General features: G+C 38.4%; 4 protein-coding genes, 1 long non-coding RNA gene and 1 pseudogene across 11 annotated transcripts; 3 read left to right on the top strand and 3 right to left on the bottom strand.

Annotated features, from left to right (window-relative positions):
- Positions 1–8,240: 8,240 nt before the first annotated feature.
- Positions 8,241–10,239, bottom strand: LOC147163712 (heme-binding protein 2-like). Its single transcript, XM_086093738.1, has 4 exons — positions 10,073–10,239; positions 9,841–9,967; positions 9,394–9,553; positions 8,241–8,674 (listed from the first exon to the last, which is right to left on the bottom strand). The coding sequence occupies exons 1-4, from the start codon at positions 10,202–10,204 to the stop codon at positions 8,503–8,505; spliced, it is 591 nt and encodes a 196-aa protein (XP_085949864.1). The 5' UTR covers positions 10,205–10,239; the 3' UTR covers positions 8,241–8,502.
- A 90-nt stretch (positions 10,240–10,329) lies between these two features.
- LOC147163713 (uncharacterized) lies at positions 10,330–29,537 on the top strand. Of its 3 annotated transcripts, none has more exons than XM_086093737.1 (6): positions 10,330–10,428; positions 13,420–13,688; positions 13,752–13,994; positions 14,678–15,734; positions 25,089–25,146; positions 25,584–29,537. In XM_086093737.1, the coding sequence occupies exons 3-6, from the start codon at positions 13,761–13,763 to the stop codon at positions 25,597–25,599; spliced, it is 1,365 nt and encodes a 454-aa protein (XP_085949863.1). In that variant the 5' UTR covers positions 10,330–10,428; positions 13,420–13,688; positions 13,752–13,760; the 3' UTR covers positions 25,600–29,537. The 3 variants fall into 3 exon arrangements, 2 of the variants coding, with proteins under 2 accessions (XP_085949863.1, XP_085949862.1); XM_086093736.1 differs by having other exon boundaries at positions 13,420–13,683; XR_015096966.1 differs by having other exon boundaries at positions 13,420–13,994; positions 14,678–15,745.
- A 60,367-nt stretch (positions 29,538–89,904) lies between these two features.
- On the top strand, positions 89,905–104,181 carry LOC147163714 (serine/threonine-protein kinase VRK1-like). 2 transcript variants are annotated; one of them, XM_086093131.1, is made up of 13 exons: positions 89,905–90,087; positions 90,997–91,131; positions 91,684–91,739; positions 91,861–91,930; positions 92,246–92,333; positions 92,520–92,628; positions 93,063–93,155; positions 93,447–93,579; positions 97,308–97,428; positions 98,197–98,255; positions 101,620–101,792; positions 102,743–102,919; positions 103,819–104,122. In XM_086093131.1, exons 2-13 carry the CDS (start codon positions 91,002–91,004, stop codon positions 104,014–104,016), a joined length of 1,407 nt encoding a protein of 468 aa, XP_085949257.1. In that variant the 5' UTR covers positions 89,905–90,087; positions 90,997–91,001; the 3' UTR covers positions 104,017–104,122. The 2 variants fall into 2 exon arrangements, with proteins under 2 accessions (XP_085949257.1, XP_085949256.1); XM_086093130.1 differs by lacking the exon at positions 89,905–90,087 and adding an exon at positions 90,130–90,277 and having other exon boundaries at positions 103,819–104,181.
- fancl (FA complementation group L) lies at positions 104,091–125,438 on the bottom strand. Of its 3 annotated transcripts, none has more exons than XM_086093133.1 (14): positions 124,874–125,438; positions 124,023–124,081; positions 123,761–123,821; positions 122,890–122,946; positions 121,193–121,293; positions 115,378–115,474; positions 113,987–114,055; positions 111,454–111,604; positions 110,822–110,905; positions 108,395–108,440; positions 107,949–108,030; positions 107,171–107,287; positions 104,959–105,030; positions 104,091–104,571 (listed from the first exon to the last, which is right to left on the bottom strand). In XM_086093133.1, exons 1-14 carry the CDS (start codon positions 124,958–124,960, stop codon positions 104,536–104,538), a joined length of 1,119 nt encoding a protein of 372 aa, XP_085949259.1. In that variant the 5' UTR covers positions 124,961–125,438; the 3' UTR covers positions 104,091–104,535. The 3 variants fall into 3 exon arrangements, with proteins under 3 accessions (XP_085949259.1, XP_085949258.1, XP_085949260.1); XM_086093132.1 differs by having other exon boundaries at positions 122,866–122,946; XM_086093134.1 differs by lacking the exon at positions 122,890–122,946.
- Positions 124,787–203,756, top strand: LOC147163716 (uncharacterized). Of its 2 annotated transcripts, XR_015096900.1 has the most exons (4): positions 124,787–124,920; positions 125,157–125,290; positions 161,266–161,366; positions 202,723–203,756. It is a non-coding gene; the product is annotated as an uncharacterized LOC147163716 (long non-coding RNA). The 2 variants fall into 2 exon arrangements; XR_015096901.1 differs by lacking the exons at positions 124,787–124,920; positions 125,157–125,290 and adding an exon at positions 126,464–126,704.
- A 74,237-nt stretch (positions 203,757–277,993) lies between these two features.
- LOC147163717 (uncharacterized) lies at positions 277,994–279,958 on the bottom strand (annotated as a pseudogene).
- Between the last annotated feature and the right edge of the window lie 8,400 nt (positions 279,959–288,358).

Consider the following 288,358-nt stretch of genomic DNA (forward strand, 5'->3'; position numbering starts at 1 on the left):
GTTGGATGTGTTTCATATCCAGTATGATTCACAGAGACACCTGATACATTTTTGATGAACATACAGTACCTTGAAGATTGGCTGATTGATGTGTGACTGGGGTTGCAAATTCTGGAGGTCACCGAAGCGCTCATGCAGTGTATAAAACCCTCAGAGAGGAATTCCATGAATTCAACCTGTATTATTTATTGAGTCTTTTGGATGAGGTAAAAGTGTCGCCTCAATGTAAACCATACAGTACCGAAAATTTCTGGCTGACACTGGGAGAAATTTGGCTGCAATGAAGACCTGGAGTCTTGATGAAGAAATGATCTGATGTCTTACTTATTATACTTTGCTCACCTAAAATCACACGTGGAAGATTTAATTGTTTGCTTTCGTTGAAGCTGTGATTCCTCGAAACTCCATGGAAAATTAATGAGGCTTGTGGGGAAACAACAAATTGTAGCTGTAAGGGAAAAATAAAATAATGATGGCTCACACAAAACACCACTTGAAGGGGGCTGTCACTTGTTAGTAATATCATTAAAAGGAATAACATTGATCACCCTGCAAACATGCACTCAGACTCAAAGCCACTCTACTTCATTGGGTTCAAAGGGAACACTTTCTTTGACCTCTCTGCAGGGAAACATCAGAAAGACCCTTTTATTTTTTTAAACAGAAAAGGTAGCTGGGCAAACAGCAAAGGAAGGAAGACAGGTCGATGTTTAAAGAACTTGGGACTTGTCATGGTCAGTGAAATTGAGGTGTCACAATTGATCTGCAGCTGCAGTGGAGCGTGCCATGTAACAACACTGAGGCATCACGTCTCGTGTGTAAAGCCTTTGCACTAATCCAGTTCTCTCCTGTCCTTGCCCAGGTGTGCAATGCTGGCAGAGCAGAAAGGCCACACACACACAATTGGACATATAGGTGCACACTCCGAACTGTGTTCCTACTCGTCTTTTTGATGTGTTGTTACTCCAGTCATTGTCCTGTAAATCCTTCCGGGATTTCATGTTTATTCCTTTATTTATGGACCGCTGAAGCTGCTTTGTGTCTCTTTTGATCGTCCGGATTTGACTGGAACAGTTAAAAGGATATTTTTGCTCAACAGTATGATTAGATGGGTTTGAAATTCAGACGGGGAGAGATCCTCCCACACTGTGTTGTCTGTCTTTCATATGGCTCTTTTGTAAACACACATAAAATGTAAACACATTACATCTAAATGCAAAATGCAAAATGTCCTGTGAAGCACACAGTAAACATTAAAGGGAAAGTCAACTTGTGTATTATAACTCCTTTAAATTTAAATTGATAAATCATTTATTCAAATGTTTGAACAACCTAAATGTACATAAGTATTTTTCTCATTTTAAAAGGCTGATTTTTAGTGGTTGTGTATGTCTATGCGGAAGAGTGCCATGCTTCCTCTACAGAGGTGGCAAATCCAGGTCCAGAAAGTAGAAATCCTGCCATAGTTTGGCTTTAGCTCAACTGGTGCTCATTTACCTGCTCGAGAGCTAGCTAGCTAGCAAGAATCCCTGCCACAGTTTGGCTTTAGCCTCGGGTTGCCAACTGGAATGAATATGCTGTCAGCTCCTTGGTCACAGAGCAGGAGGCCCTTGGAACGTTACCGTAAGTTGTCTCTGTTCATTAAATCCACTGACATTTTAGGAAGTTTTTTTTACTCACACGGTATTACGGGACAAAGTGCGTCCCTTGACAACTCAATACGGAACGCGCACTTATAGTTGACGGTTGGCAACCCTACTTTAGTTCGTTTACCTACTGGAGCGCTAGCTAGCTAGCCACAATTTGGCTTTAGCCCCAGGTGATAGCTAGCTAGCTCCATTGGTGCTCATTTACCTGCTAGAAAGCTAGCTAGCTAGCATCAGGGGCTAAAGCCAAACTGTGGCAGGGTTTTTACTTTCTCTGCCTGGATTTGCCACCTCTGTTCCTCTACACATTGCACCACACTGGCAAAATAGGCAAAATATTTCACACACGTTCATTATTTATTTCCAAAGGTCTTTTGTCTTCATTTCATAGCGTGTGTCTTCTTGGCTGTGCATCTTACAGTCGTTTATGGGTTATCTTTTGTGTGTGTTTTTGTTTCATTTAGATTTCAGGTTCCACATGTTGCTTTGTCAGTATTAAACTTTCCTATGCCTTCAGACTCGATATTACAGATCACATGCAATTGAAACAATATGATATTCAAGATTTTTTTTTTCTTCTTTACAGATGCAATTTTTTATTATGTCAGCTAGCAGAGCAGTGGATACAACTACTGCAACTTGCGTAGACAGGAAAGGTTGTATTAAATAAATCGGAGTTGCTCTCTGAATAAATAATCCCGCCCTCTGTAAGAAGATTACAGAGTGTTTTGTTAAGGGTTTTTGTTTATATTCCCACAGATGTGCACACACATGCACGTACAAAGATGCAGTGTCGAAGCAAAGACCTATCCCAGAGAACATGACTACTTTTGTAGTAGTGTGTGCAAATTATGTGTGTTAGGGTAGAGAGAGAGAGAGAGAGAGATGATTCATACATTTGTTGTTAGTTTGAATTTAAAAAAAACACACATTTTGTTTTGATTTTTACAATATTATTGGATGTGGCCTGACCAACTACAATAGATAACAGAAATGTCAATTTAGATTTTATACTGAAAACACACACACACGCGCATGCACCCCCGTACACACACACACAAAGTATCAGTAACGGTACTGGGGTCCGTTTCACAAAGCAGGTTCAACAAACTTTGAGACTAACCCTGAACTCACAGAGTTGACCTACCCTGAGATAGGAAACTCTGCGTTTTCTGTACCAGGACAGCTGATTTGAGTTAGTTCGATCAACGCAGAGTAATTTCACCTGAAGTTAAGCACCACCACTCTAAAAAAAAAAAAAAACGCATCAATGGAGCCCCGATTCGATGAGTCACCATGGCAACAGCTTCCCCGTTTTTTACCCCTCTCGAACTGGAAATCTTAATGCGATCGTATGGTGAATTTGAACATGTCTTTAGAAAAAAGTGAAACACCGCAGCAGCTGCAAAAGACAGGGAGGCGGCGTGGGAGAATGTTGCTGCTCTGGTCAATGCGTAAATTTAAATGTCGTCCTTTGCAATCATAATAATATTACAGGGGAAACCTGCTTGAATGGTAGCTCATTAATTAATTTCATTTAGGTGCAATGCTGCGTGGGAGAAGCGCACTTAACATAAGATGAAATATAAAAAAACTTAAGAAGAAATATAAAAACATTGTTCAAACAAATAATCATCATCATCATCATCATCATCATATATATAAATAATAGTAGGCTACAGAATTTTTCTTGACCTCTAATTGAAGGCCTCACAGGGTTCAATTCAGTGTTTTGTTTTTGTGTGTGTACAGTGTGTGCATGACTAATAGTGAGACGATAAGAAAATAAGAGAAATACAGCATGACTGACAAATCTGCTTTTCTGCTAAAGCAAGTTGACTAATCCTTCAGCAAGCCTGATGTGGGCAAACTAATGCCATATAATCCACGCAAGTCCACGTCGACACTGTACACTTGCAATCGAAAGGCTGGTGCAAAAAAAAACGTCTTTAGGATCACTTACAGTACAGCAGGACTCCATCAACCATCAAAGCTTCACATGCACAGATGCATGAGGCGTATTTTCTTTTGAATGTTGGTTACAAATGAATGTGACGTGACAAGATGACATCATCAAAAGAGCATATGGTTTACTGCATTGCATTCCACTTCACCATCTCAACAAGCAAGAAGGTATATATTTGTATTTTATTTCATGCATTTGTCTAATTCTGTTACAACCCCAGGTAAATGCGTTATTTTAAAAAAAAACATCATGATTATGCTAAAATCAGTGGATCATCCATAGCAATTTAACACATTTTCCAGTATGTTCTTCTAGATATTGGACATGCACAAGGCATCTAACCGATATTTTTGGGCTAATATTGCAAGATAATATTACCAGGCTTGGGGAGTAACGGAATACATGTACTGCCGTTATGTAATCAGATTACAAAAAAAATGTAACTGTATTCTGTTACAGTTACAGGGGAAAAATTTTTGTAATCAGATTACAGGTACATTTATTTGAAATGGGGATTACTTCGATGAGAGAGAGTGCCAGAGAGAGTGAGGGTGAGAGAGAGAGAGAGAGAGAGAGAGAAAGAGAGCGAGAGAGAGAGAGAGAGATCTTCCTCCCACCAATTCACTATTTAAATATCATACACAATATACACGCAGCTAAACTTGAGACTGGGATAAAAGTTCATTTTTCATCCTCATTGGATTACTATCTATCTATCTATCTATCTATCTATCTATCTATCTATCTATCTATCTATCTATCTATCTATCTATCTATCTATCTATCTATCTATCTATCTATCTATCTATCTATCTATCTATCTATCTATCTATCTATCTATCTATCTATCTATCCATCCATCCATCCACCCGTCTGTCTGTCTACCTGTCTATCTAAACTGTGAGGTGTGGTTGCTTTGAGTGACAATTCGAAAACAGCATATGACCTGATCAATCAATCAATCAATCAATCAATCAATCAATCAATCAATCAATCAATCAATCAATCAATCAATCAATCAATCAACCTATCTATAGCCTACATGCTTTTTAATTACACGAGGATTTTTGCTATTTGTAGGCTACCCGGGTCCCTATCACCCGCAAAAAGCAGGGGCATATAGAATATATATTGTGGTGATATTTATTATCATTTTGCCTTCATGAGCATAGTCGGTATTGGAGTAATCCAAAATTAATCCATGGGAAGGAATTAAGAGACATCTAACAGTTCTCCCAATAAAGTGACCCCGCCTAAGGACTATTAAAATAAAAAATAAAGCTGCATGTATAGCTACAGATTACACCCTACTCCATTGGCTAATGCATTATAACTATAAAGAAAATAAACAGTTTAATGAAGCAATGTGCAGTATGCCTGCCTGTGCGAGAACATGTGCTTGCACGTGTGCAAACGCGCGCGCACACACAGCTGAATACTTTAACATTACATTCTTAGTGCATCCTCCTCCACAGAGCAAACTCTATTAGCAAGCGGCTTCCCTCAGGGCTGACACTGACATCTCCTATCAGAATCCCCTGTGCAAGAGGACACACACACACACACGGAGGCCTATATGAGGATGTGCGTCAGGGAGGAAGGGAGAGGAAGAAAACAAAACAAAACAAAAAAAAGTATGGAGAAAAAAGGACAAAAATAGGCAAAGGAACTTTTCAGGTAGTTATTATGATGTATAGTGCGGTAAGTATAATTTTTTGGGATACATTTTTTTGATGAGTATGTACATACTCAAAGTACAAAGTACATACTTTGAAGATCATGAAAGAAATATTCCATTCTTAGGTTTTTACGTGTTTTTATGTGCATGATATTGTAAAATAAGCATGTCACCACTGATTTTAACTATTCAATTTGAAAGAAAGATTGTATATTTTAAATATCACAGAATACGGGAATCATATCGACACCTTAAAATAATTGCCTAAGTCATTTATTTCAGATTTTTCAGGAAACACAAAGAATTGAATTGAAAAAATGCGCATATGAGGAGACAATTTAGGCAAAAATAATCATTTTTGCAAAAAATTACTCAGGCAATTATTTTAAGAGGGTGACAAAATGGTTTGATGATTTTTCAGGAAACACAAAACATTGAATTGAAAAATATGTGCATAGTGAGGAGATGATTTAGGCAAAAATAATCATTTTTGCAAAAAATTAATTAGGCAATTATTTTAAGAGGGTGACAAAATGGTTCAATTTTTTGTGTTTCCTGAAAAATCTGAAAACAAATGACTTAGGCAATTATTTTAAGAAGGTGACGTATGCCAAATAGAGTTTAACTATTTTAATTTCCTGCCAAATCCAGCCCAAATGATTAATGCCAAGATGATAACCCATGTTTGTTTCTTATATATTAGCAACTATACTTTCAAAACAAAACAAAAAAGACTACAGAGTGTATTTAAACAGTTGCATCTGTTAGAGTCACTGATTATTTATGAGTCTTGTGGTGTCTTATGAGCAGCGTTGTATCATGTATGTGACCTGATGCAGCGGTAGCGCCCCCTTGAGGGGAATAATGTAAACACTGAATTTTGAGAACCTTTTCCAGTCATTTAATATTCTGGGCCCGCCCAGTGGCTCGACTGTTAGAACTGTCTTGTAGAAAAGAGGAAGATGCACGGCAGAATATCGTGTGCAGTTTTAATCACACTGCTGCAGCACCTTCCTCTGAGATTGTTTCCCGCACTCCAGGCCTCAAGTGTAGCAATTTCTGCCTACATGCTCTGTCTCGTCTCCGCCACTAATCAAGACAATCACAGTGGGGTCATCAGCAAATGTAATAATGCTGATGTTATGATGAGATGCCTGAATATTCTTTCAATGAATTGGAAAGGTGAATAAATATTCAAAAAATGTCAGTCCAAATTTTTAAGTTGTCAGAAAAAGAGAGATGAAACTAAACTAAAAATGTCCAAAAAAGGAAGAGGGAAAGCTGAAAATTAGCATAAAATGTTCATTAAATTGCCAAATATGTCAGAGAATTGCATTACAAAAAAGCATAAAATAAAAATATTTAAATAGTAACCATATAATGTCCAAAAACAATAGAAGAAATTCTGAAAAATTCCACAAAATGCCTACAAACTTGCCAAAAATTCCAGGAAATTGTTAGCAAAAAGGCAAAAAAAAAAAAAGGCATGAAATGTCCAAAAAAGGAAGAGAGGCAGAAAATTACCATATGCCCATAACATTGCCAAAGATGACAGAAATTTGACAGAAAGGGAGTAAAGTCTAAAAAAGTATGAAAAGTATAAAAAATTACACACACAAAAATGACAAACACGCACACTAGGAGGCCTATATGAGGATGTGCATCAGGGAAGAAAGGAGACTTGCACTGCACTTATAGAGTCAATAGGCTAAGAGTGCTTTGATGGATATCTGATTAGTGTATTTGACAAGGATTGGAATAATAATTCCAATGAATAGTGTTTATTATTATTATTTTTTTTTAATGGTTAAACCACATCATACCTGAGCCTATACTACCACCTAGTGTTAAGTACCTGAAGTGTAATTGGAAAGTAAAGTATAGCTTTTGAATTTTGTTTTTGGTTCATTTCCAAAAATCATTGTGTCTATTTTGTGAAGCCAACAGGTGAGGTGCTTTGTTCAGCTTTAGAGCAAACAGGCTGACCAAGAAAAACAAGATAAATCTCATACTTCCAGAAGGACATGTCCACGGGCGTGTGCATATTTTGATATGTTGATAAGTGTGAAGAAAGAATCTATCCAAACCATAATAAATTGTTTTATTATATAAGGAAAGTAAGGGCGATTTTAAAGTGTTATTAACTTGATTGACTACTACAGTATATTCACTGAAGCAACCCAAAATACATCGATCTGAGTGGCTTCATTGAGTGCACTTGATCTTAAAATCATACAACTGCACATTCATATAAAATGCAGTTTAAAAATGATAATAATAATAATAATAGGAATACATTAAAATGTAATGTACAGTAAATGCAAAAGTGGCCGATTTGGATTTTTAAAATCTATGTATCTAATAGGTATCTAATTTCCCCAAGTATACTGTTATTGTAATTAACACAAATCTGGATAAAGTAAGCTACCATGATCTTGATTTGGAGCAGTTTTTCCCCAACCAACGGTATGTAAACACATTGCAGGGGGTAAGTGGGGAGAATTAAATGAGCTCCTTTTATGGTAAATGTCATGAGTTATATACAGTATAACAAACGCAGATTCATGATTTTTTTTTCTATTAAATATCTAAAGGGAAAGTGTAGTGTACAGAATCTGCAGATTTTTCATTGTTCATTTTACAGTAAAAACCCACCTTTAAATTGCAATAATATGCACACAAAAACATTTCTATAATCATAGGTCTAGTAATAGCTAATTATATTACATCCTATGTAATATGTAATATATAGGTCGCACCACGCCTTACAGGAGGCCGACATATTTTGCCACCATCTTTCTGCGAAGAAGAAAACTTATCGGACGTAGTTGGTAGTAGGCTTGTGAAGTGTGGTCTCGCTCTAGTGCGCATGCTTAAAAATGCACAACCTTCCAACTCTTTGCATTCTATTAGTTCACCACTAGATGGTACAAAATTCTACGTTCTCTAATTTTGAAGTAACATATTGTTTATTTAAATTGTACATTTCATTTGAATTAAAAATAATACAATGACTGGAAATGAAAATTTAAAATTAAGAAGACAAAATAAAATCATTTTCATCTAATAATCAATTATGTTACATTCTAGTTTTGGGAAATCATCAAATGATAATCATGCGTGATATGATGAACACACGAAAAAATTGTTGGGAACTACTGATTTACAAGATACGCAGAAGGTTTGCATTGCGCATTTGAAGGTGAGAATGTTTATGCTTCAGGAATCCAGACTTCATTGTATTTCTCCGGAGCCCAATAGGAAGTGTAACCAGCACCAGAGGATAGGTTGTCAACAAAAGACTTCCCAGCTTCAGTCAAGTGGTGTCGCAGCCGCCTTGCATTTTGTTTGCCTGCTTCCAAGCTTGGCAGTTCCCTGTATATTCTGCACAGGATGTAGAAAAGGAAACATGCTAGATATTAGATTCAGTTAGTCTGTATTACCATTCATTCCGTGACTGACTTTCTATATCAAATATCTGTTTCAAATTGTAAACTTTTTAATTTTGGTCATACTCATCATACTTGGAAAGTATGGAGTATATGCCACCGAAGAGGCTGGACTTTCAACTTTCGGGTTTCACACACTTTTTATTTTTATTTTTTATGCTTTATTTAACTAATTGAAAACAAAAGCCAAACATGGCAAACATTAAGCAAACAAACATCATTACAGTACACAACAATCTCACAATAACAGTAAAGGAAAACAAATACAAATAAAAAAATATGCCAGGGGTCTTAAACAAAGAAATATTAAAAACACCAAAATGAGAACACAAATTTAAGGTCTTGATCGCCTTCTTATTTTTGGAAGTATAAGTAGACTGTAAATATACATCCATCTCTTTCAAAAACGTTACACATTTACATTTATAAATATAATACTTAAGATAAATTAAAAGATTAATCAAATAATATTATTTTTCAAATGAATTGTCATAGTTCAAAAATCCAAACAAAACATTCAGTAAGGAAAGCTCAAAATTATGAAAGATATTGTCCAAAATAAATTTGCGGCTCGTGTGTCCCAGCAGTGGCTGAGTGTGTGATTTCTACCCCATTGCATACCCCCCCAAAAAAAGGCGTGACTTTTCTCGTTACCTGACATAAACAGTGCCGGAAGGCCTTGTTTGTAAAACCACATCTGGGTCACTGATATCAGCAAATTGTGTTCCTTTTGGAATAAACCAGGACATGTTTGCATGTTTGCTTCCATCCATGATTGTGATGATGACAGGCAAGCTGTCACTCATTGGATTGCCTGTATGAACGAAACTCTGTATTATTAGAGGGACATGAAACTTGCAAAACAACAATGGATCTTAAAAAACACGGCTTTGACTGACATAATTCTAACATTTAATATTTTATCGCACTGTGTGATACAAAACAGGCTTAATCGAAACAAGCATTTGATATTTATTTACAGTACTTACTGATTCTCATGAACCCAATGTAATCTTGTTAACATGTACTTAAATAGATATAGTTGCAATACAACATTTGAAATCTGATGCGGAAGAAAAATTCAATCTCTCAGAGCCCTACCTTCAGCCTTCTGTCTGTTACAGAAGCCTTCCAATTTGGTATATGCAGCCAGCACCCCAAAAAAGTTCAGTTGTCGTATTTGAGTGGTAATCCAACAAGTTTCATTATACATACGAGTTTCAAAATCCTGAAGACAAATTCCAAAAGTTCATAAAACACTTTTCAACCATAGCACGTAGAATTCTACAACAACAACATATCATTTGAGAGTGGTTAAAAATCAGCAACGTACCGCATTTGCCCCAATAAGCTCATATGGAGGGCATGTTTTTTCCGCTGTGCAAATATCTTCAATGCTTTTACTATGCGCTTTACACAGGAAAGCAAGGCCAAGCACGAACAGGGCAAAAATAAACTGCGCCATCCTCTGCGAATCCGACAAAACTGGATGACCAAGCTTGTTCAGTATGGCTATATCGCAGGGAGAAGGCGTGTACAAGCCGAAAATCACATGACAACTGTGAACGACCTTTAATTGCGTCGCATGCAGCAATGTTTTTAACGACAGACTACAATGCTTGAAATGCAACTATATTAAATTGTTACATTATTTAAAACAGAAGGTTCCTGTGCTTCAACAACATTTCGGTAAGCCAACACATACACGAGGTCAAGATGTTGAAAAACTCCTGGAATTCTAATGTATTCGTGCCACAATGGCTGTAAAAAAAACAAAAAAAAAAGTAAACCAGTCGAAGCATCTTGATCCGATCTCAGAGATCATCTTTTGAAACAATAACAAAATGTTTCAATTGGAGGTTCTTGGACCATTCGGTTTGTAACTAAACTTTCTGCGGGTAGGTGTGTCTGCAACATTACATAAGTAATACCTATTATCACTTTAGCTCAACACAAACTTATGAGTTTATTCCTGAACCTCCTGCACCTTTAACATACACCTATAGAGCGCAAGTAATGTTGAAAACGTTTTTTTTTTTGCCCATATAGTAAAGCAGAAGAGTATTAAGTTATAAAATATTTTAAAAGTTTTCTACAGCAGGAAGTGAGCATCATAAACCCCCCAAATAATTGAGAAAAATAATTAATTATGTTACAAAGGAAGACCAAGAAAATATCAGATTTCAATGTTGGGTTACTTGGTAATGCCTTAAACTCCTTAGAATTATTTTTGTATTTACACACAACAGTTTTACACAAGTTTAATAGGAAATGTACATGTAGACTCATCACTAAGGAAATGGAGAAGGTGTACAGTACAGTGAAGGTCATGATTTTGATAACTATCCTTTATCATGTGTCAAAGAACTCTTTAATACCTATCATCATTTGACAACATCATATGTCACATTTGGAATAGTGTTATTTGGTCAAGTGCTTCTGCAAAATATCTAAAAAAAAAACAACAACTCCAAATTGTACAGAATAGAGCAGCCCGATTAGATCTTAACTGTACTTTCTGGGATACAAAACTAAAATATTGTCTGTTGTTGTTCACGCACAATGTAATATGGAATGGAACACCCCATTTTTCTTCGAGGACAGATCGAATTTTCAGGAGTTTGCCATGGACATAACACCCGTCAAGTGAGTATGGGTGACTTGAAACACGCCCAAACCACAAAATTTTTTTTTGATGAGAACTGCTCATTGTCTCTCTCTCTCTATATATATATAACTAAACAGCAATTTTTTAAATCAATTTAAAACAAATGAATAATGTTCTATCCTTACTATTGCTTATATTCATGCACTTTAGTCATGTTTTAATGTCAGAGTGAACTTTTTACAGTAATTTCTCACACATCTTGAACCTCCTTGGACCAATGTGCACATTATAACAGTTTGTACAACATATACATGTACAGTGTGTACATCCAACACTGGGGGGGGGAAGATAAAATGTACAGTGCAAAATAGGTTTTGATAAGACCTATCTTGGAACATCTATAACGATTCACGAACGCTTTAGTGTCATTTGTTGACAACATACAGTATTATTTCAAAGCAATGATTGGTCATGTAGTCATTGTTTTGGAGTAAGTCACTATTGAGCTTCATTAGTAAATTACACTGAAGTTTGTATGCCGGTTAAAAACTTCACATCAACTGAAACGACACTCAAACTCAACAATAAAACAGCAATTCCAAATAAACTTATATTAAACTTGATGAAGCAATTTCAGGAGAAATTGAGTGTTGTATGCTGAAATGCTAAATAAAAAAATAAAAAACGTGGAATCATGTTGAATGAGGTGGAATGTTGATAGAAAGAAAATGATGTAAAATGGTATTGAATTATATAAAATTATCGAATAATGTAGATTGTTCTAGAAAGGATAGTGGTGAAAGAGCATGCATTGAATGATACTGAATGATTTTTAATGATATGAAATTAAGTGAAATGTTACTGGTGAAAATTTGCAATATATGAGTGAAAAATGTGGGAATGTTGAAAATCATTCCCAAGGTGAACTAAATGAGTTGAATATTTTGAATAAAAAATGGAAACCAATTGTTGAACGTGTCATTGAGAATGAATGTGGAATTTGTGGGTCAAAAATGTAGAATTATGTGGAATGTGGAAACATTTTGCACAGTGAAATATATCAGATTGAATAACAAAAATCAATGAGTTGACGTTTTTAATTTTGAATAGGAATTATACTGCACTTCTAATACAGGCATGATAACCTAACCTAATCTAACCCAAGTGCTAACACAAATACATTTTTTTGTGAAAAATATGCAAGATATGTGAGAATTTGAAATTGAGCTGTTTGAATTTCAAATGGGAGTGAATTTTTGAATGTCTCATTTGAGGTGAATGGGGATTTTTGGGGTGAAAAATATTGAATTGTGGGAAAACTGTGAAAGTTAGGAATAAGAAAAATAATGGCCTGCAAAACATGATTTTTTGGATCATGTTGAAATTGGAATGGTTTGAATTGGGCCAGAAATGTAGGAGTAGTTGAATGTCAAAATATGGTGGAATAAAGAGAAAGGTAGAATAACGTGTAAATGTTGAAAGCATTCACACAATAAGCAAATAACTTTCCAATCTTAATATTGTTGACATTTGCATCTTAATGACGTTTCAATGACAGCTTCCACTTGTTTTTTTAATTATTATTATTATTATTTTTTTTTTAAATCTTTCACTCCTCATTGTAGTTTTGTCCTTACGATCAGAAGTAGTCACGTTGAGTCTAGTTCAGTCCATTTGCTATCCAACGTACCCTTACTGGCTATGCTAATGCTATATCCTTAATATTTTCCTGCATAATATTTCAGCGCCATTGGAACGTATCAAATCACAGATGACACTGCGATCATGCTTGAAATGTGTTTTTAGCATTTGAGGTGCCATATGTCCAATAGTATTTTTGTTTATGCTTTATCATAAAATATAAGGTCAATTACATGCTGTATTGAAATTTAGTAAGCATTTTCAATTAGCACTTACAACAGCTCAAACAATGGTTAGGAATCATTTACATTGGTTGTACTGTTCTATAAATGACACCAGATGGCGCACAAGGAGAGGCAGTAACAGAAGCGCATGCGGCGACTTCACAACGTGAACACACCGGTTAATCTTAGCTCTCTTTGCACCTGCAGCCTTCCCCTCGGCTGCTCCTCTTTTCTGCGCAACGGTGGTGGACACCGAGCAGCGGTTGGTGGGCGCATATGGCGGCCTTAAACACCTGGACAGAGACCTGCACCTACCGCCAAACCATTCAAGGTGTCAGACAAGAGCTATGATGATACAACGGTATGAGGAGAGCACGGTGTGGTTGACGGAGCCTAAATGACAGCTATTCAGATTTAAAAAAAAAAAAAAAAAAAGAAGAAGAAGAAGAAGGGCTGGGGAACCTGATCCAGGTTGGGTAAGCGTAGTGTAGTCTTGTTCTGTGGAATTCTTCGGACAATATACTTTTTGGCCCTTGTAGTTGTAAAAGATGGAGAAAGGCACAGCGCACAAGCCGCAGCCGTCCAAAAGGGCAGGCAGTCACGCGGACGACATCGCCAAGGTACCCGACGAGGAGCTGCTCCTGTGGGGCAAAGACGAGCTGGTGAGACGGTTGCGGAGGACCGAGGCAGAGAAGAGAGGCGTCATCGTGGAGCACGGGAACCTGATGCGGGAAGTGAACAGAAGGCTCCAGCAACACCTTAATGAGATCCGGAGTTTGAAGGTGAGCTGGAATGGGCGTGAGTGAGCAATAATATATATATATAAAAAAAGGTTTAGAATAGGCTTTGAAAGGTAGGTAAAATAGTAACAGTGGATTGTGGAGAGACGGAGGCAACACTTTGTAGGAGAACATGCTGTCAGGGGGGGAAAAAACAAACAAACAAAAAACAGAGTCTCCCCATTCATTCAAGTTATTCATTTAAAAGCAACAACTATAATTTCAATAATATGCAAAAAAAAAGTTATATTACATCAAAATACTTTTTAAATATTATTACTATTATTTTGTTTATAATATATATATGTATAAATATGTATATATATATATATATATATATATAGGTTGCATATGGACCCAGATTTGACATTGTTTTGTGCTTAAGCGCAATGTAAGAATAAGATAAAAAAAAAAATGATGGGCCAGCTGTAAACTGGTGTGGGTCAAAAAGTTCAGAGCCACTGGTTCGTCTCACCCCACCCCATAGAGCATCACAATGGTGAAGACAGCATACACACTACCTAAAACTAATATAAACTAAGTGAACCACCCTGAAAACTCATTAAAAACTAAATTAAAAAAACAACTCAAAACGAAATAAAAACGAACTAAAATGACAATTCAAACACTATAATAACCCTGGTGTGACCTTCCCTCTCTTCTGTGTGTCTATTTCTCAATACCAGGATGTGAACCAGAAATTGCAGGAAGATAACCAGGAGCTTCGGGACTTGTGCTGCTTCCTGGACGATGACCGCCAGAAAGGGAAACGGGTGACACGAGAGTGGCAGCGCCTGGGCCGCTACAGCAGCGGTCTGATGAGAAAGGAGGTGACTATCTACCTGCAGAAACTGAAAGAGTTAGAGCAGCGGCAGAGTGATGTTCTGCGAGATAATTTGGAGCTCAAGGAAGTGTGCCTCATGCTGGCGGAGGAGAGAGCTGCAGCTGCTGCTTTAGGCAACAGTGGCGGTGGGCACGAGGGGCCCGGCTGCAGGACTTCCATTGACAGTCAGAGTAGCCTGTCGCAGCTGGGGGGGGGGCTGCCTGCACCTGGCCTGCTGCGCGATGTTGGCGATGGAAGCAGCACGTCCAGTACAGGAAGCACAGACAGCCCTGATAATGCCCAGCACAAACCCTCATCTTTGGGTTCCAGTGCTAGCCCTGGATCAAGATGTGCTTACCTGCAACCCCCCGACAGACTGTGCGATTCCACAGGCAGGAGGCATAGCTCTACTCCCGAATACCACACCTTCCCCCAGCCATGCCGCACACGAGGGGGTTCCCTCACCAACCTGGACCCTCAAGACTTTGCAGGACACTTCCCGGAAAAACACAAGTCACCCAAAAGGCAACCATGCAACTCCCACCGCAAGGCCTGCAGTTCTGACCTTCTAGCCCAGAAGCAGTTGATAATTTTAGGGCAAGTATCACCAGCGTGTGGGAAGGGCATAGCCAAGTCCAGTCCCGAATTGAGTCAGAGACACCATCCAGATAACAGCATGGGGGCAAGCTGTGGGAGTCCAGAGGCAAATAAATCAGTACCGGGAACACCTGAGCATCTGAGAAAAGGGCGAGTGATTGTGGGGAGTCCGGAGTCTATACGACACCACCATCACTATAAAATCAGTCCTGGGCTGGAATACAGCAAGGCAGGGAATGGCGGAGGCTCCCCAAGCCGGGACGCAGTTCACAGGAGGGCTGCTGGAGATGAAATGTCCCCCCAACACCAGAGTCTGTACAACGGTAGGCACAGGGTAATATTACTTTGTCTTTAAATTCATGTTGCGTTCTTGAGCCATGTACGATAATTTTTTTAATAGATGTTATGCTACATTCACACCAAACCGAAAATTACGCGACAAGACGCTGGTCGTCTCGCACGTTTGTTCGTGGGGTTCTCGATGGGATTTGATTTGCGCCGCAACGGAGGAAAGAGGAGGGATTTCCGCTTTGGTTGGCGGTGCTAACTTTATTGTAACATTGCTAGCTTGCTTCACACTTCGACAATTAAACAAACAAACTCACCAGATAAAGCCAACCCCCACGCTTATCTTCTTCGAAGGAATGTCCTTTTTGGCCCAATCCCGGTACACGTAGCTCGCCGTGTCGTACCGCGACGATCAAGCTATCCTCAATTGCTACGCTACACGTTATGAACACAATATGGGTGTGTTGCAACCGCTTCCTGTGTTTCGTCTGCTGTGTGACGTGTATTTGGTAACGTGGACTATCTCGACACCGATTGATTGCCGCTGACACGATGGCGCCAAAAGTTCAATTCAGCGAAACCGTGGGAGTCCAGAGACCTTATTATTTAGAGGCATACAGTGAAATTAATTTTAAAAAAAATGCCAATGCAAGCCTTGTTAGATGGCTGTGTTTTTATTTTATTTTTTTACCTGTAATGGGATGTGTGTCCTGTTGTTTCTGCCTGTGTGGATAAATGCTGATTAAGAGGGGAAAATAGGTTATTTGGTTTCGCGCACAGAAACAAATCAGAGCAGAAGATTGTCAGTGCTAATTAATAGGCGTAACATTTTGATTGAGTGAAGCTTTCATGCAGAGATAATAACATCTTGATTTACTGTTGCGTTCAATCTGTTAAAGGAGATGTATGCATTCTTTACACAATTATACTTTTTTAATTTAATGATGTTGGGCATTTGTGCCAAACAGTTCAATCTGTGTCTGTCCAGAGCAGATAAGTTGGTTTTAACTAGTCTGAGAGTCCTTCGGGTTCCTTTGGGCAATTTCCAGGCATGTGCTTTTTACCCAGAATTGGCTTCTACCATACAGGCCACATTTTTGGATTTCTGTAGAGGTAGATGTCCTTGTAGGTTCTTTTCACAGAGGGATTCTGCAGCCCTAAACGATTGGCAATCAGGTTTTTGGTCACCTCCCTGACTAAGGACTCACTTAGTCTTCATTCCTCCTCTCGTTTTTTGAATGAAACAACTCCTTTCCCCTCTTTGCTGATCCTCAGATCCTCTGTTTGATGCCTCAGTCTCACTTCAGATCTCCCTTGCCTCGGTTGCCTAGCGCTTGCTTATGTGATGTTCAGTTGGGTTCACTTGGTCTCCTAATAAGTGAGACAACGTCTGTAAAAAGTCAATTGAAAATTAATTTGGTCTAATAAATTCACAGGGTTCTTTTACCGTGGCATGGGCCTGAGGTCCATTTCAACCGTTTTTTTTTCATCGACTTTTCTGTCAGATCTGTTCTGGTTGTCAGATCACAGCTTCTTCTCTCTTCTTTAAGGTGACTTTGAGTCCGGCACCAGCTTCACACAACTTGTGATCCACTTTGGTCTGGTGGCCACACTTCTTAATCAATTCCATCTCTCTTTGCCTTGTACTGCTTCATGAAATGCTCCTTTCATTTAATTATAGCTTCCTATGAGAATTTGACTTTCTCAACCGTCAGCTTTTCTGAAGATATATGGACATACCTTGTCGTTGTTGCTCTTGAGTGATTTAATGAAGCATGGTATCAAGTATTGTGTTGCAATATCTGTAAAAAAAAAAAAGAAAAAAAAAGACTGCATGCATGAAGCATGACATCATTGCAGTTGTAAAATTCCAGAAAACAAATAAGAGGATTTGCCGGGCTTACGTCACACCTACATTTATCAGTTTGGCGGATGATTTAGGAAATGAGAAAGGCCTCTTTGTTGCCATTCATCTGCTTAATGGGGCCAGGCTCGGTTCTCTCAACTGAACCACACTATCTTGATTTCTCGAGGACGATATGTTTCTTTTTATATTTACACATTCATCACAGCTAATATGCAGAGATATGGAAGTACGTGTGAGGTGTGTGGCATGTGTGAGGGGAGTGTGTGCGGTGTTATTTTTTAGAATTAGGCATGTTTTTAAATTCGATTTGTTAAGGACTATAAGGGTATATAGCGTTGTGTTTGTTGTATGGATGTGTATATACCGTACATGAGTTCAATGTTTCTTTTGCTAACCTGCCGTGTGCAGAGACACATACAGTCCATGTAGGTATATGGTAGCTCAAACTCATATAAAAGATTGCCCGTGAGCTTTTTACAACCATTAACAGAAGGTCGTATTTGGAGGTGCGTTCGTTGACCACATGAAAGCTTCAGCTGAGCTGAGTTTGACAGGTTTATGCATGTGTTTTTCTCAACACATGTGAATGGACATGGATTTTGGTTGTGTTGTAGTTATGTTATGTCCTGTGTGTTTGAATGTAATGTAATATGTCATTAGGGGTTTTCTGGCCCCAAATTTAGGCAGAGGCATTACCATTCTGACCATTTACACACATGCTTATGCAATAGTCCCCAATGGCAAAAACAGTCACTTGCTTGCATGTGTTTTTTTTTTATGTGTTTTTCTTCACCCGTGTTAGATATATATATTAGGTATTTAAATCATATAATACAAATTAAAGAATGATGTTTGATATTATTATTATTTTAGGCAAAGCAAGCTATATTTGTAAATCACATCACATACATATCACAACTCAATGTGCTTCACATAACCAACACCACAACACCTAATATATATATATATATATATATATATATATACAGTATATGTATGTTTGTGTTTGTGTGTGTAAATTGACATTAAGAGGTTCATTGCGTCAAACCCCCTCAAACTCAAACTCAGTTGTACAAAAAAAAATCGAAATCCCACTGAATGGAACTGCATCGAATTGATCCACTTGACAATGAACCGTCCTTGAATAATACCGCACACCATACATCGTGATACGTATCGAATACAATACATCGTGATATGTTTCAAATAGGTTTTTAATGGAGAGATGCACACCCCTAATTTATCATCTTCATTATATTTTTAATATCAATCCCCTGGCCACAGCATAGCTAAGGTGGAGGCGGCGGGTGACAAACATACACGAATGTCTCCAAATGTGCACTTTACAGAGCAAATCTGTGATCGCCTTAGTCAACTTTACGTCATCCACCTGTGGAAGTCAGCATTTTTTTTCTCCTCATAAATTTACGTTTTGCTACAACCTCCTGCATAGACTTGAGCAAATCAGTTTATTCAGTAAAGCTGATTTAAAAAGGAATGGGAGGAGACACTTTTTTTTTTGGGGTGAAGAATCAAGTCGGCTGTGTTCACACTCAAAATGACACATAGCCTGTTTTTAACTACTCCAAGTTTTGTGCGTCTGCAAAAGTATCAAAACCCAGTCTTGCCCACCTCTTAGCAAATTTAGACAGCACATCGCGCGAGACTTGAACTAGGCACAAAAATAAAGCCCATTGACTTAATCCTTGACATGCTCACTTAACTGAGATCTAATGTGTGTCCAGCGAATGAATAAAAAAAAAAAAAGTGTCAAGAATGTTAATTTCACCATTTCATTTACTTTATTCATGGATGCAGACTTTGAATAACAAAAGTGTCAGTGGTAGGTAGTTCAACCAAACATTGAGATCACCTGAATCCTTTCCTTATGCACGATGAGTATCAAACTGTCCTTGCATGCAGCATTAGGTAATGACTAAGAGAACATTACGACATTCTTACGAGTATGCAATCCGTTTGTGGGAATCATTTGATCAGCTTCATGTTTTAAACACAAAACTGTGAGCTCGGACTCATTACACTTTTTCCTCCATCCAGTAATCTAATTCCCAACAGCAGCTTATGCAGAAGGCACATGCACGAGCAGACGTGACCATCACAAGTTTAACTTTGTTAGCAGTTTTGAAACAATGGATGATTTACATAATTATGAGGTCATGCTACAGGACCAGCATACACAAAGCCAGTCAGATATTCTAAAATGTGCTCACAACGACGATGACAACGACACATGGAGCAAATTAACTCATTCACTGCCATTGACGGCTATAGACGTAAAAAAAAAAAAATTGAACTATTTCTAGTAGTTTACATTTTTTCCACTTTTGTTAACAAGAGTATGAAAACCTAGAAAAAAAAATGTTTGTGTACATTTAAAAAAATATAAAATATAAAATGTGTGATTAATCGTGGGTTAACTATTGAAGTCGTGCAATTAATTACAATAAAAACATTTTACCGCCTGATGCGATACATTTTTTAAAATTAAAAATTTGAGGCGTCCGGTGGTTAAAATTTTTAATTAATTGCATGACTTCACTAGTTAACCCACGATTAATCACAAATGTTATATCTGTTCTAAATGTACAATAAAAACATTTCTGGGTTTTCATACTCTGTTAACAAAAGTGGAAAAAAAAGTAAACTAATAGAAATAGATCAAATGATTTTTTTTACGTCTATAGCCGTCAATGGCAGTGAATGAGTTAATTGTGAATATCAAAACTAAAGCTATAAAACAAAAATAAATAAATAAAATAAAATAAAACAAATAAAAAAACAAAGAGATGGATAAGCCGCAGCAAAAGGATGATGCCTAGAACACAAATCACAAACGGGATCTCACATACACATGTTTAGAAAGACAAAGTAACAGATGATGACAGAATTAAACATTTGCAACTACGTAATAACGAAGACCGATACAAACTAACATGATACAAAAACAAATACGCTACAGGTCACTTGTGAGACAAAGGAAGAGAGCAATAAACTATAATTACGCGTCATGCTTCTGCTACAGCGCTGCCAAAATACCATTGATAGAAACTCCACCCAACACATATTGTCAAGGAGTCTCAGGAAAGATCGTCCAAACAGCAGAACAGACAGGCAGAGGAACAGGAACATGGTGGCATCTTCATTTGTCATTAGCACACGTGCAGAGTCAAGGCCAGAGAGAAAGACGAGAGGTGCAGAAATTGACAATGTGTTGTCAGTCAAATTGCTGGAGTGTGTTCAGGTCTCAAATTTTGCAGTAGCAGGCAGGCTTAGTTTTAGCCCAGTGCAGTCAGCAGCAGCGATGGCAGCAGCAGTCAGCTTGCAAATGGCACCTCCACCTCCATATTAAGTCTTGTGGTATATGTTTGTACATTAAACCAAACAAATAAGATCAAAATTTGTGATTTAAAGCAGTGGTGGTTCTTAACCTTTTTTTTACCTTGGGGCCCAACTTTTCCTTTAAAAATTGGCCCAGGGCCCATTCAGAAATTATGATTTATGTTGACTTATTATTATTTGTATTTTAATAACGAAATTAAATCTAGTTAGGGTTTATAAAATCATTATCAAATAACATGAAACAATGTGGTCATCAATGACATTTATTTATGTGTAAACACTGACACCCAATAAGATGCCCAACAATGTGACGAGGCAAAGTAACCAGATTGGTATTGTGATTTTCTCAAGGGCGTTTTTCACATTATCAATCTGGGACTGCTCCATGGTGATTCGCTCGGGAAAGGTGGGACATTCTGCACAATACTTTGATCTCATTGGACGATGCAGCATCTTGTGCACGTTTGTTTTGACCAATCACGGCAACGGATGAAAAACATCTTTACTAGATAAAAATGCACGAAGCGCCTTTAGCTGTTCAACATTCAACAAGTAAACCCCACCCTTTTTGTTAAGCCACGCCCACGGGCAGTTAAACCACACCCATTTCCGGTTTACGTCACGCCCACTCCGAATACAGATACATCTATGGACAATTTTAACATACATTAATTTGGAATCTGGGAGGAATAAGGCGTAGAAATTTGTCATCTCCCAACGGGTCTTAAGACATTAAGATTGAATTCCCTTCTGGAAATTTCTCATTTTGTTTTACATTGTTCCTCATTTGCTTGTCATCTCCTTTGGGTGGAACATGTTTGCCAGCAGTAATCACCCGCGACACCAGCCTTAATTAGGCCAACCATAATCAAAATGCAGCATTACAATTAGGCCACATGCAACTTGTTTCTCTTTTGGATTGAAAGAAGTCAAGAGCTCATGTGGCTTACAAGAGAGGCCTCTTTTTTTGTTACAAAATGGGCCGATTAGTTGGTGGAGCTTATGAATATTTAGCATTAGAGTCATCCATCATTGACCTGGGGGCTTGATGGATAATAAGATGGTAGATTACAGTGAGAGGTACACAAATAAATTATTATTATTTTGCCCATGAGGTTACCAAAGGTCATAGTTGAACTGGCAGTTTGTGCCGACTTGTTACTTGTTGGTCTGCGAGGTTTATTGTGGGATTATATTTGTAATATAATTCTGTGTGTGTGCGTCTGTAAGCATTTGTGTGTGTAATCAGATGTCCTGTATTAAGTACCGCCCTGCTAACTAGGCCAACAGCTGCTTCCCTGGTCATTTATCTCCAGTCAGCTTTGATGCCCCCTTTTTGTCCTTATATTTCAACAAAGGGGCACCTTGCAAAATGAATATGTTAATACACCATGACCATTATGGCCAGACAGAATGCACACTTTTAAATCTTATTGTGGGGATGTGTACACAGAAACTCAAGTGCCCAATTGAATGTTTGAAGCCCCTTTATATTTAATGTATACCAATGAAGATGGTGTGTGGTTTTGTGTGTGCAGTACGGAGGATATTGCACAGTATTCAGCACAGCCACTGTTCTGTGCTTTCTTTGATGGAAAATAGCCCTTCTCTAATTCACGATTCTCTGTCTGTTCTTTACAACGGCAGATTAGGGCCATATAGACATATATATATATTTTTTATTTTTTTATTTTTTATTTTTAGAGAGTGGGGGCGGTGGGGGAAATATTCTGAGAAAGAGCTCATAAATTTGCCACTTTATAAAGTGGCAAATTTGAAGAAGAAAAAAATCTCGTAAATTTGTGTCTTTATAAAGTGGCAGATTTGTAAGAAAAAAACCTCAAAAACTTACGAGAAATAAACATAGCGTATTACTTGGATGTTTGTGCTTATACTTTTCGTCGTATTTTCAAATAAGCAGAGGTGGCAAATCCAGGTCCAGAAAGTAAAAACCCTGCCACAGTTTGGCTTTAGCCAATGTTGCTAGCTAGCTAGCTCCCTAACAGGTAAACGAGCACCTTGGGAGCTAGCTAGGGCGCTAGCTAGCTAGCACCTGGGGCTAAAGGCATACTGTGGCAGGGTTTTTACTTTCTAGACCTGGATTTGCCACCTCTGCAAATAAGGAGATGTGTAATTGCTTTAGCAGAGATTAACCATATACATTCACTCTTTGAAGTGTTGGGTACGACCAGCGACTAAGACACCTCGCTTTACCAAGGTCCACGCCCTGAGGATCAAGCATTTAAGTTAATTAGATACATTTGTGTACATTATTTACTTGTACATTTATGTTTCCAGATTTATTGTTTACGTTCACACATTTTGGCATTTTTTTGTACAAGTGGCTAAGTTGATGTGTCGAATCTGCTGCTCTCTGTCATTCACTTGCATTTTACCTAAAATATGCTAGCTTCTCATTGGTTAGTGTTAGTCAGCTGATACTGAATCAGGAAGTGTTGTCGAACTTGTCGCTCTAGCTGCCAATTTCAAATTAAGAATGAATTCGTCTCCATCCTACCTTTTCATTTTATAATCAGTGTGCCATTAACCACCAAACAAATCCGCACATTAGACTATAACTAGGCCGTAGTTCTTTGCTTGTCCTCGTCTAGAAAATAAAAATGCAGAATGCTGAAAAATAGGCACACAAACTGTCTACTTAGACACACACGCTCTTCTTTCATCCATCCACCCTTGTCCATCATTCTCACTGACATGCACTGTGAGTGAAGTGAACCAGAGGACACAGCTGTGAATCAGCCCAGGGGCTTGTTTTTCGGTGTGTGTGTGTGTGTGCGTGTGCGAGTGTGTGTGTGTGTGTGTGTGTAGCTCTCTCTGTGATAGTATGGGCCACTGGGATGCTGCTAGAGGGACAAGCAGGTCACTGTGTGAATGAGGACACATTGAGTTTAGGAGGAGGGAAGTTTGGAGCTTCACAGTTTTCTGTACGTGTCATTTCATAGTATGAATCCTGTTCTTTTTCTCTCTCTCGCACACACGACGACAAGATGTCTGCTTTGTGACAGGAACGCTGATCAGATGAAATGCGCATAGGTGGCTCGCGATGCCCACGAAGCGTGTCACATGGTCGAGTTCGCGAGAGACGAACAGAAAGTCTAAGAATAGCTCCGTTTTCCATCACGTTCTGAAATTAGCAATAGAAAACCTTTTGAAGTCTCATCCCTGCGATGACGTTTTGCAATTTGTAGAGCGGTGGTCTTGGATTTCCAAATACATAAATAACATATTGCTAAGTAGCTGGCAGTCACCAAATGGCATTAATGTGTTAATATAGATATTCACAATAAAGCAGTCAGTGAGTGTTAAGTGTTCTGTTTCATTCCCTTACAACAATAGTTATATTTATTGGCAGATGAAAAACCTTTACATGTTGCTAACTTACAACACAGCTGCAATGGTTTCGAAATGAAATGCATCTGAGCTAGTTTAGAAATAAGATGTTTACAGCCATAACAGATTGACACAGACTGACACATCTATGGGACTGTCACCAAAGGAGAAGACAGGAAAGGAAGACTGGGAGGGGAAATTTGCTGCCAGTGGCTGTCCAACTGTGACAGGAATCAAGGGGGATCGACAGAAAAAGAAAAGTGGAGCTCCACGTTTCACTCTGCGTGTAACACGTATCTGTGATGAGGTTGAATTCGTAGCCATCAAGACATTCTTTGTATCCGTACTCTAATGATTGACATTTATGCAAATACTTCTGCAGTGGGCGGCGCGGCGGGTGACTGGTTAGCACGTCCCACCTCCCAATGCAGAGGACGGTGAGATCGAGTCCGGGCTTCTCGGGTGGAGTTTGCATGTTCTCCCCGTGCCTGTGTGGGTTTTTTTGCGGTTTCCTCCCACATTCCAAAAACATGCATGACAGGTTGATTGAACATTCTAAATTGTCCCGAGGTGTGATTGTGAGTGTGGATGGTTGTTCGTCTCTGTGTGTGTGCCCTGCGATTGGTTGGCAACCAGCTCGGGGTGTACCCGAAGCCAGCTGGGATAGGCTCCAGCACCCCAGCGACCTTTTGTGAGGAATAAACAGTTAAGTAAATAAATGGATGGACTTCTGCAGTGACTCATGAATAATAGTGTCATCAATGCTGTCACTGATAAGCTCCTTTCTTTTTTTTTTTCTTTTTTTTTGCAGTTCTGATATCTGCTGGCTGCTGCACTAACTCCTGCAGGAGTGTAAAGCTTTGGGACAGGTGAGCCCCTCTCTCTTACACCGCACGCACACACCGTCTTCCCTCGTCAGTGAATTAATAGTCCATTTGACACCGAATTCTAATACTGATATAAAATTTCAAACATTGTCATTTCAAAGTTTAAGGGCCATTAAAGTCAACTGAGTGCAACCCTTGTGCTACCGTCAACCAGCATCCGGTGTAATGCGCGTGTGTCACTATGAGAGGTCACCCTGGCGTGACTCTGGTTTTAATGCACTGACCGCTGGTGAGTGATGGTAGCACAGGTTAATATTTAATGACAAAGCATCTCCTAATGGCTGAATAAATCAGCCTCCGCCTTTGCCCCGGGAGGAAGGATCCTTGCATTCTGCTGACCACACACACGAAAACCTTACAACCCACACGTTACATGCATACACATGCGGTGATTACACTGTTTCCCTTGTGTCTTCCAGCTTTAATGGCTCCTGACCACACATGCCTCTTGATCAGATGCTGCTCGACAACACACACTGCAGAGAGAGAGACAGCGAGAGAGCAAGAGAATGTTACTCGCGCATGTATGGATGGAATCAATGCACGACTGAACGATTAAATGGTCGTGAAGTCGATAATCAATCAGTGGATGTTGATGGAACTTTTGCCCTACTGGCTGCTGCTGTGCACTACAAATGAGTGAAATCACTTTTTTTTCTTTTTTTTTTGGTATATTGTGAGACACCCACATATGAATTGCCAAATGTAAGTAAGTACCTACAATGAAAATTATCAATACAAAACAGTCGTATTATATATCTGTGTAAAAACATTGTTAGGTTAGTGGTTCACACAGCTGACTTGTACTCTGACTGACCGCACTCAATTCCCAGTGCCTCATTCCAAATTGCCCAAATGTGATATAGAGTATATTAGTGCTGTCAAAGTTGTGGGGCGTTAACGTTGGAGATTGAATTTAAATTAAATGATTAAAAATGATTCCGTGTTACACGCCCCCCATCTACCACTACAGCAAACAGTGAGCTTGCAGTATCGAGTACAAATCTGAAAATGAACCTTTTCTGGATGCCGAGAACAGAACAGCTTGGTGTCGTCATTGAAATTCGCGGAGAATGAGGAGATGAAAAGACTGACTTTGTAAAGATCCAAGGTTGATGGGAGAGCTGAATCTCCACACCAACACGGTCTCTGCAGTGAGCATTTTATGTAAACTCACACACGGGCATACGATCGGTGCAAGGCGGTCTCCAATTTCTCATGCCACCTGCGCTGCTGACTACAGTATATCACCCGTAAGGGGAGATCTACAGTATACCTGTATAAACGTACTTGCCGCATTCCTTTATTATTATTATTGTTATTATTAATTAATTAATTTATTTATTTGTTCTCCTAAGAGCTGGCGCATTCCAATCTCATGCATGGACCCCAGCGAGTCAATTTCTGCTTTCGCATTGTCAAGCACCGTAATGCGCTTCTGCCACCCTGATTTTAAAGAGGATGTGAGGAACCGCTTCGATTGGCCAGGAGTCGGCTGCATTCCATCCCACAACGACACACGATGGTGCTAATACGTAGCTAAATATCAAATGAATGCAATGGTGCATGGTGTAAAGTAGTCTAGGGAGAATACAGATCTGTAAAGTGAGCACTTGGAGACGACCATCCACCCATATTGTTCGTGTCCATGTGTGGCCCAGCACCAAATTGTACGACAAATGATATATGCCTGTATTATACATATTCTATGAAAACTTGAAGAAAATAGTGATAAAATCACTGATAGCATATTTCCTATAGCACAATTTTATACATCAGAACACACTGTAGTCTTGATCCCGAATCTACGCTAATGCTAATAATAATAGTAATACAAAGTCAGTCATGATACATATTTGTATGAAAAACCCTTGTAAGAATGAATAAATAAAAAAATAATCAAATGAAAACCAAAATAAAGTAACACAAATAAGAACACTTCTTTACCTTTACCCCTGTGTTTGGATGTACATAAAATGGGTGAAAACTAAATCATAGCGCACAATGTGTCACCATTAAACATTAGTTGAGATACTGAGGACCCCCTGTAAATGACCTGTTTTAGTTTTTTTTTTTAAACTAAATCTGCACTATATTATGGATCCCCGCCAAAATGTAAAGGTTTCTTCTTTGGATTGTGCAAAGTTTAGCAGAAACTGGTAGCATTGTCCTGCTGAAGACAACAAGAGTAACAAAAAACAAGAGGTTGGCAGTGGTACGTTCACTATACACCGTATAGTACTTGTGTTTACTTGAGTTTCAGAGTTAGTCCATCACGAGCACTAGCTAAATGTAAATGACTCTTGTTCACAACCTGTGTCTGCCACTCACACAATCAAATGTGATCGAGAGAGGCTCTGGGATTGGCTCCAGCTCGCCTGCGACCCTTATAAGGACCACATTATGAAAAGTGGATAGATGAATTCAGCACCACAGTTTTGTTATCCCAAATTGAGCACAAAATGATCAAGCCACCAAATATGTGATCGTTTATCTTAAATCGCTTTATGTTTTGGCTTTAACTTATTAATACTGAATATATGGGTTTATAAAGACACTTGTTTGCAAATAGGTATTTCTCGTAATTTTGGGATGAACGTCAATATTTTTAATGAAATATGATATGCTATAATATTAAAGCAATACAAAATTAATTCATCTTCATTTTCAGCGATGAAGTGGAAGTACAATTGTGCATATACAGACCAATGTTTTTAGTTGACAGATCATGCATTAGTTGTAAGTGTTTAGAAACGCCTATCTGATTAAAAACAAACAAAAAATGCACATGCAACTAAACACACACACACTGAAAAAAACAGTAACGGTGCTTTATAGTCAAATACAATCTACAGTGCTCTCTGCATTTAAGAGGACCCTGAGGAACACCTGAGGACATAATCCAGATGTTGTAGTCAAGACTGGAAATTAAAATGATGTGATTTAAGTTGTACGTGAAAACCAGAACACCCAGAGAAAACAAACAACAAATTCCACAGACCAGAAGTGTGAGATGGAATCAAACATTTTTCATAATCACTTTTCGACCATGCCGCCCATAGGAAGCTGCTATGAACCAAATCTGAAAACAACAACAGAAAAGAACATTGTTGCAAAAACTATTTGCTGTATCGTGAGTTTTGTGAAAGGGGAGCTCAGGTTCTGCAAGAGTTTTTCTTATGGTGGTGATTTATTTTCATGGCTGAAAACGCATCTGGAAATGAGCAAGAACCAAATACATTATGATTTTTTTGTCCATCCTGTATAACCTTGTGTGTAAATTTTCATTGATGATTAAAATGAAGAGAATTGTGATATGCTATTAATAGTATTAGTGTAATAGATTAACAGTAATACTGTAAATCTGTGTAATTTTATAAATATATGTAAACCATAAATTATTATTTTTGACTCCTCACTATATATTGCTAGTATATCTGTTATATCCAAAATTGTATGTAGAAACTAATAAAGTGACTTAAGATAATAAAAAAAACGTTTAGCGTATTTGTACGGCATGTTTTTCTTTTCTTTTCTTTTCTTTTCTTTTTTTAAAGAGCTCAGTATTGTTCATTCGGTAATGTCATCATCATTGTTCTTTTTTTTCTTTTTTTTTCTAATATTTCACTGATTTAGAGAATAATCTATCCTTCTCATATATTTATCTAGAAATACATTACAATTGTTCTTGTTGCTATAGCAGAACAGCAAAGAAGATCATCGAAAAGTACATGTAAAATGATAGTGTAAGTGAACAATATTGCTACAGGAACAACAGTAACAAGTCTTGAGATTCGTGTCTGCCTGCAGCTGGTGTGTGGGTGGAATATGTTGCTTTTCTATCCACAACGTTATGACCAGAGGAGGTGATGCTCCACATGACTGCTCTGCATGAACAGATGCAATCTCCATAACTACCATTGCAAAACTACAAAAGTACTCAATGGAAACAATCCTTCTGGCAAGGTGACAACGTTGTGATCTGAAACACAATGTAAACAACTCCCAAGAGCAGCTTTGATCATATTATATGTATTTAAAATAAATGATTCTAATCATATAATAATCGTGCTATAAAGCACGCAAAAAAATAAAAATAATAATCACTCAGTCAGCAAGCTGTTGAACACTGCGTGGAGGCGGGCGAGACAAAGTCTATGAACTCTGCTTTTATTTTTGTAATAAGAGTTTCCACTTGTTTCAGGAGCTTTACTTCCTGTCCCTGTGTTTCCTCGTCATGCTGATTGCGTCCACCTGTGACTCTTGTCTGTTGTCAGTTTGTCTTGTTTTTTTTTTTGCCACATCCTGAGCCAGAACTTCATTGTAAAATTCCTTATCTCATGTACAAGAGTCCATGTCTTTTGTTAATTTGTTTGCTGAAGACGGTTTTTGTTGATACTTTCAGATCACTGTTGATTAATGATTACTCTATAAATCTGTCCTTTAAAAAAATAAATCTTTTTTTACTCGTGTATTATGTGTTTGGGTCTAGCTGACTGAAAACGCCTGGCACATGATGCTAATTAATAAACTCATGAATCTCATTAATACATTGCAGTATGCACATTAATAAATGATTCTCATTAAAGATGCATTGTGCTGTTTAAAAAGGTAATATTAAAGCTTTTTTTTTTTTTTTACTTCATGCATGCAGACCCACGCACTCCACAGTTTCTTTGGGGAGGGGAGGGGTGGAGTTTTTCTTACCTCATTTGAAGTCATGTCTTGGTTTGTCAACTGTGGCTGTCACTTTGAGATCATGCACGTACTTGCACGCACACCATGAACGAGTCTGACACAGATGCTGCAGTTACGCTTTGGGCCAGAGGTAGCAGTTGCGAGTAAAAAAGTGACAAAATGCACAAAGATACGTTAATAAATACATAAATGAGCTTAGCTGATTGGGTCACTGTTTTCAATTTGATATATAATATATTCTACCTGTTCCTGACAGAATTACTGAATTTTAAAATATGAACATTCAGATAAATTGTTCAGGTTGTCAACTCTGCGTACTGCATGTACTGTGAGTATGTACGGTATATATTTAAAATTATATGAAAATACCATTGTGCCTATACACACGGCTATCCCCTCAATAGTGAGGGACAGCGGCGGAAATAACAATTCCCACTAAGGTGATGCGTAACTGCTGAGACTTTCTGTTGCTGCAACGAGATGTCAAGATGAAGATGTATAATCATGGTGAAAACTTTTCTGTATGTCACAGCAATTCCATGCCTTTTCTGACTAATTTTTGGGGGGAGTTTTTTTTTTTTTAGTATTTTATTTTATTTTATTTTTTTAAATTCTGAATATTTTTTTCTGTTTTACTGAATATTTTTTCTGTCAAAAAAATATTCAGAAAAACAGGCTGGGAAAAAATATTCTGAAAAACTGTGAAAAAAAAGTTATTTAAAAAAACAGTGAAAAAAAGTTATTTAAAAAAACAGAAAAAAATATGTAAAAAAAACAGGGAAAAATATTCCCCCAAAAAACAGGAAAAATATAATTAATTTAATTTAAAACAATTTTTTTTTAACCTTTGAACTCCAAGTGACTTGTTGCAGACTCGCTAATAGCGGAAGCGGACACTTTCCCGCATACCTCCATATGCAATAAGATGGTCATGTTTACTTACTGGCTCTCAATAAAGGAATGAATGTGTATACTGTATTGTGGTTTGTTCTCTAATATTTGAGGGAAAACCATTTAAAAAATATTCAGAAAAACAGAAAAAAAAATATTCAGAAAAACATATTTTTTTTTAACAGAAAAAAATACAAAAAAACCTGGGGAAAAATATTCAATAAAACAGAAAAAAATACTAAAAAAATAAAGCTCCCCCCCAAAAAGTTGTCTTTTTTTTCCCCAAGTGAATCCAATATGCACGTACAATCTGACTGTACACAGTAAAATTATATATTTCCATATTTTAAATTAAATGACTCGAACGTCATACAATTTGTATTCAAGAAAACATTTAGAAGATATTTGTTGTAAAAAAGCACATGTCTCTAAGTTAGGTAAAATCCAGGTTGATTTACATCTGAACTCAAATCAATAAAAAATAAAATAAAAAATAAAAAATAAATAAAATAAAAAATAAAATAAAAAATAAAATAAAAAATAAAATAAAAAATAAAATAAAAAATAAAATAAAAAATAAAATAAAAAATAAAATAAAAAATAAAATAAAATAAAAAATAAAATAAAAAATAAAATAAAAAATAAAATAAAAAATAAAATAAAAAATAAAATAAAAAATAAAATAAAAAATAAAATAAAAACAATGCTACTGTAGTTAAAGTCAGCAGCAATATTACTGGCATTCAGCAAAAACTCATTTTAGAACTACACAACAAAAAGCTGACAAAGAAGGATGAATCCATCATGTCAAACCACACTCAACCCTGCACTCAGGATTTTAGTTTTGCCCTCCGGTATGGCCAGAAGTTAAAAAATGGCTTCTCAGTACAATATAGCTAAAGTGACAATAAGTCATCATCATTAAGTCAAAATTAATATGACGCATATACTGCAAAGTCAACACGCTGGGGTTTACTGTGAAACATAAGAGATCATAAAAACTGTAATAAAAAAAAAACGTTATACCAAACATAGTTTAGGTAATTGGATTGACTTTGTGCGCAGCAAATGGCCATTTCATGAACCAAAAAATTATTAATTTATTAATTTTTTTCTTTTCTTCCTGTTTTTATTTTATTTCATCCCAAATTATGGTCATAATGTCCTGTTCTCTTTCTGTCTCTCTTTGTTCTGGATGGTCAATCAGAAGTGGTAAATGAGCAGCGAGGCAGATACCACATGTTGGCGCACATCTTGTGCACGAGTCGCTCACATCCATAACACACACACACACACGCACGCACACACACGCACACACATGCACCTTTCTGCCTCATTGATTGCACTTGCTCTTACATAATAGACTACTGAGCCATGATCAACTGCTGGCAACATCACAATGCAGCCTGTTCGCTCAAATTTTGTAAAATGTTGTAAAAAAGTGATGCGCTGCGTTGTAGTAGACACATGATATTTAGGCCTGCCTGTAAGAATTTAAATCATTAGCATTTATGGATTTGACAAAATAATATGCCTCTGACCACAAAGCTTAACTTCTTGGGGTTATGTCATTTTCTTTTATTTGTTAATTTTTTCAAAACGTTTTTGGGATGTCTGCATCCATTCTCATCCCATAAACGTAAAAATTAAAAATGTAAAAAAAAAAAGTGTTTTCCACACGACAGAGACGAAATAATGAACAAGACATTGTAAAAAACAACAACAATAAAAACAAAATGAGAGAAATAAATAATTAAAATCAAATTACTTCCTCTAAAATAAAATAAAATGAGGTTGAATAAGTAGTTTGTCTTCTGAATTCTTCTGAATATGCTACTTGTAACTTTTTGTTTTAGAGCAGGGGTCAAAAACCTTTTGCAACTGAGATCTACTGTTTGGTTATTGATTAATGCGAAGGGCTACCAGTTTGATAAACACTATTGTAAGATTGGCCGTTACCTGCTTCCTGAGCATGCGTGATGTCATCTTCAGTCGACAGTAAATGGCAAAATGTATTTTCAAAGGTATTAATTATGCATGAAAAATAGTTATATAGTTATAGTAAAGTTATTAAATGAATTGTAGACAAAATATTATCTTCTTACTGCTGAAAACGAGTCAAGTATCCGTTAAGGGGAATGTATAAATTGTGTACTTGCCTGCCTTGTAAATGTGTGAAAAAGTAGTTATAACTAGTGATGGGAAAATGAAGCTTCATGAAGCACTTGTAATATTTTTTGACTCCTCTAGATGCCACTCTTGGTTGAAAGATGCAGTGGAAATGTAATCAATTTCCTTTGCACTAGCCTTTATATTTAAACCAAGAGCACCATCTCGGGGAGTCAAAAAATATCACAAGTGCTTCATGAAGCTTCATTTTCCCATCACTAGTTATAACCAGTCTTTGTCAGGACCTTACATTGACCGACTGCCCCCTGTGCGCAACAAATAATAATACATTTTAAAAAAGCATTATGTCTCCTGTTTTGCTTGAAATTGGCTGGGTTCGAAAACCAGGCAGGTTTTTGAAAACACATGACTGGGAGATTGGGCGACAGGACATTTTTTCACTTCACAATTCCATTTTGCAAACGCTGTCATGAGCTGAGCTATGGTAGCAAATATGAGATGAAAAAATAAACAAACACACACAAAACACTCAGCAACGGCAACCTCCGCACTAACATTAAACTTTGATGTCAAGTCGGGGGGCACAAGAGTATCATCCCATGGGCCTCAAGTTTGAGACCGCCGCCCTACTGCATGAATAAGAGAACAGCAATCTGCTGAGCCCATCTCTACACCCTTCTCTCTCCAGAAGCCCACAGCAAATCACAGCCATCTTCACAGTATCCCTAGATGCAAAAAAAAGAAGAAAAAAAAAACTCTGACAATTATTGGTAAAAAAAATGCTGATCTTGAGTCAAAGTTGTCCAAAACAGCATTTCCTCCAAATGTTATTCATCTTGCTTAGAGTGTGTGCGCAGTTCTTGTGCTAACAATATGATCAAACACACTGTCAGTGTTGAACTTGTACTTTCATTGTGTTTATTTTTGTTCATGCCGTCCCCAGCGACCACAGTATCGGCTCATCTTTGGGCCAACTTCCAGCCACCCCGTATTGTGAAGATCTTTTCTTTTCTTTTTTTACAAAGCTTAGAGATTTTATTCAGACCACAGTGATCATTTTATCATGGATTAAGCCAGGTGACAATCCAAATGATTTGAACACTCAAAAATAATTGACTCTGAAAGAATATAATTTCATTGGACTAAATTTAGCTTAAGACATATTTATCACTCAGCAGTATGTTATTGTTAGCATACCATTAGCATTAGCAATAGCATTCCATTTGATGGTTTATTTTCATTGCACGTGTGTAGTTTAACAATTGAGGTGATGTCTCAAGCAAAAAAAAGCAGCGTGGAAAACACTTGCAGCCTTGACCAAATGGGTCAAAGCAATGTCCATGCTACAGATTACTTTATGGCCAAGAGCGAGCCAATAAAACTGCATTAAAAAAAATAAAAATAAATGTTGTGTATTCTTTGACTAACAAGGGTACATCGTTCCCTCACAACTTCATAACTTCACCTATTGCGGGTTTACCTTGCTACTTTGCTGTTTTTCTTCCTTCTAGCTAACTATTTGGAAACTCAGAAAGTTGTTCAAATGTCCTCCAGCACACAAGGACATTTAAACGCTAAAATTTCTATTTTTAGTTTAAAGTGGTGTACTTTAACAAACAAGGTACAATCCTGATGGTTTAATGCACACTACCGGCTGCTTCCTTGTTCAGCAAACATTCACTTGAGCATTGCAGATGCGTTTCTTCTAGAAGCCAATATATTGTATCGTAAACGGACACAGACTAAACAAGCAATCTCGTCTCTCTTAATATAATCCTGATATCAGCCTCTTCCTGTGGTTTCACTTGCATGACGGATACAATGTAAAAGATGTCCTCGCTGTAAAAGTGGAGATGAATAGTTGTGGAGAAAATGAGGACTATGGATTTAGAAAGACATGCTGACATTTACCTTCAATGGTCTCTTGCGCTTTCATAAATCACACCATACTACTGTGTGATGATAGAATCTTTCCAAAGTAAGCACTGTCAGCAGTCGGTCACAGGGCACATATAAACAAACAACCATTCACACGCACATAGATGCAGGGTTTCCCTGGTTTAGGCTGTGCCCAACCTTTTATGTGTTTGGTGTGTAATTATATCATTCACTCCCAGCCATTTTCACTGAAGCAACCCCCTTCGCTCCCGGCTGTTTTACTGGATTTTAAATGATTTTGCAAGTCCCACAGAATATTGTGTTCAATTGTTATAAAAACAAAAGAAAGGATAGAGTCTCTTCTGTCATCTGGAAAAAAGTACATTTGTATCTGTATCCGTTTTGCAGCAATTAGCACTAGAATCTAGCTAAGTTTCATCATTATTGACAAATCTGTTTAAAACAGTGGGGGAAAGAGCTTTTTGCAACATGAACCTGGTTGATCTCTTATACTCTGCTGCCACCTGTTGGCCGTTTTTGTAATAACTACCATTGCTTCAAGGGTTCTCTTTAGTTCAGAGGCTGCGTCAAAGCCTTCCGTATGCTCTAGCATTAAAAAAATAAAAAAATGAATAAAGAACATAAAAAAACATATTTATACGTTTTTGGGAGCAAAAGAGTTAACTAGTGGCAGAGGGTACCAATAAAAAGGGTCAAATTGCTTAATCAGACAATGAACAAATCCCATTCAATTAAACTCATAGAGCCACCTAATGTGAACATTGATGAGTTGTCACAACAGTGAATCACTCACATGATTTGTTTGGCGCAATCTTTTCACCAAAGGCCTTTGTTGATGCTAAATGACTGATTTGACGCTGAATCAGCATTATGATTACACTGATTCTGTATCTGCGTCCATCTGTAGTAATTACAATATACATCATTTCGTCAAATGTATTTGGCCTCGACAACAAAATAAGAACAGATCGTAATGGCTCTGCATTGTAGGCTATACAAGCAAATAATAATGTGATTAATAATTCAGCCACGAAGACTGCTACTTTATGACACACGTCAGTGATCCTTAGCTCAGTTCAATTTATTTTGAATTGACGTCTGCTTAAAATGACGACATCGACGAGTGGAGTCGCATTTCTCCAAACATTTGTCGACGAGCTAACAGGGAGATGATCGAGAACCAAAATGGTTGTGAATAAAAGGCATGAGATTTAACCCAATAAACAAGACCCGATTTTTACAAAATCCATTAAGAAAAAAGAAATGAACTGTTCCAGAGTCAAACCGAAGAACGCATATCATGACGCTCCTTTGTTTAAAAATGGATGTATTATCAAGATAGTCTTCCCATGCACACTATTTTAACATAGCCTCTAAATTGTATAAAGCCAAATAATTGGAATGGAATGATAAACTCCAATCTCCTATCAGTGCCGCACAACAAATGCTAATCAACCCCCCAAAAAACATGGAAAACACATGTCGAAGTGTAAATGTTCCAAGAGGCAAATAAGTGAATGAAGCCCCGCCTAACAGGTGCTTTGTTTATTCAGCACGAAGACAGATGAGATCACATTGTTCTTGTGTCACTGCCACTATTGACAAAACAGAAGCCATTTGATTGCAAGCCCTGTTCATTTGCGTCGGGCACGTGGAAATGAGATTCCAAGGTGATGGATGGGCTCGAGCTCCCAGTTTTTTTTTAACTCATTCACTGCTATTGACAGCTATAGACGTCAAAAATTCATTTGAACTGTTTCTATTAGTTTAATTTTTTTCCACCATTATTGTTAACAAGAATATAAAAACCTTTAAAAAAATGTTATTGTACATTTTGAACAGATATAAAATTTGTAATTAATCATGACTTGCGATTAATTACAATTAAAAATGTAATCGCCTGATGCGATAAAAAAAGAAGAAAAGATTATTAAAAATTAGAAATTATTAACTCACGAATAATCACAAATTTTATATCTGTTCTAAATGTACAATATTTTTCCCCTAGGTTTTCATACTCTTGTTAACAAAAAAAGGAAGGAGAAAAAAAAGTTAAACTAATAGAAATAGCTCAAATGAATTTTTGACGTCTAAAGCCGTCAATGGCAGTTAATGATTTAAAGGGCCTGATTGAAGACATGTGAGTCCACATTCCCAGCATTGAAACCTCATCTCGAGCAGTACTTGCTGCCAAGTATACATGCAGATAAATAGTGATGTAACATGTCGTCTATGCATCGAAAATGCAAAAAGTGTTGTACTCTTCCTGAAGTCCAAAATATGAACAAATCAATTGGAAGTTGTGTTTGATAGTTTAGGTCACTTTTATATTGTCACATGTTCTTCATTGCGCATTATGAATCGCTACTAACTCCACTGACAATACCGATAAAGCCAAAATAGTCCAATAGTAAGAACTCTGGAGCTCAATAGAGATTTTATCATGGAACGCTTTGCAAACATGCCTTTTTTGTCCCTTTAAAGTCGTGAATGGCAATGCGGAAGTTGGTCCCTTTGATCATCAATGTATTCATTAACCATTACAACTTCAATTACATCTGAATCCAAGGCACTCTGTGGTTGATATTTAAAATCCTTTTTTCCAATATGTTCTGCTGATGCGTTTCAACACAAGCGTGTCTTCATCGGGGCAAAGTTAGAAGAATCACCAGTTGGCGCTTGTTAAACACAAATTAGTCACGTGATAAAAAAAAATGTCATGCGTCAACAACAACAAAAAAACTACAAACATGGCTGACGTATCCGTACATGCACAATATCGTGAATAGAATGTGCAGTCGCGACGTCGTCATAGAAAAGTGGAAGAGGGATTCCAGTCGCAAGCTGTTAATTATGATGAATGCCCGATGGAGTTAAAAGGCAGTGCTGGAAAATAATGTTGGCCGCACAAAATATTGACACGTTGAGCATTTTCACTAAGTGGTGTACCTACTCTCATCGGCAGGTGTTTATCCATTAATGGCTGTATTTTTGATTGATTGTGAGGGAACAATAAATGTACGCATATTATTACACCCAATACAATCAAAAGTAGTTCAGTCTTGGATCGTTCAACAGTTGCCACATCTCCAAGCAGGCGTCTTGATTATATATGGCTTCACTTTGTCACATCCAGTCGGGCTGGTGACATCAGCAAAAGAGGTTTGACTCAATTTGGGGTTTATGTCGATGTAGGCGTTCTTTAGCAGCGCGCGCACGGATGGTGTACGGCAGCTATGAGATCATACAAAATATTGAGCAAAGTATGCACTGTATGTAGGGTAATAATAATAATAATAATTGCGGCCCACTTAAGGCTGAGGTCCGGCAGTAGTGTTTTGGACTTTAAGAGCTAGAAAATTCGATGTTCAATGTTTTACCTTTGAGACTGCTTGCTCACTTTACCTACTGATGGCGCAGCATCAGGAGCATCTGGAGGTCACAAGGGTCACAAGGGTTTGAGGATGGAACCCATGACCTAGGTTGGTGAGTCCACCACTTTACCACCATGCCATCCATGCTGCAATGTTGCAATAAAGGAAGTGTCATCGTGGTTAGCTTCGGGGTTTGCCTCATACGAAGGAGATTCAGAGTTGGAACTTAGCACCTATTATGTGACACTTTTGCATGTTCTCCCCGTGTTGATGTGACCGTAATGAGGACACGCAGTACAGAAAATATATGATTGTTTGAGAATGGATCGAAAAAAGAGGGATTCTAGTACTGTATGTGTCACACAGGGTTAAAAAGTCGATTCCAAATGTGGAAATGTCATTTCATGCCACAGATTAGAAGAGGAAATTTCAATGTGAGTAGAATTAGGGAGAGAGAGTGCATGACTCAGCACTTTCTCTACTCATTAGAAGTCACTGTGTGTATGCATTGCAGTGAATTTTTTTCCCCTCTGAAACTTTTCCACTCACCTTGGCCAAGTTGATTCTCCAGACACAGAACTTTGTACCCGAGGAAAGTCAGGACTTTTCTTAGTTACAGCCCAAAGGTGTGTTTTTTTGTGTGTTTTTTTTCAAATCGAATCAATGTAAACAAAGTAAAGCCTACACAATACGTGCACCTGTCAACCAGTTGAACTTCAGCGAAGAAACAACAGGACCGACGCTCAATATTTTGCATGCGTAACATGAAATTGTTGATAAGTTTTCAACTCAGGTTTATGAATTGAGTTAGTGGTGAGAATTGATTTTTTTGGGTATATTGCTGCTGTAGAGGCTCAAATTGCATATGAAGAAATATTAATTGTCAACACCAGGTTGTGTACAGCTATGAATAATAATACATAAATACTGTAGTACAGATTGAGTCGTATTAAACTTTACACACCATTTAGATGGCCCGTGCATACTTTTATCCGCAGTGATTGAATGAAGTTAACCCCCGACATTGCTTCACTTTGCTTATTTACATAAATACATAACTCTAATGTCACACATTAAAACCATACTTAATGGTATGTGCTAGTGATTCTGACAGTGTGGTACGTAAATATACTGTTTGTGTGTGTTTTTTTTTCTTTTAGCACAGGGTGCTTGATTAATTGAGAGAATAATATTGGCTGCACTGCGCAATAGAAATTGATTTCAACCTTGTCTTTACTGCTGTCAATCAATGTTATAACTAAGACACTGCAGTGGCATATGGTGGTAAGTCATGTTGAAATGATATTTGGCAAGGTCATATTACATTGGTAAATTACCATCTGGGTCATGCATCTCCAATAGTTTGTTCACAGTCATTTCTGCTTTGGGGCGTGTGTGATGTCCTAATGTAGTAATATGAGTGCCTCAAACTGAATCTCGAACAAAAAATTAGAAGGCTGAATATGAAAACAATTGGTTTGCAGGCTTTGCATAATTTTGCTGGTCTGCTGGTGTCAAATAGCAAGCTCAGGGATGGGCAACTGTCGGCCCGTGGGCCTCATGTGGCCCGCGCCCTTATCCTGAGTGGCCCCGATTAATTGTAATTTTAATTTTAATTGTGCAACAACAAACAACAACATAAAAACGTATAAATACATTTTGGGGACCATAACGACATTTAAAATCGAATTTTTAATACGTTTTTGGGAGAAAATTAGTTAAAATAGTTGTCGATTAATTTGATAATCGACTACTTGTGGATTTATCAATTAAGTTTTACAGCTATAAAAATCTTTTTTAATCATTTTAATCTATTTTCTTTTTAGTATAGACAATTGAGTTTCATGTTTACAGAATACACCGCACATGCACTTCCTGTGCATTCAGTCACAGGGGATTCCACCTATGGATCTTTTTCAGCAAAAGTTCACCTGAAGGCTTGGTGCAGCAGTTTTTTCGAGTAAAGATTGCCATGGCAACCTCATCCACCATCCCTTCCTTAGAGGCTAGGATAGTCACTGGAATACTCTGTGATATTTTATATATTTTTTGTTATATACTGGGGATACTTTTTTTTTTTAGGAAGGTGACGATCTTTGCATTTTCCCTATACAGTACATGTCGTTTATGATGCAGAAGAACACGATTCCTGAGGCATACATTTTAAATGAGATCTTTACAGACGTTCAACTACAGCAGTACAATGTTCAAAAACGGCGCAAAATGTGCATATTGTGCATTTGAAGGGCCAACTACGGTGTCATTTGATCACATACAATTTAATTCCCGCTATGTTTGTCAACTATTATTGTCTGCAAAAAGTGATTTTGGTCAGATGCTTGTTCTCCTGGTAATCTGATGGATTACAGCCAGGGCAGCCCAGAGCAAACAGTGAGAGATTGGCAGTGACTAAGAAGGTAACGTAGCAACAAGAAGCTCCAAGTAGGTGATGACTTGAAGAGACTTTTTGCTTCTGTTGTTTCACAATCTCAGAAAAATATCATAAAACATCCTGTAGATGTTTGCGATTATTAGTATGTTGAGTACTTTTTGAATTCATTTGGCATCTTCAGTGTAGACTTCTTTGAGAAAGCAAACACAGACACACCATGCATTAATTAACGTTTCAAACCAGAAATGTTTTTGGTTCATTTAAGGATCACGAAAACCGTCCTACAGCATCGTCAACTTGTCATTTAATGCGAAATTTGAGGTCATAGTGCTGGATTAAGAAATGGAGAAAAAACAGTTTGCTTGATAGGTGTGACGTGGTGAGTCAGATATGTCGGCCGCTTGTTTGAGCGCTCCATGGTTTACAAAAAAATAACTGCTAGGACATTCATTGTCATTATTATACTAATTTTGCCTTCATTTTCTAGTGTCTTTTCCGATTTTACTTATTTGGGATTACATGTGAGAAGTATACATTCTCTCATCAAAATCAGCACCATAATACAATGCTTGTACGTAATTGTGCTAAATTCCTGTCAGAAATGTGACAATTATCCAAAGGAAATGGTATCTCACTGCAGTTAGGCAGCCGGTACTATCTAAAGATAAGATGATAAGGCAGAGATATGGAGTGGAGGTGGTTGTGAATGATAAATCAGGAGTTGATCAAATATTTCTCTTTTACTTTTTGAGATGCAAATATATTCTAAATAAATGAACCCAGTCGAAACCAAGGGAATGGATCATTTATTATTCGGGGCACTCAGTAAATTAATGTTTTTCATAAGCATAAAACATAAGTCCTTTAATAATGTCGATTGATCTAAACAAATATGTCATACATTCCGCCCCATGTGTATCGGCAAGCTAATTGCATCTGTTCCACATTGGACCTAAGCAGTCGCTGCAGCCGTCTGTTAGCGTTTTGCACAACGCAATTCGATTTTGGTGAGATGACGCATTAACATTTGAACGGCACTCGACTTTTCCCCACTTCAAGATGCGGTATACTGTTTCTGAAGGATGGTTCGCGACTGACGAAAGATTTGACTGGAAAGGTGTTATATTTCAATATTATTGTAAGTACAAAAAGGTTTGCCGCCCTACAGCAAGCTACAGCTATAAGAGTTGCTTCTGTCCTCTATTTGAATGACATTTTATGTTTGGAGTTATACTGTAGCCCCCCCCCCCCCCCCAACAAACTTATTTTTACAACACAGAAACTTTTTCAATCAATGCGGTTCAAGTTCCATTTTTGCTGCAATAAATATGTGTTTATTTGTATTGCTGGAGATTTATAAAAGCAATAATAGGAAATTCAAGCAAGGCAGGTGTGAGCCAAAGGTGAGGAGTGAAGCAGCTTGTGAGAACACCGCATTCCACTCTTGAAAGGAGATTGGAGCTCAACCCGTTCTGCAGAGTGTGAAATAGGGAATACTCTCAAAGAGGTGAGAAAGAGGGAGCGAAGATGAGAAGCTGACAAGAAAGAGTGTACGAGAAAAGAATTGCCAAGTTTAAACTTGGAGTACAAAAAAACCCTGTGAAAATGAGCCTCATCTAATTCATAACACATCCATAAATACATGAACTTGCAAATGAAACCAGGTATCATTTAGATCATACTTTGCAGACAATTGCTATCTTGCTACACTGTTACCAAAAATAAACCAATACAGCAGTTTAAACAAATGTGGTTTTGCCTCAGTGTTAAGTCAAGTCAATGTGGGGACTGACCATTAGCATCCATTTGTGGAAAGAAAATATTAAATTGACCATATTTGGACGTATGTTTCCGCCCAACAAAATACAATATGTCAAAATGACACTGTTTGGCATTCCTATTGAGTTAAAATGCAGAGGCAAATTATTTCCAATGACTATACAGTATATGTGTTCATAGTGCTACTCACACTGGGGTATGGAAGGTGACATGTCCACTAGGGTGGACAACGTGCATTTGAGCAACTGATGAAATATGTTTGTAAGAAAAGAATAAATAACGAAAAAAATTAAACACTATAGAAAATGTCTGTTTAATTTTTAACATTGCGTTTACATATTTTTAACATATTTCAAAACTACTACATGTATTGCATAAACATTTACCTTTTTCTGAAGCACAGAAAATAATTTTCTTTTATTCTGGCAACCATTCATCATCACTGCTGCTGTCACCATCCCCACTTGAGTCAGATGGTATATGGTCGACTATCCTGTAGGTTTTGCTAGCATATTCTGCACCTGGCCACTACACTATGAGGACTAAAATCCATAAAATATTGCTATAATAAGAATTAAATGATAATTTAAAGCAAATTTTTTTAAAAAATACTGCAGATGTAGTATTTTCAAAAGTAACAAAGTTACATAGTCACAATACAGATAATGATGTCCAAAGTCCAATTTAGTGGACTCATGATCAATCGCCATTTCCTCAAAATTACAAAATCAATACTTGGATATTTTAACAATTGTATTTCTCCTTAGTTGCCTTAGATGCCCCAATATATTTTTTACTTGCAAAGGCCTCCTGGAATAGAAGGAATAGACACTTATTCCTCCCTTGCACCGGTGTATGTCTCCAATTTGTATTGGGATTGAGAAATTGAAAAACCTATGATCAAGCCCATAAATAAACCATTCCTGATAATATCCATGCAGCCCGGGCTCCTCATTCTCCTCTTGAAATATTTTGAAGTGACTTCACTGAGTTGAATATGAAGGCGAAAAGAGATACAACGTTGGAGAGCCTTGCCGCCAACGTCGTGAAATAGATATGGTGGTAAACATCTTAAAATATGAGATGTGTACCTAATTAAGTGACAGATAATATGATAAATTGCTAAGCATACTATAGCCTAGACAGTATATAACGCCAACAAGTCACCTTTGATCACCTCCATGTCAGAACAGCAAGATCTAGATGGCCCTTGAGGAAATATCGACAGCCGCCACATTTTTATAGTACCCTCCTCCTCCTCTCCTGGGAACTATTAATACATTAATGTGGCGTTTTCTGCAGGCTCAGACCAATTAGGCTTGATTTATAAGGCTGGAATTCTCAACTGCGCAGTAGAGAGGAGTGTAATGAGAAGAAGGAAGCATGCCATCACGTCTTCGTGTTGTCTGTGAAGAGAAAAGTTCAATGAAGCACATACCTCCTGCAAGATGTTTGTGAAAATGAGAGCATTGTACAGCATACGATCGTCACACTGCATTGACCAAAAGGGCAAGATGATTTTGATAGATGTTTGGTTTTTGACACAATTGTCAAAAACAAACAAAACAAAAAAAAGAACTGTAAGAACAATTTACAATCTTCAATAAACCTAACATGCACTTTTATTGAATAAACTGAAAAAATATGAACATAAGAATTAACACTACAACATCGACAAAAATAAAGAAATAAATGTTAAGTAAATCTTAAAAATTAAAACAGCTTAGATCTTAGCATCATTTAAACTGTCGTTGAAACTGTACACACAATGTTGTTTCAGTTAGTTACTGTATTTAAAAAAAATACTTTAATTTTAATTTTATTTCATTCACAAAAATGTTTTTTTTTCCCACTTTTTCTTATATATTTTTTTTCTGTAATGATAACAACCTTGTAGGCAACATGAACAACAGAAGTATTGCTGAAAACCAAAACAACAACAATTGGTTTATTTAGCATCTACAGTAGTCTAACCGTAGAAGCAGTATTCTGTGCTGTGCCATTGTCTTTAAAGAGCTGCATACTTTCTTTCTTTCTTTCTTTCTTTTTGAAGAGCTGCCTAAATGCAGTGACTCAAATGTTCTTCAGTTAAAAGTTACTGCTCCACAGGATTTGTTCCCGGTAGTATAAAGTGCCGACTTTTTGATGTGACTTTGCTGCCCTCTTGTGCCATCTACTGAGTATTACAAGGTGATATTTCCTACCCACCCAGAATGACATTTTCTCATCGTACTATTATGTCATTTATATTGTGTGTTTTTACATGAATCATGAAAGGGATCACCCAATCTTAGTAAAGGTAGTTAAGGCTCATCTTCACTGATATTAAGTTTACATATGTTAAAAAATAAAAGTAAAAAGTAAATAAAGGTCAGCAAAGACGCAGCATATTAATAATTATTAGAAAATAATACAAATCTATTATTATTATTATCAATAATACTAATTTTTATTATTATTATTATGATTATTATTATTATTAATTCAATGTCCCCCCGTCCCCCAGAATTATTACAACCATTTTTTTTTAACTTTCTTAAATTGAACAAAGTGAAGATAGGAATAGAAATTTAAACAAATACTTTATTATATACTGTTTAGAAACTACAAATACAAAAAACCCCCTAAAAATTCTGCTTTCATAAATTATTTTTCAACTTAAATAAACAAGTTGTTAAAGTTTATCATGCTGCAACAACAAATATAAAACGTAAAACAAGCAACATACCAAAAATATACAATACTGTATGTGTCGTGCAATCTACTACAAAGATGAGATGCTAAGTCACGTGAATGCACACGATAGAAACACAGGAGGGATCAATCCGCCCACCACCATTAGATATGTCCCATTTAGGTGTGACCAGGACGTAACATGAAGCTGGGGTCCTCAAGTCCCAAGTAACCGTCAAAAATCCTGAAATTTGTGTAGTGAAAGTGATTTATTTACAATCACGAACTTTTTGAAAGTGACAGCAACTTCTTGGCTACTGAGTAGTGCAATGGGCTACCATTGAAATACACGCCTCTGAAATAACGTTGTATAGCTGTACTTAAGGTAAAAAAAAAAAAAGGAAGGAAAAAAAAGTGGTTAGGTTACCATCCTGAAACATGCTCTTCCAATATGGAATTCAAGCGCCCTTCCACTGCTTCTCAATACAAGGCCTCTTCCGATTGTAGTAGTCCATGGAAACTGCGCCTTAGGAGTTTGTGGCGCTGCAGTAGGGGTGGGAATCTCACGATTTGATTCAATTCCGATTTTTGGGCCTGCGATTCGATTCAAAATAGTATTTTGATTAAGAATGATTTTTTATTCAAAATGATTTGATTGACAATGATTGTTGCTTCAATCTATAGATGTGCAAGGAATTGTAATGATCTACTCCAGTCATTAGCGAGTCAGCACTTTTATCACTCAAAAGAACAGCTCCACACTGAAAAAAAACTTTTATTGGAATAACTTGATCGTGACTTTTTCCCTTCTACTCTCTAATGTGGCTACAACTTAACAGTGTATTAGACCGCGTGAAAGCACACTGCCCCTCAGTGGCCAAACCGGGTACAACATGAACAGCGCTCCAAATAAAGGCGCACACAGACAAAGGCAAGACAGTGTAAAATAATTGAAATAAAGTCGATTTTGTGACATTTAAAATCGATTCTGAATCGATTTTTTTGGCACACCCCTATGCTGCAGTGCAGGGAAGCCGGATTGTCCTCTCCAGGCGCAGGCCAGGGAAGGGGGCGGGGGATTGGACCAGCTGTTGCCCAGTTAACAGTACCCAGTCTCAATGGCGATGGTTGGTCCAAGTGGAACGATGAGCCAGTACAGTTTGGGACCATCAATGTGACAATGTCACAGGTGTTGCCACAGCGGGATTGCATGCAACCACAAATTGTCTATGGGACTCCAGCTGCAGATTTTTCCTTGTGGTTGACTCCTGAAGCCTATTCTAAGGAGATGTTTTTTTAATTTTTTTTTATGGAGTTTGGTTTCTCTGCATGCAGCAGGTTGCACATGGTCACATACCACCAGAGGCATAAATATCGACGGTGCAATTGGTGCAGCAGATTTTGTAAATAGAACAGCTCAGGGCGGGTCAGTCACACTGAGTGGCTGGTATGGGAAGAGTAAATAATAATTTGTTCAATTACAGTGACACTTGTCAGTCTCAATGACGTGCCGTGATGTGAATTGTTTCTCCTTTCAGCAACAACAAAAAAAATGGTTGCAAGCAGCTATAAAGCCCTCACAACCCTGGCCATATTGGGGTACTGTCACATTGGACAAGAATCCTATGAAATATAAATGTTTGCCAGGCCTTATGTGTGTGCGCAAAGTTTCGTGAGTATTCATTCAAATATAGGCCAAAAATGGTGCACTATTTCCAAAATAAATTCAAAATGGCGTAATTCCCGTTCGGTTTTGAAAGAGAACGTGGATTTGCCTGACCACTATCACTCCATAAAAGGAAGCTTTTCCACATGATAAGTCCAAAAAATTGGCAATATTTCACAAATATTGTCAGTGCATGTAAACTGAGGAGCTGATCCAGGTTTGGGAGGAGAGTTTAACGTATGATTTTAAATCAAGACTACTACTTTCCATTTTTCCTTTGTTCTTTCCATCCACCCCACAACTCTCTAGCCCCCCCATTTTCAGTTTGACTGGATGCTGTGAATACCAAATTATTATGGGGGGAATTTACAGAGATGCTATTTACGTAGCCAATCTAGTGTTCATTTGTCAAGCATCACTCTTCATTTGTGGAGCCTGCAGGACACGCTGCTGCCAGTCTCCGGGGGGCTGACATATGTTGTTTTGTTGTTTTGATTGCAATTACGGGATGTGTCTGCATATTAAAGAAGCAGTTGAACGTGGCCACTGCAATATGGCCGCAGCTTCGTGTTACTGAAGGGAGAGGGGGGTGGTTCGGGGGTAGCACAAGTTTCTCGGTAATCATGAGGGACATTTTCACATCACTCAGTATGTGTCAACCTTAATTTTCCAGCGCCCAAAGCCAAAACAACATTATTATCATTATTATCATTATTATTATTATTATTATTATTATTATTATTATTTTTATTATTATTATTGCATGGACAAAACTATAGATTAATTTAATAACTACAGTGTTTCGGTTGGTTGGATTCCAAGCAAGTATTTATTTTAAATAAATAAATAATAAGTAAAATAAATAAGTATAACCAATCTAAAAGCACTCTCGGTATTTATGTTGGAATGGGTGCATGGTTGCATGCTTGCACATTGACCATCGCCTGCTGTTCACACATGACTTCAGACTGCAGTAAGCAAGCATAAAATAAATAAAAACAAAGCCATATAAAACGCTGGCCTAAAACATTGCCACTGATATCAAAAACAGTCATTAAAAAAAAAAAACTAAGTTTGCAATTTATGTCAATATGCATGGATGTTACCCCACCCCCGCCCCCCAGGTTCATACTGCGCTCACCTTTAAAAGCACACAGCTTGGGTCTTGTTTTATTCCCTCCCTCCTTTTTTTCTTCTTCTTGAAAGAGAGCTCAATATTGTTCATTCGGTAATCTTACCGATTCGACATGTCATCATCATTGCTCTCTCTCTTTTTTTTTTCTCTTTTTCTTTTTTTTTGTATGTGTGTGAGTATGTGCATGTGCGGGGTGTGTGTGTGCTCATTAATTCACCTAAAACCTATTAAAAATCCCATACCGTTCACCTAAACCGAATTCTTCAGAATCCAGCTAGAGTCGTGAGATTGTCAGGAGACCCGAGGTAGGATCAAAGAAAAGAAAGAAAAGTGAAATCCAGCACCGACCAGACCACCGAGTCCCCTCCCTCCTTATGTTTTGTTTTTGTTTAAATCTAAGAAACACTAATTGGAGAACCGCCAGGCTTCCCATTCTGTCTCCCTCTTTTGGTCATTGTTGTTTTTTTATGTTTCTCGGATGGGTTGTGACTTTTAAATAAATTATTTTTATACACTTTGCCAATTAATCGGATTCAGGTATTTTTATTATATACAATATAATCTGATAAACAGAGGGTGGCCATAAGCACAACCAATTTCAGGAGGCTGTTTGGCATGAGAATGATTCCGATTTCAATATGTTTTTCTGATATATTGAAAAATTAAGACTTTGTATTGTAGTGAATGTTGTGTATCAAGCATAGTGTCATGTAAGTGCAACATCGTTATTAAAAAAAAACAACAACGCATACGCGGTGCATGTTAACTGCTGCTGTTCATCTGTTGTCAGAGCATCCATATGAAAAAAATAAATACAAACGTTTGCCTCAGCAGTTGCTGTGATGTCCTGCATTTTGTCTTTCAGACTGCGAACTCTGTCAAGTCACTGCGGTCCACCAGAGCAGCTGCCGCCACCAGCAGTGAAATGAGTAACTAAAACGCACACACACCTACACACTTCTGCAAACTTGCCTTATTAGTTGCTCCAGATTGGCTATCGAGAGGCCCAGATGCCTGTGACCTCCCAGCGCCCCCTAAATGCAGACTTATTGTGATTTAAGCATGATTGGCAGTGCTGGTTATTAATTCTAATCTTGGGCACATATGCGGTGTGGTGGGCAGAGGGCAGGCTGCGGTGTGTGCCAGCCGGATGCCACGCAGAGGCTAATTCACTATGACACGCTATCAAAGCATGGTCACACACACATCCCACTTTCCCCCGGTACACTATATGCTGCACTGCACAGTGGCCACATTTAGAATGACACGCAAGAGAAAGGAGGCGGGAGAGAAGGTTATCCAGGATACGGTACACACACTTGAACGCAAATCCACTTCATCTGTGCTCTGACTCAAGCAAGCACTCGCCACCTTGAAGTGCATCATTTAAAAGCAGGCACAGCGTGTGTTTTGCTAATCACTGCAAGACCGTTAAGGAGATCTTATACGGTATTTTACCACTTAAGAGTCAGAACATCGCACATAGGTTTATTTTGAAACTATATATGCTTCATGTGAGGGCAAAAGTTCGGCAATAAATTAGGCCTCGTCGCTCCTAATAAGTTCTGCCTTGGGTGAAAATGCCCTCAACTAATGTAGCAATGTCACAGGTGAGATGAAATCGGGTTTATCACAGCATCGAAGTACATTTGGATGAGGGACTCGGCTCCGATGTTCAGCATTTTGACGGATATCGGCATCGGCCATTTTGAAAAATGATAAGGACGATAATAGATCCATAAAAAAAATTTTAAAAAATAATTTCAGGGAACTAATTACCGGGTATTGAAATTTTCAGAGATGCTGTTGACTCTCTGCACCTTCTGTTTTTGTTTGAAATTAAAACTGACAAAACCATATCGGTCTATTTCTAATTTTCACCCCTAAAAAGTACATTTAATGTGGTCTTAGAGGACTGATTACCCCGGGTGGTATTAGATACAGTATTGTTAAATATTAGTGAATCCAATGTCAGGCAAAATGGTAAACGCACATAATTGGTGATCACGCATCCTTTTTGCAATTTTTTTCCAGAATGCATCAGAGATCTTTCAGAAGCTGCCACATGAATATTCATTCATAAATTCAGTTTTGTCCAACGGAACGAATACTTTGCTTTTTAGCCGCAGGTACATATAATAAAAAAACATTTAGAAAAAAACACTTGGTTCGTTTTCCAATGTCTGTAAATACTAGTGTATATGATTTGTGTTTGGAATTTATGTTTTTTTTTTTTAACCATATCTATATATCTACACTCTAAAGACAGTTGGGTCAAAAATAACCCAACTATGGGTCAAAAATGGACCGCTCTTCTACTTGGGTCCATTTGATCCAAAATGACCCAATTTGACCCAAGTAAAGAATAGTTAAGAATATTTACGAGTTGTTTTACACTAAAAGACCATTTTTTTCCCCCCTTCAATCTCCCTTCCAGGATGACCCGGCTGCAATGGATGCTGATGATTAACTGATTAACTGCTGATTAACAGATGATAATATGTATAAACCTTGCATCTATCCACCACCATTAATTATTATTCCATTTCAGTGCTCCACCAGCAATTCTGTTGACCATCTTCAAACTTTCAGTAGCTAATTATTTTGTGTAAATAAAATGATATTGGTCTGAAAAAAACCCCCCAACAACAATGTTAAGCAGCATCCCAATACAATTCACGACACTATACAAAACAAATCCATACAAATGGTCAAACGGTAGTCAAAATGACAATGTTGTTCTTTCTCCTGTAGAGGGCAATGCAATCCTATGTAAATGCATTCAAACAGAAGCCAGACAAGAGCTGTAATTTTGAGGGAGGCCACAGTCAATATCAGTTTTAAACGCGAACATGCACATACGTTCACACAGCATCACTGAATTGGAATCAAGCAAATGACCAATACATGCTGCCACAATACATGTTGCTCCAACTTTCACAACAAAACAAATACTGGCACAGTCGTCTTTGGGTCAGGAATTGTTCAGAATGACTTATCAAGTTGAAGCGTCAGCATTCAAGTGGCGCTAGGTTCCAACCCTGAATAAATAATTAAGTGAAGAGTCAGAAAACTTTTTGTCCATGAGTGTCACATATGCATGTCTTTGGCTCTTCCTCTTAATGCTAATAGATTAGCAAGGAACAGTTTAAGGCCCCAGAGAGTTGTGAGGAGGAGTATAAGAGTGAAACAGAACAAAAACACCAACAATGAAAAAATTTAAATTATCATCAAAGGAAAAGAACAAAAAATAAATAAATCAAACGACACCTTTGGAGAAACTGGTGGTTAAAATGGTTAAAGTAACTTAATTGGTTCTTTACTAAGTAGTTGTTTTGCAGCTTTGAGGAACTTGGCAATGCGGCTGTTCCTGAATGGATCCCTTAAAGCCTTACTAGACAAAATATGGATACCGCAACGCATCAAATCATTAGCTTTTATAGTATCACAGTATCGCTATGTTTATTATCAAAACTGTCCGACTAGGTGTTGTACACATTTTCGGGACCCTTTCATATGATGTGAATTGTGAAACTCAGTATTCTCTTCTACGTCAACACTAACCTAATCAACAATACATTTTTTTAAACATGTTTCTGCTTCACTATTACCAGCTGACTGTTGTTGTTTGTTTTTAACACATTTTTTACAAATGCAAGATTTTTAACAGATGATATGTATAAAATAGCCATCCATCCATCCGTCCATCCAGCCATCCAACCAGCCATCCAACCTGCCTCAAGCATGTGTGACACCATTAGAAATGTGCCAATGCCACAATGCCATTAGTACTCATTGTAATTAACTCAGACTCCCAATATTAGCGTTCTGTACACTGTTTTGAGGGATGGTTTTTTTTGTGTGTGTTTTTTTTTTTTTTTTTACAGAAATGTACATTGCATCAGCATCAGCAAAATGTTGTTTTATACCTGTAACATTAGCAACTGTCCATTCTTGAAATTTGAATACTAACATTCACGAAGGCTATTTGTCATTTATCCTTTCATTATCTTATCTTTGTCTAATGCCACAATTGAGGATTATGACTCATTTTGTCAATTTGCCTTTATTTAAGTTTTAAGCAAGTGGACCCCTTCTACACCTTAAGTGACTCCATAAAATAATGTATTTTCATTTAACCTTTGCACACGTTACAGGGTTTTGTCATATTCCTGTGTCATTCCAGATAAAAGATACCAATCCACCATGTAAAAATTCTACACTCAAAATTTGGACAAGGATTTGATCATTTTGGACATAACTGCTAATACTAAAGTGCTTCCTTATCTTGTCGACCCTCATTAAGTCTTACAGTCCACAAATCTGTCACCGAGCCGCAATAAATATAGGCAGACTGCGACTGGCGTAGTCTCACTGATGGCTTCAGTTGTTTTCGTCTTTTCATACTTTGTTTTCTATTAACGGTAAATATATGTGCTCTCCATTCATTCTCTTCACCTCTACCGCATTCCTGCTTCAAACCTTCTCCTCAATATGCACATCTACAGTACAAGTGGGCGGCATGATTCAGTACCACTGTGGTCACCTCACAGCCCTGAGGTTGTGGGTTCAATCCCAGGCAGTTGTGACCATGTTAAAGTATCCCTATGCAAGATACTGAAAAAGTATGTGGTGGGAAAAGTGCTTTATAAATGGAGTGCATTTTTGAGCATTTGGTCCCACACACACACATAGAGCATAGATCAGCAAGGACAGACATTATTTTAGTATCATTACAGTAATGTTATTTTTATGCGAGCCTGACATATAAAAGAGGCCAGGGAAGCCAGAGAGAGCATAGCGAGGAATAAAATTGAAGCCAAAGGGACACACAATGCCTGAGGAGCAGAGAACAATCTTTCATTTATTCAATTAGCTAACGAGGCGAGGGAGCCAGACACAGACAGAGGATTGATGGTGGGGTAAAGCTTTTCTCAGCAGGCAAAGCTTACTAAGGACTTTTTCCTCGTGTCTTTCTTGGCTTCTCTGTCTTTCCATTCATGCAAAAGGATGATCTAGAAAGAGCGAAATAAAGAAACAGAGCTTCAAGGTGACCTTTAGCGACCATTTCCTTTTTTATAAAAAGTTGCTAATGGCTAACAGGAAGCAACTATCCTTCCATCCATGTTATTCTGAACGACTGGGGAAAAGTCAGACTACACACTGGAATTGGTCACCAGGCGCCAGCCAATCACAGGCACAGACATACTGTACAGTATATATGAATGAACTAACAATACCACTTACTCTCCGTCGGGAGAAGTGAAGCCACCGGTGGCCATCTTAGGTTGCCAAACACATGTGGTTGGGGTTCTTCGGGAGTACGGGGGAACCGAGCCCCCTGATACGGGCTGTTCAGTCCCTGTACGAGTACGACTGGTGTCAGAGTTTGGTTTGAACCATGATAAGGGCTTCACCACTAAATGTTAGTAGCAACACATTAACGAATCACAATTAAAAATGAAAGGGAACTAAAAAGGAGAGCTCTAAAACATCACTGTGGTTGTTTTACTATACATATTAAAAAAAAATATTGTTTGAGTATCCACCACCTGATGCATTGTGGTTTGGATAGTCTAGTGTTTCCGTAATGGAATGCCAGGTTTTATCACTTCTAATAAAGTATTATTGTCCTATACAACACACAGTCACGTTATTACCAGCTGCCGTGATACTGTAACAAATGAATGCAAGTATTGAACTGAGGTTGTCATTATTGCAGCTACAATAAACAAAAGATATATCAGCCAAGAGTGAAATAGACAGCTTTGATGCTGAAAATGTCATAAGCATTGATTTATTTTGCCACAAATGCTATTCTTTTAAGGGAAATTAATACACCATAGCCCAATTTTTCTGAAGTTAACATGTTTCAAGACGTATTTTTTTTTTGCTTCTAGTCGGAAAACTTTAACACTTCCCTGTCCCTCATTTTTTCACACTCCTACTCATCCCCAGCATTATCTTTGTTTTGCACTCCGTCCCCTTCGTTTCTTGCCCCGGCCTCCTCCTTGCATCTCCTCTTACACGAGGATCCTACTGCGTTTCCTCTTTATTTACCACAGGTCCCAGTGACTTCAGACACTTGGGGCTCTGATGGATTGGTTTGCCAGCACTGTAGAGTGTGATAAATGGTAAGGTGATGGATAGATCTGCCACATTGGAGGCATCCCAAATGGAGCCACAGTTTTGCAACAACTTGCCAGAAGTGCCTAAGGGCAGCCATTTTGTGCCAAGCCACGCACCCCTGATGGAGGAACGGAGACCTGATTAAAACAGATGATTAGACAACTGCAATAAAGGAGGACAAGGGAATATGGCTATCAGTAAAACTAATATTCAAGTTCAAATCAAGAAAATGTTTTTTTTTTTCATTTTTTTGGTAAATTAATGGCATAACAATATACTGTAGATTGTTTTAAAACACTGTAATCAAATATTTGATAGATTTGTAATTTAGAACAAAAAAAAGTAAAAAAACAAAACAAAACATAAATAACCGAGAATGAAGTGAGATGATATCATGACAAGCGGAACGTCAGGAGTGTTACGACCCGCCTCGTAAGGACTAGTTACAAATACTCACTAAAATACAATAGCTGTAAATAAAATGGTGTTTATTGCATATATACTAAAGCAAACAAAAGAACAAAGAAGTCAAATTGAGGTGTTGTGCTGCTACGTGGCTGCTGCCAGGCCTGGCAGAGAGAGAGAGTGGGAGGAGCTTGGGAGGGTTTTTTATTAATGCTGGGACGTCACGAAGCAAATGCCAAGTTACCTGAAAGAAAATGAAAAACTGGCTCTATTCCACAGACATACACCTTAAACCTCATGATGATTGTTCTTTTCATTCAACCGACATCCTCTGCTGCGTGCTGAAAATATTATGATTAACACTACCAGCCATTTTCAGTGAAGCAACCCCCTTCGCTCCCGGTTGTTTTTCTGGATTTTGACTGATTTTGCAAGGCCCACAGAATATTGTGTTGTATTGCTATAAAAACAGAAAATAAACCAAAAGAAATGTTAGAGGCTCTTCTTTCATCAGAAAGAAAAAAAAGCATATTTGTATCTGTTTCTGTTTTGCAGCAATTAGTATTAGATAATAGCTACGTTTCATCATTATTCACAGTCCTGTTGAAATCACTGGGGGAAAGAGCTTGTTGCAACATGGCTCTGGCTGATCTCTTATACTCTGCTGCCACCTGCTGACCATTTTTTTGTAATAACTATCATTGCTTTAAGCCACTTCTTCATGTCAGAAGCTGCATCAAAGCCTTGTGTATGCTTTTGCATGAAAAAAATACATAAACACCATGTACATACGTTTTAGGGAGTGAAAGACAAAGTATTAAAAAATGTGTTTTGGGGTTTGAATGAGTTAATAGATTCTCCACAGAGCCACCAAAGTAACGCTAATTAAAATAAAAATAAAAAATGGACTGTGATTTAGGGTGCCAGCATGTAGAATGGCGCTACTCAAAACACTGATAAGCTGTAAAGTTGGAGACGCATTCTGCCCTCCCCCCAAAAAAAACAGACAGTGCTATTGCACTTTGGAATGGAACTGCAGTTTGCAGCACATTTAAAACACTGACTACAAGTCAGGTAACACTAGAATGAATAGTAAAAATAAATAAATCAATTAAAATAAAAAAGTGGTGAATTTAATCTGTTTTGGAATATTGTCATGTCTGTAAAAATATTGCAGGAACAATGTAGCAACAGAGATGAAAGGGTTCCTGCTCTTCAGAAGGTCACGCTGCCTTAAATCAACAATGTGACACTTATCAAAGTGTCTCGTTACGAGCAGGAATGATAATCCAGCAGCGTTTTGTAGCAAGTAAACATAAGAGCCAAGACATCATCACTTTATGTGTCAAGTGACTGACGTCTTTATGACTGCCCATGTGAGGGGAGCTATTAGCTCAGCAACATTCAATTCCATAAGTGACCCTTTGGTGGTGACAATAATATCAGCATTGTGTTTGGAAAAGTGACTTTTTATAAGATGAGTTGGTGGTGAATAAAATATGTGGAATGACGTCTCTATACTGGTTCAGGTTGTGATCTCAAGTCAAGACAACTCCTAGGTGCTTCTTGATATAATAAGAATTCAATTATTCCGATTTTTTTTTTTTTTTACCAACGTGACTTTTATATGAAGACTAGGTCTAATTTCAATGGAGCTTTCGTGGCAGGCAAAATTATAGGTACATCATTTTATAGCCTCTGGATGATAATTTTATTATGGAGGGTAATTTACAAAATAGCTCTACTGGGTACTCCTCAAATGGAAGGCTTTAATTGTTTGTAGAATATCATCATAAGTGAGTTATTGCTCAATTACTGTGGACAAATACATGTCTTTTTACCTGTTAGGATTTGAAAAGATAGCTTGGCACTTAAATGCAACTTAATCAATGAAAAAAAGAAAGAAGGTATACTATATTTGCATTTAGAATTTAAGCATTGAAAGCAGCGGTTGTTGGTGTACCATTTTTATTTTTATCATTTTTATTTTATTAATTTTTTGTCCAGCCTAGCAGTGTATTTTAGGGGATTACATCACGGTATTTTAAGCCCTTCCACAGTTAACTATAGGCATATAATAATTAAATCTTATCTTTGACACCATGGCGGTGATTTAAAAAAAAAAAAGAAATATTATGTGTTTTGCTGGTTATTTTTCTAACGCTGAAGTAAAACGCCCGGTTCAGTAAAACTCCGCCTCTCCCCGTGTGGTTGCCGCGCCCCCTGGCGAGCCGGCGGCTGGATCTCTGCGTTTGGCCACGCAAGCCATGAAGTCTTCAATGACAATGCTTTTCGGTTTTGGTGTGAATGTAGCATCAGAGAAAGTGGGCGTGAGTTTAGTCCGCAGAGGCCGCACGTAATGACATCAAACTGTTACAACAGCTCGTTTTCTCAGGTTGGGAGGGGCTGGGGCTTGGAGAGCAGAATGACCTAGAATTTCTCATAGAGGGGCGAATGGAGGAAAACGGCAATTTGGTGATGTTCTTGGTGAGGAATTTGCATTTTTACATAGCTAAAAGCTCCAAAAAGTTGATTTTTTACATTGCTGTCCCTTTCATATTGGTGAATGATTTTTTTTTTATTACATCTGAATAACTATTAACTACAAACCAATTCCCAAAGCCACAAAACATTCCCACTTCGGATCATTTGTGAGTGACGTCATCAGCTGAGCACATCTGGTACCCACAGTGGATTTAATGAAAAGCTGTATGTCCGAAAACCGTTATCGGCATACTCTGAAAATCATCCTCAGAAAATATTAGTACAAAAGCTGCAATAGACAGACAGACAGACAGACAGGCAAGCAGACAGACAGAGAGCGATCTAGCAGGCCAGCCCACACTCACACATGCACATCTGTGTGTGATGAGGTGGTAACTTTTTGAGGTGGCTTGCTGCAAAAAGCCACCTAATTAAAAAGATCATGAATATTCATTAGACACTTGCGCTGCTGCAGCTAATTACGTATTCAGAGAATTGTGGTCAGAAGCGCAAAGGTAAGTGCTCCGATTCCTTTTGGGCACAATGACAACTCAGTTAAGCACCAAGCAGTAGTGTTTCAACAATTATTGGAGGAGAATATATTCACATTTTCTTTTCAGATGTTCAACATTTGAGCATATACTGTGGTCCTTTCCCCTGCTAAACACAAATATTTCAGTTAAGTCAAGGGCTCTCATTCAAATGTTGTTAATTATTGGATCAAGTATATAGCGATACCTATCTAATGAAGAGCTTATTTTCTGTTCAGGCAACCTTGGTCTTTTGTACTGAAGCATTCAGTGACAGTTTTAATGTTATTTCATAAGTAATTAAGCAACTATCAATCTTATTCTTTTCAAATAGCTACCGTATTTTCCGGACTACAAGTCACACTTTTTTTCATACGTTGGCTGTTCCTGCGACTTGTACTCCAGAGCCACTTAAATCAGACACTTAAATTACAGTAACATAATGGCTGAAAGTTATTTTTTTTTACAGTGATATGGTCAAGACTGAATTGGCAATATGTCCTAACAAAACAAACTATGCTAAATTAGCTAATGATATGAATGCTTTTTTGTGCATGTTTTTTTTCTCTTCTCCAGATTAGGCTGCAAATTTGTCTAGGCTGGGACAAGGAATCACATTCACCATGACTCATTTTTGTAGCTGACAACATTGGGACCCCAGAAAACCCCGAAAATGTAACAAAACTGCACCTTTCAGAGTGGCCTTTTATTGTGGGCAGTCTAAGGCACACCTGTGCACTAGTTATAGTGTCTAATGTGAGGTGGGATGGATTATCTTGGCAAAGGAGAAGTGCTCACAATCACAGACTGGTTTGTGAACAATATTTGAGAGAAATGGTGACATTGTGTATGTGGAAGAAGTTTTAGATCTTTGAGTTCATCTTATGAAAAATGGGAGGATTTTTTTTAAAATATTTTTGTTTAGTATAGGATGGGACCAACACTATAGAGATGTGGTTGGAGAAGCCCAGGTGGGGGGCGGGTGAGGGCTCTGTATGCCCCGTGTATGTTCTTGTACACAGTCCTGCATGTTATTATTAATGACCGAATAATGGCATTTCCACTCATTTCAACAGAAAGAGGGTATTTGAGATACACTATGTCTGTTTTGAGTTATGAGTGTCATCACGGAATTAATTAAGTTCGTATCTCAAGGCACCACTCTATATTCGATTTCTTCTCTTTCCTCTTTACACATCTTTAAATACATCTGTTGTAATTTGTGAGAGGAGAAAAGCAAAACACATGCACAGAATAAATGATATGATGCCAGCAGAAGAGTGTAAAAAAAAAAAGAGTGTGAAAAAGGGAAAAAAAAAATGTGGAGGAAGTATTCATGGGAATTACAATGCACAATCTGATGGTTCGGCTAATCACCACTTTGCCCTGCCTAATGCAGAGCCCCTGTGGCAACAGAACATGTTTTATTCACCAGCTTATCACACACGTAATAATAATTGTGGGAATGATGAAATGAGAACCATGTTTTATGCTATCTATGTGATCAACCTTAAGAGGGTTTTTACGTTTTAAATACTGTCTGTCCAAGTATGAGCATTTAAATCAGTGCTAACTAATCAATTACACACAGATAATTCACAGATTTTATTTTCATGAGGAATGTAAGGACAACATGACAACAGTAGCCTATGCGCACAGTACACGGTCAAGCGACACGTTTCTATGACTTCAAAAGAGATTCCCAAGGAAATAGCAAATAGCACTTATAAAAGCTTATGAAACATTTGATTTTAGAAGTACCGTTTGATGCAGTAGTTATTACGAGTGTGTGTGTGTGTGTGTGTGTGTGTGTGTGTGCGTGTGCATGTGCGTGTGTGTGCCTGTGTATGTGCGTGTGTCACAGCCCGCCTGTCTGTGTGCTCACTGGGCATTTTGAGGGGACATGATGGCCATATGGAAAAGACAATGAAGCAGAGTAATTAAAACAGAACAAAGAAGAAACTCGCTGGCACCATAATTAGAACACTGATTAATCAGCTGATAATTTTATCTTGATTAATGTGCCTGATTTTCTCTTCATTTTGACCCCAGCCAGTCAGGCCCGGTCCAATTAAATTTAAATTATGCGTTGGAATCTGTCCGGTCTACCCCCCCCCCCCCCTCTTCCATCTCCAAATTCACAGACACCTCAACACAAAATTGTGCGCAAAGCTACACACTTACACAAGTATGCGCACAGTCACAAACACTCAAGTGTGTTCTTTTCACTCGACTTGCAAGTTACTTCTATTTTGGGAGGCAATACATTTAAAATGAGCGATGTAGTGATTTGTTTAGAAAATAGGCATTTCGGGGTTTAGCATTGCTTCTTTAAAATGGAGGAAATATGAGTCGTGCCCAAACACGGGCTGCTTTTGGTATTGTGTATTGTAAGCATTAGACAAAATCAGAAAGTTGAATTGAATGACCTGCATATTGATTCATGTTCTGTCAGTATATGGTTAAATCGTGGTGAATGCTGGTTGTATGGATTTAAGGATTTTTCCCCCCCGCTCTTCATCATACTAGTATGATGTACAACATTAATATGTTTCTGTTCTTGTTCAGTTTGGCCTTAGTCCTTAAGTTAGATTTAATTTTGCTACACTATTATGTGATTTTAGATGAAGCTTCACAAAGCACTTTTTTTAACTCCTCTAGATGGCACTCTTGGTTTAAAGATAACAATACTGAGCTCTTTAGAAGAGAACAAAAAATAAAAAAAAATAAAAAAATAAAAAAAATAAAAAATAAAAAAGATGACATATAAATGTAATTCATTTCCATTGCACTAGCCTTTATCGGACCTGTTAAGTGCAGACATTAAGACAACTTTTGAACCCAGAACCTTTTGTCTAGCCTTCGTCTTGTGTTAGGGTCGGCAGCGACCCGTTTTCAGGTTTAACATGCATAAAAGAACCATATAAAATAGTTTATTGCATCAAGGCTTTTTGACTTTGTCAGGAACCTCTATTTCAACAAAATAAAACCAAAAAAAAGGTTTTCACTTAATTCTAAAATGCTCTGGTTGAAATTATTACATTTGTGTTGTTAGGGTCGGTTTTGACCCAGTTATAAAAATAAGATTATAAAGCAATAATTAGAGCCAAAACTGGATTCATAATTGCACTGTCAGCCAACACACTGACAGCCAGCTCCTCTCCCAATCCTGTGAGCTGTAGGGGATTCTTATTTTGCCCTGTTTTCCAGTACACCTGCACAAAATCAAAACAAACAGAGATGGGCATGTCCTGACATGTAAGGTCAATTCATTCATTTGAAGGGTCATTTGACTTCCAGAGTGCACATCTCCAATTTGCAGCATACAAACATGAGAAGAAGATTTACAGCGACCCAAGTTCTGGATAATCTTTTTGATGAAAATGAGGAAGAGGACACAGAGCAGCATATAGATGTGGATGAGCAGGTTTCTGAGGAGGAAGACAATGTGGAGTATCATCCAGAAGACACAGACATATCTGATGAGAAGGTCACTGGTGGTGAAGCTCGTCCCACTGAAAGATTCAAGTCCAAAAATGGTAAGATCTTTTGGAGCTCAGTATCTCATGATGTACATGGCAGGGCAGCTGCTGCAAATGTCATAAAAATGACCCCTGGAATCACAAGGTTTGCTGTGACAAGAGTCAGTGACATCAAGACATGTTTCGGGCTATTCATGCCATTGTCACTAAAAAGAGTCATCATGGCTATGACAAACCTTGAAGGAAAAAAAGTCCATGACGACATGTGGAAAGACATTGATGAGGAATATCTGGATGCTTACATTGGTGTTCTTCTTCTTGCTGGAGCGTACAGATCCTGCAATGAGGCCACTGATAGTCTCTGGGACGCATCGACAGGCAGAAATATTTTCCGGGCAACAATGTCACTTCAGACCTTTCGAATGATATCAAGAGTCCTCAGATTTGACAACCGAAATAGCAGAGCAAGATCTGACAAGCTTGCCCCCATCAGGGATGTCTGGGAGAGATGGACGCAACTCCTTCCACTGATGTTCAACCCAGGGCCAGAGGTGACAGTCGATGAACGTCTTGTCCCTTTCCGAGGAAAATGCCTCTTCCGGCAATACATACCCAGTAAGCCAGGGAAGTACGGCATAAAAATCTGGGCAGCCTGCGATGCAAAAAACAGCTATGCATGGAAGCTACAGATTTACACAGGCAAAGCTGCGAGTGGCATTCCTGAGAAAAACCAAGGAAAACGTGTGATCCTCGATATGACTACTGGACTGCAGGGTCACAATATCACTTGTGACAATTTTTTTACCAGCTATGACCTTGGACAAGAACTTCTCAGGAGGAAACTAACCATGGTGGGCACAGTGAAGAAAAATAAACCTGAGCTTTTGGAAATAGTACCTAAGTGATTTCTATTGGTTTCATTTGCTTGATTGGTTGTCATTTGTTTTACATTGCAAATCTATATTTTGTGTTTTGACCTGTTCTACTGCTGAAAAAAATACTTTTTTTGCATTTTTCTTGAAGTAAATATATATGGGTCGAAATCGACCCGTAACACCATAGATGTTACTATAGTCAATAATATTTAAATAAATAAATAAATAAAACAAATTAATTTAAGAGATGTGTTCTAATAGCCCCCAGTAATAGTCAGGTAACACAACAATCTTTTATTTATTTATATGATTCTCTTGGTGTTTATTTTACCATTTTTTAAAATTGAAATCGAGGGGTATACTGACAAAAAAGGCCCAAAAGCCCACACCAAACACATTAAAACTAATATTTTCATGGATAAGGAAGCCTAACAAGCCAACCAAGAGATGAGAAATAAATTGGATGATATCAACTTGTTTTTAGTGTATTTTACAGCTGATTTAAGACACGGGTCGAAACCGACCCGTTAACATAAGAGATGGTAACAGAAAGTTAACACAAGACGAAGGCTAGAGGGCGGACAATCTAAGCCAGTGGTTCTTGACGCAAGATCGAAACCCCAGGGGTTCAGTTAGTCAGTCTCAGGGGTTCGGTGGAAGATACAACCGACTCATATGATTCATGATGACACGCCCCACTTGGTCATCGTTGGTTGCAGGTAATCAAGCTACATTGCGTCGTGATGGTACGTCGTGAGATTTCTATTTTATTTTAATCCCTTCATACTAATTATGTCGAGCAAAAATAATAAGAAAGTGAAATGAAATCACATGTATAACATAACGTATGGCGTACCACATGGTTCAATTCTGGGGCCTCTGATGTTTTCATTCTATCTGCTGCCCCTGAGTTCCGTCTTAAGCAAATAATGGTGGTTGTTATAAGTGCATGATTTGCAATGCCAAATTGAGCAAATGTAGTCCGGCTAACTAGCAAAACTTACTTAAGCTGCATGGATTTGGGGAATACAAGAACACAACGTAGACAAGTAGTCTCCCTGTTCAATTTGTTCACCAGTAAACCCTATACCTATGCCTTGAATTAAAAACATTAATAAATCTTATTTTATTTTTAATAATGGCTTAGTGGGGTTCAGACTCTCCAACAACTATCTTATTTCATAATGTTAAGTCTATAAATTTCCTAGGCTTATGTTGACTGTCAAGTTAGCAGCGTCACATTTCTTCACGTAACGAAGAAGCCCCCATCTTGCCTGTGGCCCCATCGAGGTAACTAATCTCCAACTTCCACTGCCAGAGTCATTATGTATATTAGAATTCAACCAATACACGAGGAAGGTCAATCTTTTTTTTCATTACATTTTCTTATCAAAGTAATTAAAATGACAAAGATAGGCCTTCAGCGTTAGTAATAAAACTCTGCCGCTGACCACAGAAGGCAATATAGATACGCCACAGTTTATCTGTAATAAATAGCCCTGATGGCACCATTAGGCCAAAGTGCCACAACTTGTACATCAATACATGTTTAAACATGCAGAGGATCTCCCAGCTGTTGCTTTCATATTTTAGGTCCTGAGGTGAAATGTTCTTTTTGCTGTCCTGTATATTTATGCTGCATGAATTACATTATAAAGAAACAATGCACACGCACAGAACAGAGAGATGGCAGAGCAATGAAATACCACTCATGTGCCCATCCCCACTCACCATTCATTTGCCAGTTGTAGTGTATAGTGGGAGTACAATCAAGTCAGTATAATCGGACCTACTCAAGCTGAGAATGATTTTACTGCTGCAGAAGGCACGGTTGTTTTTATACCATGGCAGGAAATGGTCAGTTAGAAACACAGTTTTTATTTACACACCTTCAGATACAAGACTGTGACATGCTTATTATAATACAAAACCACATCCTTAAGTAATTTTCTTGAATTAGTCTCAGCTGGGAAACTAATTATCAAAGCTGAAAAATGAAGGAAAGTGAAAACAAAAACTTTCACAGAAACCAAAAACTCAAATGTTAGTTTAACTTTAATCTTGTATGCGTAACAATTTTTAACAGACTGTAATTTCATATATTGTTCCAAACTTAAGGAACTTTCAGTTTATGTTGATTATGGTGGCACCATATGGACAAAAAGTGGTATTGTTATGTCTAAAGGAAGACCACCCCTATGAGAACAAGCGCATTGCATCGTTTTTTAGCTCCTAAACATTTTTGTTCTATCTGTAGAAACCCTGGATCTCATATTTTTCTTTAGCATATTTATTAAAAATGCTTAACATGTATATTTTTTTTAATTGGTAAATATTAGCAGCACATTTGATCATTATTTTATTTTATATATTATTTTTGTATTATTTTTATATATATTTTTATATTTAATTTTATTATTTTTGTTTATAATTCAACACCATGTACAGTTCCCAAATATGTTTGAATGGTCTGCTTGGTACACAATCAAACACATATTTGTTTATAATGTGCATCCAAAACACATCCCCAGTATTTATTATAACATCAGTACAGCATCAACATTGAATAAATCTAAATTCCTTTTTTTATGCCATGCTTTTGAGGCTTGGATAAATGGTTGCACACATGATCATTTGAACACACATCTAATTGAATAGTTTACATTAATTTGGGGGATTTAAATTAAGGAAATAAATACCATCCACCAATAATACCAATTTCTAAATCATGGTCCCAATAAGAACTTGCATAAAGTATTGTAATTAATTTGTGGAACTGTAAAAGAAAATACTTGAATGAAGAGTGAATAATAAATGTTGCATGCCTACAAATAGTTGAACCATGATATTTTCTCATCCAGTCAATGTTTCCTCTCCGGTGGCTCTCGACATGCCCCAAAACTCATTTCGGTGATGCACCATAATGGCAGGTGCATTTACTCTGTCAATTAGAAGAAGAGGCGAAAACAGTTGGTCGGCTAAATGAAAGAGGAAATGTGCTTCTCCTTCTCTCTCTTCATCTGTCTCTTGTCCCTCCCTTGCTCTCTGGCTGTCTTTTTATCTTTGGCCTCGTCTCAACTGACTGGCTCTCTGCCAGAACCCGCAGAGTGACTTTGGCTTCGCCTGCCAAGGTGTGCCCGAGCCCATCCTAATGTGCCAGCACTGGCGAGGGCAGGGTGGATGCAGGGCACCACTGCTGTCGCCCACGACCCCGCCCCTCGTGGGAGAATGCACACTGGGTGAAGGTGTTAATGCCTTCAGGTCTAGTTAAGAGCAGAGTGACAGCTCTGTTACTTGGGTGTGAGGAAAGAGGGGCGGGGGTTTCCTAACCACAGGCATTCAAGACAATGCCACAAACAAAATGTAATGTATAATGTAGGTTGTTGCAATATGTAAATGTGCGGTAATGCAAAAAGGTCCACCATTACACACACATACAGGCATACTGTACAGCAGGACTCAACCAACTGTTTACATGTCATCATGTGTTATTGTTGTTATTAATGTTTAATTGTATTCCAAGGCGCTTTTTGTTAGTTTGTTTTTTTGCGGGGCAGTTTTACAAATCACTGACATCATCTGAGGAGCAATTTTCAAATGTTGTGGGATTTTTTTTCCCAGGTTAATCCTGAAGCAAGGGTTTTATTAAACAATAAGAATATGACAATATAACAAATTTACAATTGGGTTTCTTATATATATATATATATATATATATATATATATATATATATATATATATATATATATATATATATATATATATATATATATATATATATAATAGTTTATAAATTCCCTTTGTGCGTCAGAGCAAACTGTATTTTCTTGTCTAGAAGCAATGCTAAATTTATTTTTTTTAAAGAAGAAAGAAAGAAAGAAAAAAAGAAAGAAAGAAAGAAAGACAAGATTTATTGTATTGTAATTTGAGGAAATTTATTGTGCAGACCTCAAAAGTCCAAATCAAAACTCAGAACAAATAATATCACTGATATCATAATCTAGGAAAGAAACGATAACGGCAATATTGTGATATCGCAATACTAAAACTGCCACATCTTCGTCATCGTGTCACGATATTAAAAGCAGCACATCTGTTAAAAAAGTCAGGTTGATTTCCATTTGTGCAGTTCTAGCACCCTCTGGTGGCTAGTTTTTTAGTGCAGTTTAATTTTCACAAGGGATGTTTTGGCTCTTCTATGTTTAAAATGCACGTTAATCGTCAGATGAAGGGGAACGTAATGTGCTTATGAACCAAGTCAGTATGTGGAGGAACTCAATGTGTGCATGCTTTAGCAAATAAGTGCATAAGTGTCTCTCATCATTTTATGTTTTATTGATGATTATTATGTTAGGATGGCACAAATCTGCACTTTAGCTTAGATAACCAATTTAGAATGTCAAAGGAATAATGGGTCTGTTAATAAACAAAATTAACCGTAGTGTTTCTTTGCTGTTTTCCATCTAAAATTGCATTATTATTCGCTTCTTTAATTAATTCCAAAAAGATTTCTATTTCGTCGTCCTCCCAAACATACCTTACTTTATCGCCCGCCATTGCTTTGTGACTACAAACGTACGTGTGACGTAATATATGGTCAAAACGTGCACGTCCATCCGGTCTTGTCAGCGTTTATTCGCGAAACCTGTTTCCAAAAGCCAAAATTTTCCTTTTATCGATACGCTACAAAATCCACCCCCTCCAAGCGTAAAAACCTTTTTGTGAATTTTGGGCCTTTTTTCTAATTTCTAGCGTTTCCATTCAGTTTTATTTTCGCATTTCTTGAAAATTCAAATAAAAATGGGTGGATGGAAACCCAACTATTCAGACAAACAGGGGGTGGTGGACACCACTACCCAACATATAGTTGCCTCTTATACTTGCATTTAAAAAAAAAAGTCTTGTTTATGCCGGACAACAAAAATGGTAGCATAATTAAACAAAGCGACAAAGTCTGTAAACTTGAGTGCACTGCTGTTGTCTTTCCTGGCAGTGGTCAGAGATATATCATCTTCCGTCATTCAGTTGAAAGCCCCTGCTCCTATAGATTCTAGTTTTGGCACCTGGCTGGCCGGTTGATAAATAAATAATGAAATGTGAAATGAATAAAAACATGAAGGACTGTGGCAATGACGCTATGTGACAGCTCAGACATGGGAATTAGAAGCCAAAGCGGTGCTAAAGCCCAGTTATTGGCCAGAGGTCCCGCTAACGAGCCGTGAGATTGAGTTTGACACGTCAAAGAACAGGTGCTCGTTTATTTTCCCAGATAAAAGGACTTCGTCCTCACGTTGCCCAACAATGCACCTGTCCAAATAACAATGTGATGTCTCCGGGAAGTCGATGGGTACGTTTTGCAGGATTACGAACCAACTTCTTTCATTTTCTCAGCTGTTTGTTGAGTATTAGTGCAAATTCCGCTTAATGCCATCTTCAACATTTTTAAGATGTTGTTGGACACTTCACACACTATATTGTCATTTTGCTGGGAGCAGGTGTGGCAGTGTGGGCAATAACAAGCGCTGAGTAATTACCACAGCCATATCCATAACAGCCCCAAACCCCCCAAAGTGTGCTCAGGGTAGCCCCCCCATCATCTTTACCAACCCCTTCCACCCCCCCTGTTCTCTACCGCTTTCTCTCTAGCTAAATCATAGAACTGGGCTCCGGTCCAGGAGCCTTGCTGCCGATCTCAGTGGATGCCAGGGATGGAATAAAGCTGGACGGGCCTCTCGGGATGCACTAATGTCTGTGTTAATTGTGAGTTATGGGGAAACATGGCGAGAGCTCAGAGGTCACTCCTGTCAACAATCACACTTTTCAAATGGAATTTACCACAACGCGTCCTGTTTATCCACCCATCAGCCGAAAAGAATGCTAGGAAATTAGCACGGGCATGCCAAGCTGCTTCTGTCCCACGCCCAAATGCCACCTTTCTTTATATTTCTTGCGCTCATCTCAATGACTCTAGCCTGCAATGCCATGCTCTTGGTTGCCATATAGTGTAAAGGGACAGAAATTTGAAACTGACTTATTTTATATTAGCACCTTTGGGAAATATACGCTATTGTAATATCACTGAACACGACAATACAACATTTTATTCATTTCATGGATTTAAATAAAAAAAAATCAACCTGGCTCAAAAGGTGGAATTAGAGTAATAATGTCCTTATGATGGCCCATTTTTCTCAATAAATCATTGAACACCCCGAACCCAGTGTCAGTCTCCCAGTCTCTCATTAGAGCCAGATTATCTAAAACCGACAGTGTCAGATTGTGTAGACAGCCAAATTCTATGACACAGATTTCAGAGTGAAAGCCAACTAAAATGACAATAAATGAAAATAATAATCCTGTTTAGAATAACATCTACAAAGAATGATAGAGAAGAGGCTGGTTTGTCCCAGAACATTATATTGCTGTAATCATTCCACTACAATTTAGATTTCCAATATCAGTAATCCTATTATGGTTATCTTAATGTTTCTGGCTGATATGCGCTACAACAAGTGTAATCTGAAATGATAGGAGGGAAAAAATGTTCTACTGTATCCAAATCACATAACTAACCAAATTACACACAGTATAATCAATTGGTATCCCCATATAGGAGATGCATATGAAAATATATTGTGTGACAAAAGCAAAACATAACTATTCTTAATAAGGTGAAAGAAGAATGAATCATTTGAACAATAATGTATCTATATAAACCATTCAACAGGTTTTTACTGTTTAATACAGACGAGATATTGTAAATTGTGAATTAAATGTATTCATTATAAATGCGGCATAGGAAAAAAAATAATGGTTCACATAGCTGACTTTCATGCAAATTATATTGGGATAATTTTACACTCAATGCACTTTACAACTCAAAGAGATCACCTGTCAGGGTGCAAGCCCTAAAAATAAATGGCTAGACAAATGCGCATATATGAATTATCTAGAAAATCGGAAATTATAATTTAATCTTTGCATTTCATAGTATAAGTACGACGGCGTATTACGGCTACGTATAAATATATTTTTGCATGACTGTCAATAATGTGAAATGTGCTTGAATACAAAATCAGCAGTGTTCAAACATTAATTGGCTTGTTTTTATTTCCATTTCATTCCGTTATGCTATGTTTGCACTTTTTTTTTTTACATTTAAATTGTGAAATATTGTGCTGCAATAAAAGTGCTATTATTCCAAAGCACCAATCACAAATCTATTGTTCAGAAATGATTATCAATATCATCAAAAACTTTCAAATTTCTTAGAAATATCGTGATATACTTTTTAGGCCATATCACCCACCCCTAATATCATGTATTATGATATTATCGTTATCGTGGGCCACATATCGTGAACTCTGAGTTTGACAGCTGCCCAGATTAAATGATGCACCAAAAAAAAGGCTCTTTGGCCTCAAGGCAAAAAAAAGTTTGGAGTTTCTATTAGGCTTACAATTCATCTCAAGTTTGCTTGCTTTATTGTTGTTAATTATGTGTGTGTGTGGGGGGGGGGGGGGGGTGCGCGTGTGTGTGTGTGTAGGTGTGTCAAAACGGTCTACTTAGTCCCTTGAAGGCTTTTGAATCACTGCTTTAACAGCTGCGCAAATATTGCTAACTCCAGCTACTGCTGTTTTCATTCCCAACTTAAAAATGCTGCTCATCACAGAGCCCCCAAAAGAGACCCTGTGACTAAAGTAAGAATCCTGGATAAGTAGTCTAATATGGACTGCAAAAAAAACAAAACATTACCCGTTCAGTTTCTACCCAACAATTACGGCAGTGAAATTGTATTAGTATTGCATTAGATTAGATCTTTAGATCTAAAACCCTAATAGCTGATCTCTGGTCGCACCTCAAGCACATTTTATTTTATGGAGTTAAGTTCTCAATTTTAATGAACTAAAGGTTGTGCTGTGGCATTTCGAACACTGGAACGTATGAAATAACGCGACGCGAAAATGTCACAAGAGTCAAGTAGACGTGCACTTGGGGGAGTTTAGATCAGGTAATGGCGTTAATATTTCGTCAACTGTGGGCCTTTGAAGCCCTTTGAAACTCTTTAGTGATTAAGAGCTATACACACTGTAAATAAATACGACTTGACTTGCTGACTTTTTGTCATGGAGACCCCTAACTCCTGCTTCTTGCTCTTCAACTATCTATGCCTCACCTCCTCACTTACAGCTCACAATATCCATTAGCTGAATTAATGTGACCCATACTGTTGTGGTATTTCATAAATTGAGCTCCGTAGACGCTGATAAAAAAAACTGTATATTTCGTTCCACGTACGTTTGTATTTACAAAGCAATGTCGAACGATAAAGTAAGATATGTTAATGCAATTTGAGATGGAAAACAGGAAAGAAACGCTACGGTTGATCAAGAATTACAAAAGCAAACTCATATGACATCATCGCACGGCGCAGTCGCTTCCTGTTCTTCTTCTTCTTTTAAATTACTGGTGGATCACATCTCTATGGTGTATACCGCCACCTACAGCGGCGGAGTCCCGTCTCAATATTTGCAAAAGAAGAACAGATGAACACGGCCATAAGTCGCATGTCCATTTTGCGCATTTTCAGTAAATGTACTTTAAAATTTTGAAACAATTGAATGGAAACACCACTATTGCCCCTTTTTATAAGAAATAAACAAAGATTGAGAGTCCATGGGAGTAATGGCTGCATTTTGTGCAACCTACATTTTTCAGCTTCTAAAATGAAATATGTCTAGAGCAGCAAATGACAATTAATACCACACTCTACATACACTAAATGAAATAGCATTTATAATGAAGGGGCTCAAACTGTGCATCGCTGACCTTCACTGACCCAAACATGAAAAGAGAAGTAGTCTGCAGAGTGTCTACAAAGCCATGTCCCTGCCACTTTGAAGTGACTTGGAAAACTCGCCATCTGGCGCCATCATCATATTTTCAATTTGACATTCCTGGAATTCGCACATTTAAACCAATGAGATGAAACAGCTCCAGTTTGTTTCCCTTTCTCACATCTTATTTATAATTCTGCTTGCTCATCTTAGATCCTTCTGGAGCAACAATGAGAGGAGACTGGAAAAAAAAGAAGCTGTTATTTGAATTTTTGAAGTTAATGCAAATGCAGCTACTAGCAATTTACAAATCATGAACTATGGTGCACCGTGTTTGTACAAATTATAAATTATGTAACATACAAAGCAACTTTCATGTTTAAATAAACCTTGTCACATTTTGAAATTATAACAAAATCTGCTGTATTTCTAAAAAATAACCCCAACTGTAATGACAAGTTTGCTCTATACTGTATTATTGATTTGGTTGTTACTAACATAACTATGAGATACATTTTTCAAAAATCATTACCAGTTTAATACATTTTGTACAAAACTTTATTTGGACGTTATTGTTATTTACGTCGCAACGCATTCTGTGCGTAGCGGCTGGCTCTCTGCCGAACAATGTGAAATGTGTATAAAGAAAGCAAGTTAAGCCTTGTAGCGTTCCTAAAGAAACAACATGCGATCGGGAGATTCAACCTCCCCCACGCCCCACTCTCGTCATTCACTAGACGCATTCAAGAATTTTGATTGTCCCTTTAGGTTCAGCCCTCCCACTTGATTGGTTTAAAAGGCCCTGCTGCACCCAAAGCTTTATTTTCTAAGCCCACAACTACAAATCAGCAATCTCTATGAGTACAAATCTGTTTTAGTGAGATATTTGGTGCAAAAAAAATAAAAAAAATAACACACACACAACAGTAACAACTTGCGACACTTAGTGGCGTCTTCTTTGACTACAAATTGTCATTTCTACTCATACAAATTATAATTTCCCTACAAGTTTTAGTTTGATTCAAAAACAAAGTTATTTTCCACACCTACAAAATTATTTTCAAAGATCTAAAAGTTATCATATCTACAGCTTCAAATTTCTTTTTTTTTTCCAAGTACAAGGATTTATTTATTTTTTACAAGTTACTTTTGCAACAAATTTACATATGGTAATGTGGGTAAGAAGTCACTCTTTATACAACAAAAATACATCTGACATCGTGCTTGACAACAAAGCCAGCGTTAGCGCTTATGCTAATATCATATCATCATTTAGTTAGTTAGAGTTAGAGCTAGTGTGTTGCTGACTCATATAGCTTTTATAACACCAGTGAATGTAAATGTTTTAACATCAGCACGTTGATAAAAATGTGGCTGTCTTTACGTGTGTTGGTGTGTGTGTCACGTACGCCGCCGGTCACAGGTGAGTGTCATGTGTGATGATCATTATTGCCATACACCTGCTCCGCTACCGCAATTAACTTTGCCAATGCAAATGAGCTTTATTGCATCACCGAGGCCGAGCCTCCTCCCCAACAGACAAGACGATGTTCATCTGCTGGATCTAATTAAGGTAATGAGAGAGGGAGGGTGGGATTGAGGTTGCACAAGAGAAAGCGATGGGGGATGTGTTGATTGTAAAAATAGGGAAAAGTAAAATGACATGATTTGGCACGGATATAGACAAAAAGGATGATCTGCACATTTATTTATTCTTGGTCATATGTGTACATTACATTTTGAAAATAATATGAATGAGTATGAATACTTCCCTTAAAGTAATATGTTATATATAAATGATAGCAATTTCCAAATGACGTTCATGGTACATTGGCTTATAATAAAAACAACAGTGACTATGTCGGTGCATTCCGTGGTACGGTAGACGAGTGCCTTTCGCATCTGCATCAGAGTACTGAAGTTGGATGTTCGAGTCCGGGCTAGCGCAAGCTTAAAGTCGCTTCCTAATGATGGACAAGCAAGTCACAGACTCCATTATCATTGTGATGTGAAACAGAACAACAGCTAATGAAGAAGTAACCTGAACTATTGTTGGACACAAATAGTGGTTGTGGTTAGTGTTTGTATGCACTCGCCCGAGTCTCTTTAATGAGAAGAATTTGCCACAGCAGTCTAACAGTTAGCCTTGCGACTATGGTCCCATTCTTCCTCTCACAGGTTTGACAAATCACGGCAACGGATGAAAGTGTCGTCACCAGGCGCTCTCCAACTAGCTCCACCTCCAGAGCTGGGTCCCAGGACATCAATGCCACATTTTGAGAAGTATCCATTAATACATATCTAAAGCATTGGTGATTGGTTAGTATCATTACTAATTGGTAATACTAATTGACAGAGGTGGGCGTGTCAATGATGCTCAAGCTTCCATCATTGTCAATCCATCAATATTTCGAGCCGAACCAAATTGTAATTGTTAACCCGTCATTCCCAGGGTTGGGAAATCCAGGTCCAGAAAGTGAAAAGCCTGAAACAGTTTGGCTTTAGCCAGAGATGCTTATACTCAACAGGTGGAGACAAGTTTGTTTATCTGCCAGTTGGGTAGAAGCACCGGAGGATTCCCCAACCCTAATCATACCTCAGTCAAATCGATGTCTGTCAATGTTTCCGCCATTCGAAGTGGGCATTTGTCAATGTTTTCATCATTCATCAGCAAAATGGGCATTCTGTTATTGACGGAATGCCCATTTTGCTCTCATATATGGTTGTTACTGCCTTAAATACCGCCACACATGGCCAACAGACTCAATACTTTCCTTTTTTAGGACCCTTAGCTGTTCAATAACCTGCCTGACTTAAAATGGCACACCAAAGGACCCCTTAGCTGTCTAACAATGTGCCTGATGTAAACTAAACTAAATGAGCACTAAAATAATACTTGCAACAGGAGGAAAACATTATCATCACGGTCTGTAGTGACCCTTACTGTTCCCTTACTGTACCCAATGTGAAATGTACTAAACCAATGCGTTTTGGCATTCTGGTTACACTACCTAACAATTATACATTACGCTTTTTCACCCGTTTCATCACCCTGCAAGTTTGACACCCACCACTGCTATCCACTGCTGGTTATTGAATTCTAACATGTTGAGACACTACACTGTTGTGGCCACCAAGGGGAAGTTTTTAATCTTTATCGAAATTCTAACAACCCAGACAGTTCTTACATATTCTTTATCATTCATTCCATAGTGCTTGAGCTGTCCACTACGTGTCCCCTTCTCGAAATATGTTCTCCCTGTGAGTTGTGTTTTCATTTTGTCAACCACCACTGGGTTTAATCGCACGAGGCACCGTAGTGACTGATTGTCCAGTGAATGAGCTGTTTATTGGATGCAAGGCAAACAAATTGCAGTTTGACATGTTTCCCGAGTTGTCTAATGAGAGCCAGGGTGAAGTATATAACTCTCTGTGTCTCCTCTCCTCTCTCAGCATGGGCTAAACCCAAAACAAGCTTTGGAGTTCTGCCAGGGCAATCTCAGTAATTCGGATGCACTAACAAGGAGCCAAAATGTGTTTGTGCATGTGTGCACGTGCAAAAGATGAAGAAGTGGTATGGGAGGAATACAGCATCTAATGTGCCTGCTGCATAACACACACACACGCACACGCACAAATACATATATATATATATATATATATATATGGAGTGAATATTTTCATTCTATTCTTTTGTTTTCTTTTTAAATGCACCTACGGTACCTATATATAACGGCACCTATATATAACACACGGAGGGCCAAATTGTTCCACTATGGAGACGGCAATGAAGGTGTTGTCATACACAATATCAAGGTGACAACCAGAACTGATGTTGTCGTGTTACACGTCACACCTCTGATTACAGAATGGCAGCGAGTCACGGCATAACATCACATCTTGATCAACAATAAAGGCATGGTAGAGGGAAACTTCTGTACCAATAGGTACAGTCGACATCGACCCAAAAGGGCAAATCATCATGTGTAGTATCTTTTTTGTGTTAGTTTTTTTCTCTGATCAAAAACATTTGTTCATTTCCAGCCAGTTCCCTTGACCCAACTATCTGTGGTTACCCACTGATGCTGAGGAAGAGGTAAATGCAAAGGAGAGATTTTACTGTACACCAGAAATGGGCAACTGGTGGCCCAATCACACTCTGAGTGGCCCCTTAATATATACAGTTTAAGTGTAAATTATTATTATTATTATTATTATTATTATTATTATGTATTTATTTTATTTTTTATTTTTACAAACCCAAAAATACTTCAAAAAACACAGTTTGACAATAATTATGTTTGCCACGAAAAATGTGGAAAAAACAGAAAATACAAAAAATATTTTAAAAATATTTTACAAATACTGAAAACAAATATGTGAATATGTGGGTGCTGAACCGCAAGTCGGTGGTCGACGTGCAGTTTTAAGTTGTAATATCAACATTCACCACTAGATGGCAGACAAAGTTTAGTTAGTGCTTACGTCTGGTCATATACTGTCCTATATACCACAACGGGATTGGCCTAAAATATATTTTTTGTATGTGGAATTGTAATAATATGCAATACAAACATCCATTCATCCATTCTCTTAACCGCTTGTCCTCGCAAGGGTCACGGGGGGCACTGGAGCCTATCCCAGCTGGCTTCGGGCAGTAGGCAGGGTTGGTTGGCAATACAAACATTGTACCTCAATAATATTAACATTATGTGCGAATTGATTTTAGTGGCAAAAATCCATTAAATGAGTTTCAGCAGTTTTTTGCCGCTCTTGAATGGTGAGTTTTATGCAAGAGAGCCTTTTGCACTGGAAACCAAAACAAAACACTATGTGGTTATTTTGTTATTTGCTTCAAACCCTTTGCTGTTAGGATTGTGGATCTTTTATACATGCATTGAGCAATGTATTGTGAAAAATGAGATGTATTAAAAGCATGCATTTTGCACATTTAAAATACCATTTTTGTGAGACATTTAGTTTGGCCCTACGAGTAGCACTGATAAAAAAAAATTGCTCATCCACGCTGTACACTTTAACTAAAAATAACATGTTCTCCCTCTCTTGGTTACTTTGGCTTGCTAAAATGTAAAACAAAACAAAAAAAGTTATCATGAAAGATTGCTTAAAAACTATCGTTTATGCAATGGAAATGTTAATGGGAAGAAAACACTGATGGTCCCCTTGTTTTTCCCTCAATCCACAGTCGGCTCGTTTTTCCAAATGTGCTCTGACCGTGTTCCGTGTTGACTATTTAAGAGCAGAGATTTAGTATTCGAGTGGTGTTCTGCAGGAGGGTCACACACTCATAAAAGCTCAGCCTGAGTCCATCACCAAACAAACGGGAGTTGCGTGTTTTCCTGATTTATTAGAGGAGCCCTCCCATCTTGTTCTCCTTCTCCCCCTCTTAATCTTCCATTATTGTCTCACCCCCTTTCTCCTTCCCTCCTCTCCTTCTGCATCTGCATTGCTGTGTGACGGCCTTGTGTGTACGTGTGTGTATTTATCAGCCAGTGTTGCCACCTCTGTCATTGTGTATGCATGAGCGCAAACATGACGAAGTGTGCAAGCATGTGCGAGGATGTCACATGATGTCCTTAATGACAAACTGTCTGTGATCTCCCATTTCTCCCCATTGCCTGCGCTGGTGATGGAGCATGATGCATTCCTTTTGTTGCCATTAATGGAGGCTTAACGTCTCCACTTACACATTGGCGTGACTTTATGACTGATTTGATCCATTTCTCTTTTTTAAGGGGTCACAATTTCTCATTAGCATGCTGCTTTATTAGTCAGGGCCACCAGTGTCTACGTCCGATTTTGTGTGTGTATTTTCAGTGTTATGTGTGTAATATTTGCTGTAATTAATCTGCTGGCCCTCAGCTCGTATTAAAATCAGATTCTTCCACACAAATGAACACTCCACCTCCTGTCCTTGTGTTTTTTTTCCACCAACACTAAAATATATGCAATCTGATTTTCTTTTTTTTTTGACCAAACAGATTAAAAAAGAAGAAAGAAGTCACATTTGACGCATCACATATTTTTGTCTACTCGTTTAGCAGCAGTCAAGGTGCAGAAAAGGACAGCTATTCCCTTTTCCATACTCAATGGGGAAAACAATTGACAAATATAATTTTCCTATTTCATGTGTGTGTGCCCTTCAGGTGATATATGAAGTCAACAAATGTTTTTGTAAAGAGCTAATAAAAAGCTTTGCATGTGAGTGCAAGTGTGGGTTCATGACACACTTTCCCTTGGTGTAATCTGCAATACCTGTAGCCCTAATAATCTTGCAAACAGATGAAAAGGTCAAGTCCAGAAGGTGAATAAGAAAGGAATGCGAGGGTTGAAGGAAACAACGACAGAGAAGCCGAGAAGGAGACAAAGATGTGGAGAGCGAAAGAAAAAGCGCCATGTGGAACAGACATCAGTGGGGTTGGTACATTTCCAGCATTCACCACTAGTCCCTGCTATTGCATCAAGGATGAATCATTGTCTTTATCACACTGGATGAGCGCACACCAACTCACTTATTTCTCTATTTCTTGAAAACTCGACGTTTCTCAGGCGGTATTGAATTGTTGCCTACAAAGCATTGACAGCTGCATTGTCACAATGCAAGTGTGTCCACCCCCGTGCAGACAAAATAGGTGACATTATTATGCTTACCGTTTCTACATTAAAACTATTATATATGTTTTTGGTATATATTATATGATCTAGTGTCTAATGGAGCTAATAAATGCAGAGCAATGGGTGACTTTTTTTTTGTACAAATAACAATTTACACTATTATAAAACACAGTGCTTGTAACCTCCTAATTAATTAGCATGCATAAACAAATTAAAATGTTACTGCAATATGAGTCTAACAGAAATATATTAGATTAACTATAACACATTTGCAATTCTAGGCGGGAATAGAATTTGAGAATTAGTTTTTACACTTTTATATTATTAGTTTAAGTTGACGATGATTACATTAGTTCAACATAGTTCATTTAGGAGTGCAGACACAGACAATGTCAAATAGACAGTTCTTATGAAGTGGAGACATTTTTGTAGCAAGGAGTGAAAAAAATGTTAAATGTAAAATGAAATTAATCACTGCAATTTTTAATGTTCTCGTTAGAAGTAACCATTATTGGTAGATCTATTTAAAATCAATTGTTCTAAAAATCACTGAATAAAATTACTACGATTTTATATACAAGCAAAATAATGGAAACAATGATAAAAGAAATTGGGGGCGGGGGGGGGAGCATTCTTGTTCAAAATTCGTCAAATGAAAAATAAAGACTATCCCTGCTCGCTCGCTCTTTCTCTCTCTCTCTCTTTCTTCTCAGACAGCACTGGTGGCGACTCTAGTACCCGATTTATTTCCATTGTGTCAAGTTATTTCCCTACGGTGCTGCAGATAAATGGGTCATCACAGATTAGCAGCAGGGATAAACTCTTTAAGTCTCCTTATATGGGCGCTGACAGCAGTGAATATTCAGATGCACATTACAATCTTGTTTTAAGGGACGCTTCCGCATGAAATGGAACACATTTTCTGAAGCTGGAGCCTATCATGCAAACAGCATCAGCGTCTGCGCACATGACGCAATCCAGTTCATTCTCTGATGGAAATCTGATCAGAGAATGTAAAGGGAAGTTTGGATACCCTGCACCTGTATGCATAGCAGTTGAAAGGTTTGGCTGAAGTGGATCAACTCTGACTGACTATTCAAAATCATCCCAGCATGAGCTGTCAGTTCATTAAGTCCTTCCTGACAGAACCGCTTAATACACTCTTTGCGTTCCTAATTCTGGCAGCAAGAGATTTGTCATGCTGGGCACCACTAAAATGGACAAGAATACATTTTTAATATAGCGGTAAAAAGCAGAGGTAAAAAATCAGAATAGAGGAAATTTATGCTACATTTAACAACTCAAAAGTACTGAACATTATTTATTGGTATCTTATCTATTGGTATCTTATTTTATTACAGATTATAAACAAAGCCATTGTCAAATCAACGGTTATATTGTGTTAACGAGCTATTACTTGGCTTATTCACTCTAAAATTAGCAATACATTGCCTATAATTATAGTTATTATTTCACAAAGAGTACCAGGAATCTTAAAATTCAATTCAACAAAAAAATGTCACTCTTAAAAAATAATAATAATAATGAAAAGGGGACAGAAAGAAGTCAAACTTGTGATGTCTGCCCCGATCAACACAAAATGAATGACAGCAAGCAGTCAAGACAATTTCAACATAATCATTTTACAAAAATTCATTCAACAGCATGATTTCATATATATATATAGTAATTGTGCTTTTATACATTAAAAACCAACAAACTGACACCTTGAATTGAAATACATCGTTCTTTTTTTTGTTCTGTGTTTGGGTTTGGAAAAAAATATCAATTCCTCTTAATTCATACTCACTTTCCCTTCTTTTGAATATGAATTGCATGTTATTTGGTAAAATTTCATGACGGGCTTTATATATTATTTAAAGGTGGTTAAACTCCATCAATTCATAAAATTTAAAAGTTTTTAATTGTATAAATATTGGATTAGTGTGATCTCTGTATCCGCATCCGAAAACGACTCAAATAGCACGTTTCTGTAGAAGAAAGATGGGACATAAACAATTCGAAAGTCCCCAAAGCGTTTCACGTGTTCAGCTATCTCATACAAGTCAAATCACTTGTCTATTTGTTGCAACATTTTAGCCTTGATAATACAAAAGGCTAGTTAGAGTGTAACTTTATAGGTGATGTATGGAAAAATGTCATGAGGACATACGTAAGTAATTTGCTCCACATTTTCCCATTCTTTTGCCATAAATCCTGTGTCTTTGTAACTGTTGGCAGCATGAGCGCAAACCTCAACGTTGAAATCCATCAATTCAAACTTGAGTGCATGTAAAAGGACAAGCAAAAAAAAGTCACGTGAGGCAAATATCACACGGCGCTGATTCACCGTGTGACCAAACATTGAGCCCAAGTTGAGACTAATGAAGTCTTTAATTTGGTTATAGTTTATTAATGTCAGAGACACTCCGCCATTAATCATATTAAAATGCCCCTGAGTGCGTGTGCCCGCATTAACGTCATATAGCCTGTGTGTGTGTGCGTGTGTGTGTGCGTGTGTGTGTGTATACAAGCATTATTTCCAGATGTGAGCATGTGTCTACAATTTTTTAGCGCGGTCGTAAGATGTAACAACTCTGGGAGGGCAGTTAAAATGATGAGAGGCCAAAACTATCATAAAAAGCAAAAGAATATCTCCTCTTTCCACCTTAGTGACGCTCTGCTGTGTGTGTGTTCATTCGTGCACTTGCGTGTGTGGTGGTGTGTGTGTGCGTGTGTGTTTGTGAAATACAGTTACATTTTAAAGGGTGGTCATTATCGCTGTGGGTTACCCCTCAGCCCTCCATCACAAACCCTGAAAACCATTTTCATTCCAAATTCATTAATATGCAAACTTATTCAAATGAGATTGTAATTAAGCATCTACTGAGTGGGAACCCTTTTCATGATAATTTATGATAAACTCCTCGCCACCTTTGATTGAGATTGATTTTTGGCGCAGGCAAGCCGACCTGAATACAAAGCTACACCTGAGAGACCTGGAGGGAGAATAACACTTTTAAAAGAGCAAACTTATTTCATGGCTGATTGTGCCACAATCATCTTGGAGAAGTAACAAAGATCTATTTGAATAATGCATTCCCACCGTGTTACCGATGAGCTGGGGGGGAAAAAAAGAGAGAGAAAAAAACATGGACATATCTGTTGTTGGCATCAAAGTGACAAAGTGATGTGTGTGCATATGTGTGTGTTTATGATGGAAGCTAAACCAAGCAGAACTCAGTTTTCCTTACTGTTTATTGGAACCATTAAAACCTTTACAAAGCGAAATTGACACTTTCCATTTACGGTGCTGTTCTCATATGTTAAGACTTCCTATTTTCTTTACAATAACATATAAAAGATGTGTAGTTTCTTTGTTGGGTTTAAATGGACAAATTGTGGGGTGCCGACCATGACGATGTGGTAAGCTACATGCCATCGTCTATGGTCCTTTCTACACTTGGCTATACAGTATCTGTGTGTGTGTGGGGGGGGGGGGGGGGCTTGTTTTTGTGACATAGTGGGGCCAACATTTTGGGATTTCACAGAGTTGTTTAGACCTCTTTTTGAGGGTCAAGACTTGGTTTTAGAGTTTAGGTTTGAATTGGGTTATGGTTGAGGTTAGGGTAAGGAATAGGGGTAGGCAATCATTTTTGACGGTTGGGGTTAGGGGAAGGGGCTAGGAAATGCATAATGTCAATGAGATGGCCCCACAAAGATAGTAAAACAAATGTGTGTGTGCGTGCGTGCGTGCGTGCATTTGAATGGCTAGGCTACCAGGGGCAGACGGACTTAATCGGACTTAACCGTTTGAATTCTCAATACATTTTAATGGTCGGGCTACCACCAGGGGTCCGAATTCCCAATTAATTCCTATGGGGCGGGCTACCAGGGGTCAGAAATCCACATTCATTTAATGGCCGGGCTACCAGGGGTGAACGGACTTAGTCGTTTGAATTCTCAATTCATTTTAATGGCCGGGCTACCAGGGGTCCGAATCCACCATTCATTCCTATGGGTGGGCTACCAGGGGTCAGAAATTCCCATTCATTTGAATGACTGGGCTACCAGGAGCAAACTGACCTTGTTTTAATTCCCCATTTACAGTATTCCCTTACTTTTCACGGATTATACATTCACCCACCCGCGATAAGTGCACTTCAGTGAAGTAGAGGTCATTAAAAAAAAAAAAACTTCAATAACCCTAACCCTACATTTTAACGAGCTTTTTGTCGGAGTTGCTTAAACGAGCGGACTCTTTGAAGTTAATTGCCATCAATGAACTTGTTTTTCTACTTCTCCTGCGAGTATATGTGCACAGAGGGGTGGGGAAGGGGAACTAGTAATGAGACACACACATCTAGATGAGTAACTAGGATCTGTTCTAAAAATAGCTCACCAGTGATGGGACACTGACTTGCTAAGAATAATTAAAAGAAGAAAAACATTTTTTTTTTAACTTATCATGGTTCATGTTTCTTAATTTACCAAATATTCCATATAGGAGAAGAAAGAGCTGTTTTAATTTACTCTTTTTTTTTTTTAAGGCAAAATAGCAGCACACATAAAGAATTTTATAGGGTACTCTATTGGAAATTGGGGGTGGGTGGTAATCTCTAAAACTCCCGCGAAATATCGACGTAAAACCCAGACTCATCGCTTTACCAGTGAGTGAATCTGGGCGAAGTCACTATGAAGCGCAGACAGTGGAAAGAATCAGTCAGCAAAGAGCGGACGGGACGTCAAAAAAGCGACATGTGGAAGCCAAGTAGTAAATAGTAGCCGTCGACGGAGACGAAGTCAATTCAACGTGGCTAGTCGAAGAGAGACAGCAGTGATTAACGACTTATGTCGTTGCGGTAAAAACTTGATTTTCAAAGTGATGAGGAGGAGGATGGACTTCGTTCCAGCACAGAAGAAAAACGCGTCCCAGCAAATAAACACATTTCGAGCTGGGCCTAATCACAGTCAATGGCAGCCTTTCCAGACCAACTTTCTGTCTTTCAAGAAAGGTAAATGGTGGGTGCGGATTGCCAGGCTACAGCGGCAACAGACGAGGACGGCTATTAACTATGTTCAAGTTTTTCTTTTTTACAGTATGGGCCCCACACGGGGGGTGTTGGCAGGGTACAGTTAAGCTTAGTTAAGTGCTTAATAATTGGCTGAATGTGTGCACTTTACCGGGAGCCTGGACCACGAATACCCACTGGTCCACCATATTTGTTTACCCTGGAGTCACATTTAATCTCAAGAGGTTTAGAGAGATTTCCCATCTAACCTGGAAATATTCACGAATGAAATCTCTATCTGGGTGAAGTATTTAGTTCAAGAATAGTTTGTAAACAATTACTTCCGGTTTGGACACGTGCTGAAAGCTAAGGAAGAGCGATCAGGGTGGCACAATGAATATGGTAAGCGCCTGTAACCATAGGCAACTCCAGAGCACAAGAGAGTCCAACCCCTCTCAGGATGACTGGTACCAGATCCCAAGCTGTGTGTGTAGGCGAACCCAACGATATCTAGTTGGAACCTTACACACCAGCTCGGGCTCGTTCCCTGCCACATAGGTGACATTCCGCAACTTAAAGCCAGCATCTGCAGCCATGGACTTGACCACCAAGTCCCTTGTCTCTGGCCGCCGCCCAGTTCACTCTACACCTGTCCCCCTTCGGCCCCTCCTACATTGTCATTGAGCCCCTCCTCCAAGCCTGGCTCCAGGGCCACCAGTGGGAAAGTGTCCAACATCTCGACTGTATTTCACACACGTACTGTTATTTCTGAATAATTGTATTCATATAAATCTGATTATGTATTCATAAAGTCCATTTAGCTGTTCACCCCTCAGCCATGTCAAACACCACCTTGACAAAGTAATTCACTCACCACGAGAACATTTAGGAGCTAAAGAGCCTCATAGCTTCCTGGTGGATAACCAAATTAAATCATTTATCAGGTGTCCAGATATTCATAGAGTCAGCAGAGCCACTAAATGTCAATAGTGTATTCATCAATTAAACTTAGATAAAACATTTATTTTCACTAACTGTGGACAGTATATTCCTAATTTTGGGGGTATTTTGTCCACGCAACAATATTTGTCAGCCTTCACATGCAATTTTTACGTATAGATGGATTCATTTGCTTGATTAATCCAGTGAAAGAAATTAAGAAATTAATACTGTGCAAAATAGACTAAATTATTCAACAATCAAAAAGTCAATTTATAACATGCTTATACTTTATGGCACCCGCTCTTTTTAATTATATTTTTTCATTTCGGCAGAACCCATCATCTGACATGATAATCCAATTTGGATTAAACTGGAAGTCTTCCGGCCCACATCAGAATCCGGAGCCAGTCTTTGGAAAGTCACTTTTTTGATGCAGATTTAATCACCTTGATAATTAACAGTCTCTGTAACAATGGGGGTTGAATACATATGATTTATCAATGTTTGAAGAGAAACATCAAAGTGTAAAAGTATTCTCAAGCAAACCATAGTTGGATAATTGCCCTGTAGTACCTGGGAGGAGTTTGATTGTCTCCGGAGCACACACACAGAAACATATATACACACAAATAGGATGAAAAGGTGCCGTTATGTTTCCCACACCATATTATTTATTGAGGTGTGAATGAATTAGGGGCGGGACTTGATATGATACAAAAGAAAAACAAAGTGAGAGGTATTTCTTTGTTGTGTCATTTGGATGTTAATAATTGCATATTTGTGAACCATGAGTTGAGGAATGAAATACAGTGACATTTTGTTGGTGAAGGATGCAAATTTGAACTTAATATTCATCATTGTCCTATGAAAATCATCTGCGCTTCATCTGGATTTTTAAACATAGTTATATTATTTTCTCTTCACAGCCCTTTATTATGAGTAAATGCTTCAAAATATCAAAACAATAAAATCTACACACACAACATTTAACAATGTATATTTGTGAACCATGAGTAGCGCTGTGCAAAAGGAATAAAATACATACAGTGACTTTAACAACAGTAACAAACTGCCAGAAAAAATGTCTATAAAAAGTTTTTATTAGGGGTGGGAATCTTTGAATGTCTCACGATTCGATTCGTTTCCGATTTTTGGGTCTGCGATTCGATTCAGAATCAATTTTTGATTTAAAATGATTTGATTGACAATGATTTTTGCTTCAATCTATAGATGTGCAAGGAATTGTAATGATCTACTCCAGTCTGACTCGCTAATGCTAATTAGCGAGCTACTCGCGGCACTTTTATCACTCAAAAGAACGGCTCCACACTGCAAAAAAACAAACAACTTTTATTGGAATAACTTGATCGTTTCCTTCTCTCTAATGTGGCTACAACTTAACAGTGTATTAGACCGCGTGGAACCACACTGCCCCTCAGTGGCCAAATCGGGTACAACATGAACAGCGCTCCCAATAAAGGCACACACAGACAAAGGCAAGACAGTATAAAATTACTTAAATAAAATCGATTTTGGGACATTTAAAATCGATTCTGAATCGTACTAAATGAGAATTAATTTTTGGGCACACCCCTAGTTTTTATTTTTATTTAAAAAACGAACTAAAACAAGTTTTTTTTAATTAAAAAAAGATAGAACTGTGATCATATATGAAAGTTTTCTTTCTCGATATTTTCTCCTGTCTTGTAGGGGAGCTAAATGAAAAACTTTTGTTTTACCTCCAAAAAAGGTGTAAGTCATGTAATTTAGCAAAGGGTTTCACAAGTTTGTAAAATACTCACAACAAACAAGATCTTTTTATGGACAGTTTTCCTTTTTACTGGCATTTTGTTATTTGAATGCAAATATGTTTTTGCTTTAACTACAAACTTATCTGGCTTGGTGGCCCACTGGTAAGGATGCCCGTCTTCTAATTCAACAGTCCAGGGTTCAAATCTAGCTTCCAGCCTTCCTATGTGGCGCTTCCATGTTCTATGAATCCCTGCGTGGGTATTCTCCAGGTACTCCTTGGGAAAAAATACATGTATTTGTTTTATATTAAATTGAAAAAGATGCTTTCAACCAAGTCGTGAATATAACAAGAAAAACAACTTCTTTTTTTTTGTTTAGTCCAACGAAGCACTTTTTTCAGTGTTATCGTTTTTTCAGAAAAATAGTACCATATGCAAAGGCTTATTTCATACTTAAAACATACCTTAAAACAAAAGATGCGGGCCTCCAAATTTGATCCAAAATTTAGTGCGCAATTCTGGGATGCCAAAAGTGGGCATGGCACCCAAACTTTGAAGGGCGTGCCACGTAAAACGTGAAAAACGTTTGAACAAGGAGGCTCAAACTTTGGGTTCCTTATTTTAACATCATATGGCACTAATGGAATAAAAATCCGACAAATTGAAGAGGTGTCACTGGGGACGTTGTGTCAATTAACATGCAATGACCCCAAACTTACATAGATATTAAGCATTTTTATTAATAGTGCTGCAAATATTTATTTTGGTCATCACATTCCATACTGTATAATAAACATTTTACAGCAATCTCATCTGCCTTTACTAGACTTTAAAAATCAATGACCATGCTGTATTTATGATTTCAACGATGCAGCATGAATCCTTGTGCTGCCAAGGTCACTGCGATTGTATGTTTAATTAACACTAATTAAATAATAAAACATGAATATTAATACATCACTAGCATCTGCATGTGTGTGTGTATGTGTTATAACCTAATCAGATAACATGTTTCTATTTAAAGATGTGTGATCTAGTCACATTGTGATGGACTAACAGGCTTTGTGCTGAACAATATGTGAATCATGTACTTCTCAGACCTCTCAGGAATAATTAGAACGCAAGCTATGACACATGGTTAAAATTAGTCTAAAGACAAAATGAGTGTTGCTGCTGTTTGCTGCCTGATTTACAGCTCTGCTCAAATCCCTTGGGACCAATAAAAGATTATGTTAATAAGGGTGCTGGAAGTGTATCTCAAGTACCAAGATAGCATATCTGGTTAAGTTTTCCAACCACAGATAATGCATTTCAAAGAACATCTTACTTCTGAGAGACAACCACTAATGATGTACCTCTTAGGGGGTGGGAAAAAAATAATACCTTTTGCAATAAAAGCTACAAAACTTGAGCAAAAACAAAACACAGTATTGGTGAATTCCATTACTTGATCCTGTTGGCCTTAAAATGACTTTTTTTGTGTGTGTATTTGCAACTGCACTATAAGGCATTATGATATAAAGTTATAATAATAATGTACAATGTAAGCACTGCTTTTATGTATTATAAAAGGTTGAAATTGGGCTCAACGATCAGCATTATAATGCAAAGGCAGATGTGGGTTCTTTGTTGTGCTCATGTGAAAATTATATTTTAACAGCTAAATGGCTCCAATTTTCACTTGCTGAGCACCATAAAGGACAAAATAATGTTTGGTTTAGGTTTTGGCTTTGTTTGTTTGTTGTTGTGTTTTTTTTCTCACATCAATTTAGCCTGAGGCCTGAAGGCCATTAGGGTCTAATCAAAATCCTGGTCAGTGCTTGCTCCCTAGTGCAGAAAAATATGGTTTCAAATCGTTTACAATTTGGAGAGCGCAAACACATACAACACCCGCACACACATTAGTGTACACCCTTCGCATGTCCAAAATGGCAAAACAACATCTCATTAGTGGCCATTACATTTGCATGAGATTCATTTGAAGTGACAATACAATTCATATTCCTGATTGAAACATGAAATGCTGATATTGTTGCAGTAATGTGGGCTTTGAGACGAGAACCAGAAAAATGATTCATATCATCATTATTATTATTATCATCATCACCATCATCATCATGCAGTCAATAGTCAAATTGTGAGATGATAGTATCTTGAAAAGTGATACATTATAAAATAACAACTACACAACTGGACACAATAAGTGTTAACAGTAATTCCATAGAGTGAATGTGACAAAAACAAATAATGCTAAATCTTGAAAAACATCATTATAGCATTTGATCACAAAGACCTTGCATTTACTGATCTGTCGTTTAAAAGAGCCTTGTGGAGTTTGTCACTTTTTTACTCACGACTGCCACCCTCTGGCCTAAAACGTAACTGCAACCTCTGTGTCAAGCTCGCGCATGGTGAGTGCTCTCGAATAAACTGTTAAGTTTTCTACATCATGCATGCACCACCAATGCCTAGATGAGTATAAAGAGCCCTGACTTTTCAAATGTGACTGCGCCTATCAGCTTGTATCTTCCCTTCAGTGTGGAGTGTTCGGAACACTTCTTATGGGTGGGGAGGGGTGGAGTGGTGGAGTGGTGGAGGGTGACCGTCATGCTCGTCACCGCGGACATGTAGTGTTGTTTAGCTAGCTTACGGCACAATTGGCATGGAAACTGAAAAATAAATAAATATATATATATATATATATATATATATATATATATATATATATATATATATATATATATATATATGTATTGTACCTGGTTGTACTGCTTCGTATAATGGTCGAATGATCACACGTATCGTTTTCATACAGAATTGCACACGACTCTGTCTTTATCTAAAGAGGACCCAGAGTTTCCTTTACACTGTCTAAGGTTTTTCTTTCTTTCAAATGAGACTTCTTCATTCGGAAAGCAGCCATTGAAGGCTCCTGCAGATCAATAAACTCACAGCAGGAGCACCACTGGCAGAGACAACACACAGCTGCATTTCCTTCTTCTTTCATCAGAATTGAACAAGCTTGATTGGGAGTGTGAGAATGTGTTTGTCTTCATAGTTTTGCAAGTACTGCATTTGCTCCTGCAGCGACTGTTATCAGCCAGGCGTGGTATTGACCATGTTGTACAGGAAAAGACAGATCAGCCTGCGTTACATTTAGCATGCTTGAAGTCTCGTAAACGAACTGTTATTGATTTCGGTACGTATGTTAAGTAAGCAGTTTACAAGAGACTCCTACTGCTGATTGCGGGTACTTGCTTGACAGTAAATTCATGCATAGACATAGTTAACTTTGATTTTCAACACACATATTAATATACTGTATTATTCTCTATGTGAATTTTTTTGGGGGATAAATCTTACAAAGCTCTATGCAAGATTTTCTTGAAATCAAAGTAATGATTCAAAATTCTCAAAGCACTCTTTTAGAAGCGTTTGCCTTTAAGGGATTAACAAAAAATGTGAACTGGCTATCCAATAGCTTATGGCAGAATGCCGACAGTATTAATAATATACATGCTGAGTTCTTACATTATAAATGTGTACGAACTCTTTTAGAGTGCTTGAGACTAAAGGAGTGACTTTTATTTAATTAATTTTTGTCAATTCTTTATTTGACTCTCTTCCAAGTGTAAATATTAGCCTACTTAAAAACAGAGTCTATATGGTCCCACTCAACAGTCAAATTTACTCTACAGAATTTACTGTGTGCAATAAACCCCCTTTCATCGCGGGGGTTACGTTCCAGATCACCCCCGCAGAGGAAGAGGAATGGATAAGACAAAAAATATAGTATAAACAGTGTTAAAGTGCACCAATCGCTCTATGCGTTTGCAGTAAACAAATTTCCTTTGTTGTACATATTTTCAGTTAATATATTTTTTTCCTGTGGTATATATAATGTATTTGTTGGATGCTTGCGCAATCAATATTAATTGGTTGAGTGACCATCGATGTTCACTACTTTTCCAAGTGCATTGTGAGTAACTTTGAGTGCACTACATTTGTTTCTTTTGGACATTCGTACACCACTACAAAAGGGCGTGACCCCTTTAGTAGTGAACTATATGGGGAGTAGTCGAAGCTAGCTGGGATAGGCTCCAGCACCCCCGCAACCCTTGTGAGGAATAAGCTGTTCAGAAAATGGATGGATGGATGGATGTGCCCATTTGGACACAGCCACAGTAATGTCATTTTCATTTGACATCAAATGGCAAAATGGACGCTCCCTGAGATGGATAAAAACAAGTGGGTTTTGTTGCTTAATTCATGTCCCGCAATATTCATCATAATGCCATGTTTAGACTATTGACAGTTCCGAGCATCCGGGCCTTTTTTATATTTCCGCAATGCAAATACTTTCTTTACACGGTGAAAACAAACGGCATATTGTATTGCTTTGCCTGTAGCATTTAAACCAGGCACATTGTTATAGTTTTCAAATTACATTTAATCACATTTTGAAATCAAAATACAGTAATCCTCACAATTACAATTCACGGTCAAATTCACGGCTTTTCAATGAGCGAAGAGTTGTCCGCCATTTTGATTTGTGACGTAACCTCGTTATTGTCAATTGGGGACACATAGAACCTAATTGTAAAGAAAATTTTGATTTACCCTTTAAGCACTCTTTATTTATACACTTTCGTTCTCTTGGATCCAAAATAAAATAAAAAACAGTTCAGGTCATGATTTTTAATCCTGTACCAAGACCTTGACAGTCAGTGCCTTGCTCAAGGGAACATAACAGCATCTCTGCAAAAACACTTGCCTACATATGATGCAATTTGCCATGTTTTTTTGTGCAATAATGTAAAATGTGGGCTTTGCGTCGATAAAGTTTAAGAAACACTGCTCTCCGTAAGTCAGGACTCGGAGCACTCACTCAGCAATGCGTATGTGGGTTGGGGCTTGTTCAACTCTGCCAATGTCTGTGTCATGTCTGCCTAAGCAGCTTTTCTATTGGCTCTGCGTCATTACAAGACGTTTTTTTGTTGTTGCCGTCTTGTGATTGGACGCTACTGTAGCGAGAGGGAAAAGTTTCAGGAAGTGATGGGGTTCCGTTTTTAACCTGTCTTTGACGTGTTTGTCTACAAGAGTTTTGACAAAATTCGCATTGAAAAATTACCGACAACTGCGCATTGTTACATTATTGCACAGGAACAAACGTGACACGCTGGTAACACCCTCTGCAGTTTGGTACGTATTGCTCGGTGACTTGACTAGAATGTTACCCACATGGCTAAGCTAGCTCTAAGTTAGCTGCTACTTTAGTTGCCCCTACTGCAAGCCATACTTAGTCGTATCGACTGTATTTGTCAAAGGAATAAGGATTGTTGAGCTTACCATTATGGACAATTTAGTGTGGTGGAGATGCTGCGAGTTCACGGTAATGCTACTCGGTAACAACAGTTAAAAAAATATTAACTAAAGGCGAACGTTTTGTGACGCGTGATATAGCATTGGCATATCTGATTGATTTGGAACTGATTCCATTCTTTTTTTTAAGTCCAAACACGGGCGAAATATTTCACACTAATTGATGCTAGAAGATTACATATGCTCTGATGTCGCCCTCGATCTGCTTTGTATTTTGGGACATGTCCCAACACAGTATTAACGTGATTTAAAAAAAGAAGAAGAATTTATTGGTTTCAAGTTAAAGGCTTGCTCCACATGCTACAACTTTACAATAATCACTTGCAGGAGGCATAAGAAGCCTTGTAATTCAAACAAAAGGTAAATGATATCACTGAGTCACTGACAATCTCTATGACAATATGCATCATTTTCAGATAGTCAAGCTGCTTGCAGTTGTGTTTTCTTTTCTATTCATCTTTTGAAAATGTATTTCTTCTCACAAATACTTGGATGAGAGGCGGGAACGTCTTCTAAAACAGAGCAGTCCAGTTGCAAAGGATTCAATTAAATTCTCACAAATAATTGAATTATAATCACCTATCTGTTTTCTTCACACGTATGGTTTAGATCCATCTATACATTGCAAATTAATTAAAACAAATACTCAATAGGGTGTTATGATTTGCTTTGTTTTCTGTAAAACAGTATTGGTATGAATATGACACATTGTTTTTATAATATGTTTAGTTTCAATGACAGCTCCTAAAAAGAGGGCGCTACCCAAACCGCTCCCGGATGGCTTCATACTGACTGACCAGGGGAAGAAGAAATGGAGGCTGGGGAAAATCTTAGGTCAAGGTGGCTTTGGACTGATCTACCACGGTAATCAGAACACTATCTGATGACTGCGCACTAACACACACGGTCCGATCCATAAATATTGGGTCATCTATAATTGTAGGGTATTAAAATCAGGTAAATGGTAGAGGAATTACAGCAGTTTGTATGCATGCCTCTGTGGTGACCCACAAGGGGTAGATATTCACTAGTGACCTATACTTTTACAGGCTCCTACAATAAGCCATTTTGTAAAAATGGCATGTTAGCAGCACCATTTTTTCCTTTAAAATGAAATGTTTCATATGTTAGTTTTTTTAAAGCACATCTGTATAGCAATAGCAACCACAGAGACAGTAATAGCTATAAGCTCGTAAGTTCCGTATCAGTACTCTATATACAGGCCAGGGTGGGTTACAAATTGGCATATTCAAGAATCCTTCCTCAAAAAGATATGCTTTGATTTGTTTTGTTTTTTCCCCCCAGAGGACTAACAGTCCATGCCTTGATTTGTGCTTGCTTTTCAATATTGCATATGACTTATACCTGGACTGTGTGCAAAATCCTCTTCCCTGTCTGTCTCATAACATCTTAAAGCATCCCAAGACATTGGCAGCCCCGTCTCAACGGATACCGACTTTGTGGTAAAAGTGGTGAGTATATTTATTTACAGTTTGTGAATATGGACATGCATAGTTTAATTGTTTTTTTTTTTTATGACATGGAATTTAGCATTTAATGAATTCATTTTGAATTGATGAATTAATTGTGCAGGAGTACCTTGAGAATGGCCCCTTGTTCTCCGAGCTTTGCTTCTACATAAGGGCAGCAAAACCAGAGAGCGGTGAGTACCACCTCACATTCAGAATGGCAAAGAAGACTGACTGTCATCTGTGTTTATTCAAAATAAGACATTTGCAAACCTCTGTTTTTACTTTGGAAAACAATGACCAAACTGGTAACATAGTACAACATCAATTCCCCTTTTTTATTTTATTTTTCTTCCTTTTTTTTCTTCTTCTTAATAATAATAATATTATTAATCACTCAATATCAGCAAGTGAGTGGAGCCACCAGGGATTTCTGATATCTGAATGTTCTGAATTTATCTAGCTTGTGCAACAGAAAATCCTCATACACTTCTCTCACTTTGTTTTAGTGCAACAATGGATGAGAAGTAGAAGACTTGACCACCTTGGCGTCCCAAAATACTGGGGATCAGGGCAAACTGAGTATAATGGCCTCAGGTATTAATGTGTCTTGGTCTGGACTCTAGATGATGTTATATGTGGCTGGCTTTGAGTGGTGTTCAATAGCTTTTTGCAAGTTTGAGTTTTGAAATATCAATCTTCCAATTTTTCTAGAAAGAAAACAGTTAGCTCCTTCTTTACCAAATGAAAGGCTTTCTCATTTAAATCTCTTCTGTTGTTTAGGTATCGTTTTATGGTTATGGAGCGACTGGGCACTGATCTTCAGAAAATTAGCGAGCGTAATGGAGGTCGCTTTAAGAAGGCTACTGTGCTCCGAGTTGGTCAAGTATTGGTGAGTGGCGAGACCATCCCCACATGAAATAAATAGACCTACCCCATAGACCCCCCCCCCCTATTGATAAAAGTATACAGATGAAAAAGCCCCTGTGACACACCATAACAGTCTGTACGTGTTAATGGTATAGCCACAATACCATAAGACTGTCAGTATTTTTAATTCCGTTGTTTTTGTCACTGTCTTCTCATATCAGCTGATGTACAGTATATGTGTTTTGGGGCATTTAGAACATTCTTTTCCATTAAGTGTGAATTGTTGTTGGGAGGCAAACTACCATATTTTTTTTAGTCTATTGCAGAAGCATTCCTCAAAGTAAATGAAGAATTTGATCGACCCAACATTCTGTCCCCTAACAAATTCCTACGGGTGACCCGGCACCAGCAGTGACACCCCGAAACGGTTTTGCAAAGCTTGTTTTTGTCTTGTAGGTGGATATACTGGAGTATGTGCACGAGAATGAATTTGTTCATGCAGACATCAAAGCCTCCAACCTTATGCTGGGTCAAAGAAACCCTCAAGAGGTTAGTTTGAAACTTTCACTCTCAGACAGTTATTAGTTGCAAATATATGTGGTAATACTGCATTTGGTGGGAGAAGAAAAATCATGTGAGTGGCTCGCTTTGGTAAGACCTGATGTTGACAAACCAGAAGTCATAGGGACTTTTTTTCAATTAATAATCAAATGTTGCACAATCTGTCATCGCATGTATTTAAAAAAACAAATTAAAAACACGGCAGTTTTGGCGTCTTTGCAACAAATAATTTATGTACATGTCTCTTTTTTTCTTTTTCTTTTTTCTTCCCTGCATTAGCTCTATTTAGTCGACTATGGGATGGCCCGCAGGTACTGTGTTGATGGAGTCCAAAAAGAGTATAAAGAAAATCCCAGGAAAGGCCACAATGGAACCATTGAGTACACCAGTCTCGACGCTCACAAAGGTGTTGGTAGGTTAAGGTTTTCATGACCATTACAGGTTGTTAAAATAAATAAATAAATAAATTGAATATGCTTTGACCTACTAATAATACTTCATATATATTTTAATGTGAGTACATTCCCTTGATTACTTACAGTACGTACATTTGATACTATAAGATTGTTGCTCAAGTAATAATCTACAGGGCTTCTACCAAAGATATTTTCTGTTAAGGTATTTTCAGGTACTATATTCAAGATTGGTCAATTCAAATTCAAATTTTAAACTCTATTGTATCTTTTGAGATTGTTTGGTTGATGGTGACTAATGGTGTCCTTGTGAGCGTCACTTTGTGATTTGTACAGGAGGGGATTTGTTCTAATTGTAAACTGTATGTTCATTCAGGATTTTTTCTAAAACATACATTAATACTTGTAATCATCTTCAGCAAACGTGACCATTTTTGTAGTAGTTGGCAATAATGTACCAAACAAATGTTAAGCAAGCACAGTGAGGCTTATTATATCATTTACAGTATTTGAACCCTGTTAGTCAGTGCATGTAAAACACTTTGTCCGCCTGTCAGTCGCCACCTCCCTCTACTGATATCGGGAAAACATTAACTGGCAAATTGCCTGCTTGCATCCTTCTCTTCTCATTGACCATCGATTGTCCGTCCACCGCCCCTGCAGAATTCCCAGACACAGTCTCTGTTTAACAACCTACTAATTAGCTGAAGTCATAACCTGCAACATGTATTCTTCCCCCATTAATTGGTGACTTTGATGTTTGGTTAGCAGAATGCACGAGCCACGCATGATCATCACGCTGGCTAGCTCCATCACCAAGCAGGTCAATACTGTATGCTTGGTTCACTATCAGCGTAGTGGTGTATGCATAAAATAATACTGACCTGTCTCCAATATCTATCGAATTCCAAATCAGCAATTTAATTGGAACATTAAATATGAATGGAATGAGGATAAGTGGTTTAGATAGTGGATTGAATCACAATAGCTTTTAACTTATTTTCATAGAGATTTTTTTTCTTCTGCTGGATCTTAGAAGCCTGACAATGATCCATCCATCCATCTGTTATCCGAATATTTATATATAACAGTGTGCTTAAACCAGAGATAGCCTTTTGAGAAATTCTCTCATTTCTGAGTTAACCTTTTTCTCATGCACGTGTAACAAAACATTTTTGGTATCATTCTATTAATGGAACACCGCACCCCAAATAAAAAGTAAAGATGAATCAATGAAAATCAGACATTGCTTTTAAACAGTGGTCCAACCGAATAGTTTTTAAAAACAAACTATCGTAATAAAACAGGCCTGGAAAAAACATGATGGAAATTTTTTTGAATAATTTTGCCATAGAGATTCTTTGTTATTTGTTGTGACGTCCCCGGGATCCATTCGGAGGTGTTTAATCATGTTAGTTTGCACAATGTAATCTTATTGCAAATATTGCACTGAGGCTGGTCATTTATTTGATAAGTATTTATTTATTTTTGTTATTTAATAAAGTTAAGCCTCATTTTCAATTGCGTGCGTAACCCACAGCACATGCACAAAGTGTGTTTGGCGGCTTCTTCTTTGGGTCGGCAGATGAGTACGAGGCCTACAGTGCTCTCAAAAACGCTTCTTGTGTGGTCAAAATGGACACCCCTTTGTGCTCAAAATTTCCCCTACATGCATATGATTGTGGCCCAAATTTAATACTATTCTGTAGCCTCTGTTTACATCCTGCAGAATGCCTTGCAGGTCGTAATTAGGGTCTTTTATTGAGATTTTGTACTTTCAAACATTGTATGAACAATTGAACATATTTTCTATATATGATCACTGGTTTATCGGGATGTATTTTGATATTGATTTAGCACCAAGACTTGGTCTGGCCCCACATTACCACTCAGCATTGTTTTAGTTTTAAGGTGTTTACTGTTTTTATGTTATGAATTAGTTCGAACTGTCTTTGTTTTTATGTCTGTTTTTTTTCTTTATGTACAGCACTTTGTTTTTATGTATGTTTTTAAAGCACTCAAATTGAGTTAAGAATTAATGGGTGGTGTATAGAATCAAAAACATGAGGATTTTCTTGATGATTGGGGTGTTCCCACTCCCCATACATTTTTTTCACTTCCAATATAATACCATTATTGCAGCCTAGAGTTCTGTCCGATACCGATGTTGAGCCAATATATCAGATACATACTTTTATTTTTTAGTATGGAATGTTAGAAGGGAATTGATCAAGTGATATAATGATAAAATAAAAACAACATCAATTAAAGGACCCTGAGAAACAACTATAATAAAGTACATTAAAGTGCAGACGCTGCTGGATAGAAGAGCAAGAGCAGGAGCGGAGTCTGGAATGGACTGCTTGTATATGAGTGCTCATATCAGAGCTTTTGCATGGAGACCGACATAATCCAATACGGGTTTTTTTGTGGCTGATATCGGACCAATATCAATATTAGATCAGGCTTCCCACACTTGATGTTTTAATATTTATGGACATTAGTGTATTTTTTTGAGACTCCATTAAAAACGACACAATGAATGACAAAAATGATCATTGGGAATTTTAGTCCATTTGAACCCATTGGAAACTTTTTAGTTTCTCACATGATCATTCATCCTCAAGATGAGTTTATCATGTTGTTATTCCAAGCATTTTGGGCTATAAGCAGACAGCCTTAGAACACTTCTCATTGCCTCCTGATCCTCATTGATCATTTAGCTTCCCTGCCAGGTCCAGACAATTTAATGACTCCAGTGAAGGCCAACGAGTGTTTTATTCATTGTAGCAATTTCCTTTTCTTCACACTTTCCTTCACAATACATGCCTTCTTCCTGACATTCCGTGCACACACTGAAGACGGAATGGTTCAAAGATGATTAAGTCAAGATTAATAAATGCCGGCACATTTACAGCTACGCACCTGTTATTGTGCAGTCGGATTACCACCATCTCGTTGATTATCTTGTCCTGGGTGGCCAGGACCATGCTTCCCCATCAGACCTCCCTGTTGGCTGGGGAGAATCAATGCCAGTCATGGCTCAAGGAGAAGATTTCTCCCCTCAAATGAAACCAGTCGATACGTAATTTCTCCAAAGACGTGTGATGGCCATTACTGTATTGAGTTGCTAAAACTCCCCGGGCTCGACCCTTCTGGATGGACTTGGTTTTCGAGTATTGATGCACTTCACAAATTAATGTAGTTCCAGTCTCTTTCACACAGTAATATGCAAGCACTCTTAAGTTTATTACATTTTATTTTTAAATACTGTACATGCTTTTAACAGTAATTTAGTTAGTAATTGTGATGGAATGAAACCCAACATGTAATTTAAGGGTTATTCCCTTAAAATACTACTGTATGTTTTACTCATTCCAACGTTGCTTTAGACATTATTTACACAAAATATTTTCACAACATTCAGCATCCCCAAAATAGTTTCTTTCTGTGCAAAAACCAAACAAATGTGCAATAACTGTTTCATAATAACCATTTTTGTTTCCAAACAATAGCATCGTAGCAGCTATAGCTTGCATGCTTGCCAGTGACACTTACAATATCTCCATGTTATGTCCATATTGCACTGTGGTGTGGTATGTGGCTTATAATACAGTATGCATTTCATTGTAGTGATGATCTTAAATAAAAGAACATATGAATAAAAACGGACAAATAGAATAATAAAATACATTACTTACGTTGCATCTGTTTCTTTTTGCCTAAGCTCCATCAAGACGTGGAGACATTCAGATTCTTGGATTTTGTCTTCTTCACTGGTTATGTGGGTCTCTTCCCTGGGACAATGACCTCAAGAACGCAGTGAAGGTCATGGAAGCGAAGGCCAGGTACGTCCCGCCAAATTTTGGCCTGACACATTTATTTGGAATTTGTATAACTGGTGAATCTATCTTTAAATCAGTGATTGCTGAATTAATAGTGTCTTGAAATAATTGAGGAAAATATATTGCTCTACAAAGCCCAGCACAGCTGCTGTGGATTTAGGCCCAATCCCATTACTTCCTCGTCACCCTGCACTAAGGGTGGGCGATCTTGCACATTTTGTAAGGAGGTCAGGCTCTATCTTCGTGAAAAGGCACCTGCAGCCCTCGTCTCTAACCCTCCCCCTACACTTTACGGAGAATTGGGAAACTCCTTTGTCCGCGTGAACGCGCATTCATAATGGGGAGGGACAAGATTAGGGGTAACGGGCAGTATTGGGATTGGACCTTAGTCTCTAGACTTGTTTGTCTCAGCAAGGGGAAGTTGAGCTACATACAACCATCACAGCAAATGCCGCTTATGTGGTAGTTATTGCTCCTGGTTAGTATCTGATCAGAACAAATTGGATTTAAATTTATAATTTGCTATTTTAGTTGAACCATCAGATAGCATAGCATAGCACTTGTCCCACTTATACAAGTTAGAATAGTCTCTAATCCAATTAGAACTGTTCTATATTTTGTAATAAGAATTGGTTGAATAATTTGCTTCAATTTAGCTCATTGCCGCCGTGTCCTTTCCCAACCCCACTATCTCCTTCTAAATAATGTTCCCCTCATAATGTTTCTACTGCTCATTCCCTCACTGTTTTATCTGTCTTGCTTGGTGCTCAGACTGATGGATAAGCTGCCAGAGTCTGTCCAGCAGCTGTCAGTGAGTGGAGCCAGCACAGGTAATTTTCAACAATCTGAAGTTCCAGGACTTCACTGACACCTTTTAAGTTGAACATGACATTTTGAAGCACAATGATCTTTGCGGTTAAGCATTCCTCTGTTGTAGATGCCTCGTTTAGTTCATATCACGTTACTTGAAAACATTGAATGGAACTTTCAGGAAGCCACATCAAAATCACAGAGTGCGTGGATCGGTCATCAGCACAGTTAACCACAGAGGAGGTTTTGCAATCTTTCACATTGAACATTTTAACTAGGAAAAAAATTAATTAATTACCATTGTTTGAGCAAATTGGGCATAACAATCTCTTAACACTCTACATGCCCACACCACAGAAACATTGGTCTTTGTAATTTTTTATAGAGACTGGATAATTACTATGGTGACTTTCAACGGTAGAGGCAATACAATTAAGCTAGTGATAGAATGTGTGTACACCACTTAAGTAATTAAATGAGTGCAGATTGTTGACATTTGTTACCATGGCACTATATACTATATGCCCATTTCAGCCTATCATGATTTTTTTTCTAGGCTGCTTTCTTTGTCATAAATTAGTCTAGATCACGTGTCAAACTCCAGGCCGGGGGGCCAGACCTGGCCTGCTGCATCATTTTATGTGGCCCACTAATGCTAATCATGCGCATCTGCTTACATCATGATGATCATGGTGCTATATTCCGCAAATGGTATTCAATTTGAATAATGTTGAGATATTGTAAGAGTTTGTTTTGTCACCAAATGCCTTTTAAAAAAAGTCTATTTTTTGTCATAGCTGACGTCTAGGAGCAATAGAATAATTTTTATTTATTTATAAAAATTCGTAGGATGCATTGCATACCACAATGTATAATTTTGTGTAACATAAATTATTTAACGTAGTTGTTTAATATATGTGAATTAAAGAAAGGATGCCAGGAAGTCATTTGTCGAGACAGTCCTCCAATAAATACAACCACATAGGTTGTTTTGAAAAGGTGGCAAATTACAACCAAGTGTTACATATTTTACTTGAGCAACCTCTATTGGCCATGTTAAATAGCGCAAAAATCCAAAAATGAGGCTTGAACCCGGTCCGTCTGGTCGGAAGACGAGTGTTTATCTGACTTAGCTACTTATTTGTCCAGTAATTATTTTAGTGTTGACTACATGTTTTCGATCTACAATTTCACTGTGCCGTGTACTGTACAACCTCACTGAAAACCTCATCCTAAACCCCAACCATTAGTCCATGACAAATGAACACTAAGATCATTACCGGACTGTTAGCTCAGTAAGATAGACGTTAGTCTTTCGACCAGACGATCCGGGTTCGGGTCTCAGTTTTGTATTTTTTCACAATTTAACACGGTAGAGGTCGCTTGTTGAAAATATTTTTTTCCCCCCATGGCCTAAAAACACTCAATTCAGCGCAGTACAAAATGATTGCAAATAAAACCTTTAAAAAATAAAATAAAAAAAGTTTATCCAGACTTACCTCACTAGTCCTGGTGGGGGGTGATGGCATACAGCTGGTCGCTTTCATTAACTGCGAGGTAAGCGCGCATGCTTCCTTTTTTCACCTCCAATACGATTGAATGCCTTTGAGAGGGGCTTGACAAAAAACAGCTGTATACTCATTTACCAAAATCAGTAGTATAGCATGTTCTAGAGACTTGTACACTACTAATAAACTATAGCCATAGATAATAGGTAGATAAGACACCCTTTTTCAGATGCTTGCCTATGCTAAGCTAATGTCCATGCATTCCATTGCCTTTGAAGGGAATGCTGGCCCTGCCAAAATGGCCGCCACAGATGTGGGACCATCACTCCTGCACATTTGTTAGCTGGATCTAGTCTGTACTATAGAACTGTGGTGACAGCGGCACAACCCAGAAATACATGTAACAGCTTCTTTTGCGGCAGTAAATATTCACCCATGGCGAATTCTGGGACTAACAGACTGACAGCTATTGCACAATGGGTTATTTTGAGTGGACTGAACATTAATTACAGTTTGTTAAATCCGGAGTCCGTTGATCCCAGGTCTGTTGAATTGAGGTTCCACCTTTTCACTAGCCGACCACACACATGCAGGAATCCTGGAAACGAGATTAATAAATCCAGAAGGCATAATCCAGTATTCATCTGAATCTAGGGGGCTTCTTTGCCTTACCAAGGTCGCTTTAGCAGTACTCCCGAAAGGAGACAGTTCTTGTTCCAGTTTTCTTAAATGTCGTAAAAATAGCAATCCATGATATGCAATGATTTAAATTCCATTTTGAATAATCTCTCCTTGAGGTCCAAGGTACTATAGAGTAATTGTACAATGAAAACTTGTTCCACTGACAATGTCATATCAAAATTGGGCTTGTTTGATTATTTCTTCCAAGGAGAAGTTACGCGCGTGTACGGTTAAGGACCGAATAGTCCTCTGCTGACAAAGCCCAGCTGCCTGCCACAGATAAGACACAGGTTCTGTATCAAATTGAGTGTGCAAGTCAGTGATACAAGTTCAAATGCAGTATGTGCAATACACAACATCTGGCCTGAGGCTGGTTGACAGTCACGCACATGCGTACTATGCTTGCTTAATTCCCTGAGAGGAGGCACAAGAGCCCCTTGTGAGCTGAATTCACCTGTCACTCACATCTCAAGCTCCCATCACTGGTTGGAGGGTCAAGGAAGGAAATTACATGTAAAGTAAGGTCTTCTGAATCGGCAATGTTTTTTTTAAATGTAGCAAAGTAATAAAATTTAATCAAATATTGGTCTATCAAGTGTTTACCAGACATACAAGTGCTCCCACTGTATGAGGAAGACTTTTACAAAATATGCATTTCTCTAGTCTAGGATCATTTGCTTTGATAACGAGTTGTAAAACAGCGGACCTTCGCATTTGAGTGATTTGTTGAGATTCATTTTCTTGATAAGAAATAATCAAATTAGAATGTGAAAGTTGTTTTTTTTCTATACTGCTCGAAGCCTTAAACATTGAATAACAAATCTTTTGGTACCCTAATTTTTGTATGGTACTGGATATAAATATCAGTCGTGTGTTTAGAAAAAAAAAAAGTTAAATGTTTTAAAAACATGTATATATATTTTTTAATCGAATGTATTCTAATTTGTATCCATATAGTATTTTTTTGAATTCATACAACTAAAACAAATGAGCTGTCACTTATTATTTCATTTTTATTTGACTGATGTTTGGTACCGTTTCAGTGCCAGTATTTTATGCAGGTATAGTATTGCAGTCAAAATGTTGACACTACCGTAGTCTGCTACCATGGTTGTACTATGGCATGCACAAACAACATGTAAAACAATTACTCTTGGACTTGCGTATCTTTGTGACATGTTCCTCCTGTCTTCAGCTGAGGTGGCGTCCCTGCTCATGTATGCGAAATCTCTGGGCTTCCAAGACAAGCCAGATTACCAGCGCCTGAGGCAAATGTTGTCTACTGGAGCAAAGGAAAAACTGGATTTCTCTGTACCCCGTGTCGTCGGGGAGAGGTCCAAGGTGCTCGATCCTCCCACCAGGGGCAAGGTGAGAACATTGCAGTCATTTACAAGTAGAACGATTTTCACGATTTTCGAGTTACGAGATGTTGCTTGGTCGTTTTTTTCTTCTTCTTCTTTTCCTTAGTGTACATGCGTGCGTGTCACTTGGCCACACTCAACACTTAGAATTGTTGTTTTGAACCCAGCTCGTCCCTATTTACAGTAATACTTAAAAAAATTACTTTAAACACTTTATATATGAAACCAGTTTTTTTTTTATACAAATGAAGGGCTGATTTTCTAACTCTGGTGTGGAATGAATTTGACATTTTTTATTCATTTCAGTGCGGAATATTGAAAGAAAGAAAAAAAACTACTAATGTGAGGCCTTTTTCTGCCAGCTACATTGATTTCAGATGTCATAAAGCTCCCGGGAGGCTCACAAATGTATTCTTTAATCCTATGTAAAGTAATATAAATCAGATTTACAGTGCATTCAGCAGTTTGGCTGCTGGTCACATGTATCCCAATTTGCACCTCTGAGTCTCTTAACCTCGTGCGAGATGTGACAGCGGTGAGGAGGAGCGCGTCGACCAGAGGTGAGCGGCTCCAACGCTGGAGGATTCTCCTCCAATTCACCGCAATCACTTCCCGACCCCTCAGGCCACCGTTTGAAGAAGTTGATGACACATACTTTATATCTGCAATTAGGCCCCCCTCTTCACCGTGTCATTTCATTTCCATGTGAAAGTGTTGGCCAGTTTGATCCCTAGTTAAACAGAAGTGGCCATTTACGGGGCGGTTTAGTGAAGAGAGGAAATGTCAGCAGAGACAAAGGCCATTTTCACATTCATTAGTCACCGGTGTCGCCTGGTCAATTATAATTTCTCACACCATTCCAGCTCTATTGTGAAAAGCCAGCATGTGTTAATAATAGGGGGGAAAAATAAATGTTTTTGTTTTAGATTGAGATTTCTGTCATATTTATTGTCACAGAGAACAGCAAAAGCTCGAGGTTTCCCCAAAGCAAAATCTGCACCCATGCAAGTGGTTGTTGACGACGACGACGATGAAGAAGAGGAGGAGGGGGAGGAGGAGGAGGAAGAGGACAAGGAGGAGAAGAAGCCCAAACAAGTGCCAAGAATCTACAGACGAGGGCCACCCCTTCCACAGGTATGCTCTGGAAAAATGGATTCATGAGCATTCAAAGTAGTAGAGCATGAAAAGATCTTAGACAGGAAAGCGTTTTACTTCACACCTCATAATGCGTCCTCTCGTCTCTTGAAAGACGTCAATCCGAGCAGCAGTCGGAGTGGACGCACTTTCAAACGGCAAATGTTTACTATTATACACTCTCGTTTTGGAGGGTCCTCAACATACTTATGCTACAGAGCCAATCCCAATAGATGAAAATCTGAAATATAGATAAGAGGGTTGAAAATTTTGGGAAAATTGTGATTATTTTTTCCCCTTGGCGATTGCAATTTTCTTCAAGGTTCTTTTCTACAGGCAATTAATTAATTGATCTTCATTACAATAAGCAATACAAACATTTATTATTCGTTATTATACTAAGATGAGGCAAATGAACAGTTTATCTACTGCAGGTGTAAACTAATAAATACTTTGGCTCGTGCATTGCGGAGTTTCTTTTTTTATTATTATTTTCAAAAAAACTTTTTTACTCATGACTGACCCTTCTGGCCTAAAGTGTAGCGATTTCAAGTCTAGTGCGACTCGCATTTCCTTCTTCTTCATGATGCATTTTTGACTGGTGCAACTTTATACTGTATTCCCGAGCAACTTCGAGTCCGAAAAATAATAAACATTTAATGCTTGTAATTACATTACTGATTTGAAAAAGTGTTTTAAGTGTGTTGAAATATTTTTTTGAATGGTTTATTGCAAATGTTCAACTATTGCGGGAGGGTCATTCATATTTTTAAGTATGTATTTCCTAACAATTCTTCTAATGCTTTTTTGTTTTAAGCAGGCTCTTACTATAGTCTGAGATGGATTTGCATATTATCATGAGAAACTGCAATTGTTTGCTTTTCTCCCCCCATCTGTAGAAGAGTGAGGTCCAAAGATCACTTAGGAAGAGGACTACATCCGTCAAGACTTACAAGGAAGAGGACAGCTCAGATGATGACGATGATGATGATGATGATGAGGAGGAGCATGAAGAGGAGGCCAAAAGCCAACCCATTGATCCACGCTACGTAAGAGGTCCCCCAAAAGGAAAAAGAGGTCGGCCTAAAAAGGTGTGAGAACGAGACCCTCTGTACATGTTAGCCCGTTTGCTCGCAAGAATTTCTTCTGAAAAAATAAAAAAAAACAAGTATTGAACTGGGAAAACAGTCTTTTCTCTTTATTTGAATGAAAGGAACTTCCAACAGAGCAAATTGCCCTCTTTAACAGAGAGTACATTTCACAAGAGGATCCAGAAATACAGATGACCTCAAAGGCATCAGTGTGAATGAGGAAGTCAGGCGAAATTGGATGTTTGCCACCTACGAGCGACAGCGTGAGCGCTCGACCCCCGAAGATGTGCGATTCGGAAGGGGAGAGCAAGCTGCTTGCCCCCAGATGATTTACGCTCAAGTCTTCCTGGCCGCCGGCCTTTTCCTGGCTGTTGGACTTTACTTTCGTTTAAACTTTTCTTTTCTTTTTCCCCCTCTCAATGCAGGAATTTTCATGAACATGAACAGTGACTTTGTTTCTTTTCTTTGGCTCTAATTAGCTTTTAGTCCGTTTGCTTGAGTTGAGGTGGCAGGCAAAGCCACTTTTCAGGACTTCTGAGCTGCCATTTTCACAGTAATGGGCTGAAATAGAAGGAGAGCTCCGCTATTAAATAGTCAAATGTTTTATGAAGGATACTTTACAACAATGCAATAAAGTGCACTCTGGTTTCTGACTACCTGAGCTATCACATACACTGCAAGGCATGCACACAAATAAGTTCATTTTTGACTGGGATTCAATAACACGCAGCATTCATTGGCACATACTTTACTCACTCCTTTATGATGATGGAGCGAGTAGCTTGACTACGAATGCAGCACCTTTTTTCTGCTGCCAATAGCCTTTCAGCAAAGAGAAGGCCACGTGCTGTACTGAGCTATGCTAATTAAGCATGCTGAATATCTTGACTATACAGCAAAGGCCTTTATGAAGGCAGCTGTCAGTCACGAGGCGACGTGCAGGCGTACCTTGCTGCAGTAAGGACACTCTCCAAAAACCGTGTGAAAGCTCTGCCTGCTGGCAGGCAGCACGCGCAGCCACTGGAAGGGGAAAGATAAAAGAGAAAAGACGACTTAATCAAATCGTCACCTTGAATTCGACGTGTCAAGTGATAACATTTGTTTCAATGTACTGTACGTACCGCGCACTTAAAAAGGTACATTCAGGTAATACTTTGTAAAGTTGCACATGAAAGCCTCGCCACATTTTCCCAAACTGAAAGGGCCTTTGCTCAAGCAGGAAGAGCTCATTTGAAGAACAAAGTTCCAGTTGCAGCTTACTTTCTGGACTTGGACCGGGTTCAGGGGGAGGGTGGGGGGTAATTTTGGGAAACATTTCTAATTGGAAACTTTACTTTGGAATTGAGGGTCATCAAATAGAAAGGTATCATATTCAAGCATTTTTGTCATCAGCAGACGTCCATATTTAAATATGGCGATCAGGATACCACTGTACTTGCATGACATTTTTTAAAGTCTGGATTAAGCTAAAACATTTTCCCAATTAAGAGCCAACCTTAAATGTAATAAATTCCTGGTTTTTAATCGTACCTACACTCTAAAAAGAGAATTGTTGAACCAACTTAAGTTCTAAAAAGAAAATTGTTGACCAACTTAATTGAATTACTTCAAGTGGTAACAAAATTTAATTAAGTTAATCCAAATTAATATATTAAGCTTAATTATTATTGAGTTCATTAAACTTAATGTTAACTTGGAGTAACTTAATTAAAACGGAAACAGATTGTCTCTAATTAACTTGGATTAATTTAATTAGAACGGAAACAGATTGTCTCTAAGTTATTCCAAGTTAATATAGTAAACTTAATTATTATTGAGTTCATTAAACTTAATATGTTAACTTGGATTAATTTAATTAGAGACAATCTTGTTTCCGTTTTGCAGAAATTAGCATTAGAGTATAGCTATATTTGATCATTATTCATAAATCTGTTTAAAACACTGGGGAATGGAGCCTTTTTGCAACATGGCCCTGGTTGATCTCTTATACTCTGCTGTCACCTGCTGGCCGTTTTTGTAATAACTACCATTGCTATAAGCGTTCTCTTCAGTTCAGAGGCTAGCAAAGCTCCTCTCAGCTGCTGACATGCACCTCAAAAGTCAACTCAGACCGTTCCCAACAGACAAACACTGGATCACTTGCTCGTTAAACAAACATTTCATACCTGGACCGTCAGTGGGGATTTAAATTACATAATGCACCTCTTAATACCACCCCTATTACAATTACAAAAAACAACAATACCAAACAAAAATGCAATATAACATCACACAACTGTAACAAAAGAATTGTGTGTAGATTGTTACATATGTGCTTTGCTATTTGAACTTTGCTTGCTCTGCCCAACCTATCAGAGGGCAGAAAAATGCTGACCCTCAGCCTAATTTGAAATCTGATTGCCAATGTAAGTTACTAGCAAGCACTACTGATTCTGCAGTTTCTGGACAGTCTGACATGGCAGCTCACTGATTGGTAAAAACGAAACAAACAAACAAGTTACATCCACATACAAAGTAAAGCTACAAGAAACAAAATAAAGAGAATATAATGTTAAATAAAATAAAAATTCAGCTTCATGGACCCAATATTAGAATTTAGGTTGCAAATGTAGGTCACTCCTTGTAATGGCCCTGATGGTTCACCACTTCAAGTTATTATAATTTAGTATCACATTGTTAAATGGTGAAAGATTTCTAATCATACCTGATTTAATTCTACAAAAATATACAGTATTTGTAAAATGCAATGGCTTCAAAAAATGGACACATATTTTCAGGTTTTGCAAATAGGTTCAGATTTTTTTTTTAAAAAAGCAGATAGATGGACAGATTCCAATTTGTCTGTTTTATAAATAATGTTAAAAAGAAGATTAAGACCTCATTGTAGGAAAAAAATCGCATTTCTTTTTTAAGCACATTCAATCATTAATTTTAAACCATGTGCCTCCTTTTCCCCCCTTTATTTTTTATTATTTTTTAAATAAAAAATACATTTCTACAGTTAAAAATACACTTCCAATAAAGTCAGAACCAGTTGTAATTGTAATGTTTTTATATGAGAAGTAACCAACAAAGTAACCTGTTAGTTACTTCTAAAATAAACTATATAAGTAAAGTAATTAAGTAGATTTTTCAATGTAACAGGCGAGACCGTTCATACCTCATACAGGCAGACCTGATGGAAGGGCTGACCACAGCGAGGGTCGTTGCACATCTGGTCAGGGATGGCCGCTTCAAGGCGATACGAGTAGCAGATCCCACACTCAACACTGAACATCTGCACACGATATTCAAATAGAAATATTAAATGACATACTATTCTTTTACGCTGTGCCCCCCAAAAAAAACTCACGCTATAGAGTAGACATGGCTCTTGTAGGCATTTTGGTCTAATAGAGCCTCTTTATCGCAGCTAGCCATTAAATAAGAGTGGCAGATAAAAAAATTAAATAAAAATCAACATCTGGTCAACTAAACTTGTTTCCCTTCTCCTTTCTGAATGCTAATGAAGCATTTATCGTGGCAGTGGATACAGAATGTTCTTTCAAGTCAACTGCAGCGACAGGAGGGGAGAAGAACCACCAGGAAAAAAGAAAAAGAAAAGATAAATGGCTTTGCTTGATTAAAGTGATTGCGATAGCGCACGGAATTGTGCCATCTTTGTTGTTTTTAATAGTCCGATCTGTAAACAACCCAATTAGAGAAGAAGTTGTTCCCGCCTCTTCGCAAAACAAAATACGAAATGGCAACAGGCACAATAAGAGACAATAGTGGATATCCGCCCCCTTAAGATTTGACGCTCAAGTAGACACACAAAGAGGAGTGTGCATGCTGAGATGTGAAACACACGCACACACACACACGCACAGCTCGTTGAGGTAATCGCAATGGGAAGAGGCATGTTTGAAATGGAAAAGGGGGGCAATCGTGTGACATACAGATTTTTCGTGGGTGGCAGGTGACGGGAATTCGATCTCCAAAACATCCTGGAGGTTTTGCAAGACACCAGAGTCCGGGTTCCTGCCAGCAGACCACAGACAGCTCCTTCACACACTAATTAACCACATGCAAATGAGCCTGCAAAGACACTAGGGGATGATTAAGAGACTTTCACCGTTGGTTTAAAAAAAGAAATGGGGTGATGGTAGAGAGAGCGAGAGAGAGAGAGAGAGAGAGAGAGAGAGAGAGAGAGAGAGAGAAAACAGGAGCATTTGTACTGCTGTTGTGTTAAATTGAAGAGTGTTAGATTTGCAGTACTTGACATGTGTCATAGTGAGGCAAATGTAACCTGTGGTGATTTGGGCGACATAAAAAAACAATCTAAAAATAGGATTCATCTTTTTTTGGGGGGTTGACCCTTAACCCAGAGTGTGACGCTTCTTACCACAAATGCATGTTGGTGTTCAGTTTATTCCTCAGCGGCGTCACAACTGCAACAAGACAAGGGTTGACAATGGATTACTTAACTCATTCACTGCCATTGACGGCTATAAACGTCAAAAATGCATCTTAACTATTTCTATTAGTTTAATATTTGTTCCACTTTTGTCAATAGTATTAAACCTAGAATTTTTTTTATTGTACATTTAGAACAGATATGAAATTTGTGATTAATCGCGAGTTAACTAGTGAAGTCATGCGATTAAAAACTTTAATTGCCTGACGCCCTGAATTTTTAATAATCTTTTCTGTTTTTTATCCATTCACTGTCATTGACGGCTATAAATGTCAAAAATTCATTTTAACTATTCATTTTAGTTTACAATTTTTTCCAGTTTTGTTAACAATAATATGAAAACCTAGAATTTTTTTTATTGTACATTTAGAACAGATGTAAAACTAGTTAACTAGTGAAGTAATGCGATTAATTGCAATAAAAAATGTTCATCGCCTCTTGCCATTAATTTTCTTTTTATTTTATTTATGAATTTATGGCAGTAAATGAGACCTCACCACACCTCCAGACTTTTTCCAATTCTATATTGATTTATCTTTTCCCATCGTACGTTATTACATGATATTACATGCACTCGTATTTAACAGCCTTTGTGAGTGCATGCAGATATCAGATCACCGCTTGCTGCGTTCCACATGGGAGCCTTGTCTCTGAGTAGCGCTCATCACTTTCGCTATTTCTTACTCCTACATGCAAAAAGCAATATTTCTGTGCTACACCTCATATTTGAGGATCGTCGCCTGCCTAGCGTCTCGGGTGGCTGAAGTGTCTATGTTTAATATCATTTGAGTCACATTGCTAGGCAACACGCTTGGCATTTCATGACCCTGGATTTACAGAAACAATGGCTGACAATTGATGGGGAATTAAAGGGAAAGCTCGCCGGATGTCTCAGAGGTTGCGACGACGAGAATGAAATCGCGCCAGACTGAAAGCGAGCGCTCTGACATGACTGAAGACAATAATCAACACAAGCACCCCAGCTCAACTTCAAACGAAAGGAAATGGACGTCGTGATATATTTTTTTCCCACCCCACCTCATGGCGTCTTACCGGGCTAATCTGAATAATAGTAAGCACTGACAAATTTTGCTTTTTTATTACCCGAGTTTAGCCATGGCCTGCAGCTTATTGCATCAGGCTGGGCACACGGCTACGGGGACACACTGCCATCAGTGGGAAACAACTTGAGAACACATTAAAATTGCCTCAGATATTGGGGAAAGTGAGAAGTTAAGAGATACCGACCCTGGGAACAAACCCTTAAAACAATGAGCGGCCTAGAAATTGATGAATGCTGATCCTAACCAATTCCTGAGCATAATATATCATAGAAATCTTTGAAGCGTATAATCAGAGGTGTCCAGTAGTTGAAGTCAAGGGCTATAAGATGCTCAGGGCTTGTGAAAGAATGCTTACAGAAATAATGTTCACGCAACACCTGTAGGTCTGCACTCAGGAAGGCAAATTGTGAGTGGAAAAGAAAGAGATAAGAATAAGAAAAATGTCTCCACTGTGCTAAGCTAAGGTGTTAATTTACTAATTGGAAGGCATTTCAGTCATAAATGGTCAAATAAAAAGCTTATTGCAAAGTTTGTTTATGGAAAAAAGTTCCATATTGCAACTTTACGCAGGAGCTAATGTTTTTCCATTGGGCTGCGACTAAGGACTTCCTGTAGTGACAAATCAGCTCATTTTCACAATTTGTAAATTACAATGGTGTATTAGGGCCATGTATAAATAAATAAAAAAAATTCTAGAGGGTGGAGGCAATATTCCGAGAAAAAACGTGGACATTTGCCACTTTATAAAGTTGCAAATTTGTCACTTTATAAAGTGGCAAATTTGCGGGGGAAAAAATCGGAAATTTGTGACAATACTTTTCGGTCGGGTTTTCAAATAAGGAGCTAGTAATTGCTTTAGCCACTTTAGAAATTGGCAAATTCACCCACATACAAAATAAAAATAAAAAAAATAAAAAAAAAGAGAGCAATGATGATGATGTCAAATCGGTAAAATTACCGAATGAATACTGAGCTCTTAGAAAAAAAAGAAAAAAAAGAAAAAAAAAGAAATTGGCACATTTGCAATTTTTTGCTCGGAATATTACCCCCCCTGAACACCCCCCCCCCAAAAAAAAATTATACATGGCCCTAATACGCCGTTGTAGTAAATAAATCATGTGTTAATCAACTAGTGAAAATTTCTTAATTGTGATGTTGTTATCCAGGCCCACATCTAAAGGTATTCTAAAACTAAGATCATCTTTCACTGTAAAATTTAAACACATACAAAGACTCTTCTCTTTTGCTCACACAACCTAAAATAACACTGAAGTGTTACCATCTGACTGACCATGCTCAGCTCCCAGCAGGCAGCATTCTGGCAGCATCTTTGGGTGTCGGGCATCCACTTCCACTTTAATGGAGACATTGTTTCCTGCAGAAATAAGAAATGTTTGACTGTCATGTTGCTAAACAATTTTATAAAAAATAAGCATCAGTGCAGACATAAGGAAAACAAAGGTGTTTTTGTTTTGTTGCTTCATTTTTGTCACGCTAAAGCAGAACGACAGTGGCAAACATGCATTTGTTGACAAGCTTATCAAGTTTAAGTTTGGAAGAAAGTATAGTAAATACTGAAGTACATCCAATCCACTTTATTTCTACAGCACATTTTATAAACAAGCATTTTCAAAGTGCTGCACATTGAGATCCGTACACTATCATACACATAAAATCTAGTAAAACCAAAAAAAAAAAAAAAAAAAAAAAAACAGTTAATAAAATACCAAAATACACTAAGTAAAATAAAGAAATAAATACATAAAAAAAAGGTTTTAAAACAAAATTATATTCTAATTCTAAACTATGATTACCTGTGAATTACCTAATTTATATTTTTATTGCATGATGAGGAACGCACTTTATTTGCATTACTAAACTTGAAAGCTTGGTCTAATATATATGTTAAGCAGTATATATTACCGATAGCTATTCGCCTCATAGTGTCAGAACGACTTGGCTTTTCTGGCTCCAAAATCCAGGTCTTCGTATCAATCTCATCTAGAATATCCCAGAACTCAGTCAGAGCCTCTATGACCAGCAGGAACTGGCTGTGGAGTTGGTTCAACGAAGACTATCAAATCAGAGAACAAGCAGAAAGCTGTTAATACAGGCATTCGGTACAGCATTATTTGACACAAAGCGGGAAACAAGAAATTATTTGAGCATTATGGACACGGACACAAAACTGTTACCTAGAATAATGCACCATGTAAAAAACAAAACAAAAATGGCACAGCTCACTTTATCCTTTTAAGATCTCTTTCGTAGAACTGTGCATACAATACTTATATATTGTAGTGTGTTCACAGGGAAAACTCAGTTTTTAACTTACTGTATTTAAATGGTGTGCACATCATTACTGACCAGTTTTGAAAAGTGAAACTTAAGGCATTAACATGAATGTGAAAGGAAACCCGAGAGAGGTGTGGGTGAGCAATACAGATGGTATGAGTGGGAAAGAAATTAGAGCGAAAAAAAATGAACCAAAAAATTATAGGTCATTGTGCCAGCACAGTGCACACAATTAAGCATCGTCCAGGTGCTGAGAGCCTCTGCAATTACAGCCCAATTAATGCCAGTGGCATGATTATGGTTAGCGCTCAGGATAACTATGCTAAGCCCAGTTCAGGAAGATTAAAAAAAAAAAAAAAAGAAGAAGAAAAGAGAGAAGCGCAGTTAATTGAATTCCTCGTATATCTAAGACAGGAGTGCAAGTGAAAGAAGGAATTTACTAAAGACTGAATGTGAGCTGTAGCTTATTGGTTCTCTCATTTCTCTTAATGATAACAGCAATACACAAGCTCAATTTAGATCCATAAAGCTGCCGCTGAGATTTCTATTTATTTCTATTAACTTTATTGAGTCAATTAAATAGCGAAAGGCCGTTTACAAATATGTTAGTAGTATAGTTGAAGCTTTATATATATATATATATATATATATATATATATATATATATATATATATATATATATATATATATATATATATATATATATATATATAGATATAGAGGCTCTCAAGGACCAGGGTTACCTTCTCCTGACCTATACCATCCCTTTCCTACTATACACACACTTACCTGTTTATGTTTGACCGACTAAATTAGACTAGTAATCCAAAATTATATTAGTATATTGATACAAAGTCCTCGTTTAATTAAAAATGCTGAAGCTACTGTATATATCGCATACACTGTTAGATTGGGATACACATTAGTTGTTAATTTCTGCCCTGAGTAGCACGTCTTGGCCCTGCAACAGAGCAAGCAATAATTAGTCTTTCAAATGAACATGTCAGGACTGCTGACAGACAGGCCCTTCCCCCTGCCCTACACTCACACACGCATACATACATACACACACACACACTAGCCCATCACTCATCAGACACAAAAAAAGCACTTGGCATAGATGTGCATACACAGACACACACACACACTTCATGTTGTAGTGTGGGAGAGATCCATCACCAGCCCAGCAGGCAGACAGGCTCCATACGGTAGCGCTGTTCTAAGCTGGTCCTCACTGTATGCCTGCCATGTATCAACACACACAAACAGGTTTATGCGAACACACGCAAACACGCACGCGCGTCAGTACCTCCTACAATCTCTTTGAAACTCTGACAACGCTTTTCATATTGGGCAGTAGTTTTTTAGGGACAAAAACATCCACTGGCGCGATGAGCTAACTAAAAGGCAGTGGCAGAGATAAATGTGATGCCACCATGAGATGCAAATAATGAGTCATCGAGTAACCATAAAAAAAACTCCGGAGTTGTTTCCCCATAAAACCCACTGTATAACAAGTAGCTTAATTTGGCCGTCAGTAATGTCCGTCAAACACTATAAACCGCAATGCCCCCATTCAAGAGCGATCTACTAGAATATGTTGAAAATAAAAGCAGATAAAGCAGTTTACTGTGGAGATGTGATAGCTGAAGAGGAGTCAAACGTGTGGATTCAAAAGTTTACTCTCCACCGAACAAAAAATAACAATTGATAATGTCTTGATCGTTCTATATTTTCACTACTACTCCTAACTGCAAATGGTAAATGGAATGCTTTTAATATAGCACTTTACCTACAAACAAACCACACAAACATTCATACACCAGTAGTCGGCTGCTGCCATGCAGGGCGCGGCCAGGTCCACTGGGAGAAAATTGGAGTTCAGTGTCTTGCTCAAGGACACTTCGTCACCAAGGGTGTGCATCGAATCCTCAACCTTCCGGTTGGGAGACGACCACTCTACTAAAGAGCCATGCCGCACATCTGAACCGGAAGACTCTACCCGGTCGGCCAGCCCACGCCTCGGCAAAAGTCTTGGGGCTTATGGTCAACAACATACCAACCTCATGTAAAAAAAGTTTGTTAAGTTTCCCACATCTTATGGATATAATCAATCATCAGAATTTGTACAATCATGTTTTATTCCAAACATTTGCATACCTGTGGTGTCCAATTCAAGAGAAGGGGGACTGGCAGATCAGCTGAGCATACAGGAGCCTCTGCTGGGTGCTGTTTGGTGGAGAAGATTGGGGAGTTAAATGCACAAAATTAAGAACTTTACTGTATTGTTTCAAATCAGAAAATCCTTATTGATAAACTCACCCAAGAAGATGCCCAATAGTTGTGACAAAATGTGATTTCAGAAAAATATTTCTATGAAGCAGATTTGGTGTATGCAACAATAACTCAATAACTCATACAGATGCACCCCATTTTTACCATAGACTTAAAAGGTAGCGCTTAATAGTGCCTTCCTTTATTGCTAGATTTGACAGTAAAAGTACGGTAAGTGAAGGACAGTAATGTGTTGGATTAGTACAAATAACATTTTCTCTCCCTTTTTACCATCAAGCCGTAACTATCCATATTTGCCCTTGCTTTCCCTTCCCTGTCACCCACAACTCCTTCAGCACGGTTTCCCCCTTGCTGTGCTTAGTGAGGGATGACCTGGCACTAGATCTGGTGGAAGAAGCTGGAAGGGTATTTTCACAGTTCCAGAAAGAAGAGTGTAAATGGCCAGGTTGGCACCGGGTGGGCTCTCAGCATTCTCCCTGGTCACAGGTGGATGTCAGATGGGCTTAGCTAAGCATCGCCTCACCGTGGTAATGTCAAACAAATATCGTAAATCAACAACTGCCTGTACTCTTAGTGCCATATAAGCCTGGCCATATATTAACCGCAAAAAAAAACTATACAGTGCCAATAAGTAATAACCTACCAAACTTTACTGAACCATTTTTTTTGCGTCCAGCTACAAACAAAGAACAATGTATGATACTGTCTGACATGCATTACACTAAGCAAAGAATTTATTCACAAATGTAATCTTATGCAAACATGTAGGCAAGTGAAAAACAAAGTAGGGGTAACGGTGGTTCATGTCCAAGATTCCTTTCATCCCTTTACTGTAGTACGGTTGTTGCTGTCCATGTACATAGTCTGAAAAGCAGCAACTGGTGACAAGGTAATGTAGATAAGAGTAAGTGTACTTGCATTCTCTGTTCATAGAGGATCATTTTCTAACATGGCGAGGTCTGCGTGGAGATGTTTTATCTGTGCTACATCTCAGTCACAGTGGGTTATCAAGTCTGTACACCCTCTCCAGTTTGCCCCAGATTTGAGGGTGCAGATGAAAATCACTGATTTGCTATCAGCAAATTGAATGGCCCATATGTATTAAATGAAGTCAGACCTGGATCTGGATTGGCTGAATATATGAAATCAAGATGGACCACGTTCCATGTGATAATGAATCATTTTTATCGTGAAGATGACCTAGTCATCAATGCCAACTGTGTGTTTTCATACATTAAAGTAAGAAGCACCCTTACCTTAGACTTGAGGTTAATGGTAAGAATGTGCTCCCGTCCGGAGGAGTCCTCAGCTTTTATCTTCAACATCTGAAACTGTGTGTCTATAAAAAGTAGCCTGCAGATTGAAAACACACACACACGCATCAACATACTTCATCTGTTGACTAAAGGGTCACAACATATAATCCTTCATTAATTATGCCTACCCAATGCGACATTTGAACAGTCGCTGCTCTCAGCCTTAACACAACACTGTTACTACCATTACATTACGACACTGATGTCATGTCTAAATAAAACAAACTACACACATACTGACACATTTGCAATGGTTTCCTCAATTAAAGGGGCCGGTTTATGGAAAACAGTAGTTTGATTCCTGGAGTCTGCTGACCCAGTGTAACATTATGCAAACAAGTAAATATTTGTGTGATGCATATTTCTCCAAATGTGGCTGTGAGCAAGCTGCTGTAAACTTTCCCAGATTGTGACACAGTGCATCTAAATAGCAAATTTACACAATGCTGCCCCCACCTTGAGCTTCTCTGATTATGACTTGGCAGGTAGACTCAGTGAAGATCGACACTTTTAAGCAATGGCTGGGCTACACTGAATGAAACGCTTGTCAAAACCAAAAGCTAAGCACTGAACAACATCAACACCAAATTGCTTTTTAGTAGCGAAGCTACCCTACTATCGTGATCTTTGGGTCCATAGAAGCTACATTTCCCCAGGCAGTTGTAAACCTTAAATGCATCTCTTTCGCGAGACTTCAAGTTATTAAACTATTCTTCTGCTGATGCCCGCACTACAAGGTGCCCGGGATTTGGAGCAGCATGGAAAGTACACAACTGGAGACACAACTGCAAGTTATTTTCAAAGGTGCCTTCCGTCAGTACTGACAGACTGTCAGTCCGTCACTGACGGACAGGGGTTTTGCTGACGAATGATGGGAAACTCTTGCCTGTTTTGCAAAAAAGTAGTTTGTCTTATAAAGGCTCCCACCCAAGTAGCTTAGTTTACTAAGTTTCTAGCCGAATTTACTACGTTTCTCTGGAAGGTAGCTTCAGTGTAAAACTTTATTTCATATAGAATAGCTTACACATTTTTCAATGCTGAGAATTTGTACTTCTTCATAATGCATTGAACCAGAGGGGGTGAAAAAAAACTAATAAACTAATAATAAAATCACATGTCTTTGGATGACTTTACGAGTGAGATCATGGTCGCAAGCTCTGCTCGGCCTATAAATTAGACCCCTCTTCCTGAGCTGATTACAACCTGCTGAGGCAGAGGACATTGCACTGATCTGTCCCGATCATGCACCAACACTACAGTCAGATTTACTGCTACTCCAGCACACTATGAAGAAGTCGGAGCTGCCCCCATCCTGTACAGTTTCCAGTCAACTGAAACTTTGAGACAAAAGATGGTCTCAGACAAAGGACTAGGAGAGTCCTCCTCTAGATTTACAGTACCTTACAATGAGTGCTGAACTTGACACGGCCGTATATCTGCCGAGGATTTACGCAGTGTGTTAGAGAGGAGTGATGGGAGCAGTGTCCCCAGGGATGACACGCGCACACACATTCTTAGAAAAGTGATAGAATGATGGCAGACGATGTCCGCAGTGAGTAGCTCATAAACATGACCGTTCAATCGCACACTTGCAATCAAACACAAGTGAAGGGCATCCACGTTCAAGTCTACACATACAAATGCAGAATGTAATGATGAAGCCAATTTGCTTCCCTTTCTCCACCTCTTATCCCCAATCGTTCTATATCTACTGTATCTCTATATTTATCTTCAAACACACAATCTTTTTTGTAATTCGCACACATCCTTGCCTATGCAGTGCTTTGATACTGATAGCAGTGCATGATGCCAAAAGTAGATAAATAGAATCTAGCAGCAGAAGACAGCTTCTGCATCATGATAACTTAATATCCTCGAGTACTCATACACAAATAGTATAGACTAGAACAATAAAAAACCCATTATGGTTAACAGCTATAAATACACAAATCTGTCAAGCAAGACCATTTAATATATATGTGTCCAAGTGAACATAGTGACAAGCATCCAAAGAAAAAAGCTGACACTTTGTCGAATGTGTTAATTCAATAATTGTGGCTCTATGAAAAGTCTAACCCCGTGACATCACACTTTACTCATGGCGCCAGCTAAAGCCCCATCATATCCTTTGTGTCTTTTGCGCTACCACCAGTCAACAGCACAGAATACTAGAAGACTGCAACAAGCTAAATTAGAGAGTTGCAAAAGAAAAAAAATCCTTTCACATATCACATATAGGGCAACAGCACAAACAATTTAAATATGATTTGTCTGAACATATTTGAAGCCCTGTAATTAGCCCAATACTATTAGTATTATTGAGTTAAATTAATGTATTAGATATATTATTTACTTACTATTTCTATAAATTATTGTCTTCTTTCTTCTTTTTTTTTTGGTCTTCTGAATGTTTGTTGTTGTTGTTTTTCTTTTCTTCTTCTCTATGGAGCCACAACACTAACAATAAGATTTGGTATTGAAAAATAAATACAGACATTAAAAAAAAACACTATTTTCTTTAGGCATATTTTTTTGTATTATGTCTTTTTCAATGCCAATCTGCAGATTTTTTTTTACACTCTTTTTTTCCAAGTGTCACAGGTTTTCAGTTTCAACTCTGGTTTTCAGTTTCAGTTCTCTTTTTTTCCAGTTTCAACTTATTGGCAGTGTTTTAACGTGAGGGGCGGGGTCGGGGTTGAGGGCGGGGCTTTGAGCGCGAGATTGCCTTCCAGCTTTTCAGGAGAGGAGAGAGGAGAGCGCTCCCTCTGTTGGCTAAAGGCAATACTCATGGATACAAGTTTGCCAGAAACTCCTAAACCGCCTGTAAGCCACAAGGTTATATGTGGTTAGATATTATGTTACTTGTGGCGTTAAAACCACCATTACTTTATGTATCATGTCATGCTAATTTAGCTAACATGCTAACTGGTTTACTACAGGGACATTAACACTGACGCCACAAGGTTATATGTAGAAAAAAAAAACAGATTTACAGGCGGTTTAGGAGTTCACCTAGCTAAGCTTAAAAAGTTGAGCTCGGGAAGAGCATTTCATTCTGCAGCAAACAACTACAGTAACTTTTAAGGTGAGGATACATAAAGGGTAAAGCCATAAAAACCTGGGAGCGATCAGTCCTGTTTCGGGGCCATGTGATATCATACCAACCAACCTACTTAACCTCATGTTTCAATAATTAACACATGGTATGCCATCTTCGACCAATTAAGATGACCAAACTCTCAAAATGCACTCATGGAGAGACATGTCCAAAGTAATAGAGACTAGAGAGAGAGTACAACTCATTTACCTGGTCCAATCAGCAGACAGAATTACATTTGAAAAACCCTAGTGACTATTAACACAGCCTGTGCCAATTAAGACACTAAGCGAATCTCAAGTGCTTTGGAGATTGAGGCCCACTGTGTATAATGCCTCATAACCATACTGCCACGTTGAAAATGATGTTGGTCCCATTTCCAGTATATCTTCAACTACTTCTATTAAAACCTGAGAGTCTTCAATTAGAGCTATTTGCATTTTACTAATATCATAATTGTAGCTGTGGTCATTAAGAGAAAAGTGGAAAATGAGTATAGTAGCCAAGGCTTAATCCAGACAAGAGAAGAGATACGCCATCTCATTTCTGCCCTCCACTCCTCCTGAGGAGAGAAGTCAGTGGTATTTACAGGGAACAGCCACAACGTGTACTGCCAGTTATTAAACGCAACTAGCATTTAACTATAACTAAAAATAAGAACCATTTGTTAGTGTGGAGTTATGTTGTAGCAGGCCAGCCAATCATAGCATACTATTGGGAGAGCATGGCAGTGAATGATACTCCAATTAAAAAACACATTGACAGTTACAGAAAAAACTATTTCCTTATTTCCTTACAAGCTATCTTCACCTGTTTCACGACACCTTGCCACTTGGATTTAAAGAGAAAATATGAACCCAATATCTTTGTTACTGTTAACACCAACTAAAAATATCCAACTTTTACTCACTCACTGCCCCACTCAACTGCAGTCTCCATTCTTACTTGATTATTAAGCACAGGTAGAGTGAAAGCACAGTATAACTCTAAAAGTCATTGATTCTGGTATTATATTCAAAGTTGGCCACTCAAGGACATCACCTAATGTTGCTCAAAGAGTATCCCATTTCTTTTCGCCTCCTTATGTTTCTCATGTTGACATTTAAGTACAGTGGTACTTGGGCTAGGCGATATAGCCTAAAGTTCTTAGCATCGTATAAAATGAATCCTTTCATGGTAAGTTTCTGAAGAGATCATATGGCCCCTTTGCAAGGATATGGATAAAAAAAAAGAAGAAAAGAAAAATTCCCCAAAATTCACACCAAGGCACTTCTAAGCAGGCTAACCGTCCTTCATATTTTGTGTCGCTATTATAATGCAGATTTTTAAACAATTGTTTTTTATAGGGTTTTAGGTTTAGTACAGTAAAAGCAAGACCCAATAGATGAAGTGTGTACCCAACTCCACTAGAACCAATGGGGAGTAACGGAATACATGTAACGTACTAACTCACGAATCACCCACAGCTTTACTATTTAAACGCCATATTACCAATATCATTGGTTAAATTTGTCATCGGGGGAAAAAAAATCACCGTGTGTGAGACGGTGTGGGTGGGGGTGAACCCCTGCATATTTGCGCTTCGGCATTTATAAATTCCGCGGTTGCTAAACACCCACTCTATTCAGAAAAATGACTAAAGGCGACATGCGCAGAATCTAAAACCTTGCAGCAACCGCCAATATCAGAAAAGTTGAGGAATAAACTGCTTCGATTTATTTTTGGGAGAAACACCAAATCCTTTCGGAACCAGAATTGTCCTGTGTTCGCCACATTGCATGGAGGATGGCTTCATCAAGTCAATTATTAACAATTATCAACTACAAATAAAGTTATTTTAACCCAGCCACACACACAAACACATTGGTCTCAGATCCCTTTGGCGGCTTGTGAGGTCACGTGGTGTCACCATGGGAGTGTACTGGTATTTAAAAATAAATAGATAAATAAATAATCAGAGTATAGCGTTGTTTGTTTTCAGCAAATGAGTAAGGGACCACAGCTCAGCGACTTCCAATAATGATTACATTATACAGGTACAGACCTCAGTTTCCCCTTGCCTGGGTGCATGTCATCAGGCCCGTAGGTGGGGCTTGATGGCGAGCACCTGGCACAGCCTGAAGAGGTAACATGAAATGGAGCGGGATATTGACAGGTGGATTGGTGCTGCGTCTGCAGTGATGCAGACTATGCATTGGTCTGTCATGGTGATGAAGTAGCTGAGCCAAAAGGCAAAGCTCTCGATTTAGCGGTCCATCGACCTACAGACCCACAGTTTTTTATTGCAGGGTGTCCGAGCTCTCCCTCGAGATTGTCTCAGGATCTCCTTGGAAGAGCTGGATCAAGTGGCTGGGGAGAGGGAAGTCTGGGCTTCTCTGCTTAGATTGCTGCCACCCAACTTAAAAGAAGCGGAAGGAAATGGCCAGCTAATAATAATAATAATAATAATAATAATAATCCACAATATATTTCAAAGGGTACTTCAATGTTCAATTAAATTCATCCTCAACAGAGGAAGGTGGACAATATCCCATTGACCTATCAATGAACAGCAATGACCTGGCTCCACTTTTTTTAATCTTTTGCTAGATTTTCTTTGGAAGATGATTTGGGATTTATTTGCAATGTGCATTAATTCAACAGGCTTCATTCACTCACTTGTCCCACCCAAGGGTTTCCATTTCCAAGATGAGCTGTGAGTAGTACTGTGGAGGTGGAATAGTAGAGTAGCACATTGGATGTTTTTTTAGGCACACTTCCTGCAATAACAAAGACAAAAATGACACCAGATTACAATGCACATTACAACACTTCTCACTGCGTCATCAACTCACTAATAAAAACAAACGAAAAAATAAATACGGCCAAATTAAGAAAGGGTCAATGTGTATACTGTACACAATTCATTAATTTAAAAAAATAAAATGTTTGTGTGAGTCGGCGCCTCCACGTCGATGCTACCAATGCATTGTAAAACGCGATTGTATAGCTTAAAACAAAAAGTGACCTTAAAGGGATACGTGACTCATTGAGCCATTTTCAGCAGTAAAAAGTTAGTACAGTATTTTCTCCAGAATGAATTTGATAAATACATTTTTTTTTTTATATACAATACTTGAAAAAAAAAATGTTTCCACTTGCTGTTGACTGAGGATGACATCACCCGTGCTGAGGAAATAGGTAACGGCCAATCATGGCTCACCTGTTTTCTGGGTTTAGTTAGCAAACTGAGCCATGATTGGCCGTTACCTACTTCCTCAGCACAGGTGATGTCATCTTCAGTCGACAGCAAGTGGACATTTTGTACATGAAAAATATTGAAGTTATCAAATTAATTCTGGACAAAATATTCACTTTTTACTGCTGAAAATGGCTCAATGAGTTAAGTATCCCTATCCCCAACTCATTGCAGCTTATTCTGTTGAGTCTCCCTCACTTTAAGTAAGTAAAGACAACTCTCTACTGTGGGAAGTAAACAAACTTGTCAGCAGCAAGTTACCTTTACTTTGAAATATGAGTGGGCAGGAAAAGTCTGCACAAGCCAGAGCAACTCGGCAGATTTCTGCAACATTCAGCATCTCTCGATTACACATGCGCAATTACCCACTGACGCCATGCTTTGAATGGGACACTCAAACTCCGAATATAAACAAACGAGAAGAGACATCTTCCTGCACATTGTCACGTAGAATCGTATTTTTGTTATAATCTGAATTTGTTCGTTCAAGTTTGCAGGTTAACTTTATGTTTTTGATGTGGCCATGTCTGGGACTCTGAATGCTCATTTTATTTTTAATTTTTTTAATTAAAGATAACTTATTTTTACAACTAAGTTTGGTGTCGGCCGTGGCTCAGAAGGTAGAGCGGGTCGTCCAGTAACCAGACTGGTCGAATCCCGCTTTCTCCAAGTCGTGTTGTTGTGTCCTTGTGGAAGACATTTCACACACATTGCATCCAGCGCCACTCACACTGGTATATGTTTGGTGGTGAGCGTGCTACAGAAAATCACCATATAAATCTGATGCAACATTATTATTCTTATTTACAAGTACCATTTAAAGGGGAAGTCAACCTTATTTTTTCTTTACAATAATATGTTCTATTAAGCCCCACAATTCACCTGTTTTCTGAAGCTGAGCCGTGATTGGTCGTTACCTTAGCTCTGAGCCGCTGTGATGTAATTTTCAGTCGGCAGATGATTACCTGCTTTACTTAAGAATTTTGAGGCTCGTTTTTGTGTGTGTGTGAACTTATTACAAATTACAGTGTAGTATGACATTCCCATGTACTTTTTTTTTTATAAACCAACAATGTCAGGAAAGCGTCCCTACCCAATATATCATTGCCTTTCTTACCAAGACAGTCTTCAGTTCCAGAAGGAAACTGACAAGATCAGTCGACTGATGCAGCCTCTGCAAGAGAGGGAAGAGACATCCTTGAATGGCAAGATAATAAAGTGACACAATTTTTTTTTTCGTTTCAAGCCAGCCATTCAAATCAAACACGTGCTTGTGATTAATGGGGGCTGCCACCTCCTTTAATAATTAATGATAGCTTAAAGGCTGCGAAAATAATGAACTTTGCAGCCCGAGGTGAAATATCAATCTCATGCAAATAACCCTGAGGGACCACATAACAAATAGGGACATTTTCCAGGCAGTGTTAATTAAACAGTGAAAAATATTTTTCTCCGCTTGTGAGTGAAGTGTGCCTGATGGGTGCACAGCAACAATGCCAGGTATGACACAGTCTACACAAAAGATGTGAAATGACTCAGACAAAAACAATCAATCAAAGATTTTTGTCAGTATAGTTTGTGCATACTGTAGTGCAGTGATCCCTGTGCATTAGTGTGCCATGACAGATCATCAGGTCTACTGTGGGAAATTATCCAATATCCCTTGATTGGTCCAAAAAGTATTAGTTATTTGACTCACAAATAATGTATCTTTGTCCATCTATCTATGCCATTGCCATTTAGTGACAGACAAAACCAATTAAATGCTCTTCCACTAGCTGGCAGAACCCGCTGTCATTCACAGAACGGACAGATTTCACATTAAGTACATTTGTGAATAAATTGAGATGCGCTTATCATTTTTTCAGTGTATGCTTTTCATGACATTTTTGTTTGGTGGTGTGCTGTGAGAGGTTTCTATTTTATTTTTTGGGCGCCTTGGCCTAATGAAGGTTGGAAAATACTGCTGTTGCGTGAGCATAAATTACCTGCTTTACAATGTGTTCATATCCATGTAACAGGTGTTTTAACTTCCAACAGCAATGCAACCTAAAACAAAAAGGATATATAATTATACCTACAGCTTAGAATGAAAAAAAAAAACTATAGTTAAGGTTTGGGGCCAAATATTAGATGTCTCCCCTTACTATACCCAATTCAATTTGCTTGAGACTAATTAAGATTGTTGTTGTTGTTGTAAAACCAACATGTTTAATAATATCAGCCATACATCTGTGATCATCTACATACTTGGCCTTTTTGAGTTGGTGATCTGGTGGTAGATGTATTCTCAGTCTCAGGTCGTTCTCCTGTTTAAACAAATGTAATGTAAAGTGACATGTTACAATACAAGTTTTGAACAATGATATGTTGTTTAAACAAACAAACTGGCACCAGTATTTTCAAATAATGAGCCTTGGAATCCTTAGTTTTATTTAACTTGGTTATTTACTTAAATTGAAATCCGAATAAATAAGCTTGAAACTACAGTTTACAGTTTTCAGCAAATACCTGTATGATGCATTTGAAAAATAAAGCTAAGTCCTATTTTAAATTAATTAGTATACAGTAATTATAGTGGGTAATTAATTGGATAACTTATTGACCAGACTGAACACTACAGACTGCACATGCTAGGAAAAGGAACATGCATCCAGAATTGATGACCCAAAAAATAGAAAAACAAGAATATTAGTAAGAAAAGCAGTGAAGAAGTCAACTGCCACATTCATGTCCTCAATGAGATAACAACCTTTTTACGGCGATTTTACAAAGTAGCCTTTATGGTGCACATTATGCTACAGTACAGTACTGGAAATAAGGTAAGAAATCAAGGGGAAACTGGGAGTCAAACCTGCAACCTTTGCGGAGCAGTTTCAATAACTGTAGCCTGCATATTTGCCTTGGAACCATTAAAGCAACAAAGCACAATAAAAAACAGACCAGAACCAATCTGAAGCATATCGGTAGCACAGCATAATAAAATTCAAAAAATAAAAAAGTGACACAACGGTGCTGCGTGTCACTGACGCAAGTCACAGCGGAGCAGAGGTCCAATATGATTTTCGGCACTTCTGTTCTGTCGTCTGACATTCACGTACCTGGACAGTAATGAATCCATCGTAGACAGTTTTCTCCACGTTGAGGGGTAAGAGAATTGGGTTGTCTTTAACCAATACGGACGCCATCAAGCTCTTTTCGAAACTTCTGCCAAACTACTTCGGGGGTGTTGTTATTTTCAGTAATGCTAGCAGCAGTGACACGAACGCCTAGCGCCTGCTTTATCGTTTGCCTGGACAAAACTTTAAATGACTATTACTTTCACTTTTGTTTTTAAATGAAATACACTTGAGCAAGCATCACGCGTTGTTTTTACTCCCATAGATGCAGCTTGTACGTGTCGTGGAGGAAGTAAACTGAACTCTGTCTCCCGCCATGATCACCCAAACAAGGAAACGTCACAGAGATGCGTTCAGGAACTCAACGAAAATCTTGTAAAATGGAAGACTAACTTTTACGTATGTACCTTCTTCTTTCAAAAACCGCGGGCGGGGGATACTCTTCTGTTGTGTTTACGTGTTTAGCATACTTTTACCATTTATTGGAGAATAATTTAACTATCTCTGCAGGTTGTTAAAAACATTGGTGGGGGCACTATGGGTAACGTGGCACATGCCCTTTTGGCACTGATGCCCAAAGTGCCCCTTTGTCCATTTATTTATTTATTTATTTGTTTAATATATTTTAAAATTGTTTGTGAAAGTAGTTTTGTTGTCTTTCAGAACTAAAATTCAGCAGCATCATTTACATAAAACAAATTATTATTATTACGTTATCCTTGGATGATGTCATACTAGGAGACACGCCCTCATTCTGCCAGGTCGCACGCCACTATACCTGCGGTCGGTAGTTGGTCGCTCCGTTTGTATTTATGTTGTCTCACAGTAAACAAAAGCCAAAGTTTCCTCCTCTAAACATCATTATATATATATATATATATATATATATATATATATATATATATATATATATATATATATATATATATATATATACATGTATTTAAGTCAAGTTGTAAAATGTCTGAAGTCCTCTTGTTTATGTTTAATGTATTTAAAACATCATAAATCATACTGTTTCTACTAAGTACTGTCTCAAATGTTCTCCAATTTCGATACTGTAAATGTATAGGATTGTATGTTGAAATGTTTCTTGGGAGTAGCAATATGGCGGCCTCGCGACTTAAAAAGTCTTGGCCTATCGGCTATCCAGTCATATATTCAGATCAGTGGTGCTAAATATTACACACTGCCAGCATAAAGTGCACTTTGTTGCTTACATTATATAATCTCAGAGCTAAAGAATTCAGGACACTAATAGTGTAGCTTTACTTTATAATTAAAATAATAATTGTATGCATCAAACACAATTTATGCAATAAGTTGCTTTTATTAAGTTGACAAAAACTGACATCATATTTTTCAGTTGTTACCTTAAATTTGTTATCTAATATCCTTCCATATTTATCAAATTGTCCCCGGGATAAGGCAAATAGTTTAACTATAGCAAATTCAACATTTTTACTATAGTATACCTCTACTACCCTTTTCGCTCAAATTCCAACCTGAATGTGTAAGCCAGAGAACTGGAATGTGTCAATATACTGTACAGAGCCAGTGAGAGACGTGCTACAATGCATGCTTGCCACACACAATGTGCCTAGAGAGATTGATGCTATTGTCATCCACCTGCTTCAAAGCAGCAACAAACAGCCAGCTGATGCAAACAGAGGAATCTAGCAATTCAGCCCACAAACAAAAGAGAGAGAACCTCACAGCCCCTTCTTGCACATCTGTTTTGGAGGAATATATCAGCTTTCTGTTGTGGTGCACACTGGGCTCTAATGATCCTGAATGTTGTGTCTAGGATTGGGTAAGTGTTGCATTTTTTCTCTCCCCTTTTGGTTCTCTTTGGAAAATTGGAACAATCAGAGGATTTATTTTATAGGACGCATTGAAATGTAGCCGTAGGGGAAGCAGCAACGTTTTCCCCTCCCTCTTCGCTCTCAGCCTTTCTCTGTGGCTCGCTCTTTGGAAAGAAAATCTACAAGCACGCAGCATGACTAGCTTTCATAACATTCCGGTTGCAAGAACTGCATCAAAAATGTTAGCAAGAGAGGATAGAAGAAGAGAAGCAGATGCATATAGGCGGTGAGCTCTCTGTTGTCGTCTGTCTTGGTCTGCTTCTCCTTCTGTGCCTCTAAATCTGACCGCTCTCACGTCTTCTTGTCTCCACTGCTGAGCTCCGTCTGTGTGAGGGATGATCTATGGTGCTTTGTTTATCGCTGGCCATGGTCACTTCTCTGGAATGCAATTGGCTGGAACTACAGCGTGTGGGTCCTGCACCCTCCGTCTCTCTCTCTCTCTCTCTCTCTCTCTCTCTCTCCTCCTTGCTCCTCGCTGGCTTTTGAGGCAAAAAAAAAAAAGAGTATTTTTTCCCCCATGGTGTTTAGCATGTATATGAATGATAATGGTACATGTTCCCAGGACTGTTGATTGATTTAATGCTTGAATAGTTAATTTAGTTTTTTCCTGCAGCATTTTTGAGTTGGCACCTTAATCCTTTGACAGGTTAAAAAAAAACATTCTTACTATTAAAGACATACAGAAACTATATCAACTTTAGATGTTTGTATTTTACGTTCACTACGTTTAAACAATAGATAAGTGTAAGCATATTCTAGTGTTTCCGTCAACATTTCTAGATTCTAGAATCCTCTCTTTAAAAATAATAATAAAGTGAATTAGGGATGAACTGAAGAATAAAACAGTATATTTTTTTACGTATCTTGTCCATAGTTTGACATTTACCATAAACCTTAAATTTAATGCCTGCCAGAACACATTGCTGGATTGTTCATGTTTCTTTTGATGTTTTTTTCTTTTGTAAATTTATTAAGCTTGATTTATGAGTATTAAGTGAAGCAGCTATCATGTGTTTCCAAGCATATTTAGCAGTGTGTGTGCGTGTGTGTGACCGTGTGCGTGCGTGTGTGTACGCACGTGTGTGCATGTGAGTTTCCAGATAAGAGGGAGGACAGTTTATGAGGTTTTAGCCATGGATTACAGGTCTCATAGAAAGGTTTCTATGCAGACTGCTGACTGACAAGAGTTGATGGGATTAGAAGCAACGTGTGTCTGCCCTGGCCCCCCACACCTCATCCATCAATCGGTGACCATAGGGCACCAGATGGAAAATTGGGTTTGGTGTGTATCTTGGCGTGTATTGGCTTAACACTGCAAACAAAACTTTTGTGCTATAGTAGATTATTATTATTTTTTTTACATTAAAGGCACATACAAAGTCACAAATAGGGATATGTATATACAAAACTAAACTAGCTGTGAGACTATTCATTCCGTTAGTCTGAAACATTTGGGATGTTATGGGTTGACTGGAAGAAAATATGTTAAAAGTATGACCATGGCCTCTTTATTGGGAGAAAAACAAAACAAAAAGAAAACTGGAGGCGGGGTTACTTTACTTCCTCAATGTTTTTTTCTGATTAACTCCTTCCAGGTCAGACAGTTTAACATCTTTTTGAGGTCATCATCATATCAGTTTAAAATTCATAGAATGAATTTTGGACACTTTGGACCGGACCAAACATTTATTTTTCAGCATTTTAAGCATGACTTCTAAAGACACTTTACGTCAAGCCCTGCCACAAGAATCCTTGACTGACTCATTATATTGATACACATAGAAAACATCTTTGATCATCTCATCTTTTAAGAGGGTAGTAGTACAAGCATACAACACAAATCTCCTTGAGTGTGTGAAGTGCACTTATAGGTACCTGTGAATGACCACATCCTTGTTACTATTCCCTTATTCTCTATTTACAAACATTAGCATCTTCTGTTTTGAACGATGACAAAATCATATCAGACAGGTACAACTATTAAGTGAACCGAGAGCACATATCTCACAACGTCTTTGACTCTTTCTTACATGTCCCTTTTGTCTTGTGTGTCTATACATGCCATTGGTTAGCTTGCTTATCCCTGATTGGTTTTATTGTTGGCCACACTCCTCTAAAATGTGTGCAATTACACTATGTAATTAATTGCCCCCCCCCCCCCCCGAATCTAACATTTGTTTTGAAATAATATATAAGTTTTGGGGTAGGCGGTGAAATAGCCTGCTGTGATTCTCCATCTGTGCAGTATTGAAATGGACCGTCCTCCTTTACCATGCTGGCCCAGAATAAGCTTCACTTTAAAGGATCAATTCTTTTATTACTGAAGTCAGTCTCTGCAGTGCAGGATAATACATTCTACATTGATCCTCTTCACAAACCAAAAAAAAACCCCTTTATTGCCATTCCTTCCAGCAAGGCTCACATTTAAAAATATATGTGCCACAGAAGAAAGATTTTTACAAAGTGACTGGAGGACAAATAAGCCATATAAAACTAGGTATTCATATTTTAGAGGGAAGGAAAGACGGCAGACAATAAGGAGTCACATTTGCCAGCAGGCGTTTTGAATATCATTACCAGCTTTGTAGGGAGAAATTGAAATCCTAAGCATAAATAAAGTACCTGGTAATTAAAATCTGTGTCGCAGCAGCAAAGCTTTGATTCTTGAGTCCAGAAAGTCTATGCTTGAATCTGACTACATGCACATGCTTTAGTAGTTGCGCCAATGCTGGTTAAGTTTGACACAAAGCAAAGGGTGATACATTTTGTGTTATGACTTTTAGTCATAGATATTGTTTTGAAATGATAAAACACTGAAAAAATATACCTGTACGTGTGTGTGTGTGTTTTGTGTTTGTGTTTAGATTTGTGTTTGTGATTACCTTTTCGTTTTTGTGTTTGCGATTACGGTTTAGTTTTTGTGATTTTTTTAATTTGCTGTAGTGTTTTGTTTGTGTGAGTGTTTTTTTTTAATGTGGTTTGTGTTTTTTGGTTTACAGTCGTGTTCAGTTTTTTGTTTGTGCAGTGTTGCACTTCAGGGCCATCGTGCACGAGCGTGAGGCATATGTTCGTTAAATGAAAGTGGGTTTAACTTTGTTCAAATAAATGACCGGTTGCCTTAAGTGCAACACTTGCAATAAGATTATATTGGGCAAACTAACATAGTAACACCACCACTATATATATATATATATATATATATATATATATATATATATATATATATATATATATATATATGTTAGGGAGTCCCCTGTTCAACACACTCATTCTGGTGCTTCGGCCCTCATGCATTAGTCACAATCACGTATGAAGAAAACAAAATAGCAAAAAAAAAAAGTCTTATTTGATCTTTGAGCCCGCTAACAAGTTAAATTAGTTCTAACCGTTATGACTCAAGACCGACTAACACAAGTTTTCGTCTGTCGATCCGGTTCGGTTCAGTTTTTTCCCACGCCTTTGCGTCATAAAGCACTCGCCGAAAATTTGGACAAGCGTTAACGATGGAAAGAGACGAGAGATGGAAGTGGCAACCTCTGGTACATACAATGTACACAACATTTGTACACTCCTTGAAAATTAGTTTTTTTTACCAAATATTTTGACTGGTACTTTTTGTTCTCTGGATAGTTGTGTTTACCTATTTAATACTTTTTCTTATTTTGATTAGGTTAAAAAATATATATAATAATTATCAATAGACTGGTATGAATTACTTAGCACTTTAGTAAGTCCCCTGTCTTGTGTAATTGTACTTAAGATAAATAACTTTGTTGACCAAATTGTTAATCATTTACCAGCCAATATAGTCTAAAATAGAGAGAGCTTTTTTTCCCCCCCTTTTTCTTTTTTTTATTATTATAAATAAGAATAAACGTGTACAACTGCAGTGCACACCAACGAAAGTGTCCCATTATTCTTGTCATGTGATATTTGCCATCAATGTCTAGGCTGACTCCTCTGTATTTCCATGCACTAGTCACTTAACCACATTTAAGATGAGATAGAATTGTGCTATTTATCTTTCCAATCACACATGGCTATCATGTTTCAGCAAAATAGGCTGTCTGGTTTCAGAACACTTTAGTCGCTTGCGGTCTGTGAAGCAGCCACAAACAGCTTGACACGGCTGTATCCCAATCAAACCCTGAAGCACGAGTTCCAGACTCTTATTGAACAAATTTGTGCCAGCAGTTGAGGACTTTAATGATCTGGACCCACTGGGGTCTAGTGCTTCACGCCTACAGGCTAGCTACTCGATGCCCAATCAATTGCTTTTTATTAAAATTGTTTGCAAGGCAACACAAATCCATATTGTTTTGCCTGGGACTCGGGCACCCATGTGAAATATGCTGGTCATATTTCTACATTTTTTCCAAATGAATGCAGAAAATGATTGTTGGATATGCATAAGAATAAAACAGAGGGGCAGTGCTTTGGCATTATTGGAATATCCATTTCAACATTGATTTTCTTAAGAGACGCATTTGTGATTATCTTGTTTTCGCTTCCCTCAATGGGGCTGAATTACATATCATATTATCCCTGGTATTAAGTCAAAATTAATAACACAAGTAATTATAATACTTATGTCTAATGATATGCTGTGAGGGCCCTATTGATTCCGTCGAGATGCATCTTGTGGAAAAAGCTTGGAGTGCTGCCTGACGACAGGCGCTGCCAGCCAGCTCAGCCCTGGAGTGGCTGCATGTAAAATAAGATCAACTGCCGAATACAAGCCTCAATCTCCATTTCATGTTATTTTAGACGTTAAATCTAATCTGTGGTCAATGATTAATCTCCGTTATCTGTTTGCACCTGTTTTCTCATAAGGTGCCCTATATGGAACCCTGTCATGCTTATATTGCCTGATGCGCTTCGGCGCACAACATCATTTTGATCCTCTTAGTCTGATAATGCAAATTATAAATAAATTCTGGTGTAGAATTTCCACTCAAACCACAACAAAACTAGACCTTCCAGATTTTTCCAAATTTCATTTGGTCCTGTCATGGGCGTTACTGTTTGAAACACACCACAAATACATATTTATATATAATTGTGTAGTATTGGAAATGCATGGACAATTTTAATAAATGTCTTGTGCTGTATGTTGGTATAAAACTTGCAATACCTGCATTCTTTTTTCCTCCACCTCCTGGAGATAAGGTGTTTTCATGAAAAATTTGAGACATGGTAATTTCTAATCCAAATTTTTTTCATTGGCTTGGCATTTTGTGGTTGCTGTGATATACTGTATACAGTACAACACTTTATTTTTGTACTGAGTAGTTTCACAATTATACCCCCCACTCCCCCGATCAATCTTCATTATCAATCCATTTAATCATATGTTTTTATTTCATTGAAGTTGATAATGGACAAACTACCTTTGAGGTGAGAGGACAGAGATGCAGTTGCAAATACCTATATATATATATAGACATAATGCAAATTATAAATAAATTATTCAGGTGTAGAATTTCCACTCAAGCCACAACAAAACTAGACCTTCCATATTTTTCCAAATTTCATTTGGTCCTATCATGGCCATTATTTTTTTTAAACATGCCACACAGACATATTTATATAAAATTGTGTACTATAGAAAATGCATGGACAATTTTAATAAATGCCAGATACTCTTCAGCTGTATGTTTGCATTCTTTTGTCCTCCGCCTCCTGGAGATATAATTTTTTCAAGAAAAAATTGAGACATGTTAATTTCTAATCTAATATTCTTTCATTGGCTTGGCTTTTTCTGGTCGCTGTGTTATACTGTATGCAGTACAGCACATTATTTTGGAGTAGTTTCACAATTTTACCATTTAAGAATTTACTCCATCCCATCCGGCCCCCTTTCCCCAAATTAATCTTCATTAGCACTCCATTTCAACATATGTCTTCATGTCACTGAAGTTGATAATGGACAAGCTTGCCTTTGAGGTGAGAGGACAGCGAGGTGCAGTTGCAAATAGCTGCCAAAAGAGGGCAACATGGTGTCAGTTCCCTCCTCACCCCTCAATAGTCCTTCCACAACCAGTGCAAACTCAATGAGGAACCGGGCGAGGAGAGAAAAGGATGGGGGGGTTGTAGGTGCTGGGTTAAACGTGTAAGTAACAATAATTTACATTTACGCCTGGAACGGCTTCCCTGCGCTGTCAGTCAGCAGTTCAAAGCTCTCCTTCATTCTCTTGGCAACAAAGCGGGTCGTCTTGTCACATAGGCACCAGGTAGCAAAGCAGCGGATGAAGTTCTTCACAGTCAAGGTTTCATTATAGAACACCTTGCCTCAGTGTGGTGACCCGCTTCAAAAATAAAAGTATGATGGGAGAAATTAAACATAATATGCTTGCCATCTCCAAGTTTAAGCCCTTGTCATTGCGCAGAAGTGGCGGTTCCACACACCCAAAAGTGACTTTGGGCCTCAGACAAGGTCGTTCACATACAAAAGCTTGTGACGCCTTTTTATATCTTGTCAGATTGGCATCTGTGCACTCACTCAAAAAACATTTCCCATTCTAATATTTTCACGAGTTGACTAGGTGGTCAGAGCTTTGTGCTTTATTGAAAAAGGCACAAAACAGCCGTAATAGATCAGACATAACGGCACCTTTTGCCATCGCTTGTATTTTAGGCTGTAAAAATCTCACAGCCCATTTGTTCTATGATGTGACAGCATTGATGATATGATGACAGATGTCTTACCAGCCCACCCCTCGGTGCCAACAACCACCACCCACCCAATATCCTCTCCCCTCTTATTTCACATTCTTACACACATACAGCCAGAGGCGCACAATGAAGCGCAATGCCCGAGGTTCGCCTGTGAGTCGACCGCGGAGCACATCTGCATTACTCTACTCGCTGGACCTCAAACCCCTCCTTTCCCCACTCCTTGGATGCCTTTCCCCTGTCCTCCCTAGAGGAGAGAGAGTGATAGTCCTCTTTGGCACAGCACTGCCTCTTTGTTCTCGGCCCGGACGGCAACAGGAAGTCATTGAGACAGGGTCAGCTGTATTTCACTCTCTGGCCAGCAGAGGACGGCGTGTCATGCCTGGCAACATGGAGACCTTTGGGAGAGGAAAGAAAGCCTCTGTGGCAACGTTTATTCTTCATATTGACACCAGCTGTGCATAACTTACATGAGTATTTGTTAGCTGTTATTAATAGAAACAAGCCCTAATTGCATGTTTCCTAATTGGTTTCACATGCAGTACCAGTGTAGCAGTACTAACAGCAATGCATAATACTGTAGCGCTGCTGGTAATACCATTTAATTACACTGGACATGCACCTTAATAGGCCTTCAAAAAGAAATTACATGCATGTTTCCACACAGCTGCACGCAGGATTTTAGGGCTGCATCAGCTATTCAAATCATAAATTGTGTGATTGACAGGAAATGAATCCGTGACCATTTTGAGAAATAATGATGAACATTCTCTTATTTCATTTAGGCTTCAAATGCAACTGTGGGCTACTTCTTAATTCACATTTCATTTTTTGTTAACTGTAGGGTGACGGTATATTCATTTCCAGAAGAGAGCCTTGATGTACCGGTATCTTAATGATACTCAAAGTTTATTATGCATCACAAGTATTTTAACGTATGCCTCCTTCCTATGGGTAGAAACTAATACATAACTCTCTTTTGAAGTCTTGCTTGACAAATGAATAGTAAATGACTCTGAATGTAGGAAGCAATCAACCTTTATTTTTTTAATTTTTTTAATTGTTTAATTTATTTTTTATATTTTTTATATATTTTTTACATGGGGCTAACGGTGATCGTGCCCAAACCCTCCAATGTGGCAGCACGATGCTATACCACTGAGCTAGATTTCTGGGCTGCCATCACTTTTTTGCTTTTAATTTAATTTCTTTTTAATCCATTAAGGCCTAAAGCGCCTGGCAAAACATGCCTCTAAAACCCGTGGGTGGCTTTAGAGTCACCCCCGAAAAACCTGAAGTTTTCCTGGAAATTCAACAATACTAAAAAATAATTCATATCTCAGCTCCTGAAGCAGATAGTAACATAATTCCCCAAAATTTCAGAGCTTACACCTGTGGCGTTCACACAAACCTAAGTTTATTATTATAAACCTTCAATATATATATATATATTTTAAATTAACAAACAACTGTGTCGCATCTGCAGGTATATTTACCTTCAACACTGGAGCGCAGTTGTAATAACCTCGGGGGATCGAGTGGTAATTATTCGTCGTCTATTTCGTTACAAAGCCGTCGAAATTTTCAACATCCTCATTGTCTACAAACATATTTCTTAACAGTTTGTCATTGTCGACTCGTTACACTGATTTGAATTCCTCCCGCACACTCGTCAATTGCATCATTTATTTTATAACTCCCGCGAATCTGCGTAAGCCATAAATGCTCGAATAAAATTCCAGGACATGCTACGAGGCCCACGTCACCCTCTTGTGTATATTCTGATGCGTTTATTTGGCTAAGAGACAAAGAATTGGTCAAAACAACACAAAATGAGTTATCCGCTCTCCCGGCTTTAATGGGTTAATATAGCCTACGACAATAATGATGTGCATACACAAAACCCGTCTTTCTTTTTTCCCTACACCCCTCAAATCAACTTGGGAACAGTCCGCGGTCTACCAGTCACGATAACACGGTGCACTCTGCCTCCCTTTTGACGCACAATGAAAGACGGATATTTTCATGAATTTATCAAACCTGGACAAGATGTAAAAAAAAAGTGCACATCAGGCCAAAATAGGATGTTGGGTAACTATAGTTAGTCACTCTCAGCTTGTTATCTTAACTCACTTAATGTTGTCTTTTATTCATTGATCCTTCATAAATAATAAACCATAATAATTAGTCACAGTCTTTGAGGAAGTCAACATCTGGTTAGGTGATTCCCTTCAATTTGTTTTGCGAAAAGAGCAAAACGTTTTTTCCTAAAACAACTATTTTTAGTTAAACTGGCTTGATGCTAATCTGTGCCTTTGGCCTCCCCAACTGTCTCTCTCTCTCACACACACACACACACACGCACACACACACACACTTCCACTGCAACATTTTTCAACCCACGCTCGCAGACAACAGCAGGTGCATTTAGATACACAGTATGTTAACCAAACTCCTATCATACAAACACTTGAAACAAAACTGTCTTTACAAATACATATTCCTACTTTCCTTGTGGTATTCCATCTAGGCTAATGTCGTATGGTTATTCAGTGCTGACTTCTGCTGAATTTTGCTTCTTGTAAGATGGAAATTGTGTGTGCATATTTATCATTATTGTCCCGCCACCACCACCCCTCCCAACCCCATGCCAGGTTTTTGTAGAACATTTAGCTAATTGATTATCACATGCCTTGGCCTTATCAGCAAACCGTTATTTTGTAAATGAATATTCAAGAGAGATTTTTCCTCTCATTGCCTTTGTACTCCATTATTTGTGGACAAAATATGCAAACACTGAGAAAGGCAGCTTGCTTTTCTGCCTCGCTGCCTAATTACATTTTGTGCTTGCACCTATACACAGACGCGACGTGTATTTATAGCGGAGGAGAATGAATTCACACACTCCCCCGACTGCAATCGTATGCCAGGCATCTGCTTATGAAGTGTCGCTTTCTTCCAGGATGGTTCTGCAACTACACCCCCCCCCCCCCCCCCACCACCACCACCACCCGCCCCCACACCCCCACCTCACTCCAGCACAAACGGAATAAGAAAGATCAAGCTTGGGAAAAAGAGAGAAAGAAGCTTAATCGTTCCTGTCTGTTTCAGAGCCCCCCTTCACTTTTCTCCAAAATCCACCGTCTGGCTCATTGTGTGATCAATTTGACTTGTTTATGTTTATGCAGCCGCCATATTTGTGAGAAGCCTTGTCACGAGAGAGGAAATATATGGCAGCCTCAAAAGGAGGAAGAGAAGCGAGTGAGGGAGGAGAAAGGAGAGAGCAGAGGAGGGGTGGTGTCTGACAGGTGGAGTAGGTGGGGCGGTGGGATCATAGGAGGAGGGATAGAGTGACAGTGTGACATACAGAAAGCACGAGAGGGGACAGAGAGGAGGGGTTGGCGGAGTTTTCGTGGCTTTTTTTTTGTTTCATCCCTTTTCATCACATATGTAGATACCATTTGAAGTTGGCAGTGTGTTCTTGCGCCTAGAGTGTGTACATTTACAAGATTGACAAATACTCATGTAAAACCTCAGCCTCTTACCCTACCTTGTTAGGTGTTCACAGCTAATCATGCCTGGCAGAACATTCTGCTTTAATTTTGGGCGTAATGGCGGTGAGAGGGGCAACATGATACTTTAAAGTAGGGATGTTCGATACCACTTTTTTTTTTAAGACCGATACAATACGGATACTCAATTCTTCAGTACTCACTAATACCGATACTAAGTGTCGATACCATTAGTACTTATGATACATAAAATGTCCACACACAAAAAAGGACATAATTTTTTTAAAATACTCATATATCCCAATTATACCAAATTCCTTAAAATTGCTTGAAAATAATGGCAATTATATTTTTTCAATTTGCTCATAAAAGTCATTTTGCATAGAACACACAATAAATGAATAAAAAAAAAAGAGAAATAAAATGAAACAAATTATTCAGTGGCCAGGAAAAAAAAGTCCCTGTCAAAATATGTGGTTGTACAACTTATTTTTAAGGAATACAGTGAAGTGCAAAGAATTCAATTCAATACAACAGTGTTTCAAGTAATTTAGTAAAATCTACCATGTTAAGAATTCCTCAAGCTGTTTAGTGTGTGATGTTTAATTATATATTGTTTTGAAATCCATGCTTTTAATTTGAAAGGCTGCTCTGTATTTCTGTTTCCTGTTTCGCAGTGCAGTCGTCAATGACGATACGCTATATAATATACAAAGATCTGTCTGCACATCAGAGCTAACTAAATTGTTGAGTACAACCGAAGACGTATGTGCTCTCTTACCGGAGCCCTCTGCGGCGGTCAATAAATGCAAAAATAACCATTTCAGCCTTTAGTTCCTGACAGAAAAACAGCCACGAGTACCAGTATCGATACCCATCGCAAGTACCGATACCGTGAAATGTGTCCTGGTATCGGCCCGATACAGATACCTGGTATCGGTACTCGCCCATCCCTACTTAAAAGAGTGGAGGAAAGTGGAAGCAAAAGAAGAGGGCAATGAAAAGAGTGAGAGAGAGAGAGAAGCTGGGAAGGTGATTAGTTGTACTGGCGGATCTTGGCGGTGGAGGAGGTTGGAACACTAATCCTTGCTTTGGTTGGAGACATTTTCACGCAGTAGGTCCCTTCTTTCCGCCCCCTCTCAATTTTAAGCCCCGTGTCAAGCTCAAGCCCTTCTTTTCCAGCGTTCACTTGCTCTCATTTCCTCTGCCTTCTGGCAAGCCCTGCTATTTATAATAAAAAAAAAAAAACATTTTTCTTTTTCTCTCCCTCTCTTTTCTCCTTTAATTCTTCCCTGGCGTGTCTGATTTTCTGCCCTGCTTAGAGAAGGTGCCCAGATGAGTGGCAGTCAGCCAGGGATGGGCTCCTTTCTGCGCCTTCCTCCTTCTCCTCCTCTTCTTCCTGCTCCTCACATGTGGCCACATGCTGCAAGCGCCCGAATGCTTTACGTATCAGATTTACATTGTAAAACAGTAGCGGCTGTTGTATATTGATGACGAGCTCACGTTAGAAGCATTCCTGCTGTTTTCCATAACCAGTGTCGTGATGTGAATTGGCCCTCTGCCCAGACAGTAAGCCATAGATTTTATAGTGTGACATCATTTATCCACTGCATTATTTGATTGTTTTGGCTGGTTTTGAATTTGATGGATCTCTCTGTTGTCTCTGAAAATTACTAACATCACTTTTTCAGCTTAATCCTTCCAGCTGAAAAGGGAAAATATATGTATTTAGCACACCGGTTCTATCGCCGCTTGTGAGAGCTCATCGAATACTGCTTTAAAGTTCGATATTGCGAAACGTTAATTATGCCAAAGTAACATACATTGAACCTTTAGACAGCTATCCTGCCTATAAAGCAAAGTGCACTTTTCGCATTTACATTCATGCCAACCACTTCGGGGCCTGCCAATGCTTAAGGCCAGATATCATCCAAACTGCCATTGATTTGTTTGTCCTTTGGCTTTTCCTGGTTTGGGAAATGAATCATGTCTTTTTTTGTTGCTGTTCTTACTCTTGGCATCATCTCTTTAATCCATACACTCCTCGTTTTCCATAAATAACAGGGCACAACCCAACTTGGACTGGTATGTAGTGCAGGATGCTTTTGTTCTCAAAATGACAGCAAAGGGCTGGAGGTGCTTCACCCTGACACGCACACACACAAACGCGCACACACGCACGCACAGCCACACACATTTATGAAGCCACAAGTTCAAATTTGCAATATATCCACAGATGTAAAAGGAAAAACAAATAAATCACTATACTCCCTCACAAACTAAGTTAAAAGGTTTAAGATACCCATGATGTCTTATTCCACACATAATCTTTACTGTCCTCTTCATTTCCCTGTTCCCTTTTCTCCATTCTTTCACAGCAACAGAAGGCACAATTAATTTCCCTGACCTTTTGCACGGCCCAAACAGTATAGGGTCAAATTCCAATGTTCATTACGCTGCCGTTTTATTTCACTATTGTATATGTGCAACTGGATAATGAGCATCCAGGGAATGCGAGTATAGATTTTTATTTTATGATCCTTGGGAAAAAAAAAAAAGATGTAATTAAAAGAGGATAAACAGCCACCTGGTTAGATTGTGTTTTAAGTAGGAAATTTAAAAAAAAAAATGACAGAGGGGGATGTGTTTTTCTAATGGGTGTGCGCATGTATTAGGGATGGACTAGCATATGCAACATATGGTGCTCATATGATGTGGTAGGTTGTCTTTTAATGATCTGCATGTCTTTTTGTGTACGTGCTCTCATTTAAATGCTGATGCACGCATAGCATGAAGACCGTATACACAAAGTTACGATTTAAAAAAACAACAACAAATCTCATTACCTGCAGGGCTTTGAGGCGGGTTTGACAGCAGGATTTTAGTGTTTCACTTTGTAATCTCTTTAAAATGGAATTTGACGCTATATATAAACCTCAAACTTAAATTACAACGCCGATTTTTCAGGCAGGGTAGGAGCCCCGCCTGCATATTCTGAGGGCTTGGTTTATAACGGCAATGCACTCAAGGGCAATTTTGCCAGGTGTGGTTTATAGACATAAACAGTGCGTAAGCATTACAACTGTGCTACTTAGCCAATTCAAGCTGTAGCAAGCTTTAGCCACCTCTAAATAACCTTCCCCACTTATCAAACCTGTGGCCAACAGCTGCAACAGAGCAGTGTCAAGACTCAGTGCCTAATACAGTTCACTCCATGTTTTGTTATACAGTTAAAGGAAAGCAGATCGGACCTTTACGTAACCCTCCACTGACATTCCTCTTAGGCAGAGATACTTTTAAATCTCTGACTAATCTCATTACAAAACCTTACAGACTGAAATATGAGGAGAAATATATTTTTGGTAAGAACATGGGCATATTTTCAGTTTTCTCCCTCTTGGTTAACTTGTGTTAAGCTCTTTACACATTGAAATTTTTAATCATTCACAAGGTGACCAATTAGCATACGTAGACAGACAAGACCAGTTTTGCTATGCTGATAAAAAATAAATAAATAAATAAATAAATAAATCAATATGAATGTGCATGTCTTCTATTTGGTCACTTTTCAAATTTGTTTATGTATGTCAGTAACAATTGTTTTAACCTAGAAATGTACTAAAATGCATATTCTTAAATACAGCCAATATGAATACGCTGAAATATTTTCCTAATAAATTTCCTTTAGTATAACACTTTAACAAACAGACAAGTTCGATTACACTGATAGTTGCATGAAGTCACATGACCTCAAACGCAAGCATTTGACTAGGGGTGGGCGATACGGGAAACTCATGATTCAATACTGTGAGGATATGTGGCCCACGATAACGATAATATCACAATACACGATATCTTTATTTATTTATTTATTTATTTATTTTCTTAAAAGCTCAGTATTGTTCATTCAGTAATTTTACCGATTTGACATGTCATCATCATTGCTCTCTTTTTGTGTGTGTGTGTTTTTTTTTTTAATTAAAATTTTTATTTAGTATGTGCGTGTCCGTGTGTATGTGTGCGTGTGAGTGTCTACTCATTAGTTCACCTACAACCTATTAAAAATCCCATACCGTTCACCTAAACCGAATACTTCAGAATCCAGCTAGAGTCGTGAGGTTTTCAGGAGACCCGAGGAAGGATCAAAGAAAAGAAAGGAAAGTGTACACGATATTCAATATATTGTCAAAAATGTTGTCAACCATATATCACGATATTCAGTATGTGAGTGACAGTGAAAACTTGCCGACTGTTCTTCGCCAATAGTGTCTAGACACCAGTTGTTCGCAACTGCTTCTGCCTACTTTACCACCATTTAGGGATTAGCGCCCCCCACAAACAGGACAGGAAGGATTAAGTACTGATGGTGACAGCAAAAGTCACGGTTCGGACTGGATCACGGATTTGAGTCACAGATCAAAACAATTTTGGATGAGAAAACAAAACAAGATACATTTATTTATTTTATAAAACACTTTTGCCCATTAAATAATATTAATAAAAAATCAACTCTAAATGTCTAATTTGGTTGTTTAACTGCAATAAGAGGCAGATACATTCTTATTTTATACCTGGCCCATGTATACAATAACACGGTATTAATGGCTTAAAGTTGTTTTCTTATAATCTAAACATCATTATTTGATATTTTGAGTTGAATGTTTTGATTTATTGGAAAATGTGTTTATAAAATAAATGAAGACAAAGTTATTTTTTTTATAATAAAAAAGACAAAGTGGCATTGTGAAAATGTTGGTAGAAAATATGTAATTTAAATAAAAACCTCAATATGTAAGCCAAAAGGAAGTCAAGTTGGCGGTCACGTCGTCGCGTTGGCTGACTTCAAAGTAAAAGCCAACCAAGGCAATTGCATTGGCATCAATGTATTGTTTGGTAAAGTTTTATTTTATAAGTTAGCCTTGGTGTAGGTGGTGTGTTACGTTGTGTATGTTTCCAGCTTTATTGACATGTCTGAATGATGGGGAAAATCCATTATGTGCTTTGCGCTGGTGTGCCATCATAAAATATCGATACTGCCGTTAGTGTATCGATATATTTATTGCAACAGAGAGCACTGCTACCTGGTACCTTCCCCTAAACACCTGCTTCCTTGCGCTTGGGTCAACCTTGTACCTGCACACCACCATGACAAACTCGTGACAGTGATGCTCTCTTGTAGACTAAAGCATAATACATATTTACACTTCATATCCAAACCGCCAAATTACATGAGTCAATTAGCAGAATTGAATTACTTTAAAAAAAAAAAAGTGTCAAGATTGAGTGTTTAAGCCTTGGCTTAAGTCATCTTTTTTTCTATGCCTTTTCACTGGTGGGACGGTACCAGGGGCCTTTTTTCTAGCTGTGTCACTGACAAACTTCCAAGCTCCAAGTCCGTGAGATAGACAACACATGGAGCAAAACTTTTAGGGGATTGTGTGTGTGTCAGATGAATGAGTGAGAGAGCAAGGCACGGGGAAGAAAAGCTGATATGAGGTCTTGTAATGGCAGAGAGAGTGCAAGAAGAGGATATTGAGGGAAGAGGTAAAAGGAGGGACCGTACAGTTCTGATAGATATTGATAGAGATTGTAATGAATGTGGTGAGGGCATGGCACCCTAAAGCTCTGCAGCGGTAATGCAGGGTGACAGTGTATTTGTACTAATAACCCTTAAAAGTGGTGATAAAATACTCCACTCCCCTACTGGAGCCCCTGATGGATGCGCTGGGAGTAATTAAACTCCATTAGGCTGTGGGACCACTTACCATGCGTCTGTGTGTGCGTGTGTGTGCGTGAGCAAGCGCGAGTTTGACCACCTTAAAGCACTACTCCCCTCAGGGATCAGGCTATTCCAGGTAGAAGGGCAAGTGTGGAGCCATTGTCTGCAAATTTCAGCTACATTTAGTGCAGTATCACATAATATTCCGTAAGGAAAGCGGGCAGGATCACACTTGCACCGCACAGTCAAGTTCACAGTAGCTTGCCACGATACAATTTGAAACGCTCGAATTTAGTCTTTCAGATTCAGCGGTTATTTTTGCATAACAGGGTTGTTACTTTTATTTAGATTAGTGATTCATTTGCAAAATATGTGTGGATAAATTAGTTAATCACTATGCCAGATTCTGTAGTTTCTTTTTGAAGTAATGTGTTTTGTGTCTTTTTGTGTGCCTGACTTGCTTAACGGTACTTAGACTGGATTCCTATGTAGCTGCATGGTAATTTTCAGATGGTGGATCGATGGATTTTAAGATAAAGAAGACACTTGAACATTTGAAATTCAATAGATTTCCGTTCAAAAGTCACAACAGCACCACAATAGTTACAATATATGACTCACAATGTCTAATTTGACTTACTGCAGCATAAACCAACAAATCAGCAACAGCGAACTACACCAGTTTTACAATTAAATCATATTAAGTTGTACAATAATATTTTGAATTATTCAAAGAAAGATTAACTTTATTTTTTAACTTAAATTAGACTTTAAATTGCTAACAAAAGTGTGAGAATTGTATACAGTATACATGCTTTTAGCCGTAGTAGTAGTAGTAGTAATAATAATAATCATAATAATAATCATAATAATAGTCATAATAATAATCATAATCATAATAATAATCATAAAACAACTGATATTTATATAGTTCCTTCCAAGGGACTCTTCCAAGGGCGTAATTACCGTAACAGAGTTGGGCACTTCCTAATTACTTCTTTAACCAACTTAGCTAACTATGGAGGACCAAAATTGCCAAAATTAATAAATAAATTAATAAATGATGAAAATATAATTCAAAAATTAAATCAACAATATATATATATATATATATATATATATATATATATATATATATATATATATATATATATATATATATATATATATATATATATTAAAAGTAAAAATATAAATAAATAATGAGATTCAAAAAATAAAAATAAAAATATAATTGAATATCAATCAATAAATAAAAACGCTCTGCTCTCATATTTATAAATTTCATGCTGCAGATGTTATGTCAGGTCGAAATGTTATACAAATGAGGGGGCGGTCCTAAGTGTGTCTTGGTCTGGGCTGCGCTGTTGCAAAACTCACGAAATTTTTGTTTTTGTTTTTAATTTTCGAAATGTATTTTTTATATGCCTTTTTAGTTTCACTTTTAGTCATTTATTTATTTTTAATTTTGGCAGTTTTGGTCCTCCATACTAACGACCCCTTTGCATATATGTGTTTAATTTTTTTTTTGTTTCTATAGTATGTATCACTGATGGCAGCATAGTGACTGAGAGTTCCGAGGATGGGGTTTAGAATCCGGGTTTTGGCCTTCTTGTGTGGAGTTTTTATGCTCTGTCAGTGCTTGTGTGGGCTTTCTCCAGGTACTCAGGTTTCCTTCCACGTTCAAAAAACATGTGAATGAACCTATCAGTGAAGATTAAATTTTCATTAGGTGTGAAAGTGAAAGTTCCCATTGTTTTGAAAACAGTTAAATTTAGTTGATTATGGTCTTCTCCGGTAAGCTCACCACCATTACGCTCACAAGGAGCAACACCAGTCCTATAACTTTTTCACTTACAACTCTACTAAATGGTACAAAAGAATGCAAGGATGTGATATGCATAGGCCCAAATGAATGTGGCTTTTCACCATGCTGCATGACAGCTGGAAATATAGTGCTAATAGTCATTTACAATTAGGGAGCATAAAAAAAAAATCACCAAAAGTGATGACTAGACTACACACACAAATCCACACAAACACATTTTAATGCACAGAGATGCGCACGTCTTTACTGCAGGTGATTCTGGAGGCCTCACACAACAGCCTGGCACCCAAGCGGGTCCGATTTGCGCTGCATCCCTACTTTTAATGACCCTCCGGGGAACCCTTACCTGATGGACCAGCCTAGCCAATGTGCCCAGGTGCAGCAACACAAGTGTTTCATTAAAAATTAAAGCCAACGTTTTGGAGAAAAGCTCTCAGTTGGCGTAGAGGGAGGCAGCGGAGAGAGTAGAGTAATAAAAAAAAAAAGAAAAAGGAAAAAAAGATCCGTGGCTCAGGTCCAAAACTCGATGTATGTGAGCCCCTTTTAACCCCCTCAAAAAAATCCCCCAAATCAATTTTTCTTCTCTAATTTTCTCTCTAAGCAAATTCTGACTTTACTTGATGTGTGAGTAATTAGTCAGCTGTGGCTAAGGATTGTTAGTAGTGTAATTCCAGACTACAGCTGTGCTCTGGTCTTCCTAAAACTTGCACTGTAAATGCAGCGCCAGTCAGTTCTTGTTGCGTGGTAGGTAAAATATGACATGGTATCATGATATTATGTTTATTTTAAAGTGTGCACAAAAAAAAGAATAAATAATAATACATTAAATGGTGAAGATGCTGTGGCCTCTACACACTTTTCGAGCAGATCTGTTTCACCTAACGTAAGACTGCATTTCGAACAAACACCTTAGTGGAGGTCTGCATTCTCTCGGTGCCACTCTTGAGTTCCAGAATAATTACTAAGCCCTTCAGAGAAATCATTTCCTATGATCACAGTGTTTCAATAACATCAGTAATTTCATTCAGTGTTCGTTTGGTATCTACAATCACATGCTTTATTAGAAGCAAATGTAGGATGTGAGTGACACTTTTATCCTTTAAAGTAATACCACATATTTTTCTCATGGGGAAAATCACTGTTGATTGCACAAGTTGTAATGAGGGTGGACTTGTGCCATAAAAGAGAATAATTTTACCACTTTAATTATATCAATTCTTTATTCTTGCATTCATGCTCGAACGCAGCCAGGAATGATTTCGTGTTTGTCTGCCTGTATGATTGTGTGTGTAAACAGCTGGATATGACTCAAGTCCTGAGCTTGATGGCTGTTCTGGCATGTTGACGTGTGCCTTCAGGTGCATAGTGTTCTCCATTTCACGCATAAAAGAGTTAGCTTGAGCTCGCACACACGCAGGCAGACCGACACACGCACTCACTCGCACAAGGCGCACAGTGACAACGTAAATGCATGCAAAAAAACATCTACCCACGTACACAGACACACTAGGGAGAGGAGTGCTACAAAGTAGGTGTGTATATCAGATCCTCAAAGCGAATCCTGTTTGACTGCGCGTCTGATGTTGCTGGTGTCTGCTGCTTCATTATTACAACTTGCTGCTTTTGGAGATGAATAATTGATCCATTGTGTAGTACTGGATGCTAATAATTATTCCTCAGTGTTTATAACTAACCTAAGATCCATATGTAATATATTACCTCTATAAATGTATCAAGGTGTCAGGCAATTACAATTTTTAATTGTAATTAATCGCATGATTTCAATAGTTAACTTACGATTCAGGTTTTCATAATCTTGTTAACATAAAAGTGGAATCAATGTTAATGGCTGTATATTTTAGTCATTGATACAGTCATTTCATAATTATTCATAAATTTGAGTTCAAATTAAAAAGATGTATATCACTGTAAAAAACTAGTGCGGTATTGATTTGTGTTAAGTTAATTTCATAATTGCATAATTGCTTTTGTAAGATGTTGGTGACATTTTTCTTTCTATATTAAGAGTTATCTAATCTTTAACATGAAGTAACTTGGGTTGGACTCAGTCAACAAGTAACTTGTGAAAGTCTGCACATTTTTAAAATTGTAAAATACAACTTGACCCCAGTCTCCACTATTTATTAATGCTGTCAAAGTTAAAGTGTTGACTAATTAATTAATCACAAAAAAATATTGCATTAATCATGTATCAATGAAGATTAATCACACTATTAATTTTGACCACAGATTATCCTTTAGCATGACAGCGGATGGCTACGTTAAAGGTAGCACAGGTTGTGTTTGATCAATAAACACAACTACATGCATTAAGTAAAGTAAATAAATGTATGATATTCAGTAAATTTGTTCATGTCAAAATATTGAGGTCATTCTTTTTCCATTTTCTATTATGCAAGTAATTAACTGATTAAAAAGGGGAGGATGAGCGTGTGCATTGGATAAATAAATGTTGAAGACGTCCTCATAACATTAAATGTCAAAATAATTTACACATAACAGGTGCTCTTCAAATTTGGCGGGGAAAAAACGTTGATAAAGAAGCTTTTTTTTTATTAAGCGATTAATCATGATTAATCTAAATTCTAATATGTGATTAATCTGATTGCAAAATGTAATCGTTTGACAGCTCTAATTATTATCAAATTTATTACTGCTAAATTTTGACGTGGACGTGTCTGCTGGACTGGAATCCCCCCAGTACAGGCTTTCCAAGTAATGGGCGGTCATTAATTTTTTGGGATGTAAAAGGAACTTTAAATTAACTCAAAATCTACACGCTCATTTTGACACCCCTATTACTAAATGCAATCTAATGATGGTTTGGTGGATAGTCACAAACAACATTCAGAGGCTACCCTCTTGTCCACCAAGGTGAACTCCAATGTACAGGTCCCAAGCCGGCAACAAGTATGCCTACACCTGTTCTGCACCTCTCACAGTGGGCTACTCAATCATGGAAGAGAGTTGAACCCCTCTCGAGTTAACTCGTACCAGAGTCCAACCTGTGTGTCGAAGTCCAACTACGTCGAGTCGGAACTTCTCTGCCTTGCACACCAGCTCGGGCTCCTTCCCTGCCACAGAGGTGACATTCCATGTCCCCCAGCTCAGAAGGCACCCGACCCCTTTGGCCCCTCCCACAGGTTTTGAGCCCAATTGGGAAGGGGGACCTACGTTGCTTCTTTGGGCTGTTCAGCAGTCATTCCATGTGTGTTGAAATTACATAAATTCTTCACCAAGCTATGCAGCGACGCATGTTGCACATTTACTTCACAAAAATTGTTTCTTTATGTGCGATTTAATCATGTAAAGCTTGCTTCAAACAGCAACATTTTATTTTTTTTCAAAGCAAATACCTGCTAATCTCTTTCAAACATGAATCAATTAACGTGATACGATGAGGAAGGACAGTCTATAGTTTGGAGGATTTATTCAATTTGCATCCGTAATTGTGTGTAATTTACAAACTCATTATTTTACAATTTAGTGCATTTAACAGCAGCTGGAGGGCAGATAATGGAGGGACTATAGGGGGCTAGCATGGGCCCCTGACGGACCCCAAACGTGATGCAAAGCACTAAAATAATGATGTTCGTCTGTTTCTTCTTAAAACGTCAGATTTCAGCAGGGAGAAGCATGAATAATAGCCCACCTCCTTTTCATCCGGAAAAAAATAGCGTCAAAAAGACAAAAGACAAAAAGAACCTTCTGGTGATGGGGATGATATTGTCGTTATCACTTGATTTCTATGTTTTTGAATGCATTATTCAAGGATGACTTCGCTATTTTTGCTGCGTGGTTAACGAGAGATTTAAGACGGGCTGAAAATGCATATTATAATTTGCCCCTGTGAAAAAAAAAGTCAGTAAATATTGGGAAGGTGACATACGTCTTGACAGCCAAAGTGCTTTTCTTTGCATCTGGCATACCCACAAGAGTCCACGAAGGAGCAGGCGTGCTGCTTCTCGTTTTGGTCTTCGTCTTTTTGGATTCCGGCTTGATCTGCAGGCAAGATGGCCTTGTTAAGCTCTGATAAAGTCCATGGATTTTCAAGGTAGGATTGTACTTAAAGTAGGATCGCGGGTCCTTCAGTGTGTCAAATTGTGTTAGTGTGTGTATGATTTCCTTTTCCCGAAAACTCATAATTGATTGTTTACTTTCTTTCTTTCTTTTCCTGAGCGTATAAGTATGCAATTTTAATTAGGAGAGCTGACAGGTCTGGTGCATGATCCACAACCTTGGATCTATCACAGAAAAAAACAGGAACGACTGAAAGAAAAGTGTGAGTGAGACACTTTCTCATCTTTTTCTTCCACATCCTCATCCCTCCCTCCTCATCCTTCCCACCCCTGATGCGAGAGCCGGACTGAGCAGCAGGTGCCATATTACTGTGTACAGAAAAGCAATTAGGCAGCATATTGGATGAATGAGGAGTGCATTAATATTAGCAAGTGCATTTGTCAGTGGCGTTTGATGCGAGTCCTTTTCTTTTCTTTCTGCAACATTAAGATTGTGGCGCTCATAAATTCACTGCTTAAACCACCATCTGCTGCGCTGTCAGCCCACACCGAGGAAAGAGAGCAGAGGAGAGAGGAGCCATTTATTCCCTTCTGTCTCTCACACTGGGGAAAGAGTGAAAGACAGATAGATAAGAAGAAGTGCATTCACTCCCCCTTTCTTTTTTTGTTCCGCAGGAAAGCCGATGTATTAGGATTTATGGAGATGTTTGGCTCAAACCGAGCGACAGTACTCTTAAATCTGGTTCTTTTCTTTTTGTCTGGAGTGCTATACCTTCTGCTTACCGACACATATGAGAACACATCGCTCCACGTTGAACCCGAGAAAGAGATCGATTCTTACAGACGTTGCAAAGAACTCACAATGAACGGTTGAATTTCATTGTTCCTCCAAACCGGGATTTTAGTAGTTTGGGGTTTTTCATTGTAGTTTGTTTTCATTTGGTTTTGACTTTTGTTTTTTTTATTTGCAGTTAGTTTTTTTTTTATTATTATTTTTATTATTTTTATTTATTTATTTTTTGAAAATGCTTCTTTTTGTTGTCATTAGTTTTTGTATTAGTTTTTCTTATATATGGAGTATTTGTCGAGTCGAGTTAAAAAAAAAGCCAAAAAGCCTTGGTTCTTCTGTAGCTATTTTAGTATAGCAATACCAAAATAAATACTTTTAAAACTTACTTTGAAAAAAATACTTTAAAAGCCCGAAAGCTCATGTATGACATTAATTGACAAAGACAAAAAGAAAGGAGACATTTTTGCTATTATATTTCAATTTAGAAGTTTTAGAAACATGAGATTTGTAAAACAGTTTCGTTTTTTATTTTGTTAATGAAGATGTTCAATTTTAGTTTTACTTTTTGAATTAAGGTTAAAGATGTTCAATTTTAGTTTTACTTTTTGAATTAAGGTTACTGTGACTAGAATAATACCACATTTGTTTCAGCTAGGGCTGTGCAGATCGATCCAAGTATCGATAGAACTGATACTATCGTGAGTATCAGTATCGGATCGATACCAGAGCGCCAGTATTGATATTTATTTATTTATTTTCAGAAGAGGGACAGGGACTAAGAATATGAAGATTATTACTACATTGCAAATTTAAATAACAGCCCAGGTATGTTTCCGTTGAGGATATTATATTATGGCATGTTTAAGGACCTAACAAGAAAGTCAAATTTGAAAAAAAAAGGTTATTTAATAGGACAAATGATTTAAAATACCATAATATTTTATGAATCTAAAAGTACTTGGTATTGGTATCGGCGATATTGGCACCAGTATTTACTTGGTATCGATCGATACCAAAATCTCAAGTGTCTACTTTTAGCACTCATACTTTTATGAGTGATTATTCTGCCTTTCAATGAACATGCAGTTTAAAAATATGCTTACTTCAAGCTATTTATTTGTCACTCCCAGCTGAAGTTTAGTTTAGTCGTAAAACCTGTACAAAACGAAGACAATTATATGACAGTATGTTAGCTTAATGCTAACATATAATGTAAAATGCCAAAGATGGGCTGGCGGAAAATAGTGTTGATGTTACTGTGATTATACATTTTTTAACAACAAAAATCAAGCACCCCTGAGGGTTATATACTGATTTTCTAGTATGATAATAAGGAAATAATTGGAAATCATGTATCGCTCTTGAGTATAAAATGACAGTCGTATGTCACAACACATTACGTGGGTCCTCACTGTGTTCATAAAGTGACAAGCATAAGCTGCACACAAGTGTGCAACTAATACACTCAAATTAATATTTTATAGCTTATACAATTGTAAAAACAAACTAACAAAAAAAACACTATTATAGGAATTTGCCCATTTGGTGTTTAAACAGCATATACGGTCTACAGGATAAATGGGTATAAAAATATTGATAAACAAAAATGTAAAAAAATAAATAAATAAATAATTAAATGGCAGGGTTATTAACCTGCTCACGTTACAGTACATTTAAATAGACTTTACACAAATGACTCAATACACATATGTGCTCTACTAAGCATATATTTTTTTCTACTGAGGCTACAGTGAATAATAAGAAATTTGATTTGAAAAAAGAAGAAGTTGATTTTGGTGATATTTTGGTATTTTATTTAGCAACTGAGTAATTTGAGGTTAAGGCATGCAGTTCCACTGCATACATGTGTTATTAGATGCATTGGGATTGAGTATTTTTGGATACAAGAGCAAATGTATTTCTGGCAGGCAAAAGTCAGCTCTGAGCTGCTTTGCGCTCCTTTGTACAGTAAGTGTAACACTCCTGCTTGCACACGTCTGTTTGCCGGGACTTGGATTGTTTGTGTTCAAATGTCGTATATATGCAGTTCGTGTATGAGTCAGGGATGTGTGCTCCCCTTCCCCTTTAAAAATAGCACCAAAAAAATAAAAAAATAAAAATAAATAAAAAAGAAGGAAAAAACAGACAAGTGTCAGTGGAAGATTACTGTCACACCTCTGTCACCGTGACGGTGCCCTGTGGGCATTACGGGGGTGAGATTGGCGGGGGTCGGATGGTTGGACGGGAAGTTTAGAGGGTTTTCCGTAGGGGGGGGGGGGGGGGGTTGGATAGCTCTGCTTCCTTCTCTCACTGTCTTTCTCTCGACCCCCACCCTCCTCAGCCCTTTTATTTCCTTAGTGATTAGCTTGCCCTGCGGTGAGCACTAAGCGGCCTAATCTGTAATACTGCGGTGGTGGGTGGAAGCTGAATGACAGGGAGAGACACACAGATAACAATACACAGCTCTATATTAAACACACACATGCACCATGAATGCATTTTGATGTTAAAGTGCATTTTCTTCTACATGAACTACACACCTTCTCTTTCCTGTGTCTTTTTGTATAATATGTTAATTAAGTTTAATCATTAAGGACAAATTATGGCAACATCCAGTTATCTTTTTGTCTTGTTGATTGCTTTGGGAAATTTGCGCCTGATAAACAGTTAGGCAAAACATTATATAATCATGGTCGTGTAGTACGATTACAAAGTTCATTTGATATTAAAGCTGTTCTCTATAACAATTTGGTCCAAAATCTCTTTACAATAACCTTTTTATTTGACCATTTATGACTGAAACATCTTCTAATTAGTAGATTAACACTTTAGCTGTTCACAAGGGGTACTCCTTCAAGCCTCTAGCCAATAGTTTTCAGACTGGATTCGGGTTGGAATTTCCCGCCCTGTCTGCAGATGTGACATCATGTGCACGTTGTGTATGTGAAGGTTATGTAGTTTATTTTTTATTTTTTTAACGTGTTATCTCGGTATTAATATTTAGTTTGTTCCCAATTGTTCAATAAAAAGTTATATAAAAAAGGCTTTGTGCAATTACATTTTTCGTCAACAGGTGGCAGTAGTGATTCGAAATTGAATTTTCTACGTACAGTAGCTTTAAGATAAACGACCCCAAAGCGAAATCTACTATAAAAAAATGTATCAATAAAAATTAAAGCTAAATAATGCACACTTCCTTCATAATGTGTTTTACCTTTCATGAATTGTTTAAACACAAAAAAAAAAATCAACAATCATCTTTAGTGTGTAGAGATTCTATGCAAATGTAAAATAAGATGTGAAGTGCGTTATTTACAGTATGTCCAGTATCATTTTGTCTTTGTCGTCTTCAGAAAATCCACCTTGCCAAAAATACAGCTGGATGTTGGAAATAGAGGCGGAATTTTGTGCTTTTTTGGCAGTTGTGAAGGCTTCATTACCTCATTTGTGAGCCTGTCGCCACATATTATGCAGAGCAGGCTTAGTGTGAGAATCTTCTTTAACAATAAACCTGCATCTTAAGAACTTAATATTCTCTTTGCTTTTCTTGAGAATTGTTAGGTCTATAAGTCGGTTTCATCATTTGGCCTTTTCCCCTTTTGGAAGAAGTGTTTACACATTGTTACTGTCTTGTGGTGGGTTTATTTTTGATTGGGATGGCTTCATTAGATGATACAGCTAGTAGACTGCCAACTTGTTTGAACTATTGATGACACTCACACTTGGATCAAGAGAAGAGCAGCTGCTCTTTCAATGCTCCTGCATTTTTGCCATGTGCCAGTCAAAGTCAGTGGGAGGGAAGCAGATGTCTGAGCATTGAGTGGCCTAAGTGCAATTGCCACGCTGTTTGCTCACCAGCATCGCAATGTTACAGCAGTGGTTTGTGGTTAGTATATATTTTCTGTTTTCAAGGTAAACATAGGATCACAATTTTTTTAACCCAGCTCATGCTACATTTGTCTGTTGTCTTTCTATGAAATAGAGAACACAAAAATAAAAAAAAATTCACATCACAATTTTTGAAGACAAAGATAATCCTTTATTGATCCCTATTTACATGTCATTCTAAGAGAGGAAAACATACAGTTTTTGAACCTAATAGGCCTTGGTACTCATGAAATTGCACCTCTTACGAGTAAGCGGCGCGATGCTAGCTGAGTAAAAAAGTAGGAGAGGAGAGCACAACTCAAGCAGTACTTTTTAAAGCACTCATTGCATTTAAAAAAAAATCATCATCAGTATGGCCATTTCAACTTCTACTTCTACTGTCCTACCCTCTTGAAATGTCTAATGTCATGATCTGTGTTGTTTGGTTTGTCATGTTTTCCTTGTCTCTTCAAGTTTATCATGTCCACTTGTGTCATGTCCAGGTGTCTCTTGTTGTCTCGTTAGTATGTGTATTTAGGCCCCGTCCACACACACACACCCACACACACATTGATGACGTATGTGCCAATTCTAGCGTGACTGCGCGCGAACCGTCAGTCTGTCAACAACAATGGCGGATAGCCGTGTTGTAGTCGTTTTGCGCAGCCTCCTTAGCTTGCTTATGCTTTTGCAGCAAAATATTTTTCTTCTTTATTCCCACGTTCGACAAGCGGTGTTGTACTTGAATCACCACGCCATTGTCACTTCTCCTGTTTGTCTTTTTCCATGTTGTTTTGATACATGCAAAGCCATGTTTGTTCTGTAGATTGCAATAAAGTTCGAAAAAAAAGTTATTCGCTGATTCTTCTTCTACGCTTTCCGTTAACTCCCTGTGGCTGCGCTACAGCGCCACTCCAGACTTGGCATATACATTACAGCCGTTAAACGTCCTCAGCGTCTTCTTTTGGACACACGCAAGTCTTGAAATGCTTGTGTGTGTACGAGATTTGTTTTTGAGGAACAAAGCCGGCTTTGCTTCCGTCTGGACGGGGCATGAGTTTCCTGCTTTCTTTCAGTCCATGTCCGTTCATTGTCCATGTCATGTCAGCGCCCCGTCTCGTTGCCGTTTGTCTCAACCTTGTCAGGTTCTAGTTAGTTTTCATAGTTTGTCTGTACTTAGACCCTTGTTATTTATTTAGTATTTTTGTATACCTTGTACTTTGTTTGCCTTCTCGTTTCTGTCGCATTCAATTATTTAGATTTTTTTTTTTTACGCACCCATGCCTCGCTTCCCTGCACTTGGGTTCACCGCTATAGCGTAACCTGACAGACATGTGCGTGAATGCAAACTACGGTTAAAATGTATGAATTTTTAAACACATTATTTTTTTGTGTAACTAATTAATCATAATTAATGAATTGAAGCCCCGCCCCTATTTTATATGGTGTAACAGTACTGTATCATAATGACAGCTGTCCTCAATTAGATTTAACAGAGAGTCAAAAATATTGGAAAGGTCTGTATTGATGCAGAACGCTTATCCCACGCTGCAAAAAAAAACTAATGAACAGGGTACTATTATACTGTATTGTCATTCTTGATCAGACCAGATTAATTTGTTTTTTAAAAAAAAAGCTTTAGAATCACAAAATGAAAGCCCCTGATTTTCATTATTTAATTTTCTGTTACTTTTAATGATTACTTTTGTCAGTTTCAAGTTTTTTAGTGACCATTGTGGGTTCTACTGACACCTGCCTTGAATCATAACTAAACGGTCTTTTCCATACACCATTTTGGCCCATTCAAATGTGTATTTCTCTTTTCTGTTAGCCAAAGCAGCTCTGCTTTTGCAGCTGCCAGGTTTCTCAGCCAGCGTAGATTTAACTGCGTTGTCAGTAGCGGCTGTCCTAATCTCTATAACAGCCTCAAGTTGGCCCTTAAGGAGTGATGAGAGAGGGAATGAATGAAAGGAGCGATCTTTTTCAGTCTCCTCTTTAAGGTTTTCCAAAACAAACAAACGAGCAACATAGCTCAAATATGAACCTACCAGCAGGATGTTTATGCAACTTCCCCTTGGTCCATTGGAACTTTACCAGCCTGACATAAGATTTGGGTAGGTGGAGTCTAGGTATGTCTGGGCAGCATCAATAAAAAGGCATTCATGTATTCCAAAAAACAATTTCAATCTTCTCAATCATGATTTTTATAACAGTTAGGAACATTAACGGTTCTTCACAACGTGAACAAGCTTTCTCTCATCTCCCGGGTACTTTGCATACTCCTCAGCGTATAGTAGAGTAATGACATTTCCTGATTTTCTGAGCCCCGCCACTTTTTCTGTGCATTCAAGGCATGTCCGGGTTTCCCTGTTCTCAACAAAAAACATTAAATCTCTTGGCTGTATTGAAATTGGCTGTCCTTGTGGCCAAACTTTTTCTTCACAACAGGTTTTGAAAAAGACTGGGACTTGGGTGACAGGATACCTTTTTCTTCTACTTGGTGTTATATCAGAATTACATTTGACCCAAAACTGTCGTAAGCCTGAGCTATGGTTGCCCATAAGTGATTAAAAACAACAACAACATATGCCAATAGCAACGTCACGGCAAAAACATGAGGGCCGCAAAATATCATCCTGCAAATGGCCACCAGCCCGCAAGTTTGAGACCCCTGCTTTAAGGTAAAGACGGATGACAACACTTTTAGCTGACTGCAAATTATGCTCTGCAAAATGGATGATGGCGGTCAATTAAGTTGCATGAAAATCTTAAATCCTGTAATGAAAAAAAATCCAATTTGGGGTCATATTTGACCAGGATTTCACTAAAAAAATACAGATTTTATAATGTCATGACGTACACACATTTTTAAGCCACTAAAAAAAAGAAAAATTCCACTCAAAATAGACAATACAAAGTGACCCAACATACATGGTTTCTCTTTTTGGGCTCAGTAGCCATCAAAACATATAGTTAGACATAGTTTAAGGTACAAAATGGAAATCATTATTATTATTATTATTTATTTATGATTTAACATATAGTTAGTCTATATTTCAAGCCATATTTTCACAGGTTTTTAAGGATTTGTGTGGGAAAATGTTGATTTTTGGTGTCCATTCTAAAAAAAAAAATGGCTTTGAACCAATACAACATGCAATCTGAAACAAAATAACTTATTAAATTAGTTTTAAGTAGCCAAAATGGCAACAGAATCCACTTGTTAGAAAATACATTTCCTAAAAAAAAGGTTTCTTTTGCCCACCCACTACTATTGCCAGACGCTCCAGACCCCTACATTCACAAAAATGTTTTTAGCCATAGCCTCCAGTCCAGTAAAGTAGTGTTAATTTTATCAGCCATTTTAACATTTAGGCTCAGTGTTAGTTCAGTTTGTATCGTGCTTGTTAGTTTTTCATCACATTTACAGTAGTGCACCTCATCCCATTTTTATGCAGTTAAATTTGAGTTGACTAAGAGTATTGTAGTCTTTATTTCATGAACTTCATTGAACTTGTTCAGGTACAACACTGCTTAGCACACATCTACATTGATCATGTGACCAGGGGTGACAACTAGCGAATTAATTTCAATTACCTAAATTATTATTAGGCATTTTATTGTTAAAAGGCCAGTCACTCTCTCTCTCTCTCTCTCTCTCTCTCTCTCTCTCTCTCTCTCTCTCTCTCTCTCTCTCTCTCTCTCTCTCTCTCTCTCTCTCTCTCTCTCTCTCTCTCTCTCTCTCTCTCTCTCTCTCTCTCTCTCACTCTCTCTGTCTCATGCATCTACCTCTGGTGTGAATGACCCCCAATGCCACAGGCAGAGTTTTCACAATAAACTAACCTTGATCAATAACCTGCTGTAGACCTCAGCTAAACCTGCTGGTCCCCCTACTGCTGGATTTCAATATCACGGCTGTTTGAACACTATAGCCGAAGGCCAACTGTGTGTGTGCATTCATGTGTGCATGCAAAATATGTGTGTGTGTGTGTGTGTTTATATGTGTGTGTGTGTGTATATACTGAACTGTTGCCGCAGCATGAATTTTTGAGAGCCTAGAGCATTGGTGATTGTGTTGGTGGTTTTGTGGATGCTGCATATGAGTGCTTAAATAAAACTTTGTGCATGAGTTTTCAGACTGTGTGAAGATTGGCGTGTGTGTGTGTTTGTGTATATGTGTCTTTAGCTGTGTGTTCAACTGATGCCTGGGGGTCTGCAGTGAACGGTGCTAACCGGCCCTCTGAACTCTTCCCTGGGATGAAAAAAAGAAAGCCACTGGGCATGTGCAAGAGGACAGCATGCCATTTACCTGGGCTATGGATGTTTTTTAAAACTGGCAAGAGGGACTTGAACACAAATACACACACAGATACACACACTCACACAATAGTAGACACTCCAGCCTTTCGCCTCAAACGCAAAAGCACACCTTTGCTCCCTTGTCTCAAACACAAAACCACTTCAAACATTTTCACGTTTATTTTATATATTTATTTTTGGGATGCGATACAGGCAGAACTACCCTTACATTAAAAAGCCAAACCACTTTCTTCATGTGCCCTCTTTTTTTTACTTCCTGTTTAAAAAAAAACAGAAAAACAAAAAACTGCATCAGAGGGACTCGTTAGTTTACATCCAGTTTTGTGAAAAGCTGGACTGTTTGCTGGCATTTCAACATGGCTAAATGCTCGTAAATAAACTACATCGGTGACACAGTAGTGCAGTTAATCAATTCATTTCACCTCCTGTGTGTATGTCACGGAAATACGACTTTTCTGAGAAATGGCTACAATATGTCTACTAATTTAGTAATAAATCACAGGAGGGGTATAAAAACCATTATCCTCACCCTCTGCCTTACCTGAACCTGCGTTAGGCATGTGTGTGTGTGTGACTGTGGGAGCGTGGAGTTGAATACCGCTGACCCAGATGTGTTAATTGGGTCATGGGAACACCACCGCCCACACACTGGGGGTTATGGGGTAGGCTTAGTAGTGTGTGCGTGCGCGTGTGTGGGTGTGGGTGTGTGTGTGAAGACGGGGTTAGGACACTGGGGCAATGCCCTGATTATACTCAGATTAGTTTTGGGATTTCTCTGCTCCTCCTCTTGAGCCTTACTCCTCCCGATAATGCTGTCTCTTCCTTTTGTTTCCCCCTTGGTTTTTTCTCTCTCCTCCTAATTCTTTCACTCTTCTTTTAGCTCTAAACCAAATTTTTGGAGCGATTGCTACAATTTATTTCAAAGAAGGCCGAAATATGTGCAAGAAAACAAAAGATGTCGTTGTTTTTACCCTTTCCAATTGTGATATCATAGTTAACGTATCATTATGCGCATCGTATTATTAGGTGCAATATCAATGAACGGGTCTATTTTAACTCATTCACTGCCATTGATTGCTATTGACGTCAAAAATTCATTTGAACTATTTCTATCAGTTTATAATTTTTTTCCACTTTTGTTAACAAGAGTATGAAAACCTAAAAAAGTTTTTTTATTGTACATTTAAAACAGATATAAAATGTATGATTAATCACGAGTTAACGATTGAAGTCATGCAATTAATTACATATTTTATTTCATACATAATTTCTCATAGACACGGCAACATCCACTTCACCACCATCACAAAAATAAAACAAGCCCAGAGAAGAACCCAGAAAGACTCTGAAAAAGAGGGTAGTTGTCACATGAAATAATATTCATGCCAATTGGATTCTTGATCCTGAGCTCATATGGCATAGGCTTATAAACTAACTTTCTTGCTGGGTGCTGCTGGATTTTGAAAATGCAGCACAATTGCACAAGTTCAATTATAAAATAAATGAGATTCCTTGAATTTTGGTTACAATGCCTGATCCTATACGGTGTGGAATTAAATTAGAAAGTGTGTGGCTTAGCTCTTCACTGACTGAAGCTGGCCATCTGCCATCATAACACCCGAATAACTTCCGTCAGTTTGTTTTCCCCCCCTACACACTATGTGTGATGAATAATGTAATTTTAATTTGAGGTGAACAGTCAGTGACATTGAAATACAGGTTCAGGTCTCAAGCTTTACATGTTCTTGACAAAGACTTGTAAACACATTAGGCTTCTGGTTGAGGCATTTACTTGTCATTAAAATTGCCAAACAAATCATTAGCATAGCTAGCATTTTCAACATTTACAGTACCTTCAAACGTTGGAAGCTGTTCCTTTGGCTCATGATTTTGTGTAAGGTTTCGCCGTAATCGAGCGAACACCAACAGCTGACTGTTGTTTTCGCCAACATCTGTTGCATATTTATGCCTGAGATTGGATGAATAACATCACATGATTTATGGCTTTGCATCCTATTGGTTAAAATGACATAGTAGACTGCTGCATTGCCTACGCATTTATGAACTTTAAAACTTGTTTTTGGGGAAAAAGGCGAAATGACAAGTGCCAACAAACACTTAATAAAAATGTACTTCAAAACTTGAAATCCAGGTTATCCCCAAATGGGAATCGGCCCACCACGGACGCCGACGGTCGGGAGCGTGCAGTTGGGGGGCGCAGGGGTGGTGGTTCAAGTGTTGGAACGCAGCCATCAGTGGCCGGAAACTACGCTGATGTGTGGAACCCGGAAGTCGGAAGTCCGCGGCATCTACCCCATTACTCACCGTTTCCTTGTTGAATGTTGAACAACGAGATTTGCTTTGTGCATTTTTATCTGGTAAAGATTGTTCGTGCCCCCAATGGGCGACCTTGCCTGCTCTCAATTAATTTCCTATGGAAGCAGGGTGACACGGCGAAAATCTTTTTCCCCCCTCCCCTTGAGCGACACGCGGAATTCGTGCATGGGGAAATTTGTATCACAATTATCAAACTGGTTACACTGCCTTGTTTGTAATACATAAATAAATACATAATAAAATAAATAAATAAATAAATAAAACACATCCACATAAACGCACACAAAAACGGAATTCATTGTTTGTTAGGCATCTTATTGGGTGTCAGTGTTCACACATAAATAAATGTCATTGATGACCACATTGTATCATGTTATTTGATAATGATTTTATAAACCTTAACTAGATTAAATTTGGTTATTAAATACAAAAAATAATAAATCAACATAAATTATAATTGTCGAATGGGCCCCAGGCCATTTTTTACAGAAAAAGTTGGGCCTCAAGGTAAAAAAGGTTAAGAACCCCTGCTATAAACTATAGGGTTAGAGTTGTTTTGTAATGGTGTGCGAGAGCTTTCTGCAGAAAAACAATACAATAAAATTGGGAAACAAGCAGCATTCTCACCTTTCCACTGTCTTGTGTTTTGTTAATAGAAGATGATTCATGCGAGTCGGTGTATAAATTGGATTTGGAAGCAGAAAATTAACACACAAGTTGCATCTTTACTTGGAAAACAATTTTTAGTGTGAAACTTCACACAGGAAATTACTGTACAATATAATTCAAAGAAAGTCAAACTGCAGCTACAAATGGCAATAGCCTGCCAAATGCATTCCCCTTGACGTAAAGGTCAAAGATTTATGCAGCCTGAGAGAGCAGACATGAGTTACCAGGCTGCCAAACAGAGGTGGCAAATCCAGGTCCAGAAAGTACAAATTCGGCCACAGTTTGGCTTTAGCCCCTGATGGTAGCTAGCTCGCTAGCTCCCTAGCAGGTAAGCGAAAACCATGGGAGCCAGCTAGCTTGCACCTGCAAGTAAAAACCCTGCCACAGTTTGGCTTTAGCCCCCGATGCTAGCTAGCTAGCTCCCTAGGAGGTAAACAAGCACCATGTGAGCTAGGGAGCTAACACCTGAGGCTAAAGCCAAATTGTGTCAGGGTTTTTTACTTTCTGGACTTGGATTTATTTGCCACCTCTGCTGCCAAATGAGACAAACTCGTGGCCAGACGTTGAACATCCAGTGGTCACACACAGCCAGGTGGTGTCCAGTGAGAAATACCCAGGCCAAACAATACCCCCAGGCTAGTTGGCATAGCTTAAACTGATTGGTGTGTGCAAGAAGACGTAGTAGTTATGCTGCCAACAAACAAGCTTAGGCCTATCCTTACTGGTCATGTGACCTTTACCTTTCATTTCAGTGGGAGATCTTCTGAGATACTTTCATTTACCTACACACACATACACAGAGGATGTGATCAGAGCCTCCCCTTGGCTGGTTGGTATCAATCCAGTCCTTAAGGTAAGATGGCACACACAACATGGTTGCCTCCTCAAACAGCACACGCGCCACTCAACTAAACACATAGCTACGCACACACACACACACACAGGCTCCAGATCGCCAAAGCAATATTTACAGCCAAGTCGACTTACAGGCCATGAGAGGGTAAACACACACTTTGGCCAAATACACGCACATTTGCCAAAACTAGCAGTGTCATCACACACTGCAGGGAATCCCAGCATTTGGCTCTGTCTCTCTGCGGGAAAATCCATCAAGGAAGAAGAGAAAAAGGGGGTTGGCGAGGGGTGGTGAATTGACTGTGGTAAGAAAAGCCGGACAATCAAATATTACACAATGTTTAACACATCATTTTCAATCCCCAACGATTTCATTCCTTGCCAGTGTTAATTGCCGCTGTGCTACCTGCCACCAGTGGTCCTTTATAAAATGACTTCTGAATTGAAGCATATGGACAAGGAGCCGCGACGGGAGTCTTGAACGACTTGAGGAAGGGTCCCATTAAATAAGAGCCGGCTAATTACTTTGTCCTCCCTTTTGTCCTGTGGTATCCAGGATCTCGCCGCCATTCATATATCTTACTGTAATGAGCAAAGCCAGGGCCTGCCACCTCAGCTCGGTAATTAAACATATAAATTCTCCCTGCACAGAAATATTTGTACTTACAAGGATGGATTTATACAGCTCTCTAAATTGCCTTGTTGAGCTTCATTTTATTTGCTTTTTTAAAATTTATTTTTTGCAGAGGGTCCGTGAAGGAGGAACTCATCATTTCAATGTGGAAAGTTCAATTTTCAAACATATTTTCCCAAGAAAAGTAAGCATTGCTGCTTTACCGTATACTAAATTGGTTAATTCATTTTTAATAGCTAGGCACCCCTTGCCGAGATCTTAAATGCTTTTTTTCTTCATAATTACTGTGCAGTGTTCCCTCGCAATAACGTGGTTCACTTTTTGTGATCTTTCTGTTTTTGTGTGTGCAATTTTGCATGCATTTAAAAAAAAAAGTCATGTACCTATTTTATAAAATTGAGAAACATTGAGAATGTTTAGACAAGAGAGAAATGTGACAAAATATAAATGACTCGATGAGAAAAGTGGATTAACTGCGTGGTGAGGGATTTTAGAGCCTTAAAACTTTTTATAATAAATGTAAAACATAAAGCCAAAGACTGATTGGAACCTAAACCCAGCGGAACGAGGGAACCCTGTATATGCTTCCAACTTTGAGGGAACCATTTGGGAAGGTGACGTTTGTGTTCCAGCATGAATGTGCCTGAGTGCCGATGAGAGCGTTGTTGGGTGAGTTTGGGTTGGAAAACAAATAAAGCCCTGACCTCAACCCTATAGAGCACTGTTTACTTCAGGGATGGATCGTGAAACAAAATTTGGCCAGGGAAATTATTATCAACGGTCAACTTACTCATCATATTCATATTTATATATATATATATATATATATTTATTTATTTATTTATTTTTTATTTATTTTTTTTCTCCCGATGGCCACCTTGCCCCTGATTGACATTACAACTTACATTTTTTACAAATCTTAAATTCAAGTATTCCCACAGACACACTCCATTACAATACATATAAATCATGCCCAATTTCATTCTCTACATCACATTATACATGTGTGTTGCATATAGTGACCATGAGCCATGGCTGGCTTTTGTCTGTCCAATGCTTGGATGGACTGATTCACCTCAACAAATCCATCATTTCTGAATTTTGACTTCTCAGCCTGCATGACCACACCTACCATGTGTGTGTTTTCCCACTGGCTTTCATTTAATAATAATATTATCCTTACATTTAATGGCAAACAATTGTGTTTTATTTAGGGATGTTCGATACCACGTACCAATACCACTAGTGCTTTTGATACATAAATACATAGCTTTCAGACTGGTTTCCGGTTCGATTTTCCCATTTTGTGACGTCATGTGAGCATTGAGTATGAAGAAGGGAGTGCTAAGTTTCCTTTTTTTTAGGCCACGCGTGGCAGTAGTGATTCGGAATTCAATTCCCTGCATTGAGCAGCTTTAAATTACTGGCCTGCGGCCTGCATGACCCATGTGGAGCAATTTATTTTTAGCACATATCTAATTCTCCGTGGATTGAGATGAATCTAATTGATGTTTCTGATGGTTCCGAGAATTGTTTAATGTCAAGCATTTCTAACCGAAGGCGAGATACCTCTCACTTTATGTAGAGCAGCAGGTCAAGCAGCTGAATCAACTCTATGAACTGCACTGCAATATTATTAGCCAAAGAAGAATGCAGTTTTAATAATAAAAGACAACAGCGGGGGAAGCTATCGGCATATCGTTGAAAGAAACTTAGCATTGTAATCGTAATTAGCTCATTTGTCCATTCATTTGTGGCGCATTATCTATCGGTTATTATTTCTTTTTGATTGTCATCGCTAAATGAGCAGGATTCAGAACAAGCTGAAGGGTCATTGGCTTTACTCCCGCTCCATTCCTATTGTCCCTATTTCATGTACTGTATGCAGGCTTACAAAAGCGTCATATAAAACCGCATGAGCCCCAATTTCCTCCATGGCTGATGGAATTCCCTATTAACCGACTGCAGAACGTCTCCCAGCTGGGAGCCCCAGTTTGAAATGTGCTGCGTTAAAACCTAATGAATGTCATAATTAACTGGATATACTTTACATTTAGAACGGAATTGGCTGTTATAAAACCATCTACCTTTTAACCCTTCACTCATCCCTGTCCCCTGTCTCATTGTCTCTCATTATTCACCCTCTAAGATGACATTACCATAGTTTGACTCACTTTGGTTTTCCTTTGTAACTTTTCTAATTTCTTTTAATTTTTTGGTCTGCCTTTTTTTTTTTTTTTTCAGACAGAGACTGCAGGTTCCGCAGCATTCCTGACACTTTTGTTAATAAATCATTGTGAAGTTAATGAAAATGGCATTCAGGCATAACCAAAATGATTGTGTTCTTTGTCATGCTAATAAAGTGAAAGATGTTCATCCACTGGTGAATGTCTGCACATTACCAACAATTTCTGATTGTGTGTGTGTGTGTCTGTGCGCGCGCGCGTGTGCCTGTTGCAAGCATCCCCCACCATCACGCCCTCTCTCTTTCTCACCCCATCCTTGTGTTCTCTCACCCGCTCCTTTTTCAAAGATGAATGCTTTTGCATATTTATCCCATAGGTTATCAAGACGAATGCAAAAGGTTCGTCAAGCAGATGCTCGTGTAGCATTGAAATTGCCGGAAGAGAAATAAAAGGCGATGGTCGCCATGACTTGTTGTTGACCTCAACTTACTTTTCTCTTTGCCAGCACGCCCTTCTGCACCCCAGACTTGCTTTCCTCTCCATTTACCACCTTTGTGTCTAGGCCATACATGCAGGAGAGCGGAACTTCATTTACCTCACAAGTTTGAAATAAATCAGACGTTGGCAGCCTCTGCCAGCGTTCTGAAGGGCAGTGATACAGTATGCAGGATACGGCCAACTTCAAGAACTACCCAGCCTCGCGTGACATTTTCTGAATTTTTTAGTCGGATGGAAGAATAACATTAGGATTGCAGCCCTTGCTTTTAAAATGAAGTTACTTTTACAATTTGGTTTATAGTGATAATTTTTTCTCCCTCTTTATCAATGCTGAGCTGTATCCTTTCATATATTGGCTGAACAAATGTTTGGGTTTACATTTTTTTTTTTTGCAATTTTCTTTTGAAATTGATGGAGCTATTGTGGAGGGATACTGGGGAAGTGATTCTTAACCTGGATTTGATCAAACCGCAGGGATTCAGTGAGTCAGTCTCAGGGACTCGGCAGAGGTCACGACACACGCCCAACTCAAATGATTCGTGATGATAGGCCTCGCTTGGCCATCATTGGCTGCAGGTGATCATGCTACATTGCTTGGACTATCTGTGCTGCAGGGAATTTGGTGCACTTAGTAGTCGACTTGTGACTGTTATGATTATACGTCATTGTGGTGTGATTTCTTTATTATTGTGATGGCTTCATACTATGTTGCACAAAAAAAGAAAGTGGTCGGACAAATATGTGCAATATGAATTCACAAGTATAACGGAACATATGGTGTTCCACAGGGTTCAATTCTGCAGCCTCTGCTGTTTTTATTGTTTCTGCTGCCTCTAGGTTCTTTCTAAAGCAGGGGTGTCCAAACTTTGCCTCCCGAGGGCCACAAACAGAAAAATAGAAAGATGCAAGGGCCACTTTGATTTTTTTTCTTTTTTTACTTTAACGTATGTATTATACATTATTAATATAATGTAGTTATTTTTGAAAAACGTTGAAAAACGTTTGCTGTTTACTCAAAGTGGCGTTTTCTAAAATGGCTGCGCTAATGCCCATTTTGGGACGCATAACCTCAAATTTCTATGGAGCAGTGTTACTGTACACATTTCTTTAAAATGCATGGAAAATATATACGGTATAAAAATACTGAATATTGAATTACAAGTTGTGATCTGTTACAGAAAGATTTACCCGATCAAGTAAAATTTGGTCTCCTTTTGAATATAAAGAAAAAAAGAAATGTATGTAATGGTGGTTAAGTGCCCTCACCGTAATCTCGTCTCCTCCCTTTTTGTGCTGTCCCTTTTCTTTTCTTTTTTCCCCCTCATAGATTGCTCAGTCGGCCCTCAGCACCAGGTACGATTTGTCTTTTCAAAAACCCAGAATGTTGGAAAAAGGGAACAAAAAATTTGATTGGCGTGGGCTCCCACAATGAAGCCAAAATCTCCATCATTATCCTGGATCAGCCAGTCCCTTTTTAAAAAGCAGAGTTACTGCTATTTTACATGAATTTGAGGGCCCGCTGCCGCTACGGCGTGTGGAATACATTTGTCAGGTTGCTCTGCTCGAGCTGCTCCCATTTTCATGCTCACTTTTTCATACACATGCACACACACAGTACACGGGTGGTTGGTAATGACAATTTCACAAGTTGAGGGTGTGGGGAGCAAAGCAAGTGTAATTTTATTTTTGTGCATGTAAGGGATAGTAAATAGGTTACTTTAAAAAAAAAAAAAAGGTGTAGAGTAAAATAAATGTGAATACAACTGCAGCGTGAAAATTGTAGATTTATTTTTTCCCAATTTTTTCCCCCAAGGACAGACAGAAATCTGTCTAGTAAATTGTGATCTGGCAATGTTGAAAAAAATATGCAAATATATAACAAGGAGAAATTGTAGTGGATTAAAAAAAAAAACAAAGAAAGAAAAAAGATTTGCTTTGCTTGTGCGCTAAGAAGAAGAAGCTGCAGTGTGAATATTTTGTGTGTGTGTGTGTTTGTGTGTGTGCGTGCGAGCGTGTGTGTGTGATCTTGGACATGGTAGCTTAAGGGGACATCTGTTTGCCTGGAGGAGGGGGCAGATTCATGTCGTGAGTTTGGGCACTTGGGGGGGCCACAAGGGATCTCTGTAGAAGATACACACGAGCCCAAATGGCAGTGCTGGCAGTTTCTTTCAAGAGGTTATGTTGGAGCAAGTAACTGCAGGCAAGGGCAGGGGCCACAAAAACAACAACACTTCACTTAAGCCCAATTAAAGAGGGTCTGGGGCTGGAATGTGAGCAATATGTTTCACATATACATCAGTGGTTGCAAGGATCTTCACTTACTGGCCACTAGACTAGTCTCAATTCAATGTCAGCATCCTTTAGCGACTGCATTTCTGGGTGCTCATGTCACTGCACAAACACAGTTAAGAGGGAAGAATTTTTATTCTCATGATTAAAAATTGAATCGATTGAGGAAATTAGAATTGGTACCCAGCCTTAGAAGAGGGCGTTTTAACCGTTGTGATCTGGAATGCAGCCAACTCCCATCCAATCAAAGCGGCTCCACTCATTCTTTTTAAATCAAGGCAGTCAAGGCACACCCGCACTTGACATTGCGGAAGCAGAAATTGACTCGCTTGGGTCCGTGCATGAGATTGGCATGATCTCTGAACTGCAAGATCTCTCCTTGCGGATTATATTAATACAATTATTCATTTATATATTTTCTGTTTAACTTTGTTCCTTGTGTTGTGCATTACAAAGAACTTTGCTTCGCACTTTGTTTTTTGTAATATTAATTTATTGGTGTTATTTATAATTCATTAAGTGTAAAATGTTATACTTTTATATTTACTCCATCCTCTGCCTCATTTTCTTAAATTCATGATGTTGTTTTATTGTTTGTCAAGTTTTATATATTGACATTTTTTTTTTGAAGATTGTATCAAACAATGATAAAAAAACAAAGAAAATAAACTGAAAAATTGTATTGTTGAGTCCCGGTATTGATTCCCAGGTACCGAGAATCGGAACAGAACCAGTTCAAGTGTGAAAGGCACCCATCCCTAAGTGTCAGCTTGCCTGATTTTTGGGGATTTTTTTCTTCTTCAAAAACTAAAGACTAAAAACAGCAAATAAAGGAAAAGGACTAGCATTCATCTGTCCAGGGCATGCATTTCTGTCAGGACCGCACTCTCAAAGCCATGTGCCAAGTCTCCTTCCTCCCTCAAACACTGTCTCAACAAACCATGCCATCCTGAACCCAGAAGAGGAGGTCAGGGTGTTAAGATTGAGGTTGGGATTGCCCTGGAGTGCCGAGTTTTGGACAGATTTTTTGTCAGCTTTCAAACACGGGTTACGAGGTGGGGAGGGGCATGGGTTATAGCTTCAGGAAGCAAGTAGCGGAATCCTCCTCCTCCTTATTTAAAAAAGACCTCCTTTGTGAAACACAAGGGCAGGAAATGCAAAGACTGGCCAACATTTCCGCCAAGCAAAAAGTAGGAAAAGGTTGTCAAAAGTTGCCGCAACCAACTCCAACGGAGGCAGACATCGCCCCAAACCACTCATGAGAGGTCATCTTTTTTTTTCCCCTTGCACCGCTTCCATCCACACAGCTGAGGTTGCGGCAGAGAAAGGAGAGGCGGGCTGATCTCGGACTGTGCCGGAGAGGGCAGCTGCAACCTCGAGCATCACAAACTCCAGTGTGGTCAGGATGAAAGGTAGTTGGAGGGGAGCGGACTGTACCAGGGTGTGATGTATTGATGTTGAAGAAAATGAACTGACTCCTCATTGATCCACAGACGAAAAATGTAGAAATAGAAACGGTAAATCCGGCTCTCTTGACTAACTGCTTAATGGTGACACCCCCCCACACACACACACGCTCCCACTCCTTTGTTTTCCCCTTCTATGTAAACCGGGCCAACAGTCCTGCATTGATGTTTCGAGAGGGTAGTAAAGCATTCGGAAACGGTATCAGCTTCTTTTGTCCTCCTGTAGATGAGGAATGTAATGGTTTCTGGATCAATAGTGTGGGTCTGACTAACGCCTCTTGGTAGGGACAGTAAAGCGATAAGTTACTGGTCAGGCATGTGTATATGCCATCTCTCCAGACTACTGAGGTAAAATGTGACAACTGGATGACGGACAGTTTTAATCATCCTTTATGTTCTTGCATGGAAATTAGTAGTGTGAATAATTGATTAAAAAAAAAAAAAGTAAGAAGTTTTGTAAAACTTCAACATCTGTGTGAAAGAACATAGCAATCTCCGCCAGCCAAATAAAAGTAATAGTGATTATACAATGAAACAAACCAAACTCTGTAACACTGGGTGACCTTCATTTGTTTGGCTATTCATAAAAATGATTCAGCCAGTTTCATCGCATAGCCACAAACTTCATATAAGCAATTTATTTCTCTTCTTGTTTCACTTCTCTTAACTTACTTTATTTATTTTATTTTTATTTTTTTAGTTTGGAATAAGTAACTTTTCTCATCTCTCTTGGACCAAGAAGAAGTACTGAAGAAGTGCCCCATAATCCTGTTAAGGCAGATCATAGAATGTGATGACCAAAACAATGCTGATGCGTTGTCATGCCCTGTGACATCATTATTTCCTAAAAATTGAATAACATTTGCATTTAAATTGATCAAAAATGTGATAAAACCAAATAATGTATTAGTTTAAAAAATAAGGTAATATAAAAAAATCATTTTCAGGAAATTATTCCATTATAGGGTGGCACATGGCCCGTTACTACAATGACACTAAAACTCAGACGTAACAGTTACTTGTCTTTGATTTTTTTAACAATAAAATATGAACCTAACATTATTAAATAAAAAAAGAACAGGCACATTTAACTGTGGATATCTTTGCGGCAGAGTAGTCTTAATCAAGTGGGCAGAGCTTACTTTCATGAACTCTCCAGAGTTGGTTTAACTCTATGGGGGTTGAAATCAACTCTGAAACATTTAACACCAACATTTTAACACTCCAATATCTAAACATATATATATATATATATATATATATATATATATATATATATATATATATATATATATATATATATATATATATATATATATAACATTTAATAAATCCCCATATACAATATCACTCAGGATTTTTTCATGACATTATTACATTATTAGGTTTTATTTCATTTTGGTCAAATGCAAATGTTATTACATTTTCAGGAAATTATTACATTATATGTTGCTACATGCGTTAAAGAGAATCAACAGAATCGAATTAACAATTCAACAGGCTACTGTTGGTCACTAAACAATGTTAAAAGTCAAATACCAAGAGCATGTAGTGATCAGGAGAAATTTAACGTAATGTAATAAACAGTCCTAGCCAGGCATCACAGAGAGGGGGAAAAAAAAGAGATAGACCAGCTAAATGTAAACAATCAACAATCATGTGATTGACAGGAACCCTGTGGCACTCGTACCCTCGGGATTAAGCCTGATTGTTAAATCATTAAATGATGCAAAGCTCCCTCTCTTCACATGAACACAACACAATAATCAAATAAAATGTGTTATGTGTTCGCCTGCCATGTACATCATTTCTCATCAGTTGCCCCTTAACACCTCCACACCACTGACTAACGTCAACATGTTTTGTGACAAGAATTGAGCACCTCAGCAGAAGAGGATGCGATAATAACCTTGTTCATAGCTACACTGAAAATACCTCTTTGGAGAGATGTTTATGTAAATAGCTTCTCAAGTTACAATTCGACACATAATCAGTCATCTTGAACTCAGAATTTTTTTCCTTTCCTTTTTTACATATCCTATCCTTTTTGTTTAACAAAAAAAAACATTGATCTTTTGCAGTAGTTTGAACTAATAATGACAAAATAAAAAGTAACAGCTAAAGTGTAAAATAACTTAAATATTATGGCAGCAATACATTGTCAATTCTCTTTTTAATTTGATGTATCCTGTTTTGCCATTAAAGATGAACAGATTTATAGAATAGAAGAATAATTTTTTTTTAATGTAATTTCACTGGATTACAGGAGGTTAACAATATTTTACAGCTAATATGCATTAAAAGCTTATCATCCAATGCTGGGATGTGTGCACAAAAAATATATATTTTCATATATGATCATGATAAAGTGATTTGCATGTAATTTAAAGGCTTAGCTGACTGAGCCTTTTATTTTCACTTTAGCAATTCTGCTAACACTGCTAACGCTAAAGGAAAGTTGTAATCCTCAGTTAACAGTATACTTGTTGGTTTGTCTTTTTAATTGGCCGTACGCTGCAAGGCATGGTGAGCCAAGAAACAGCTTGTTCTTTCAGCCAGTGAAACAATAACATTTGTGTTTGGACTATTGTTTTTTTTTTTTTTAGCTTAGCAGTCACAATTGGGATTATCAGATAATTAATGTCTGACTGAATGTGTCCTTAAAGTTTTATTAAAAAAATAATAATAATAACTTTAATATTCCTGGGAGCTGCATAGGCATTTTTTTTTTACAGATATGCTGTGGTCAACCAATTTTTATCTCATTCAATTATGGCCAATCATAACTTAAAGTATGGTATGATATATGATATGATACCGGTATATGCAAGGTGCAAAAGCTATGTTTCAGTCCAACAATGTTTTTTAACATCCATTTGCAAGAAATTTAGGGATTTCATTATATTTCATTATTACAATTAATATAATCAAATGTTTCAGAGAATCTGGAGAAAACTCGAAAACCAACATAGCTGTGACCGTAAAAACTGTCATCTTTCTGTAAAGAATATTGCCACGTGGGCTCAGCAGCACTTCACACTTCTACCAGAAACGTCCCTGGCCTCTCTTGGCCCAAGCTCATCTGAGATGGACTGACGAAGTGTGCTGCGGTCTGATGAGTCCACATTTCAAATTGTTTTTGGAAATAATGAATATCGTGTCTTCAAGGCCAAAGAGGAAAAGGACCATTTAGACTGTAATCAGCACAAAGTTCAAAAACCAGCATCTGTGTTGTGTTGGGCGTGTGTTAGTGCCCATGGCAAGGGTAACTGAGAACGCACCCGTGATGCTGAAAGGTACATACTGTACAGGTACAGAAGGCAACCAAACTGTGTCATTTTCGGAGACATCTGTTTATTGAGTATTGTTTAACGGAAAGGGTATATATATATATATATATATATATATATATATATATATATATATATATATATATATATATATATATATATATATATATATATATATATATATATATATATATATATATATAAAACTTTATATGGTACTTTGAAAGTCAAAAGACTTGCATGCTGGGGGGTGGGGGGTGGGTGAGGGGTAGAAAAGGGAATAGTAAGAAAGTACTTAGTTGTCCAGTAGATACGGGAGTCTGTGTAAAAGGAAATAAAATGAGTTCTTATTTGTTTTATCTGTTTTATGTCACAGCAGACTCCCCAAGTCTTAGTGCTCCAAGTACTTTAATCTGGCACACCATAGTTTTAATTATGGGCTGGCTTGAGGAGCGTGTCCAATGTGGAATGGATCTGCTGTTATATTCAAAGTTAGATGAAAGTGGGAAGGGGAAGGAAATTAGATGCAATTGCAATTAGTGATGGACCAGGTTCTGTCAATTCTCAAAGGAGTTTGTGCATCACCTGCTGTGCGTGTGTGTGTGTCCATGTACCTGAACGCACCAAGGTGTGGGACAAGCTCTTCTACCTTAACTATGAATCCTACCTGTCTGTCACCTCGCTCCAGGCTGAAGTGGCTAGTTAGCATATGTAGCACCATCCGCGCATGTTTACCCCGTGTCACCGTGTGTGTATGTGGGCACGTGCGCAATGTGCTTCAGCTTGCAGGCCTCATCTCAAGTCTCACCGGAGACTTGTTGTCTAAGATTAATGAAGGTCACCAGAATCCTCCAAAGTATTCCGATAATTAAGGCTTTGTTTATCAAAACAAGTTATATTAAGAGTAAAAAGATTCATGGTAATTATTCATAATCTTAACAATTCAAGTGTAGCCACCTCATTTGTGCCTTTAATTCTTCTTGTTAATGTTTTGCATAAATCTGCATAATTACTTGAGTTGCCTGTTGTATTTTTGACAGCTACTCAGTTCGTGTGCACTAAAGGGTATCAAATGCGCTGCGCCCTGCATACTTAAAAAGTGGCTGCATGGTTACAGCCGCACAGAATATTTCAGCCATCAAACTGGCTGCGCATGATTGAAATGCGCGCAGAAAATCGGTTGTTTTCTATCAAATGGGCTAAATGAATGCTTCTGGTTGTGCTGGTTAAAATGAAGGCTTTCATGAGTACGTCGTCCTCAGAATCCCTCTTCAAAATACTGGGAAATACATTTGTGTTCAGGGGAGGAAAAAACTGCTGTGATCCGATGCACATGCTCTCATGACTCATGGTAATTGTTTGTCTCATGTTGCACATGCTAACGTACAGTATATTGACAAAACCAGGTTCCTACTCACTTCTGTTATAATGATGCTCTCTCATCAGTATGTGAATGAGCTGGTTACGTTTATCCAATGGAAATATAGTGCTCCTATCATTGTGTGATTGGATGAATAATGTGACTTTTTTTTTTAAGTATACTGAGAGTATCTTGGCATTAGAAATATGATATATGCAATCCATATGGTCGTATCATTATCATTACTGTACCTGCTTTACTTTGTTGATCCATATGAACCAGGCTGGCGTTATATATATTAAATTTACCCCCACCTTTTTCACAGTTTCTACTATCATTTAACATGCAACAGGCACGGACCGCAACGCTTGTGTGACTAGGCGTTTGATGGTGTTAATAAACACAAACACATGGAGTGGAGCTACAGGTCAACAGTGTTTGGATTCCACTTGCACAGGTAGGGTAGAACTGCCAATGATACATACATGCACCCACTTTATTTATTTACTTTTTAAATACAGAAATGAAGACCTTTACAGAACACATTCACTTAAGCTACATTGTTATGTCCCCCAGTACATTGACATGCATTTGTGCAAAAGGTCTTCATATTTGCATGCAAAGTGCTGGCTAAAGCATCTGCACATACTACGTCACACTCCTCTGCGTACTCAGTCCTCCATGCAGGCCTCTTGCTCCTGCTCAGAGAGCCATGTGGCTCGGATTTAATTGAAAGTGTCTGAGAAGGTAAAGTTAACAATGAAAGAGAGTCATAGGAGAGGTAGAGACACAAAGCGAGGGCAAGAAAGAGGAGAAAAAAAGAAAAAAAAGGAAAGTCTCAACTTTCTTTAATTATGTTTACCCAACAGGCTTTGCGTCCTCATCTAAATAGCATAAACATCTGGCCATGGCACGCCACAAGCATGACGGCAGTAGTCAAGCAAATCTTGTGGAAAATAATGAAATTAGATCCCTGGTGCTGTGACAGTGGAAGAGCAGGCGACATTCACTCCATGTTAATAAAATTGCCTTGAATGAGTGACTACAATTAGTAAATTGTCAGTGGCAGTGGTGAACTTTTGCAACTCACCAACGTTTGCATCATTCGATTAAGGCAGCAATTTAGACTTGTTTATTTGTGCCAACTGTGGCTTTTATTAATTGTGACCTGTCAGTGATTGGCCTGCGATTAAACCAGTCACATATAATGCGGCGGATGGTGTGGGATGGATTGGTGGGCAGGCTGATGGACTTTTTTTTATTATCATTATTTTTGTTGTTCATCACATCATTATCCTGCCAGTGAGTCTGACAGGATGGAACTTGATTAAGCATGCTCATTAATTAAAATATTACATGAACAAAGCAACTTACATCTAGATCTGATACACAACTTAAAATAGTGCAACTACTGAATGTGAGCGTAAGTATTGGAACATGTGACTGACTGTCACAAACAATACATACTACTGAGTTTTTACACTCATTTTCAGATTTTGGTTTTAGCATGTGAAGACTACATTAATCATAGTGTAACAAACATGACAAGCAGAGTGCTGCCTATGGGTGGAAAACAAGTAATTGTGAAGCTGAGAGAAGATGGAAAATCAATTTCTTAAAACACTGATGATATCTACGACAACCATTCGGAATGTCCTGATGCAGAAAGAAACCACTCTGTAAATGACGTTGACGGGTAGACCATTCATTAGCAAAAAGAATGGTATATCTGAAATGTGCTAAAAAGTACAGAAACAAGCTAAAAAAAAATCTGGGTAAAAGGTTTATAGAATGATGAGATAAACCAAAGGGATGGAACCTTCATCTGGGATGGGTTCACTAACCTTCAATGATGACGTCACGTAACACATGATAACAGCAACAAAATGACCTCAAAAATATGCAAAACATTTTGTCTATAGAAAGACACCAAAATGATCGAGAAGATCATCATGCAATAAAACACACTATCAGCAGTAAACAAAAGAGGTCATCAAGGGCAAGAAGTGGAAGGTTTGAAACTGACCCAGTCAATGTATTGCGTTAAGGGCGTAACCCCCCCTGTGGTGAAATCAGTAACCGTTTTATGCTTTTTATTTCATGCATCAGCACAATGGAAAAACATAACTATAATTGTAACCCGCATACTATGAATCTGTGGATTCACCTGTTAAAAGATTTTTGTCCCCCAGTACTTAAAAAAATTATTTTTCATGGAAAACACTTTTTGCCGGTATGTCCCATAATTTCTTGGGTTGAAAATATACAAGTATAATAGCGGGGTCCATTAAACTTGAAAATCCTTAGAAACCATCCATCCATCCATTTTACTTAACCGCTTGTCCTCACAAGGGTCGCGGCCTTAGAAACCAATGAGTGTTAAAAGTCGGGCTCCCATGGACAACAAATTAAAATGTTCCTCCTGTCTGTGTTCATTTTGTGTTTGTTAGGTCTTGCTGCCTTCACCTTTGTCTTCTAAGTGAAAAGTGTGTAATATTGGGTTAAGGTCAAGCCTCTTACATGTCCGTTTGAGAACAGATATATACATACAGTAGCCTCCAAAAACGATCAAAGTATTCTTTTATTCAGTCATTACATTACCCAACTGCATTTTGAATCTGTTTTTGGAGCAATTGTCTGAACGCAACACACAGGGCATAGCCTTCATCGTAATTGATACAGCATATGCTTTGCTTTGGACTAGTTCTTCTTTTTCTCCTCAGAACCTGGGTTGCAAGTACGTACAAGAGACCTTCATTACAATTTTCCTTCTCTGTGTCTTATTCCCATTGATGAATTTGCTGTGGTTCTTGTTATTCTTTTTGGTCTTTTTCTTTTCTTTTATTCTACCTTTTATTGTAATATTGTATATGTAATAAGTATAAACAATGATTTATCCTTTATGGCAGTGTCAGTCAAAACCACCTTCATTTCCTGTCCAGCCTATTTGAGTTGTTCCTGCCTTTGATAGCAACTTGACCCATCCACTATGCCCGCCACATCCAGGCTTCTACAAAATATCTAGTTTTGTCTTCATATTCAACTCAGTGAAATAAAAAAAAACAATGAGATGCCTTTCATCATTCGAATGTTGTGTAATAATTTAGTTAAAACTTAATTTCTCACAGCACTGCACAACCGCGGCTGAAAGAAAGTGCTGTACATTAAATAAAAATGATAAAAGAAAATTATACTGCCCACGATTGGTGAATTTTCACAAAGTAGAGGTTATAAAAAAAATTTAAAAAAATTGGGCGAGTTATTTATCTACGTAGCAATAACAAAAACCACCACACATATCCCACCCTTCTAAACACTTCTTAACTTAGTAAATTTAATATGAAAAATAGCAGCATGATTAAGAATTTTATGGGGTACTGTATTTTCATGGAAAAAATACAGTAAACGCTACTGGGCGATAATCTCTGAAAACAAAAACTGAAAATGTATTACCATACATTATTGGTGCTCTGGAATAAATCCCTTCAAATGTTTCTTCTCATTATCATCTTAACTCTGTAGGTCTAGTGCTCCTCATTTCCAGTTCACTTAGCAAATTTGAAGTACTATCTCCCTACCCTCCTTTGTGTCTACAGTAGATTGGGGCTGTGTTTACTTTCCCTCGTCATGGAAGCAAGGGAAGGGATTACATTTGAGGAAATGAGTTGTCATTTCAAGAGGTAATAATGGATTTCAGCCTGAGAGCTCGACAAACACAAGACAGGGAGAGCAGAAAAGCTTGAGCACGGTTACCCAGGTGGAGAGTCACTATATACATTGTGCATGCTTGTCGGCACCCTCACATACTGTAGATGTACACAGCCGACTGGTTGGTTGTAAAAATACATCAGTACAAATGAGGCAGCAGTGATGGATTCAACTGTGGCGCCTGGTCGGGGGGCAGGATATCCCACGACATGACATCCTCAATCTTCAAAGCTGCATCAGTTGGAGGTAAAGGTTTCCATCTCTGTTGTCAGATTGGGTTCATCCTGCTGTATTTACGAAATACCATGTTTTACCTTATTTCTTGGCTGCCCTCAGATTTGAATTTTATGCTGACTTGAAATATTTTTTTCGGTCTTTGGCTGGAGTAAGGGAAGTTCCACTCTTGTCTGCCAAAAGATGATCTTTTCCTGGCATCAATTTTCATGTCAGAAACAGTGCCCTTTGGACTACACGATAAAACCATAAACATAAAACAGTTAATTCCTTATTGCCAATTCTCAGAGAAACTGAATGTTATTTTTCTTCAATCTGGATTCTACTTATGTGAACAAACACAGCTAATGATTTATGGAAGTAAATGTATTCTATAAACAGTGTCCCATTAACCACCAACGAATCCTCACATTAGACTATAGCTACGCTACGTGTATTTCTCGTAAGTTTTTGAGTTTTTTTTGTTGCAAATTTGCCACTTTATAAAGTGGCAAATTTGCCAATTATTAAACTCGAAAATTTGCCACTTTATAAAGTCGCAAATGTTTTCTGGGAATATTCTTCCCCCTCTGAAAAAAATAAAAAATATTGCATATACTGTATATATATTTAAATACGTGGCCCTTATACGGCGTTGTATATGTAAGTCTTCACATGTTTAAAATAATCATACCAGCCTAAGGCAAGGGTTTGGTCATGGGATGTTAAAAACACTCATTACACAAGCAAAGATTTTTGCCACATATAAAGTACCAGTGTGATTAAATTTCTTGGGATTATAGAGTCCATAAATTAACACAAAAGACTCAGGCAGGGTACAGTGAGAGGATCATCAGTGTCGTCTCCTATGTGATATTTTTTTGTAGCGATTGATTGTTGTCTGCAGTCAATGCAAACACATGTGTGCATTGAAGGTGTGTCCAAATATCTAGTGGTGTGTTTTGATCCTTGCACAAATATGCATGATGTGTGTATGTGTATGTGTGTGTGTGTGTGTGTGTGTGTTGAGACAGATGGGTAATAGCCCCAGTGCAGAAAGCGAGGCCCTGTGTAACGCGCAGCCCTGATTGCAGACCTGATTACCTGCCATATGCTAGCTGAAGGGTTGTGGGCCAGACCAAATGAGAACAGTATGCAAACGTTAAAGCAGCGTTTTTATAGCACAGTCATTATGCTCTCGCTTTGGCAAATGAAAATGAGCGTGGCAGGGAAGGAAAATAATGAAGTCATAAAAAACGGACGGGTCACAGTGCGTGGTCGCTATTGCCGCCACCTCCTGGCTCTAATCCCATTGGCTTGAGGGAAAGGGGGAAGGGGCCCTTGAAAAGATGGCAGTAAAGTGAAGGCTGTACCACAGGGTGTCTCTGTTCTATTGGAAAGCCTTCCAGAATGTCAAGAAGGCTGTTGTTGAAGAACAAACTTTTCTTTTCTTCTCTGGTGCTCAGATTACCTTTCGTTGTAGAATGAGTAGGAAACACAGCGCTGTGAGTGTGTGTGTGTGTGCTTGAGATGTGATTATGCTCCTATTAGCCTTTGCATTCTCCATTATGCATGCAGCGTACAGGGCTAAACTGACCTTGTAAGATGATCATTGACTCTCCTTAGAAAACACTTGTTATCCCAGGATTAACACATGCACCAATTACTACCTGTTCACCGCATGAGCTCAGGAAATAAAACATTTCCTATTAGAGTTCACAAAGACAAACCTTCCGCCTCTGTGCGCTTACAGGAGCTAAAAGTACCAGACAAAAGCATTCCAATTTTAAAAGCGTACTTCTTGTTCAGATGTCTTAAAGCTGACCGAAAACACGTAAAGCAGACCTTTAATAGTTTTTAAGTGATCTCTAAAGGAGATTACTGTCTCCATCTAAATATTTAGAAATTTTTAAGCGAATTTAGGATAAAAATGTGCGACAAACATGCGACTTTTGCCCGTTTTCATAGATTATTTTTTCGATATTAAGAGAGGATACACCATGAGATGACTTAATTTGAGAGTTTCATACGAGAGACTATAAGTGTAATTATTATTATTTGTGGCATCCTACATTAGTAATAGAACATGATTTCGGAATGGTGTTGTGTTGATATTAGTGGCAACTGTTTGTGACGACAATATAAACTGGCCCCCAACTACGAGTCAAGAGTGCTTCTTTTATTTATTCCAGGTTATACAGGCTTGCTTTATTGTTCGCCACCATTTTTTTTTGTGTGAATATAATTGTAAATGGTACTTCGTTTATATAGCGCTTTTCCACCTTACAAGTCCCTCAAAGCGTTTTACATTTGACTACTCATTCACCTAATGATGACGCAGCATCAGGAGTAACTGGGGGTTCAGTATCATTGCTCAAGAATACTTCGACATGGTTACAGTGGCCTGGGATCAAACCCACAACCTCAGAGCTGCAAGATGGTCACTCTACCACTGAGCCACGCCACCGTCATATAATATGTAAATGTGATGTCATATCTGGTCAAAACATGCAATGTGGTATCCGGTCCTGAAATCGTTTATTTTAAGATCTATTTCCATAGCCCAAATTTGCATTTTCCTTTTATCGAATATACCCCTCCAAGCAGATAACTTTTTTGCGAAATTTTGGCTTTTTGTCACATTTCTAGCGGTAAAATATCTGAATAAAAATGTATGATTCAAAACCCATCTATAATAAAAATGTTTACATAAATAAACAGTTCCCCTTAATTCCCTCTGTTCATTAATTTTGTGATGTCTTACCGAACCCTCTAATTTCCAAAGACAGGCATTGAGGCCTTACTTAATCTACTCAATTCAGTCACAGTAGCAAAGCAAATAAGCCAAGAACTCAAAACACTTCAGCTGGTTTGTATTTAACACTTTGACTACATACTTCATAAGCGGAGTATAACCTTGGGATTTTGTGTATTCTGTTTGATGTGTTTACATGCGGAGTTTTCCACTCTGGTTTTTGCCTTGATTTAGGTGCGAAATAGGAAAGGAATAATGGGCTGCCCATCAACTCAGCATTAAGATTCTATTCGCTGGCCAAGCACCATGAATGTCAGCGGTGCTTGGGAGGGAAGTTGAACCTAATTAACTGTTGAGACCAGGTTGAGTTCTACAACCTGTTAGCCAGAATATTTAAGGGATGACTTTTGTTGCCGGGGGCTCACCATCACTTTCCTCCTGTTTCCATCCATCAGGAGAAAAGGGGAACTTGTGCATAATCCGGAAGCCCATTGTGGCCTACTTAGTGGGAAGAGAACATGCCTTTCCAACTGGTCGTGCCTTTGTATGTGGGTCAGCTTCATTCAAATTCTCTTTCATTCCAGCTCCTCTTCCGACACTGTGGCCGATCATTAGCTGTAATATAGGTCACCCCAGGCTTTGTGAGGCTCCAGCCCCATTTGCATTCTTGATTCAAATGTAGCACTCGTGGTGACTGTAGGTAGGGAGGCTTGGGGAAAGGTGGCATCAGAAGTTAAGGCAAAGCTTTTATCACTTTTGATGAAAGGATGAGGTCAATCTGGATACATGCTTAAAAGGAGCAGGGTGTTTTCCCAATGGTGGAAAGATGAAACTCCTATAGATGCAAGGTTGACTTGTACAGTAGGTACACCATTTCTTCTTTACTTTATTAAGATAAAAAGAAAAGATGGGGGATTGCATCCCATGTTTGAACTAATGCTTTTATTCGTTACACGTGTTAATGAATACAAATGACCTAACTTGGATAAGCTGCGAACAATTTTACAGATAAAATATAATTTAACCAGTAAACAAAACAACATGCCCCAGATTTTCAAAGGTATTGAAGTATTTATTGCAAGTCAGGTCAACTTTATTGATATAGCCCTTAATCAAAAAAAGTCTCAAATGGCTTTAAAAGCCCCAAATTACACACACAAAAGAAAGAAAGAAAGAAGGTAGATGCCACCAGGGAAGTGGTTCTCCTCAAGACCTTTCGTGGTCGTTCGATGCCGAATCCTCCACAGCAATTCCTTCCGGGAAGTACTCCTCCTGAGATCTTGTCCCGGTTGGTCAATGCAGAATCTTCCACAGCAGCAGCCTCACTTCGCTCATCGCCATATAGCCCCCTCTCCAAGCAGGAAGGTGAGAGGAGACAAGAAAAGTGGCAGTTAGATAGGCCAAAATCTTTTTTTTTTTAAATCAAAGTTAGTCAGTTAGTCAGTTAGTTAGTTAGTTAGTTAGCAGTAATAATCCCCAAATGTTGTTTCAGTTGCCGTAACAGTTCACTTGCATTTGGCTGTGACTCACCGGAGCTGCAGTAAAAAAAAAATTTTTTTTAAAAAGTACAGAAATTTCACTGACTTTTGCTATCTTTGTGCGGCTGCCATATATAATCGCGGTATCAATTTAATGTGGATCCAAATTTTGCCTTTCATTTACAAGTTTTAATTACGTGGCATTAAATCACGTTAATAAACAAAACACAAGCTACAATCTCTTTAGTATGCAAAGCCACACGAACCTATTGACAGTTTCCCCCCCGCTCCCTGGCAAATCGCAGGTTTCCTCCTTAATTGTTATTGGAGATGTTATCATGAAGCGGATACGGCCCTTGCTTCAGAGACTGTTAAAAGCCTGACATTGGTGTGAAGGGGGCAGAGCAGGAGAGTTGTGCAAAATATAGCCAATGTATAATTAATTACCCCCACCAACCCCACTCACCCTGTTCTCAACTTCACTATCCTCTTTAGGATGGACAGCTGGCGCCAGTGTGTCGATTTGACCTCCAAAGGCGTCGGTTAAATTGAGATACTGAGGACAAGGAGGGATTGGGAATTTGTAACGAGATGGTCGAGGAAATACAAACTTGTATAACAAAACTGATTAATTTAACAAAGTAGCAAAAATGTTTACTCTTAAATTCAAGAAACAAGGGTTATTTAGAGTTGAAAGAAAAAAAAAAAGTTGCAACAAATACTTGTTTGCATGGCACATGTACAAGTTGATGACACTAAGTATGGAGTCACATACACCACCCACAGCTTACTTACTGTCATATCCTTGTTGATCCAAACAGGTTCAGATTATCTTGGCATTTAAGAAAAACGGGAAAAAAAAATCCCAAGTAACTGCCGACATTTTAAAGATTGTAAAAGGTGAAAATAACTTTACTGCAACTCTGACTCTTTAATTCATAACTGGAAATGTGTTAAATCTACCGCCCCCACCTTCCACCTTATATTTCCAACCAAAGCCTCTTTTGATGTCCCAGCTCTAATCAACTTGTTCATGGCTGACAAATGTGCAGATGACATGGGATAATCAGCAGAATCTAAATCGCAGCATCTCTCTGACATTAGCATGGCATTTTTGTTGTGGCAGAGGTGGGAGAGTGACGATCAGTTCATGGGGACAATAATTCTTTCCACTGCAACGTGGGAAGGGAGGAGGGGGTGGGGGGGGGGGGGGGGGGAGCAAATGGCGTGTTCATATTTGGTGTGGAATTAGGGCCTTTTTTTAAATGTGCAGGAAGTCCAGCGATTGTGGGAAGAGAGTCAGACTCTATTTGCATCCTTATCATGAAGACGTAGACCCTTTTCATTCCCACTGCTATCAGTATTCATTCTTTTTGACATTTCAGATACGCATCTAGACGGGAAAGCTTCCAACTCAACAGACGGAAGAGTTGTCAAATAATAAAGACATCCTGCGTATTGGCTCAAACATATTTTAATGGTCTAGATTTGAATATTATCAGGTAAATTGTGACGCTTCATCCCACTTTCTTATATACAGTTATCTCTGATGAGATATAGCGACCATGTGTACATTTGGGATTTACATAAACAGTGTCTGCACTGCATTAGAACACACTATAACACATTTGCGGTAACATTTCCTGGTGTATTATCTGAGGTCACTCTTTCATATGCAAATATGTTTGGCAATGTAAACAGAACACTGACCGCTCCATACATCTGCCCAGTGTTAGTTTGACTGATTATCTACTCCACTGGCTGTTTGTGTCACGTCGAGACAGCTAAGTCAACACAAACCAATTATCCTCGCATTATGGATTGAATTCTTATCTCAAGCAAGCAAGGACAAAGGTCTCGTAATACTGGATACACTTAATGTATAGCAGAGGATAGTACATTCGGCTGTTGTTGATAAATGAGAACAAATAAAAACAACAAACAATGTTTTTATTTTTACACAATGTATTTTCATACTGACATATATTTCAACATTTTTGGTTTGCCTAACTGAGCTAATGGCTAACTGAGTATTTTGAATGCCACACAGTGGGATTCTACACAACAAAAACGACTACAGGAGTAATGAAAATATGTTATTACATTTTTATTCATGTTAATAAATACTTTGTAAAAAATATCTTTCTAATATGTATGATATGTATAGCCTACTACTACTACTACTAATAATAATAATAATAATAATAATAAAGACATTACAGAAATACAAATACTCCATACACCCCTCCCCCCCAAATTATATTATGGTAATTAAAACATTAAAAAAAAATTTTTTTTTACTAATAACAACAACAGTGATGCGCAAAGAAAGTATCCACACATGCATTTTCATACTCTGGTAGAGGGCTATGGCCAGTCAGCCACATAATAGAAAAATCATTCTGTCACTCATCCTCTGCTATTCATACGGCTGTTACTCCATTTAAAAAATTAAAAAGAATAAAAAGCGCCTTTATGCAGTTTTGTCCTTTTCTTTCCCTGTCATGTTCGTCTCTTTTCTTCTGTTCTGCTCTTTGTTTCCGCTCTCCCTCTCTCAGATGTGTCCTTGGTCATCTCCCATTATTCCTTCATCATGAAGCATTGTATGTGTTTGGCAACCAACTATTTCAATGTGTCTTCCTCTCTGCCAAGCGCACTTTGTCCTGTGAAAACCAGATGAAAAGAGTCTGCTTTTCATGTGCCAGAATGTTTCGCACAACGAACGATGAAACTGATCAACTTTTGAGACATTGTGCAATCTTTTCTATAGATAAGAAGATGTCTCTAGTCTATACAAGTAAAACTTTTCAAGCATGTCAATAATGGCGTATTTAAAGTCAGGATTTTAGGAGCAAAAATGCACAACTTTGTATGGAGGAAAGATGTTTTGAAATATCATTACATTTTACACCGTGCATGCTTTAAACTGTAAAGGAAGAGTTTCGGAAAAGCATACTTTGCTGAGTTTGGTTCGAGAACATGACTGATCTACACAAAGCTCAGACCTTCATCCTATCAAACACATATGGAATGCGACATACCCCAAAATCTTGAATAAAGTCTTGCTGTAAGAGTGGGTTGTTAACACCATAAGTGTACACCAAATCAATATTTCCCGCCTTCTTAATGGTCAGATGTCCCCATCCAATAGAGAGATGGTTATGGTGATCGTTATTTAAACGAGAACTGTTATACAGATGAAAGCAGAGAGGGTCTTAACAAATGCAACAATGCATCAAAAATCACGTTCTAATCCTGAGAAAAGAAAACAGTATATTTTCATATCTATCCTTATCTTATTTCTGTTCATACTATCTCGCTCTTCATTCATAGACTTCCTGTGAAATGCAAAGATCCCGACATCCAACCCAACCCCCCTTTTGTTTTATGCATTCCTTTATTTTTTCATAAGCACACCTTGTCACTCGAGTGGCATATTTTCAATCATTATTAGAATGCTGGCAGCTCAAGGCTCGCAGGCTTTAACCTCTAGTATGTTTGGTGTGTGATAAAAGCTGAATGAACTATCAATCTTTATTGTCTGGCCTGCACACTGTAATTGCATTCAATAGTCCACTGATTCTCTTGTCTGCTAATGTCGGGGAGCAGAGAGGAGCCAGATGCTCTGACTGCATCGCATACTCACACATGCGCACAGTTCAAGCTTTCATACGAAGAAAAGAAGAAGAAAAAAAAAGCTCACACTGAATACATTTGTTCGGAATATGCACAGCAACACATAGGACGCACATAGGCCGGTAGGCAGTCCCATACACACGCACACACTGCTAGTTGACAAACTGTTGACAGTATAGATTGTGAGCAGCTGTGCTTTGGCGGTGTAGCCAGAAGACTCATCCATCAGGTTACTAGTCAGATTTTACTCATACAATATGTACAAGTGTATAGGCGAATTTATTATGCGTTTGCGTCAGTGATGACGTTGCTCATCCTGACCATGCGCTATAAGATCTGAAATCTTAAGCCATTACGAACTCGCGCTCAGGGTTCCCATGCTCCTAAACACTTGTTACACTTAATAAATGTAACTTTTGAAATGCTAAATTAAGACAAAATACAAATCTGCCAATTTGATTTGTGACTGTGATTTGTTTATTGAACATATAAACATATTATACGAGTAGCAGAAAAATACAAATAAAGATTTAAAAGAAGAAAAAACCTTATGTAGTCATCAGTAGTCATGGTTTACATGTTCAAAAGAAGAATAGAAAAGAATAAGAATAGAAAAGAATTATAGGCTGCATTCAGTAATTAATGGCTGTCACATGAGGATGATGAAACGCCAGCTTAATAACTTAAAAGGGAAGTCAACCCAATTATTATTTTTTTACAATAGTATGCAGCCCCACTAGTCTACATGTGGTATTCTGTTTAATATTGTCTTAGTGGAATATTAGTTAAGCAGCAAATTCCAGGTGTTTTTATCCCTCTCAGAGGGCTTCCATTTTGCTACTTGCTGTTGCCAGAAAACTCATATTCCAGAAATGTATTATTAATTAGAATGTCATGTTTAGATGAGTGAGGTATATAACATTATTGTCAAGAAATAGTTAAGGTTGACTTCCACTTTAAACTACCTTAACGGTTTTTTTTTAAGTCTTAAAATAAATGGCCTACCTTAACTAGATGGCGGATTACTCTGCCTTGTATATTGGTGTTGTGCAAGCTGAAAGTTAGTGGACTATCTTTGCTTCTTCTTTTTCTTTTGAAGAAAACAAAAATGGAAAGAAGGGTGTTATTGAATTTTTAACAGTCAAGTTGTTCCCTAGTCTGCGGGGTATTTCGTTACAGAAAAGTTGTCCGCAAGGTATGTCTCAACTTTATATGTTGGCACAAATGTGTTAGACTGTGTGCATTATCAAAACAGAAGACGGAATATATCCATTTAAATGGAATGTAAATATCTTATTTATTTATATACTCGCTCCATCTTTTTACCTGAAAACTGAAGTACACGTCGTGACTGTGAATTATGTTTACACACATGCCTGCAAATGGTGTGTGCATGTGGTTTGATTTCCAGATTTTTACTACCTTTAGTGAACATGTTGGGGTGCTTATGTATCACGCGGTGTTTCACACAGTAGGCATCTCCAATATGATAGACACGCTGAGTGTCACGTAATAGACTTTGGCTTGTTATGTCTGCACAACATGCAGCATAAAGCCTCCCACCTAAAGGATCAAGACAGATGAAAAGCTGACCTTTGATATTGGCTATAGCAAGACCACGCATACATTGTTATGATGCATTGCTATATTGTATACATGATTATGATTCTCTTCTTGTCCATTGATCTATTGGGATTTGTGGAGGGAAGCTTACAGTTATGAGTTTCATAGTTTCTTTTTCAGTAGTTCTAATGCTTGTGGGATATACACTATATTGTGCTAATTAATACAGTGGTATTGGTTTTTTTTGCACTTTGAAATGGGTCAAGGCTAACAGGTTAACTCGTGCCCATTCCCAATAGAACGTCTATAACTTCATTCTGTACTATAGTGCCGTCTTATGTTTGAGTTTATTTTTATTGACAGCCCTGGCATTGGCTTCTTTTACCATGAGGTCATAATCGCGCCATCTTGCGTCCAATTTTCATAATGTTTACAGCCGTGTCTTTGTTGAGCTGTTTGAATGTACATACATTTGCATTTTGCACACATGCATACACTTTCACACATGCACTCAGAGCCAGTGGGGCATGCAGGTTCCGCACTACATAAAGTAATACATTGCTGCATATCAAAGGAAATTACCCTTCACCTCAGTGCATGGATCTTAGCGAGTTCCTTAACCAGAGGAATGGGCTTTGAACCACGCAGATTCCCCTAGGGCCCTTATCCCGGCCCCTCCCCAGAATGCCGCGCCGGATAAGGGCCGTAATTCCCACTTTTAGGTTTCCATTAATCTGATCCTGACACAGGGGAGATGGGCTGCTTTGCATATCGCCTTCCCAAGATGGAGGGCTATTTACATGATCGCCTCCAGATTGAATATGATCAGTAGCTCACCTCCTCCGCCATGCTCTGCAGCTGAGACGGAAAAAAAGCAGATTTTCAGTGGGTATTTGCTACATTATCACGAGTGAAATATTATTCACTCAGGTATACCCACTCTAGCGTTTCAATACGTCTCAAGTTAGACTTGATGGATACGTGTTGCGGATATTACAACTCGCCACTTGATTCCCCTGACGAAGGCCAAATTTCTTTTATGAATGTGACAGCGGAGACGGATAGATCGACCCATTTATCATCGCTCAGTGATAGTGCTAATGTGAGGAGACTATCCCCCTCCCCTTCAACAAATGTGAGGAACACCAATGAACAGCGCTCCATTTGAAGCCGTGAAAGCAGACCCCATGTAAATGTATCTGTAATGAACGCCGCGTACAGGAGGTGCATTATTCTGTTTCTGCTACATTTATTTCTGAATATCAAATGAATATGATAAATGTGTAGCGAGGGGGCGATGGCGTTGGAAGCAAAGTAAGCTGGGGATATAAGATGAGTGATATTGTTATTACGCCACTGCCGATGCGCTGCACAAGTTGAGACGGTGCGAGACTGTAACATAAGGACATAAACACACACAAATTCAAACACACCCACTTTAGCTTGATGTATTTCCCCGACCCCAACAACAAGTATTCTTGGTGCCTGTCTCATGTAAACACGCTGTCCTCTTGTTGGGCTGTCAGTCTCTTTGACCGCATTTATTTAGAAGTACAATGTCAATCCAAGAAACAATTCTACACTAATGTGATTTTTTACCCCTTTTTTTGGAGAGCTCAGTATAATTCATACGGAAAGCCTTCCCGAGTCAACATGTCATCATCATCATCGCTCTCTTTCTTTCTCTCTTATTTATTTTATTTAAAAAAAAATTTTACCCGGATACTTCAGAATTCCACCAGAGTCTTGATGTTGTCAGGAGACCGGAGGAAGGATCAAAGGAAGGAAAAATTAAGCAATGTAAAATCCAACACCAACCAGGCATCACCCTCCGCCCACAGAGTTACAAATCCAGAATCTTTCACCAACCCCACATAAATCTGACTTCCAACAGGATTAGGGAGACATCAACAGACCGGAGGAAGGACTAAAGGAAGGAAGGAAGCAGAGAGAGATCCACACACGGCAACCTCCACTGATTCAACGACCAATGGGAGATGCAAACACTTTTTGAGTTTCAGTAGATGCTGGTGTGTTGGATCTGGCACGCATGAGAACCTCCGCCAAAGAGGGAAGCCGTCAAACTCGGCCTAACAATGCAAGCACAGCCCCCCAGCGTCCCCCAGGCCACGGTAGCACCAGGGCACAACTGTGAGCTGATATGTTTCCAGACGAAAGCAAGGGCATATTGTTAAAAAAAAACAAGAAGGGCCACCATAAAAACAGCACGGCTGTTTAGTGTTGATGAAAGAGCAGATCTGTGTGCACACGCTGACGATGAAATACTGTGGTGGGTGTACAGACTGACCGAATGTGCGCCCTTTCGCCTTTCATTTCAAAGGCTTCCATGTAGCCATCGTATGCAGAAAACTAGTGGGTGGCTGCAATCACACCACAAAAGGTGCGGCTGATGTTTGATTAGGTATGGGGGCAGCCGCGGCCAAGTGGTTAAGATCGTAACCTGCCGCCGTGGGATGCCAGTTCAAGACTATCCCTGGATATGCGGCTGTGGTGTCCTTGAGCAAGACACTGATACCCCAAACTGCTCCCTGGGCGCTTAAGCAACCCTGTGCTGATGCGGATGCCACTATCAGATCATTTGTTCGCTGTGATGGGTTAAATGCAGAAGTCAGACTTTGTGTATGTGACAAAAAAAAAAGATTTAATCTTTTAATGTTTTTCATTTCAGATAGGTAAGGACGTTTTTTTTTTTTGCTGCTACCCCCTCACTTTCTTTGCAACGTGTGAGCTGACTTGATAATTATCAAGAATATGCATGCAGTGCTAATTGTCACTTCCGCACATGTAAATAGTGTGATACAATCCTCAGTCACTTTGTCTCCGTGTGTTTAGGTGCAGGAAGAACATCCCCTAAGTGTATTTCATGCTTTTAATTGACACCATTGCATGTTAATTTGAAGCATGTCATGGATGTGTCACACCAGCAAGCCGCCAGTGTCCGACCTCATGTAATGTCGAATTACTTTGCTGCTCCTCTTTGCCGTGACAATAGATAAGCTTCTCCAAGGCAACACCAAAGGGGGTCTTTCTGCCGATTTGCCTCTCTTCCTGATTGTTATTCGTACTTGGGAAATATCTGAAAAATGGCTGTCAAATAGTTTTCAAATACAGTAAATGTTTGTATTGAGGATTTTTTACAAACTCAGTGAAAAATTTTGTGTAATTTAAGCTATTTTGTGATTAGTTTTATTGTTCCTCCACTTCTTACAGATGATCAAAAATTACAAATGTTCATAGACACCTACATTGTACCTAATTGTGTATATATATATATATATATATATATATTGGGTTTGAATGAGTTAATAGTGGCTGTTCGCTGTGTGCATTTCTGTCATTTTTTGGGGGGGATTGGTGCATAGAGGCCTTAACACTTCTGTATGAAAAGATTGTGACTTGTTTCTTGTGAAGCACCCTGTCACACGCGAAAGGTGTCACTCAAGTAATGAACCCACTGACACTTGTAACTCTCCAGTCCAGAACTGCACTTGAATAAATGCACTTTTAGAATCGCTGGTATTCAAAAACCTGCCAATTTGGAAAGCAGCTATGCAAAGTAAACAAACAAGCAAAGTTCAAGGTCATAGTAGGTCTTTATTATTGAAGCCAAAGATGATTCTTTTTAATGCATTCAAGTCATAGTAAAAGGAAGTCAAGGACAGATGCAAGATCACCCTGCAGGTGAGTTGTTGACTATTCTATCAACTAACAACTATGTTGGAAGCAAATGGCATCCCTTTCTAAATAGACCGTACAGGATAAACTCGCTATCATCAAGCTTCATAAAGAATAGTGGCTACTGCAAAAAGCACTTGCTTTGTTAAAGCAGGTTATTTAGATGCTTGTTTACTTCGTAAGCGTTCACTAATGAAACTTTGAAGCGTATGAATAGTAAAGACCCAAACTAAAAAAAACACACACACTCGGCTCATGTTTAGCCCTAAGGCATCGCATTTGAGTTTCATTTACTTGATTAAACTATATTTGCATATGGAAATTTTTTGAAAATGTCATTAATTTGTTTAATTCAAAGGAGACTTTCTCTAAATTAAAGATATAGTGTATCCAAAATAAATACTGCATGATGAACAGTTGATGGTTTTCCTGCATGTGGTCTACATGCCTACATATACTCAGTTTTAGTATCATATGTTGTGCTATGGTCCACCTGGTCTCTTTCACTAAAGATGTAGTGATGAAAGTAGGATTCTTTTCCATCGAGCATTCTGTGTCCAGGTGTGTGTGCCTGTATCAGTGCCATAAGGCATCACGGTGGCACAAATCACCTCCTGAGCCAACTTGACTTATCGGTAATATGGACACCAAAAAAAAAAAACAGGCTAATTAATTAAGAACTGTATTAGAAGTAATGGGATATTATAATATAAATTGCGACATTCTGGAACCAATTTAATCCAATTACTGGAACCCTTCATGAATATAATACCTCCAAAATCACTCTGTGAGAGTCCAAAGGGAGATGTGTCCGACTACTAAGACTGAAAGAAAAGAAGAAAAAAAAAATTGGTCCCTTTTAACAGTGAACACCATCAATGATTTAAATGGTTGAGAGGGACTGTTAATTTGAGTAATAAACCTAATTATGACCCCCCCCCCTCACCCCCACCCCGTCACACACACCACAATTCACATTTCGACCATTTACAACCGGAGTCGATTTTAGTTTGATCTCCCATGTGTTTGACAAAAAGAAATGTCTGTTAAAGCTGATTGATGCTTTCTCTCTTAATGGCCTCAACCCAATTAAAAAAGAAGTCCTAAAAGAGACAAAGGAATGCAGTTCATAGCTCGTTAAAGTGGGTGAATTTTGCTAGATAGACATGCTAAATCACAGCAATCTTGTAGGCTCAGAAATCATTTGATGAGCGATAAATCCACCTTCCATCTTATAAAAGAATGTGTAGGAGACTGGTATCAATTTATTATCGAGAGAAGTCTGCTAAGCAAATTACTTGTCAGCAACAGAGCAGCGCCGAAAAGAATGTCTCGTAAGCTCATCTTCAATTGTCACAATTTATAACTACTCAAATGCTAAAGTTGGCCTGCATTTACAATTTAAATATTTGATAATTACACATAAATCATTCTGGACCACTTTCCATTTATTGTAATAATCAAAAGTAAATGACCACTCCAAGTACTTCAATTACTTTTATTATACATTGGTTAGCTTTGTTCTATACATAATGACAGTTAAGACTGTTAAAACATTTTAAAATTGCCTGTGTAATTACAAAAAAGCTTAATTATAATGAGTTTGACTTTTTATTGTACCTTTTGATCTAATCTACCAAAGATTTCAGCCAGTGGCGACTTTGTAATTGTCATTCATTGGCAGTCTGGACATGGCAATAACAGCAATCACACCACTAAAAGTTGCTAGATTAGTTACTCTTTTTATTATTATTATTATTTTTTTAACATAGATCCGAAAGTTGCTAAATACAGCAATTAGGATGCTAAGTTGTTAAGTTGGCAACTCTCAGTAGTAGCTCATTTTGTCGTATGCCCCGCTGTGCCTCAGTCGTCATGGTAACAAAGGCCTTACTCGGCATTCGCATGAGTAATAATTGTCCCCCCCCCCCTCAAGAATGATTTGAACCAGAGTCTGACAAGTGGCTGTTAAGTGCGCTATAATTTATTATGCTTTGTGTATTTTGCCAGAAGAATTAAAGAGCATCTTACCATTTACAGCGGTGTTAGCTGCTAGCTCGCTAAAGCTAATGTACATTTCATTTTGCGTGACAGATGATAAATTTAGTATTCAAAACCATTAAAAAAAAAACTGTTTCATCATCATCGTCATAATTATGGTGTGTTTGTGTGTGTGTGTGTGTGCGTGCGTGCGTATTTATACTTTGAATGATTTACTGTTCTGATTAACAAGTCAGTCTCTTGTCAAGTTATTTAACCTCAAGGGTCTACTTATATCCTCTCAGCATCTGTGAGTTTTTTTGTTTGTTTTTTAAGGAAGATGCTCAAGTTTTCTTTCCATGTACACTACTATATGCCTGTGTTTACTGTTGGGTGATGGAAATCGTAATGGATTGTAACAGCCATACAATGGGTCAACAAGTGTTGGAGAAAAACCTCAAATGTCTCAAATGTAAAAGATGAGTGACGTTAAGCTTTTTATTGTAACATCCAGTGTAACCACATAGTAAATCTCATCATTTGAATTGCAATTGTTTGTCTTTTCTTCGCTTATTCATCTGTGAAAACGATCCTCACAAACTGTTTTATATTTATTTATATTTCACAGCAGCATTTTTTAAGCAACTCAAATACTAACTTCCAGAAGCTGAAGAATAAATAATATCACTCTTTTTAATCAGAGACAAATTGAATAATGCCTTAATGCAAATGTAATTACGTTGACTTTCTCTTTCTTCGATCAAAACTGGGCGGTCGTATAATACAGACATTTGGACATTATTGTAAAATATTGAAAAGTCTATGACAGAAGATCCCTGCATCCCAGCTGACAGGCTAATCGCAGTTAATTGTTTGTGGGTTTTGTTGTTGTTCTTGAGAATTAAATTCACATTAGTGAGGTTATGCAGTTCTGTTGTTTTGATTCTTGTACCGGCAATGAGTGATGTCGAGCGAACCGGTCTCAAATCGAGTGACGTATTATAACACAAAGGACATAATGCTGATTGATGTAAATGGTTAGGCATGTTTTATTAATCCAGTGGGGGAAATTAAGGAAGTCGTGTACATTATATAAAAATTGCATTTATTTATTTATCTATTTATTTTAAGTCACTGATTGTATTATAATTGTATTCTACGGAGATGCACCAAGCAAATAAAACATTCACTATTGATGGCATTTTCATTTGTTCAGTACAATACTAGTATGAATTTCAAAACAAGCATCCACAACTGAATAGGATTAAATGCATTGGAAATACTTGCAATTCAATACAAATGACTTTTAAAAATTCCCCACTGCAACAGCCGGTTTCTGTTTCATTTTAAGGATTTTTTTTGGGGGCGGGGGGGCTAAAATAACCTGATGATTGAAAAATAGTCATCAAATCACATTAACCATCGTGCTTTCTGCAAGCTGCTGTGGCTGAGATTTTTTTTTTCTTTCAGGTTGTGTAAATCCTTTATTTAAACTCTGGTGATTAAAGTCATTTTTAGTGCAGTGCTTTGGCAGGAGGGAGAGAGGTGAATCTTTTCGCTCCGCTTTGGGGCATTAATCACTTCAATTCAAGCCTTTTGTTTCTGTGTACTCTATATGCGGCTTCTACTGCAATATCTTGGGTGCATGTAAATGTGCATGTGTGGCTGCGTTTTTATTAATATTGTGTGTATGTGCTTGTGTTTGTGCATGTGGGGGAGTGGATTTGGCCTGCTCCCTGTTTTGATTGTGACTTTATTAAGGTGTTTGTTCTGAAGGCAGCATCATAGAAGAAGCTAAAATGGAAAGCTCATAATCTACACATTATACCCATCATGTGTCAAAATATAGAAGAGTGATTTATATGTCAATCCTCGTGCATGACATTTTGCTGCTTTATGGTATCAGAATGTAATGATAAATATCATTTATTATAAGCACGGCATAAAATTACCATGCGGTGGAAGCCAAATGCATTTGAACGGTGGATTTGCTTGCTTATCTTTCGGCTCTTTCATCCGATTGAAGATTGTATAAATATCTAGTGAGATATGTGGGATAATATTAAAGATTAAAGGGTTATTTATTATTTAAGATATGTAGAACATGTCACATTCATTAAGGTGAGTTTGTGGATATTGAAACATAACAAAATTGACGAATTGATCATTGTTAGTAGAATTTATAAGGTTTGATGCTCATGGATTTTAAAATAATAAAAAATTGCTTGCATATGTTGAATAGTTGTTTAATGTTGGACAGTGGAATACAAAAGTTATATGGTAACTATTAAAATACCTTCAAAATCCTCAAGGTAATAATCAAGGCTCCAGTACATTAGAGCATATGTCATATATTTGTATGACGTCATACCTGCTACATAACATAAGAGGAATGGCCAATTGATTCAACAAGGAAGAAGAGACAAGTGAGGGATTTTAGCTTCATATGTTAAAGTTTTGACGAGCAGAAGACAACTTTTGTTTCAGAAACATTCAGAAAATACATGGAACCCCCCCCCAAAAAAACCCAAGTTGCTTTCTTTCTTTTTTTACAACATAAAACTGGATGAAACTGAGACTGTTTTGATATTTGGTTTATGACTAACTGTTAAGTAATGAGTCTTTTCAGGACCGTTTGAATCAGTGGCACACAAAACATTCTTGCAACTGCAAAACATTAAAAAACATACACTAAGGGTTTGTGTAAGCTGCAGGCAGGCACAAGAGATACAAACCAAAATGAAACTGGTGACTCATCGCATTACATTATAACCAATGGCTTCCTGATGCAACTCGCTGCATTTACACGGGCTTGTGACCGGCCTGCACTGGCTTGTGCCCCCTGTAGGGCTCATTAACAACACTCTTCTCTGTGGTGTCTCAAATTTACAAGAAATCTTTATTTTAATTGCAGGGACTAATTTCTTCCTCAGTAGTTGCTGTTATATAGCTTCCTTATAGAACCCTGTATACTGGATGCAACAAGCAACTGAATTGAACCACTATAATTTGTAGTGACTGACCCAGCGAACTGGTTATTAACAATTGTCAACCAAATGATGGATTCCTTTAGCGTTGCAGTGCCATTGCTGTATCTAACGGGCCTGCTTAATGTGTTATTTATACATCATGTCAGGTCTGCAATAAACATAAAGTGTAAAACTGCAGCTAATGTGCTGCTAATGAAATCTGGACATGAGTGATTTCAGGAATTTGAAATAATTCACCTTGCTGTTTAAATCCCTTGCATTGAGAAAGGGCTTGTATGGACAAAGTGAGGATACACATAGTGAGTGCCTAACTCACCATTTGAAGTGGCTTACGCGAAAAAATAGTTGACGGAGAACTTAGAAAAAGTCACGGACAAAGCATTGCCGATTTTTGCCCCTCAATGCAATCATCAATAACCGGGTCAGTGCTAACCGATAAGAGCATTACATCCATACCAGAATACTCATTTCGCTGATGACTGACAAGTGCTTTCACTCCTTTCCTGGGACTGCGGGCAAGAAAGGTGTCCCAGAGTGACGAATAATGGACGCTCAAAATTCCTTGATGCGCCCCCTTTGCTTTTTAGTTTGAGTACAAGTTAGTAAAGGCTGCCTTTCCTCAAGCATATTATTTACTGCTCCCGTTCACTTCTGATAAAACTGATCCAAATGTGCCAAGATCTCAGGGGTGGCCATCGGAAATTTCGGGAGGTTCCTAAATGGCCCGTCCATTTTCAGGCTGGTCACACTCCCCCGCCCAGCGAAGAATAGTAATCGCTTCATGTCGCCAGCCGTCATGCTCACGCCCTTCCCCCGTCGACGAACAACAAGTAGTAATCACTGGACGTCGTCCGCACCCATCGACCCCCACCCCGCCCAAATATTTTTACGGGCCGAATTTTGTTCCCATATGCATCAATATATATATATATATATATATATATATATATATATATATATATATATATATATATATATATATTAACATCTCAAAATCAACGTTAGAGGTTTTTCCAGATCGAAACTGCATTTGCAAAATAATATTAATTGGGCCCCCCATGCATTTCTTGTGCCTCCCCTAAAAACTGAGGTCTGGGGCTGGGTCTGCAGCCGCCCTACATCAAGTCAGTTCTGTCAGGAAGTTTTTCCTTGCCTCCGTCATCAAAGTGCTTACTCGTGGAGTTCTAGTTCAAGTCAGAGCACCTGGGAGTTAAAGCAGATTGTTGAGATGCCTGGAAGAAATTGTATCTGGAGGGGTAATTAGCTGTAAAAGTGCATATGCGTCGTGTAAAAAAATAATAATCATAAAAATGAAAAAATAAAGTTATTTCCTCAATGACATTTTCCTGTCATGGTCCAGATGAATTCATCCCTTCCTGTCTCTGGAGTGAAATAAGCCAGTGTACCTCTCAGTCATCCCATTCATTTATACAGAGATTGCAGCATCACATTTGACAATTTGTACTATTATAAGTTTGGCACCAAAGAAAAAGGTAAAGTCTCAGATTTGGTATTTGGGTTATTGACAGTTTTAGTTACTAATAGGCATGTAGGAAATGATTATTTTCTATGTTGCACAATTATTTTAAAAATATTTTTAACATTCAATATTCAACTCAAAAGGAACCACATCATACAGTATGCATTTTACTGCATACAATACACGGACAAACTCACATTCCATTTCAGTCTTAACAATTATATCTTCATGTTTGACGGTGAGCATGAATAATCACTGATAAAATATGTTCAAATGCAATGAGACTATGGGCTTTGTAATATTAAAAATATTGCAGAAATGAACCCTGAGTACTCATTTGTTTATGCATAAAAATCAGTTAAAGGAATAATTTAAAAAACAAATAAACACTTTCCCCCCCCTAAAAGCAGCTTATTGTTTTTGCTAACATGAGTTAATTTGTTGTGAATGATTTTCATCAAATAATGAACTGTTGGCATTTGTTAATTGTTTTTCTCGAAATTAAAATTTTCAACATTTTAAAACCATGATGATGCTTATAAAACGGACACGTTCATTATTGCTGTTAAATCACATAGTAAAGCTACGGCAGACGAAAGGAAATATTTTAAAGGAAAAATATCAACTCTCTTAAAGGTAAGCATGCAGGCGTTTATGTGTGTTCAGATGTTGTTCAGATCAGTGTCTTTTCCTGCAAGCGCCGTAAAAGCTGCTTGTTTGAGCTGCTGCTGTCTTGTATTTACTGTGTGTGTATGCGCAGTCGCGTCTTTACAAACACGCATCCATTGTGTGTCCGTGCAGCGTGTGTGAATTTGTGTGTAAATCTCCCGCTGCCTCTCCCCTGTCTTATTGCTTTCTTGAGCTTCTTGGGGAGAAATCCTCTTGATTCGCCCAGTCCCTGAGGCTAGAGCCCCATACACAGCAGATGTTCTACTGAAAAGGCCATGAATGTTTAATCATTTGTGTTATTGATGCCGCCTTTTTTGTTTGTTGGAAAGTCTGAGCGACTGTTAAGGTCTTGTGTGTCTATTTTAGCATGTTATGCATCCATCTGCGATTGTGTGTGCATGTATATGTGTGCATATATATTTGAGTGTTTTTTGAGTGTGCGTGCGTGCGTGCGCCTTGGCTTAGAGAATTCACAAACATCAGGCCTTTTTATTTCTCTTAGCATTTTTCATCTCATGCCGTGTACTGCATGAATAATGAAGTCTATTTAAATCAGACGGTATTTAGCATCATTATTGAGTGTGCGGTGTCAATCACATCAATTGCACTTTCAAAAAAAAGACAATCTTGTTCTCGTTTTCTTTTTTTGTTGAGTTGAAAGTTAAACCCTAATTTCCCCGATCAGCAATGGATGAACAAACGTGGCTGCCTCTCTAAACTGTGATTTGTTGGACTTAAAGCTGCTGTTTTAGTATTTGAGCTGACAGACAGATTTGATCATAATTAGACAGCATGCCGTGGGCTTTGATTGGCACGGTAATTGGATTGTCATTGGGGCTGAAAAGCTATTATCTTTGGATCATGCCCCATGAAATTTGTTGGGAAAACTTCTGTGGCCATCATTAAGTCGACCATCTTGGGGTCCCTTCGCAAATTAGCTTTTTTTGTGTGTGTGTGAGGGAAGAGTGAATGTGGAGACGGGGGGAGAAAATAGAAAAAGATACCTGTGCACCACTGGGACCCTTACATCCTCTAAATCTCGGCAAAGACAATCTGGGCTCTATTGATTAATGATATTAGCATAGCAGGTAGCGCTAAGTCGAAAAGTGGCATGCTGGTTTATTGCCCATCGCTCTCGCCCACTCGCCGGCAAAGGGGGGTGGGGGGTCAGCGAGTGAAGGAATGAGATAATGAGTGATAGGTGAGCCTGGGAGGAAAGCGTGGGACAGATGCAATAGTCGAAAAAAAAGGAAACTGCAGGGTGGCTTTTCATTTGCAATTGGAGGAATAAGTGGCAATACAAGCTAATGAAAATGAGAACTGAGATGTGAAATAGGTGGCATTCCTCAAAGCCAGATAATTAAGCTAAGTTGCACACCTCTTAAAATTTAAAACACCAATAAAGATATTTCAGTGGGTTGCTTTTCTCATATATTACACTGACTTATATCATGAGTAAAAATGAAAAGAAAGTAAAACAGTTATCTATCATGGATTTCAAATTGTGACGTTGTAATGCCAAAAAAGAAGAAGAAGTTTGACAATTAAATTAACCCTATAAAGCCTGAGCCATGAAATATATGAGAGGAAATTCTGATTCTTTATAAATAAAGTATTTATTGGTCCTATTGAACAAACAAACAAAAAATAAATCAACTTCCACATATGACTTTTGATTTGTGTCATATTTGATACATCCGGTCAAAATGCTTCAAATTCTTACATTTATAACTGTTAAAAATATACGAATAAACAGACAAATCAAACATATTAGTATTTCCAAATATCAGAAAAAATATTTCCCACCATTAGTAAGTATAGGTGTCTCTCCTTTCTCAATTGGGGCGATCTGGCAAGGTCGCTGGAAAAGCCATCAGCTGTGTGATACTGCCCTCTAATGGATCATCCGTGCAATGCATGTGTCAGATCATATACATCAGGGTTTTAAATTGAAAAATATTATACTCACAAACTAGAGGGCTCAAAATGTCTTGTATTTAATATGATACGTTTGGTGTTATAGGGATAAATAGTTTTTTAATCTGATGCCATGAGTATCTTGGTGAGGTGTACGTTTTTCTGTCTCATCACTCCCTTGTGTTGGTTCAATCAGTCCTGTTCTCTGGACAGGAATTCTATGCTTTCAACTTTGATTGGGGGAACTTTGGGGGAATTCCTTTTGCTTTCTGCATGACTGCACCCTATACAAAACAAATCCCATAAACACATCTTTGGATGAGTTTTGGTGTAGAATAACTTGAATGGCCCACACCAGAGCCACAAACTAAACCCTATTTAATACCTTTGATCGAGAGATTGTGAGACAGGTCCTCTCGTCAGTGACCCCTGACCTCAAGGCTTTCATAAATGCATCTCTTCCATGTAACATCATGTATCTATAGCCCTAGACTAAAAAAAGATGCCCGCTAATTGTATGATAATGCAGTGGAGCAGCATGGAAAGCGTGTAGCTGGAGACGATTGTAAATGAGGCGGCAGAGATGTGATCCTTTCCCCATGGTCATACCTTCACAAATTCACATTACTTATTGAGTTCTCATAGAACAGTTATATATTCTTGTGTTTATTGTGAAACCCCAAAAGGAAGCTCTTGTCAGCATCCAAGATGTGCAACACAGATTAACTCATTCACTCCCAGCCATTTTCACTGAAACAACCCCCTTCGCACCCGACTGTTTTACTGGATTTTGAATGATTTTGCAAGGTCCACAGAATATTGTGTTCTATTGCTATAAAAACATGGAACCTATCAAAAATAAATATTAGAGTCGAATTCTGTTCCGTTTTGCAGAAATTAGCATTATAATATAGCTAGGTTTTATCATTATTCACAAACCTGTTGAAAACACTGGGAAAAAGAGTTTGTTGCAACATGGGCCTGGCTGATCTCGTATACTTGGATTCCACCTGCTGGTCATTTTTTGTAATAACTACCATTGTTTTAAGCGTTCTCTTCAGTTCAGAAGCTGTATCAAAGCCAAAAAACAAAACAAAAACATAAAAAAACATGTATAAATATGTTTTTGGGAGTTTAGGACAAAGTATTAAAAAACTTATTTACACGTTTTTGGGATTGAATGAGTTAAGGAGTACACACGTTCAAGTATTCTCAAAGTTAGCAAAACAATCATCAAAACTCAAGTCAATAAACTTATTCATATATTTATACATATACATATATTTTATACATATATTTAAAATATTTAAATGTCATAATATGCATACATTTAGCGCAGAAATTGCCCACCTCTACGCAAATGATTCTCAATAATAAACAGCATCTAATTCACGCAGGTTGAGTGACGCAAATAGAGAAGTTGGCCCTATCTGTGGAAGCCGTTCATGGCAGCAGTGATAAATCACGAAGGCCGCTAGCTAGCCTAGCTTTTACACTTCTCCATTGTAGTGAAGCTTCATTTAACATAGCATAACTTGTGTCTTAGCCCACTACATTTTCCAAGTAGCTTTCTGTGTATCTCAAAGAGATAATGCAGCACCTCCCTTTGTTCCCTCTGTTCTCCATTGTATCGGCATGAGGAGGCTCCTTTGCAAAGCACTGTTGATCGGGGCCTATCAGCTGATTTGCATTCAGTGGATGCAAATGCAAATTTGCAACATTGCATGTCCACAAAAAGACATTAGACATCTCTGTTTCAGTGCAGTGGCATTGGCGTGGCAGCCCAGACATCACATCATTTGCTTGCCCAGATAGTCCAAGTGTAAATTGATATGTAAGAAAATGCCCCATTAACTTTTTCATTAATGGTTATAAAGCATTGCGAGCGACGTCCGCGGGGCGCGGTGCTTCCTTGAGCGCGGCCGCGCACACATAGCACGTGGGCCACACACACACAATTCCCAAACAACACGACCACACGCTTAGCATAGAATGATACAGGACAGATGCTTATGTAACCAACATGCATAAAAGTTTAGTAAGTTTTATTAAAATCATCCAGCCATGCATTTTTTTTTATTTTTTATAGTGGTGGTCCTCATTAGGGTCATGTGTGAGCTATCCCAGCTCACTTTGGAGCGACCTGCAAATCACAGGGTACATATAAAATAGTCACAATCACATTCACACGTATCGACAATAAGGAGTTTTCAATTAACCTAATGTGACTGTTTTTGTTATGTGGGAGCAAGGCCATGTACTCAGGGGGGGGGATTGCAAACCATACAAACTCCACACAGGAAGGCCAGAGCCCGCATTTGAAGGCACTATACCACATTTGTGCCAATTATCATTGTGTGTCAACAACTTTGTTTCATTTTACTTCTAAATTTTAAGTAACATCTTATTAAATCATAAAAACATACACATGCCACAGGACTAAAGACATTTTGAGAATCATTTTGAAAATGGCTTACCATATCTGAAATTGAGATTTGATACAGCATTTTAAATGTTCTATGGAACGAGCATCGAGCACGAGTAAAAAAAAGAAGAAGACATTTATACTACTTGTCCTATTCAAGGTCACGGGTAAACTGGAGATTATAGCAGTTGACCGACAGCTGAGAGATGGGCCATTGGTTGTCAGTCAATCACATGGAAACAATGTTTCTACAACTTTATTTTCTTTATTTGTAAGAAATAAATAAAAAATAAATACTGGACAGTGTCTGAGACTGATGAAAGTGGATGGATTTAATTTTGAGCTGGATTTACCTGACAGGTCAGGGTCAGTAATTAAGTGAAATAATGTCCATATTCCATATAGGACATTTTTTTACTCTCACTAAATTGCGCTACTGTTGTGTTTTGTATTTTTAAACGCTGCTATTTGCATTTTTAATGAATCTTATCTTCTGATGTTTTATTGCAGCGTTTCAGGTTTGTCTGTAACTGCAGTGGGAATATCTGACACTGGCTTAATTTTGTAAACATGTCATTTGAATGAAAACTATGTCATCATACTAGAGTAGCATGGTTACAGTACAATGCAGCAGTTATTTTAATTTCTTGATACATATACACTACTTTTTAATTGCTTTCATTGTAGGAATTTAATACCAACACCCGCTAATGTTTGCATTTTACAAGCTGATCTTGAAAATAATTCACAGCATGCACTTACATGTGTGTTTTAGATTTCCATTATTTTTCAACATAACCCCTTGGCACTGTTTCATCAATTTTAGGACCACTTGGGGGCAGCAGACATTCTATCAAATAAGAACATGTCTATATACGCAGATGTAGCAGATGCCCATTTTACATCTTATACTAAACACTGTGCATAATAAAAAGTATATTAGCAGATATGTTTATACCATAAGAAATGCAACATGGTTTTTAGTCTCTCTTTTTTTTTTAATCCTCCAAAGTTGACATTTTTGACCAGATGGCCCAGCTCAAGGCTGCTAGCACATCCTATTTTGTTTTTCACTTGGCAGAAATTGTCAAATCTAACTTGTTGTCATCTTTGACCTGCAGTCAGAACTATGGGAAGCGGAGGCTGCTGCTGAGACCAACAGTTCATCCATCAGACAGGAGGAGATTTTCACTTCCCTGCTACACCTCTCTGGACCAACAGTTTCCTCCTTTGGCTGGATGGCTTGGATATCATAAATTGCTTACGGGATTGACAGGCAGAGTGAACTCAAAAACATTGTTGCAATAATATATATACATTTCCCCCCCCCAGCATTTTCTGTGATTGTCTCTAATTATTAATCTCTGTCATGTTTTTTTAAATTTATCTATTTAAAAGTAAAGTATTGGAGTAATTAAAAACATTATGACAATTATATATTTTGAATCCTTTTTTTCACATCTTGATCATCAAATATTGAATAACTTTCCTAAATATTGCTGAATGAAGTACATGAAAGTATACCCGTTAATATCCTCTGGTATGTGTGTGATGCCATAAATTCATTTCCCCCCAGCAACACTGAAAGAGTTAATATGTCTACTGTTCAGCCAACACGTCAAGCACTTATCCCTGAATGTCTGAAGGCTGGAAGGGAAATAATGAAAGGTGGCTGTGTGTAAACCTTACAGTTTCACTCAACACACACGCTAGGAAGCAAAACCATGGCAACTTTTATGGGATCAAGCACAGGTGTCAGGAACTGATTTTATACTAGCGTTGCGCTGCTCACAGTTCAAATATGGAGGCTGCTGATAATTTACCACAATAACCAAGTTGGCCACAGATCACAGCAAAACAATAGTGCAGACAATAAAGGGTGCTGCAGTCTCAGATTGATGCTACAAGTGCTTGACAAAGTTATACAATAAAATGTCTTTGTATTATGACAATGGGAACTTCTAGTAAAACATAGCATTGTATTCTGGGTAAAGTATGTTTCACATGCTTTGTTAAAATAAATGAGTTTAACATATTGAACACTGGACCATTACGCAGTGTTGTTTAAACATTTGAAGCTGAAGTTTTTACATCTAATTATGAGGGTCATATGAAAAATATTATCGTACCCTTTAAATTGACTTGTGTCGTGAGTAGAAATAAAATAAAGGAGATGGATCCTCATGGCATTTTTTTTTAACGTGTACAACATTTTGATTGGTTAATTTCTAAATTGACTGGTGACCAGTCCCGCGTGCACGGGGGCCTGCGCCCCACACCAGTATAGACAACACAAGTTATGTACAGTACAAAATGGGTGGATGGCTGAATGATTTAAGAATATTAGAATGTTGTTTTTATCTGGTTTAACATTTTACATTTGGAGAGACACAGGAATATTTATATTTTTATCTACAGTATTCAATTTAAATTAAAGGGAATTTCTAACCAGTATTAAATATGTCTATATTATAAAGATATGATGAGGATATACTAAAGGCGACTGTCTTTAATTAGATGGTGAACCTCAGACAAAAAAAAAAAACAACGAAATTATCTCTTATTTCTATTAAGCTATTCATACAACTCTTTGTATTAGATTGTCGATTAACATGATAAAAGATTAACAGGCAAATGCAGTCATTTAGTATGCGAACTATAATATAAATGATGACTCTATGAGGGTAAACTATTGCGCATTCAATTAAGGAACAATGCCTCCTTGAGACATTTGCGTTATATGGCTGTCGCGGCGGGTGTCCTCACGGCCTGATGAGTGCCCAAATCTGCTAATCTTACCAAACAGGGCGGCGAGAGGAGATACTAAATCTCGCAACGTTTCCAGCCAAACGCCTTAACTCGGTGGAGAACCAAATGAAAGAACCGATGCGTAGCCAGAGGCAGAAGGAGACTGGAAATCTGATAGATAGATAGATAAACAAATAGAATCATAAAAAGGCTGGGAGCTGGCGAAGTGGTAATTCTGTGGGAGTTCATTAGGGGAGAGATGGAAGAATAAAGAGTAGAGCGCTAAACGGTGGATGACATTACCTCTAATGTGGCTCCCCTGCTGAGTTTGTGATAGGGTGGCCGCTCCCAGTGAAAATAGGGTTTTAGCATGACGCCAGGTTCGGGAACGACAAACTCCTCACTAAATAGGATTCTTTAAAAGCAATGTACAGTTTTATTGTGGAAAACAACTCCAAATTGGGTTTTCAAATGTGTTCAGGCACATGGCCAAGTTGAAGCTATATGGACAAATGAGTTTTGTGGTGAGGCAAATTTGTTTTGTTTGCAGCAGTAAGCGTAACGCACCTCTAAAAAAAGTCATCCCTTGTGCTTAAATTTAAATTTGACTCTATTATTTTGATTATACAGAAATATACTTGCGTGCTGAGCCGGCTGCGAGTGGCTGATTGGATCAGTGCCTTGCTTAAGAGTAGTGAAACAAAATAACTCTCAAACCAGTTCCAGTTTCCATTGTCAAACATGAACTGACAACTGGTCCCAAGTCATGTCCCAACAGTCCGTAGAAATTGTTGTTGTTTCTTTCCTGGCTGCTTAGTGCAACAGAGAATAATGATAGCATGAACCAACAACTAAAACCTTCATTAATAAACAATAAGTGGAACTAAATCAGTATGCATTTTTGTCGACTAATCAAGACGAGATGAAAATGTACTTCACTTAATAAAAACTGGACTAAAATCTATGAACATTTTAGTTCATGAACAAAAGCGAGATGAGAATTATTATTGTCTCTGCTAATCTGAGATTGACTAACTAAAAAACTAACAAGCGTGATTGAAACTGCACTAAAACTGAGACTAAATTAAAAAATTGTCTGATAACATTAACACGACGTACATGATTCATTCGAGCAGACTTCCGGAAGTAGTTCCGCGATCTCACTTATCTGTCTTGACTTGGTCACCTGAGCTCCATAAACGTGCTCTCCATAATCACCTACACATCTCCTCAGCTTATAGTGACATAACAAGTGAACCATGAACTTGCTTTAAACCACTGATTTTCTGCTTTGTTTTCTTTATTTAGGTCTCTATCCATGTGGCTGGTGTCTTAATATCACAATTTCTTTAGCTGAAAGAAATTCTGGACACATAATCAGCTCACACTGTGACCATACTGGTAATGCTATAAACCCATGTCTCAAGTCATCTTTCCCCATGGAAATTAATGGAATCAAGCCAAACCTAAGTACCCCCCCCCCCCAAAAAAAATTTTTTTTTTGAAAGAAAATGTGCACATTAGAAGTTCAAAATTGTATTGCTGCTTCTGGTTGGTATGCCTGTGCTTATTCTTATTTATTTTTTTAACAGTACTGTAGCTGAGCTCAATATAGCTGTTATATTGTTTTCCTTATGCAACAGTGATAGGATCAATGTCAATGAAAAGCATATTACAAATTAACGGACTAAACTATATTTTCCTTCTCCGGGAATAATGTTTAGTTTGTTATCAGCAGTAGGTAGCGATTCCTTGGAATTCAAAAGACTCAATTACAAAAGCTAAAGAAATGTCTATGTTCAGTTATAATGCTGCATTCTCCGTTGAAGTTCTGAATCCTGTGCATGCTTAGTGTGTAAATATTTGTCAAAGGCATCACAAGTCTTCCTAACGGTTCTGTTATTATCAGTGGGTGTCGTTTGCCGTCTACCTCTGGACATCTTTGTGTCATTTCGTCTGTAAACAAATTTGTGCTGCTCTTACCATCCTGGCAGATTTGTTGCCGGGTGAAGCATATTTAGCAGATGAAACACGTTGTTGTGACAAGCATAATAGAGCACATATGTCGCCAAAGGCTATCCTCCCGTCCTCTCCTGTTGCAGCATCATAAGCAAGTGATTGTGTTTCGCTTGTGAGTGCACGGTGACGAATGTGGTGGCTGTTGTTTTCTCCCCCCATTTGAGCTGCTGGTATCTCACGCCGCTTAAATGTTGCCTGTAGCACTCTGTGTGTGCCTGTGTGTTTCTTATTTCTATCTTTCTCTCCTCTTTGCTGTTCTTTTTCCTTACCCTGGCTTTCTCCTCTCTTCTCTCCACTTCCTGACTGCTACCAAGTGCACTTTAGAGTGGATGTAATTGCTCAGAGCAGGCATTCAGAGCGCTGTCGATGTAAATGCAGCTCTATGGTTGTGGCTGATTTAATGAACAGCAGGGCTTGCAGCCCTCGAGCAGCACTTAAACTTTAAAACATTTATTATTGAGGTGTGAGAAAGAAAGAGTAGCCAGCACTGACCCTTCTATCCTCTCCCTCTTTTTATGTCCCTTGTCATGGAGGTGGGAAGTGGTTTTTGGAAGTAAAAGTTTTCGTATGTACTGTAGACTGAACTGAAACACAGTCAACAAATGTAGCTTTAACGTTAAAGACTGGTAATGGACCTGAGTATTTCAACCAAACACAAAAATGGCAACATTTTGCTACGAATACCATTGGCGGGTCACACAGCTTTGCTCTCTCTCACTCGCTCTCTCTTGCTCTCTCAAGCGGTTGAGGTAGACCGCTGCCCCACACTGAGTCGAGGGTCTCTGCATGAGGTTGTACCTTGCCCCTATCGCCTAGTGCTTGCTCATGTGGAGTTTATCATATCCTCCCATTTGTGTCTAAGTCTTGTTTTTTTATGTGCACCTTACTGCACATTCTCGCGTCAAGACTTCTGGCCTGCCCACTGTGCATTACCTGCTCATGAATGTGCAACCATCTAAGAGGCGTGACACATTGAAGTTGCAAATCATGGAGCTTGGAGTTTTCCTGAAACTTGCGAAAGCCATAGAAATACATTTGAAAAATACAGCACACTTTTTTTTTTAGTCAATCTGAAATAAACCAAATAAAAGTAATTTAAATGTAACACTGCCCTTACGACTAAATGCACGCTAATTCTTATGATTTAATAAGTTAATGGTCTGCTGTCTGTGTAATGTGGTCGTAAAATATTATGGCCAATAGGCAGTTGGTGAGCGGAGGTAAACGTTAAAAGCCACTAGGCCAGGTGTGTCACATACCGTCAGTGGCAGTTAACTAAATTGAAATATGCAATATGATGTTTCCCCTTCAAGGGTCTTCTCTAAACTTTGACAGAAAACACCCACATTTCAGGTTGCACCGGCCAGAGTGTGTACGAGGGTGCGCAAATGACTGATTTGAGTTGACAGCACAATGTGCGCATCAAGTGCTGCCCTTTCTGACTTATGCACATAAAGAAGCTGGTTTAAAAGTGAGAAGTGTGGTTCTCGACCTGCTTCCTGTGTAAAGTGCCATGAAACCACTTCTGTTATGATATATAGTACATATAATACAATTGAAATGAAAATGAGAATATGGTCACTCCATGTTAAGCAATATCTGAGTTTGCACACTTCTATTTTTATATTTGTCTCTAATAATAAATCAGACATTGCTCACCATTTATTGAGTACAGGGAGTCCTCGAGATACGGACGAGTTCCGTTCCTACGCTGGCGATGTAGCCCAAATTACTTCAGTCGGATTTCACCGTTTGCGCCACCCAGGAGATGCCGGAACCAATATTTTGTGTTTCAGCACGGACATTCATTGCTGATAAACGGCAAAGCGGAGCAAAGCGGAAACTTAAACATGGAAATGTGACCCGCCTGAAGGTGAGCCGACCTGCTCGGTGGGCGCCCGTTGCTGGAGGTAACAACAACACAACTTTTAATAACTTTAAAAGGGCGTGATTGCTGTAGGAAATTACTGAAAAAGAAGGTGCTACGGACGAGGCATGGGCGCCGTAAAGTCAAAACGTCGTAGGTCGCGTGCAATGCTACTCGAGGACTCCCTATACTTGATTAGGTTTTTTCACTGAATACTTTGACTTACTCAAGTACCATAACAATGTGTAGGACTTTTTTTTTTTAAACAGTATTCTTACTAGTACAATTTGTGGCTCCTGTACCGACATCTGCACTGTCAAAAGTTGTAATACAGTATATGTTCACAAAATAAATAATACATTGTTTTTTCTTAAGAAAAAAAAGGTTTAATTTAAATTTGTTTGAGAGGTGTACATAAATTCCCATTTACACGAGTATAGTTTCCCTCTATAGAGGGAAATTCTGTAGAGTAAATTTTACTCTATTAAGAGTGGGACCAAATAGACAGTTTTAGAGTAATATATACACTTGGAAGAGAGTAAAATAAAGAATTGCAAAAAATAAAAAATAAAGGTGACTCAAGGGTGGAATGTACTCACGACCTTCAGCTTGGTAGACAGACGATCTCCCTGAGACACGCAGCTCCTGCTTTCTGTAAGTATATCGCTCATGTCAGCTGCAGATGATTCCATGATTCCATGAACTCTTCCAAGAGACCAAAAATGATGTATTTGGTCTCTTGGAGATAAGCAAACAATAGGAGGGGCATAGCTCAGGTGGTAGTGTGGCAGTCTCCCAAGCTGAAGCTTGTGAGTTCATTCCTCAACCCTTGAGTGACTTTTTTCCAGTTTTTTATTTTTTATTTTACTTTCTTCCTAGTGTAAATCTTAGCCTACTCTAAAAATGAGTCGATTTGGTACCACTCTAAATAGAGTCAAATTTAATTTACTGTGTACATTGTAGATTTCGTCCCATATTCAATAAACTGCACAAACTGGCTGAGAACTCACCCGTAATTCAGTTTTCACAATAAAACACTTTGGCAAAATGTCATATTTGTTGGCCACCAACAAATAGCTTATGGGTTATTTTGGAACATTTTCTGTTCTCCTTTCAAACTGTCAGCACTCCATAACATGCTGGTACCATTTGAAAGGCCAATAAAAATGCTTCCAGAATTGTATATTACATTAAAAAGACAGGCATTTTACTAGTGGAGGGCTAAGTGCTGGCCCAGTTCAAAGCATTGTGAGACTTTTGGTGGTTTTGCCCCGGTTGTAAATATAGCCTGTAAGTGCAGATAAAGTCACATTTACTTTCATACTAACTCCTGTTTTTCTCTCTCTCTGCCTTTCATTGGGAATATAAATTTAAAAAGGCCATTATACTCAATCACCTGAACCGTGCACAGTATCACTACATACACTGCAGTGTCAAGTGTTTTATTTCTGTATTAGAGGGGGAGCGATAAGTGTGTGCGCGTGAGTGTGAGTGTGTGTGTGCCCGCTTTTTGTTGCTTTGTGTGTTAATCTATGCTTGAGGTACAAGTCACTGTGTGCATGTGAGTTAAAATACGGCACAAGAGGTTTGCGCTGAGCATGAGTAGGCCGTGCTCTTTTCTGGACACACTTATCTTATGTGCTGTGAAACGGAGCTCGATATTTATATAAGGTATGTAAACCTTTGGCCATGCATTTCCTCCTGAGCACACTAATCAAACCACAATCACTATTGAATCTAAGACATGAAGTCAGACTGCTAGTGTTTTATGGTATCTATTCTCATTATCTTGCGGCGGGTTGTGGGGGGAAAATGGAGCTTATGAAACTGACTGAGGGTGAGAGGTGTTGTAGGGTCAAAAAGCCTGACCAAAGCACATTTCCAAGGCCTGATAAGATATCAAAAGTCATTCACTTGAGACACCGTCTCCAAGCAGGCTTTGCTGACAAGGACAAGGACTTATTTAAAAAAATAATAATAATTGTATTCTCAATAAAATGAGATGAAGCCAGATTGGAAATGAAAGAAATGTAAAATGGATTTGAAAAAAAGCTCAAACCTGCAAAACAACAGTAAAATAATTATCTGCTTTTTTACAAGGCAGACTCGCATCAAAACTAGCAGGATCAATAGAGTACATAGTCTGTATTTTCGTAGACTGGCGCCCGTGCGCTCGGTGTAAAAATGGGCACAACTTCATTTTGGTCCGGGGCAAGTCTAGTCTAGTCTGTTTGGTGCCGTGTTATGGCTTTCCAGCAAATGGTGCTGCCACACTCCCGATGCACCTGACAATATGGTCACAGGTAGATTCATTTCATTCATTAATATGACAACACCATTTTAGAAATTAATTCATTAAATGAATTATAATCAATATCAACTTAATAGCACCACCCTGACTGTATAGCACAATTATTGGTGTTGGGTGGGGGTGAGGTCACACAAGGACATACAATTGTGGGTGCAATGCGATCTTCAATTGACCACGCACGTGCGCAGTCGTACACATCATCCGCAAGGGGAGATGTTGCAGTTTACCTTTCAATGTCATGCACGGACCCCGGTGAGGCAATTTTCTCTTTCCGCAATGTCAAGACCACATGCGCTCTGACCGCCCTGGTTTTAATGCAAATGAGTGATTCCGTTAAGATTGGCTGTTTTTTTTCTTCATTATAATTAGTATTTATCTCTCACACTTGTGTGCTCTTTTGGTTAAGTTCATTCTGTTTATTTGGTCAGTTCATGTTGTGTCTTTTTCTGGGGTCCACAATTTGGTATGTTGGCCTTCTAACAATATAGAGCTCTCTGACAGGAAGCCACTTGCAAAATATTTTGCTAGAAAAATCCTCTTCATAGAAGTCATTGTTTTAAAGTCAAACTATTGTGTTTTTCTGGTTACAATTGTTGCAGGGTGGCAATATTAATCCCCAGTAGCAATGCCACCATAGTCTTTATGATCTATGTCCTCTGTTATTTGTATCCTCATATGTTGAGTGTTTTGTCAAAAGTAGGTGAGTTTTGCTTGCCTGGTAATTCTGTGTTTTCTCGAGGGAGCCATGGCCCAGTAAGAGACACAGTTGCTCGACATAATTAGACCAAGAAGGTCCTTGTAAACTCATAAATATCTTGGCCAAGTTGAATGGCTGGTGTTTTTTCCCCCCCAGCAATTAACATGGACAGAATTTTGTGAAGAATGAGAGAGAGAAAAAAAAAAAAAAAGAGTTTTTGAAGGTCTGAAATGGATAGGGGGCTCTGAATTCCCAACAGAAAACAAATATACAGCAATTTAAAAAGGCAATGAACATCAAAAAAATATTTTTGGTTATCGATGTAGTAATGAGTCAAATTTTAATAAAGTTGAATAATGTTGCACAAAAAATACCTTACAAAGGTATTCTCGATTACATTGTCAATTAGGTAATAAAGAAAATAAATAACTTAGTTGTCCTGGAATGGAATAAGGAGGACCCACATGCAGATACAAGATTCTAGTACAGGTTAATGTGTAAAGTATTTTCATTATTGGTACTTTCGTGGCGGATTAGATCCTGCTAGAGAAAGGGCTCCTGGTCGGGGAGTGTCACTGAGATCCAGCTGCTGGGTACATAAGTGCAGGAGGTAGGAATTTGGTTAGTGCAAAGCAGGAGGCAGATTGGAAACAGGAACTCAAAACAAAAAGCCTTGACTCGAGTTTTTTCAAAAGGATGGATGCAATTAACCCTATATGATAGGAGTCACCAAATGTACTCTGGTCCTCAAGGGTACCTATCCATAATGTTTTAGATGTAATGGTCAGGATTGTAAGAATAACTTTCCTGCAAAGCTTGCTGATGAGCTGATCATATGAATCAGGCATGTTGGAGGATGGAAACACCCAAAACATGCTGAGCAGGTGCCCTCAAGGACTGGAGTTTGAGCTACCCATAAGTATCCTTGGTCCGCCACCCCCCCCCCCCCCCCCCACGTCCAATTATAAGAGTCTGGCTCTGCTTCTGGCAGGTGGACGTCGCTGAGTCCCGTTATTGGGCTCCCGTCACTTCTCGCTTTCTGCTTTGCTCTCGCAAGCTTTTACTAGCTTTTTTTTTAAAATATTTATACTAGATTCTCCTTCTAGCCGCTCTTGTTAGCTTCTCCGGCTAAATCCGGCTCGCTCTGTCTTTCTGCGTCGCTTGCTGTGGTTCTCACCGGCTGCCAAGTCGCTGAGATGCTCGCTCACTCACGCAAAATAAGAATTGGTGGTAGGCTTGCGAAAGTATGTTCTCTCTGAGCCACTGTAGTGCACGTGCTTCGAAATGCACGCGCTTCGGCTGCATTATATTATATATCAACATCTAGTGGTGAATTTTTACACACTGTCCCTTTCAGAAAAATATATAAATTTGTTTTTGTGCAATGAATAGTTCCCACAGTTTGAGGCCATCTTAAGTTGAAGGTCTTCTCATCATGTAGACTGTGTGCAAACTCAGTCCTCGATGACTGGAGTCCTGCAGGTTTTGGATGTCTCCCTTCTCCAACACACCTGATTCATAAGATTGTTCATTGGAATCAGCTGGGTTAGAGGAGAGAAATCTCTAAAACCGGCAGGACTCCGGCCTTCAAGGACCGAGTTTGCCCACCCCGATGTAGACCGATTTAAACACAAGAAATGGTCATGAATTTGTTAAGTCTTGAAAATTCATCACTAAAACGGTTAAATCGGACTGCAACCAAACAAGTAAACTGTCTATGAAATAGATACCATCATTAAACCCCATGTGTACTTGCATACTGATTGAACACATCATGCATCATTTTACAATCACACATAATCCTGGCTGACCACCCAACCACACACACATACTCACTTTAAAAATTAATACCTAGTATATTTGCTAAGCAGGGGATGTCCCAGAAGCTACCTCACAGGCTTGTGTGTGTGTGTGTGTGTTTGTGTGCGTGCACGCGCGCGTTTGTGTGTGTTTGTGCGCGCGTGTTTGTGTGTGTATTTGAGTCAGCAAAGAGCAGGTTTCAGTGGATTAGAATGGTCCCAATGTTCTATGACCTTTCATTAACCTTGCCTCTCAGTTGTCTCATTTAATACAAAACACATTTCTAATCTGCAGTCTGCTAAATAATTCTACAGGCATCTTTGCCGTTCGCCGTATTTAGAGAGTGTGTGTGTGTGTGTGTGTGTGTGTGTGTGTGTGTGTGTGTGTGTGTGTGTGTGTGTGTGTGTGTGTGTGTGTGTGTGTGGGGTGTGTGTGTGTGTGTGTGTGTGTGTGTGTGAGAGAGAGAGACTGCTGCTCTTATTGCCTTGGGTTCCCTATGCCTAGCACCCTAATTACTCCCGAAACAGGCGGTCAGACTCCGCCTCTGTGCTATGATCATTTCAAATTTATTTTGATTGATTTGTGTCAGCTTTAACTATGCTTTGGGCTGAGGTCGATAAATAAAGATCAATACTTTAATGTTTTCCTCTGAACCTTTATTAAAAAATAGATTGGCTATAAAGAGGGCTGAATTACGAGTAGGAGTGCCTACTTTCAATGCATGTCAACTGGAATCTAATTGAACAACATTGAACTGGCAGAGATTAGTCCAACGCGTGTGAGCTGCTGGAGGCCCCCGCTGTTCGAGTTAGGTGTGAGAGAGGGAATGTGGAACTGATATTGCAAAGTGAATGAAGGCAACTGAGAAAAGTTGGATCGTGTTAGTCAACTTGGAAATGACTTGCATTGTAATTCAGGTTGAACATGTAAATTCAAAGACATTCAATGTGACGGTATTGAGATCAATAACCATCAAATTGCAATCAAAAGTTGATATTAAATTCAAGACTGCAGATGCAGGTGTGTCCATAACTAATAGAACAAATACGCAGTTCTTTCTTCTTCTTTTTTGTGTGTCAAGGACGCCCTCACTCTCAAGTCCACTACACGTCTGCCATGTTTGGGGGATATGTGTACAGTTTTTTTAACCTGAATTTGGTGAGTCAATCATAGGGGTTTGGTGGATGTCGCATTCCCGACCCATATGATTCGTGATGATACGCCCCACTTGGCCGTCATTTGCTGCAGGTGATCGCGCTACATTGCTTGGCCTATCTGTGCTGCAGGAAGTTTGGTATGTTCAGTAGTCAACATGTGACTGTTGGGATTGTACATTGTGTAATTTCTTTATTATTGTAATCCCTTTATATGTTGAAAAAAAACCCGAAAGAGTGATTGGACGAATATGTGCAATATGAATTCACATGTATAACAGAACGTATGGTATCCCACAGGGTACGATGCTAGGTATAGGCTGTTTTCATTGTATCTGATGCCGCAAGGTTCCATCATCAAAATAAAGTGGTGTTTTTTTTTGTTGAGTTGAGTGATGGGAGTCAGAGTCCTAACTGCATGAGTTGCAATGCCAGGCTGAGCAATTCTAGTCCAGCATAACTAGCTATTTAGCAAAACTAAAAGAACATTTCACTGCATGGAGATCGGTAATACAAGAACACAACACTTTCTGAATTGAAGGTGAAGAGAATCAAATTTGATCTAAAGGCTACTCCCGCTGTTCAAACCCTATACCAATGTCTTGCATTTGGCAATAAATCGTTGTATTTTTCAATAAAGAAGGATTTGGTGAATGCACATGGAAATTGGTGATTTGTGACACTCTCCAAAGGCTCCACCACATCTCCACTCTATATGTAGTGAATATGACCTCTTGTTAACTCCGTATATAGAAAATCATGGCATAGCTCCATTACCCCCAACCCATCTGCCAACGTTTTTGTGAATATGTCTAGACTGGCACTTCAGTGAATGCTTTGGAACAACTGTCAACCAGGAGCAACCGCAGCCAACTTCTCATTACCGTACAGGTGTATTATCAACTCTCCAATCCATTCCTCCTCCAAGTTCACTTTTTCAGCAGGATACAGACACAAATGTGTGTTTAATACAAAATATTCATCCATTAATTTCCTGTAGCAGTTCTTATCTTCATTAGCTTGCGGGTGTACCTTTAACAGCTGACTTTGGGAGAGAGGCCGGGTACACTCTGGACTCATTGCCAATCAATCACAGGGCACATTTAGACATATGAATGCCAAATTTGAGCCTGTTCAGTCAAATCAAAAAATAATCAAGCATAACATTCAATTTAATGTATATGACTGATGCGTATAGTAAGAATTGATGGGGACGGGTTCTAATAAGCCATGGCTTCTACCCGTCAGCCATTCTTTCGGATGTAATGTGTCCAAAAGGAAAAAAATTAATAAAACAAAAACCAAACCACTGAAGCAATTTCTTCCTGTTTAGGAGTGCAAGTAAATAGCTAATTTGATGTCATCATCAGTAAATATGAATACATACATCCGTTAATTTTCTATAAAATTTGACTTCATTTTGATAAACTGGAGCAGATCCTCGCTGACTGGGAGTGGTGTTAACCCTAGACCAACCACACACACACCTTTTGACAATTAAGAGTCTACAATTAACCTGCCGTGCATGTTTTTGGAATATTGAGGGAAGTCGGAGTACCTGAAGAAAACACCAAGGCCAAGGAGGACATGCCAACTCCACACAGGAAACCGAGCCAAGATTTGAACCCCAAACCTCAGAACAGAGATGCACACACACTAACCTCTAGGCAACTCTGCTGTCAAGAATACTGTAGAAAAAAAAGCATGTGCTTTACTTGTTTTATTGTTTTTGTGTAAAACAATACGTGTGAAAGTGTTTTTATAGCAATAAGTCAAAGCCCTGTGATCAAATAACATCAAGCATGATTCATGTTCTCAGCAAATTTGCCTCAACATGTACAACAATATGAAGTAGATTAGTGATGTAGATTCATTGTGTGCATTCAGTGGTTTCTATTGTACTCACGTTCCATTTCATCTCTCAAAAGCACAGTAAACGATTGGAACTTTAGGCTTATAATCACTTTTCTGTCATGGTTTGGGTTGGGCTTTGGTTAGTTTTGTTGTTTGCTTCCGGTCATGGTCATGGTACACACAGAAACATTTCAAGACATGCGTGTGACCAAAAGAAGACGCTGAAGATGTTTAACGGCTGCAATGTATATGCCAAGCCTGGAGTGGCGCTGTAGCGCAGCCACAGGGAGTTAACAGAAAGCGTAGAGGAAGAATCAGCGAAGAAGACGAACCACTGATCTTAAGAGCCGAAAGGCCAAGACTTTAGAAGCCGCGAGGCCGCCATTTTACTTTTTTCAAGTCCTTGGAAATGTATTTATTTTATTCATTTTATCCTGTTTGCCTGGGATTAATTACACTTTTGCGTTGCCTCTTAATAGGGCATGCAGAGTCTCCAGTACTGCTCATGGATTTCATTAGATTGTTGAAGACTGCGTTGTGTATTGAGCGTGTGGCTATGTCTACAGTATATAAGGTGGCATTATTGCTTTTCTGTTCTGTCAACCGTCAGAGGAGAGCTTTGAACTCTCTTATCTCACTCATCCATTCACTCTCCATGGGTCTGGCTAATCATCATTATAGAAACACTAACCGTTTTCCCAAGATAAATTTAATTCACAGTCAATGTTATACACATAAGTAGCATTAAGTCTGCGTGGGAATGGTTAATGGCGTCGCATTTGCAGTGCTTTTATACCATGGCTACTCCAAAGTTGACAGTCTTGCTCATTTTTGGTCTCAAATTGAAAGCACACTGTGTCACGCATTCTGTATACTATATATTCATTAAATAATGACGATGATGATGGTGGTGGTGATGGAAACTGCCATTCAAGGTGCCTACTGTTCGAATTAAGCTGCTATTAATCATTACCTTGATAAAAGCTCTGGCAACTACAGCAGTGAAGGGGATTGATGTAAACTTTTTGTGTTAAAGTGCATCTAATGTATTAATTTTACCAGGAAATATAAACCTGTAGGACAAGAGTTCTTTATTCATTAATACTAACATTACATTAATGCCCTTGTTAAAGCTGTTGGCTCTTATTTTGGCGTAACTTAATTTTGGTGCAGGTCAGAGTATCTTGTCTAGTAAAGGCGAGCGTCTTGGCAACGTTTTACAACTGTGAACGAACCCTGATGAAAAAAACACTAGCGTGCACACAATCTTGCGGCAGTCAGTGAGGCACGGGTTTAAACAGAAACCCACTCTAAGGCCTGTTGTATTTTCTTTTCAGCTGTGTGTTTTCCATTCTTGCAACTTGTCATTTTTGTGTGTGCGTGTGTGTTGCTCTTCAGATTGGTCCCATTGTGATCATGACTTTCAACATGCATGTTCATTTGATTTCAAAAACTAACTGTCTGAACCTCTGTTTGTGTGGATGTGCAAGCAAAGCTTTGCGTGTGCACAGGAGTTTGTTTTTTTTCTAAGAAAGTGGAACACGTCGTGAGGACATCTGTCTCTCTGTCAAAGGCTCCGTGTTTAAATTTGTCCTGCAGGTTTTGGAGGCTTCCCTCTTACAACACGAGCTGATTACAATCAACAGGATCGTTATCAGGCTTATGCAGAGCTTGCTGATGAGCTGACCATATATCGGCTGTGTTGGAGAAGGGAAACATCCAAAACCTGCAGGACTCCAGCCCTCGAGGACAAAGTTTGCCCACCCACTGAATGAAGGAGCTTCATTTACACAAAATTTATTTTGCTACCATCTTGCGGCATCTATCGGCAATTATAAAATTATTTAGGGGGCTTGAATTACTCGCTGATATTTTTTAGTTATGGCAGGGCTTGGTCCCCTTGGAACCTTTTGATTAGTGCAGTCTTCAGAATTTCAACACTCACCATTTAATAATCATTGTCAAATATACATATTTAAATTGACCAAATGCACAACAACTGGTACTGTTGTTAAACCATATGAAAAGACCCACTTTGCGTAAATTCCAAAATATTGTCATCACAGTGCATGCATCTTCACAGATAAATTAATGTTTACGTGTAAAGGCCCAATTAGACGTAAAAATGTATCTCCACCTTCATCAATAGGCTATCTGTAACAAATTCACACATTTGAGAGGGTTATTCCTTGATAAAGGCCCCGCCTCTCTACAAAGCCATACCAACAAACCAATAAGGAAACATAACTTTATTACCAGTGGGAAAAAAATAAAAAATAAAATAGCTCATCTATAATCCTAGATCATATTCATTTGGAAGTGACTCCTTTGGTGTGAGATGATGAATAGAGAAGGGTGCCAGTATTTTTCCAGTTCAGTTGTAGGTCATACATAAATGTTCAATAGCACAAAAAAATTGCTGCATTGAAATTACCATGAACACCTGACCAAACATTCATTTACCAGAACACTGAAAGGGGAAAGGTTTATTGTGTAAGCGGTAGAGTAATGGACTGCATCTATTAACTGCCTTAAAATGATATTGAATGTTACCACACAAAGCGTCAACGTGACCAAGAGCAATTAGTGTGTTTCACTATCAGTATCTCAGGGCAATTTGTCAAATGTGTATAGAGCAGTAAAATGTTGACAAATATGTAACCTTCTGATGACCACTCAATATTTGACAGCCCCCTCATTCAAAGCGAAACTATTTGACAAACAGAACCATGTTTATAGCCAGGGGTGCACATAAAAATGTTGCCATGGTTCTCAAATGAGCACCAGAGGTTGTTGTCTGGCAAATATTATCGTTAATATGCATAATATGTCATTTTAATATAACTTAATAAACATTTTCTGGGTTTTCCCCCTCAGATTGTATTTATTAATTACAAAAACATAATTATGCCGATGAGAGACAGTGGCAGCTTATTAATACAATACTGTTTTTACTGTTTAAAAAAAAATACATTAAATTCATATTAACACCACTGAGTTGCTTGGCCCATTCAAAAAATGTATTGCCCACCTCTGACTGTATGGGATCCTGCTTACTTAGCACAGTTCTCTAGGGAAACCAAACGCTGTTCACTCTTCTTCTTCTTTTTCTTTTTCTTTTTTTTTTCATAACAGACCGCGTAACGACATATTTTGGAGCATCGACACAAGGGCTGGGAACCTTTGAACACCTCATGATTCAATTCCAATTCAGGGGCTACGATTTGATTATAAAACAATTATTGATCCATTTTTAATTTATGTATAGTGATGTACTTTTTTTTTACAACACACATTTATATTTGTCTCACTAAGAATTGATTAACCATAGATGCAACGGATTAAATCAGATTACGGATTTGATTTATGGATCGGATCGTTTTACGGATCAACAAAAATAAAAATAAAAATAAATCAATAGAACTTTGACATCATTTATTTTTTAAAACCCTTTTTCCATTAAATAAAAATATTCCACTCAAAATGTCAAATATGTCCATTTAGAATATAGGAACATAACAGTGCAATATGAAGCAGGACCCCTTATTTTATTCATGTGCCATAAGTATGTACCCTACCTTATATTGCACATAGAGTTGCATAGATCAAATCTAAATGGTCACATTTAGTGACATCATAGTGAATGTGGACTGATCTTGTTGCCGTCACGTTGATTGTGCAATATTTTTTTCTTTACTACCAATTTGCGGATCATGTGCAGCCCGAACCGTGGTGCATGAACCTATATGAATCACAGATCAAGTAGTAGTAGTAGTAATTCCCGCTACTTTCTTTTCCATAATGGGGGCGCAAATTGTCTCGCTCTCGTCCTGTCTCTCCTACTGTATCTGGGCTCACTTGGTTTGTTTTGCTCTGCCTGACACGCATGCGCTTCCTTTATAGTGCACCCCCTTGTGATCTGATGGATAAACCGCACCTTTGTATTAGCCGCAGGGTCGAATGCAAGTGAAAAAAGTAGCGGTTTGTAGTCCAGAAATTACTGTGTATAATTTCAAAACAAGGGAAATTTGTCATTAGAAAAGTACGCATTAATGACATTTCAAGAATTTTGAAATATTCATGAACGTTCTTCGTATATATCACAGAAATCTGTCATCTGTTTATAGCAATAGTTTTTTATGTTTAAAAAAAATTTATTACTTTTTATAGGATATTTACTGTAATGACCACATATATGGGAAAGGAGAGCGCCTTTGCCCATACACAGCCGTTTATTGGATGAAAGGAGAATAACAAAACACAAATAACAAAAGAGTGCACAGTTGGCATGTACCTAACACACTGACACTACAATACATACATTATTTCCAATATCTTTTATGGATGCAATTTATGATATCCCCTCGAAAATAATAAATGGAATCTGCACCACAATGTGAGCTGTGTTGAGCCGATGTGACTTGTCTCCCTGCAGTTACATTTGTATGAGCATTTGTCTGGTTTCCATTCAGATGGTTTGACTTAGGAGTTAATAATGGGAAAAAAAATTCTGAAATTGGAAATAAATTGGGAGGTGACAAACATCATACAAGGTTATTTTGGTCAACTTTAGAGGTTCCACTGTATTCACATATTAGATCAGCGTAAAACACACGTTAGCAAATCTATCCATACAATTGGGTGAAAGTAATGTTGCACTCTTGACTGGTCACCAGCCCAAAACAGGGCACATGTAGACAAACAAGCATTCATACTCACATTCACACGTATTGACAATTGAGAGTCTTCAGTGCATGGTTTTGGAATGTGGGAAGAAGTACCGTCAGAAAAAAAGAAAAAAGAAAAAAAACACAGAACATGCAAAGTGTTCACAAAGTGTATGTGTGTGTGTGTCTTCATAAGAGCATTTGTACATCAAAATGCATATTTTTGTCCCTCCTCGCTCAACCACAAATGCACTCTCTCTCCCTCCCTCACTCCCTTTCTTTGACTCTCTGATATACATAGCAATGACCCCTGTTTCAGTCATGCTGGCACCATACTGTGAATTCCATCTAAGCAGAAAAACAAGTGGAGATTGTCATGCAAATGAAAATGTTTGTGGGCCTCGTACAAGAAGAAAAAAAAAACTGTTTGTGTCCTTATTTGTGTGCTGGGAGATGCTAAAGAGGGGACAATCAAAAGAGAAGAACATGCAGAAACATAAAGAGCAAGTGAGAGGGAGAGAGAAAAAATCAAAAGTGGGGGAAAAATAGAGAAGGTAGGCAGCACGTGGCTCTATCAAACACACAGGATGGATGATGAGACACTGCTTTGAATGCACACTAAATCTGTCACAAGCAGGTGGCCTGTTTACCATTATAACGTATAGTCATGTGATCACTGTGTCTTATGCAAATAAGTCTGCAATGTGTTTATGTCTGTCTGCCTGTCTGTCTGTCTGTCTGCCTGCCTGTCTGTCTGTCTGTCTATCTATCTATCTATCTATCTATCTATCTATCTATCTATCTATCTATCTATCTATCTATCTATCTATCTATCTATCTATCTATCTATCTATCTATCTATCTATCTATCTATCTATCTATCTATCTATCTATCTATCTATCTATCTGTCTATCTATCTATCTATCTATCTATCTATCTACCTTTTTATGCATTTTTTCAGTAAGGTTTATGTGTCTAGAATTAGACACAGGCCTTTAGTTTGACGACCTTGTCTGACCTGCAGTTGAAACACAAAGACTGACAAAATCATTGGTTACATTTGTTTTAGCTACCTATTCACTTTTAAAGAAGAATGTCACTTTCACTGTTGTAGCTTTGCTGATTGTAAAACTGATAACAACATAATCATAATGTTGTATTGAATTAGACTGTATATTAAGATTTGTTAAGCAAAATCTATATCCAGGTTTGCATGGACACTTTTTTTGTCATAGAATTCGGACTGAAGCGCTTTGGTCAACTGTTTACATGTGATGTGACTGGAGTTCTTATTCTATATTGTAACTGTCTCTCTTTTTCTTTGGTTTCTTTGCTTTAAAAGACACTGACAAACATGCAGGCTTGATTGTTATCCAGTGGTGTCATCAATTATTAGGTCTGGTTTATGAAACCACAGTGCAACCTGCCACCAAACACTGCGTGTGTTGCTATTCATAGTGGACACTCATCCTTGTTTTTCTTTTTTTGTCTGTTGCTTTGACTTGAGTAAAGATTGCATCAGTTTACATCAGCGACAGGAAAAGTGGCAGGTTGGCCACCACCAATTCCAAACTCCGAGCCCCAACATGAAGGTGGTGCACAAAGAACTAACAGAATACATACAGCACCACCCTTAAGTGAAAATTTATTAACTTGACACTATAGAAAGTATAAGTAGTGGTAATTAGCCAGTGGTGGATAAAAAAAATGGCTGGCCACAACTAATGAATCATAGCAGGACTGGAGAGGGCATTCGCTGTGTCCATCAGTGAGTTCTGTAAGGAGTGCTGAGGGAGTACGGAATTCTGAACCCTGATACTAGCTGTTTGGTCCCTGTACCACCAATGTCAGTGTTTGGCCCACATTGCCGGCAGCAAGTCAGATTAATTTCCAGTTAGAGTTGAACTTCGCCAAGGCTGCCCTTTGCCGGCAATTCTGGTCGGAACCTTTACGGACAGAATTTCTAGGCCGAGGCGTTGAGGAGGTCCGGTTTGATGACCATTGCATCTCTGCTTTTTGCAGATCAGGTGGTGCTGTTGATGGCTGCTTCAAGAAATCTTCGAGCTCTCACTGTAGCGATTCACCGTTGAGTGTGAAGCGCTAGATAAACCGGTCGATCCACATTCCTCCCATCACTTATGGTCATGATTTGTGGATCGTGACCGAAAAAAGAAGATTCAGGTCTCGCTGTTGCACAGATTTTTTTAGTGCAATTTTGCATGCATTGTTTTTTTTGTTTTTTTATAGTAATGTAACTATTTTATCAAATTTATGAAGGTTTGAACACTGTGAATGGTTAAATAAGAAATAAATGTGAGAAAATGTAAATGCCTCAATGAGAATAGTGTATAAACTGTGTGGTGAGGGGTTTTAGAGCCTTAAAACATATATAATAAATGTAAAACTTAAAGCTAACTACTTCATGGATTTCATTTATTGTGGGTATTTTTTGGAACCTAACCCCAGCGGAAAACGAGGGAATTTAATATAATATAACTCTATATATATATATATATATATATATATATATATATATATATATATATATATATATATATATATATATATATATATATATATATATGTGTGATTTTGGTCTAGGGTTCAAATCCTGCTTTGGATGCTGAATATAAATGTGGGGTACCAGGTAAGCGGCAGCCTATCTTAGCTGACTTTGTGTAGCTACTCATATTGGCCACTTTCAGTACAGTCGCTGAAATGTAATCAATTCAGACAAAGCATATAAAGAGGCTTGAGTGACTCTTAAGGAGAAAAACTTAAATTTAGAATTTCGACTCCAGCGAATCATTTTAATAATTACATCAATAAACCTCCACATGCAAACATGTGCTGACAGAAAATAATATGGTGGAAGGCCATTAAAATTAGCCCCATTTCCACATTTGCACCCACCCACACACGCACGCTTGCATTCACAGTCACAGACACATGGCACACACACGCACACACAAGTTCACCCTCCAACTTGCCCCTGCCCTCCATCCAATAATACTTTTGGCAGGCCTGAGCTGTAATTGGCAGCAGGTTTGCCATGCCGATAGACTCCCCTCAGCCCTTCGGGTCAAGAGTAATTTACTGAGCTGCTAAACGGCACTAGCTTCCTCCCTCCTTCTCTTCCTACCCAGTCCAATCCAGCCAGTCGTTATTCCCCCTCCTTTTTTCTCTCTCAGTATCCCATATTGGAATTCCCATCCAGACTGTATTACAAGCCGAGATGATGTCTTAATCCCTTGTTAATTAGGGACAACATCTCCAACAGCTGAGGCTAAAGCGGAGCGTTGTGGAGGCTCCTGAGACTTGAGGGCTCTGGCCAAGCTTGCAGCCCAGTCAGAAAAGCCTGGCTCTGGCACGGGCATAGAGAGCTGGGTGGAAAGAGGAATGGGGTGGGAGGGGATGGGAATGGGGGGTAGAAAGAGGTGGTGATGATGTGGGTGCTTGTTGTTCTGCATGGGGATTGACTGAGGTTGCTCTCTAATTCACCACGGATGCTCTTCCATGGTAAAAGAGTCTGGGTGGCTGGGCAAGCGGATGCAGCTGTTGGCTCAGTTCAGGTTATTTTCAGGTTATAGGTTAAGAGCAGGATGGTCTAATAGTGTTTTTTGTTTGATTGATTGATTTTGCTGAGGATTTTCTTACCCACTTAGTTCCCTGATTTTGATGAATGAATATTCATCCACCATACTCACCATAGTATGATGCATAAAACAATGATGCACACAAACTAACCTAACAGCTTCCATTATTAAAGCTATATTTTATTTGCTAGAAAAATCTACAGATAAAAGATAATAAAGAGAAGGGTATCATTGAGGACAGACCAGCATAAAAAGTACATTAAAGTTATATTTCCTACTGTTCTCCTTAACACCCCCTGTAAAGCACAAACTCCTGGGGAGCTCCAAACACAAGGTAATTATCCAACGTTTTACCACCCGCTATACCTGGTATGCCTACCTGTAAGTCCAGCGCCACTGGAGGGAAGAGATGGCTAGAAATAGAGAGTGGATCAGGTGTGTGTTCGTGTGTGTGCATGCGCTAGTCGAAAAGATAACCATGGAAACAGTACACGGGACGTAAAAAATGACATTTAAAAACCTTCTCGTTGCTTACACGTAACAAAGTGCTCTTTAAATATATATATATATATATATACGTGTCAGTCAATATTTTTTTTAATCGTAGTTAATCGCATGACTTCAATAATTAACTCAGGATTAATCGCAACAATTAATTGCACATTTTATAGCTAAATTTATATCTAAATTTATAAGAAAGTGTACAATATTTGTTTCTAATTTTTCACACAGTTTACATAAAAGTGTTAACCTAATAGAAATTTGGTTGCATTTTTAGCCATTGATTCAGTAATTTCATAACAATTCATGAAATGTTTTGAAATTGAAACAGCGGTACTGCTACACAGTCCAAATGGCTCCTCCACGCTAACATTTTGCCTCTTAAACAGCGTGTTTTAACTCCAGTGTAGTACAGTTTATTTATATTGGGTAATTTTGACGTGGACGTTTCTGCTGCATCGCAACTGGAATTCCCTTAGTAGAGGCTTTCCAAATAAGGAGCGGCCATTAATCGAGCGATACAAAATTGTGTGCCGTTAAAAGCACCTTAAGTTAATGCGATAATTTGACACCCTTAATATATATATATATATATATATATATATATATATATAAATTTTTTAATCAGATTAATCACTTTGTAGAATTTTGTTTAATCCTGATTAATCACTTTTTTAATCAACATTTTTTTGCCCGCCAAATTTGAAGAGCACGTGTTATGTGTTAATTATTTCTAAATTTAATGTCATGAGGATGTATTCCACATTTTTTTGATCCACTGCATGCTCTCTTTCACTCTTTTTTCTAATCAGTTAATTACTTGCAAAATTTAAGATGAAAAAAAACCAACACACGGCACGATGGCTACTGCCCGAAGCCAGCTGAGGTCCATTAATACATATTTTTGTGATTAATCAATGAGTTAACGCTTTAACTTTGACAGCACTAATATATATATACTTTTTAAGTTTATGAGTTGTTTATATATCTTTATTTAATTGCAGATTGCAAACATACTCTGTTGGCCGATACCATTCTCTTCTACTATAAGTGAGTGAGAAGAAGGAGAAAGCTCTGCGCCCTCATGTCTCATCCTGTTAAATTGTCTTTATTAAGAGTCAGGGACTGATCACACTGCTAAGTGACCTGTCAAGGTCACAGAAAAAGGGCAGCCCTGGCAATTAGTATGCTCTTTGGTGCAGCAGGGCTGGATTTGGCCTCTGTAACATTAGTATGCCTCACTGTGGGACTGTGGGGGTTATGCTAAGCTACACTCACCATTAGTATGCACACTTCCACAGCCAACGATGTGCAATCATGATGCGTTGTTGTGCTCACTATTAGTCATCCTCAATCAGACGCTGAACATAGTTATAAACTAACTTTGATATGTTATCCCTACTGCACTTTGTGTACCTTTATTTCAGCCCTTTTGCTGTTGATCTTCAGGAAAGAGGGACACGCATATCGCCAGACTTCAACCAAAGGAATTATGTTTGTGCTGACTGGTATTTAGTGAGAACTAACAGAGTGAAGTGGCTGGGGAGAGGGAAGTTTGGGCTTCTCTGCTAAAGCTGCTGCCCCCGCGACCCGACTTGGATGAATGGATGGATGGATAGAGTGCAACTGAGAAACAACACTGTGTTCATCATTTCAACGGTACGTACAGTAACTCACAGTTAAACACTAGTTACACTCGACTGTTTTCTCTGTCTATGGTTCTCTATCCAGTCTCTTAGCTAAGTCTTCATAGCCTAGTTGAGCAAAACTGACTTATTGGTAATCTTTTGCAGAACTTTCTGAATACAGATGGTGTCACAAAGGGCTGAGTCGATGTCTAAAGCAAACACCTTTTTTCCTTCTTTTATGGTTCAAGCTGCGCGTGTCTCCAGATGCATTAGTATGCAAGTCGTCAGCAGGCCAGGATAGGGCTCAGCTACATTGTTCTGCCACAATCAAATTAGCCCTGCTGATGAGGCCTGAGCTCTGTGACCTCCACGGGCCCAGTGGCTTCTCAAACCTAGAACTGACAAAGTAGATCTGAGCGCTTGTGTCTTCGGGGACAACAGGGGGTTCACATACTGATTTTTGATTATGTTGGCTCTATTTTCTATTATTTAAAGTAATTGAGATGAGAGACTGGCTGCGGTGGTGAAACAGATTTCCCCAGTAAGTTATACGAGAAGGTGAAGACAAAGGACTAACTGTATATAATAAGTGTGTGTATGTTTTTCAAGTGTGTCTTTTCAGTCCCTAAAAACTTGTGGCCATGCCACACGATTGTCAGTCAGCTCATCTCTTCTGGATCCCTCCAGACGATTCTCGCCCCTCTTACGCCATCTCTCCCTTCACCTCTTGTTCGTGTTTGTCTGATTTAGAATGATCAGATGTGAGAGCTGACACCTGCTGCTGTTGTAAATGCACCGTAGGCCCTGCTATATACCAACTCACACTGCATACACTCAGGGTTTTGCATAAATCAGGTGGAAACTGGAGCAAAGGAAGTACACCAATATTTACAGAGGGTCCAAATTAATGTATTGTCTATTTAATTATTACCTCCGACTCAAATATCAAAATTTATTGCCAGGAAGTTCATCAAAAGTCATAGTTGCATCCCGATTTTATATAATACACAAAACATTCTCAGTAAAAATTAAATATCAAGGGACAAACTGTGCTTGAGTTAACTGTAGATTGGATGTCAACTTAATGAGAGAAAGAGCTGAGGAAGGAATCTGACGTTGTCTAATCATCATGCATGTCAGAAGCAGGGGTCTAAATGAACTCCCGCCAACCCGCTATTTTCGTGAAGTAAAATTAGATATCAAATTACGCAAAACAAAAATATGGCCAATGAATGAGACATTTCACTTACATTCTGTACTGTACAGTATCTATATTGAGGAGAAACTAAGGAGGCACATGCATGACAACTGCATGTGTAAATATAAATCAAATGTAGTAAAATATCAACACTAGATCACCTCACTACTGGAATTATAACCCTGTTACCCTGCATATTTATTGAACAATTCTCAAAATAAAAATGTGATTTGGTATACACAAGTCATTTCTGTCCTTGGTTTTAAGCCAATAGCTAAATATCACAGTACTGGGCCCCTCTTCCTTTGTCATGCACCTACTGCTACAATCTACCTACTGCCTTGATTTCTCTTTAATTTTCTTGAATGCCGACGGAACGCACCAAGGATGTGATTAAGGTACTGCTCATCAGAATCAGACATGAGATGTACTGTAAATATCTGGGGGCATGACAAAAGAAAAGGGGATGAAGTGTAGATCAAGTTTCTTGCCCTGATGCAAATGGATGCAACTTGACAGGTCACAGAGTGACTCAATATGTCAACTCTAAACAGACAAGCCATTATTATCATTAGAGCTAATTTCATCTTCCGCTCTTTTGTCTCCGCTGTTAGTCACTCATTTTCTGCGGATGTTCATATTCTTGACTGTCCATTATCATAAATCCAAATGACTTTCAAGCATTAACATTGGGGCCTTGAGGCAACTCAAGTGAATGTTTTTTTTTATTCATAGTTTTTCTTTTACTAATAATTTCTGTCTTAGTGCATGCAACAGTCATATAAACAGTCAGTGACAAAATTCATTAAAGGCAATATGTGATATATATCTCATGATGTTGGTTGAGTAAGTATTTATTATGTAGAATATTTCAAGGCTGTCCATTAATTACAGTGAAACCTTCAGTCAAATACAGTCAGCTACAGGAAGGTGATCGATTTCCAATTACTGTAGTTGAATTTTTTAAAACAAATAATGTAATTTTCATAGGTCAGCTCCAGTCTCAAACCTACCTTACTAATTGTAAAAACAACATTTTAGCATACTTGCTTGCACGTTAAAAGACAAGTAAACTATCGTTACAACAAAAAGATAAAACTTTTTTTTTTATCCTAGTTAAACACTTAAACGCTAAAGCACATTATTTTAATTTAATTTGGCGTGAATTAATTTAATTTTTTTTAATCCTCAATAGTCCACTTGTATTGGGTTGATAACAAAATACGCAAGTTTTTCAGAATTAGACATTTACATGTACTTAGAGGTTGTTAAAAAAAAGAAGAAAAAAAGAGGCATACCTACATTCCAACATGATATTTAATGTCTGTTACAAATTGATTTAACAACAGTACAGCTCAACGAAAGCTTAGCTGTCTTATAGCACCTTATTACTTACCTCATTGATGCTCTTCTCAGCACTGGTTTAATGATAAAAAGTACCGTGAAATACATGATCTGTGCTCATTTCCTCCAGTTAGTCCGTAATCCGTATAACCGTGCATCTGTCAGCCGAATTAGCCTGCTAGCATTGACCTTGCTAAAAAGGGCAAAGGTGATGTAACTGGCCAAGTATGTCTCCAGACCTAAACCCTAATGAACATTTTTGGGGTATCCTCAAACAGAAGGTGGAGGAGCATAAGGTCTCCAATACCCGCCAGCTCTGTTATGTTACATGGAGGAGTGGAAGAGGATTCCAATAGCAACTGAGCGGTGAACTCCATGCCCAACAGAGTTAAGGCAGTGCTGGAAAATAATGGGGGCTACACAAAATATTAACACTGTAAGTATTTTCACTTCGGGGTGCACTCATTTTTGTTGCCACGGATTTCCCTATTGGGGAACAATACATTTACACCGTTATACTAGCTATCCACTGTGTCCGTGTCATTTATTCAGTGTTGTCCCATGTAAAGATATTATTTAATATCTGCAGAAATGTGAGGAGTGTACACACTTTTATCAGACACTGTATATTCCATTCACATTTCTTGAATGCATTCAGGACCTAAATTACTCAGTGACCAGTAGCAGAACTTTAAAGACTATTTCATGCTGCCTGTAACATGCTCTGATTTCTTTTTCAACACATAACTGCAAGGTTCGAGCAGTCTTTCTTTGTCTTTCAAGCTCATCCTGCGGCCTGGATTGAAGCCCCAGTGTTGGCCCGTAGACTGCATGTTTTACATCACCGCCCTAGAAGTGTGCTGTTCAATGTTACACATATTGCACATGATCACAAATTCTCTTGGCTTCATGCGCTTTTCCTGAACACCCTCGTGGTGTTCTCCTCAAGCACTCTCTTGTGAAGCAGGGACAAAATTGTATTGTTATTTGGAGTTGCAGGGCATGAGCCATTGATGTCTTTACACTTGTAAATGAACCTTCCGCCCCTCCTAATCTGTCTCTTTAATGCACTATAGATTTTATTTCGTCTCATGTAATATCACATTCTCAATAATGATCATCAAGCTGACACTGTCCCCTCCCGCAGAAATTAAATCTTGCCACTGAGTGCAAAACTAATAAAATATGTTGCGGAAGGAAATAAAAATAAATAAACATGATGAATCGTAAGCAGCAGGGATTTGTATTCAGTTGCACCAGACAATTACACAAAGAATTGGAATTTATCAGCCGCTTTGCCTCTCAAAGGCTCAATAATGGGCTGCCATCACTGGGTAGGAACTCACTGACACCATCTCACTAATAGAGATGTGCAATTGTGTGTGTGTCACTTCACTTGCATGGGGATGTACATACAGTGTGCGATCACACATATTTCTGCATACAAATGTCTCACACAAATGCTGAAATAAAACTATGCCCTCTTTGTTGTTGTTGTTGTTGGTGGTGGTGCTGGTGGTGAACTTCCTACGAATTTTAAGCATCAACATAATTTGAATAGTATTATCATTATGCAATTGTTATTATTTGCTAGTCCGCATTAGTGGTACATGTACGAGGAGAGGATTAGGGCCAGTGGCGAGGGGGGAAAAAAGGGTTGGCAGGATTCTCACTTTATTCTCAAAATTCTGACTTTAAAGTGAGATGTCTGACTTTAATGTGAGAATTCTGACTTTAGTGTGAGAATTCTGACTTTAATGTGAGAATTCTGATTTTAATCTCAGAATTCTGACTTTAAAATGAGAATTCTGACTTTAAACTCAGGATTCTGACATTAAAGGGATTACATCACGGAATTTTGCTGCCTATTTTTCTAACGCCTGGTTCAGTAAAACCCCGCCTCTCCCCATGTGGTTGCCGCGCCTCTCTCGTCTGAGCCGGCTGCTGCCAAGAAGCGCTGTGTGGCCACGCAAAACTGGCCAGCCCCGTTGTAGTACAACCGCGTCTTCTTTACATGTGGAAATTGGATGGATGTTCAATTCTTCAATAAACATTTGAAACAAAACGGCTCCTTGCGGCAAGAAATCGAAGTGGAGGAGGAGGGGAGAAGAGGGAAGAAAGAAAGAAAAGAAGGGAACAAAAAGACAACCCTGAGTGGGTCACAAACCACACACCTGCTGCCTACAGGGCGTGCACACTAACCACTACACTATTCGTTCAGCTAGATTCAACAGTGCAAAAACTTTACACCAGTGTCAGCCAGGACCCTTTCTGGGATTATAAAACGGCCAATTGTCATCGCACTTTGGCATTGCAAATGTGAAGGACAACTGATTGCTTTGAATTACTTTGGACAGAATGTTTACTGATAAAGGCTACTTTTGTCACTATCCCATGGAGGTCTCAGAGAAAGTGAGCAAGCGTTTAGTCTGCAGAGGTGGTGCGGGGGTGGGGCCGCACCTAATGATGTCAAAGAGTTCCAACAGCTCGTTTTTTCAGGTTGGGAGGGGCTGTTGCTTGGAGAGCAAAATTACCTAGATTTTCTCATAGAGGGGCGAATGGAGGAAAACACGACTTCTGTGATGTTTTTGGTGAGGAATTGGCAAAATTTAACATGGCTAAACGCTCCAAAAAGTTGATTTTTCACGTTTCACGACTTTAATCTCGAAATTCAGACTTTAAAGTGAGAATTCTGACTTTCAGAATTTTTACATTAAAGTCAGAATTCTGAGAATAAAGTCAGAATCCTCGCTTTAAAATCTGAATTCTGAGATTAAAGAATGTTTTTGTCTTTACTGGCTCGAATCCTCTTCCGTATACATTGACCAGATTTGTCACATTTTATATTTAAAAATTGAAAAAAATGGTCATAAATAAGGCCTTTTCAAATACAATCATTAAAATTGGGTGAAAATAAGGAACGTGTCCATGTAACTTTCTGTTGTTTTGAAGTGCATTTTTTTTTAGATGTCACTGATGCTGGACCTGTGTGTGATGTTTACATCCTTGCAACAACTCATCTATCAATATACTGTAAATTCATGGCATGCATGTTTTAACAACAATGCAATAGGAAAACTAAAGTAATTTTATCAATATTTGAAATGTCCCTTCATTGGGCTCATTATTTGATGTAAATGTATGTTGTGTCACAATGAAAACAAAAGATCACTGTACATACATACACATGTGAAAATGGAAGAAAATACACCCGTACTCCGGTCAACAGCTTCCACTATACTGGCAAGACTTTGTACAAGATGTTGGAGTTTTTCAGTGAGAATATTTGTCCTTTCATCCAGAATAGCATTTGTGATGTCATAGGCCACTGATGTTTGACCTGAGAGAGGGCCTCCTGGCTGAACATCCCAAAAGTGCTTGATCAGGAAAGGGCTATGTGCAAGTTCGTCCACACAAAACCCATCCAAGCATACCTTATGGACCTTGCTTTGCACACTGGAGCACAGTCATACTCAAACAAAAGTGTTCACATAAAGTTAAAAGCACATAATTGTCCAAAAGGTCTAAGATAATGTTAACATTCAGTGAGCTCCCACTCAAGTGCCCACAATAAACCGCTGGACAAGCATCTCCCCAGATAGCTCACATCTAACCTCCTTGTGTCTTCCTCCTCTCTTTTCTCCTCTACTCTTCTGCTGGCCTCTGCCACCCCTCCTTCCTCTCCTCTGGCTGGCTACTTGACAGTTGGAGCCAGTCAGGGTCACCTCCCACACTTCCCAGGGATTTGAAGGGTGCAGCTCTGGAGCTGGAGGCCCCACGCCCCAGCGGCTTCCTGACTCGCCCCCAGCGAGTAGGGAGTGAAGTGCAGGCAAGTCTGGGTCACACTGCTGAATGCGAGCTGCGGGCCTCAAGGCTCGGCCAGGCTCGGCCAGGCACTGACACTTTTCTTGCTGTGAAATAAGGCTAGACGCAGGCTGCCAGGCGCTGACTTGACCTCCTCAAACTGATGTGGTACACGCTGGCAGAGTTCTCACCACTGCCACCGAGGTTGAAAACAATCTGTGCCCTTCTTTAGTTCCTACTTTTTCCTTTGTTTTTATTGAAAGCATTTTTCTTTTTCTCCCTTAATTTTCTTCCTTTAGCAATAACTTTCTGCATCAGACTGAATGGAAGTCTACAGTATGATCTCCATGACAAACAGAAGAGTTTTCTGAATGAGTAAAGCACATCACTCAATCTATTTTAAATGTATTAATTGCTACAATGATTAAACAAAATAAAAATAAAACCGTTTTCTACTGCTAACGTGTTGAATTGTTGTTCATTTGCCGTACACCAGGGGTCACCAACCTTTTGAAAGTGTGAGCCACTGATTAATACAAAAGTAATAAAAGTTACATGTGCACTTACGAAATATTTGCTAACATTACTTTGAGGTATGTTAATAAATAATGGTAAGTGCGCTTTTCCACCTTACAAGGCCCTCAAAGCGCTTTACATTCAACTACACATGATGCAGCATCAGGAGCAACTGAGGGTTCAGTATCCTGCTCAAGGATACTTTGACGTGGTCACAATGGCATACATCTCTGCAAATATAAAACATTTCAAATGATCACATCACGTTGTCGTAGACACGCTTCACTGTCTCCAATAGTCTCGGAGAATAAAGACTACAGCACGGGCAAGCCACACAAGTATGAAAGTCTGCAGTCTGCCAATAAATTAAGAGAATAAGATGGAAATGAAGAAGAACTCCTCCAGAAATGTGAAAAGCAAGAACATCTCACTTTTAGTTAATACTTGAGCTGGTTGTATCATTAAATAAAGTTTGTTTATTTGTAAAACATAATTTCACCACTCATGAGTTCATGACGATAATGATGATGCACTGGTCACTGCCCTTTTTTTTATTGTAAATATTTAGAAATCCTGCTTACATTTTTCTTTTGACTTTTTTTTTTTAATCAGTTTTATTTTTGTAAAGTGTCTTCGAGTCTACTGAAAAGCGCTATACAAATAAAATGTATTATTATTATTATTAATATTATTATCATGACCAGTGAAATTTACTGATGGTCCTAAAATAGCGTCGACCAGTGAAATTTATCAGCAGTCCCAAAATAGCGGCTGTAATTTAGCGATGACAGAAAATAACAATACAATTTTGAGTGACTGGAAATAATGACGATTGAACGATAATGGACAGGTGTCACAGCCGTTGACGAATGATGCATATTTTCGGCTTGAAATTAGTTATGATAATAATAATTATAATAATAACAATAATGATAATAATTCTTGCCTTTAAGGGGCCAAAACATCTTCAATCTACAGTACATGTAATCGCTGTTCTTTTTTTTCAAATTTGAATACAAAGTTTATCAGTTTAGATTGTAGACATTCACTTTTTAGATATAAATAACAAGAATATTTCCAAAGTGAATTAATGATAACAACCAATCCCTAGATAAAGCAACCTAAATATGCACAATAACTAAAATTCTTTGACAGGTAAAAAGTTGTAACAATTAAATGGTGTTCCTGTCAGCTTCTTGAATTTGATTCCATTTGATGTATCTTAACATTTCACACATTTCATGAGATTAAAAAAGGGGATAAATATTAATTCAGCAGTCATTTAAATGCTATCCTGTGCAGGTAATTCGGGTTAATTGAAGCTCTGGTACGGTAAAAATGTCTTCTAAATCTTTCCTCACTCTTTTGTCTCCGGGAACATCTTGACATAAATCATCCAAAGCTTTGTTTAACCAAATTAAACCGGTGCTTCCTCAGATGTATTAAATATGTGGCAAGGAATAAAGAAGAATTAAAAACATAATCAGAAATGGATTGCATATAGTATTCTTTGCTCTGTCATTTTGCTGTCTTCATGTGTCCATCTTTAGGTGTCTGTGACAGCTGGTTTTCTGACTAGCGTTTGCAGGCTAAATTGGCTTGTCTCAGTCAGGGAAGTGTCTATGTTTGATGTCAGATAATGTTCACTGGTGAGTCGGGGGGAGTGTGAGATTAAAGACGAACCACTGATAATTATACCAAACTCCACAGTTGTCCTAACCCTCCTCAGCTAGTTGAAAGACATTTCCCTCTGATGAGCAAAACAGGGGGAAGATGATGGAGAGGGAAAAGAAAAAAAGTGAAAAGGTGATGCTATACTTTGAAATTGGCGTTCCTGTTTCTGTTGTGACATCCATAGCCTTGGCCAATTTAAGAAGAGTGCTACTGTATTCTCAATGTACTGTAGACATAATACTGGCTGTTGGTACAAATGCTGGCGCTTGCCAACATTAACTGCTCAGACAAAAGCTAGTAAAGAAGTAATCGTTAAAAAAGTCTCCAAACCAAGAAAAATAACTGCAATGATGCAGTCGTCTGTCCACTCTCGATGATAATGGCGCAGTAAACAGAGGCGACAAGCGCACGCTGTGAGCTCCTGCTGTGCCAACAGCATCTTTCTCAGTCTATCTCTTTGCAGAACACAACAGTGGCTACTTTTCTTTTCTTTCTTTCTTTCTTTCTTTCTTTCTTTCTTTCTTTCTTTCTTTCTTTCTTTCTTTCTTTCTTTCTTTCTTTCTTTCTTCCTTTCTTTCTTTCTTTCTTTCTTTCTTGCACTCTCTTCACAATGCAAAAACACAATTGGCTGGTAGTGTTTTTTTGGTATAAATTTGTTGTTGTTTTTATCTAAATAATGACACCTGTTATTTTGACTGTAATTAGTTAGAGACACAGAAACCCAAACCATTAAAATTATTCAAAATATCTATGGCCATCTAATTGGTATCTGCACTGAAATCTCGCCATAAAGCCCGTAAAATAAGTGTATAGTCATCTCTAGGCTACTTAAGCTAGAGGCACAATAGCAAGGTATCCTAAATATATTGTCAACATTGCAAAGGTGAAAATATAAGTTCGGCTAAAAAAGTATGATATAAAAAAAAAAAATCCATACACCTACTCTTGTTTTTTTTTAATTTTATTTTATTTTTTTAATATTTTGGATACATAGGATCCAAAAGGTTTTAAGAGACAAAACATTCCCTTTTATGTTGAGGTGTTATTCAGAAATATACAATAGTAATATAATTCCTTTCTATATCATTTCACTCAAGTATATCCTGCATTCTGTCGATTATTGTATTACAATCATTATAACTTAAGTGTATGATTGCAAGACCTAGCAGGGGATGATGTTCCATGCTGAGGTTAAGCTTGTGTGCAATGCTTAAATGACAGAGCGTATATTAATACGAGAGCCATCCAATTACATGTAATGGAGCTTTCTGATGTGATACAGTACCCCCGTCATTCCAGGTCCAAACATTTGAGAACGATTTCCCATATTGATTTGTATTATTGCTAGGTAGGAACAGCTCACAATAACTTGATAAAGGAGCAATTGCACCTACTAACAATGACAATGAGTAGAGGTGCGGCTTAACCGACATCTTTTATAATCAAGGGACATAGATAAATAAATAAATAAATAAATGGTGCACAGGTGTGCATGCACACTGAAATATTAAAAGTGCAGCACATTCAAGTGTGTCACTGCGCATTTTGCCTACAAATAACCGTTGTTTCACCATTGGGGAGAGGGACTGCGGCAGTGATTGAAATATGTGAATGAACAACTTCTGTAATTGGTTGTGGTTTTGAAGGACAGATACACACAGTCACTTTCTTTGTGGCTCTCATTTGCTATCATATGTTTAATCTACTTTCTCAGTATTACGTCTTTTCTTCAGCTATTGATTTTTTATTATTTTTTAGTCATTCTAATTAGCTGCCCCTCATAGTGATATGACTTTATCTGAGTTGCAAAAGGCTGCAGGCCACCAGCAAGTTAAGTTTTATAATGAGAAAAAATTGAAGTCCAGTATGGACATTTAAATTATTTTAGATTATTCTAAATAAATAGGTTTTTTTTTTCATCTTTGACGGCACACATGCCTGGGCCTAAAAAAGTTGTGCGTCTTAATTTTCATGCTCCTGTAGTGTATTTTGTGAATTTGGAAAACCTTGCTGCACCATGTTGGGCCTTCTTTTACGCACACTTGACAATTTGGTGGTTAAAAGTAGACTAAACATTAGACCAGCTGAAAGCCAGTCTATGTTGTGGCGCAGATGGTGCAACGTGATTTTAAAAATGTGTTGGTATGTCACACACGGATACACAATCAGGGGTGCATAATCTCCAAGTGCCCACTTGATGAGCCGCTTCCATTGGCCGAGAAGCAAGTTTGCTGTGTTCACTCCCACAACAGTACAAATGCTTAGATTTGCGCTGAACTTTCGCTCAGCACGAAAGTAGGGCCCCTAGTGTTGCTCTTTTTTTAAACTTTGAACCATTGACTTCCACTACTTCCACCTACTTTACTTTACCACACTTAGAACTTCTAAAAATGAGATCACTTCTCGATGAATAGCATCTTACTCTCATGTATGAAATTTTATTTTAAGACTTGCCAGTCACATGACCTCAAATCTAATAAGCAGAATTCCTTTCCTTCTGTGAACACCCCCCCTATGCCATGTGCGGCTTCAGTAAAACAGGCGTGGCCGTCAGATTACGTCATGGGCTATTGTAGTGCAAGATTAAGGCTGTTCAGTCTTTCCATACTACGCTCCCCCTTTCTCAGTTATTACCTTTGTAGCATGTGTCAAGATCTGTTGTGAGAGTGCCACTTAATGAAGCCATACCTGAATTTATTTGCCCACACTTCAGCGTAGACCGAGGGAGGAAGTACCAATTAATAGAATGTAAGAGCACACGGTGATTTATAATTAACAAGCATGCAGGTTATAGTAAACATAACACTCAGTGTAATAGCCCAAGAGAGACGAGAAGTGGTGAAAGAACTGAGGAGGTGGAGAAGGAGGGTGGAAAAAATAAACTTGAGTTGATTTGTCCCTTGGTGGATGAGCGCGAGTCCTTGTGGCTGACAGGAGCTGTCTAAAGCAGCTAAATGAATAATCACTGTGAGTTAGACTGCAGACAAACGCTTAACGAGGATGATGTGAACCTCGCTGACATGAGGCGGCAGGAACGATAGAGAGCGAGAGCTATTGCAAGACAGCAAACATACTCGGCTTGGAAATGAATTGGCTCTCATGTTATAATGGCTATGAAGATGTTACTCAATAGGCCAAAGGCTGTCTTACCTAATGTAAAGTATTTGTTTGTCAGAATTTCTGAAAGGGCAATGAATCCCTCCATTCATTTTCAGATGTTAATGCCAGTGCATAATAGCATCTGTATAGCAAAGAGAAACTGCAAGTAACAAATGTGACAGCTAAGAAAACCGTGTTGGGGGTGAGGCAGGATATTTTATGAATGCAGGAAATCTTGCGGGAACTTTGGCTCATCATGATGGCATTTATATGGCAAACACCTTCAGTTACACAAAGTCCCACCTGCCTCACAGCCGTATCGCTTGGCACCTTCTCTACTTTATGCATACTTTAGCAATAAGCTGCGAGAGGATGCATTACACAGGGTTAAGAACAGTGAAGGGGCTTTGCCATGCAGAATGAGAAGTAAAGACGATCACTGTATAGCTCAGCGTCAGTGGGCTGTTTGCATTTACAACACATTGAAAAAGGCAAAAGTTCACACAATCTGAATTAGTGAATATGATAGCCCAATAAGGACTTCCTTGGAAATTATTTTTTCAGATAACTTTTATATCTCTATATAAAGTAAATAAGGAGTCAGCTAAAAATAAAATCCAAGTTATTGGAACCTCCAAAGCATTAATTGAGCATCTTTTAATGCATTATCTAAAAACTAAATGTCGTTTATCGAGTCAAATCACATTTTCTGTACATGATGGAATATTACAAGTTAAAATAATACAATAAAAAATCATACTTAAATACAGTCATTAAAATGTGAATGGTGAAACAAATATGAACATCTGGCGAAATGTGAGTCACCAAAACCAACATCATCAATATTATCGTTAGTGATGGGTGAATACTGATACAAGGTATCTGTATTGGACCTTTACCAGCCTTGTTTCAAGATTTCAGGTACTCATGACGGTGGCCAATACTAGTATCGGTTGAAAGAAATGGTATAAGCACATATTTTAATTGGGACTTTTTCCTGTTCACTGGATTGTTCCATTTTATATCATTATTTAAATTCACTTCATTGTCTGTTATATACAAAATATCCATCCATCCATCTTCTTAACCGCTTATTCTTCACCAGAGTCGCGGGGGTGCTGGAGCCTATCCCAGCTGGCTTTGGGCAGTAGGCGGGGTACACCCGGAACTGGTTGCCAGCTAATCCAGGGCACACACAGACAAACAACCTTAAACACTCAAAACCACACTTAGGGACAATTTAGAGTGTTCAATTAACCTGCCATGCATGACTTTGGAACGTGGGAGGAAACCGGAGTACCCGGAGAAAACCCACACAGGTACGGGGAGAACATGCAAACTCCACCCAGGAAGGCCAAAGCCCGGATTCGATCTCACGTCTTCTGCACTGGGAGGCAGACGTGCTAACCAGTCAGCCACAGTCCCGCCATACAAAATGTGTATTTTATGAATAAATTGACAAAAAGATGATAGAAAATTGCCATTAATGTCATGCAATTTTAAGAAAAAATACTTGGATTGATCTTTCGTTCAAAGTATGAAAAGTCACTGAAATAGATTGAATACATTACATTTAATTACATTACACTTCATTTACATTACATTGAAATAGACAATTTATGTATGAAAATGATTAGTAGTATCGGTGAATACTCAGGAGTTGTGCACCCGTACTAATATCAATCTGAAGAAAAGTTGTATCGAACATCCCTTATCAGTATTATTATTATGATTATTATTATTTAAAACCTGAACTGAATCATGCATTTCCCACTGTTTCACCCTTTAGGCTGACTGGAATTGTTTTTTTGTTTGTTTGTTTGTTAACCATACAACATGATAGCATTCCTTTTCTATACAATACTAATTGCTTAAATGTTACTGCATCATCTATGCAACACTAAAAGAGCCCCAAAATTAGTCAACACAAATAACACTTTGAATAGGCTGCAGCTCACGGTGGCCTGACCACAAATTGGCCTATTTTGGAGAGAAACGGCATAGCTGGATAACATTATTCAAATGATCTGTTGTTCACTGGAAGGCATATGTTTTAGGTGTTGTGCAATGGCTTTTTAATGGTTCAGCTAGTATGAGCTAATATACAATATAGCACAAATGAAGACAGCAGTGTCCTGCAGGGTTCCCACGGTAACATTTCAACCCCTTTGAATGCTGATTGGCCATCTGGTATTGTTTTCTGTCACTTCCTATTAAGCTCATTGATCCTCCCTCCCTGTCTGCGGCATGTGGCTGATCATAGCGGATCAGTGTATGTGCCTGTAATATGAATATGGTATGATTACGCGACATTATGGTCTCTGTCTGTGTGTTCGTCGAGGCAGCCCCTCCAGCTACACTTATGTTGACTGTGGCTGTGATTGGGCTGTTTATCTGGCAATTGCACTGAAGGATGAGCAGAAACGTCTACGAAAGGAATATCATATGATGTGAATTGGTCACTACAGTGGACAGTATTAAAGAGCACGCAGACATTGTTTGTGTTTAGGCGTCCTAATATATTACAATAGAGGAAAGGAAGGGTGTGTGCGTTCAATATTCTTGTTTAACAGGTTTTTGGGGGGTAATATCAATAGCTTACTTTGTGTCATTTTTCTTTTTACATAAGATCAACATGATCCTAATTTGATTTCCCATTTCTGAAACAGTGGGAAATAACTGCACTCTTGGTATTCCTGCACTCATCCTTCAGCATCTGGTGTTTTATTTATTTATTTTATTGGAGCGCAGTATTATTCATTCGGCAGCCTTATCGAATACCAAGTCAACATGTCATCATCATCATCGCTCTTTTTGTGTGCGCGTGCGTGTGCGTGTGTGCATGCGTGCGCTCTTTAATTCACCTGAAACCTGAAACCCTTCACCTTAACCTGATACTTCAGAGTTCCACCAGAGTCGTGAAGTTGTCAGGAGACCGGAGGAAGAATCAAAGGAAGGAAAGATGAAGCAAAGTGAAATCCAACACCAACCAGGATCAGTTTTTTTTTAAATTTATCTTCAGTAAGAATGGAGCCAATGTTTTTGCTGTCTGTGTCAATGTTTGATGGGTTTTGAGTCGACAAAGAAAAATACCTGTATGTGATTGTATATTTTCAGGTGGCAAAAAGGTTGGGGAACGAGCAACTAGGGTGTTTGTACAAATTTTGTACAATTTAGGTGCATATTCTCCAGTGTGCTTAAATCAGAAAAGACACACAGCTACACACTTTTTTTGGCTCTGCAGATCCTCCCATCGACTTCTTCATGAAATGTTCGCACTGTGGGCGGAGCGACTCTGAAACGAGGGTGTTCCCTGTCAAATCTGGCCTCAAGCATGTTTTTTACTTCTGCAATCCATAGGCTAAATTAACCATCAGTCACCGCTCGTGACGCTCAGCGTATATATATATATATATATATATATATATATATATATATATATATATATATATATATATATATATATATATATATATATATATATATATATATATATAATATCGGTATATTCACTGTTTTCAATTCACAGTCTTGGGATGGTTGAGGAAGAATACGTTGTGCTTTTTCAAACTCAAGACCCGTGAACAAGATCCTTATTTTATAATTTTTCAACACAAACCCCAAGCCTCAACACTGAAATAGCAGAAGGAAACGCATTTCATTTTTTACAATTTATTTTTTTTCTTATCCGTCTTCCCTCATCAACACCCTCAAGAGACAGCCTACTCATCCATCTACCCATGAAAAGATGCAGCCATCATCATGGTTGAACTATGGCCTTCTCTTCCTTGCTCGTTTCCCACTGAGGCTCATTTATTTACATCAGTATTCAGGAAAAAGCATCCAAAGTAGAGTCACAATGGCTGATTTAAGCTGCCACCCGAATTCCATTTTTTTCCCTCTCTTTTTGCTAAGAGGATTTCTGTCTGGTCCATGAATCAGAACCGCTCTCACTTACTAGGACAAAGTCACCCCTCACGTGTGCTGAGTGAAAGTGGTGTCTTGCCGCTAGCTGTTTGGCTAATGACATTTACACAAATGGCAACGTAGGAGAGGGAGGAGGCTTCCGATTCAGATTTGGACACAAATAAATGTACGTTTATATAAAGATATATAGAATAGATACACTGTCTCGGACTGGCAAGGCATCAAACAATTGGCCAGTTAAATGGCATGCATGCTCAGTCACACATGTATAAATATTCATGCATACATGCACACCTCCATAGCTTATCCCCTAACTGGCCACCAGTCAAAATGAGCCTTATTCTCAGGGGTTTATATTTTCTCCAGGCCGAGCACGGCTAGGCACACTCAGTTAAGATGGCAGCCAAACAATCTCTCCTCTCACTTCTACCATTTCTTCCTTTCTAATGCTAATGCCTGGATGAATATATTCCCTTTTCCACTGGCATGCAAGAGAGCCAAATTTCTGATTACCTCCTGTGACAAAATTCCATTGCATCTAGGTCAAAAACTGCTTCAAAGCAATGACAGGATTGTAATGGTTTGTTTTCAAAGTATATAAATTGTCTAAATATAATTAAGCGTATGGTAGTGACATAGCTGTTGATGTGGCGTATTTCTGGCCTCTTTAAAGTAATATGGATGGCCCACAATCAATATGAAAGTCAACCAGCAGATACAGAAATGTGTATAATGAAATAAAGCTGCAATTAAAATATATGTAAAGTATGATGATTTAGGTTGTTTAACAGTAGTGGTGGGCGGATTGATCCAAATATCGATATTATCGATACCAAGTCAGTATCGATATCGGATTAATACTGGCACTATAATATCGATCTAGTAGTTTTGTTTCAGTTTGGCTCTTTTATGCTGCGGTTTGGTCAAACAAATAACAGGCATATAACAGTAGCCACAGGCAGACTTCCTCTCGCTCTCCCTCCTCCCCTCCCGTGTTTCGATCATGTGCCATCACGTGACTTAGCATCTCATCTTTGTAGTAGATTGCATGAACACATACAGTATTGTACTTGAAAAATATATATATATTTTAGGTATGTTGTTTTATGTTTTATATTTGTTGTTGCATGATAATCCTTAACATCTTGTTTGTTTAGGTTGACAAGGTCAGACGTTTTTGTTATTTTTTTGTATTTGTACTTTCTGAACAGTATATGATAAAGTATTTGTTTACATTTATTTTCCTATGATCACTTTGTGCACTTTTTTAAGAACGTAAAACAATTATTTTGTTGTGGTTGGAATGTTTCTGCGGGAAAAACCCCATTTATAAGGTATTTTCTATTTATCAATAAACTTTGTCCTAATTTTTTCCTTTATTTAAAAAGGAAACGACACAAAAACACTTAAAAGTTGAACATTTATTGTGTATAATCAATTTAATGATACATTTACCTATATATTTACATACCATAATTTTCAAAAAGTATCTATCTGTATCGGCAATACTGTCCCAGTATTTACTTGGTATCGTATCGATACCAAAATTTGCAGTATTGCACACCAGTATTTAACAGTGTTGTTTAGGGAAATACTGTAAACTATCATAACCCTGCAACTCTCTTATTTCCATAATCCATTTTGACAAAGAATTTACCAGTCATATAAATAAGTTCTACAGCCATACGTCGAAGAAATGTATTTAATTTCACTCAATATGGGCAAAAGAAAAGGAACACAACATCTATTCTTTACAAAGTTTTATTATAAATATTACATACTGATATAATTATAATTACTATTATTATGATTTTTTACAACTTTACTTTTTTTTTTTTCATAAACTTCCTGTCAAAACGGAAGTTCAGCGTTCGTTCGCCCAAGAGCTGTTTTGATTTTCCTCTACTCTTGTACAACTGCTGCACCTCCATTCGTCAGTTCCATGCCGCTACCGACAAGTGGCATTGACGGCCCATTCATATGCAAGTCCGTGCGTGCTGTCGAGTTGTGCCGGAAGTGATGTCATGCATGAGACAAATGTTTCGTTTGGAGCACCTGGCCTTGTGAATTTGGACACAGCCACTTCACTCCTAAGGCTTCTTTGAGAGCTTTTCAGTGAGCTATGCTATCTGGCACTGCTAACTAGCAGTCCAGGAGACTCAGACGACTCCAGGCTTCCAACTTTATGGGCCTCCTGATCTCGAAGCAGGAAGAGATGGAAGCCTGTGCAGAATTTATAGTCCAAATGGCAACTCCAATCAGACAAGTTATGTAAATTGGCTGCAGTACAGTGTAGTTCCCGATGGGAATTTAGTGTCTGTTCACTCTGTTCTACTAACGCAATATTAAACAGAATAACATATTTAGACTCGTGGGACTGCATAGAACATGTTATTGTCAAAAAAAAAAAATGGGGGTTGACTCCCCTTTAAGTGTGGACATTCGGACACAGACTATGTCTTCATTTGTTTTCATTCCTTTGCATAACTATGCCATTTCCATGCATGCACTTAACAGAGACATACAGAGAATGAGCTGGGCCCTGTAAGATCTGGTTCTTACTACAGAGGGAGTAATATCCACAACACAGAGCCTCTCTGTGAAAATACACACCATTCAAAGATTGCTGTTATGAATACGATGCAGGCTAGTCGTAAGTAAAGCCAGTGGTTATATATCACACGAGAGGTCAAAAGACTTTATTGATGCACAGTAAATCTGACGCAGGTTTATTTGGGCACTATATTCCGACATTAAACCGGGGCCTGCTTCTATGTTACATGATGAAATACAGGATGGTGTCTGAAATGTCAATGAAAGAGAGATAACTTACTGTATAGTCTTTACTGTGTTGTGTCTGTGCACGTATAACACAAGGTGACATTACTAATTTGCCTCCTGACATGACGGTGGCCATTGTGTGTGCGTGCGTGCGTGTGTGCTCAATAACTTGACTTGATTGAGGACAGCATCACAACAAAGCTTCAAGATGTATGTGTGTCTCTATGTGTTGCCATAAATGTCAACGATATTTTGGCCACCATCAACACACATAAACATGATTGAGACAAACACTCCGATGGCATGATTCACAAAAGGTCTGCTTGGTCAAAACTAGGTTGCTCACGCAAACTGATGTGGAAGCTGATCTCCAAAGTGGGCACACCCAGGATTGAATCTGCCGAACATGCTACTCTGCCCCACGGTTCATTTGGCAAATTATGGGAGATGTATAGAGCAAATAGACTGACAATGTGATTTTTCAACACCTGAGATGAATTCGGTGGCAGATTTAAAAATTTTAAATAATGCGTCTGCACGGCAGTTGCAAACCAGCAAGAAAAGCGGCACCAATGTAGCAAAGTCCATCACATCTATCATGTCCTGTGTTTCTGTCTGCAGTCTTGCCTGGTTTATTGGTGAGCAGAGCTTCCTCTTCTAATTGCGGTCTGCTTTGTTTAGTGTTTAGGTGGGGCTCAAGTGGTAGGAAGGTGCCAGAGCTCTGCCTTCCATGCCACTTTGTTAATTGCCATTGTTCTTATTCGACTTCACTTCTTACCAGCTGGATTATGCCTCATCAAATAGCCCATTTGTCACTCAAAAACTCTATGTTTGTATTTTATGGTCGGGAAAATTATATTAGCTGGCATTTTCAATTTCATATCAGTAAATAACTACTCTCAAAATGCCCCTTTCCAGTAGGAAATATAGCTTACGCCCCCATCTGTCCCCCGTGTCTAGTTGGGCATCAGTAGAAGAACCGGACATAAGTCGTCCATTCAAAATCATCATACATACATTGTACATAATGTCGAAAAATAGCCATGTGTGTGCCCTTGCAACAATTTATTTACAATTAGATAATAAGGGCTCTATTTTTGTGGACAGCGCACGAGTGCTCGGGCCATAGGCCATTGAGACAGACGACTGCTCAGCCATGCTGACCAGTGGTCTTTTATGTCTTTTTCTTCTTCTTGTGAATTATTATGCACTTTACTCACAGCTCTGCTGACCAGTAGTCTTATCATGTAATTTTTATCTGTATCACAATATATATATATATATATATATATATATATATATATATATATATATATACATATGGTAACCTTCCCATCCTCCACAGGATTAAAAATTAGAACATGTTTTATTTCTCCAATGCCATACATTCCTTACGAGTTCCATTCACCAGCTCGTCTTTGTTGTTCAGTGAAGTTTATGTGTTAAAAATGAAAACAACGGCTGTCTTATTCCCTGCTGATCTCACATTGCCATGGTCGCCAAGTTAGATTGAACCAATCTAAGAAAGTATTTATTTTTTACATTGCAGCATGAAGTTGGTGTAAAACTAAATACATCAAAATTAGTAAAGCTCTTTCATTGGATTTGGGACAAACTGTGAGTGTGTTGATGTAGGCCCGATAATAATTTGATTCTATTTGACCGAGTGAAGTGTTTGTATGCTTCTGTGTCTTTCTGCCAGGAGAGTTAACGACCACTGTAAATCGTCCGGGGCTTGGTGTCTTGATTTGTGCGCAGTTGCTGCTGAGGGTGTCCATGTGTGTTCTCTCACTAGCTGTTTTTTCCCTATAAAAGCAATTTGCCCCATGCTTGGGTTCGGCAATGAGCAGATGCTTGCATTGTAAATGATGATGCGAGAGGCCATAATAAAGAGTTGATAAACACAGAATTACTGCTGGGTTTGTGGGCTTGCAGAGAAAAGGAGGGGAGTGGCTGAAGTGGTAAAATATTTTTGGGGGAGGGAAAAATCCCTCACAGAGACTGATAAATGACAGAAGAAACACAGGAAAAACACAAATCAACCATTTTCATTAAACAAGACTATAAAGTGAATTCGAATGAAATGATAAAATCATTTTGTAATTATGGTGGCCTACCCTTCACATATTATCAGTGTTAAATAGTGTAGTACTAGTAGGTAACAATAGAGCCAATCACACACTTACATTCATAACATAAAAATTCCTTCTTAAGACCGTTTAATACAGCGGTAGGAAACTCTGGTCCTCGAGAATCGCTGCCTGTGTTAGATGTTTCCCTACTCCAGTACAGTACAGCAAGCTGTGTAGTATTCTGATAACAATCCTGATCATCATGAGTTGTGTTGGAGTCTGTGTTGATTTGACTGGGGTTTTGATTAAATGCAGATGTAAACACAATGACTAGGCTATTTATATTCATATCACAATGAATAGTTACACATTATGATCATCTGGACCTTTGCTTGAACTGGACCTCTATCAGTTTTCATTCAATACCCCTGCAATAAAGGATGTGTCCCAGTGTGTCATCTTAATTTAATAATGCCGTCACACGACAGCAATTTAATTTAATCCGATTGCACAATTGTGATCGAAAAAGCTATTCTGACTTATTGTGACTACTAAATTCGCAGTGCCTATCATTTGTTGACAGATTTTCTCTACTGTTGATTGTGACACGTCTGTCACAATGAAATGCAGATGCAGGAAAAGACAAGACTGTATATAAAACAATTTAGTCAGACACAAGTTGTCATAACTGTGTATTGGGTTGCCAGTTGTTATGCATTGTTGCTATGTCCCTTGTGATAGTAGTTCAGTTGCTATGTCTCTTATGATGATGATTTGTAACTTATTTTGTCTAGTCACTCTCATTTTGTAGTTGATATGCAGTTGCTGTGTCCCTTGTGATGATGATGATGTTGCTATGCAGTTGTGTCCAGTTGTGTCCAGTAATTGCCACTCACGGGTCCTGTATTTAGGTTCTGTATTTGTGACTCAAAGGTTTCTCAGAGGTATCTCTCAGAATATTGAGGTGTCCTATCCTTACGCTCACGTGCAAGATGTCTTGCATGTGTTCTGCATCCAGCCCTGCTTGCTGTGGTTACTTTGTACTTTTGACGGTCAATGTTCTTTGTCAAAATTTCTCTGCCAAGTGTTTTCTTCTACTCCATCTGAATCCAGGCCTGCTCTCTGTTGTTACTTTGTATTTCTGAATCCAGGCCTGGTCTCTGTTGTTTCTTTGTATTTTATATATAAAAACTAATTTTGGTGTCTTGTCCAGATTTGTGTCATAATTCCACACCTCACGTGGCTCATGTGGCACTTAATGATAATTTACTTTCCTTTATGATCATTTAAATTCTTCATGATAACTCTCTATGTCAGTTGTTTGCTGTGTTCTTCCAGCATATTTGTTATTGGTATCTGATACCAATGATGTGAAGTGAATGTTCTCAAGTTTACTGGGAAAAAAATAGTTTGAAATAATGAGTTGCTATACTGCCATAATGGCTGCCGGCAGTTATGGTAGTTCCTTTTAGTTCTACCCATCAGATTGCTTTGAAAAGGTCGACCATTGATAAGGGGAAGACAACATGGAGAAGGTGAAAATGAGAGAATATACAGGTATGTGACATGAGAACAAAGAACAGTATAATACTGAAGGTTGAATTTTTTGTTCTGCTCATGTTATTCTCATAGTTAAGCATCAGTCAGGAAACGATAAATACATTTATATGCAAATTAGGTAATGGGCACCTTTCATCAATGTTTACTTTTACAAAAACAAGGATGGAAATGATGAGACACAAGCTTAAATCACATCTAAATCTGTGCTTGCATCAAGCTGCGGTGATATCAAATGTTGTGCGTTGCAGTCTTATGACTACATTTTCTTTTGTTTAATTTATATCTGCCGCAATCAGACTCAGTTAAGAGAATATTTCACACAAAGAAATCACGGTGTAGATTGTGCCATTACTGCACTCATCTGTGTATGCAAAATACGAAAATAACGAAATCAAACAAAACAATTCTACAGCCGAGGTAATATTGTGTTGTCATTCATGAGTGATTGGCACATTTATGCAAAACTGCTTCAGGTTTTGAATACAGAAACAAAACAAATTTGAAGAATAGATTCATTGAACACCTTTTTTTTGTAACTTGCGAAAAACAGAACAAATATACTTCTCCATCACACTATCATCAATGAAAGACACCTGTATATTTACAGTATATTATGGACAATTGACTGACAGCGCATTTGTGTTTTCTTTACGTCAAATCATTGGAGATTTGCAGGGCAATGAAAAGATTTACAGCATTTTTAAGACATCAGGTATGATTTCATGTGTATGGACTCCATTCACATTCTCCTTTAAGATCCGTCGACTGGCGTTCACACATGATTTATGTATGTAACTGTCGTATAACGTGGACTCGTGCTAAACGGTTTCCATGTAAACAAAACGCTGGTTCCGGTGACGTCACACCATCTGATCGAGTCAGCAAATTATGATTCATTTTGAATTGCCACGCTCACTCCAATGAATGTCCGAATTACCACCCATTCGTGCACAGAGCTGCTACAAAACTCAGGTCATTCAACACCTAGTTCTTAAGTTACGAATAATATGCTTTATGTCTTTTATGGTAACATGCCATATATTAAATTGAAGCTTGGACACTTGCAGAGCTAAATAATAAAGTAATAAAGATGTATGTCTTGCATATCTTGAGTTGAAGACATATATATACTGCACACGCATGGTATAGTGAACAAGATCATTCTGGAGCAAAAATGCCGCCCCGTGTCAGAAAGCCTGGACACAGCGGCAGACCATGGATACTCAACAGATTAATCGCCGACAACACATAGCAATGAAATATTTTGAAATGGCTTTCTATGAGCCCTTTGGAAGGAACTGAAACATGCAGTCAGGATAAGAGCACTTTGGAGCAGGGGGCTATCGGTCTTACTCATGGACACCACAGCCACGGGTCCGGGGGATGTTGTTGGTAGATGAACCGGTTCCACATGCTCTATCAAGCTGACAAGTTCTCTCTCTCTCTCTCTCTCTCTCTCTCTCTCTCTCTCTCTCTTTTTTTTGCCCATATTCTGCTCGTCTGGTCTTGACCCGATGACACCTGGCCGGTGTCCTCATGGTGGCAGGTGATGATCTTAACTTTAGGCCCCTGCTGCCCCAGGAATAAACTGATTTTAGTGAATCCGTACAGTCAAAAGGACTGCCGTTCCCATGCTGTCGACAAGTCTTATTGAGAGTACAGAAATTATTCAATTGCAGCAACAAAATATAAAATTAAGGGTCGCATAATTTTTGTCCAAGCCAGGTAGATTAGTTGGTTTATTAAGGTAATTCTGTTGGACCACATTTATGATCACATTCATGAAAATTTTTACTATTATTATTAATTTTTTTTCTGCACGCCCATGTCCCACTGACTGGGTGAGTTTGAAACTGTCTCTCCATATTTTTTTCTCACATCTTTCGTGTTGGGCTGCTTATGCTAGGTCCCAAAGGGAAATGTGTGTAACATCACTCACTTATGATGTATGTGAGAAAGTGTGTTTTTACTGTAAGCAGGAATGTTTTGTGTGTGGGGGTGTGTGCGTGTGTGTGTGTGTGTGTATTTACACCAACAGCATAGTAAAGTGAAGGAGGGCCATCATTCTTAATGCAGCCTGTGTCATCAGTTCCCGTGACAACAGAGGGAATGATGTGGTCGATACATATGAAACAGTGTGTGATGCATAAACATGGAGGCTGCAGCAAGAGGAGGGTGAGGATAGCGCTGGGGCGAGGTTATATGGGAAGTGTGCGTGTGTGTACCGCACTACCTGGGCTAGTCTGTATTTCGGTTTATTATTCATGAGCCCTCCCCTCTGTCACTAGCCCCTCCCTCTGATATGAGTTTGTGTGTGTGCGCGTGTGTGTGTGTGTGTGTGATGGATGGTGACAACTAGATCAGGATTAAGATCAAACACAGCTCAACGTCATACTCTGCCAGGTGCACTGGACTTGTTCGCCCACACACACCCCATTATTGCCATTTTTATGTTTAATCATATTTTGTATTATCGTACACAAATAAGAAACGTATCAGGACTAAAAGAAAGCGGATGGCTCTAAGAGTGATTTAATTAAACACTGATTATAAATTACATTTCATAATCTAATACGCATGCTCTAATAAAGTGTTTCAAAAATTTACAAGCCCATCTGTCTTATTTATGGCTGAACGCATTTTTTCCCCAACATGAATTAGGAATTTCAAACAGAATGCACCGATTTGTACCGACATTTCAGATGGCTCACTAGACCTCTCGAAGACTAATTTGAGTTTAGCGAACTATACTATAAATATCTGTGTTCGTAATGGAGGAGTGCAGGTACAAGGAAGGGGGCAAAAGCGGAAGCAGCCAAGACATTGGCAGAATAATAAAAAAGAAAGAAAAAAAAAGGGAAATCTACAGTATCAATCAAATGACTCGTTCTCCTCATGATGAACAATTTTAACTGATGGCAACTTTTCTGCAGGTCAGCTACCAGAATAATCAATTTCACTACCTTTAGAAGAAGATATTTTTTTTCTGTTAAAGATTCTTCAGTTAAGATGAAACAAGGTTCTTGTTCATGATAAACACAATACATCGGTACGCTGACTGTCTCAGCTTTTTGTGCGCTTCAACATGCTTCCGTGTTAGTGTGCGCTCTATATTTAGAGGTGGACTATAGCAGGGACTGATTGACCCCCTCCCTCATCCCCCAATAACACACATGCACGCACACACACACATGCAGACACCGTCCGTGCTCAGGGAGTGAGAGACTATGGTCTCCCTGCTCCCCACACAGCATTCCAAAGTGAGATGTTTTCAATCCACTCATTATAGAAGGGTTGCACAGGGTCAAGTTCAATGCCAGGGAAGAAGAGCGGCTACGCTGAGGGGAGTACCAGACAAACACCCAACCAAAACACACAAGCATGCCGACACACGCACGATCACAAACACACACACTACATACAATTCAGCAGGAACAGCATGAATTGCTGCCTGCCAAGCTGAGGATTTTGGGTAAATACACTAAAATTAGCCACGTTTTGCATTTCAACTGAAGAAGAAGGCACAGCGGAAACAAAAAGATCTGTGCACATGGAGGGATGGCAGAGGTTGGATGGGGTGCTGTTTGGGCGACGAAGGGAAACTATCTGAGAAGTAAAGATGTTTGGGAGGGGCGTATAATGATGTCGTTAGCATGCATCACAGCCCATGTCTTTTCTGTCTGTCTGTCTCTCTCTCTCTCTCTCTCTGTTCTATTTGTCACTCTTTCACCACAAGGTTTTCTCCCCTCTGTATACCTTGCTTCCCTCTATGAGAGTTGTTGACTTTATTCTGGAGAAAAGACTGAAAGGCAAGTGGAGGCTTTTGTGCATTTTATGGCAAAGAAGATAGTTGACTGTGGATAGCAACAAACTTGACTTTACCATACCAAAAGATTTATGTTTGTGATCCTAAATGACTACGTTCATGGCTACATTAAGTGTCTTGAAATTATGGCAGTCTGACGCTCTGATAAGAGTATACCAGATTCCCAAACTCTTGACGGTAATATACGGAGCCCCTAAGGTGACATGGTAGGGGGGGAGCGTTCCCTCGCAAATAACTTTGCGTTCCCTCGCAATGATTGCAAGATAATGCAAAAGTTCTTGTCACAATTATTATTATTATTTTTAATGAGTTTATGTACTTCAAGGTCAACTTCAGTCTGATCAAAAGCAACGAGGCTGGAGCGTCTACAGCAATGGGAAAGCTTAATTGAATTTTATTTCACAAAGATACTGCCATAGATATCTATGCTATGGTGCCGCCGCCTCTCACCCGCACATTCGAGGCTACAGTATCCAAACTGACCCAGAAATACATAAACGCGTAAAAATAAATAAATAGATAGATAAATAAATAAATAAATAAAGGCGTCCACTTGCAAAAAATCTTTGCAAGAGAACACAATCTTTGCGAGGGAACTTTGTATTAAATTTTTTAGGGGAAAGCCATGGCCAAATGGTTAAGATCATCGCCTGTCAGGGTACTCTTGTTCAAGGCCATCTCAGCAGGACACACAACTGTGGTGAACTTGATCCAGACACCGATACGTGGTCTCAAATTTTGCCCTTTTCAACAAACTATTTCAGCACAAAGCAAGGTATAGTTAAATTAAATGTGAATTCAAGAATGTAATAGAAAACTATTTGTGCTTCACTACAACCACAATTTTGATGAAGACCTTCTCATGAAACAACATAGACCACAGAATTCACACATTTTCTTCTGGACAAATTCCCCTCACGTCCCCAACGTCCTGATACAGTAGATGCAAATGTAGGTACCAATGATTGTGTACATATATATATTTTTGGGATTAATTCTTAGGCCTGTGTTCATTGATGCGCGTGAAAGGGAAACTGTAGAGGTTACCTGTCACTGTAGCTATTTGACTTTCTCTGGATTTATTCCATGCTCCTCTCTGAGCACGTCCACTGGAGAGATTGTGAATTCCACCATTTCCTCCAGTGTAGTTCAACGGCCTACCTATATTTATCTTTTTCACATATTTCAATGATGTTTACAAGTCTCAGGAACACTCCATGTTGTTTATTCACGTGGTAAGGCCACCTTCATTCACAATTTTCTTATTGGGCCTTTATTATCTTTGTAATCAAACCATGCTCAGCAAAATTCACATTTCTTAATTTGCAGCATAGTCACAAGACAATAAGTTGTTAGTGGGAATGCTTATTTGTATCTTCTGCATGAAGCAAGGCAACCAATATGACAAACTTGTTTCAAATTCAATACATTAAATACAAATAAAAATTAATTCTTTCCCACCCCTTTCTGTTGCTTGTTAATTTTGATCACCGGTCCCTCCCTGAGATCTGCAACATTGAAGCCCAGGAAATGGGACTATGGGGGATAAAAGAAAACCATAATTTTGTCGCGGGATTAATTTGGAGACATGAGCCATGCCAAATGAAATCCCTGTCAAAACCTCTGCTGATTCTTTTCATCGCCTGCAGATCCCTGAAAAATCTGTTCCCCACGGCGTTTATGATTTGACAGTCCAGTAGTTTTGGACTTAGTTCCCCCCTGATACCTCTGACATGTTGACATTAAGTGGTTTCCAAGACAGGCAGCATCCCTATTTCAATCACCATTAAGCAGAGGATATTTGGCATCAGTGTGCACAGAAAGCGCCAGTCACAATTCGACATTTCACACAGATACAATGGAGAGCAAACAACTGCAAATTCATTAGAGAGGCAGCCATTTCGAGGAAGTGTTGGTCGGTAAATACAGTCCACAAGTGACCTTTCGCTTTATGAAAAAAAAAGTGGGACTGATTGTATACCTGTGTCCTTGTCGAATGTCCTTTTCTCCATGAAAGCCCTGTCATGTGGAAGAACTTGTTATTTTTTCATTTCTTTTTTGCCTTGACATAAGATAGACCATCCAAATGAAAAAAAGCAAAAAAAAATTACAGCAGTGAGGGGAAATGTTACTACTTTTATACAGTTAGTTAGCAGAATTGAACATATACAAAGGAACCTGATCTATAAAATAAATTAATAAAATGCATTTATAGTCAAAGTAGCTGAATTTACTAAAACAACAACAAAAATTCCCAGAATTACTTAAACAATAAAAGTAGTCTTCTTTCTTCTTCAATTCAATATAGCAATACTCTCTCACACATTGAAGATCATGTTTGTTAAAATCAATAAAAGTATCCATCCATCCATTCTCCAAAATGGGGTCGCGGTAGCAGCAGCTTAAGCAGGGAAGCTCAGACTTCCATCTCCCCAGCCACTTCGTCCAACTACTCCTAGGGATTCCTGAAACGTTTCCAACCCAGCCAGCAGACATGGTCTCTCAGTGTGTTCTGGGTCGTCCCCAGGGCCTTATCACTGTGGGATGTGGCCGAAACCAGGAAGTCGTCCAGGAGGAATCCTAACAAGATGCCCCAGCCACCTCATCTGGCTCCTCTCAATGCGGAGGATCAGTACGCTGAGCCCCTTAGAGCGTCTCATTCTCTCTCTGTGTGAGGGAGGGAGCTCATTTTGGCCACTTGTTTCCCGAGATCGTGAACAACCGGTAAATAAATAAATTAAAGCAATACAAATGTAATAGTTACGATTGGGAGTAAGTGTACTCCCGTTAATTTTGCTTTTTTTTTTAAAAACCCTCTCTCCTATCATGGTCACGATTTTCTTTCTGTTTGAAATTGAAGCCTACTTGAATGATATATACATAATGAGGTTTCACCAAACAAGTTTATATTATTTTATGAGGTCAAACGGCAGTATTATTTGAGACATAGCTCAAAGTACTTTCTTGGTTTAACACACAATTAAGCATTGGGACACAGCTGCTATTTTTTTCTGAGGTCATTTGCTGAAACAGCTGTCCTTAAAACATAGATTTTCCTTTCTTTGGCATGTCTAGGCTATTCATGGTCAAGTGTGCTTTGGACACGTAGCATTTAACTAAAAAATATAGAATAAACACTGCTTTTGATTGATTGACACCTGCGGAATCTTGTGTAAGCAGCCTGAAGAAATATCAGAACAAGTTCCATCAAAAAGACCACACTTAGTGCTACCGCTGCACTTTAATGTGGTTTTAAGGAAACCCAAGCCGATGTGTGGTTGAGCCTGGAGAGCTGAGGGGCTTTGTGTAATTCGGCGTTCCTCCATATGTCTTGGGATGGTCCAAAACCGCAGGCCTTGACATAAGCGTCAGTTCCAAAGCTGACTGCCAAGAATCAATGTGAGCAATATTTCAGTTTTTAATCCAAGAGTGCTCCACTATGATTTCTAGCATAGGAAAGTGCTCAGAGACAACTGTTCTATAAAGGTCGAAACCCACATGGAAATGTTGATAGTAAATGTTTATTTGGTTTTAGTTTATTTAACAACAACAAAACTCTTATGAATCAAATGTCCAGACAGTCGCAAAACATGAATATCATCGCTGTCCTGTGAAAAACACTTTTGTTTATTTTGGTCATTTTTTACATTTTTACGTATTTGGGATGAAACTAGTCTTCATTTCGTCAACGAAAACTAAACAAAAATAATTTCGTCCACAAACATTTTTCACCGAACTAAAACTAGACTAGACTAGACTAAAACCTTTATTATTAAAAAACAACTGGGACTAAATCAGTATGCATTTTCGTCGACTAATGAAGATGAGATGAAAATGTACTTTACTAAATAAAAACTGGACTAAAATCTATGGACATTTTATTTCATGAACAAAAACAAGAGGACAATTATATAATTTTGTAAACTCTTGTTCAATGCTAATCTGTCACTGTGACACTGTTATGTGACACATAGTGACACACCCCCTTTCAAATCTTCAGCTAGCACAAACACATCGGACAGACAGGAGGTGGATTCACGGTGAAAGGTTTAAAAAACAAACAAAGAAAAATGCTAATTATATTTATAATGTAACATTAATCCATTGGCTATAACGTTTCAACAATAATGGTAATCCGACTGCTAAATGCTAACTAATGCTGGCTAACTTACTAGCTCGTAGCATTGAGCTATAGTCGCCACTTGTTGATATACTGTAATTGTGTGTCAAGTTGTTTTTCATCAAAATGATGAGAGAAAATGTTATGTGAAATAGGTTTAAATCCGAAATGTTGAACATCATCTGCAGACAAAAAATATACATGTGTAAAATGATTGTCTTGACTAAAACTAGATTAAAACGTTGACAGTTTTTGTTGACTACAATTCGATGAATAAAATTATGTTTTCTAAAGACTATAATGCTAGATTTATAGTCGACTAAATACAAATGGGACGTGGTTAATCAACTATGATAAAAAACTAGCAAGCGTGATTGAAACTAGACTAAAACCGAGATCTAAATTTAAAAATGGCTGATAAAATTAACACTAGATGAAACTGAATGCAGACAACCCAAAAGTGTAAAAAAATAAAATAAAGAAAGAAAGAAAAGAAAAGAAAAGAAAGAACAACATGGGCATAAGTGTTTATCACAGGTTTTTCACAGGACAGCAGGGATATATTGGTTGTACAGTATCCTAAAATTCTTCTAACCAAGCTGCAGAATTACAATTGCAATACATAAAGCAGGACTGCTAAAAGACGGGGGTGGGTGGCAGTTCACTAGGAATAACTGTTGTCCATGAAGCTAATAGGCATGCAATGATGACAGATATCATGGAGTGGACTACTAGCAATGACTGGGAAGGAATTAATAAGCAGGAATGGGTTAATAGTGCATTAAGAGCCAGCAGGGGAACGGCAGGAGAGCGGAGGGAGAAGCTTCTGAAGTCAGCTGTGAGTAATCAGCCCATGGCGAGTCTTCAACGATTACCATAACAGAGCAATTGTACGTGAAAAATGGATAATAGTATGGACAGAGAAGTGTGGCATGTGTGTGTGCAAGTGTGTGTTGTGACGGCTGTGGGGGAGCTTTGGGATACACAAATGCTACTGGCTCGTTAGTTGGTGTGAGAACAAGCATATGCATAGTACTGTTTGCTGAGATAGATGGATGGATGAATGCATGATTTCAGAGACCAGCGTTTATGGACCTGGAAGATATTTCACAGCTTTGGAGCAAGGAAAATGAGAAGATTTAGGGATATGATACAGCTAAAAATCAATATGGCCTTGGATTTTTCTTCTAACAGCACATTTCATTTCATGTATTATGCAGAATCCCTTGGTTAGCTTATTATCCTCCGATCAGCGTGCATTCCTCCTCTAATCATAGAGACATTTATCCTTGGCAAAAGAGACTATCCAGTCATTTGGATGTTCAGTCATTATGTGAGGGTGCAACCCTAATGTAAATTGAATTGTGGTAACAATGTATATGCAGGCTAACCACGCCCAGGGTTATTATAGTTTTGGCATTTTCATTATAGTCGCATTGAGTTTTGTTTTTTAAATTTAGTTAGTTTGATTAGTTTTCAGGGCAGCTCTGTTAGTTTTAGTTAGTTTTATTATTAGTTTTTGTCTTGTGTGTAATACTTATATCATGGTAAAATGAAAAAAGCTAAGCCCTTCTTACCTAGCGTTGTGTTTTGGCTGAATTAAATGAAAAAGCAGGCAAGGCGATAACCTTGCTCTGCAAGCTGAATTTTCACGGTATTTGTGAGTTCACAAACTCCGGAGAATACATCTTGTACCGAGCCTGTTGATTTTCACCAACCAATCACAGAGCGACATTGTGGTTGGGGGCGGAATATGCAGCTGTGACGAAACCAGGAAGCGCAGACACCGTGGGAAAAAAACTGACCTAACATGGACGAATGGACGCTGCAATTAATTCTGTTGTTACAGAATTACTCACCGTGTCCTTGTTGAATGTTGAACAGCGGCGCTTCGTGCATTTTTATCTGGCAAAGATGTACGTGTTTTTTTCTTTTTCCTAAGACAGGACCGAAGACGATGTTTTCCTCCGTTGCCGTGATTGGTCAAAACAAACGTGTTCAAGATGCCGCATCGTCCAATCAGAGCACCTCACAGTGGAACAGTCCCAGATTGATATTGTTGACAACTCCCTTGAGTGAATCACAATGATCAATCTGACTTTGAATGATACATTTGGATAAAGTTGCTTTTTAAGAAACAGAAATATATCAACAAAGAGATCACATTTTTTTCTCCAGTTTGCTTTTTTGAGGCCTATAAGGCTGTTTTTCTCTTCGTCTGTCCAGCAGTCCCAAACACCAAGCAGGTGGTGGCAAAGAACATTGGGTGGCCACAGATCACATAGCAGCACGAATGGTACATTACAGTTTAATGAATTACATAAGAACATGCACAAAATCAACAGCATGTGTGGTAATGTGGAGTGTCAAAGTCTCAGTCTGCTTGCATCTGTGTTTTTATGTACAGTCTACATGCTCTGGACACTTGCACTCTCGCACCTGCAGTCTAGTCAGATCTAAGACAAGAGTTGCATTTAAACAGTTTGCGTTTCAATCATGATATTTTAAGGGATGTTAATACCAATTTCTTTCAGACCAATACCAGTACAAGTACTCAACACTTGTGTAGTCGCAATACCAATTACTTTCGATACTTAAAAAAAAAAAATCAATGACAAATAATTTCACAGAAAGACCTAAATATCATTAAATTAATGGCAATTTTCTATTCTTTTAATTAGTAATTTCTAGTTCCTGATCATAAAATGGTCACAAGAAGTACAGAGTACTGACACCTAGAAAATATTTTCATAATTCTAATTCAATAGTGTAAATATAAATGTAAAATATTCTGAATGATCTTTAAGTGCAATAAGTCAGGTATTTCATAAATGCAAGATACTACTTCAAATTAAAGTGAACCGTAAATTTCAAGAAAACAGTACCAGTCTTAAAAAATATTTTTTCTTAAGAATTGATGGGAAAAAGAGGTATATAAAATAATCGAGTCATAGTTCTATGAATCAATGTTGGGCTTGAAAGAGAAAATCGATTCGATATTGATTCTTCTTTTCTTTTCTTTTTTTAACCCAGCCCTAGTTAAGACTTGGTTTTACAGTTTAGGTTTGAATTGGATTTTGGTTGGGGTTATGGTAAGGGTTAGGGGTGGGCAATCAGTTGTGATGGTTGAGGTTATTATAAGGGGCTATGAAATGCATTATGTCAATGAGATGTCACCACTAAGATACAAAGACAAACGTGTGTGTGTGTGTGTCTGAAGTGAGTTGACCTTGTAGGATAAAGAAGGCATTTACAAGACAAACCAATCGAGTATGTGTCAGTTCCTCATTCTTGCTGCATAGACGGTACATAGGCCTGTAAATACATTTGACAGACTAACTGTAATGCTATTTGTGGTGCAAGACTGACCAAATAACCAGATGGCAAAAACATCTACGCCAACATAGTCAGTTAAAGTACACACACAAACAGACACACTCGTGGGACTAAACCTCTGAAGGCCTTATTTCAGTCCTGGGCCACTGGTAGAACATTCGCCTGCTGGCAGTGTCCCTCTTTGGGTGAAAGTCCAGCCTTAGACAGCCTGGCAGCATGTGGCCGTTGGGCCTCACAGATGCCAGCGGAAGAGCTCTGGGAGCCCGAAAGGGAGTGTGTGGTTGCATATGTGACAGTGTTGTTGCACTCAGCTTGTGTGAGGTCTCTCCTTACTTTGGGCACCACATGCTCAATCAGTGCTTGTGAGAGTAGAAAAAAAAAAAACCCTAGTCAAAGCATCACATGCCCAGCTCAAAACAAAAGCTTGTTGTTGGCCCCAAAAAGTGTTATGTGTCGACAGATGTCGAGCGCACGCCGGTCCCTTGAGGAAGCGCTCTCGAGTAACTGTCTTACCTGAGGCTGCTGTACATCTGTCCTAGAAGCTGATCACTGTACCTACCAAAGATACCATGGCTGTTTGTGTGTGAGTGTGCAGGTGTGCACGTGTGTGTCCATTTTAAATCATAATACATAGTGAGTTCCTTGTGGAGGAGATGATGCTTCACTTAAATCATGTTTGGCATCTTTGTAGAGATAACACATCCTCTTGTCCTACTTTTGATTATTTCCAACATGTTTATGGACTGAAATAACTACATAATGATGAAATTATAAATACCAATGATTCAAACACACTATCAACTGCAGACAAAAAGATAGAGAAAATTGTGTACCACAAATAACACTGATCAGAATTTTGTTGAAGTCTATATTGTATATCCTCCTCATTTCACAGTGAGAGAAAATGTTTTAATCTTGAATATTTTAAGTCTTATCTAATTTAGATGACTGCAGCAAGATGAAGTGGAGTGGTTAGCACTCAGTTCTGTTGTCGGGGCTTCCTGTGTGGAATTTATTTGCGTGGCTTTCCGCCCATAACATGCATTTTAGGTACATAGAAGACTAAATTGTTCTTAGATGTGAATGCGAATAGTTGATTGTCCCTGGGATTTTTTTGGGGGGGAACCAGCAGTGTTGGGAAAGTTCTTTTTTTTTCAGCTCACAAATTTTAAAATGAACTAGTTAAGTTCATGGTTCATAAAAAAAACAAAAAACAAACAAAGTTCATTAGTCTAAAAATGGACTAGTTCATATTTTTTTCCTTTCTTTCTTTTTTTTCTTTTCTTGCACTTTAAATCTATCTTAAATGGACAATGAGCAATGAAAATAGTAGGGAAGTAATATAAGAAGGAAATTGTACACCAAAATAAAGGATGCATGACCATTTTATAAGTTGTAATAAAAATATCAAAAAACAAAATAGATGGTTCATGCGTGTGTTGGCCTCTTAGGGGCAGTGTGGTGCCTTGCAATGTGCATGCATGGAGTACAATGAGACGGAAGAAGGTCGCATTTGTAATACAACTCGTTTTTCACAGATTGGGAAAATGTGTGCCTTTGAGGAGTGTTATCTTACCTGTGTGTGTGTTTCAAAAGCGTTTGTGTGTGAATAGCCGTTATTTAAAGGAATAGCACATAGACGCTAATTTTCTGTTAGCATTTGAATTGTGTGGTTTTAGAAACCCAGCATGTTTCGTATTTAAATATACGATGTGTGTATTTTTTGTGTGTTGCTCTTAGGGACGGCAGAATCACATACGCTCTTCAACTTAAGCAACACACAGCGGTGCTGCGAGTTACATCAGGCAAGCTAGCGTCACATTTTGATGACGTATGTACCTTACGACCGTTTGTCGCCACTGGGTTTGCCAGATAATGGCATTTCCCGCCTAATTAAGGCTTGTTTGCGGTGTCTTTACTCTGGTTTTCTAACAAAGAGAGAACCTGACAACCTGGATAAACAAATTAACTTCGTTCAAAGCTGTTCTTTTGCCCCAGAATGAGCTCGTTCACAGAAATATTCTGCGCAAAAATGCACTACGGTCAGTTCACGCTCGCCCAAAATATGAACTCGTTCAGGTACAACACTGGTAACCAGTGTCCAGTGTACTCAAATTCGATAGACATCACTCCAGCGCACCTGCGGTAGAGAAGATGCGAATTAAGTTATACTAAGGGTCAAATAAATATACTAACCATAGACTTTCAACCAGAATTCAAATCAAATATTTAAAAACATGATTTTATTTCAATGATTACATTATACAACAGAAATGACTGAGCAAGCTGATAAGTGGAAAAATAAAAACAGATTCAAGCTAGGGAATGCAAGTGGAATGTTGAAAGACTGCAGCAAGGTCTGGCAGAAAAAACCCGTTAAAAAGTATGAAGAAAAGATGACATCAAGTAAGGACAGGAAGGAGGTCTTCAACACCCCCCACACCTCTCACGCTAAACAGTGTGATAATACTTTTAGAAATGACTAAAAAGCTACACGCCTTTGGAATTACATCCTAGCTATCAGTAGCCACAAGCTTCGGTGCGAGACGGCGTGACAGGTGTACGTTTCAGCAACTTAAACAGGGCGGATTAAGCCACTAGTGGCTCCTCTTCATATGCATTCCTTATGGGAGTTAAGGCCATTTGATATGCAGGGCCAAAGGCAAGATTACCGGCTCATAGGCCCATGGAGAGAGGTGTGCTGCAACTAAAAGCCTGGATTTGAATAATTGTGGCAGGGCTTAGCGCCTGGAATCAGCACAGAACAGAACCAATGGATTATTACACACAGTCACAGACACACATACTAACTTTGAAACGCTTTGACTTGTCTGACTCAATAGCTTACAGTATCATTGAGTGAACGTGTGTGCATGTGTGTGCGTGCGCGTGGTGATTTGTGTCATATCCATTCCATAATGTAAATGCATTATTATTTACTTACAGAGATGCAAGTGTGTGTCTAGACCTGAGTGAGTGTAAACGTCAGTATTTGCATTGAAGCGTCAATGGTTGTATTTCCCTGGCTGTGTATGTGTGTGTTGTGAATGTCAACACCTGAACACAACAGAGCTACTCTTCTACCTTTTTACTTCTGACACTAGGTGAAGGCTTAGATGTGCTTGAAGTACCACACACACAACCCTTTGTGAGGCATTAAGTGATCATGTGAATGAATTTTATCTGAAAAGTGATTTAAAAAAACAACAACAACAAAACAAGTTCAACCATCATAACATTTTCATTTTCTCTATGTGAGCAAATGCATTTGAGACAAAACATCCATATGTCATCAATAAAGTTACTTGTCATAGGCCACACCAAACTGTAACTTTGTCAAATTTTGAGGTACACCCTAATGCGATAATCTTTTGTTATATATATATATATATTTTTTTTTTTTGACAGCTGGGATAGGCTCCAGCATGCTCGCAACCCTCCTGTGTTTGCCTTTTCCACTAAAACTTTCAATTTCATGACTACAAACTTCATGTTGGACTTGCGATGTGCCCCCACAATTTCTATGGTAAAAACAATCAGATATACCTAAGGCGCAAAACCCTGTTTTAAATATGGCGGTCTCCACCAAATTGTATTCTGTTGCCAACAGCATGTGCAATCTATTAGAGTGAGTAAACATGCAATTTAGCCCCCGCTACATTTAGTGATAAATTTTGTGTTATTTCAATAAAGTCTAAAAAAGTCATTACTGTCTTCTGCTTGATAAAAGTTGATATGAAGGTATAAATGTTTCACTGTCGTTTCTTCTTCTTCTTTTTTTTTGGGTTATATTATTAATATGGGAAAAAAAGAACATGCAGAAACAAAACCAAAAATGCTGGCAGGCAATGTAAAATGTCAAATAGTGTGTGCAGGACTGAAACCGCAACACGTAAAATAGCTAAGTGTGTCCTCACTTTTTAAAAGGTGTGACCGACACTTTGAATAGAGGCAGCATCAACACCTGCTGCTGTATTTCAACCAAGGAGCGATGGGGAGTCAAGATGGCAAACATCAATTGTAGCCCCGCCCCCCTTACCCACCTCCAATAATATTAGTTGTAAATATTACCTGTATCTTTTTAGAGGTCAGATCTCTTCTAAAGTTGTTTCAAACATGACATCAGATTTGTTTTGTTGAAAGTCCTCTTCATCAGTTTTGTTTTGTTGAAAGTCCTCTTTGTCATTTTGCACCCTCTTTGAATAACTGCAAATTGAGGACAGGACTATACAGTTGATATTTGTAAGTGTAAAATGAATTAAGTTATGGAATGGGTCAGGATGTTTATTCTTTCATTCATCATGGCTGAGGACTGAGGTTTTTTATACAAATCTCTAAGAGATACCAACTGCCATAAAAACCTGATGTGTTCCTATAGTACAAATGCTTTAATTTGGACTCTTTCATTTGGAGTCCATTCTTAACAATTTACCTTTTTGAACAGGAATGAGGAATCTATGTGTAGGCTACCCACATTTAGCCAAATTCTCAGAAGTAAAAAAAATCCAGCAAAGGATTCGACCAGTAAAACTTGTTGTATTCAGGTGGTTGATGCAAGTAAATGATGATTTAAAGGAAACAAATTTCTACTGGTGTATAAACCATTAATTTCAACATACATTGAATCTTGCCCATTTGAGGTTATGAGTGAGTTATGAATTCACCTATTTGTGTTTTTGTATACCATCATTATATATTCCTCGCTGAAAAACTCACCTTGTCAAGATTTCTGTGCTATTTTTTTTTTTTATGTTAGCTTGTCTTTAGAGGAGCTGTTACAAGTTAGGGAGGGAGTGTGCCTGTTTTTGCTCTGCTGAATGGCTATTAGTTAGCTCAAGCTAACAATTGACAAAGATCTTATCATTGTTTGACAATTTGCATTTTCAAAGTTTGCAAAGGTAACATAAACTTGCAGTCTCAGTGCATTTGCACAATCTACTGACATCATACTATAGTTTTTGATGGTGTCATGCAAATTCACCACAATTTCAATAACTATTTACAGTTTAAAGTAAATAATGTTAGTAGTAGTTACATTTTAGTTTCTTATATTTATATTTCATTATGCCTATGTTGAATCTCAATCCTACCCAAGTTGTTTATTTGAATGGTGCTTCTCAAAATCCTGTGGCCCATTTAGTGTTACAGTAGCATAAGCACATCAAACCACCAACTAGCAGTTGTTAGTGAACCTCTGAAGACAATATATGCCAACAAATTAAAAGTAAATTATTCACAGGCCGAATTAAAGTGGATAGAAAAAGGTGAAGGAACAGGATTTGTGATTGAAATTAGAAGCAACATTCATCATTTTTACCCTTGCATTTCAGCTGAAGAGAATATTTGAAAATACTATTTCAATTTTACAATGGAAGAGATGGATACTTGTGCCTATTGTGTGATGCATGTGGAGTGCTATCCCTCCTCTCCCCAAAAAGGACATCTTTTATTAAGGTGTGACTTTGTCGTCCCGCTCCTTATTTTGAGTGGGTGATAGCACAGCCTCCCCTCTCATCTCTTCACTGGACTCTGCCTTTTTCACAGATCCCCAGACAGTGTCATGTAAATCTATCAAGTCATCTGAGAGAAGCACAGGCTTTGGGTGTGATAATGACTTACAGGAGAGAACCAATGGGGATGTGATGAACATTGACACACATTCAGCCTTACGCATACACACACATTGGTGTGCTATCCACACCTCTCCACTCAAAGAAAACTGTCCGATCTCCGCACTCATCCTGTCCCCAACCATCCAAAATCTGTGTCGGCTGGAGATTGAGGTGGCAACGCCCATCAGAACCATTATAATGTGGTGAAAGACAGTAAAGAGCAAGGGAGTTGGAGGGCATTGCCAGTCCTACTAAAAAGCATAGGTAACCATCCAGAGCCCCCAGTCTCAGTGGGTAGCAATGGGGAATGGGCCCGCCAGGGTGGTAATAGAGTAAATAACTCAAATGAGTCAGAGTGTGAATTACTTCTTTGACGGGCTGAAGGGAGTCCTGCTGTGAGCCCAACCAGGGGGTCCAGGATGAGCCTTCAAAATCTGGGGAAATTACTCTGTGTCGGGACGGTGGGGATAGTGACAGGACGTTGGGGATGGGGTGTGGTGTTGAGAGTGTTTAATACAGGTGAAGATGGAGGAAAAAATTGCTTGAAGTAACTCGGATGAACCTGGTCTCAAATTTAAGCCATGCTGGTACAGGGGATTTTGGTATATGCACTTAATTGAGGTTGAGGAGACTACGAGTAACAAAAAGCAATATGGCAGGAGGTGTGATGTGAAAAGCTAACTTGAATAATACACTAAACAAAATGAAGTAGAATAATTAAGAAGAGAAGACTAAACCAAAAACCTAAACAAGGCATAGACGAAAAATAGCAGAAACACAGTAGTAACTACATGCAAAAGTTCAGATGATAAGTAACTACTGGCAGACAGATATGGGCACTTCCATCTCTCCATTGGCCCGTCATTGACGGATGGCCACATTTTCGACGAGTGCTTTAGGACTGCAAAGGACTGTCTGTACTGACATGGATTTATGGGCGAAAACCTGCTTCAGTCGGTTTCTTCAAGGATTTGCTTCATAAATCACTCGGCGAAAAGGTAGGCCATCGTTGAAAACGTGGGCATACGCCAACGACGGGGCCAACACACTGACGGAAGTGCCCACCTCTGGTACAAATATCATAATGCTGTGGCAATTGTAACAAGTAAAGACCAATAACACAGTGTCTTCCTTCCGTCTGTCATGTGTCTCCTAAATGCCTGCTAATGATAGTTCCCAGCAAACAAACAAAAGCAAACAAACAAACAAAAAACTAGCAGAGCGGCAACAAAACAGGAGGGCATTGGACAGTACCCAAAGCCCAGTTGATGAGTAAAAAACAAACATTAATGCAAAGGGATTGTTGGAAAACACTTAAAAAAAACCTGAAATCTTGGTTTTCAAAGGAAATAATATTAGGCAAACTAATCCAATGGAAAAACTATACGAATACATTTTCCATCATTATGTGACCTCGAAATAGGTTACGTGGTCATTTCTATTCTGTGCCGGCCCTCAAGTTCAGAGACACCTCTGAGCCATCGAGGGGCAAACAAAGACTTCAATGACACTCCCTCCTTGTAGGAAGATTCTATTTATCATTTCAAAAGGGACAACCCCCTTCACCCATCCAACTCTGCCGATGGACAGGGTGTGCACTCTCAGAACAAAAAATGTCCGGCAGGAAACTTAGTCTTCACAATCAAAAACATGAGCTATATGTCATCTGTATGCTGCTCTGTGTTTGCGGGATCTGCTTCTCCTGTATGTGATCTTGTCCTGACCTTCACAATTTTCTTCTGTAATGTAATGCAGCAGGTTTGAAGTTTTTGAAAGTTTAATCAGACAAAAGTTGCCGGCTTGTCTTGTGGCAGTACTGCACCCTTGACAGACAAATCTGTATAATCTGCGTTTAGGGAGGGTATGCGAGGAGGGCTGGATGTAAGTTAAGAAATGACTAAGAAGACAGAATTTGAGGGAAAATCCTCTTTTAATATTGCAGAAAGCCTGTTTGTTAACTGTGGAAAACGAAAAGTGACCTTTAGCAAAATGGATCTTTTTTATAAAGTTTAATCTGAATAAAGTATTTGTGGGTTTTCGCAACATTCTTTTTCCACCTCAGAAACACTTAGAACTCGCACCAAAGCAAAACTGGACAAGATTTCCACCACCAATAATACAATAAATCTAAAACAATCCAGACAAAATCTACACAAAGCAGTCGTACTAAAACCAAGCCCTCACCAGGGACGACTTCCCAATCTAATTGTTAGATCCATTTCTGCCAGTCTTAAATTGAATTCCTGCATACCACATTGGAAGTTTGCTTAAATGGAGCTCAGCAGGTGGTAGCAAAGCCTCTGATGAGAAGGAATATATTGCTTGTTTGGTTGGTTTTAAGGTGGATAGACCAAAAGCCACGTAGAATGCAGGTAAAACCAAAGATATGAAATTTGCAGTCTTGGTTGATGTGGGCTGTTGTTGCTGGTGTGAGTGTCTGTGCGTCAGGCACATGCATGGGGGGGGGGGGGGGGGCTGTTAAGGATGCCCAGGCACATGCCCTTTTGGCACTGATGCCCAAAGTGCCCCTTTTTCCTTTTTTTTTTTGTGGTGTGTAAGTGAAAGTGATTTTGTTGCCTTTCAAACCAAAAATTCAACAACATAATTTACATAAATTTAATTATTATTACGATATCTTTGATCACGAGATCCTCGAAGATGACGTCATATTACGAGACGCGCTCTTATTCGAACACATTCGAAGCCAGGTCGCTCGCCGCTGCGCCTGCCGTCGGTAAGTTGTTCGCTCCGTTTTTATTTTAGTCTCACTCACAGGCCATGCACATTATCATGTGCCCCCTTTTTTTTTTACTTTGAGCACCTGCCCCTCCCAAGGTCACTGCATGCCCCTGGTGTGAGTGCGTATGTATCTGCTGCTGCCTTATCACTAGAGTTTATGATTACAGAACCCCCAAACCCTCACATTAATATTTGTATACATATGATGCACATATTTTAGGGTTATTAGCATTTTGTGTGCATGTTATAACAATATTATGGTGCCACTCCCAAAAAAACACACACAAAAAACTATTTTGTACAATTGTTTTTTTTTTGTTTTTTTGTTTTTGCTTTCAATCAAACGCATGCTGAAAAAACTGAGATCTTGACTGTTTCGTTTGAAGGTGATTACCAGTAGCCATGTGGATGAATAAGCAGAAGCTGTTACCAATTGTATGTTGGTAGATCAGTACATCCTGCTATTATGATGAGACATTGCATTTCTGACATAAATCCCATTCAAAATGTAATCCCTTCAATCCTTTCTCTTTCCATTTCAGTGTGGTAGTGTACCATCATATGCAATACTGTCCCTGGCTATTTGGCATTTACACCAATTTGCCATCCACAACTCCTCTAATAACTGCGGCCTTTTATTGCATTAGCAATTCACTGTTCCGCTGTGAGAGTCATAGCCTACCTGTTCTGCTCGCACCCTTTGCTGTTGCATATATCAACCTGCAATTACTGAACCCGGTCTGGAAACTGTCACACAAGACTGCAGCACTATGGAGTTATTGCAATTACATTCAGGTAATTGAGCTGCCATGGGTGAAGATGTTAAATGCTGTGCCTAAAGTGGGTGTCCATGTTACCAGTCTGTTTCCATTTCTCCGTTGTTCTCACTGTAGCATGCTTTGTGAAATGTCTACTTTACACACCCCGTTTTTTTGTCTTGCTGAAATTAGCCGGTTTTGTGGGCCTGATCCATATTTTGACGGGCCACTGGTTGAGTATGGGTTTCATAAACATAATGACTATAGAAATGCATCCATCCATTTTCAGAACCGCTTAGCCATTTGATTAAATAAATAAGTCAATTCCCTTTCATAATGCTTTTTTTTGCATCTAAATAAAATGAAATTAAAGGAATATTATTGCACGCTGCATGGTGATTTGGCAATATTCATAAGGTTCTGATTCTTACATCTAAAACGGATTAAAATTCAAGTTTTGAACTTTTCAACTCAAGGACCTGCTTGGAGGTGGGGCTTGATTGTGAGCACCTGGTGGCTGGGCCTGAAAACATGGACCTGGTTGGGCACAGTCTGAAAAGGTGACATGGGGCCCCCTTTTAATGGTCTCACTACCTGTGGGAGGAGCCAAAGCGGACCAAAGGACTGTTCTGGTCTGAATACACGCTTAATCTGAAGAAAGGCGCTAACTTGATGGAAGAACACACCATATCAGTCTGCTACCTGACGTTAATTGCCAGTGGAACAGTCACCTGTGTGGCCAGAACTCATATGGTTATGTTGGAACAATTTATACTTCTAAGTTATAGATACAAATAATTTTGTTGCTTCATTTGAATAAACATGGGTGTATGCAAAGAACATAGTGGATCAGGGTGAATTTGTTTTGCTGGCCAGCTTTCTTTCTTTATTCATTTATTTACATTGCACCCGGTGAGAGGTGCTAAACAGGTGTGGGCATACTTATTCGTTGGGTCACCCCAATTCTTCTGTTATCCCCTTTTCCACCTTCCAATCAGTTTGGATTTTAACATCTTTAGCAAATTTATTTTCAAAGCAATGTCATAATTAGGTCTGGGACTTTAACAAATCTATTTTGAACAATGCATTCGATTAGATGATTTTGCCTTCATGTCAGTGTGTGCAGCCCCTTTTAGGGCAGAGTGAAAAAGAGTGAGTGAGTGAGAGAGAGAGAGAGAGAGAGAGAGAGAGAGAGAGAAAGAGAGAGAATAAGGAAGTGTGAACGCAAATATATTTTGTGTGTGTGTATGTTTAAAAATAACAGAGTTGACTTCACATTGAAAACCAAAACACACAGGAAGGAAAATGTTTGTTTGTTACCCATGAATCCCAGTTATCCCTTACTTCATCCTTGCTGTAGCAGGTGGATCGCCCCTGTGCTCTCCTCTCAACTATGGTTGGGAGACTAAAGCAGGAACTGCTAACACCTGGCACACTGATAGCATTATGTTAGCATAACGGTGTGATGAAGTAGCAAGACTGCATTGCTTGGTCTACTATATGGAAAGCTCATTTTGTGTGGTTGTGTGCAACAACGATTTATCACCGAAACACTTCAATCCTACCATATCTTTTGAATGCTGAATGTGTTGATTGTGATCACCAGAGCATCAACAGTTCTAGTAAACACATGGCTAGTTTATTCCAGTAACTGGCACATTTAAATGTGACTGTATTATGTAATAGTTAGTACTTACATGGGAACTTATACAACAACATGAAATCAAAACTAATGCATTTATTGACCAAAATCTATTTGTATTGAAAATAATTATGTCAAACATAGCACTGTATACTTTATCCCTGTTTCTAGATGAAAACGTTAAGGAAATCCCACTTTAGAATTTTAATATGAAGGAAATTCCTCACATTAAAATACAGGAAGTTAAGTTTATGACCTACATGATAACTGTTTAGTAGAGAGACATTGCAGATAAGGATATCAAAAGAACAGATAACACTGTAAGCCAGAGACAACAGCAAAAGAGGGTGGGATAGTGAATGTTTGTTCTAGTGAATCAGAAATAGGGAGGAGTGGAGGGGTTTGGATTCTATGTGGAGTCTAGCCAATCCTGTGCATGCCACTCTCATCGGAATTAAGCTTTGCAAAGCAGGCCCCAGGGCTCGGTTGCTAAGCAGTGAGATGGGCTTGCCGATTTCCACAGAGACCACAGTGGCAAGATCCTCTCTGATGGCCTGAACCAGACACCCCATAATAATGAGCAGCACCACAGCAACAATAGGGACCACAAATCAAGGGGTGCACGCTGCTCGATTGTTGTAACAAGGGGAATTATGCACGTCTTGCAGGTTAATTCTATTGTGCTTAGATACCCTCATATTGTGATACAGACACCAGCCTCCTAATTTTACCATAGGATGTTTTCTTTTTTTTAGTCTCTTTATATTCAACCAAATACATTTATAGTGATAATCCTTTCTTTAATCTACCTAGCAAGGCAAACCAAGTTTGGTGCTTCTTCATCTTTGCTTGCCTCACTCACCGAGGGGGGGCACATTTTGTCATTTCTAGCCATAGAGACATGTTAGTAAACTTGGTAACTGTGGCAGCAGGGATTCTATTTTTTCCACACAGAGCTCTCGGGTCCGCTCGTAAGGGCATTTTCCTGAGGTCATGTTTTTCTCCCCCCCTTTCTCTTTCAAGGGGGTACGTACGGCTGGTAGAGGAATTGTGAGTGACCTTTTAAATTTTAGACAGTGGAGAAAGCTAAACAAGCCAAAGTCTGTTACTCTGTCAACAAACACTTAAAGGTCTCAGGAGAAAGTGGGAGCCTCCGGGGTCGAGGGAATGCTATTCATGTGGAGTGTAAGCAAGCATGGCCAAGGATGCTTCAACAGGGCATGTAAACAAGGACAAATGCCTATCCATTCTCATAATAATCTGGTAGCAATATGCAGACACCGGCTGGGACACTGTATGGGACTGCATGTTAAAGGTTAAGTGAAACATATGAATAATTATGTCCTGTCTCACTGATTTCTTGTTTGGAGGTCCAGAAACATTTTCAAACGTTATTGTTAGCATTGAAGATGTAGGTGTGTTTGTACATACAATAGCATACTATTTGTGCACGAGATGGGATGAGTGACATTGTTGTGATATATATATATATATATATATATATATATATATATATATATATATGAAATTGATGTTGTAAATAGGCAACTATTTAAAAAAAAAAAAGAATCAGTTGCCAGTTGCAGTGAATTAAATTCCACTTACTGTAATTCAAATTCATCCATTGAATTGAATTTAATTCTGAAATTCGGAATTTGCGCAGCCCTTGTTGATCCATGAGGAGATGCTTTTCATGCCCTTCAATAACTGCATTGTAAGCAGCTGGCTTTTTATTTTACCTATATATACTATTGTGGACATTATCAGCATATTGCAGCGTGATAAAGCATTGAGACCATTGATTGTATTTTTAAAGTTAAAACATTTTGGCCTTCACTACCAGTATTTCAATCAGAAGCTCGATTAGAAGAATTAGTAAAAAGAAATCCACATTTTAGCGCTAGTCGTGGCTTGATGTGTCCAGGCAATTAGCGACTGCCACCAAATGCAACTGTGGCGATTTTTCATGCTTAACTCATTAGAAGGGTCTGAGACAGTGTGCTCACTCATGTCAGGCCAGCGTAATTACTTTAAACAAGCGGGTGTGGGTGGGGGGGGATCAAAGTAGCCACTGTCTTGCATTGTTCACAAGAGCCTCATTGTGGAATTTAATTAGCCGTTCATTTTAATAAAAACTCATTTCGGATGAAATGTGGTGCTAATAGTATCCTGGTCACCTAAATGCACATGCAATTTTATCTTCGATTAACACTGACAGGTGACATGAGGTTTTATTTATTTATTTTTAATTTTTTATAACGATAGCTTTGATGCGACAGATAAACAATATCAATTAAATAGGCATGCACTATGAAATTCCTTCTGCTCCCTCCACCCCCAAACTTGAATTAGTGGGTGAGGGATGAGCAATTAACAATACAAAATATTGCAACTTGGGTGTATTTTTTTCTCTTTTTAATTTGTACTATACTTCCACATGAGTTCTTCCTTTCACTGTAAACATATACTGCATACAGCTCAAATCTGTGTCTTCTGTGACTTCTCAGCTCTTGTTGCTGTATTTTTGTTTGGTTCAAGAGTTCAGGAGGAGCATACGAATACACACACACTCGCACGCACGCACATACACATGCACATACTCACCCACATACAAAAAAAAAAAAAGAGCAATGATGATGACATTACCGAATGAACAATACTGAGCTCTTTTTGAAAAAAAAAAAAGAGTTCAGGAGGAGCAAAACCATGGCACACTTTGATATTAATGGAATTGCTGTCCTCTCTCAGGTCCTCACAGTAACAAAAACCATGGCCACACTGGATCTCCACAGCCAATTATAGGCCTTTATCCGCCCTCGTGCCCCTTTGCAATGTCTTACCTAATTGGTCACTGGTGAGTTGTCCTCTTCGCAGAAATGATGACCACCGGACGGTCCGCCTTCTGTGAGCCTCAGCTGATGCACAAGGAATTCCAAACAAGTGCTTACCTTAACACGTGTGACATCTAAAACTGCAGAAGCGATATAGAAGTCTGGTCTTCACTGCATGTGACTGACACATATAACCTTCACTTTTTCCTGAATTCTGCAACAAAGTAAACAAGAAATGAGTGTTTTTATTGTACTCAATACAGTTGCTTGGTGTGACTAAACATGCTGGGGTCAATTGCCCTGAATCCTCTTTCAGATAGCTTTTGCATCAACAATTCAGGAGTAAAACCTGCAACAAGCCAGTACAAACACTGTCAGCAATCTATTACAACACCCGGGCAAAGTAGTCTTGTAGATACAGTATAGCAATAATGCATATTGACAATGATTCAAATGGGAAATGACAGGTGCTTATCAGAAAATTAGAAAATAAGGATTTATTTTTTCAATGGTTGAAAGTGAAAAAGTAACATTTTGATATTTGTTCACCACATACAAAGTGAAATATTCCAAGCCTTCGTTTCAATATGGATGATTATGGCAGATAGACACATACAAAAATATTTTTAGTTTTACAACATTTGAATGTTGTGACAAGGCTCAACATTTTAGGCTTTTTAAATCAAAACAGATGCAGAGGTTTTTCCTCAGCCTTTAAATGGTCTCAGTCTGGTTTAGTAGGCTTTAGAATCAAGGTTAAGACTGCTGACTTGACGGTTGTGCAGAAAAACATGACTGACACCCTACATAAGGAGAAAAATGAAATTGCAAAAGAAGCTTAAAGCTCACAGTGCTGTATCAAAGTACATGAACAGAGTGTAAAAAGGAACGGGAAAGTGTGGCCGGAAAAGGTGCACAAGTGACAGGGATGGAGGAGTTGTCAAGCAACTCCATAAGGAGTGTACTGACGCTGGTGTGACGCTGTGCATCAACAACCACCACATACCACATCTACATGCATGGGTTACAGCTGTAGAATTCTATGACTCTAGCCACTCCTAACCCAAAACAACGTCAGAAGTGTCTGCGCTGAGCTAAGGAGAAAAAGCACTGGTGTGTCGCCCAGTGGTCACAAGTAGTCTTTTCCAATAGAAGTCTTTTTTGCATTTAATTTGGAAATCAATGTCTTCCGGAGTCTTGGAGAAGCACAAAAGTCAAACTGCTTTAAGTCCAGTGGGAAGTTTCTACAGTCAGTTATGGTTTAAGGAGCTATGTCATTTGCTGATGTGGCTCCAAAGTATTTGATCAAGTCCACAGTCAACGGAGCAGCCGACCAGGAAATATTAGAGCAGTACATGTTTCCCGCTGCTGACAAGCAATTTGGAGACAATGATTTGATTTTCCAGCAGGATTTGGCCCCTGCCCACAAAGCCAAAACTACCAATACCTGCTTTAATAGCCATGGAATAACAGTACTTTATTGGCCGGTAAACTCACCTGACTTGATCTCCATTGAAAATGTATGTTGTATTGTCAAGAGGGGGACGAGGAAAATGAAACCCTGAAATGCAGACTATCTAAAGGTTGATATCAAATCATCTTGGGCTACAATAACACATGGACTGTGCCAAACGGTAATCACCCCCATGCCATGCCACCCTGATGCTGTAATTAATGCAATAGGAGGCTCAACAAACTAATGAGGGCATATGACTTGAATATGTTTTTCAGAAGGCCAACATTTCTGTGTTTGAGATCCTCTTTGTTGCTCACAGGAAATATTCTAATTTTGTGAAACACTGGCTTTAAAAAAGTATATATATATATATATATATATATATATATATATATATATATATATATATATATATATAAATGATATATATATATATATATCATTTTGAAACAAATAAAGACTTGAAATATTTAACGTTGTGCGTGGTGAACTACTGTAACATGCAAGTTAAGAAATAAATAGATTCTTCCTTGATATTATAATCTTCTGACCAGCACCTGCGTCTAAAAGCCACAGTTTAATTTACACTGCATTAAAACAAAAATATTTTCAGAATTTTTATAATCTTGATTAAGCACTATAAGCAAGTCCCAAGAAAGCAGTCATTAGCATATCTGTCTTGTTCTTTGTCACTTTGTAACTCATACATACAAAACAAATGCAGGTAAATCACTTTCAGAGCATCCCCAATACATTATACATTAGTTTAAAAATATATATGTATCACCGGAAAACGTAATCTCCATGCATCAAATTCAACTGAAAATTAGGTGCCGACAAGGTCAGTTACAAGGTAATGGTTGAACAAACATGCCATTTTTGGGGTCTCCTGAATCGTAACTATTTTGGACATTGGACGGTTTTGGTCCGATGCCTGTGATACATAAAATACTTGTATATACTCTAATATATAAGCAGACTGTAAATCATCCCCACTATGCCTGTAAAAATAACCTTAAGGCTTCCTCAGTGTTATCATTTGCTGTTGACAGTAGGTTGCTTTCAGTTTATAAATGTTTAAACAGATGTAATTTAACCTTTGCGTGGACATGCAAATGGACTTTAAACAAAAATTGTACTTTCCTTTCATTGCATGACTTTCAGTCCAACCTGTAAACCTGTAAGAAATACCTGACTGGCTATTAGACAAAAAGAAAACCCTTTTTCAGTGCATCGACAGTATATTGTTTGACCCCCATAGACCTTGCATCTCTGCCCTCACCACTGCATATGGGTCAGCACATATTCACCTTCATTCATTTCCAACAAGTTTCTCCGTTAAGCAGAAAGTGTGAATGTTTGAATAGATAAAGGCATACACACTTCAACAGTAAATACAAAGAGGGGAGGTTCACAGTGTCACAGTAAAGTAGCTTTGGTCAATTTTGCGGTGTGAAAGAAAAGTACATAAACATACATGGCCTTGTATGACAGCAGACCAGAAAAAAGATTGACTCCTTAACTGTTAACTGTTGACCTTAACATTAAACATGGAATAAATAAATCAAATAAATATATCACTGCTACTATGATGGAAAAAATGTTAACGTGCATATTCAACATATGGAAAACCCCCAAACAGTGAAATTGTTTTATTGACGTTATGACATACTGCTTTGCCATACAAACGCACAAAAATCAACATCAGTCATTATGCCATTGCTGAAAAACGGACTGACTGATGAGGCTGTGGTCAAGTGACAAATGTATCTGCAAAAGACTACCAGCACTTGTTTGTGTAAAAGAAGCGGAGACCAAAGAAGACCTGGCGATCAACCGTCAAAGGAGATAACATGTCGCGGTTTCACGTGAATGTGGACCCAAGTGCAGGGAAGGAAGACAGAAGTGTAATTGAATAAAAGAAAAGAAAAGGGGCAAGCAAGGTACTTGGTAAATTGACAAAACAAACAGCAGGAAACGACAATGGTTCGACACAGACAAAGGGGAGACAAGACTAAATACACACACACACACACACACACACTAATTGACACAATGAGACATACCTGGGCAGGACACAAGTGGCGGAGGGTGCTGATGGGTTGACACATGAGGAAGGGCAGGCAAACACAGGTGGACATGACAATGCTTGCCGAGACTAGGGAAGCACACAAGGACAATATGACAAAAACACAGATCACAAACGAAACTTAAAGACTCAAACCCAAGCCAAATCAAACAACAACAACAAGATGAGAGAGAAAGAAAAAAAACATCACAAGCAACAACAACAACAAAAAGATAAAGTCCAATTCTGCCTGAAAGGGAGTGGGAAGAAGAAAACTTATTTAATGCCAACCCCATCTCCCATTCAAAATTTCAACCTACTTAAAACTCAATAATAAGCAAGTAACCAGAGAGCAATGAATATGAAATAACCAAGAAAAATAAATAATTGAGAATACAGATGATTTAGCATGGTGGCATTACCATAAGAAACAATAAGAAACATAAAGTATTACAAATGCTTTTGGACTGTTGATGTTGTAAACAAAGATTATTCCATATTTTAACACCACATACAGACACACCAAAACCTTTTCGAGTAGTCCTGATTTAGCGTGACGTCTCCATATCCTCTCAGAGTGTGACCACACACTCTAATTGCAAAAAAAAAACGTTTGTACATTGTCCGGCAATGTTTTGTTAAAGGCTTTGTATAAAATATAGATGTATAGTATTTCACAAGATTGTGAAATGTTAACAATTTAAGATTGAATGAACAAATTATGCGTGTATTCTAGAAAAACAACCTTATGGATGATGCGCAAAGCGTATTCAAATATGTGTTTCCTCAAACTTCAATACAATATGTGAGGTGTGGAAGAACCAAGGTGCAGTATAAAGTACGAAGTGCATACTCATCAAGATACCGCTTTACTTTATTTAAAATTGCTAGGGTTTCAGATATTTTTGATGTTACATGTCTGACGTGGTGTTTCCAAGACAATTTACGATCAATTATTACTCCCAAGAATTTATTTTTGATCACACTTTCAATTGGCGCACCATCAATATTTATGTGTAATCCAGGATCCATTTTTATATTACCAAACAGCATCGCTTTAGTTTTGCTTATATTTAAGGATAATTAATTGATGCCCATCCATTTTTTTCAATATGCGTAGTTCGTGGTTTATAGCAGCTATAAGCTCATTATAATTATCACTACTATATCGCTGCGATAACGTATGTTAATTTCTTTCTGTAACATTTATATCTCTGTTCTGCTTCTTTTGTTTTTGCCTTGAGAAACTGTATGTAAAGGTTGTTTTTCTTTTTGCAAGCATTCGCCATTCCTTTTGTGAGCCATGGCCTTCTTTTATGTTTCCTCTTTGTACAGGTTTTATTTAGAGGACAGTGTTTATTATCCAGCAAGGTAAATATGTCAACAAATTCACTGAAAGCACCGTCAACATGTAATTCTTTATAAACGAGATCTCAATTTTGATGCGCTAAACTATTGTTCAATGATCAGATTGTTTCCTCGCTTATTGATCGCTTTACTATAAATTCCATGGACTCTTTTACTTTCTTGAATTTACAGTCCCTATACAAGGCCCTATACAAGGCAAAAACAGGTAAGTGATCAGTAATGTAAACAGGCCACTGGTGACACACGTCTCCATAATATTTGTAAAGATATTGTCAATAATAGTGGCACTGTGTGACGTTATTCTGCTTGGTTTTGTTATTGTTGGATAAAGAACTAAACAGTACATTGTGTTAGTGAAATCATCAATAGATTTGAGTTTGATTGGATTTAACAAATCTGTGTTAATGTCCCCACAGATGAATAATGTTTTATGATTGACAGAAAAAAACAATTTGTCAGTCCATTCATTAAAAGTTGCGATGTTTGAACCAGGTCTCTGATGCACACAACTTATAATTGTATAACATTTTTCATATTTTCCTTTGTGATCTCAACTGTTATACAGTCCATAACTCCATCTATTGCAAGGGTCATGTGTCTTACAATATTAAATTTAATGGATTTATGAACATAGATGGCAACCCCTCACCCTGCTTTATTTTGTCGGTTCATATATTTTATTTCTTATCCATCAAGATAAGTATACCTTTAACATGGTTGAACCAAGTTTCTGTGATGGCAATGACACTAAAAGGGCAGGAAAATCCATGTATGAACTCCTTAATAGATTCAAAATTTGCATACGATTCTTCTGCTATCGAAGAGTATTATTAACAATTTCTCATATAAATTCACATTAGTTTTAAACCGTTCATCAGTGAAGTAATTGCGGCAACTAACAATAGAAGTGAGTATGTTATTTTCAGGGTCTATTTATGTATCTAGTTCGGTTGTACTAAGCTCATGATATTCACATATTTCCAGCTCAAATCCCTTATGTTGGATAATTAATTTTAACATGCCCATATCGATTCTTGATTTAGCATTAGATATCGTTGTGTCTTGCATAGTGGTGGTCAAAAGAATTCCAAAGTAACTTGTACCATACGTGTCAGTTGTACTTGTCCAGATCTTCAACTTTTGATTCTTCAGGCGTTCCATTTAGCTTAATTAAAATCTTACAGTTGGTAACCCATGTGTGCTGGATCTTGCCTTGCTTTTTGAGTTGTCTTGGCCTCCTTGCAATATCCGCGTTCCTTTCGTGTTAAGTGTTCGTTGATGAAGACGTCTGTACCTTTTTAGCTTGTGTCCTTGTCTCAAGAGTGCCACTTTGTTCTTCCGATTAATGAACGTCACGATGACAGCCGGTGGCCTCTTGCAATGGGTGGCACGCCTCAATATGAGCCAAGTCGATCTCAATCCCCTTGTCTTGGAGGAAGGATGTCACCTGTAGCTACACCGAACGCTTCTCCTCAACTCTGGTCTCCCCGTTGTCCGCGGCAACCGCATGCGCATTGGAGCGTGGCCTGATTTTGATGCCGGTGATAACCACATTATTCATGCGGTTATGCTGCTCCAGCTCGTCAACGCACCGTTCAAGATCTGAGATGCGGCGGTCTTTCTCTGCGTTTTGGAGGCGTAGTTGTTTAACTTCCTCTAGTAAGTCCAGTAGTTGTTCCTGCTGCACTCTGACAGCAGTAACATTCCCCGCGAGTGAGTCGAAGGAGTTCTTTATCTCCTCGAACTCCTCCGGTGACGGTGTTGGGGCTCTCTTCGGTGGCATACTGATCGTTTTTTTTTAGCCGGTGCACCGCTCCTTTGCTGAGTGTGCTAGCGTACTTGCTCTGGCACGCTAACTTGTGTCACATCAAGACACACAACGAGGACAGTTCACCGTATCTTCTTTAAAGCGGTAAAGGCAGCCAAGTACTGTCTCTGTCTAAAACTAGCTTACAAAGCCAGTAATCATAGACCATTAGTTCCGGTTTTGCACGAAAAAAACGCCAGACGCAGCACGAGGCAGAAACACACGTGTCATGACATAGCAGAGAATCGGGTTGAAATTGGACACTGTACAGGGCAGAAACAAGTCCTGAATCCTGAGTATGTGTTAAAGCGCAAAGGGCCTGAACTACTTAAAGCTCCATAAACAGGTAAAGACAATCATGCAGTTTTTTTTCTCATTATTGCCTTTTCCAAACAAGGACATCAAACGCCAAATTATCTATATATGTCTGATAAGATTGCCCTATAAGACTATTCTTCTGTCTGAGGTGTGTTAAGAGTGGATTTATCCTTATAACAGGGTCCGCAACGGGGTGGACAAACTTAAATGTTAGCAGTGTTCAATATTTACAACCAAAAATCTTTCCATGTGTGGGCAAAGCCAAATAAATTATTCAGCTGTCGACTGTGACGTGAACAGAATGTAACCAATCAAGCAAGTGGTCTGATTCTGACTGATAAACAATAATAATAATATTTATTATTATTTTTGTATAAAAGTGTGTCCCTTAGGCAGCAGGAAGCTATTTTCAAAGCAAGTATTTTCTTGCCAACTTTGCCATCTTATAACGCTTCCAGCTGTGGTCCTCTGCAGAAGCACTCAAGTAACATCAGCACATCAATGGTGGGACAAACTCTTAATGTTTGTGTTCTCTCTCTTGAGATAATCGGAGCAGACAACACTCTGGCTCTGTCGCAAACATAGTATTTATTAATTTATTTTTTTACTTAAAAGATTTGAAAAATCTTTGTGTGCACCACACAGCCTTAGGTTTGCATGTGCAAATTGATTGCTCATGTGAACAGATGTGAAAGCTGATCTACTAACTGGGCTCACCTAGGACAAATATTGATACATAAAATTGATGTCATAAAATTGTTTGTTTTGCCACTTCAGTATGTACAACTATTGCAATATATTCTGTATGGGGTATATGCCACGGAAGAGGCGGGACTTCCGACTTCCTGGTTTTCACACATCAGCTTTGTTTCCGTTTCCTGTTTGCGATATGTAGGCAGCTTCCCAGTTTGTGCGCTTCTGCCTTTGTGCCCCTCGGTTGCGCTTTCCAGTCGACGGTTGCGAGTGTGTAGTGTTTCTGCCTTAGTTGTCCAAAGCATTTCAGAGAATTGAGACGCCCAGCATGCTCCCGCCAATGGGCGGGAGGGCGTTTGTGCGCGGTTGGGGGAGCAGGGGTGGGGGTTCGAGTGTTGATAAGCAGCCATCTGTGGCTGCAAACTTTGCAAAATTTGGGAATTTCTGAATGAAATAAGGACTGACTTGAAGCCAGTCACAAGAAGAAGTCATGCCATGTCACCTATTTTTTGACAAAACTCTTTTTAACTATGCATTCCCATAAGTCTCGGTCTTTTCAATACACTGTGGCAAGTGGTGCTGGCCTCTTATTGAGCAGCTTTTCCTAATTGCCAGACACGGAAAAAAATAAATAAAATAAAATAAAAGTACTCTGCCAAATGTTTTGCCTTGCTAAAAACTATCAGAGCTACGATCAGATCACAATCTATTACTTAGAGTGAGTGAGTGCGAGTTAGCACCGGCTATTTGAGATCCTAGTAAAATATTGAAATCAGAGTAGATTGCGCACAATTCGCCTACCAACAGTGTGCAAAATCCATAGCATAAACATGCAATTTTGGGAACTTCAAAATCAGGTCCAATGTCTTGATACGTGGCTCTTAGTACATACTGTACATACACATTTACTTAATATTTATTTAACAAAACGGGGATCATATAGCTCTAAACTTGACATGATAGAGAAAGACTGATATCAATTTTGGATTCCGCACCCAAAAATTATTTAAAAACAGCTGTCCTGACTCAACAAAAAAATTGGAACCAAACAAGCTAGAATGGATTGTGTATGTTTTAAATTTGACTTACCAATACAAAAGACACTTCGTTAAAGTGTGATCAAGATGAATGTGCATTAACCCAAATTGTCACTTACGTCTTTCTAAGAATTAACGTCACAAAGAAAAAAGAAAAAGGCAAATCAGCAAGGAAGGGACTGTGCATGGAAGCTGAGGAGGAGTGAAAAGTTAATTAAAAAGATAAGTGACCAACAGTGGCGGCCTGTCAGGGTTCAGACTCATTTCTGCAGTTAACCCGCTTTGTGTTGCTTGGCAGTGCACAGTGACATGCTCAGTGAAGGTTTTGTGTGACCTCTCTTGTGATTGAGACACCCAATGTTTGCAGGTGAGCAGACTCACAGACTGCAGAAGGTGGCACCAGAACAAATTTAGAGCAGAACGTACACACGTGCCAACACATGCTCTTCCTCTCTTTCGTCTTTCACACCATCTCCACATGTATCTCCCTCCACCCGCTGTTTCTTCCTCTTTCTCTTCCGAGGCACTTGTGACAGATCCAGGCAGTGGGTGGTGGCGCTGGCACATTGTTTCCTCCTCTCTCTCGCCTCTTTCTTCCGTAGCAAAAACACACAGACGCACACAGATCCTCACCCACACACGGGGTTATAATTAATACTTTTCTTGTATCCATATTTCAGACTGTTTGCTTTGAATAAAAACAGAGAACCGGGGCTGGGGAGGGCTGAGAGAGAGAACGAGGGATGCAAAAAAAAAAAGAGATCTCTAAGATTAATTAACGGTGAAAGAGGGGGAGAAAAGGGATGAGTCCCAAGAAAGCAGCAAGCTCTGCACAATGCAGCACACTTCATTTTAATAAGTGAGCCATGTGTTTCTCTTTTCTATGTGTGTGTGTGTGTGCGTGTGTCACCAAGACACCACTCTACCTGAAATGAAGGATAACTAGCCCACTGGATTAGGGAACGCACCATCTATCCTCAGTGCCCCTGCTCCCCTTCCCTACTCCTCCCCCCTTCTGCCCATTATTTGTATTCAAGGTTTTTTGAAATGACATTGCAATCCGACGATGCACCAGCCCATTAGAATGTCTAGCAGGACAAATACCCTGGCGTTTTTCTGTGTCGAAATAACACAATTTTTCCATGTCAGAATGTGCATATGTATGTGTGTATTTGTGGGTGTGCAATGTGGTATTATTACTGTGGTCTGGGGTGGAGGCAAGGCCCTCCGAATGCTGTCATTAATCCTGGAGGAGGGCCGTCGCACACTCTGATTATTAGAGAAATAAATTTGCATGCTGCATATGAGCCAGGTGAAAAGCACTGAAGGCGCAAATTATATTTCCCTGACAAGCTGAGAGGCAGAATGGAGGCTGCCACCATATGCCAACACACACTTGTATGCATTGACATTCCAGCAGTTACACATAGTAGCTTAGGAAGTCTTTGCATATGCATAGCAGCACGACACACTCATTGAAATATGTACAGATTATGGAGAAGAATACACCTGAATGCGGTTCCTATTCGCAACGGAATTGCTCACACAAATGCATAAACAAACATTGATGAATGATTGTGTAGAACAGACAGCATTGTAGAAAAGACCACAAAGAGATCATGTGCATCCATGCCAGTAGGCAGTTTTTTAAACATTTTATTAAAAAATAAAATAAAAAAACATGCTTTCATTTGTGATTTTATCATGAGGGGTCCTTTGCTCTGGGCTGTCCTCTAACACAGCCTGTAATGATCCATGCCGGACAACTTAATGGAGTGGACAGTAGTGTCAACTTCATTACACTGACAAAATGACACATTTCTTATACTTTGAGCATGTTCTTGACTTCTGCTCTCACAATATTTTGCCTTCACTTACTTTGGGAGTGCGTCTAAGTATCTAGTCAAAATTGAATGTCTTTTTAGATGGGAAACAAGTGAGAAAGCAATAAATGAGATGTATGATGCACATCTGTCAATGATATTTATACTCTAAAAACAGTTGGGTCAAAAATAACCCAACTATGGGTCAAAAATGGACTGATCCTCTACTTGGATCAATTTGACCCAACTGTGATTGAAGAAATGAGTCTTTAAGTGTAAAGCAACTCACAAATATTGGTCAGATTCTTTACTTGGATCAAAAAAATTAGGTCATTTTGTATAAAAAACACCCAGAAAGTTGGGTCAAATTGAGCCATAAAGTGGATCAGTCAATTTTTTAAAATGCATAATTGGGTTACTTTTGACCCAACTGTTTTTAGAGTTTTACAATAAAAAACTGGATGAACCAAAATTCTCTTCAGCTAAACCAAAACAACAACAAAAACAAAACAGAGGTAATTGCTTGTGGCAATAAAGAAAAGAGAGCTGCTGTCAATAAACAATTGGGGTCGCATCCAAAATATTGGGGTCCTGACTTTCAGCAGTCATATCAAATCATTCACTCAAGCAACCTTTCACCATCTGAAAAACATAACCAGACTGAAGGGTTGCATGCTTCCAAGCAAACTACGAGAAGCTTACCAATGCTTTTAACTCCAGTAGACTTAATTATTGTAACGGTCTTCTAACTGGACTCCCTCAAAAGAGCATCAAACAGCTGCAGCTCTGATTCTAACCCGAACCTAGAGCTTTGAACATAATATTACGAAAGGCTTTACAGTGTCTCCCAGTCATCTTTAGAATAGATTTTTTAATTTTGCTACTGTCAATAAATCACTCAATGGCCTGGGTCCTGGATAAATTAAAGAAAAGCTAATTAAATATAAACCTAATAGGGTTCTGAGGTCTGCAGATTCGGATAAATTAGTGGAGCACAGAAAGTAAACATGGTGAAGCCGATTTTAGGCGTTGCGCTGCACGCAAATGCAAAAAGCTGCTAAGTCAACTCAATGCATTAAAATCCAGGTTTAAAGCTATGCCCCCATACATTTGATTAAGGTCTTTTCAGATTTTAAAAATCTATTTAACTAAATGTATTAATCTTTTTTATGAGATACTTCTGCTCTCTTTGCTTCGCAAAGGTTGTCAGCTGTGCTTTTGGTTGTTGTGTAAGGCACAATGAGTTGACTTGTGTATGAAATGTGCTACAGACTCATATAAAAATAAAGTTCCCTTGCTTGCCTTATTGCTCTCTCCTCACTTCCTCCCGGTGTCATATTTCTTCCTTATTTGTCTCAATTTAGGGGGCTTGGCACTTCTTTGATTTGATTTTTAAAAATGAGAGAAGAAACAGCAGCTAAAGTGAATGTAAAGCAGGCCATACCCATTGCAAGATTTGCTGCGATGACTTTTCTACCCAGAATGAAAAAGCAGTCGTGAAGTAATACACACATCTCACAGCACGGCCAACGAATTGGTGTTTGACTCTTATTTTGACTTAATTGTAAAATTTACAAAAACATGCCTTGCAATTGACTCATAGCCAGTCCAGGATGAACCCCACCCAAGGTGGGCTTGGAGAACAAGTAACATGAATATTTAGAATAGAATGATGTTGAAGTGGTTAACTCGCCTGGCTCCCGTACAGGCCATGTAGATTTATTTCCTACTTTGTGATGTGTTGAATGAGCGTGTGAACGGGTGTTCATCTCTACATGCTCTTGGATTCACCCGTGATCAGTGCAAGGTGGATTTATTTTCTTTTTTTATGAATGCTCATTCAGGTACAGCTCCCTGCAACTGAATGGATGGCGATGCAAAATAAACATCACAATTTATTAGAAGTTGGAGGGTGGACAAAGATGACATTTTGTCACTTTGAGTGTAAGTTCTTCATCTTTTCACTCACATTTTTCTTTCCTGGAATACCCTTATTGTGGCTGTTCCTTTTGGAAAAAAACACTGGAAAAAAGAAACAAGTGAAAGAAAGTTCAATGTACTAATGCCTGATGAATGACATCATGATCATGAGTTGAAGTCAGATGTTTAGGACAATTTTTTTTCATGAAAATTTGAGATGAATTCACAATTCATCTTAGAGGCTATTATTTGAAGAAGCACTAATGACTTAGTGCTAGTGTTTACTCCAGTTCAGATTAGAACACATGGTTATTTGTCCACTGTAAATCATCTTTCATCTTTTAGCCTGTGACTATAGGCAGAGGGGAAACAGCAGGATGGGCAATTCTCTTCTAAAGCCTCTAGTTAGGCATGCATATATTCCTATTATAGTCAACGGTCCCGGAAGAAGACAACAGAGAGCAAACAGAATGACCTTGAAATATTTATCCACAGCCTCGCTTCAGAGAATTAAGTTTGGTGTCAGGGGCAACTTGCAGCTATCCAACTCTCCTTTCAGTGGAAGCATGCACAGCCACACACAAACACACACATTGATTTTTTTTTTTATGTAGACTGGGGCAAGCTTATGTACCATCTTGCACTGTTTAATATTTAAGGAGGTCAGGAAGCCATAATAACTTTGATTGGGACAATAAAGGCTTGATGAACAGGATCTTATGAATGTGTGCATGTGTGGTTGTGAGTGTGTCTATGTGCCACAGACAGTGCAAGGGGTACAAGCCAAAACCCTGAAGTGAATGCCAGGAGCTGCCCGGCCTAGAAAGTGTTTGTGAGTGCGCAAAGGGAGGGTGAAGAAGGATAAGAGTGACCCAGACAAAACAAATGTGGGTCAGAACTGAAGATAAATCTGGGGTAAATGTCATAAATGATCAAAATTTATATCATGATGGTTACAAAGTAAATATATTCTATTATTGCATAACAAATGAGCTCAAACGCAAAATCCGTCAGGCACAATTTACACAAAAATAGAGCCATGCCCCAATAGCAGACAGCCTGTCATGGTATCCTTCGATGGGGGCATATTCAAAAGCTGTAAAAAATGCTATGTAAAACTCATTGAAACCACTAAGTGCCATACACATTTTGCTGCAGCTACTGCACCGTTATCTCCATTTAACCCAATCATGAGCCCATAAGTATTTATGTTACTACATAATTAATAAAGCAATGTAAATATGACGTATGGGATACAACGTATTGTTTCTGCTTATTCGGCAAATTAAATTCCCTCATAATTTGGTAATAAATGATATGCAACAACCACTTGGCAGCCAAAAGAGCTGGCTCTTTTTAGGGAAGCGTGCCTCAAGAGGCAGTTCTCAAACAGCAGCCAAAATTCCCATCACAGTGTTAGTGATCAGGTCCGCAGATTCTTCAAGGAAGCCTTCGTCGATGTTGGTATGGGTCGACAGAAACTTGAGGAGACACCAAGAAGATAACTGCAAGAGCTGATGAAATACTGTAAGACAAGATATGTGCAAACTATGTGACTTTTTCTCTTCATTTGAAAAGTTTGCAATGAAGGGTGATTTATGTTAAATTGAGACTGTAGTTGAAGAACACTCACCTGCTATTATTTTTACTTTGGTTTAACTAGAATGTTTTTGCACTAAATTTTTTGTTAAAGTTGTCTGGTTTGTGAATAAATGACATCAAAGACCTCTGTGAAAGACTTTATCAATAAAAGTTAGATTTCCCCCCCAAAATAAGCCTCTTCATATTTAATTACATATTACATTAGAAATGCCTTAAATAAAAAATATTATCTTTAACTTGGAACCATAATACTAACTCATTGTGTTCATAAAAAAAATGAGCATATCTGTTTTTGCATTTGAAGTCTTCAAATGTTGGATTTTCCAATAATTTATAGTGTGGCAATAATAATGCCAACGGTGATGATGATGAGCTCACCAAAATAATATACAACTATCACCAAAATGCAATGAACAACATTTTCCAAGATAATGGAATAATATCTTCGACCAATTAAATAATTGTCCAGATTTTTTTTTTTTTTAAAGGTATTAGAATTGCTTTTATTATAGTTTAAAGATGCATTGTGCCATTTAAAAACATAATGTTAAAGCTTTTTTTACATCATGCATGCTCGACCAATGCCCAGATGAGTACGAAGAACCCTGACTGTTTTACTCGGACTGAATCTATCAGCTTTTATCTTCCCTTTATAGTAGAGTGTGGGGATCCATTCTCTTTGGGGAGGGGACGGGCGGAGTTTTTCTTACCTCATTTGAAGTCATGTCTTCGGTTGTCAACCGTGGCTGTCGCTCTTAAGATCGTGCACGTACTCGCACGTGCTACAGTTACGCTTTGGGCAAGAGGTTGCAGTTGCGAGTAAAATAGTGACAAACTGCACAAAGATCCTTTAAACGTGCTCTTTACTGTCATTAATGCAAACTTAAAGTGGAAAATAACTTATTTGGACACATTAACTGTCAACATGTTCAAAATGTGCTTGTGATGAGAAAAAAAGATTACTAAAATTGTTGCTGAAAATT

Source organism: Leptonotus elevatus, chromosome 13, assembly GCF_054856555.1.
Source record: "Leptonotus elevatus isolate MCC_2025b chromosome 13, RoL_Lele_1.0, whole genome shotgun sequence".
In the NCBI taxonomy this organism is placed as follows: Eukaryota; Metazoa; Chordata; class Actinopteri; order Syngnathiformes; family Syngnathidae; genus Leptonotus; species Leptonotus elevatus.

What these genes read in the sequence shown, in the direction of transcription:
- LOC147163713 (XM_086093737.1), top strand. Translation starts at nt 13,761, where the DNA reads ATGGAGAAAGGCACAGCGCACAAGCCGCAGCCGTCCAAAAGGGCAGGC. An exon ending in ATGAGATCCGGAGTTTGAAG is followed by an intron (nt 13,995 to 14,677) that starts GTGAGCTGGAAT and finishes TCTCAATACCAG; the next exon opens with GATGTGAACCAGAAATTGCA. An exon ending in ACACCAGAGTCTGTACAACG is followed by an intron (nt 15,735 to 25,088) that starts GTAGGCACAGGG and finishes TTTTTTTTGCAG; the next exon opens with TTCTGATATCTGCTGGCTGC.
- fancl (XM_086093132.1), bottom strand. Translation starts at nt 124,960, where the DNA reads ATGGCGTCCGTATTGGTTAAAGACAACCCAATTCTCTTACCCCTCAAC. An exon ending in CCATTAACCTCAAGTCTAAG is followed by an intron (nt 114,056 to 115,377) that starts GTAAGGGTGCTT and finishes TCCACCAAACAG; the next exon opens with CACCCAGCAGAGGCTCCTGT. An exon ending in AGTGTCCTTACTGCAGCAAG is followed by an intron (nt 104,572 to 104,958) that starts GTACGCCTGCAC and finishes CTTCTATTTCAG; the next exon opens with CCCATTACTGTGAAAATGGC.
- LOC147163714 (XM_086093130.1), top strand. An exon ending in CCGACTTTGTGGTAAAAGTG is followed by an intron (nt 91,740 to 91,860) that starts GTGAGTATATTT and finishes TTAATTGTGCAG; the next exon opens with GAGTACCTTGAGAATGGCCC. An exon ending in AGTGAGTGGAGCCAGCACAG is followed by an intron (nt 98,256 to 101,619) that starts GTAATTTTCAAC and finishes TCCTGTCTTCAG; the next exon opens with CTGAGGTGGCGTCCCTGCTC.
- LOC147163712 (XM_086093738.1), bottom strand. Translation starts at nt 10,204, where the DNA reads ATGGCGCAGTTTATTTTTGCCCTGTTCGTGCTTGGCCTTGCTTTCCTG. An exon ending in TAACAGACAGAAGGCTGAAG is followed by an intron (nt 9,554 to 9,840) that starts GTAGGGCTCTGA and finishes TCGTTCATACAG; the next exon opens with GCAATCCAATGAGTGACAGC. An exon ending in TCCGGCACTGTTTATGTCAG is followed by an intron (nt 8,675 to 9,393) that starts GTAACGAGAAAA and finishes CATCCTGTGCAG; the next exon opens with AATATACAGGGAACTGCCAA.